The sequence below is a fragment of the Erythrolamprus reginae genome, chromosome 1, assembly GCF_031021105.1.
Source record: "Erythrolamprus reginae isolate rEryReg1 chromosome 1, rEryReg1.hap1, whole genome shotgun sequence".
In the NCBI taxonomy this organism is placed as follows: Eukaryota; Metazoa; Chordata; class Lepidosauria; order Squamata; family Dipsadidae; genus Erythrolamprus; species Erythrolamprus reginae.
This window is the reverse complement of record NC_091950.1, coordinates 203,346,325-203,634,682: the sequence shown is the minus strand read 5'-3', so window position 1 is coordinate 203,634,682 and position 288,358 is coordinate 203,346,325. Positions and strand designations below refer to the sequence as shown.

At 40.5% G+C, this 288,358-nt stretch overlaps 5 protein-coding genes and 1 long non-coding RNA gene across 13 annotated transcripts; 2 read left to right on the top strand and 4 right to left on the bottom strand.

Annotated features, from left to right (window-relative positions):
• Window positions 1-66,317: 66,317 nt before the first annotated feature.
• On the bottom strand, window positions 66,318-69,234 carry LOC139160049 (uncharacterized). Its single transcript, XR_011557875.1, has 2 exons — window positions 68,991-69,234; window positions 66,318-68,027 (listed from the first exon to the last, which is right to left on the bottom strand). It is a non-coding gene; the product is annotated as an uncharacterized lncRNA (long non-coding RNA).
• A 196-nt stretch (window positions 69,235-69,430) lies between these two features.
• On the top strand, window positions 69,431-122,419 carry CREB1 (cAMP responsive element binding protein 1). Of its 3 annotated transcripts, none has more exons than XM_070731969.1 (8): window positions 69,431-69,540; window positions 89,542-89,663; window positions 92,203-92,349; window positions 98,462-98,562; window positions 101,975-102,117; window positions 104,022-104,204; window positions 112,500-112,650; window positions 116,352-122,419. In XM_070731969.1, the coding sequence occupies exons 2-8, from the start codon at window positions 89,550-89,552 to the stop codon at window positions 116,494-116,496; spliced, it is 984 nt and encodes a 327-aa protein (XP_070588070.1). In that variant the 5' UTR covers window positions 69,431-69,540; window positions 89,542-89,549; the 3' UTR covers window positions 116,497-122,419. The 3 variants fall into 3 exon arrangements, with proteins under 3 accessions (XP_070588070.1, XP_070588069.1, XP_070588071.1); XM_070731968.1 differs by having other exon boundaries at window positions 69,431-69,654; XM_070731970.1 differs by lacking the exons at window positions 112,500-112,650; window positions 116,352-122,419 and adding an exon at window positions 106,067-106,230 and having other exon boundaries at window positions 69,431-69,654.
• Window positions 122,420-123,841: 1,422 nt separating this feature from the next.
• Window positions 123,842-132,252, bottom strand: METTL21A (methyltransferase 21A, HSPA lysine). Of its 5 annotated transcripts, none has more exons than XM_070731961.1 (6): window positions 132,091-132,252; window positions 131,650-131,728; window positions 129,161-129,220; window positions 128,033-128,187; window positions 124,596-124,707; window positions 123,842-124,372 (listed from the first exon to the last, which is right to left on the bottom strand). In XM_070731961.1, the coding sequence occupies exons 4-6, from the start codon at window positions 128,177-128,179 to the stop codon at window positions 123,975-123,977; spliced, it is 657 nt and encodes a 218-aa protein (XP_070588062.1). In that variant the 5' UTR covers window positions 128,180-128,187; window positions 129,161-129,220; window positions 131,650-131,728; window positions 132,091-132,252; the 3' UTR covers window positions 123,842-123,974. The 5 variants fall into 5 exon arrangements, with proteins under 5 accessions (XP_070588062.1, XP_070588066.1, XP_070588064.1 ...); XM_070731965.1 differs by having other exon boundaries at window positions 129,075-129,220; window positions 132,023-132,157; XM_070731963.1 differs by having other exon boundaries at window positions 131,984-132,092.
• Window positions 132,253-136,707: 4,455 nt separating this feature from the next.
• Window positions 136,708-173,741, top strand: CCNYL1 (cyclin Y like 1). 2 transcript variants are annotated; one of them, XR_011557312.1, is made up of 11 exons: window positions 137,006-137,478; window positions 147,525-147,599; window positions 149,044-149,078; window positions 152,162-152,262; window positions 153,768-153,803; window positions 156,388-156,439; window positions 159,623-159,742; window positions 162,105-162,271; window positions 167,838-168,000; window positions 172,201-172,532; window positions 172,712-173,741. XR_011557312.1 is itself a non-coding variant. In XM_070731966.1 (10 exons), exons 1-10 carry the CDS (start codon window positions 137,241-137,243, stop codon window positions 172,315-172,317), a joined length of 1,104 nt encoding a protein of 367 aa, XP_070588067.1. In that variant the 5' UTR covers window positions 136,708-137,240; the 3' UTR covers window positions 172,318-173,741. The 2 variants fall into 2 exon arrangements, 1 of the variants encoding a protein (XP_070588067.1); XM_070731966.1 differs by having other exon boundaries at window positions 136,708-137,478; window positions 172,201-173,741.
• A 4,433-nt stretch (window positions 173,742-178,174) lies between these two features.
• Window positions 178,175-185,786, bottom strand: FZD5 (frizzled class receptor 5). The gene is made up of 2 exons (XM_070731960.1): window positions 183,579-185,786; window positions 178,175-181,089 (listed from the first exon to the last, which is right to left on the bottom strand). Exon 1 carries the CDS (start codon window positions 185,331-185,333, stop codon window positions 183,612-183,614), a length of 1,722 nt encoding a protein of 573 aa, XP_070588061.1. The 5' UTR covers window positions 185,334-185,786; the 3' UTR covers window positions 178,175-181,089; window positions 183,579-183,611.
• Window positions 185,787-208,690: 22,904 nt separating this feature from the next.
• On the bottom strand, window positions 208,691-286,547 carry PLEKHM3 (pleckstrin homology domain containing M3). Its single transcript, XM_070731959.1, has 8 exons — window positions 286,391-286,547; window positions 270,009-270,874; window positions 263,867-264,790; window positions 243,937-244,082; window positions 240,848-241,041; window positions 231,501-231,564; window positions 220,995-221,152; window positions 208,691-210,935 (listed from the first exon to the last, which is right to left on the bottom strand). The coding sequence occupies exons 2-8, from the start codon at window positions 270,604-270,606 to the stop codon at window positions 210,758-210,760; spliced, it is 2,262 nt and encodes a 753-aa protein (XP_070588060.1). The 5' UTR covers window positions 270,607-270,874; window positions 286,391-286,547; the 3' UTR covers window positions 208,691-210,757.
• Between the last annotated feature and the right edge of the window lie 1,811 nt (window positions 286,548-288,358).

Sequence of the window (288,358 nt, the reverse complement as noted above, 5' to 3'; positions counted from 1 at the left end):
GGTGTACTTTGTATTGTATAGAACTTTGGTCAAGAATCATAAATAATGTTTTGCACTGAACATTTATTTATCCTGAATTTCTTTTTTTCTTTTTTCCTTTTTTTCTTATGGCTCATGGTGACTAGAAATTGAAATATATTAACTTGACTGCAGCAAAAAGGACTGCATGGTTGATGGAAGAAAATTTTCCAAACTAAACACAGAGACTTTGTAATAAATTTAGCAGAGAAATGCTTGGTCCTTTTTCCTAAGAATTATTTAAATTTGTCCCCTAGACAACTTAATTAGGGAAAGTGAACTGAGGGAACAAATGGCAGAGAACATCTTTTGCTTAGTCTCATAAATCATGGAAATCATATTAGATCCTCTCAAACTGAGTAACACTTAATCCAAATTCTCCTTCTCTGTCAATTTAAGCCTTTAATGTGAAGTTGTATTACAGGAAAGCAAACAATAGGATACACATAAACACCACCACCACACACAAAGGAAATAATGTTAAATCTATTTTTGTTTCAATATCTCATATCAGTTTTCTCTCCCAAGTTAGAATTGTAATGATGTATCAAGTCATGACAAAAGTTTTCCAAATGAACTGTTTCCCTTCCCCCTTCCATATACAATTTTCATTAAAGGAATAAGTAGATCCCTCTATTTTCAGGATAAATGATTTAATGTTTCAAATGTAATTATGGAATGGGGTGTCCATTTATCCAAAGCGCAGGTGCCTAAGTGCAATTTGTGTGACATTTTACACTGGACAGCCTCCAACATTTTGTTTTTCAAACAGTTAAAATCAAACAGTGGAGGCTTCTCCAGGGAACCTTAATGGCTTTAGTTTAGGAAGTGACAACAGCCTATATGTAGTTAGAAGGGTTCTGCAAACCATTCAAAACAGTGTTTCACAAAATACATTGGAATTCACAATGGTACCAAGCTTTATTCCTCAAAGTTCCTCCCTTAGAACAGTGTTTCACAACCTTGGTAACTTAAGACTTGTGGACTTCAACCCCCAGGATTCTCCAAGCAGCAGAGAATCCTGAAGGTTGCCAAGGTTGAGAAATACTACCATAGAAAGCTGATATAGCTACTTTGAGGGATTTCCTAGGAAATCACCATATACCTATGCATGCCAAGACAGCATTTTGACTGAGAAAGTTGGAGTGGAAGGCCACTTTTATCTACTTAGGTACTAAGTACTTAGATACTCTTCTTCTATGTTTCTACTTAGTTCTGATTTCTATTGCCAATTCTTCTGGTAAGTAGTCAGTACATGAAACAGATTTTCAGAAAATTCCTTGTTGGAAAGATCAGGAATCGTGCATCTCTATGAGGATCAAGAAGCCTCTGAATGAGCCAAGCCTTCATCTTATTTTTTTATTATTATTTTGGCATCATTCTAAATCACTTTATATATTAAAGAGGTATCTTTCAACTTGATTTCATAAAATTATTTGTACAGCTTCCACTTTTTGATATAGGTATAGTTTCAAAGAAGATTCCCTCCCTCTTAATGGACTTGATCACTTACATATATCCTCCTATACCACATGGCAAAAAAGCAGCACCGAAAAAACAGATGGCAACCACATGCACATTGCCAGAACTCGACTTCTGTGCATGCTCAGAAGGAAATAATAATAATTGGGGGGTTTTAAAGAAAGATAGCAGCACTCGCTGACCGGCACTGACTGATCCAGTTTGGTGACGTCATCATGACATCACCACCAGGTCACTACCGGTATGGGCGAACTACCTCTGGAGTAGTTCCCATAGAGAAAATCAGAGATGTTCTTTCTCTTATGAAAATAGGTGGAAACTGTTGTTTATTTATGTAGATATTGCAACAAATCCATAGGGAGGACAAATCCTATCTGTGATTCCAAAAGATTGTGTGCAGCTAAATTAGATTCTTACCATCAGCTGGTCTAAGAGCTTAGATTTCAGGAGCCCTTCAAAAGTCACTGCAAAATGGAATGTTGAAAAGAAATAATTTGGGCTTCCTGCTTTAATGTTTTTAGATAGGATCCTTTGCTGGATCTTCAGCACAATCTCAGTTTTATAGAATGTGAAAGATAACAAGGTCAATTTCCCGGTTGTTTTGACTAATCAGGTTAAAATATTTCTAACTAGTTAGTTACAGTGGTCAGTTATCTATCTATCTATCTAGTTTAGTTATTTGGGATTCAATCCATCTTTCTTAAGATTTCCATAAGATTTTGCCAGACGGTTTATTAAACTGAAAGCTGGTGCAAAGATGTTCTAGGGCAGTGTTTTTCAACCGGTGCGCCACGAGACATGATCAGGTGTGCCGCGAAGCTCAGCTTCGCGCCCAGCTGGAGCTTCCCAGTGAAGGCGGCAACAAGTGTCCTTTCGGGCCCGGCGGGAGGGCAATGGCAGCAGGAACGGGAGGCTGCCGGCTGCAGCGGCCCCGGGCAGTTGCTGGAGGATGGCAGCGGCAAGCAAGAGCTCCAGGGCGAAGCCACCAGCAGCACCCCGCCCAGCTGGAGCTTTCCTGGCAGGGGTGGCAACAATTGTCCTTTGGGGCCCGGCAGGAGGGCAATGGCAGCGGAAACAGGAGGCTGCCGGTGGCAGCGGAAACAGGCACCGTTCCCTGTAGGCTACGCATGCCTGCGCCAATGCACCCCAAAACGCCCCCCCACGCACCCTTTTCCAGGGGTGTGCAGGGAGCCGCGGCCACCTGCCCGCCTGCCCGATTTCCCTCCGTGCAGTTGGGGAGGTGGATTCGCCGCCCCGATTTCCGCCCGGCTGGGGAGGTGGATTCGCTGCCCCCGCCAGCCCGATTTCCCTCCAGTGGCTGGGGACGCAGATCTACCGCCTGATCTCCCTCCGTGGGGGGGGCAACGAACCGACGACCGGGGGCTGTCCGTCCGTGTTGGGTGGTGCAGGGCAGGCACAGGCAGCCCCAGGGGAGAACAAGGGAGGGAGAGAAAATTGAATGAAGGAGGGAGAGAAAGAAAGAGTAAGAGGTAGAAAGGATAGAGAAAAAGGAAGAGAAAGGGAGGGGGAGAAAGGAAAGAGGGAGGAAGGGGGAGAGAAAGAAGATATGAAGGAGGGAGAAAAAGAAAGAGAGATAGAAAGGAAAGAGGGAGAGAAAGGAATGAGAGAGAAAGGGAGGGAGAGAAAGGGAATGAAAGAGGGAGAAGGGGTGAGAGATAGAAAGGATAGACAGAAAGGGAGAGAAAGGAAAGAGAGAAAGGGAGGGAGAGGAAGGAAAGAGAGATGAGAGAGGAAGGAGGAGACAGAAAGAGAGGAAGGAAGGGAGAAAGAAAGAGGGATGGAGAGAGAAAGGAAGGAAGAGAGAGAAAGAGGGAGGGAGAGAGAAATAGAGCGAAAGGGAGGAAGAGAGATTTTTTTGTCCAAACTTTTTTTAGCCCCCCCCCCCCTCAATGTTCCCCAGGATTTTGAAAATATGAAAAATGTGCCGCGGCTCCAAAAAGGTTGGGAAACACTGTTCTAGGGAACCAAAGAGAAAGCCTGGCTTCCTTAAATTGAAAACTTTTCACACAAAAAAGTCTAGTGGAATTGTCCTTTATGTTATCAAATCCTTATGTTATCAAAACTGCCTACAGGCAGATAGAGCCTGGCTATCAAGGTGATTATGGGCTTTAATGTAGGTGATCATTTCTGAGCTAGAGAAAACTGCTGTAATCAATACAGAACCAGTGGTACAAAATGAAGGAAGACTGAATTTATAAATCCCATCATCATAAATAGTTATCTTCTTGCCATCTCACTACTCAATAGCAATGTTATTGTTTGCATTATCAGCCTATAGAGTTAATCAATATATCTCACTAATGGGTAATAGGAGATCAGATTGAATTTTGGCTCAGCAAGGCAATCTGAGGACAATGAGGATCTGCGGTCTTAGCAGCATGATATGTTTCTGTCTGGCACAATGCAATTTATATCAGGCTATGTCAGGATGCCATGGAATACATAATGAATCCGCCTGCAAAACGTGGGCAAGAAGAGGCAGAGAATAAAAAATTTGTCTGATTGGAACTTTGTTGTTGAAGAATGCAATGGATAACTCTATTTTTTGGAAGAATAATTTCCAAGTGGTACATCAGATACAGTAGTGCTAGAGATCATAAGCACAATCTTTGAAGACAGATTGCTAGACTATATGGGTATGAGGAGGGCAATATAGCAAAGGTAAGGTCAATTTAAGGTGATTATAATAATAATAATAATAATTATTATTATTATTATTATTATTATTATAGAATCACTTCTTGTGCTACAGAAGCAACTATTCAATTTATTCAATTCAATTTATTAGATTTGTATGCCGCCCCTCTCCGAAGATTAGGGGCGGCTATATAAATTTAATAAATAAATAACTATGAGGTTGAGCCGATCACAATCACTGCCAGTTTTCCAGAAAACAAAATGGAAAAGAATCATATATCTATCTAGCTTGCAACCTAGAAAATTGAGAATGAGATTCGTTGGCTATAATGATGCAATTACATGTTACGTCAATTACATGTAAGCACCCAAACACATACACCTTAAAGAAAGTGAGAAAGTCAGGAAAGTTCATTTTGGAATGATGGAGCCATGCTCATGGTCTGATAAGGTGAACGGAGATCCACAAATTTTATGATGTACTTTACTTACTTACTTACTTACTTACTTACTTACTTACTTACTTACTTACTAACTAACTAACTAACTAACTAACTAACTAACTAACTAACTAACTTGATTTCTATAGTCACCCATCTCTGCAAATGACATTGGATAGCTCACAATTCAAAACATATATTATAATTAAAATGTAAAAAAATATTTTAAAACAATAAAAAACAATACAAATATTTAAAACAATTAAATATTAAACTTAACTAACCTTTCACTTGTTATACTTTGCTACTTGATGACTTGCCAGCTATATGTATAATATTTGAATTTTTACAGTTGCCTACAGCAATGAACAAAAAATCCTCAAATAACCATGAAATTAATATTGTTAAATTAATATTAAATTAGAATACATTCCAATATTAAAAGTGGGAATATTTGAATTCCTACTACAGATATTTCTCATTTGAGAAATGAGTGACCATTTAAAGCTACAACATCAAGTGACTTATGATCATTTCTCACACTTACGACCATTGCAGTATCTCCATGGTCATGTGATCAAAATTCAGACCCTTGGCAACTGACTCATATTTATACTACATATCCAGTACTGCTTGTTTTATGTCTTCGGCTTAGTAAAGTGTATGTAAAATATAAGCATCATATCAATTAAATGTGTATTCTTATCTACAACTATCAAGATTTATTCTACAACTACCAGAGTTGCCTGAACCATAAGATGGGTGGCAAATGAATTGGAGATATATATAAAAATAATATTCAACAGGATGTACAGTATCTATATGTAAATAGGAACTTACTGCAAAAACAATTGAAAACACTGGTCTCCACATGTGAAGCAAAGACAGTTTAGGAAAGTGCACATTATATAGAAATAATACTCGGAGCCCTCGGAGAGGGGCGGCATGTAAATCAAATAAATAAACAAACAAACAAACAAATCCCATTTTATTCTCTGTCAGGTTATTTTATGCATTTTAAAATGACTTTTCAAATCTGCCAATTAGATTGGCAGAACATAAGGATGAGAATCTCCCCAAAATAATGACAGAAATAATTTCTGGGATAAGAAACAAGACCAAAGAGGAAATATTAGGTGAACTAGATGAGGTCTACAGGCAACATACTAACTATGCCTGTAGACATAAATTGCCCAGGAAGGTGTATAAGGTTCATTAAAAAAAAACTATAAGGGATAAAATACACAATAAATCAAGGGAGAACCCATTTACCAACAAAGAAAATAAATAATCATTCTCAGATTCTACAGAGAGTAAGAGACTAAGGTGACAGGGGCCCATCTTAGTTCTGTTGCGGGAAGAATTTAACCTGAACACCTGATGAAGTGGACAAAGCCATGGGAGCTGTGAGCTCCGCCATCTGTTTGTTGGACCTGTCTCCTTCCTGGCTGGTGCTTCTTGACCTATCAGCAGCTTTTGATACCATCAACCATGGTATCCTTCTGTGCCAGCTGGAGGGGTTGGGAGTGGGAGGCACTGTTTTACAGTGGTTCTTCTCCTACCTCTCTGATCGGTCGCAGTTGGTGTTAGTAGGGGGTCAGAGATAAACTCCTAGGTCCCTTCCTTGTGGGGTTACTCAGGGGTCAATCCTCTCCCCCCCTGCTGTTTAATATTTACATGAAACTGCTGGGTGAGATCATCCTAGGCATGGGGTGAGTTACCATCAGTATGCTGATAATACTCAGTATACATCTCCACCCCGTGGAGTGAAGCAGTGGAAGTAATGGGCCAATGTCTGGAGGCTGTTAGGGTCTTGATGGGTGTTAACAGGCTCAGATTCAACCCCAACATGACAGAGTGGCTGTGGGTTCTGCCTCCCAAGGATACTTCCATCTGTCTGTCCATTACTCTGGGGGGTGGACTTTTTACCCCTTCAGAGAGGGTCCACAACTTGGGTATCCTCCTCAATCCACAGCTGACTTTGGACCATCATCTTTCAACTGTTGCAAGGGGGGCATTTGCCCAGGTGCACCTGGTGTACCAGTTGCGGCCCTATTTGGAAAGAGAGTCTTTATTCACAGTCGCTCATGCCCTTATAACCTCAAAATTTGACTACTACATGGGGCTACCTTTGAAGAATGTTCGGAAATTGCAAATCGTACAAAATGCAGCCACATGAACAGTCATGGGCCTTTCTAGGCATGCCCATGTTACTTCAACACTCCGTGGACTGCATTGGCTGCCAATTGGTTTCCAGACACAATTCAAAGTGTTGATAATGACCTATAAAGCCCTACATGGCATCGGGCCAGATTATTTTCAGGACTGTCTTTTGCCATATGAGTCAGGTTATGAGACTGGTTATGTCCCACAGAGTCGGCCTTCTCCAGGTCCTGTCAACTAGACAATGTTGCTAGTGGAAGAGCCTTCTCTGTGGGGAGCCCGGCCCTCTGAAATCAGCTCCCCCACAGAGATTTGCAGTGTCCCCACCCTCATTGCCTTCCACATGAGTCTTAAGACTCATTTATGCCACCATTAGACTCTAGACCCCTGGCCAATGAATGTTATGTATGGTTCTTGTCTGAATGGGTATGATTGATTTTTTAATATAATTGGGGATTTTAGATTAGTTTTATTAGTTTTAATTAATTGGATTTAGCCTATTGTATAGTACTGTTTTTTTAGTATGTTGTAAGCTGGCCTGAGTCCTTGGAGAAGGGAGGCATATAAACAAACAAACAAACAAACAAATGGGAGAGAACTCTGAGCCCGATTACTACCGTATAACATCAAAATAACGTCAAATTTAACAAGGAGACAGTTTAGACTGAAATATTTATAAGGTCTACCACTCAAGCTACCAATTGCTCATTTTTTGAAGGTCTGGGAGCCCAGTAGGTTACTGTTGAGAGAGTGGATATTGGAGTGTGGAACACGGAGAATGCCGAAAATGGCGCTCAAGTGCTAGCAACTGACAAGGAGAAGAGCGAGGCAAGGCAAGTGAGTATGGAAGACAGGAGACTCGGTAAGCGAGCTGAACCAAGGTGCAAGACCAGATCCGGGGGGCAATGGCAGACGGCAAACAACACAAGGAAGGAGACTTAGAATGGGTTGCAACCAAGGGAGAGAGCTGAAAGCCGAGAGTGACCAAGGGAGAGAGCTGAGCTTGGTTCCAAGTTTCAAAACCCAAGTGAACAGCCGAATTCCCAAGTTTTACAGGATGTGCTGCCTGGGGGCTGGGAGAAACATGTAGAACAGTTTGGATAGCAAAGAATCCTCAGAGACATGGGACTGCTGCCCAGAACATGTGGAAAATGCTGAGGCAACGGGACAAACACTCAGAGTTGCTGAGGGAGATCACTGGGAAGGACTCAAGCCTTGAGAAGAGTTAACAGTTTATTTTTTGACCACCCTTCACGCCGCCACCATGTTGGCCTTTCTGGGTGTGTTTAATAAGAACAATAGAGAAAGAGACCATAATAGGAACTTTGTGAGACTACCCTGACTTTTAGTTGGAAATATCATTGTAGGGTATCCACTTGGGGCTTTATTGACCCCAGGCAGAGACAATGGAACTGGTTCACCACTGTAGTTGGCATTTTCATCCTATCTGCCACAGCTACTGTTTCACTCATTCAGTATTCATATCAACGCCATACGATCCTTTGTTCCTAGGAAAACACTTTTTGAATCTCGGGGTTGTGTAAGTTCTAATTGGGAGAGGGCTTGTTTTAATTAGTAAGAGAGGGGTGAGTGGGTGAGCAACTGGTTATAGAAGGATGAATGTTTGATACGTGAATGGTATCTGAATGGAGGGTTTTTTAGGATGGATGGATGGAATGATGGCCATGAATGGAGAGAATGGGTTGAATAAATCGATCAGCCTGCCAAGGGATGGAGAGACTAGGGGAGTGGCTGTATACTATATAGGAAATGCATTCTGATTGGTTGTCAGATTCCCATGGTGTCATGCAGAAGCAACTTTGTAGGCTGTGTTTTTTAATTCAATTTGGCTGACCCTTTGCTGCATGGTGGTATAATGAAAGGTGCTTTGGGCAATGCCTAATAGTATAGCTGTTGTTTGTTATGTACAATAGATTGGTCCAGCTATTAATAAAGGTGAGCTGGGCCATTCCTTGATGGCACATTGACAAAGGTGGAGGCTACTAAGAGTGGCTCCCCAAATCAATACAGACTGGAAAGTTTTGTATCCCATTTGGAAACCAGGTACCCAGAGTATGGAGAAAGAATGGAGAGGCACACACTGCAAGGTGTTTGAGGTCCAATGTAACGTTTCCACAGTCTGTGTAACTAAAATAGTAACTAAAATTATCAAATATATAGCAACTATGTTGTGAAAACAAGCAGGGTGGATAAATATTGAAAAGTCTGTCCTTCAGCTTAATTTGTACCTAAATTGTTACTTTGTGAAATGTGTGTCTTATTATGAACTGCTGAAAACAAGGGAGAGTGTGCACAGAGCCCCAGTGGGATGGGGATTGCAGGTGTCTGCAAATGGGAGACATTCAAGAGGGCTCTTTAAAAGGGTCTATGACAATTATGGAGAACCTATGTGTGCCCTATGTCAGCTCCAGCATACATGTGTGTGCTAGCCAGCTGGTTTTCGGCCTTGGGAAAGGCCATTTCACTCTCCAGAGGCTTCAGGGAAGCTTCCCTAAAACCCCAGAGTACAGCACAATGGGTAAATGGGAAGCTCAGAATAATGGACTTCTGGTTTTCCCGTTGCGCTGTTTTACATACTCTGAAAATAAATTTATTAAATATATACAATAAAAACCAAATACAGAAAGACAAAAGAGATATACATATTGTACATTTTAACATTTACACTCTACTTATGTAGTAATTGGGGAGTGGGAGAAGGGGGTTGTGAAGGGAGGGAAGTAGATATAGAAGGAAGGGGGATAGGGAAAAGAAGGAGGGGGGGATAGAGAAGCGAAAACCAGCGTTAGAGCTGGGTCTTTCATGATTTGCGGCCTGTAGTTTGAGCTCGTAGTTGGTGTGTTTTACCCTAAGGCTTTATTGATATGTTTTGTATGTAGTTTTTAGTGCCAATATGTATAATTGATTTAGGGGTTTATTTTCTTTGTAAAGTTGGAGTTCGTGTCGATCGATGTTTACAGTTTGTTGTTTCAATTTGATATTATGATTTGTGATGTAAATTGCTATTTTTTCAAGTTGTTTTTGTTGGATATTTTTCTTGATGAATAATTTTTAGATAATTCCTTTTTTTTAACCAGAGGTACCATTTATCCCAAGCTTTGTAGAAATCTGTCTCATCCTTGTTTTGCAGTTCCATTGTTAGTTTGGACATTTCTGCGCATTCCATTATTTTAATCAAGAGTGATAGGGTAGTTGGGTTTTTTTCTTGCTTCCAAAATTGTGCATATAAAATCCGTGCGGCTGTTATAATATATCTGGTTTTTTTACTAAAATTTTGTCTTGTGATTCCTAGTAGAAATAGTTCGGGTTTCGCATGGATAGTCTGAGAAGTGATTTGTTCTAGTATAGTTTAAATTTTTCCCCAATATTTTTGGGTGGTTTCACATGTCCACCAGATGTGGTAATATGTACCTGGTTTTTCCCTGCATTTCCAACATAATGGTGATAGATTTGGATACATTATTGCAAGTCTAGCAGGTGGCAAGTGCCATCTGTAGAACATTTTATAATGGTTTTCCTTATATGAGGTTGCCATCGTTAGTTTATAGTTAGCAGTCCAAATTTTTTCCCATTCGTTTAAATAAATTGTGTACCCAAAGTTTTGTGACCACGCTATCATAGTTCCTTTAACTATTTCTTCAACAGTATCGTGTTGAAGGAGGATATTGTATATATTTGATATTTGCTTTTTTTGTGGACCAAAAATTATTTTATCGAGGGGGTTGTTTTTTTGGAAGTCTGATTTGTTCTTATCTTCATTATATTTTGATTTTATTTGTAGGTAGTGTAACCAATCTACTTTAATACCTTTTTCCATGAGTTTTTGCTTAGGGATTAGTTCATTATTTTCGTTTAGTAGTTGGTCGTATGTTATAATTTTATCAGGGGTTAATGCATTCGGGTATATAATGGCTTCTGTTGGTGAAATCCATTTTGGGATGCAGAGGTAGTGTTTTTTTTTTAATGAAGTGCCAGGTGTTAATTAAGGTTTTTCGGATGTAGTGTGATCTGAAATATGTTGGTATTTTATCTATGTCTGTCATCAGAAACTTGTGCCACCCGGATTGAAGGTCATAGCCTTCAAGTGTTAATATTCTAGAATTTTTAAGTATTATCCATTCTTTCAGTAGGTTTACAATTGAGGCATGGTAGTATAGTTCCATGTTTGGTAACCCAAATCCACCCCTTGACCTATGGTCTTGTAGGTCCTTAAGTTTTATCCTGGCCTTTTTTTTTGTCCATATGAATTTACGAATTTTTTTGTGTAAGTTTTTGAAAAAGGTCCTGTTTAGTTTAATGGGTGCAGTTTGGAAAAGGTATAGAAATCTAGGAAGTATATTGCTTTTAATTACAGCAATTTTCCCCATTATAGAGAGTGGGAGTTTCGACCATCTGCAAAAATCTTTGTCCATTTCATTGATTAGTTTATCATAATTGTCTTTCTTGATAGTGCTGCAATTTGCGGTAATCCATAATCCTAAGTATTTAACTTTTTTGGCGGTTTTTATTTTAGTGGATTCTTCTAATTTCGATATCTGCTGTTTTGTCATATTTTTTGTTATCATTTTTGTTTTTTCTCTATTAATTTTTAATCCAGCAATCTCCAAATTTATTTATTTCATTAATTAGGATAGGTGCAGATTTTAAGGGGTCTTGTACAATGAACACCATGTCATCAGCAAAAGCTTGAAGTTTATAGTGTTCATTTTTAATTTTTAATCCTTGGATTTCCTTGTTGTGTCTTATTTTATTTAGTAGAACTTCTAGTGCAAAGATAAAAATCAGGGGGGCTAAGGGACAGCCCTGCCTCACTCCTTTTTTTATATTTATTGTTTCTGTCATATCATTGTTTATCAGTATTTTGGCTGTTTGTATTGAGTATATAGTTTTAATGAGTTCTGTAAATTTATTACCAAATTGCATTGACGCTATTTGTGTTGTAAAGAATTGCCAGTATAAACTATCAAAAGCTTTCTGTAGATCTACGAATAGGAATGCTACTGGTTTATCTATGTTTTTATCGTAGTATTCTAAAGAGTCCAAAATAATCCTTGTGTTTGTTGTTATGTTTCTTGCCGGAAGGAAGCCATTTTGGTCTGTATGTATTCTAACAGTTAATATTCGTTTAAATCTTTCGGCTATGATGGATGCAAAGATTTTATAATCTGAGTTAAGCAGGGATATTGGGCGATAATTTTGAATGTAAGCTCTATTTTGTGTATCTTTAGGTATTAAAGTTATGTAGGCCTCGTTCCAGGAGGAAGGAAGTTTTGAACCCTCAAGAATTTCATTAACAAGGGGTAACATTATAGGCTCCAGAATTTCTTGAAATTGTTTGTAAAATTCGGCAGGTATACCATCTGTGCCCGCGGTTTTATTATTTTTTTTGTTTTGTAATTGCATTAGTTAGTTCCATTGATGTTATTTTATCATTTAGCATATCCTGATCTTCCTTATTTATTTTTTCTGTATTTTCTAAGTTCTTGAATAAGTTATTTATTAGTTGTTCATTTACGTCATCTTTTTTATATAATTCCTCAAAGAAAGATTTAATTATTTGTTTTTTATCGCTGAGTGTTGTTTTTAAAGCATCTGTATGATCATATAATGCCTCTATCATTTTATCTGCTTTTTGGTGAGCGAGTTTTGAGGCTAACCGTCGCCCAGGTTTGTTTGCAAATTCAAAGTACTTTGGCAATCCTTAATTTATGTGAGAGTTCTTCTTGGGTTTGCAGGTTTATGTAATGTTTTGTAATATTCAATTCTCCTAAAATTTCGGCGTTGTCTGGTTTCATTTGTAGGGTTTTTTCGAGGTTCTGAAGTTTTATTTTTAGTGTGGATAGGCTGTTTTGTGTCTGTTTTTTCTTTTTATTTTGGTATGCAATATAGGTTCCTCGCACATAGGCTTTCATTGTGTCCCATAGGTTTTGTGTGGAAGTGTTACCATCATTGTTAATTTGGAGAAACTCACCCAATTGTTGTTTTAACATTTTTTGAAAGTTTTCTTCTTTAAATATTGTTTGGTTCATAGTCCATCGTCTTGAATGGTTATTAGTTGAATCTCTCCATTTCAACAATATGGGGTTATGATCTGCCCAGGAGTTTGGAAGTATTTGTATGTCTGTTACTTCATTGATAAATTCTAAATCAGCCCAGGCCATAACAATGCGGGACCATGACTTGTGAGGAAAAGAGAAAAAAGTGTATTGTCTATTGTTTTACATACTCTAGAGGCTTCAGGGAAGCTTCCTGAAGCCCCAGAGGGCAAAAAACAGCACAATGGGCAAACCACAAGTCTGTTTTTCCGAACTTCCAGTTTGCCCATTTGACTGTTTTTTCACTTCAGTGAGGCTTGTGTGCATGCATAGGAACGGGGGTGGGGTGAGGCACATGCACAAGGGTCAGCGTGGGGTGTGTATGCATGCATGGGGGGGAGGGAATGGTGTGGGCACGTGTACTAGCACATGCACACATACCCTTTTGGCACACGAACCACAAAAGGTTCACCATCACTGGTCTAGAATAGCACCCATCCTGACATTGCTGCATGGATTAATGATAGGCTTAATTCCAATTAATTCTATTATCTGGTGCAAGATCATGATGGGCTTAACCCTTGTAAGATCTCCTAAGAATCTGGTTATGTGCTCAGGCTGAGATCTTGAATGTGCATAGGGTTATGCTTCTTGGTTGGGTAAATAATTTAGGCTTAATGTTTCTCGGGTCTTTGCATTTTAACTTTTATAATGTTTGTAATTCTTTTTATTTTACTTTAATTCTATTCTGTCTAGAATAGTTTGTTGATGTCATATAAATTGAAAAATACATCTTATGATCTCTAGATTAGAACCATATATGGTCCAAATGTAACGATGAAAATATTGAAATGTGCATTGTGAGGCAAGATATAATCTCTGTCCTTTTGTACTTCCATTCCAGCATCTCACATGACAACATAAAGAATAAAGCTTGCATCATGATGCTATGATACTTGTCCTTTGCCCTCTTCACTTGTGCCCTCAGAGATGCCTACAATAGTGGGAGCTTCTCCTCATTTTGTCTCAATTGTGTCATTTCTCATTGGCTCTTTTATCTGCCAAACAAGATTTTTGCATGTTGGTAAATTCTTGTTGATATTTGGAAGTAGGATGCACCCGGCATAAAATGAAAATAAATGGCTAATACCTCTTAATAATGCCTGGTTTCCTGATTTGATATCCTGTATTAATTCTAATTATGTATGTAGATTCAGGGCACTAATCGACATATTTAAATGCCTTCTTATATAACAACTCTGATGTTCCAAGCAGCTGGAAAAAGTGTGCTAGAGATATGAGAGGCCAGGCGAAATAACGCCTGGACGAAAATTGCCAATGGCGGGAAGCAACTCAGCTCCCCCCATCAGCTGTGGGGCGTTCCCCGCGTTAGCGCGGGAACGCCCCAGAGCAATCAGCGGCCGCTCGGGCATTCTGGGAAAGCCGAGGGGGCGGGGCGTGTGCCCTTTATCAGGGTTTGCTTGCCCCCCCGGCTTCTCTTGCCCCCCGAGCTCGCCGCAGAACGGAGCTCGCCGCAGAACGGAGCTCGCCGCAGAACGGAGCTCGCCTCCTTCGTTGGATCAGTGCTCCTTCTTCATTGCCGGCAGCGCGCAGGACGGCGCCTACAGGAACTTCGAAGATTCTTCCTTTTCCCGCCCGGTTTGCTTACTTGGGGAAAGGGGGAGGTGGTCAGATGGCTAGCGTGGGCCGACGGCCCCAGCACCCCCTCCCCAACCTTGTGTTTGTAGCGGCGGGGCACGCAGGGGCTTTTACCGGCTTGCCTGTTGGGAGCGCGGCTTCAGGGACTGTGGGTCCGCCCGGGCAGGTTAGCAAGGGCTCTGACGGCCCAGCTGGCAACGCGCCAGAGCGTTTCGGTGCCGGGCAACTAAGGCGAGCGCTGAGGAGCGAGCAGCGGCAACGGGGAGGCCTTTTTTCCTCCTTCCCCCACGTGGTTTGTGTTCCGCGTGCAGGGCGGCGCTGGGGGGGGGCTGCTGCGTTGGGAGGCTGCCGTGAAGTAAGACGTTAAATTTATAATTATATTAGCAGCATTTTGGAAACTTTCAAAGCTACCACCTCATGTTAAGTTGCAACTTACCTAGAAGAATGATTTCCCAAGTATGCAAATGAGCGGTTACATTCAGTAAATAAGTTGTCAGATATATTAAAGTAGGTAAATGTTATCATGATGGGGAAACTGGCACGTGCGCCATAGGTGACACTCAGAGCCATATCTGAAGGCACATGAGGCATTTAATACATGTAACTTTTTCAAGGCTTAAATAAGATTCAGGAGGGAAGCATTTTAATAGGAAAGTGAACTGAGGTTGGTTGAAGGAAAGATTGGAAGCAATGTGAGAAAATATTATTTTACTGAAAGAATAGTAGATGCTTGGAACAAACTTCCAGCAGACATGGTTGGTAAATCCATAGTAACTGAATTTAAAGATGCCTGGGATAAACATATATCCATCCTAAAATGCCTTAATTTATTTAAGTTGGTTTACTTGATTTGATTGAGCATAAAATGGTGGAATTGAAATGTTTCAATCTTGTAAAGTTAAGTATACTTGAATTGCTTGGGGGGGGGGGAAATTGACAAATTAAAACGATTTAATTTATTTAAGCAGGTAAACTTGAATTGATTGAGCATAGAAGGAATGAATCAAATGACTTAATTTATTTAAGTCAGTATACTTGAGTGATTGAGCATAAACTGAACGTATGAGACGATTTAATTTATTTAAACTGGTATACTTGAAGTGGTTTAGCATAAACTGATTTGTAAAAACAATTTAATTTATTAAGTCAGTACTGTATAGTGAAATTGAGCTTGAATCGAATTATTAAAATTTAATCGATTTAAGTCAGTAGATTTTGATTGAGCATAAAATGAATGAATCAAAACGATCTAATTTAATTTAAGCTAGGATACTTGAATTGATCCTAAGTGGAATGAATTAAAAAGAGTTAAGTTATTGAAATGATTATATTTGAATGAGTTGAACATAAAGTGATCAATATATATATATATATATATAGATATAGATATGTATATATAGGTTATTAAGTCAGTATATGGGAATGGATTGTGCTTAATGAATTATCAAAATGATTTAATTTATTAAGTTAATATATTTGAATTGAGTGCGCTTAAAATGAATTAATTTGCAATTAAACTAATTTACTGGGGGGGCACAACACATGGGTTGTGACATGACAGCGGGGGTGGTGGGGCAAATCCCCCCCCCCTCTGCGCACCCCACCAATTCCACAGGGCACTGTGAGCATTCCTTTAAGGCAATTTTTAGCGACAATAAGGCCCCTTTAGGCCAAACAAGCCACTAGGTTTTGAGCACTGGTTAGAACAAGATTTATAATTGAGCCATAATGTGGTGGACATAGAAATGGTAGGGGGAGTAAAACTTTCATATTCGGAAATGCTTTTCAGCAACCCGGTCTCACTACCATTTGTTAACAGTTCTTTCATACCCAGTGGATAATGGTGCCCTCCTATGGCATTTTTTATTTTTTCTCACAAGAGGGACAATATCAATCAGAGATAGTAGCCATGAAACCAGGTTAGGTGGGGTTTTTTTGAGCAACTGGGTCTATGGAAAGACTGCCTTGTCAGTGAAAAATGGCTTTTAATGATCAAAAGACGGTAGCTTTACTATAGACCTTTGCCCCTTTTGTTCATCATAGCTTCAGGGGACTTAGCTGGCTTCTGACAGCAACTTTCCAGTTAAAACCTTGGCTTCTGCTCATAAGCGGGTTTAGCAGAAACACTACAACAAATGACGAAGGCTTTCTGCTACTTGGGAGACTGTTAATCTTTATTACACTTTTATCAAATATATACCTCTGCACTCCATTTGGAACAGCGCTGCTGAATATAAAAGGATTTGTTTCTTCTTATGTAAGGATCTCCTACTGAGAGCACTGTGCAAAAATATATCTTGGCCTTTCTTTGAAGCACGGTGGAATGGGGACCTAAGAAGCTATTTGGCAGACAGGTCTGGCATATGTTTCTTTACCGCATTGAAAATAGCAATGAGGTTATTGGGTGGTAAGTAAATATAGCCTCATGCTGCTCCCTTACCCTCAATTTAAAACAAATAAATAAATAATTGCTCTCACGCTTTAATAAGGGTTGACAGTGTTAATATAAACTGTTATGGCAGGTGGAACACAGTGAGCTATGTTCTACACCTTACATAGTAAAATTTGCTTATTAAAGCTTTTGTTGAGAATACATACATGTTATCAGGCCGGAGGTTTACTTTGGTATGTTTTCCTCTTCACTTTCAAGTGGCTTAATGGCAATCCTGGTCAAATATGCCCCCCCCCTTTTTTTCCTGAGGAATTATCTTTGTTAATTTTATGGCCATACTTAACTAGGGATGCACTGCACTAAGGAATTACTTGGTAACAAGGTTTTTTATGTGCTTGCTCCTGGGTATTTTATTATTATTATTATTATTATTATTATTATTACTATTATTATTATTATTATTTTCATGATGTGCTGGATCCTGGAGCAGTTGCGCATGGAAGTCATTATGTCTCCATGAATGGTGCTACTATTATTCTGAATTTTGCCACATTGCCAAATGTAAAGTTATTGTACTGAAGGCTATAACAGTACGGGTGCAGTTGGTAGCAGGCCCTTTTCTGTACCAACAAAACTGAAAGATACCATTAATACCATAACTACAACCTGCAGATCCCCATGTCATTACCATGCCGAAAGTTGGAAATCTCCTAATTTCTGGTTAATCCCCTTCAGGAGTAAGACGATGAGGAACCGGATCGTGGGGGCAATAGCCTGACTCTGTTTGAAAAGTGCTATTGCTGACATGTGGCGAGCCGCCATGAGTCTAAGGAGAAGGGCGGCATGAAAAGCGAATAAACAAATAAATAAATTAGTCAGTTATCTCAGCCCCTTTAGTTTGTTCAAAGGAAATGGTGTAGTCACTTACTGGAATGGGGGGCTTGCAAGAATGCTAAGCATCAAGGTCATCTGAATCAAATTCACACTTGAGTTGATTTTAGCTTAATATGAGTTATTAAGCATTATATTAATTGTTTTAGTGAATAATAATTTAGAAAATGTTATTATCATAAACAATATTGAAGTCGTGGTGTCAGCATGGTACCATTGATATTATGGTTATATTGATTAAGTCATGTTGGTAAAGCTAATCCATGCGCTAACGGTAAAGAAAGCATTGGCATGGGCCTTTGCTTATCTTCAGAAATTTCTTGCAATTATTCTACTCCCTGGGCGAGCAGGCAGGGCCACAGAGCATATTGGCTAATCTCCCTGGCATTTTAATGCTGGAAGAAGAGTATTATGATTGCCTGAGAGGAATACAGGAACATGGGTCTGCGACTATGGTGTACAGCTGGCCCATCGGTGGAGGGAAGTGAGACAGCAACAGGAGGCCCAGTCCATTAACAGGGAGTATGTGTGCATGGGCAGGCGGTTGGCAGCCACATGGCATAGGCTGGGGCGCAGGGTACCCAGAATTGGTGAACGGCGCCATCGCTCAAGCAAAGGAGTGCAGGTTGGACCACATGGTTACATGCCATCATGTAGGGGCAACAGGTGGGGCTTAGCTCCCCTAACAAAAGACCTTGGTGTCAAACTATTTGAGGATAGGGGGAATGATCAAGAGATGGTCCAAGGAAAAGGACTCAGATTGGGGAGAAATTAGTAAGCCGCTATACATTGCCCAGTTTCAGGGGCAGCGGGCATTGGATGAGACCCAGATCCTCACCCAACGAGGTGAGTCTGTTTCACACAACAGCCATAAAAATGGCCTTTGGGACATGGTAGGTCTGCAAGGTGCTGTCATGATCGCATAGTAGTGGATCATGCAAGGTTCCCTGGGCCAGCAAACTGATGTTAAATAGCGGCTGCGGCAGCCGCGTTGGTTACACATGGTGGCTGACCAATAACACAGATGGTGGATTGATCACTGGCCTGGTATATCAAACAAGGATATATGCCGGGGTATGATGGACTCAGTGCAAGTAAAGCGATGAAGCCAGGGAAGGGTGCCTTTTAAAATAACAGTTAGGGGCCGTTACAGGAGGATCGGCAAGATATCGGGTGGTATTCCCTCAACAATACTGAATGCAGGTTTCAACAAGTTCTCAGCAAAGTAATGAATCCGGTGGCAGATGGCTTTCATAAAGTAGATTCAGAGCACCTGAGTACAAGCACTCTTGGGATCGGGTGGCTAACACTGTCTTTGTATCCTTATCGTTTCTCTAGGTCCTGGCCCTGCTCCACTTTGTTACGTGCGAAGTGCGAAGGAGCTGCCCTTCCGTTGCCCACAGTAGTGAACGGCAGCCACAGCGTGGCTTGGTGGCTGAACATTGAGCTGCAACATTATCTTCAGGAATGTGGAGGTTGCTGAGTCGCTGGGGCTTCAGCGGAAAGGCTTGAGCTCGGAGGTCTTCGTTTGAGACGGGTCTTTTCCGTTGTGAAAAGTCGGGAGCAGTGATGGGCCGGACCCAGATTGTTGGTGTTGCACACGGGTGGCAACGACCTGGTGATGGTGAAGGACTTGGCCCAGTGGCGTCAAGTCGTGGCAGTCCCCCGGGGCTTGCAGAGCATATGGAACAGATTGTTGGTCTTGCACACGGGTGGCAACGACCTGGTGTCGGTGAAGGACTTGGCCCAGTGGCGTCAAGTCGTGGCAGTCCCCCGGGGCTTGCAGAGCATATGGAACAGATTGTTGGTCTTGCACACGGGTGGCAACGACCTGGTGTCGGTGAAGGACTTGGCACAGTGATGTCATGTCATGGTGAACCACCGGTCGTACGGGGCCTACGGCCGTGGTGTGTGGTTCTGGTGTATGGTTCTGATACCCCCACATGGAGGGGATGCGGAGTCGCCGTCACACCAACAGCTGTTGACGGGACCAGGTTATGGGTTAACATGGCAGGGGGAGGCAAAGTGATCAGACACACGGGCATGTGTTTTTAAACCCCCCCTAGCTGTCACTGGGTCAATTTAGGAAGATGTCAGGAGTGGCAATTTTTACACAGACCTGCAGTGGTGCCTGCGTGAGCTGGGGCAGGCTTAGGCGGGGAGCAGGGGGCCAAGATAGAGATCTGACCCCCTGCTGTGGCAGAAACGGGGCGGAAAGGGTATCAGTAGCAACTGTGTGTTCTCCTTTGGGCATCTTTTGTAAGATGATTGGCACCCCCATTGCACAACTCATGCTTCCTCCACGGACAGAGAGGTGTAAAGGGGGTGCCCTTGGGGCTCACCTACGTCATTTCCGGTTCCGGGTCATGCAAGGCGAGCCCTCCCACATGCTGGGCGTGGCTTACTGGTCGGGAGTAGGCGGAGCATGCCTCACCCTGACCAGGCATGGAGTAACGCCCATTTGAGTTGCCCAAGTATGTTGTGTTCAGGAAACTCCGCCCCATTTAGCGACCCCTGCAGGTCTTTCTGTTAATATTTAATAAAGTGACCCATTTTACCCAGCTTGGTGTCCGAGTGTTCATTTCCCGTCCAAGGCAAATGAGAGGCCAGGCGAAATAACGCCTGGACGAAAATTGCCAATGGCGGGAAGCAACTCGGCTCCCCCCATCAGCTGTGGGGCGTTCCCCGCGTTAGCGCGGGAACGCCCCAGAGCAATCAGCGGCCGCTCGGGCATTCTGGGAAAGCCGAGGGGGCGGGGCGTGTGCCCTTTATCAGGGTTTGCTTGCCCCCCCGGCTTCTCTTGCCCCCCGAGCTCACCGCAGAACGGACACCCACCCACCCTCCGCTCAATCCAGGATGTTTTTTATAGGTCGCCTGGTAGGGGCCGAGTAGGAATTTTTGCAATCTTTGGGCATTTGCTACGGATTGTTTTTCGCCTACTCCATCCTGGACGAGGGTAAGGATTTGTGGTTATGGGGTGCATCTGTATGTAAATAGGTTCTGATTCAGCAATTTGATGTTTATATTCTTGGTCACTATATGGCAGAAACGGGGCGGAAAGGGTATCAGTAGCAACTGTGTGTTCTCCTTTGGGCATCTTTTGTAAGATGATTGGCACCCCCATTGCACAACTCATGCTTCCTCCACGGACAGAGAGGTGTAAAGGGGGTGCCCTTGGGGCTCACCTACGTCATTTCCGGTTCCGGGTCATGCAAGGCGAGCCCTCCCACATGCTGGGCGTGGCTTACTGGTCGGGAGTAGGCGGAGCATGCCTCACCCTGACCAGGCATGGAGTAACGCCCATTTGAGTTGCCCAAGTATGTTGTGTTCAGGAAACTCCGCCCCATTTAGCGACCCCTGCAGGTCTTTCTGTTAATATTTAATAAAGTGACCCATTTTACCCAGCTTGGTGTCCGAGTGTTCATTTCCCGTCCAAGGCAAATGCCTTTCCCTTACTGGGTTATCTTAGTTTGCAGCTTCTTTCATGGCAATCATGCTCCTCATTAAAGGGCCTGGGTGTTTTCAGATTATTGTGTCATTAGGCAATTGTTCTTTCTTTACTGAAAGAACAATTGCCTAATGACAATTGTCATTGGGGGTTGGAGAGATAGGTTCACGTATCCTTGCCTTTCATTTATAAGCCTTGCGTGTTATTCCACTGATTCTTTTTCCATCTCAATGAATATCCAGGAGGAATATGTCCACTGTTTTCTAATTGATAGCTCCAGTGACTTCTGTCTGAAGGCTTGCACAGCTTTCACTAGCAGTTGAATATTTCAGAATTGTACTTATATGGCAGCAAGATACTCATCTATCAGGTCACTCTGCCTCACCTGGTGGCCTTCAGGTAGATGGGAGCTCCAAGAAATTTGACACATCTGGAGGATGTTAAGACAAGAAGAGTCTGGGCTACTCCAATTAAGTAATTTGATGGAGTATTTAAATAGTGAGATTGGTGGCGTATAAATTTATGATAGATAGATAGATAGATAGATAGATAGATAGATAGATAGATAGATGGATGGATGGATGGATGGATGGATGGATGGATGGATGGATGGATGGATGGATGGATGGATAGATAGATAGATAGATAGATAGATAGATAGATAGATAGATAGATAGATAGATAGATAGATAGATAGATAAATAGATACTGATACAACTTATTGTTTTGGTGGTCATCAAGAAGTGTTTTATTTAAATGCTCACAATCACCCAAATCCTTCTAGGGTTGCTCCCAGTTTGGATTGGTTCTTAGAACCGGTAGCACTGACAGTGGGAGGCTCCATCAACCTGCCTGGGATGCTTCTGCGCATGTGCAGAAGCATCACACACAGGCACGAACTGGTAGTAAACGGTTTTAGAAGCCACTACTGATCCTAGGATTTTATAGGTGTTCACTCCCTGATGATATAGATGATATGACATGGAGATTATATTAATTCAAAGTTGCTATGCTGGAAATACTTCAATCTAAGATTCTATTTTGATTTCCCATTTTAACTCCATCCTTATTTGGGCAGGCATAACGAAGGTGTCACAATCTTCTAACTCTGGAAATAAGCAGCGTCTTTCCACATTCTGTTTAAGGAGTCGATTGTGGAGAGGTCTGCAAACATTTTCCCAGTGTGAAAGAAGCACTGATAAATCTGCAGGTCTGAGTATAATTGCCTAGGTGCTGGCAAATATGCCCTAAATAAAATACCTTAAATACTGGGATATCCATTGTGCAGAGAAATTGGACAGTCTAATCAAAATGAACTTCTTAAAGCTGCTAACTTTATCATTATAAGGTAACTTCTATTTCTAAAGAATTTTTGGTTAGGCTTCTTCCTTCACACACATCCCCCAATCCCATTCAATTGCCAAAGGATCAAGATCTGCTCCAAAACTACTGAAAGCAATTCTGACTTTCCTATTGTTGGTGTGGAAGGATGTAACTATTGTCCATTTCACTGGGTCTTTATCAAAGAGCCTGGACTTAAATCATTGCTGACTATCTATGTACAAACTGGCATGCGGCTCCTTTGTTCTTTGAAATACATTGGGGGGGGGGTTGTTTTACAATTAATCCAGAGAAAACCAGAAACTATTAATATGAGTGAGAGGGATAGGGAGAGCGGGAAAGAGGATGAGGTTTGCCCAAATTGAGCTTGAGATTGCCATCTTGGAAAGAAAATGTCATGCAGAAAAAGGGGTTTTGCCGTATCACCAGGGATGGGCTACTGCCAGATGGGGGGGGGAACGCAGTGGGGTAACAAAAATGGAGCTCCACCCCAGAGCACCCAATTTGAACTGAAAGATGTTGAAAGAACATGCAGGGCGTCCTGCATAAGCCACGCCCACAGTGTGGTAGTAAAAAATTTTTGTAGCCCTTCACTGCGTATCACTGCATGGATTTGCAAATATGCCAGAAAAGATTTGCAAAAAGTAGCGATAAAATGCCAATGTAACAAGTTCTTCACAGATTCAAAAAGAAAACCTTTATTTTATTTTATTTTTATTTATGAGTTTGTCAAAGATGTACAAGATAGCAGATATGAATATGAACATGGACATTGTTGTGGTTCCGTCTGAGGCCCCTCCGGGAACGGCTGACCTTCTGTCGGTTTCCAGCTCAGAGGGAGAGGCTGAGGAACAGGAGGTGCAGACAGACGAGGAGGAGGAATCCCAGGCTGAAGAAGAGGGAGGACAGCCAGAGTCCCACCAGGGGGAGCTCTCCCCAGCAAGCAGCCTGGATTCCTTAGAGGAAAGTGCACAAGCCATAATTGATCTGCAACAACGAAGAGCTACTCAGAGACGGAATCAATTGGCTAAATACTTTCAGCATTAAAGTGGCAACAGCTGGGTTTGGGTGTGGTGCTCTTGGGAAAGGCTAAAAGGCAGACCCACCCTTCCTGGCTTGTGGAGTTTTATCTTTGAGAGTCGTGGGACCTGACTGTGAACTTTGGCATCTTGGAATCCTGGTTTGTGCCTTTGACTATTGAAACCTTGGGGGGGCGGGTGCCAGCAAGAAGCTTGCTGTATTGTCTGGACATCAGGACCCTGCTGTACCGTATTATATCCTGTCTGTTGGGAAGAACAGGTTTTCCTCTGTGCTTATTTTTTCCAGTTATAAACTACTTTTGGCTTTTACCAGAGTGTCTGGCTGTTTTTTCCAGTTGGTGTTGAGGTCTGGGGGAACCCAGACAGAACAGACATGAACAAAGAAAATGAATACAAATAAATGGGGACAGTAGGACAGGGACAATAGGCATGCTGGTGCAATTATGCATGGCCATTTGGTAAATGCCACCAAACATCAAGAAAACTAAATTTAAAATTTAGTGGAGTGTCAAATGGCAGATTGTGGGCCAGATGTGTCACATGCCGCACTGGTGGGTTCTACCTTACCTCACTGCTGGTTCACTTCCATGCCCTATGGCATGTCTCATAGCGAGTGCACATTTTGTGTCTGCGCACATGTGCAGTGGCAAAAAATCCCCCTCAAAATCCAAAAACAAGATGGCGACTACATGCACAGTGCTAGAAATATGGCTTCTGCACATATGGAGAAGAAAAAAAATCCTGGGGGAAAATTCCCCCCCCCCAAAATTCTTTTTTAAAAATTCTAGAAAAAACCATTTAAAATGATGGTGGCACTCATGGACTGGCACTGACTGAGCCGATTCTGTGACATCATCATGATGCCACCAGCAGGTTGTTATGAGTTTGGTCAAACTAGTATGAACCGAAAGGAACCGACCTCTGATATGCAGGCCATGCCCATCCTAGCTCTGCAAAGGGGGGAAAAATCACAGTACATCATGTGATGGCAATGTGACACTGCGAGTTTGACACCTGTGATTTAGAGCTTCTTGATCTACCAGTTGAAGGAATGGCTTCCATGTGGATACCCACCACATCCTTTGTCTTCCAGAGAGATCAAGAAAAGAGGCTCCAAACCACTCTGGATGAAATTATCCTAGAGGCTGATTTTGTTCTCTGTTGATTTGATTTCCCCAGAGGGTTGTAGTGTGTTAAGTCTCACTGGCATATTAGAGAAAATTATAGGACAATAATGCTGCATTTTATTCCTTTACTCTCTTCTTAAATTTTATTAATTTCCAAATGCCTAAAAAGAGAGGCTTCCCTCCACTCTTTATCTCACTGCGCCCACTTTCTCAAATACACTGCAATGCTCTCTACATGGGGCTATCTCTGAAAAGTGTTCGGAAATTTCAGATCGTGCAAAATGCAGCCGCAAGAGCTATTGTGGGTTTACCTAGGTTCGCCCATGTTACACCAACACTCCACAGTCTGCACTGGCTGCCGATCAGTTTCCGGTCACAATTCAAGGTGTTGGTAATGACCTATAAAGCCCAACATGGCATCGGACCAGAATATCTCTGAGACCATCTTCTGCCGCACAAATCCCAGCGGCTGATAAGGTCCCACAGAGTTGGCCTTCTCCGGGTCCTGTCAACTAAACAATGTCGTCTAGCAGGCCCCAGGGGAAGAGCCTTCTCTGTGATGGCCTCTGGAATCAACTCCCCCCAGAGATCAGAACTGCCTCAACCCTCCTAATCTTTCGTAAATTGCTTAAGACCCATCTATACCGCCAGGCATGGGGGAATTGAGATATTTCCCTCAGGTTTATATAGTTTTATGTATGGTATGCTTATGTTGTATGTTTTTTATATAATGGGTTTTTAGATATTTTTTTTTCTTTTAAATATTAGATTTAAACAGTATACTGTTTATTGTTGTTGTGAGCCGCCCCGAGTCTGCAGAGAGGGGCGGCATAGAAATCTAATAAATAATAATAATAATAATTATTATTATTATTATTATTACATAGTGCCATGAGCAAAGGAACAGTATTTGGCAAACACTATTGTATCTTCCTGGAGGTGTTTTCCACCTGCATTCTCTCCCATGGCTATCTCAAATTCCTTCCTTCCTTCCTTCCTTCCTTCCTTCCTTCCTTCCTTCCTTCCTTCCTTCCTTCTTTCCTGCCTTCCTGCCTTCCTTCTGATTTAGATAGTGGCTCAACTATTGATATTTCTATAGAACCATCTTCTTTGCAAAAACCAGCAAACATATTACTTGCTTTCTTTTCCTTTAGAGTTGATAAATTATTGTACAAGACTATTTTATACTATACTCTTACCATCCAAAGATTCTTCTCCCCTTTCTGTAACTGAGCAATTGTTGTTCTTTGCAAATGCAAAGAAAATAATCTAATAAAGTTGGATTTAATTTACCGTCGCAATGTATCAACATTATTTCTTAAAAAGAAAATGTTAGTACTTTAATTCCTATGTGGTCATGAACCTGCTATGTATATAGAAGCTCATTCTTAGCAAATAACTTGCCTTAGCACAGAGCAGATCTACCATAACTAGGCTGCAAATATCTGAATGAGTATTTTGTGTATCTTTCCAATATTGATGCCATCTTGAATTTTTCCAGATATGATGCTCCTATCATAAATCTTCTCATAGAACAGTTTCTCAATATTATTTTTCAAACCACCAGCTAAATAAAGTCAAATTAATGCATAACATATATGGCTCTTGGGGAAGGCTTTTGCCAATGACATGGCATTTATTATGAAAGGCCCATTGGAAACAGGACCAATTTTATTTGGAAAGGTTGCGGGGCTAAAGATAAATAAAGAAAAAACAAAAATAATAATGAAAAATTTAACAGAAAAACAAAATAGGAATTTGGAAAAGCACTGGGTATAAAAGCTGTAAAAAGAGTGAAATATTAGGCCTATGGTTAAGAGCAAATGTAGATAAAAGAAGATAAGAACACAAAATAGACTCAGAAGATACATAAGAATTTGGATATATGGTCTAAATTACAATTATAATTAATGGATAAAATAGCTGTAATTAAAATGAATATTTTACCTAAGATACTTTTCTTATTTCAGGCCACTCCAATAAAATTAAGAAAAAACTTTTTTAAGGAGTTGATACTAACATTTAGCTAGTGAAAAAAGGTGAGAATTAAAACCAAATTATTTCAGGACAGTAGAAAGAAAAATAGATTTGGAGTTCCTGGCTGGGAAATTTACTTTCAAGCTCCTGCATTGAATTGACTGAGGGATTGGATCCTTGTTAAAAACAAAAGGATCTTAATATTAGAAGGATTCAACCTCCAGATTGATGGCATATGAAGCATGCCAGCCTTATATGAAGGCATGCACAAAACTCATGCTTATTTCCAAAGACACTACATAAGAGGAGCCCTGTTAGAAATTTAGCTCAACATCAAGAACAAACATTATAGAAGAAATGGTTATCAATAGCAGAAGCAATCATTTACTTGAATTTATTAGATGAGGAAAAAGATGGTAACATATAAACAACTCCTAGATGATCAAGAAAACCTTAAAACAAAGCAAGAATTCAAATTAATAGAAATAGAACTGGATTGGGGGTATTATTTACAGATTCAATCAAGGTATAAAAAAGATATACAACAATTCAGATTTCAAAATGAATTGTATGGATTAGACAAAATATTATTTGGCCCAGGAGAAAAAATAATTTTGAAATTATACTATTTCCAATTACAATACAAATTAGAAGAAGAAGTGGTTAAGGGAACAATGATTGCATGGGCACAAAACTTTGGATATACAATTAATTTGGCAGAATGGAACAAAATTTGGGAGGTAAATTACAAATTGACCTTGGCAGCATCATATAAAGAGAATATTTACAAGATGTTCTACTGATGGCATTTGCCTCCAGCATGATTGGCAAAAATGTTCCCGAAGTGTCCCCAAAATGTTGGAAATGTAAGATGGAACAAGTGACTTATTACAATCTTTGGTGGACCTGTCCTAAATTGAAATTATTTTGGTACAAAATTAAAAACTTCTTGGAAGAAATTATACAACAGGTGATCCAGTTGAAGCCAGAGCTTCTCCTGTTGGGAATTTTTAAGGGAAAGTTATAAAAGAGGATACGTATTTAATACTCTATATAACTACCATGGCCAGGATTGTTTATGCACAGAACTGGAAATCCGATAACATCCCTACTTTCTCAATAATTGTCAGAATTTTTTTTAGAATATCCTGAAATATGCAAACTAACAAGGAGGTACATGATAAAGACGATACAGACTTCTGTGAAGCATGGGATAAATTGTATAAATGGCTAAAAACAAAATAAAATATCAAATTTTGTTATAAATCAGGTTTACTAATGAATAAATTGTGATGACTATTACCTCTTCCAATGTATTTCCTGTATAAGTAAATATGTAATCAAAATGGATGAAATAGTAGTTAAAAACAAAATAGCAAACTTAATCCATTGAATATAGAATGATATATCATAACAGTGAGTCAAAACAAAAATAGAAATCATTGTAAAGTGTAAATATTTAGGTAAATATGAAAAAGCTGTAAAAGAGATTTGTTGTATTTATGTTTGTTTTCGTTTTATGTATATTTTGCATGTCTTTTTATATGTTGCTTTTAAAGGAGAAACTTAATAAAGATTAATTTTAAAAAATAAAACATTTTGCCTCATTCTATATTAATATCTCAAATTTAAGTGTTCTTCTTTAATTGTAATCTTTAGTTCCTTCTGATTCTCTCTAGAGTTCATCCATCTGTCTCATCCTATAATTTTTAAGAAAGTTTTTAAAAAGTATTTTCCCATGGAAGAATTCTTACAATTAATTCCAAAATCTTATTTCAAATCCACCCGAACCTTTAGTCTGTTCATAATTTTCCAAAATGAACGTTTATTCCAAAACTGTTTATTCCCAAAGAATTTGTTTAAATCCTTAAACTTGTATTTAAAATGTATTTCACTAGGATTGAAGGAAACTCACCCAGTACTATAAATCTTGTCTTTAATAGGTTCTTAACAGCTGGAAAGTAATAACAACCAAAAGTGGTTAGAAAAGGAAGTATGTAAGCCCAGTGTCCTTTTTGAAACTGACAACCATGCTTTCAACAATAGTTATTCCCTCCCCTCTCAGAGCTCTAAACCCATCAGAGACCACTGTCTTTCTGTCTCCTTGTGAGGAACAACTGTCTGGAGCATTTATGGGTGATTTCAAGTCCCTGCCTTGTCCAGAGAAGAATTATGATGGGCTGGTCTACTCACTGGTTCTTCATTCAGCCCTGGCTGTCAGCTCTGCTTTTAACAGAGCCATCTTCCATTTGACATTTTAATTTCATTTAATTTAATTATTTTGTCAAGTACTTATTGGTAGTATACATAGATATAACACTGTTTACATACATGACATGGGTAGCAATAAAAGGGAAACATTATGACAGGGACAGTAGGCACGCTGGTGCACTTATGCACGCCCCTTACTGACCTCTTAGGAATCATTTGAGGTCAACAGTGGATAGTCTAAGGATAAACCTTTGAGGGTTTGATGATGAAACTACAGAGTCAGGTAGTGAGTTCCAGACATTAACTACTCGGTTGCTGAAGTCGTATTTTCTACAGTCAAATTTGGAGCGGTTTATTTGAGTTTGTATCTGTTGTGTGCTTGCGTATTGTTGTGGTTGAAGCTGAAATAGTTGTTGACAGGAAGGACATTGTAGCAGATGATTTTATGAGCTATGGTTAGGTCCTGTCAAAGGCAATGTAGTTCTAAGCTTTCTAAGCCTAGAATTTCAAGCCTGGTTGCGTAAGATATTCTGTTGCGAGTAGAGGAGTGGAGGGCTCATCTTGTAAAGTATTTCTGGAGCACTTTCTAATGTATTTATGTCCGAAATGCAGTGTGGTTTCCAGACTGTATTCAAGGATTGGTCTGGCGAAAATTTTGTATGTTCTGGTTAGCAATGTGATATTATTAGAGAAGAAGCTAAATAAGATTAGGTTAAGAACACTTGAAGCCTTTTTGGCAATGTTGTTGCAGTGGTCATTTAATATGAATATTCCAAGGTCTTTTACAGAGTGAGGGTTGCCTGGAAGGTCTTGTCTATTCAGCTTGTATTTGGTGTTCTAATTCTTTTTGCCAATGTGTAGGAAAGAGCATTTATTGGTTGAGATTTGGAGTTTGTTTGTTAATTTATTTATTTGTTTCTTTGTTTATTTATTTGATTGATTGATTGATTGATTGATTTTTATGCCGCCCTTCTCCTTAGACTCAGGGCGGCTTACAACATGTTAGCAATAGCACTTTTTAACAGAGCCAGCTTATTGTCCCCACAATCTGGGTCCCCATTTTACCCACCTCGGAAGGATGGAAGGCTGAGTCAACCTGAGTCAACTTTGAGCCAGTGATGAGATTTGAACCACTTACCTACAGATCTACAGTCAGCTTCAGTGGCCTGCAGTACAGCACTTTACCTGCTGTGCCACCTGTCTCATTTGCCAGTTGCCAGATGTTTGACCATTCTGAAGTCAACGTCTTTTTGGAGGGTGGCAGTGTTATCGGTGGTGTTGAAGAGTTTTACATAATCAGTGAATGTGCTTGTAATGTGATTGCAAAGGTTATTTATATAGAGTATGAAGGAGTGTTGCTCCTAGTATGCTGTCTTAGGGTATACCTCTGTTAACAGGAACAGGATTAGATAGGGCACTCCCTATTTTGACCACTTGTCTGTTTGATAGGAACACAGCTATCCAGTCATGTAGGGGTTCCAGAGATGCTATAGGATTTCAGTTTTGGGAGTAGTTTATCGTGAACCACAAGTCAAAGTTTATGCAACAGAAGTTTATGCAAATTGCATCTATTGATTTGCCCTGATCAAGATGTGTAGTCTATATATTATTGCAGTGTAGGAGATGCAGGTTACAGAATAATTTTTTTCTGAAACCAAATTGTTTGTTAAAGGGTAGGTTGTTAGTTTCTAAGTGGAAGTGTCTCTTTCTCCTCTTTAAACTCCACTGAATTAAGCAGACATATGCCTGAGCTACTTCTGAATGTTTTCTGGCTGTCCTGAATTTAAAAAAGTATTCCATCCTCTTTTACCCATATAGTTGTTCTTGCAAATTTCTGCTTTCCTTACTCTGCCCCACTCCTGTCTGAGGGCATGTAGAGTGGCATTAAACAAATAGTTGCCTTTCCCCTTAGCCAGAAGGTTCATGACTCAGAATGGGTGAATTTGACAAAGGTTGTACCGCTATTATCTGAAGTACACAAGCTTGCTTTGCATATGTATTCTGGAAGAAGAAGTATCATTAAATCCCCGAGGCCATTGGATAGAAGCCTAATCCAGATATTTACATGGTCTTTCCAGTGGGAATTGAAGCTGATGCTAATTGCCTACCTAATTGCCATGACTAATTATCATTTCATTAGCATGGTACAACTTTCTGCAAAATGAGTATATTTTTGCTGCATGACAGAATTTTTAAATTTACTTTGAATATTGCATTTTAAAGTATTAAATATTCTCCTGCAGTCAGTAGACTCCAGTCCACTGTGCCATATAAGAAATGAATAGAGAAATAAAAATGATAGAACTTCTTATGCAAAGGTTCTTAAATTCTGTACTAATAATCCTACATTCTTATGGTACCAATTTTTCAAAAATAGAAATAATTTGAAAATAACCTAAACATTACTTAATTTTAATAATGTTTAATGGTAATGCATTACCATTAAATATCAAAATTCTAAAGATCTCATTTATTTGAGAATTTTTTGGTTGACTCCTGGTTTTTTGACCATGAATGATCAAACAAGATGGAGTTTTGGATGCTACCATGTAAATCAGAACACTACTGCCCACATCTGATCAACCAGGCAGTATGTGCAGCAGTATTCTGGCACACATTTCAGATGCTCAGGAAAACGATTCAGTGAAGGACATTATCAAAAATAAATTTTGCATATTCAAGTAATCAATATTTATCAGATAATAAAGGCATTAAATTGAGTACCCATTTAAGAAGACAGAAAAGTGATGAAAGTCACTAGAGATTTTTAGAAATGGAGCATCATTGGCTAGTCTTGTTAAACCAACATTGAGTCTTAATTAAAGTCCCCCTTGACATTTAGGATTCATATTATATCTTGGTTGCAAGCTTAGTGCTAAAGAAAATTAGTAGTGTTCTAATTTATATCAAAATCCACTTGTTTTGATTATTAGCATTAAATATAAGACACAGGATATGGCACTAATGATATTCCCTTCAAACATGGGGTCACAATCATTTCTAAGATAGGACACAGAGGCTCTAATATATTTGTTATTTCAAAAAGAAATAACAGGCAGATTTCATAACAAATCAATCAAATATATATTTATATTTCAGCAGATTATTCTTTAAAGCAAAATAGGGAAGGAAAACAGATGTTTTGAAGTTTGTCTATCCTTGTGATGACCTCAAGCTTGTGATTTAATGAAACTCATCTTCCAATCTTCATTTATATTCTGAAAAAGCACCCTCATTGCCAATGCTCCTATGTGTTGTGTTTTCCAAGAAGCTGAAATGCATTAAGTCACATTAAAATGCACTTTTGGTTTCTGCTATTTCCATGAGATCATCCCTGACAGCATATTTGAACCATGACAAAAAATTATTTTAAGAATTACTAATAAATTAATGATCACCACATTTTGTTTTCCTGATGAGTAGACCTTAATCTACTACAACTGTTGCCCAGGAACATGATGGAAAGGTCTTTATACTTTTTTTTTCTTTTACTTTAAAGAATTAGTGACTTTACAAAGATATTTGAATTGCTACTAATTAATGCGAAATAAAAATGAGAAAAACAAAGGTATATTGGGAAAGCACCATTACATCCAAATCTGTTTAGCTATCATAGTGGCCACATCAAAATAAATAGATCACAGTAGTTCATATTGCTATTAGCTCGGCTGCTGATATCACAGAGATTGAGTATGGAAAGAGGTAATGTGACTTTGCTGCTAGAATTCTGACATCCATAAGCAACGTTCAAGACCTTAAAGATTAAATTTGCTTACATCACAGATCTTTGAATGGCACCTTGTGGATGCAAATCAGTTCAACACTTGTGCAGCTTTTCTAAATACAGTATATACTCAAACTAATGTTTGAGGGGCATAAGAGACATAATAGCTATGTTTGTACAATGTACTAACACATAATCAGACAAGCTACATTATTACTTTGAAAATCATAATTCATAGTCAGGAAATTGGGGAATCTAGACAATTATGGTGTATTCAATAAACCATAATGAATCATGACTTATGTTCAAGCTAAGTTGTTGAATTATTAAAGTACAAGCTCAGATTGGAAATGGGTTGGACGTTCTAGCTTAGAGCCAACTCCTTTGAAAATTACATTTAAAGCATTTCTAATGGACTGGTGACTTAATTTTCTCAGGGTATGTTTTAAACTAAGCTGCATCTTGGATCCTTATCCCAGATATTATTCTGACATTAGGACTCACTTCTCCCTTTCTAATCTTTATCAGTAGAGCAACACAAATTAGATGAAATGATTGAAACAATCTGATAACAAGGGAAAGGGTAGAAAATATGCACCGTGGTTTCCTAACTGGGCTCTGGTTAAATAGAGAATGAAAAGAAATTGAAGCAGCTTTAAAAAAAACAGCCTGTAATGTTTCATCTGAGAACAAATAGCACAGATTTCTTATAAATCCACTGCTTTTTATACAATAGGCATAGTCTGCCCTTTAGTGTTCATTGAGGAGAAACGCATGGACAAACACTAAATCTCATTTAGAAATCTTCTCCACATGATATATTGTACTTTTTATTACATAACCATAGCCCTCCAGAAATTTTGGATTATTCATTTTTATAACTTCTTCTCAGTGAAGCATGATGGAAGGTTGAGGGTTTAATCCTAAGTAGTGGCAGATGTTTCTCTCATAGGGCACAAAGAAAAAATATCTGCTGTAAACTCTGTGTGGTGTCAAGAAGGGAATCTGGCCAGTAAATGCTCAGCTCCATCAGTCACCCTAACTCTTTCCCTAAATTAAGGGATTAAAAGGGTAAAGATTCCCCTACACTTGTGTGCTAGCCATTTCTGGCTCAAGGGGTGGAGCTCAGCTCTATTTCTAAGCTGAAGAGACAGTGTTGTCCGAAGATATTTTCTGTGGTCATGTGGTTGGCATGACTCAACACCGAAGGCCAACCTTCCCACCAAAGTGGTCCCTATTTTCCTACTTGCATTTTTACATGATTTCGAAATGTTAGGTTGGCAGAAGCTGGGTCAAGTAACGGAAGCTCACCCTGTCACACGGCACTAGGGGTTCAAACTGCTGAACTGCTGACCTTCTGATTGACAAGTTCAACATCTTAGCCACTGAGCCACCTGTCCCCTTAAAAATTAAGGGACTACAGGTTTGTAAAGAGTGGATCCTACCATAGCACAGGAATAATGCTAGAAAAATATAGTTTCCTCCTGTTTGTAAAGATAACTGGGAGTGACGAAGAATATCCAGAGAATATCTATTTGCCTGTCTACACAATTCATTTTATTCCAAAAAAAGGCAATTCAAACAAATAATAGGTACATTAGAACAGTGTTTCCCATTCGCTGGCTGGGGAATTCTGGGAGTTGAAGTCCAAATATCTTCAAGTTGCCACGGTTGGGAAACACTGCATTAGAACTACCAGGTGTAGACAGCAGCATTTTACCCAGAATTTTGATAGCCTTCATATAAATGGCACCCACATCCTTCTTTTATGGATCCCATGAGCTATAACAGCATATTGGCCACAATTCTATTATCTGGGGCCATTTTATCCAACATTAGCAGAGAAAATTCTGTCCTGGAGTGTATATAAATTTTATTTACGGTCAAAGATCATCAATATAATATTAATAATAATTAAAAGGAAAACGTACAGGAAACAGGACTTTTGGCTGAGCAACCAAGATTGACCCATTGTAACTATACAAGAGATGTACATATCTCGCTATGAAGGCACACATTTGCGACGAATCCCCGCTGCTGCCACGCAGAATCTAGCCACCTGTGCCGTAATCCTGGCTTGCTCATCCCCAAGCAACCACCGGAGATAGGCAACGTCCGAGTGGCCAGGATATCCCTCAATAAGTGGTAGAATATGGTTTCTCCTAATGTCAGTGTAAAAGGAGCATCTCAGGAGCATGTGTTCCTCAGTCTCCACCTCTCCTGAGCCACAAGGGCAAAATTTTTCAGTGGCTGGAGTTCCCTTGTACTTGCCGTACAAAACGGCAGATGGAAGCGCACGGCACCGTACAAGAGCAAATGCCTTTCGATGGCTTGCTGATTCTAGCTGTCCCAGGTATCTTGCAGGAGCCACAACATATCTAGTGGCATCTGGGGCCAGAAACAGCGGAGCTCTACCCAAGTCCTCCTGCCTCTCGATGTCCTCCACCCTTTGTCACAAGGTCTGTCCTGCTAGATCATAGTTCATCTCGAGTATTAAATCTGGGGAGAAGCCTAATTTGTGAAGATTAAACTCAATGGCCTTAATCCATGAGGAAAATTCATCGTGAAGGATTAACGGAGCAAGAACTTGCGGAAAAAAATTAAGCTTTAACAACATATTTAGAGACGCTATACAGATTCATGCTTCGACTTTTATCAGTCTCCAGGTGCAGAAGTGCATTTGAGATGCAACATGGCATCTGGAGAATTGCTCTAATAAATTTAGATTGAACTAATTCTAGTGGTGTAAACTGTAAAGCTGAAGTTGGCGGTCCAAGCAAGGACCCATAAAGAAGCTGAGCTAGCAACTTGGCCTTAAAACGCTTGATAGCAGCAGGAACATAATAATCTCCCTTTGTGCGGAAAAAATTGAGAATGACGCTCGCTGATCTTTGGCCCAAGGCAGCTGCATATTCTCCATGTGCTTTCCTTGAGCCATTGGCCTGAAAGACCACCCCCAGGTATTTAAAGGTGGTTACCTGCTCTATTTTGTGCCCATCAAGATACCGTGCGTAAATTTTTGGCCTTTTTGCAAAGGCCATCATCTTTGTTTTTTCATAATTTATACTCAGGTTATTGTTATTACCGTACTGAAGAAGGGCTTGCAAGGCTCTTTTGAGGCCTACTGGTGTCCTGGAGAGGATCACGGCGTCATCTGCATAGAGTTTAAGGGCGATGTTTCGGTCACCTATTTTGGGGGGGGGGGGGTTTGGTTTCTTCAACCATTTTGCCATATCATTTATATAAAAGTTGAAAAGTAGGGGGGGCAGGATGCACCCCTGTTTAATCCCTCTTTCAGTTTTAACTGGCTTTGAGAGGGACCCTTGCATATTACACCTCACCTTGAGGGATGTCTTGGTATGTAGGGCACATAGTAAATGAAGAAGCCTTTGGTCAATGGAGGCAGCTTCCAACTTCTCCCATAATTTAGTCCTAGTAACTGAATCAAAGGCTGCCTTGAGATCTATAAATCCAGCATATAGTGATACAGGACTATTTGAGATGTATTTTTCTGTAAGATGGCGGAGGACTAAGCACTGATCAATAGTGCCCCTTCCCTCTCTAAAGCCGGCTTGCTCTTCAGGGATCAGATTCTCAGAATCCAGCCACTCCTCTAGCTTGCCTTGTAGGTGTTTGGTGTAAAGCTTACTAACTATATTTAATAGACTTATTGGTCTATAATTGGCAGGCTCATCTCTTTTCCCCCTCTTAAAAATTGGGATCACAATTGCCAAACCCCAATCCTCTGGGACGTAGCCAGTGGAATCAATATACGTGAATAACGCTGCCAAAACTGGTGTCCACCACTCCAAGTTATTCTTCAATATTTCTGAGGTAACCGAGTCAGCTCCCGGGGCTTTGCCTGACCTGAGTTGGCCAATGAGCAATTTAATTTCAGACTCTGAGACTGGGGGCCAATTTGGCAAGTCCTTCTTTGTAGAGCTTATACTTTCTTTAGATGGGTCTTCGTACATGCTCTGAAAGTGAAGTTCCCAGGTGTTAGTAGGTATAGGAACATCTAATGGAGTACGTATTTTATCTGAGTGTCTGGCTATTAAATGCCAGAATAGAGAGGAGTTCTTTTGCTTTGCAGCCCCAATAAGCTGTTTGCAGGAGGACCTTTCATCTTGTCTCTTCTTAAGGGCAATTAGTTGCTTATACTGTTTTTTGAGGGTAACAAGATGATTTAGGCTTGTTTTGTTGCCGTTCCCAAGGTGAGAGCTTTAGTGTGAGTGACTGTAGCCTGTCGTTGAGCCTGCAGAAAAACTGCCATATCCTTCTTCATTGTCTCTACATCATGTTGAATGGTTATCAGTTGCTCAAATATTGAAACTACTGTTTGCGCTGTGAGTAGGCATTGCTTTGCCATAAACTCTTTTGTGTTCTCCCACTGTAAGCCCTCTACATTCTGAATTAATTTGTTTCTTGCTCTTTTTTTAGACTTTTTCTCAGCCTCCATATTAGCTGTTGCTGTAACTGGACTCCTTGGTTGTAGAAACTGTTGGCTGTTTGGCAGGGCCTGTTCTGGTCTCTCTAGATTGTTGAAAGGGGGGGGGGGGTTACTTACAAGCCTCTTGCCGGCAAGGAGCTCTTCAATTTTCAGTTGTTTTGCATTCTTCTCTGGTGGGAGAGATCCTGGGCTGGTTCCATGGTGCTTCTTTCTTTTCCCCATGCCTTATTAGTCTGCAACCACCAAAGCTTGGTCTGTCTCCAGGCAATATTATTTAAATGAAAATATCCAATAAAAATTGTTTAAAAGATTGTTTTTTAAACTACTCCACCCGATATAGATTTTAAAAAATTGGAAAAGTTAAAAATAGGTTAAATACATAAAATATTTTGTTTAAATGTTTAAAAGTAAAATAGAGTTAAAAATGTAAAACATTTAAAAATAAATTAAAAGTATAAATATAAATGAGCTAAAAGAAAGCCTATTTACTTTTGGAAGAGCACCAGTTAAAAATGCAATAAAAATCCAGGCTCTGCCAGAGTTTGTGATCCTTCCTGTTCCTGTCCTGGAGTGTTCACTACCTATTCTGCCTCTTCTGCTTTCACTTCCAAGGGCATTTTCATGAGATTGGATATTTCAGCATCAGGAAGAACTTGGGAATTGGGAAGGATAAGAAATGTTGATAATTCTCTATTACAGTCTCACATAAAATCAAAATATAAGCCACTTATTGGGTCAAGAAGTTACAAAAAGAATGGTTTAATTGTTTATTTCAAGCTTATTCACTTAAGATTAAGCAAAACTTGGTTCAAATCCTGATGTTCTCGTCCTGTTCCCTTCTTCCTTCTGATAACTTTTAAATTATGTATCAAGAAGGAAGGAAGGAGGGAATGAAGGGAGGAAGGAAAGAAGGAAAGAAAGAAAGAAAGAAAAAAGGAAGGAAGGAAAGTGGGGGAAAGGAAAAAAAGGGAGGAAAGCAAGAGAAATATATTCTCACCCCATTCCCATTATTTTAATTATGGGATCTTCCACACCACCACTATTTTCACACACTATGCCCTCAAAAGCACTTTACAGATAATTTGCTATTATTTTCACTTTTATCTTCTTGAGATGTTGAGAACAGGAAGTGAAAATCACAGCCCTCCTGAAGCTGCTGCAGATTATGCAGGGGGAGGGGGAAACAATTTATCTCACCTTGGAGAGGAAAGGAGCAATAACTTGGCATTCTGCACTCTGATTCTTCTAGTGTAGAAGAGAAGGGGGAAAACCGAATTAAAACCCTCTCCAGCAACTGAGGGGAAATTGTATAGCTGTTAAACTAGCATTTCCTTACCATTCCTAAAATCCAGGAGCCAGGTCCATGAGCCAAGAAAGAGAACCCAACTCTGTGGAGCCAGTGTCTTTAATAACAACTGGATTTTTTAGTTTCAACTACAGGTAGACTTTGACTTAGGACCACAGTTGAGCCCAATTTCTGTTGCTGAGACATCTGTTAAGTGAAATTTGTCCCATTTTACAACCTTTCTTGCCAACAGTTATTGAGTGAATTACTGCAATCTAACATGGTTGTTAACTGAATCTGGCTCTCCCATTGAGTTTACTTGTCAGAAGATCATTTTAATTTTTGCCATTCACATTTTATTTTGTCTTTCCTTTTGCATTCCTTCTTGAATGATTCTATTTCACCATTTCATGAATATTAATGCAACTCTTGTCTCACGCAAGTTGGCCATGGCAAGTTGTCTCAAGTTGTTCTTCCAGTAATTAAGAAATTTATTGTTGCAATACTACAATTGGAGATACTGACATTTGCTTCCTCCCTCCCCCCCAGCTCCTTAAAGGCAGCCTAAGATATAAATATGTCTAATAAATAAATTAATAGTCCATGACAAGCTAATTATGAACTTAAATGCCCCCTCCACTTTGAAGAACTGATGAAAAGATTAAACCTGTGGCTTTTCTTTATTTCCTACCATTTGTCAAAATGACAAGAATATAAAATGAATGCCCTCTCCATGCTTTGGTTGTTCACTTCTTCTAAAGTGTGAACCCTGATCTTGAGCAAAAAAAACCCCCCTTTATCAAGGATTCTTTTTAGCCTCCACGTTTAATAATTTGAGTTGGTAATTCTGGCAGAACTGGTCAAGTATTTCCCACCCATGTGGAAAAGCAGGCTCTTTAATATCCTGCATTGGTCTTACCAACAATAGTTATTTCCACTTATACTATACAGTACATTAAATGCAATGAAATAATATAATCAAAACAGAAAGAGAAAATCCATATAGGCTACAGAACATCTTGAAAGAAGGTTGGATACCATCATTAAGGACATATAAAAATAGCAGTTGCTATGTTATTATGATTTTGTTAATTTATTATCATAGCAACCATAAGAGTTAAGCTAGAGGGAGAAGCAAATAAGCATAAGGCTCTCCAGTGGGATCTGTGCGGCTGCACTTTAATCTGATGTCTTTTCACAATCACAAGGCTAGTTCTTTTAAAAGGGGCAAAGCATGTGTGGAGTAAAATATTGAAACTGGTACATAATTTCCAAGCACAGATCATCAAGACAAAGTCAAAGGCTTCCTACAATCCTAAAATTGAACAAGATCATTTTTAAAAGAAGAGCAATACTTTTGATCCACTTCATGTTGGCAGTTCTGTGTTAGCAAAAACTTCAGAAGAGAAGGATTTAGGGGTAGTGATTTCTGACAGTCTCAAAATGGGTGAGCAGTGTGGTCGGGCAGTAGGAAAAGCAAGTAGGATGCTTGGCTGAATAGCTAGAGGTATAACAAGCAGGAAGAGGGAGATTGTGATCCCCTTATATAGAGCGCTGGTGAGACCACATTTGGAATACTGTGTTCAGTTCTGGAGACCTCACCTACAAAAAGATATTGACAAAATTGAACGGGTCCAAAGACGGGCTACAAGAATGGTGGAAGATCTTAAGCATAAAACGTATCAGGAAAGACTTAATGAACTCAATCTGTATAGTCTGGAGGACAGAAGGAAAAGGGGGGACATGATCGAAACATTTAAATATGTTAAAGGGTTAAATAAGGTTCAGGAGGGAAGTGTTTTTAATAGGAAAGTGAACACAAGAACAAGGGGACACAATCTGAAGTTAGTTGGGGGAAAGATCAAAAGCAACGTGAGGAAATATTATTTCACTGAAAGAGTAGTAGATCCTTGGAACAAACTTCCAGCAGATGTGGTTGGTAAATCCACAGTAACTGAATTTAAACATGCCTGGGATAAACGTATATCCATCCTAAGATAAAACACAGGAAATAGTATAAGGGCAGACTAGATGGACCATGAGGTCTTTTTCTGCCATCAGTCTTCTATGTTTCTATGTTATAAACATTATTTGTCTACCATTTTTCTCCATCCTATGATTCTTTCCCCCTTTTTGGAAGACACCAGAAGGCTACATACCTTTCTTCTGCAACTGATGAAATGACTCTTTTTATGAGAAGTTGAAGATGGTTTCTCCGCATAGTTCAAGAAAAAACCTTCCTGCCTTTACAACTGGATCCTTTGCTGCTGCCCAATGACTTTTAAAATAGGTATTTAATAATGAATGACAGACGAAATCTCCTAGGGTCTTTTTTTTGGGTGCCACTTTACAAAGTGAACCTTGGTTTAATGGTGGGAGCTCTGTTTGACACTGCAAGAAACTCTTATTTAAGTTAGGATCTATCTTTTTTAGCTTTAAAAAAGCCTGATAATAACAACTTAACTCATAACTGTTTTACAAGCTATTTGAACTGATTGTGATTTTCATACCTGGCTGTTTCGCACATGGTTTATTATTTCCTGTGTCTTTTTTATTTGTTTGGGGTTCTATTTTTGTTTCTGATTATTTTGCGCTATATTGATAATATGAATTTATGTGGAACATAAATCAACATATAAATAGATACTAAATAACAGTGTGGTTGCCACTGTTTCACAGGTCTTCCCAGCAATCTCTGGTAAGAGAAATGTTGAAGAGAAGAACCGTTGAACTTAGCTGAACGGTCTTCTCGATGCCCTGGAAGGAGAGTCCAGCATGGGTTTAGCTCAAGTCTTATTGGTAGGACTGAGTTTTAAATTAATATAATTTACATACTAATTAGGTACCGCCCCCTTGCTGCCCCAAGAAGCCAGTTTTAAAAAATGAAGATATGAATAATCCAACAATTTATTGAACGAACCAGAATAAACAAGAATAAACAAGCAAAAGGACTGAAACTCCCATGGTTCAATAGGGAGGGTTTGGACTCTCCTTCCAGGGCATCGAGAAGACCGTTCAGGTAAGTTCAATGGTTCTTCTCCCATGCCTCTGGAAGGAGAGTCCAGCATGGGATATACCCAAGTTTAATGTTCCAGGGAGAGAGATTGCTGAACCATGGGCTGCGCCTCCTCGCACACTTTCTGAAGTACACGTCTGCCAAAAGCAGCCTCAGCCGAAGCAAAGGCATCTAATTTGTAGTGGCGAATAAAAGTTGTGGGTGTAGTCCACGCCGCGGCTCTGCAGATGTCTTCAATAGGTGCCTGCGTCGCCCAAGCCGCTGACGAAGCCGCACTCCTCGTTGAATGGGCCTGTATCCCACAAGGTGGACTGGTTGAACTCGCCTTGTATGCCTCGACTATGCATAGTCTTACCCATTGGCTAATGGTACTTGAAGAAACCTTGAGACCCAGTCTACAGGAACCAAAGGATACGAACAAGGCCTCAGTCTTTCGTATAGTGCTAGTACGCCTGATGTAAAGCTTCAACGCTCTGCGTACACCCACCTTGTGCCACTTAAGTTCCAAAGGATGATTACCACGAGTACAGAAATCTGGTAACACCAATTCCTGGGCTCTGTGAAAGTGTGTGTTGACTTTCGGGATAAATGTGGGATCCAGACGCAAAATAACTCTGTCTGGATCGAACCTACACAAATCCGATCTAACCGACAGAGCGGATAACTCGGACACCCGCCGAGCCGAGGTAACTGCTACTAAAAAGGCCGTTTTAATAGAAAGGTAACGTAATGAAACTGTTCTTAAAGGCTCAAAGGGTGGGCCCGTGAGGGCCTGAAGAACCAAAGTTAAATCCCATGTGGGGAATCGACGTATCGGAGGAGGGTGTGTATTCATAGCCCCTCGGAGGAAGTCCTTAATCCAAGGGTGATGGGTCAAGGGGCCCCCATCATTTCCCTTTATAATGGTAGCCAAGGCCGCTACCTGTTGTCTCAACGTGTTCGGTGCCAGACCTTTCTCCAAGCCTGTTTGTAAGAACTCCAGAACAGGAAGAACTGAAGAGTCCTGGGGTTGTAAGTGCCTGTTGTTACAGAAGGATGTAAAGGCGGCCCATGTCGCCTGATAAATTCGGGTGGTGGAAGGGCGTCTAGCTGCTTGAATCGTGGCAATAACATTCTCTGGGAGATGACAGCTCCTCAACCTGTCCCCCTCAAGTGCCAAGCGGTTAGGTGGAACCATTGGGGATCCGGATGATACACAAACCCTTGGCTGAGGGAGATCCGGTCGTTCGGGATCCTCCACGGTGGGGAGATGGATAGTCCCATGAGGTCCGCAACCAGGGCCTTCGAGGCCAATGTGGTGCTAACAGGATCACCTCCGCCTTTTCCATCAGGATCTTTCCTAACACTTTTGGAATAAGCGGAATTGGAGGGAAGGCATACAATAAGGTCCTTGGCCATGGAAGGTGAAGGGCATTGACTCCCTCGGCTCCCGGAGATGGAAACCGGGAGTAGAACCTTGGGAGTTGGATATTTTGGTGCGTGGCAAACAGATCCACCGTTGGCTCCCCAAACCAGCGGACAACCTCTTGAAAGAGAAAGGGATCGAGCCTCCACTCCGCCAGGTCCAGCGCTTGCCGACTGAGCCAATCCGCCTGTTTGTTGTCCTCTCTGCATGTAAGGAGGATAGGTGAGCCTCTGCCCAATCGAAAAGAAGGAGTTTCTTCCATTAGCCTGAGTGACCGCGTTCCTCCCTGATGATTTAAATGTGCCCTGGTCGCCACATTGTCCATGCGGACGAGAACGTGGTGTCCTTCCAGTAGTGTGGAAAAGGCCTGCAATGCCAAACGGACCGCCCGCAACTCCAGAAAGTTGATATTGATGGAGTGTAAATCCTGGGGTCTCCAAAACCCCTGAGTCACATGGGAGTTGACATGGGCGCCCCACCCCAGAAGGCTGGCATCCGTGGTAAGGATGGTATAACGAAAATGGCCAAAGGGGGAGCCCTGATGCAGTGCCGGGGATCTCCACCATCTCAGGGAGAGTTGTAGTTCGTGTCCCAAGGAGATCAGTTGATGTGTATGGCTTAGGCGCCGTCGCTGGTAAGGGAGTAGAGTCCACTGAAGCATGCGATAGTGGTAACGGGCCCAAGGAACAATGTCCACGCACGACACCAGGGTTCCCAGTACTTTGGATAGGAAGGACAATGGGACCTTCCGTTGCCATTGGAGCCTGTTCACCAGTGAGCAAACGTTGAGCTGCCTCTCCGGAGAGAGATACACTCTCTTGGAAACTGTGTCTATTACTGCACCCAGATGGATGAGCCTGGTTGCAGGTACCAAGTGACTCTTTGGCACATTGATCGTAAAGCCATGATGTTGTAGTAAGGCCAACGTGGTCTGCAAATCCCGGTGTGCCGCTCTGCGGTCTCCAGAAAGGAGGAGGATGTCATCCAAATACGCTAGGATCCAGATTGACTGGGATCGTAGATTGGCCATCAGCGCGTCCAAGAGTTTTGTGAAGGTGCGCGGGGCCGATGAAAGTCCAAAGGGCATCGCCCTGTATTGATAGTGAGCGTTGTTTAGGCAAAATCTGAGGAATTGCCGATGGGCCGGATGTATGGGAACGTGCAAATAAGCCTCCTTCAAGTCGACTGGGGTAAGGAGGTCCCCTGCCCGAACGGAGGCCAGGATGGAACGAAGGGAGCTCATCTTGAACCTTCGGTAAAGAACATACTGGTTCAAACGTTTGAGGTTCAAGATGAGTCTGCAACCCCCTGATGTTTTGGGTACGAGGAACACTCTTGAATAAAACCCCGTACCCTCCAGATTGCACGGTACCGGCTCGATTGCTTGGATCTCCAAGAGGTGGAAAATCTCTTGCTCCAAGAGGACCTTCTTTGCGGGATCCCTGGGTACAGGACAAGTTACAAACTGATGTGGAGGACTGTGCAGAAATTCGATTCGCAGTCCCCGAGATACAGTTGCCAACACCCAGGGGTCGGAGGATGTAGTCTGCCAGACCCCGCTGAACCGCTGTAACTTGCCCCCCAAGGGAATGCCGTCTAGGCAGTCACTTGGAACGTCGGAAGTTCCATTGCTGAGATCCCCGGAAGGGGAGTCTAGTCTGGTGGAAACATTCTACTTCGATCCTGGAAGTAAGTCCTGTCACTTCTATATGGTGTTGAGAAGTTACCCTGGGAATAAGCTCTGGCCGGCTGTGTTGTGGTTGACGATGGGTCCCACCGAAAGGACTGACGCCGTGAGTACGGACCAGTCCTACGGTCCTGGCGGCGGTAAGATCTCGGAAGGACTTTCCTCTTGTCCTTATCCTCCAGCAGGACGGGCTCAAGACCCTCCCCAAACAGTTTGGTGCCCTCAAAGGGGGCCGAAGACAATGTCCATTTGGACTTGGCATCTACCTGCCAGTTACGCAACCAAAGGAGACGCCGTGACGAGATGGTTGACGCCATAGCCCTTGAGGCAAATTTAGCTGCATGAAGCGTAGCATCTGTAGAAAATTCAGCCGCCGCCAGAAGCTTATTTAAATCCTGCCTCAGTCGTGTTTCGTCGGAGCCCAGTCTAGCCTGGACCTCCTGGATCCACATGATGGAAGCACGATTGAAAAAGGAGGCCATAGATGCAGCTCGAAGAGCCCAAGCGGCCATCTGATGGGTCTTCTTTAAGAGAGTCTCCGCCCGTCTCTCATCAGGTTTGAGGCTGTCAGCAGTCTCCGAGGGTACGACTGCATTGGAGACCAATGTGGCCACCGGTTTGTCCACGGGGGGAAACTGCAACAGATTTTTCATGTCATCATCGAATGTATAAAATCTGCGCTCTAAGTTTGAAGGGCCCTGTGCCGCCGCCGGATGTTGCCATGGGCGCTTAATGTTCTCAAGGAATATCTCTAGCGCAGGAACCTTGTCTGATCACCTAGCGGGTTCCTTGCATAGTGTCGCTGATGTGCACAGGCCATCACCTGGTTCCACAGGAGTCGCCGATCCCGGAACATCCAAGGCTTGTTTCGCCTTGTGTAACAAAATCCTGGACAAGGAGGGTTTGAATAGACCGGATACTGCTGGTTGCTCAGGAAAATTAAACTCGTCGTCTGACAAATCATTCCTATGGTCGCTGTCCTCCTCTAAATTGGAATGGTCACCCGTCATTGAACCCAACCCAGTAGGGGGCGGTGGAACTGACCAGAGATCTCTGGGTTGAGTGGCCTGAGATGAAAAAGTATTAGAGCGTTGGGTAGCCGCAGCTATGCCCTGCGTATACGCATTAGCTATAATGTCCTGTAACGCTGGAGAAAAGGCCTGCCAAGCATCTGTGTGCTCTGTAAGGCCCGCTGCCATAGGCATAAATGTAGATGAGGGAGCGTAGGCAGTCTGCATCCCAATCTGTGGCATAGCCTGACTATTTGATGAGGAGGGCCTCTCAGGCCTGGTGATAGGTGAAGGCAACGGTGGAGGAGGAAATTGTGAGGCCTGCCTGTCAGGTGACCAGTCCCTCTTAGTTGCAATACCTTGGAGCCCCATTGACACACTAGGAGAGAGTGTTGCTGGAGGAAGTGGTTGAAATGGGCTTATAGTCAGTCCCCCTTGTGTGTGGGGGGGGGACAAGGCCGCTTCCAAGCGTTGCTCTAGGGCTTTGATCTTTCTCTCAGCCTCACGTAGTGAAGAGCCTGACTGGGAAGATTTTATCTTGGGCTTGCCTGAAGACTTTTCCTTCCCTTTTGATGGAGCCTTAGCTGTTGGGGCCTGCTCCTCCCTGGTATCGAGTTGATCAGCCATGAGAACTAAAGGGCAGCGTACTCACAAATGTAATCCCAAGAAAACAAGTCACTGGCCTGCACCGGAGAACAAACTCACTCACAAGTGAGACCTGAGTGCAACTGACAGCTAACCTCCACTGTCATTGGCTACCAATGGCACCACGTGATCCTCAGCGTCAGTCTCTGGGCAGATTAGGAGCCTTACAGATGCTGGCAACCTGCCCGGTTCGCGCCTTTTTAAAACGCTAATTGACAGTGTTCGCGCCTTTGGGGGTGCTCCAAAATGGCGGGCGCGAGGACGCCGCCTCAGAAGCTGAGCACCATGGCCAACAACACCGGGGAACTCTCCTGTTCGGTCCCTGTGATCGCCCTCCTGCAGGGAATCCTTGATCACGCAAAAAAACAAGCCGCTGTCCTCCGCTCTTTGTAACCGGAGCGATCAGCTGTTTGGCGGCTTTAGAAGTCGCGGCTGCAGCCGCGGCACCAGCATTAATCTCCTGCCGCCCCCGTCAATGGAGAGGGGCGGAACCCCCCCATCTGGGGTGTTAGGGCTTGGTATGGCCATGGAGGTCAGAGACTTAAAGCCCAGTTGCTCCTTCTCAGGGCAGTACCCATGGAGAGAAGAGGCCCCATAAGGAGGAAAGATGGGGGTGCTGCCTGCGGAGGGCAGAGACCCCAAGCCAATCTGGAACCTGTGTAAAATAAAAAGAAAAACATTACAAAGTTCAAATCAATTTATTTACTTTAATACCATACTTATCCTTAGAGGAAACAAACTCAAGTCCTTATCCTAGACTGAGTTTTTAAAAACTGGCTTCTTGGGGCAGCAAGGGGGCGGTACCTAATTAGTATGTTAATTATATTAATTTAAAACTCAGTCCTACCAATAAGACTTGAGCTAAACCCATGCTGGACTCTCCTTCCAGAGGCATGGGAGAACATATTCATCTTTGATGGCTTACATAATAGTGGCAAGGAGACTACTGCAGTCTTGTAAGGTAACTAGGATATTTTCCCACCTCATTTTGTTAGGTGCAGAAAATCAACAAACTCCCTAAACCATTAGTCATCCATTAATGTTAGAGCCTTGGTGGTGCAGTGGTTAGAGTGCAGTACCGCAAACTACTTCTGCTGATCACTGGCTGCCAGCAGTTTGGCAGATCGAATCTCATCAGGCTCAAGGTTGACTCAGCCTTCCATCCTTCCAAGGTCAGTAAAATGAGGAGCCAGATTGGTGGGGGCAATATGCTCAGTCTCTGTAAACTGCTTAGAGAGGGCTGTAAATCAGTGTGAAGCAGAATATAAGTCTTAATGCTAATATATGCAAGAATTACCTTGAATAAGCTAACAATATTTAGTAAGAAGAAGAGTATTAAAGTATAAGTGGTTTTATGTTTTAAGAAATCATAAAGTGTACTGCAATCAGAGGGCAAAAATCATACCATCCTTTGTTCCTGGACTTACATTCTCTCCTTTTTATATATGACCTAAATGAAACCTGAGAGTATATAGAATTAATAGATTTGATTGTTTTTCGTTGCAACCAGAAACAGTGTCAAGATTTTGCAAAACAGAAAAATCTGAATATTTCTACATAGTAGGAAATATATTGGAAGAGTGCCTTAATGAGAAATCTGAGCAATTGCCCTCTCCACCTCTAATCAATAATAGAATAACACAGGTATTCATTTAGTTCAGATCTGAGTTAAAATTAATCATATATAAAATGTATTAGTTGTTTACTACCTAGTTATAACTTCTTACATAATTTAATGAAATCAAGTTATATGTATTCTTTACATTCTTATCACTGTATTATAAGGAAAATTAAATTTAGGTTTAAAAAAAGGGTTTTTCTTAAAAAAAATATTGACTCTTGCTTGCTCAAAGCACTTAAAACAAATGTTGAATAAGCTTTATATGCAAACAAGGCCAGTTTTGGCTGTTTACACAGAAGCTGGAAGTTATTGCATTGTATGTTTTTTCTGCATCTTTCTAAGTTTAAGCACTGTTACCAAGCTGGCCAGAGATACTGTATCTCAGGATCCCATCCTCCCACTTATATGCATACACATATATAAATACTATACATACACATGCATGTACACACATACACACACACACACACATCTTTTAATGACTTACCTATCTGATTCTAGATGCTTCCCTGTGCAGCAAGATCCATATTTCAAACTTCAGAAGTTAAACAAAGTGACCAATTTCCTCTGACTAATCGAGCATGCAGTTTGCTTGTATTTGGCAAAAAGGATTTATTACATTGAGCAACAATAAATGTTTCAAGCACTATTATGGGGCAACTATGTGTTGCAGTTCATTAACTTAAAAGCAGGAGCCTGCTGAAGTACCATTTCTATTTTGGGCTACTGTGTTTCAGGTTCAGTGTGTATTTACAGCTCCCAAAGCAATAAAATGTCTGAGAAATCCATCACGGAAACTAACTTTACATAAAAATTGCTAACTGCGTAGGAGGGTGTTTGCTTGCTGTTCTCTCACCTTGAAAAATTAGCAACTGCTGCTGAATCCCACCGCTTTCTAGGTTTGTTTGTTTGTTTTTTACATACTAAAATCTGTGATGTTATAGCTCCCTTCCTCACATTGTAGCTGCTCAGAATTGCAATATTTTCTTCTGAACTGATGAATGCAGAACCATAAAACAGAAAATGGGTTTATTATTTTAGGCATTCGTTTATATAAAACATTTATATCAAACTATTCCACTTCTAAAATAGATATGCAAGATTATTAAAATAATAAAAGTACAGAAACAAAATGCAATAAATCCAGTCTAAAGGCCTCATTAAATCCACATAAATCCCATTCACAACAAAATACCAACAGTAGCACAGCACCTAAAAAAAGGGCAGGCAATAAAAGTTTGCCATGGTTATTTCCCCTGAACAAAATAATAGAATCTAAGACTGGTGTCAGAAGTACTTAACACAACAGTAGCTTCATTAGCTAAGGTCAAGTTTCTCTTTTCACTCCCCAGGAAGCACTCAGACCACCAAGATTTTTCTTTGTAATCTGTGGTTCACAGTTTATCTGTATAGGATGATTTATATTATTAGCAGCTTTATTGATGTGGCTGTATCTTTAGTAACTCTCTTGTTTAGCAATAGTAATGAAAAAGTAACTCATGTTCAATCCTCGCATTTATTGCCTTTAAGATAAAGGTAAATGTTCCCCTTGTAGATATGTCCTAGTCATTCCCAAAACAAAGGGACAGTGCTCATCTTCCTTTCAAAACCAAAAAGCCAAAGTTGTCCGAAAACATCTCCATGCTCATGTGGTCAACATTATTAAACACCAAAGGTGCAAAGAATGCTGTTACCTTCCCACCAAAGGTGGTCCCTATTTTACTAATTGCATTTTACCTGCTTTTGGATACTGCTAGGTTGGCAGAAGGTGGGACAAGTAACGGGAGCTCACCCCATTATGTGAGAGTAGGGATTTGAACTGCTAAACCGCTGACCTTTTGATCAACAAGGACAGCATCTTAGTCACTGAACCACCACATTTTTGACTCAGTTAATTAAAAGTTAACTTTGCAGGTCTATAAAACAAAGAAAAATAGAAATAAATCAAAAACACAATTGTGGTTTTACCTAGTGACTGCTTTGCTTAATGATCAAAGTCCCAATTGTGGTCACTAAATGGGGACCCAATTGAGTTTGCTTGTGGAAATCCAGAAGGGAACATCAAAAATCACGATTACATGACCAGGGTTCCCCAAGCACTAACATTGCAGTCATACGACCACTGGGACATATCCTGATGGCCAGAACTCCAAGGACTAGTCATAAGTGTTGTGTCCAGAGGACAGTTAGGCATTGTACCCGCCCCTTATTCCTTGGGCGGGAAAATACTATAAGGTGATTGGTTGGCAGCCCGGCATATGTATAGCTGCCGGGCAAGGCCATGTTGTCTATTGTTTTATTCCTGTAACCGTTATTCTCGTTAATAAAAGAACAGTTGTTACCACACGAGTGGAGTCCTTCATCCAGCAAGGATTTAACATCTGGCGACGAGGAAACAAAGGTAACCCAAGGAAAACCCCACTGAGTTTTCCCTGCTGTTCGGGCCAACGATTCCCCCACCGCTCACGCTACCACGAACCGCAGCCGAGGGAAACCCCCCTGGGTCTTTCCCACTGCCACGCTGCTGCCGCACTGAGGGAAACCCCCGTGTCTTCGCGCCGAGCTCTCCTACCTGCTCGGCGGCCACCAGACCCTTGCTGCCGCGCCACCGCCGAGAGGACCGCTGCCAACGCTACTGCCATGCCGCCGGGTTCAGCGGCCGAGGGAAACCCCCCTGGGTCTTCCCTGCTGCCCACGCTGCTACCGCGGTGAAGGAAATCCCTCCATCTTCGCGGCCACCTGACCATCTCTGTCGGGAGGGAACCACCGTCATTGTTGCTGCTGCGCCACCCAACCGCTCTGCAGCTCGGCGGCAAGGGAAAGCCCACAGGACCCTTTGCGGCAGCCCACGCGGCCGCCGCGGCCGCCACCGAGCCCGTCAGCTGTTCTGCAGCCCGGGAATCCCCCCAGGACTGTTCCAGCCACCCACGCGGCCGCCGAAGCTGCCGCCGAGCCCCTCACCTGCTCGGTGCCCAGGGAGACCCCGCCAGAGTTTTCCGTCCACCCACGCAACCGCCGCCGCAGCCGCCGTGCCTGGGAGTCCCCGCAGGACTGTTCCAGCCGCCCACACAGCCGCCGAAACTGCCGCCGAGCCCCTCACCAGCTCGGCGGCCAGGGAAACCCACACCGGATTTTTCCAGCCGCCGCCAAATCCCCTGACATCGCTGGGTTCTGCCCTTCTGCTGCCTCTGTTGCCTCCCCAACACTCCTGTGGAGCCACATACCAGTTAGGGCCACGCCTGGCTGCCATTGATCACCAATATGGCAAGCCACGGTGTCTTTCCTGCTTCCTTTGACCCTTTTGACCCCAGCAATGACACTTGGGAAAGTTTCCTGGACCGTTTTGAATGCTACCTAAAAGCGCAAGATCTTAATGAAGTATCTGAAGCTCGCCGTACTGCTTGTTTTTTGAATGCCTGTGGCAAACCCATGTTTCGCATGGCACGTGCCCTCGTGGTGCCACAGGTGGTTTACGAGGTTCCATGGGACGAGTTGATGGACAAACTTAAAAAACATTATGCTCCCGCTCCATCTTTTATTTCATGCCGTTTTCATTTCCGCCGCCGCATCCAGGCAGAGGGGGAGTCAATCACTCAATACGTGGCTGCCCTCCGGGATGCAGCGAGAGACTGTGACTTCGAAAATCTGGAACGCTCCCTGTTGGAACAGTTGGTTTGTGGAGTGCGAGACCTTCAGCTTCAGCGCCGCCTCCTAGCCCACTCCAAGCTCACCCTAGCCATAGCTATCGATGATGCCTGTGCCGCTGACATTCAACGCCGTATTCCGGAAACAGTGAAATCTCCTCCACAACCGAGCATCCACGCAACAACCAGCTCTTCTAGTGACAACACCAACCAAGGTGACACAGTCGCTCGACTTCGTACCACAACCAACCGCCGCCGCACACCAACCCATGGAGCCAATCAGAGGACCACACTGACACCACGGCAGTCTTACCCACCGTGCCCCAGCTGCGGAGATCCACACCCTCGCTCATCCTGCCAATTTCGCACGGCAACCTGTTACAGCTGTGGAAGAGCGGGTCACCTAGCAAGAGTCTGCCGTTCGACTCCCAACCAACCTGCCAAACGTGCCACACCGTCACGCAACACAAACCAACGCCTGCCAGAACGCCATGGCGACTGCTTCGCCACAAAACCTGATCGAGAGCTATTTGATGGGGAAGAAGAAGTGTTTTTAGCAGCTGGAGGTGGGACCAAAAAAATTTCTTTGGTTGTAACTATTGAGGGATCACCCCTAGAAATGGAGGTAGACACCGGGTCTGCCAGAAGTTTGGTTTCCTGGGACACATTTTCGCACCTTGTTGCAGACCCGTCCCAAGCCAAATTGGGCCCAACAAGTGTAAAACTGAGGGACTATCAGGGAAATCTAATCCCAACCAAGGGGGAGGGGAAATTTCATGTTAAAAAAGGGGCATATTCTGGAATTCTCCCATTAATAATTGTAACTAATCCCCTACCATCTCTTTTGGGGCGGGACTGGTTTACAAAACTAGGGTTGTCGTCTCGGGAATTCACTCAGTGACCCCTGATGTATATTCTTGTATATTTGATGAGTTTTCTGATGTATTTAGCAACACTTTGGGTTGTTATGTGGGAACACCAATATCCCTTAACCTAGACCCCAAAGTGGCCCCCATTAGACTAAAACCCAGTCAAGTTCCTTTTGCACTCAGGAAAAAAGTGGACGCAGAGTTGGACAAACTCATCCAACAGGGGGTTCTAGAGGCCACTGATTATTCCAAATGGGAAACACCGCTGGTAATTCCTGTCAAACCCGACGGGTCTCTCCGCCTATGTGGAGACTATAAGGCGACACTCAATCACGCCCTAAGCTCCAACCCCTATCCGGTACCGGTGGTACAGCAATTGCTACATTCCCTCGGCCAGGGGTCAATTTTTGCCAAGTTGGATATGGCGCAAGCGTACCAACAACTTCCAGTGGACGATGCCACTGCGGAGGCTCAAACTCTGGTCACCCACCGAGGCGCATTCCGTTGTCGCCGCCTCCAGTTTGGCGTAAGTGTGGCTCCTGGCCTGTTTCAGAACATCATTGAGAGGCTGTTATACGGACTACCTGGCATAACGCCATACTTTGATGATATTTTTATATCAGCCACCTCACAACAACAATTACTCACACATGTCCGGGGTGTCCTATTCCATTTTCGAAAGGCAGGCCTTCGCTTAAAACGTAGCAAGTGCCACATAGGAGTTCCCCGTATTGATTTTCTAGGTTACACCATAGACGCTGCCGGCATCCACCCAACACAGGCTAAGATATCAGCTATCAAACAGGCACCTGCACCTGTGAACAAGTCTGAATTACAGGCTTTCTTAGGCCTCCTCAACTTTTACAACACCTTTTTACCACACAAAGCAACCATAGCTGAACCCCTACATAGACTATTGGGAAACGACAGACCATGGGTTTGGGGAGACATAGAACAGGCTTCATTTAAGGCAGTCAAGGACTTGCTGTCATCTGACGAGTCCTTATACAATATAATGATCAATGGCCATTGGTACTGGCTGCAGACGCTTCTCCTTATGGCATAGGTGCCGTTCTCAGCCACCAATTACCAAATGGTTCCCAAGCCCCTATAGCATATTTTTCATGAACATTGTCCAACACCGAGATAAATTATAGTCAGACGGACAAGGAGGCCTTAGCTCTTGTCACGTCAGTAAAGAAGTTTCATGACTATTTGTATGGCAGGCCCTTCGTTTTGCAAACTGACCACAAACCCCTATTGGGCATAATAGCGGGTACTAAAGAGTCTCAATTTACATCCCCCAGAATGACCAGGTGGTCAGAATTTTTAGTGGCCTATACATACCAGTTGCAATATCATCCCGGAAAAGATATGGCACACGCAGATACCCTTAGCCGCTGTCCCCTGCCAGTACCAGTTATAGACCCCTCACCTACATCACAGGTCCTCCTTGTAGAGGACCTTCATAACTCATTGTCTGCATCTGACATAGCTGCCCACTCCTCCTCCGATAACACCATTTCTCAAGTCATAGACTGGGTTAAACGCGGATGGCCCACAAAAGTTTTGCCCAGCGGGTTTGCTCCATTTAAAACCCGACAGAGTGAGTTATCTACTCATAGAGGGTGTTTACTGTGGGGATCACGGGTCATCGTTCCTCCTTCTTTACAGGATGTAGTGTTGCGTCTTCTCCACGAATGCCACCCAAGCATTGTTCGGATGAAGGCCTTAGCTCGCAGCTATGTCTGGTGGCCGGGGTTAGACCAAGCCATCCAGACCTGGGTAGATCGCTGCTAGGAGTGTCAGAACTCCAGGCCCATGCCTCCAGAAGCTCGTCCAAGACAGTGGGAAATACCTAGAGGGCCGTGGTCCAGAATCCACCTCGAGCTGGCCGGCCCCTTCCATGGTCATCAGTTTATGGTACTAGTAGACGCTTATTCAGGCTGGGTAGAAGTAGACATATTACAATCCACGACATCAGAGAGTGTAATTAATGTGTTATCTCGTCATTTTTCTATGCACGGGTTACCCAACCAGTTGGTAACCGACAATGGAGCCCAGTTCACATCCTCACAATTTCAGGTATTTTTAGCCACCTTAGGAATCAGACAAACATTAGCAGCCCCTTGGCACCCTAGTAGCAACGGCAGGGCTGAACGGGCGGTGAGATCTACTAAAGAGGCCCTCAGCCGTCTCAAACGTTTGGACTGGAGGAACAAAGTAAATCTTTATTTAATAACTCAGCATTCAACTCCCTGCCCCACCACAGGCAGGAGCCCAGCGGAGGCACTTATGGGGCGACGCCTGCGTACTAGGTTAGATAGGATTCACCCCACATATACTCCTAATACAGACAGGGAGACACCACTTTGCATGAAAGCATTTGTCCAGGGAGATCTGGTGTACGCACGAAATTATGGGGGAGGAGAACACCGTTGGGAGCCAGGTTTGGTTTCTGAGGTAACAGGCCCTTGCTCTTATAGGGTCCAACTAACTGACGGAAGGATCTGGCATCGGCACATAGACCAACTACGCCGCCAAACCTTAGAAGCTGCCACGCCGGCGTCACAAGCACCATCCGTTCCGCCAACCTGCACCACACCATCCGACTATACAGAGATCACTTCTTCCCTGGACAATCAATATCAAAGACCAATACCGCAATCATTACACCAGGAAATAAACACAGAAGATCAACCACAACCATTTTCTACAGAAACAGAATCACCCTTGCCCCCACCAGGGGCCGAACCCTGCCGTTCATCAAGGACACACAAGCGTCCCGCTTACTTAGAGGATTTTGTGTGCACCAACCAGGTGGGAAGGGGTGTTGTGTCCAGAGGACAGTTAGGCATTTTACCCGCCCCTTATTCCTTGGGCGGGAAAATACTATAAGGTGATTGGTTGGCAGCCCGGCATATATATAGCTGCCGGGCAAGGCCATGTTGTCTATTGTTTTATTCCTCTAACCATTATTCTCGTTAATAAAAGAACAGTTGTTACCACACGAGTGGAGTCCTTCATCCAGCAAGGATTTAACAAAAAGTATCATTTTTTAAATGCTGTTGTAAGTTTAAACAGTCAATAAATTAAAGATTATAACCTAAGGATTCACTTTAAAGCCCAGTGCCTACTGGGGGGGGGGGGGGCTGATTCCAGTGATTATTAAGCAGTTTGTTTTCCTCCATTGACTTTCCTTTTTGAAAACTGGTTGGGAAGGTCGTAAGTAGAGATCCAGTGATCCCAGGATGTTGCAACTGTATTCATAAATACATGCAGGTCGCCAAGTCACAGGGATGCTGCAACAGTTCTAAGTGTGAGGACCAGCCACTTTTTTTATAACTTTGAATGATTGCTGGTTGTAAGTCAAGGGTCGTAAGTCAAGGGTTACTTGTACATATTGAAACAAATTCAAACAAACCCTGATTCCTAATCCAACACTCTAATTACTGTTTGATTATTCCCTTAGTTTCTAGATTTAGAAATCAAAAGTTGCAAAGTTGTAGGGAGGGGCATTTCGGGGTTATATATTTCCCACCATAATAAAATCCTGGCAGGAAGAAGCCTTAATGAAAACTGGTTGCAACATACAGAAATGGATAGAACAAAAGATAAAATCAGGAACGTCCCACAAAATCAAGATCTTATTTCCTCTCTGGAGGAAGTCATATCTCTTCAGCCAATTACATTCAGAAAAAACCCCAAACAATAAACACTCGCACACTGGAGTCATGTGCCAGCTGCCCCTCCTTCCAGCCATATGAGGCAAGATTTATAAGTTCCAGAAAGGGAACACAAGATATGTGATTTCAGACTAAATCACTTTGCTCCCATGTCAATAGAACTACGTCAGAAGACTAATGGGAACTGCATGAGGTATGCCTTGGCTTGAAGAAGATGCCTTTTTGGCATAATGCCAGACATTTCTCCTTTTAGTTTCTTGATATATTTTTAAAAACTCCTTGTAAAAAGAATGTTTTATGATTTCTGACAGGCTTTTCCTGGCTTGGGCGTTAAAGGAAAGAAAAACTCTCAACTCCATTTGTAGCAAAATATATATTTTTATTAAAGCCAAGTGGTTACAGAGAAGGCAAATCCAGATCTGAATATTCCCATATAAACCCAGTGATTTTCCCTTTTCCAATACCCTCCTCTCCCTTTGTCATCTTGTTAATGACCAATGATATTCAAACTAGATGTTTTGGTGACTGTTCTGAAGTTTGATGCCTCTTTGATGGCTGTTTGCATTCAGTTCCCAGGGCTATGTTCTTGGTTCTTTCAATCATTGTCTCTAGTTGGCACTTCTGGTTCTTGTCATCCCCCTCCCTAATTTCCTCCATTCCCCCTCACTCCTTTTTAATGATAGGATGCCATCAAAGTGAAGTAAGACTGAGGCAGTGTGATGGCAGATCTGACAGGTTTTACCGATTCTGAGATAACAAGAGTGATTGTATTGACAGAAATTGATTACTTGTACAATCTTTCTACATACTGTTTTATTTTTCAAAATATATAAAATCAAAATGTGACTAGACAAGGAAACAGCAGCTAGTTCAAAGGAATAGGTAGCATGAAACCCAAGTGTCACTAAAATAGGACTTGGGCATGAGTATGTAAAAATGGTGTCATGTATGCCATCACAAAAATGATGCGAGATATGTATGACATCATCATGGGTTCTTCCAGGTGCCTGTATCAGTAGCAGGTTGCAGAGCAATCACTGCACTGTGTACGCAGCTTGTCATCTTGTGTGCATGTGCATCCCAGCGTGGTATTACTTCTGTGCAGGAAGAAAAATCTTATGAGGGGATGCGGTGCAAGAGAGATTTCAGTGATTTTTTGCTTCTGCGCATGGGAAGCAAAAAAATCACAGAAATCTCACATACATGTCCCCTCACGAGATTTTGTTTGCTGCCCATGCACAGAAGCAAAAGCATGTTGGGAACACAAGTTAACGGAAGCTGGGCATGCAGCGCACCAATACCAGCAGTAGTAGGAATCCGCACCTGGCCTGTATCCCTGCCTAAGATCAATATAGCAATTAACAAATGTTAAACTCTAGAATGGGGAGAAAACCTGTTGAGTATAGCAGTTAATGCACCAGGCTAGAAACAGGAAGTGTATATTGTAGTCCCACCATGACACAAAGCTAGTTGGGTGACCATGGGCCAGTCACTCCCTCTCAGCCCCAAGAAGCAGGCAGACAAACCTCTTCTGAAAGTCTTGCCAAGAAAACCACAGGGGCTGGTTCAGACATTTAGGCAGTCATGAAGAAGTCACAAGGAATCAACTATGATTTAAAAGCACCGAAACAAGAATGGTGTGGATGACCTTTAAATATTGTGACCACTGTTAAAATTTTGTGTATGGCCAAATCTTCAGAATATCTCTTTTACCTGTCAGGGATTAGCTCAATCCTAGGTGATATTCCATTATGTTATCATATAAGGTAAAAGAAGCATGTTAAACAGTAATGAATACTGAGTCACAGGGTGAAAACTGCAACCTGATTGGCCAGAGCATTATAAAATGCAAAGCAACTTTACAATAATGATTAGCTGTTGTTGATGGTAATATTATTAGTTGGCTGGTTGGAGCAGTTTTGAGTTAATTATTGAATTAGAGCTGTAATATTGATATGGAAAAAAAACTGAATTGGTTTAATATCTACATGTAAACAAGCTTTACTGCATATAGTTAAAGCTTTTTCCTGTAAATAGAAGACTAAGACAGAAAAAGATATTTTGATTGCACTGAAGAGTAAAACTGTTTACTACTGTTTTCTACAAAAGTGTTGTCATTATTTCTCTACACTGGTTCCTAAATTGTCACACTATAAATTCTGGTATCTTGTCAAGTCCTGCCATGTAACTCTGTATATCCAGACATAACCTGCATTATTTCATGAACAAATTTGTGAAAAATCTCCCTGCTGCATCTGAGGTTTTTATTTTTATTTTACCAAGTACAATCCTGAATTGTCCCTCTAATGGCATAGGTGGCTATGATAAACTATTCCTACGGTAGTTCTAGATTTCTGCTGAATATTGCACAATGCTCATTTTTACTAGGACTGACTTAGTCTACTGTTGTAATTAAAGAAAATGGAGGATGTGAATTTGCTGGAGAAGATAAATATGCTATGCCCTGGTGTACACTGCCATCTGGTGATACTATATTATGGATTTATTATCCTCTGACAGCAGGGGGAAAACATGATTTCCTTTTACTTGTGGACTCCTTGAATATATCCAGCAGGTGTCCCGGGTATGCTTTCTTATTCAGTTCTTCCTATATGTCTTGATCTAGCTGTGACAATATTTTATTTGCACCCAGAAGGTGAAGGGGAAGCAAAAATACAATGAGTTTTCCTGCTGTTTCTTTCATACTTTATTTTACACGGGAGCATAAGCAATCATATTTCCAAGGAGTTTTAAAATTATTTAAAACTAGAATAAAGATAAAGGTTTACAAAAGAATGGTGGTGTGGAACATGGTATGAACAGAATTTTTCTGCTCTGTACAGTGTTCCTTCGATTTTCGCAGGGGATGCGTTCCGAGACTGCCCACGAAAGTCGAATTTCCGCGAAGTAGAGATGCGGAAGTAAATACACCATTTTTGGCTATGAAAAGTATCACAAGCCTTCCCTTAACAATTTAAGCCCCTAAATTACCATTTCCCATTCCCTTAACAACCATTTACTCACCATTATTACTGGTACTCACCATTGAATAAGACACTTAGTGATCCTGATATTTATAAACATAATTATTTATTAACAATAATTATTATTTTTTGTTATTTAGTGCAAAAATTATTAGTTTGGCAATGACGTATGACGTCATCAGGCAGGAAAAACTGTGGTATAGAAAAAAACTTGCAAAGTATTTTTTAATTAATTTTTTTGAAAAAACGTGGTATAGGCTATTCGCGAAGTTCGAACCCGCGAAAATCGAGGGAACACTGTACATAGAATAGAAATTTGCAAGAAACAATTGCGTTTTCTCCGCCAACAATAGATCTTCTATAAGGGGTGAGGTCTACCCTAACATATCCCCTAGTGTTTCAACTGCTTCACCCACATGTTCCCACCTGTCCTCCTGGTGTCTTTTTTTTTTTTTTTTTACAAAAATCTATTTTTCTCTAACCTTTTTCATAATAAATCTTCTAGACAACAATAGCTTCTCATGCAGTTGTGTTCAGTGTGCTTGAGAGTTATGATGGCACCAGCTTTACTGACTGATAGGGCTTTGTTTTTAAAAGTGCACACTACATTTATCAGGAAAATAAAATCAGATTTTATCCATAAACACTGTGAAATGGACTGCAGGATTATTAATCTGGACTGCATTGGAACATCTGATCAAATCAGATTATGAAATTTATCATGGCCTAGATCAGGGGTGGGCAACTATGACCCCTTTATGGTTGGCTCAGGAATTCTGGGAGTTGAAGTCCACAGGTAATGTATCCCTAGGCTGGATAGATCTCAAGTGGCTAATGGGTTAGAATTAAAAATAGAATTGAGATCACTAATCTCTTGTCTCTCTGGGGGACTTGAGGATAGGAAAGAGCAGCTCCTCTAAATCAGTGTTTTTCAACCAGTGTGCCGTGGCACACTAGTGTGCCGCTAGACATGGTCAGGTGTGCCGCGAAGCTCAGAGAGAAAGAAAGCAAGAGAGAGAGAAAGCAAGAAAGAGAGAGAGAGAAAGAGAATAAGAGAGAGAGAGAGAAAGAAAGAGAGAGAGAACAAGAGAAAGAAAGAGAGAAAGAGAGAAAGAAAACAAGAGAGAGAGAAAGAGAGGGAGGGAAGGAGAGAGAGAGAAAGACATAGAGGGAGGGAGGGAGAGAGAAAGAGAGCAAAAAAGAGGAAGGAAGGAAGAGAAAGGAAGGGCGGAAGGGAGAGAAAGGGCGGGAGAAAAAAATAGTGTGAAGGGGAGGAAGAGAGAGAGAATTTTTTTGTCCAAACTTTTTTTAGCCGCCCCCCCCCCCTCCGCTCAATGTGCCCCAGGGTTTCGTAAATGTAAAAAATGTGCCGCGGCTCAAAAAAGGTTGAAAATCACTGCTCTAAATGCTGTACCAAATGTATAAGACAGTTCATTTCTGCAGACAAAAAACAAAGTTCTGAAATTTGAACATTGCAAAAACATGACAGTGATGATTCATCTATCCTGTTTTATAGTTGCCAAAATCACAGGTCCTTTGCAGCACCTCCTCCAGTTCTATTTCCAAGTTATTTTCTAAACACAGAGAATATTGGGTCATACTGTTTATCTTCTGAATAGCAACTATGTTTTGGAAAACAACTGCTGCTATAAGGCTTCACACATCAAAAGGCCTTCAACTTAATCCAGTTTAAGTCTCTGACTGGAACAAAAGCACTTTGTTGTTCTTTATCACTCAGAGTGTCACTGTTGCTCTTAAGACTTAAAAGTCCAGCACATTTACTTGTATCTCTCTTTCATTTTATTTTTGATTGTCCATTACTTTTTAACCTCTACCTTTTTTTAGAATTGATCTGCTGCTGCGAAGTGACTGACAAGAAAAAGAATAAGAAATAAAGAGCACAGGCGACAACTCATCTCCCTAAGACCCAGGAAAAATCTCAAACATCTGATGATTGATGAGCTAATTCTGATGGTGGACAGCACCAGTAAACAGGCATGATTTATTCACATTAAACAGTCAGAAGCCATGTGGCTCCTTCTCTGAATGCAGTCTTAATTCCTCCAAAGTGTAATCAAACTAACAGCCCAGGCAGAAACGAGCCACAGAGGAATTCCTCAACAAGTTGTTCCCATTCTGTATCTTCCATCAAACCAAGGCTTCCTCTTGGCAGCCTCCCTTAATGACATGCTTGACATTGGCTGAATCATTTGTCTGCTTAGTGTGTGTGTGTGTGTGTGTGTGTGTGTGTGTGTGTGTGTGTGTGTGTGCAATGAATGTGTCCCCTTGCTTTTAGCTAGTATATAACTTACTGCCATCTAAAAAATAGAGCCTCCCCCAGTTTCTTGCTCTCTGTGGCTACTGTCTGTACAGTGCTGGATAGTTTCAATCACATGAGGCAGGACTCCTGGAACAAAAGACTGAGAGATGTAATGATTATGAGAATTATTATTATTATTATTATTATTATTATTATTATTATTATTATTATTATTTATTAGATTTGTATGCTGCCCCTCTCCGAGGACTCGAAGTAGCTCACAACAAAAAACCAGTACAAATCCAATATTTAAAACAGTTTAAAACCCTTAACATAAAAACAATCATACATCTCATACAGACCATACATAAAGTGGAAACGGTCCAGGGGAATCAATTTCCCCATGCCTGATGGCAAGTGGTGGGTTTTGAGGAGTTTGCAAAAGGCAAGGAGGGTGGGGGCAGTCCTAATCTCCGGGGGGAGTTGATTCCAGAGGGTCGGGGCCGCCACAGAGAAGGCTCTTCCCTTGGGTCCCGCCAGATGACATTGTTTCGTCGACAGGACCCGGAGAAGGCCAACTCTGTGGGACCTAACCAGTCGCTGGGATTCATGCGAATGCAAAATAGGTGGAAAAGATCAAACAGAAATAAAGTTTGAGGAAGAAGTGGTAGATTTCTGGACAAATAAACTTGACATTTATTTGACTGGTTTGGAATTTATGCAAAAAATAAGAATGGATATACAGCAGATAGAAAAAATGGAAATTAAGGAGTAAAGTGGAACAGGAAGAAAAAAATCACATAAAGCACAAGATCAAATCAATCCTTTGGGGAGAAATGAGGGGGGAGGCAGGGGTGGGAAAGAGGCTTGGAAATTCTGCTATTTGTGGAGGCCTAAATCAGAATTTCAATAAGGAAGAGTGGGAAAAGATGAAGAAGTAGAGAAAATTACAGAGGATGATACAATCGCTTTGGATGCCTCATAAAGATTTCCCATTCTAACTTGTTCCCAACAGGCCCTGACCCAACCACCTCATTTGTTTCAAACCTAATATTACTTGTTTCAAAGTATGTATAGATTTCAGAAGAGGTAATGGTGGGACGGTGTTTTTGTATTTATTGAAGACAGGGAGACGGCTTTGATCAGAGATCCCATCAACTCAGATTTGAGCAATTAAAGTAAGAATGGTTAGTAGGGCTTGGGCGGGGTTAGTGTAATACATGTAGATGTATAACATTCTATAATGTAAATTTAGCCAACTTTGTGACAATTTAATTTGGGAGAGTGATTATTGTTAACTGGATATTAATGTGTGCAATTATTCTGCAATAGTACTTTTATAGCAAGGTATGTATTTATACATTCACTTTATATTTAACTGCATTGCAAACTTTATAATACATTAAAATTATAGAACATTTAAGTACTGTATCATTTTATAGAATATGGAAGATGTTAGAATGAGAGCTTAATTTATTTTTGTCTCTGCATGGATAAAATCTATTTGTGGTGAGAGACATATGCATCTCACATTAGCTGGAATTCTTTTTGCCTTATGAATTCTGATTAAGTAGACATGACATTCTTTTGGTTGTCTCCAATTATTTGTAGGCTTGATTCTACCCTCATGCATGCACACGCGCACACACAGACACATTTCCTTGGGAAGGGGATCTAGCAGTCAACATTTCACTTTATTTATTTATTTATTTATTATTTGGCGTATGGCATAGCATACATGGACTTGTAATATATATTAACATTTCACCTAGATTAAAAATACATTAAAATATGTACCGTATTTTTCGCTCCATAAGACGCAGTTTTTCTCCTCCCAAAGTAGGATGAAAAATCAGCCCCGTCTTATGGAGCGAAGATGCAGGCAGGGAGGGGGGGGGAGGCTGCGAACTCGGAAGCGCCATCCCGCCGGCTGGCTGGCTAGCTGCTGCCTGGCCCCCTCCCTCCCGGAGGAGGGTCTCCCTCCGCACCACCAGCGGCGCTCCCCCCGCCAGCCAGCCAGCCAAGCCCCGCACCCACCGGAACCGGCTCCTCGCTCTCCCCCCCGCCGCCCGCCGCATTTGCAGGAGGTGGGGAGGGTCGGGCGGCCCGCCAAGGCCAGGAGGGATGCCGCTGCCCCCCCCTTCCCTCTCTCCGCCCGCCGCTGCGCCTCCTTGACGCCGAGAGGAAATGCCGGCAAAGGTTTTTCTCAGCGGAGGCCGTTGTCTGTTGCTCTCACTCACTCTTGTTCTCTCTCCGTTCTTCTCAGCGGTGACGCGCGCACGCCCTGCCCGCCTCACCTTTGCCGAGAGCACTTTCGCCCCGGGCTCTCAGCAAGGGGGTTGTAGGAGAGGCGGGGCCGGCGGCAAAGGTGATATTCAATGTCGGGGGCGCACGGGCGGTTGCGCGCGCTCCCTATCTCCCTGCTAGCCCACTCGGAATATTCAAAATAAGAAAAGCCTTTGCCGGCTTGCCTGTTCCGACACAGCTGCAGAGACTACCCATTACCGGGGAGGATAGCCGAATGATTCCATCTGGAGGAGAATTGGAGGTACAGTACTTACTTGCAGAGGAGAAGGAGAAATTTTCTGTCTATGATGGTAAGCAGAGAGTGCCTGATTGGGATTCTAGACCTTTGTTTCTCGCTTGGTTGCTGGACAGAGTTAAAATGGCCTGGGATTGAAGAAGGCAGCTAACTGTGCAACGTGGCATTTCAGTGAAAGCTTCTAAAATAGCAAAATTGCCCATCATTTGGATTACAGTGATCCCCCGGTTATTGCGTCCCCGACCATTGCGAACAGGGTAATTTGCGATTTTTCAACCCGGAAGTCAAAATACCATCTACGCATGCGTGCCCTTTTTTTCTATGGGCACGCATGCGTAGATGGCAACCGGGAGATCAGCTGCTGGGCGGCTTCCCTGGGTCTTCCCCCTCTTGCTGGCATCAGAGAGGAGTTTCCCCACCGCCCACGCAAACTCCTCGCTGCCGCTCGCCCACCCTTTGCCTGCCCACGCCGTTCGCTCCCCCTCTTGCTGGCGGGAGGGCGAGAAGCCCTCCCCAGCACCCGCTCGCCCGCCCTTCGCCGCTCGCCCGCCCTTCGCCCTGGCTGCTTCTTCCCAGCGGAGAAATTCCAGCCCCCACCTGGTCCTGCCCGATCCTCCTCCCTGAGGCAGCTCGCCCTCCCATGGCCGCTTCCTCCACCCTCCATCGCAAGCCCTCGCCACCGCAGCCAACGCGCGCTGCGATCTTCAAGCCCGGCTCCTTTCGGCCCAGCATCCCGGGCCAAGCAGCTGCCTTCCGTGACTGAGCCTGGCTGGCCCGGAAGATCATAGCGCGCGTTGGCTGCAGCGGCGAGCGAAGCCAAGCCGGCAGCAATGTCGCCGCCGCTGCAGCCAACGCGCGCTACGATCTTCCGGGCCAGCCAGGCTCAGTGACGGAAGGCAGCCGCTTGGCCCGGGATGCTGGGCCGAGAGGAGCCGGGCTTGATCCACTGAGCCTGGCTGGCCCGGAAGATCGTAGCGCGCGTTGGCTGCAGCGGCGGCGACATTGCTGCCGGCTTGGCTTCGCTCGCCGCTGCAGCCAACGCGCGCTACGATCTTCCGGGCCAGCCAGGCTCAGCGGATCAAGCCCGGCTCCTCTCGGCCCAGCATCCCGGGCCAAGCGGCTGCCTTCCGTCACTGAGCCTGGCTGGCCCGGAAGATCGTAGCGCGCGTTGGCTGCAGCGGCGAGCGAAGCCAAGCCGGCAGCAATGTTGCCGCCGCTGCAGCCAACGCGCGCTACGATCTTCCGGGCCAGCCAGGCTCAGCGGATCAAGCCCGGCTCCTCTCGGCCCAGCATCCCGGGCCAAGCGGCTGCCTTCCGTGACTGAGCCTGGCTGGCCCGGAAGATCGTAGCGCGCGTTGGCTGCAGCGGCGGCGACATTGCTGCCGGCTTGGCTTTGCTCGCTCGCCGCTGAGGAGCCGAAGATTGGGGGGCGGCGTGGCTCTTTTAAAACATCGCCGCCGACATGGGGGGCTTGCTAGCACCCCCCCCAAACCCGGGTTGGGGGTTCAGGGGGGTGCTAGAGAGCCCCCCATGTCGGCAGCGATGTTTTAAAAGAGCCGCGCCGCCCCCAATCTTCGGCTCCTCGCTAGCGCTGCGGAAGTTTAAAACACCATCTGCACATGCGCAGATGGTGTTTTTACTTCCGCAGCGCTACTTCGCGAAAACCCGCTCGTTGCGGGGGGTCCTGGAACGGAACCCTCACAACGAGCGGGGGATCACTGTATTTTCAACTACTAATTGGTTCTCTTTTAAATTCACCTTTTGAAATTTGGAATTTTTAACTTTTGTTTTGGAATTCTTATCTTTTCTTTCTTCTATAAACAAAGAACAACGGCAGAATAAAACAGGAAGTGACAGCAACAGGAAGTAACAGCCAAAGAGTCATTTAATGCTATTCACAGAATAGCTACATAGAGAAGACTTGGAGACTTGATCACCTAGCGACATCGTGTGGCCGGAGGAAATATAGCAGTTTGCTACTGGTTTAAAATACAGAACTCTAGAGAATGACTAGCCAACGCATTAAGGAAGTTAACCTTCAAGACTAAATTATTTGAACTGAATTAATTGATTTGAATTGATTCGATTTAATTGGACTGATTGATTTGACTGAAATTACATTTCCCATAGATTTAAGGAAAGTATTTTTGTCGTGGGAAGACTGATCAGCTAAACCCATGGAAGGAAGATAATGTTCAAGATGAAATTATTTGAACTGAATTAAACTGATTTCAATAGATTTGACCTAACTGGACTGATTGATTTGACTGAAATTACATTTGGATTGTCTGATCTGATTGAAATTACATTGAATAATATTGAATATAAATTGAAATTAAATATTTCTAAGAATTAAAATGTTCTTAAGAAAATTAAAATTAAAATATGTGTAAGAATATTTTAAAGTTACTAAAAGATACGGTATCAGCACTTTCTTTCTTTTTTTTTTTGCTCTTACAAAGTTATAAATTACCCAAAAAATTGAGTATACTTAATGAATTGGATTTTTTAATATTTTAATCCTATGGGAGCTTATATATATAAACAAATGTACAAGCAAGTGATATAAATTATAAAATGGAAGAATTATATAAGAGGAAAAAATTTAATGGCTTATAAATGAAAAAAATTGAAAATAGCTTTGATTACTGCGCATAACATAGATATTTGATAATGATTATGATTAGGGACAAAATGGCCCAAAGCTAAGTTTATGAAATCTCCAATTATTTCCTGATGATACTATGCCTGAAGGAGCAAATTCCTAAATCACAATTCATGATAGATATATCACCAGGTGGAAGCCAAGGCCTTGAGGGCCTTGGCCTAATTTGACTGATATCCCAGTCCATCTTTTCCTGGAATGATGATTTTCCAACAATGATTTATGTCCTAGTCACCAGACTTGGAATTATGCAATGTAAACTATGTAAGGAAGTGTTTGTAACCGTGTAAGTTTCACCTAGTCCAAAATATTAGTGTTCCCACAACTTTCACAGGGGATACGTTCCAAAACTGCCCATGAAAGTCAAATTTCCACGAAGTAGAGATGCTCCCTTCCTTTCTTTCTTTCCTTCCTCCCCCTCCCTCCTTCATTCCTAGTTTTACTTACTCCCCAGAACCCACAGGGGCAACAGGGCAGCAAGCAGGGGGCTTTGCTGTGCTCAGTGCGGCAGCAGCGGGCGGCAGCAAGGCTTGGCTTCAACTGGAGCGTACCAACGCTCCGAGAATTAAAGGGGAGGGATTGGAAGGCTGGGGCGGAAACGGAGCTTTTATTTAAAGAAGCAGGATGGCTGTGGTGGAGGGGGGAAGGAGAGTTAAAATGCACAGTATTGTACATCGGGCAGCCCCAGAAAACCCTTGGTGTGCAAAAAAACCACGGAGTATTTTTTTAATAATATTTTTTGAAAAACCGTGGTATAGACTTTTCGCAAAGTTCGGACCTGCAAAAATCGAGGGAACACTGTATATCCCAGCTACAGTGGTTAAAGGCTTGTACACTGGGAATGAGCATATTAGCCCTATGATCCAAGCCCTGCAGGATCTTCCTAATGGGTTGAGTGCAATTCAGTCAATGCTGTCCTTTAAACCCTTATATCTGCTTAAGATGAATGACAACATTTTAGTGGTTCTCCAATTTCAAGTGGTTAAGTGGATGGAGGATTGTACCTGCTGCTTCCATTACTGTACCTGCTTTGTAAAATATACTTCCCCCAAGATTCAATCTGCCTTCATGTCTATGGAAATTCTCAAGTCATCCAGGTCATGGTTTTTTTCAAGCGTCAACTGGACTTTATTTTCCTTGAAGTTTAGCTTATTATTCAATGAGCTGTTCTGACTGAATAATGCGGAATGGAAGCATTTACATTTCTAGTGGTTATCTGGTTGCTAGCACTCGGAGAATCATTGAGGTCACTTGGAGGGTCATCTATGCCGTGAAGGTCACCTGAATAGTGCAAATGGAACCTTTTTGGAACTGCTGAAAGGACTGGTGCAAACAGGAGATTGGTGTTATCATATTGTTCCCACTTCCAGCTGAGAGAGGACTAGTCAATGTTAATATAGATGGCCCCTTTGACCCCCTCTTTCAAACCAGCAGTCTTCTTTGTCCAGAATGTGGACTTTCCTTTCTTCAAGAGTGGCCTTTGTCTTTCAAATGCAGATAGGCTGTTGAATTTTGTCCTAATGGCCTTCTTATCCAATGCTGTGCCATGCAGATATTTCCATACGTTGTAGGAGTATTTGATAAATTATCAAATATGGAAGAACAAGTCATCATTCTGTTTCGGGGGATCACTGTGGGATCACAAAAGAATGTCTTCAGAAACTCACCCATAGTGGAAATAGGTGCTCTGGTTTTTTTGCAAGGCCAGTTTCCCACCCACATGCCTTTTTTTGAACCTGCTAATAGGGTTTTGTCTTAACTTGGGCCAGATTATTTTTGGTTCTCATCCCAAAACAAGCATTCGAGAATGAGGGAAACGCATTCGCAATTTTTTCCAACACATTTTGGTAAACATATAATCGTTTTCAATTTTTTTAAAAAATCAAAGGTGTTATAAAACCAAAACGGTACAGCTGCTTCTAGACGTCTGATTTATTTATTTATTTATTATTTGGATTTGTATGCCGCCCCTCTCCGAAGACAAGTGAAAACAAATCATAAATAATCCAATTAATTAAAATATTTAAAGATTTAAAAAACCCCATATACTAACAGACACACACACAAGCATACCATGTATAAATTAAACTTGCCCAGGGGGAGATGTTTAATTTCCCCATGCCTGACGGCAAAGGTGGGTTTTGAGTTTACGGAAGGCAGGAAGAGTAGGGGCAGTTCTGATCTCCGGGGGGAGTTGGTTCCAGAGAGCCGGTGCCGCCACAGAGAAGGCTCTTCCCCTGGGGCCCGCCAACCGACATTGTTTAGTTGACGGGACCCGGAGAAGGCCCACTCTGTGGGACCTAATCGGTCGCTGGGATTCCTGCGGCAGGAGGCGGTCTCGGAGATATTCTGGTCCGATGCCATACCATAAACCCAACGTTTCTCCTACTACCAAAAATCATTTCTATTTCCTCACGCGCGACAATCTTAAAAAAAAAAATCAAGCATTTTCTCTCTGTTTGCATTTCCAAGTCTTGGCAGGGTTTTGCAAAAAGCCGCCAATTTCCATTCAAGCATAATCGCAATCTCCCTCCGCCCGCCTTGCTTTCTACCCTAAACTCTCCCCGGCTTTGCTCTTGCAGCCCTTCGCTTACAGTATGCCTCTTGCTTGTCTTCGGGTGTACTCGCCTAACTTTCGGAAATTTGCGCCCCTGGCATTAACACATAACCTCTGCTTCGTTTACTATACCGGAGCGGCAGAAGGGAGAGCCATTCAGCTCTGCAAAGAAAGCAAGCAGACGGAGAGGCGTGCTCTTCCTCGTAGCCCTGCCCTCCTCTTGGCTCATGAACAGGGATCTGCGCTTTCTCGGTCAGGCTGAGCAACTAAAATGTCTGCTCGACTGTTCCCGTTTGAACAGCAGGCGTTTATTCCCCCTCCACCCCTCCCACGCGCCATTCCGCCAGCAGCCTGTCCCTCGTTCTTTTCCGCCGCGGCCGTTCCGCCCCTTCGGGCATTTCCGTGGGGGCCGTTCGGTTCTTTCCGTGCACAGAGAGGAGGGAGGGGGCGGGGGCGGAGGAAAGCCGAGGCAAGCTCGGCGGCGCTTGCTCCCTGGCTGGCTCCTCTCTCTCCCTCTCAGTCGGCCGCTGCTGCCTGCCTGCCTGTCGCCGGGGCTGGGAGAGCCTGAGAGAGCGTGTGTGTGTTATGTGAGTGACGCGGCGGAGGTGTAGTTTGACGCGGTGTGTTACGTGGGGGAGAGAATAAAACTGCGGCGAGAGCCTAGGCGCGAACGAAAGCAGTGACGGAGCAGCCTGTAGCCGGTAAGAGGAGAAAAGCAAAGAGAAGGAAGGAAGGCGACTAACAGCCCGAGAAGAAAAACAGGGAGGGGCGGCAGCCGCCACAGGGCCGCCACCACCAGTACCAGCAGCGGCGCGGCCGTTGAGGCGGGGTTGCCTCGTGAGCGGGAGTCGGGGTGGGTGGGTGGAGGGAGACGGCGGTCGCGGGGAGCGAGAGGGAAGGAAAGAACAACGGAGACCCGAGACCCGGTCTGGCCACCCCAGCGGCGCCCACTCGTCTCCCCCTCCGCCTCGGGGTGGCCTTAATTTAAAATGGAGGCGCCTCTTTCCCCGCAGTCGCTCCTCTCCCGCCGAGCCCAGCAGCCGCCGCCGGCCCGCGCGAGGAACAAAGAATAATGGCGGATGGAGACGGCGAGCGGGCAGCGGAGGGAACGGCGCCGCCGCCTCGGTGGGGAGGGGACGATTCGGCTGCGGCGGCCGCCGTCCAGGGTTCCGGGGAGGGGGCAGTGGCGGGAACTCTGCTCTCCCGCCATCGCCGCCCTCTTGGCCTCGGCGCCTGCAGAAAGAAGCGGCCCTAGGCCGTCTTCCTCCTTTTGGACGCCGGAGTCCCTTCCTCTCCTTCGGCGGTTGATGTAACTTCGGCCGCGGCTGTCCCGCTCAGCTGCAGCCGTGACTCGGGAGCAGCAGCGGTTTTGCCCTGGCAGTCAACCCCGGGGTTTTTGCAGCTTCCCTCGGCCGCCAACCACCTCCCTCTTGGCAGCTTGGCCACCTAGCCCTAGGTAAGGAAGAGTTAGGCGGCCCAGCCCCAAAACCCGCTTGGATTTTCCCGCCCATCTCCTGCAGGGAGTTCCTTGGCAGTGTTTTTGACGGGGTTGGGGCAGCCTGGCTGAGTTAGATCTGCAGTGCCTTCCTCGGTTTCTAGAGTTCCACATAGCCCCGTGTTTAAAATTCAACGTTTGAATCTTTTATGACTGCCCAAAATATGCATCAATATTAACAAGCTCTCAGAATCCCTTTCTAATAAAGTTCTTTGAATCAAACCTACATTCTAGAACCATTTTTCTTCCCCTCTGGGCTCGCTCTCTATAGATGGTGAAAGTCTGAGCCTATCTGAAACGAACTTGTGTCAGCTTTTGAAAGAGCTTGGTTTCACTTTTCCTCCAGTTTCATTTTTGTACTTCACCTGTCTAGCATAGTAATCCATGATCACAGTAAAGAGTTCTATTAAATGAAGCATTTTTTATTAGTACAGTATTATAATTTGTGCCATGATAAAATGTATGTTGTGCTAAAACTGCAAAGAAATCCTTCTAGAATTAGGACTACTAGAGCTGTGCTGCAAAACCTCAAGTAATAGACAATATTTGTGCTTCTGCCTTGTTCTTTGTTTTCCCAAAAATAAGACCCTGTCTTATATTTTTTTGAACTGATTGGGCTTATTATCATGGGATGCCTTATTTTGGGGAAAACAGGGTAGTTATCTGTACTCTAGATCTGCCAGCTCAATATTCTAAGGCCTGAGAACATGTAATCATATACTATGTTGTTTAGCTTTCAGAGAAATATAATTAGCACTCAAAAGATGAGTTTTACACTTAAAATGTAGGGTTTTTTCATTTTCACATTACTATGTAACGTACATTATTTTAAATTGGTTATTTAACTATCACTCACACATGAATTGGATATTAAAACTACAACTTTGAATTCTTCAAAACATTATTCAACTTGTGCAGACTGGATGCTATTGGTCTCTTCCAAAGCTCTGAAAAGTGCTAACTGGGATTAGAGGCTCTTTCAAAACCAGAGGCTTGCGCTAGTTAATCAGATTAGGATAAACTGGGTGTTCCTATTGATGCTATCTGATAGTTCGATTTCACAGATTGCATTCTTAGTCATCTATCTGTAATTGGCAGTGGTGTGCTTTGACAAAAAATAAAATTTGGTCCTAAAAGTGCTAAAACATAAGACACAGGTGCTCACATTCATTTTTTAAACTTCCTTAATTGTCTTTCAGTCCAATACTTCATGTTAGTTACTGGGAAAAAACCAGGATTATTGTATTAAGATTTAAAGTAGTTTATTTGATTACATTCCATTTTTATTTTTGAGACAACTTGATACAGCACATAATGCTGTTGCCTCCTATTTACCCACAACAACCCTGTGATGTGAGTTGGGCTGAGAGAGAAATCACCCAAAGTCATCTCTTTATATTTGAGGCATATACACTTTTCCATGTAGTGTAGTGCAAATAATATTATCTACAGCAGATAACACTGAACTATACAGGGATGTAGGGGTTGTAGTTTTGAAACATTTAGAAAATCATCAGTTTCTCACTCATATATAATTAGGGGAGACTTCATAACTCTAGAAGCTGAGATTCTTGCGGTGCTGAAAGGAAAATGTTTGGAAGCTATGCCTTTAAGTCATTCAAAAAGTTCTGGATGTTTTCGTATATTGAGGATTATAGTGCATTGCTATTTATTGATTGTTTTCCTCCTGTACTTTGAATAAAAAAATTCCAGTTTCTTCTTAAAGAGATAACAGACTTTGTAAACCTGTTAGTTGTATAATACCATATACTAGTCAAAGGTCAAATGCCTTATTTTTAAAATATGATAACTATTTTTCACATATTCTGTTCCATATGGATATAATCAGAAAATGAATATTTTAAAGAAAAGTGTAATTATTTTCCAAGAGATGTTGCTTATAAGGGGAGCTTTCCATTGGATTCCCTGTGCTGCAGGCAATAAATGCCTTCACAAAAACGCCTCTAAAAATATTAGCATGGAGAAAAACTTGGGAAATATAATAGGTCTAATAAACCTGGTTGCAAAAAAAATGCATATTGCTATTAGAGGGCAGGAACAAGACTTTTGGTATTTTGTTTGTTTGATTTTTCCCCAGCATTTATTATTTATACGGAGAGGGGCGGCATACAAATCTAATAAATAAATAAATAAAGATGATGATAATATCTAATACTTATTTCTTTCTCCTCCTGGTTTCCCCGACAATAACATCCTCAAGAGATAAGATAGGTTAAAAGAGAGTGAGGGACCTAAAATCATCCAGTTAGTTGTTACTACCAACTACTAATTCAGATTTTTGTACCTTGATTTAAGTAGCCTTAAAAATATGTCTGAGTGAATGTTGTAGTGGTTCGGTTTTCTTAGACTGTAATAGGCTTCTGTAATTTGTTTTCAAATAAATGCAGATATTTTTCCATCTCCTTTTTTTTAAAAAAAAATTGACATTTCTAATTGCTACATTATATGTAAAGATTTTTGAGAATAATCAAATGTACTTCAGCCATATGCTACAAGCCTGACATTAAAAAACATGATATTATTTACCTTTTAATTGCATTATTTAAAATCTATTATTTAAACTTGAATCCCAACCTTAACTATGAAATTCAGATTTTGTATATTTTCATCTATTTGCTGTTCACCCAATATAAAAACAAAAGCTATGACAATTTGTGTTGTCTACTTCTGGATTGTATAGAAAATAAATTTTCGTCCAATAATTTCAAAATTTCTGGAATATTTACATATATCAGGATCATATTTGAAGATAAACAATTCTTATCAACAGGTGTTCTATGAAGCCATTATCTCAATGAGCCACAATTGACTCTTGACTCACAATTGACCAATTCACAAATCATGTTTAGGCATCCTAATAGTTGGGTTCATATATTACTAAACAAGCACCAAACATTTAACGTCTTGCACAATATGTGAATCAATTCATAAAGCTGTTCCAGACCAATTACTCCTTTTTACCTTGCATGTGCCTGACAAATGATTTTCACACTTTCTTCCCTTTAATATCTACCTCCAAACTAACTTTACCAATCACTTCATGGGGGGGGGGTTGGAAAGGGGGGGGGGGGTTCATCCCTTTGTGTTAATCTTTACTTCTGGCAACTGCCTGAACTCCCTGCAGTTTAGCAAAGAAGAAAAATGGAAATAGTTTGTCTTTCATTGCCTGTTTTCTGCTGCTGAGAAGAATGACTAGACAAAGGTCACCTGGTTTTGTGCTTAAAGTAGGACTAGAATGCAGGATCTCCCAATTTCTAGGTTGATGCTTTAATCACTACTCCAAATTAGTTATTAATGATATAGCAGGCAAATAGTCCTGCACATAGTGAAAATACACAGCCTGTCATGATTTTGTCATAAAATGCAAAGCGCAACTTTAACAGCTCTTGTGGATCAAGTTTGAATTGATGGGAAATGTGTGGGGGGAGTTTCCCCACAATGTTAATGTCTATCAATGTTGGGTCTCTACTAAAGATCTCATCTTAACTTCATTAATGATAGCAGAAAGTTTTATCTGCCTTATGATCTTATGCCTGGGTACATTTGCTAAGATATAAATGGTAGTTTTATTATCACAGTGACTGGAGTCATGTAACAAATAAGAGATGCATTTTGATTTAAGCATATTGTATAAAGTGGGAACCAAACCGTCAACTCCTAAAAATTTGCACAAAACCAAAATGTTTCCATTATAAACATTCAGGCCAGCAAACTTAAGAATGACCAACCCAGAACATACCCAGAACTCGTGGCTTTACACAAAAGAAAATTGGTAATGCAAATATACACACTGCTCAAAAAAATAAAGGGAGTGCTCAAAGAACACATCCTAGATCTGAATGAATTATTCTCATTTAATACTTTATTCTGTACAAAGTTGAATGTGCTGACACATGTGAAATTTATTGTCAATCAGTGTTACTTCCTAAGTGGACAATTTTATTTCACATAAGTTTGATTTACTCGGAGTTACATTGTATTGTTTAAGGGTTCCCTTTACTTTTTTGAGCAGTACAGTGGTACCTCGAGATACGAGTTTAATTCGTTCCGGACCTGGGCTCTTAAGTCGAGCAGCTCTTATCTCGAACGACTTTTCCCCATAGGAATTAATGTAAATAATTTTAATTGGTTCCAGCCCTCAAAAAACTCACAAAGTTAGTCTAAATTATGCAGAAAGACATGTTTTTAATGAAGAAATGTACATGTACATATAAATGAATAATGAAGTTTCTTTCACTTAACTTGTAAACTTTCTTAAACTTTTAAATTTACATATGTTCAACTTCTCTGCCACCCAATCCTGTAGGACAGAGGTCCCCAACCCTTTTTGCACCAGGGACCGGCTTTAAGCGATCAAGAGAGGAATGGGTGAATGAATGGATGGAGGGTGGGAAGGAAGGAAGGAAAGAGGGAAGGGACAGGAACAGAGGAAGGAAGCAAGGAAACTTATGAAAGGGGAGAGTAAGAGAGGAATGAGTGAAGGGAGGGAGGGAGGGAAGAAGGTGGGAAGGAGAAAGAAAAGAAGAAATAGGAAGGGAAGGTAAAAGAAATAAAAAGAGAAAGAAAGAAAGAAAGAAAGGGGGAAGGGACAGGAACGGGAAGGAAGCAAGGAAACTTATGAAAGGGGAGAGTAAGAGGAATGAGTGAAGGGAGGGAGGGAGGGAAGAAGGTGGGAAGGAGAAAGAAAAGAAGAAATAGAGGAAGGGAAGGTAAAAGAGAAAGAAAAAGAGCAAGAAAGAAAGCTGCAAGCACCCCCCCGAGCCCCCCAGGCCGGCTGCAACCTTTTAAAACACGCGCGCCGCTTCGCAGCTGTCTCCTGAAGCCGAACGCGGAAGTTAGCGTTTGGCTTCAGGAGACAGCTCCTTGGCGCTTGTATCTCGAATTTGGGCTTGTAAGTAGAACAAAAATATCTCTCCCCTCCCAGCTCTTATCTCGAGTTGCTCTTAAGTAGAGCAGCTCTTATGTCGGGGTTCCACTGTATATTTATTTAGCATATGGCAAGTAATGCAAATAGCTTAACTTAAGAGAAACACGTCTGCCATTACTCATATGTCAAGACCAAAAACCATAGAGCTCCCCTCTGATTCACTTCAGCAGGCTTACAGTTACAGTGGAGGTGAAAAGTATTTAGTCAGACACCAGTTGTGCAAGTTCTCCCACTTTAAAAAATTGACATCATAAGTAGACCTCAACCATGAGAGACAACATGAGAAAACACATCCAGAAAATCACATTGTCTGATTTTTAATGAATTTATTTCCAAATTATGGTGGAAAATAAGTATTTGGTCAATAACAAAAGTTCAGCTCAATACTTCGTTATATATCCTTTGTGGGCAATGACAGAGGTCAAACGTTTTCTGTAAGTCTTCACAAGGTTGCCACACACTGTTGCTGGTATGTTGGCCCATTCCTCGTGCAGATCTCCTCTAGAGCAGTGATGTTTTGAGGCTGTCGGGCAACACGGACTTTCAAATCCCTCCAAAGATTTTCTATAGGGTTGAGATCTGGAGACTGGCTAAGCCACTCCAGGACCTTAAATTGCTTCTTATGAAGCCACTCCTTCGTTGCCCTGGCGGTGTATTTGGGATCATTGTCATGCTGAAAGACCCAGCCATGTTTCATCTTCAGTGCCCTTGCTGATGGAAGGAGGTTTGCACTCAAAATCTCACGATATATGGTCCCATTCATTCTTTCATGTACACGGATCAGTCGTCCTGGTCCCTTTGCAGAGAAACAGCCACCCCCATCATAGTTCCCTATAAGCTGAGCAGTGAGCAATCGCTCACTTAAAAATCATCATCAACTCAGAGTTTTCCAAACCTGCCCAGAAGCCGAGAGGGAAAGAGTGAGAGGGAAGGAGAGAGAGAAGAAGAGAGGAAGAGAGAGAAACAGATAGAAAAAAGAGAGGAAGGAAAATAGAAAGAAAAAGAATGGGAGTAAGGAAGAGAGAAAGAAAATCAAAATCTAGTTTGAAACTAGCTCAACTATTTAAGTGGCATTTTGATATTGATAGAGTTGCCCTATTATGAGCTCACTGTTATAGACACACAGTACAGTATTTTATTTTGAAATTCTCTGAGGCAAAACAGGGTGGGTTTTTTATTTGTTTGTTTGTTGTTTATTTGTTTATTTATTATTTCTGTGCCGCCCAGTCCCGAAGGGACTGCCGCTCAGACACTATACTTTTCCGCCCACCCCAAAAAAAAAATTAGAGGGAACACTGACCCCCATGCTTCACAGTAGGTATGGTGTTCTTTGGATATAACTCAGCATTCTTTCTCTTCCAAACACAACGAGTTGTGTTTCTACCAAACAGTTCTACTTTGGTTTCATCTGACTATATGGCATTCTCCCAATACTCTTCTGGATCATCCAAATACTCTCTAGCAAACTTCAGGCGGGTCTGGACATATGCTGGCTTAAGCAGGGGGACACATCTGGCACTGCAGGATCTGAGTCCCTGGCAGCGTAGTGTGTTACTGATGGTAGCCTTTGTTATGTTGGTCCCAGCTCTCTGCAGGTCATTCACTAGGTTCCCCTGTGTGGTTCTGGGATTTTTGCTCACCGTTCTTGTGATCACTTTGACCCTAAGGGCTGAGATCTTGCATGGAGCCCCAGATCGAGGGAAATTATCAGTGGTCTTTTATGTCTTACATTTTTAAATTATTGCTCCCAGAGTTGGTTTCTTCACACCAATCTGCTTGCCTATTGCAGATTCAGTCTTCCCAGCCTGGTGCAGGGCTACAATTTTGTTTCTGGTGTCCTTCGACAGCTCTTTGGTATTCACCATAGTGGAGTTTGGAGTGTGACTGTGGTTGTGGACAGGTGACTTTTCTACTGATAACAAGTTCAAACAGGTGCCATTACTACAGGTAATGAGTGGAGGACAGAGGAGCCTCTTAAAGAAGAAGTTACAGGTCTGTGAGAGCCAGAAATCTTGTTTGTTTGTAGGTGACCAAATACTTATTTTCCACCTTATTTTGCAAATAAATTTATTAAAAATCAGACAATGTGATTTTCTGGATGTGTTTTCTCATATTGTCTGTCATGGTTGAGGTCTCTCATCTTTTTAAGTGGGAGAACTTGCACAACTGGTGTCTGATTAAATACTTTTTCCCCCAACTGTATACAGTGGTACCTCCACTTAAGAACACCTACTTAAGAACTTTTCTAGATAAGAACCAGGTGTTCAAGATTTTTTTGCCTCTTCTTAAGAACCGTTTTCTACTTAAGAACACAAGCCTGGAAAAATTTTGCAGGAAATTTGAGAGCAACACAAAGGCCCAGCCTGTTTCCTGCCATTCCCCCTTTAATCCCGGCCATCTCAGGCTTTTCTGGGATGCCAGAGAAGCCTTTCAGTGGTGCTTAAGGAGGCTTTGGCAGTCCAGAGCGAACGAAGCATTTCCCTTTCTCTGGGCGCTTGGAGATGGGATAAACCTCTGCCAGCGCCCAGAGAAAAGAAACGCTCCCTTCGCTCTGGGCAATGACTGTCCTCCTCCTCCCACCCAAATTCTGAGCTTTTATTTCTTTCTTAATGGCTTTGCATGCATTATTTGCTTTTATATTGATTCCTATGGGAAAAATTGCTTCTACTTACAAACTTTCCTACTTAAGAACCTGGTCACGGAACAAATTAAGTTCTTAAGTAGAGGTACCCCTGTACTTTAGTTATGGTGTCCTAACTCCGTGTCTCAACTCATCTGCAAACTTATGCACATCATTTGAATGTAAGGTTGAGCTTTGGAATATTAACCTCCATTAAAATATTGGTCTATATTGAGACCCATTTATATTCATGTTTATGCAAAAACCTAAAATTGCATTTTGAAATCAATGGGTGTTTATTTGGATGTAAATGCAGATAAATAATTTATTTAGCCGAGACTAATCTGTTAATTTTATTTTTGTCCAAATAAGATGTCTAATATTTTAATATGGAGTTGTCCAGTCTGTGATCTACAGGCTGCATGTAGCCTTGGCTAGCTAGTAACACAGCCCCACAAAATTGCAAATTTTTAACATGGTTATTTATGCAAATAGCTATATTACACATTTTATATTGTGTCCAGAGATGATCCCTCTTCATTAAATGCCGCCCGGGTAAGCCAAAAGATTGGATACCCATGTTTTAATATAACAATTGTAAGGGACCTTGTAGATCTTCTAGTTCATCTCCCTGCTCAAGCAAGAAACCCCAAAGCATTTGAGTCAAGCATTTGTTCAATCTCTTAAAAACCTCCAGTGTTGGAGCACCACAACTTCTAGAGACAAGTCATTTATTTGACCGATTAACAGGAAATTTCTCCTTAGTTCTAAGTTGCTTCTTTCCTTGATTAGTTTCCATCCATTGTTTCTTATTCTGCCTTCCGGTGCTTTGTTGCAAGTATAAGGCAATTATTGTTAATTAAAATTACAGTAATGCTAAAATATTTATTAGATCAACTTTCTGCACTTTCGAAAAAAAACTGTAAACAAAGGGCTCCACAAACACATTAACTTCAGGCTTGTGAAAATAGCTAAGTCAATAACTTTCTAGAACTGTAGGAGGGTGGGTTCCATACATAATGTTGGGGCAATTATATACCACAAGATAAAGCTGTGAAATAGACTAAGACAGTAATGGCGAACCTATGGCAAGGGTACCACAGGTGGCACACGAAGCCATATCTGCTGGCATGCAAGCTGTTGCCCTAGATTAGCTCTAATGTGCATATGTGTGCCTGGTCCCCTGATTTTTGGCTCACACAGACGCTCTGGGAGGGCGTTTTTAGCTCCCAGAGAGCCTCCAGGGGAAAGGAAGAGGGAGTTTTTACCCTCTCCTAGCTCCAGGAAAGACTGGAGCCTGGGGAAGGCAAAACACGAGCCTACTGAGCCCACCAGAAGTTGGGAAACAGGCCTTCAGGGGGTGTGGGAAGCTGTTTTCACCCTCCCAAGGCATTGAATTATGGGTGTGGGCACTCACACAAAAAGCACACGCCCACTCTTTATCTGCACCCAAGGAAAAAAAGGTTCACCATCACTGGGCTAAGGGATACACAGACTATTTCCTTTGGAAGTAAAATTGTTTTGGTAATATATTTATAATTAATGTATCTGTAATTATTGTTCTATTATGTTAGTATTGTTAAAAAAATTACGAAGGGCCATTTACAATTGTAAATTGCTCTGATAAAATTATTGAATAAAATTCTGCTAATTCTGGTAAAGACAGTAGTTTTTTAAAAGTCAGTGTTCATTTTTGGAGAAACACAATATAGCATCCTTAACATGTCCATGTTTTTGTAAATTGTTAATATTCTATTGTATAGATGATCAAACCTTCATTTTCACAGAAAGCTCTATGTTGATTCACTGACTGGTAAAATTGTGCACCATCCAGAACCTGTAGTTTGAGATGATATTGTATCATAAATAAACCATTAATAGTGTAGACATTGCTTATTGGGCTAGTTAAATGAGCTGCGGTGGCATAGAGTGCAGTACTGAGGCTACTTCTGCTGATCACCAGTTACCAGCAGTTTGGCAGATTGAATCTCTCACCAGGCTCAAAGTTGACTCAGCCTTCCATCTTTCCAAGGTCAGTAAAATGACCCAGATTGTTGGGGGCAATATAAATTGCTTAGAGAGGGCTGTAAAGCACTATGAAGCAGTATATAACTCTAAGTGCTGTTGCTATATCCTTATATCTAAATTATGTAAAATGAATGTAGTCACTATGTTCAGTATATCATAAGTTTATACAGAAAGAAAATTAAGATGCAAGTTTTAAAATCCTTTAAAAACCATCTGTGGGTTACAGATTGAACTGGTATTACTACCTTCAACATTTGTAAATAGTTAAGATTGCATTTTATTAAAATTTGTATCACTTTTTAAAATTTGTATCACTTTTTAAAATTTCTGTGCCCTTTTCTCTTGAGATTAGAGTTGCATAGGTGTATATTCAGTTAATAGTATGTTCCTTAATTCTCCTAAGCATGTCATTTATATTAAAGTTGCATTGAATTCAAATAATTCAATCCCAATTAAATGAATGGCAGACAGTGATAACTCCTATTAAACTGAAAGTAGATAGCAATATAGTGAAGGAAAAGATGCATGTGAATGAGACCCTTGAATACTATACTCTGAGTGGGTTATTAATCCTGTTGAAACCTGATACCCTTAGATGCTGGGTTAATAGTGGTTAGCAAAAAGACTTAGAATTCCTGGTTATTGAAAAGAACATGTCAGAGGAGCATGGTGACATACTTCTTTAGTTTGTAGTGTATGTAGTTTAGTTGTAGTGTATCAGATAAGGAGAGACTAATTGTGGGAAATTCAAAAACTAGATAAGGAAAATTTTCTCATTGATCTATAAACCACCAAAGAACTCATTCAAGTTAAGAAAACAGTTAAAAGTCTTTTGTCTTTTTAGGCTTTAGTAACAATTCCTATTAGTAAATCACATTTGCACTAAATTTATTTTTATTTATTTAATTGGATTTGTATGCCGCCCCTCTCCGAGGACTCGGGGCGGCTCACAGCATGTACAGAAAAACAAGAATAATAGCAATCCAATTAACACATTAAAAAACAGTCTTTAAAATTCTAATTAAAAAGAAAAACCATCAGTATTGATGGTAGACGGTAATGTGTTTTCACTGTAGCCTCACAGAATTTGTTTACTGTATTAATAATAGTACATATTATCTCATATTCACTTTGTGATCAATACTTGTTCCAAAATATTTTTAACCAGTAACGTTACCAACTTATCTGATATGGGTATTTCCCATCTATATCTGCATTTGATTTTTGTTTGCTAAGTGAAGAAACTTCTATTGTTAAATTTCATTCTATTATTTTCAGCTTTTCTCCCTAAGCGATCAAGGTACTTTTTTCCTTGGATGTTGGTTATACCATCAAAATATGTATTAGTGCAAATTCAATGAGCATTCCATCTGCCTCTTCATCAAAGTCATTAATAAAAACCTTTAACAACAGAGACTGATCTCTTCATTTCTGTCTCTAATTAGAAGAACCAATGATGAGCACTCTTTGGACATGTTTTTAAGCCAGCTATGTATCCACCTAATCATGCCAATCCACATTTGACAAGATTGTTAAAAGCCCATATTGTTACTGGCTGTTTGTCATTTATTTATTTATTATTTGGATTTGTATGCCGCCCCTCTCCGAAAACTCGGAGTCATGTCCTATAGTGATGTCAAGAAACATTGTGCCCATTGCATTCCTGCTGTCTATTAAGGAAACTGCTTCTGTGATTGAAAGCACCAGAATAGAAACCAGGAGATGTGAATGCTTAGCTTGTCTTAGGAGCAAAACTAACTGGCTGAGGTTAGGTCAGCGATGGCAAACCTTTTTGGCACTGAGTGCCCAAACTGGAATGCACATACACGCACATGCACACTGGCCAGTTGGTCTTTGCATGAGCTGGAGCGTTGGAAACCCGAAGACCAGCACTCTGGCGTGTGTGAAGAACAGCTGGTGATGGTGCGTGTGCCTGCAGGGAGGTCTTTGTGTGCCACTTTTTGCATGCATGCCACAGGTTCACCATCAAAGCCTTAAGCCAATCAATTGCTGAGTCCTAGGAAGAAGACAGTGGCAAATCACGTTTGAAAATCTTGCCAAAAATACGCCAGATTGGCAGTCACCAGAAGTCAACAATGACTTGAAAGCACATGTGTACACACACAAACACACACACGCACAGGAAAATTACTCAAAATAAATTTATAAATAAATCTGGCACAATTAGTTCTCAGCAAAACTGCTGAATCCTGTTATTACTGCAGTACTTTCAAGGTATATATTCTGGATTTTCTCCATATATTGGGGTTTTAAGCTAACTATTTTCTCCTTTGCTCCAAGTACTTCTCCCCTTCCCACTTTATTTTTCAAAGTCTGGGAAGTTGGCTCTCTTGATTCTTAGGCACTTTGTCAGTTGCAGAATTTCTCAAAGATAATTTAAGAGTTCGGCCAAGCTATCAGACACCAGTACATTAAGGTACAATTCATTTCATCTCAAAGAGGTAAATTTACCAAAATAATTTCAAAGTCTTAGCTTTTTAAAAAATAAATAAAAATATTTTCAGGAGACTGAACTTTTTTATGCCCTTAATAGGGGAGAAATATCCCAAGTTTTCATTCTGCTCTCCCCAATTTCTTTGTAAAACAGACATACAGCTTAAATCTGACTTTCTCTGTCAGTACTCTGCAGGCTTGCTTAATTGAGTAGATATTTCAATTATTCTTTTGCACATATCTGAATAATCAGTTCTGTTTCACATATAGAAAAATACAGAATAATCAAATCCAATCTTCACATCAAAGAAGTATGCTAAGAAAAAGCTGCCTGAATGCTATAAACAAAAAACTTATTCAGAAACTATAATCCAGTATTGTACTGTTTATTTTGAAAGCCAATTAATTGATCATTTTAATCTGGCATAGATTAAATGATGTATTCTGAAAATACTCTATGTCCTATGCTACTGATATTTGGTCTATCTCCAAGGGTGGAATATTCCCTGTGTATCAGGGTGGATAAAAATTGATGATTTTAAACAAATATTTTTTTAAAAAAAATTAAATTGGATTTTTATTTTTATTTCTGAAATTTAATTTGCTATTTTTTCTAATTGGGGAAGGCTCTTGGTGATGGCAAGAAGCATTAAGGATTTAATTTTAAACTCTCATCAGTTTTCTTCCTAAATTGTAATGGAAACTTTGCTTTTCTTTCCTGTTCAGCCAAAGACAGGACTTGCAGCTTTATAATCTCCTGTTTTACAGAGTTGGCTAATTGCTTTGATTTGAACATATTAAATAGAGTCATTTTGGAAGACTGCTCTGTGGAGCCCATTCTGGTCTGAGTCTTGGACATCAATTGTAGATTCTTGGTTGGTTTCCTGATTATAGTCGCTAGTATAAATTCTGTAGAGGTTTTTCTACCTCCCTTCCCCTCCTCTTTAGTCTGATCTGTAGATAAATGTTTTCTCCTGGTAAAAACTGGCAAGAAGACACGGCAGTTAAATAATAATTTATCTATTATGATTAAATTATGTCAGAAATTGTATAAGGAGGAAAAATCTGCAAAGTACATTTTTACTTGTTGCACTGAAAAATAATCTCATTAGTGCAATTCTTTAGTACATTTACAATTGATGTAATGATGTGTTAGAATAAAAACTTTAAAATTCCCAGAGAACAGTATTCTACAAGAGGAGGAAAACAGCGAGCAGGTTTTTAATAGGATCAGAAGCTATCTCTAAAGAGGGTGGGAACCTTATTTTATTTATTTATTTGTAAAATTTATTAGTCAGCCATCTTACTCAAAGAAACTGGGTAGCTTATTGGATAATTATTAATTTTAATCATTTAATTATTGTGGTGGATGTATACTAAATTGGGGTCTAGATATGAACTATAATTACAGGGAATGTCTTGCAACATTGATTATATTACTAGTACAGTGATCCCCCGATTATCGCGAGGGTTCCGTTCCAAGACCCCTCGCGATAATCGATATTTCGGGATGTAGTGGTGCGGAAGTAAAAACACCATCTGCGCATGCGCGCCCCTTTTTCCATGGCCGCACATGCGCAGATGGTGGAGTTTGCGTGTGGGCGCCGGGGAAGACCCAGGGAAGGTTCCTTCGGCCGCCCAACAGCTGATCTGCTCCGCAGCGCGGCAGCAGCAAGGAGCCGAAGATGGGGTTTCCCCATTGCCCGAGCAACGGGGAAACCCCATCTTTGGCTCCTCGCTGCTGCCGCGCTGCGGAGCAGATCAGCTGTTGGGCGGCCGAAGGAACCTTCCCTGGGTCTTCCCGCCGCCCAGGCAAAGGGGAAACCCCAAGATCGCTTGCCGCTTGCCCGTTCGCCCGGCTGCTCGCTTGCAGCGCGGCAGCAGCGAGGAGCCGAAGATGGGGTTGATCAGCTGGTGGGCGGCCGAAGGAACATTCCCTGGGTGCCACCCGCCGCTCGAGAGCAAGAGGGGGAGAGATAGAGAAAGAGAGAGAAAGAAAGAGATGAGAGAGGGAGGAAGAGAGTGTGAGAGAGGAAGAAGCAAGATAGAGAAAGAGAGAGAGAAAGATGAGAAAGGAAGGGAGTGACGTCATCAGGTGGAAAAATCGCTATATAGCGTTTCGCAATGATCGGGATCGCGAAACTCGGGGGATCACTGTACAGTGATAATGAAATTAGTGATCCAATAAGAGATTTTCTTCTTTTAGTTCATTTCAAAGTTACCTACACAAATTATAGCTTGCCTTGGCATCCAAATGAATGTTGATTTGATATAATTTGATTTAATGATTTGATGTGCAAGTGCAGAAACTATGACTTACGAATTTAGTTAAGATGGTTTGGAGCACAACATCAGAGAAGGACTTGGCCATGCTCATCGACAGCCAGCTGAAAAAGAGGCAACATTGTGAGACATCTGCGAATATAGTTCTGGGGTGTGCCAGAATACCCCTCTGTTCATATGGAATACAGTGGTACCTCTACTTACGAACTTAATTCGTTCCATGACCAGGTTCTTAACTAGAACAGATTGTAAGAAGAAGCAATATTTCCCATAGGAATCAATGTAAAAGCAAATAATGCATGCGATTGGGGAAACCACAGGGAGGGTGGAGGCCCTGTTTCCTCCCAGGAGATTCCTAGAGAGACCCCTTGGAGGCTTCTCCATGCCTTTTCCAGTTACAGCTTCGGAGGCTCGGGTTTGTAAGTGAAAAATGGTTCTTGAGAAGAGGCAAAAAAAATCTTGAACACCCGGTTCTTATCTAGAAAACTTTGTAAGTAGAAGCGTGTGTAGGTAGAACCACCACTGTATTGTTAATGATTCTGGTCACCACATTTCCAAACAGATATTGTTAGATTAATATAGGTTCAGAAGGCAGAATTTAATTCAGAAAGTTGAGAATAAGCCCTATTGTGGGGACAATTTGAAGGAATTTGGGATGTTTAATCTAAAGAAAAGAAGGAGAGACATGCTATTTGTGTTCAGCAATATAAAAGGGACTCCTAGAAAAGATAGTGAGAACCTAGTTTCCATCGCCATATAATAATAATAATTTATTACATTTTTATGCCGCCCCTCTCCGAAGACTAATACCAGAAATATTGGTCATAAGTTACAGCTATAAAGTTTTAAATGCAAGAAAAAAGTTAGTGCTAAATAAGGTATTGGACAGGCACTGGAAAAGTCGATCTGTGTTACTGGTAGATTCTACACTTCTGGAGTGTTTATTTTTAAATACCTGGAGAGCCATCTCTCACATATAATTTAGTCCTCTCCCCCTCTCTAAATTGCACAAGGTTGAACTAGTTGAATCTATTCCAACTTTCAGTTCTTTCATTTAGAGATTGTGCATCTGCATTGTTACCCTTTTTTGAAAATTCTTAATGCATTGGTTATTGGTTATTTTTTCTTCAGTACTAGTTTGTATAGCATTTATTTTTGCTTCATTGTTTTATCATACAACTATAGAATAAATATAAATTCTTATTCAAATTTCCAAATATTTTCTCCAACATTCCTTCATGTCAATTTCATCCCAGATCATTTTATAACCTTAACATTCCAATAATTCCAAGAGTGTCATTATCCCTCTTCACTCATTTCTGAAACAATTTCATATTTCTATTAAAATCATTCTGTTTCATTTGCCTTTAATCTATTTGTCTTTAATTTAATTTGTCTTTAATCAATTTAATCAATTTGTCTTTAATTGTCATTAATCTTAACTGTTCCTTTGATTACATTCTTTTCAATTATGCAGCAGTCATTCTTGTTACATGCACAACATTCCATTCCTCTTCCATTTCATGCTTCCTTCAAGGAGTCTTTATCTTTTCTCCACTTAACTTTTAGATATGCCCTTACTGTAAACAAGAACTCATGAAACAGATCACCCCCTTGTTTGTTGTAGGCTCCCCAAATGGCCCAGTCACATCTTTGCTTTTTCATCTTTATCCATTCGTGTCCCATGACAGAATCATTATTTCCTTTGGTTACAATTGTTCAGAATAGTCCCCCAAACTCATCTCAGCTTCTCCCATCAAGACCTTTACACTGAAGTATAATATGTAGTTACTACCAATCTATTCATTCTATTTTCATTTATGCCATAACATCCTAAATAACAATTCCTACTTCCTGACCTATATTACAGTTCTAATACTAATGATTCATAATATTAATAATTCATTATTATACTATAGGTAATTCTCAAGTTATGACCACAATTGAACCCAAAATTTATGTTGCTAAAAAAGTGAAACATTTGTTAAGTGAGTTTTGCCCCATTTTACAATTTTTCCTGCCACAATCGTTAAGTGAATCATTGCATTTGCATATACTAATCATTGCATTTGCATGTACTAATCAACTACACATCGTAAGATCAAATTGGCTTTGTTGATATTAGTTATAATCTTCCTTCTCTTAGTTTCCCAGACATGTATTTTTCATTCCATTTCTTAACTCATGTTCTGTCATATAACTCCTTACCAGATAGCTTTGATAAAGAAGAGACATATTTAATTTTACATATAGTTATGGCTGCAAGAATTTTGTATGCACAAAACTGGAAATTGAATAGGGTATCAACTCAAAGGGAAGTTTCGAGGAAAATTATAGACTGCAGAATTGAATAGACTGACTTTGAAAATGAAAGATAAACAGGACTCTGATTATTATAAAATTTGGGGAAAATTTTATGACTGGGTGGAAAATTAAAAGCTAAATAAATATTATACTTAGTTATCTTGGGGAAAGATGAGATATGAAAATTGAATATTATTAGCCAGATGGCAAGATAAGAATTGGTGGTAGCACTATATTATGACGTGACACAAATTCATTTATTAATAAGAATTTAAACATATAGAATTTTCTAATATGGTTTATGTGACATATGATAAGAAATACTTTTGTTTTCTTTTAGATATATATAGAACCTCTTGTAATTATTAGATAAGTTGATATTGAATTAATTAATTAAATGTAGAAATGAAAGTTTGAATTAAGATGGGTACAATATAGAATTTGATATTGTTTATACTGAAGTAATGTAATTTTTCAATGTAAGCTGGGAAAAAGATTGTTGTTTTTTGAGGTTTCCCTTATTTTGATAATACTGTATTACATAATTTTATAGAATGTTTTTTTATAATGGAAGAAAAAAGCCTCCGCTGAATGATTAATAGAAAAAGAAAAAGGAAATTTTTATATATGTTTTACTTTAAGCATGGTTTTAATGTTTGTACTTATGTATTGTTTTTTATTCTATGTTGGAGAAAAATAAAATTTCTGTTTGGAAAAAAAAACCTTACAATTTAATTTACACTGTTTTGTATACACTAGATCAATCTATAGACATTTGTCTCCTTCACTCTTCATGATAGGCTCAATGAAGGTTTTCCCATAATGTTTTTTTGTAAGATGGAGTTGATTGCCAGCTTTAGTTGAAGCTGTATCACATTTATCACATGTAGTTTTTCCTGCCTAACAATAAGAACAGGAGTTGTCAGTATGGCCACATGCATTGGCCAAAATGACACTTGGGCAACCAGAGCTCAATTTTAAAAATAGCAAGTTTTATCATAAACTAGGCTATCAGAGTTTATTGTTTGATGGAAGGTTTCAGTTAAAAATCCACATCAAGAGTAAAAGATAATTTTAATATTTTTAATTACTAGACCCTTCAAATCTTAGCATCACTCCTAGTTGATTTTTTGTTGCAACCTTTTTGGCAAAACCTATGCCACAGTTATTGTTTCATACATTACTTTTATGCTACTTGTATAATTTATGCTAGTTCTTGTCTTTGATAAAGGATATAACATAGAAAATACTCTTAAGCAAGATTAGAAAAATCATCAGAGACAACTTCTGGAAATAAAAAGTGATTATCCCTTCTCACCTTGCATCATGACTGATTTACTCAGTAGGTCCTCTGATCTTCCAAGGAGTCTTTTTGAGAAGATCCAGCGGTTGCCAAGGGAGGAGCAGGACAGGGAGCCCAGTTCTACCAATTACTTTGTATAAAGGCTTTTTGTAGGAAATAAATGCAGTTGATTTTACTTGAATTTACTCCTAAATAAATGCAAAGTGTATTCTTTTTGTAGTGTTAAATCTAATTGTGTGTAGAACTGCATAATTTAATATCAAAAGCAGTCCTCGCTTAACTTCAACTGAGACTGGAATCATTAAATGAAACGTGACTATTTGCATTACTATGGTCAAGCAGTGGTCTTTAAGTGTATGGTTCATTAAGCAGACTGTAGTCCCAGGATGCCTCTGGCAGAGGGAGACTCTAGGATGCTCAGTAGCTAAAAATCTTTCCCACTGAAATCCTAAGGGAGAGACACTCCTGCAGCCTGTGCCAACTCCTCCCTCCACCCCCTCCGTCACCCAGTGTTCTTTATGTAACTCTGCTGCCTCACTGCTGGAGCTGAAACAATTGCTTAGATTTTGTCTATCTCTCATCTCTACTGGTTGGTTTAAAAAACTGCCTATCAAAGGACACCAGCTCTTTTCCATCACAGAAGGAAATTCCTTCCATGAGGTGCAGAAAGTGGGCTTAAATCATTCAAAAGAATATCGGTTCTTCTACAGGTGTGAAAAGGAATGTTTTTGGTGGGGTGCAGGAATAGAGTCTGATCTTTAGGCGTTTGTTTTCTTTACCCTACTGAATGTGTTCAGCTTTTCTCAGCCAGCCTCCATAGACCAGAGGCACTCTATACAAGTGGTAGAGAAGATTGTAAATGGAATCATATGATTGCAGGGTGCTTGCTTACCATCTTAACTATGAACAGGTTGCTAAGCACTCAGATAACACTCATGTGACTTGGAGAAAAAGGTGGCACCACCTTTTACAATAGCCTATAAAGCATCCTTTCGTACATGTTTGAACATCATTAAACAATCAGTCATAAATTCACAATTATTTCTATGTAAATGAAGAAGTTCCAATATAACATAAAATGATAACTAATAAATATATGTTTATTGTTTTATTAATACATATTCTTTATGAATGATGATGATAATAATTACAGATAACTAAATGACCATGGAATCTGGTGCAGAGAACCAACAGAGTGGAGATGCAGCTGTTACAGAGGCAGAAAATCAACAGATGACTGTTCAGGCACAACCACAAATTGCAACATTAGCCCAGGTACAGATTTGTACAGACTGATTTATTTTCCATCTGTGGGATCTGCAATATTTTGGGTTTAGTGAACTAATTGGAAATTTTGAGATATTTTTGTGGCATTTTCAAAGAAGACTCGTGGTGGGGCACACATTTACAAAATTACTGCCATAGTAAATATATTTTATATATCTTTTTTAGAATCAGTGAAAAATAGTATCAGCTGTTCAAGATGTTTTAAAAAATATTTAAAACAATTTATAGTAATAAGTCAATTTTAAAACTTAAAACTCTTAAAATAATAAAGTTCTTTTGGGAAGAGACTTAAGGATATTTTAAGGTAAAATATCCAACGTGACTATAAATCTGAGAATGTGTTAACTTATAATGCTTTATGCATCTGTGTGAAGCTTGAATGTACAAAATGCAATCTGCCAAACAATGTAGTCCCACCATAGTTTTATTCTTTTCCAGCTATGTAGACATATTTTAGATTAAAGTTGTCATCATTTTAAGGGTTCGCTTTGATGCTAAGAGGTAGTTTTGGAAATTAAAATAAGCATGGAGGTTGGCAATTTGCTTTACAGAATACAGTAGTACCTCTATTTAAGAACGCCTCTACTTAAGAACTTTTCTAGATAAGAACCGGGTGTTCAAGATTTTATTATTTATTTATTTATTTATTATTTATTATTTAGATTTGTATGCCGCCCCTCTCCGCAGACTCATGTTAAGAACCTGAGCCCAGAAAAATTTCCCAGGAAATTTTAGAGCGGCACGAAGGCCCAGCCAGTTTTCTGCCATTCCCCCTTTAATCCTGGCCATCTCGGGATTTTCTGGGCTGCTAGAGAAGCCTTTCAGTTGCGCTTAAGGAGGCTTTGGCAGCCCAGAGCTAACAGAGCATTTTCCTTTCTCTGGGTGCTTGGAGAGGGAATAAACCCTTTCGCTGTGGTGACTCCCTTGCATTGCCTCCCATACAACTGATGCAAGGTTGCCTCCTGGAGCGTCTGGGCATGGAAAAGGGGGCGCTTTGCCCTGACCGAATCAACTCGGCTTCAGCCAAACTGAGGAATCACCACAGTGAAGGAAAGGCGCCACCTACAAAGCGAGTGAGCGAGAGAAGAGGGGAGCCCTTCAGCATGGGAAAGAAGAGGAAGCAGTAGCAGCAGCAGCAGCAAACTTTTGGTCAAAGGAATGGGAGGTTCCCCCCTCTCGCCCGCCTGGGTTTCTCTCTTTGGCGCAGTGCATGGGAGGCAGCCTCGCACAGGGTGTATGGGAGGCGCGTGCTTCTCCTCGTCGCCTCAGAGTCCCTCTTTTTTTTTTAAGCCTTAAAGTTTTGGATTTTTTTGATTCCCCTCACCTCACCTTCTTCCTTCAGCAGCGACTGTCCTCTTCCTCTTCTTCCTCCTCCTCCCACCCAAATTCTGAGTTTTTATTTCTTTCCTAATGGGTTTCCACATTATTTGCTTTTACTTTGATTCCTATGGGAAAACTTGCTTCTACTTAAGAACGTTTCTACTTAAGAACCTGGTCGCGTAACGAATTAAGTTCTTAAGTAAAAGTTCCACTGTATAATGGATTTCAGGGATTTGAAAGTAAAATATTAACTGGTTGCAATTAGCTTGAAAGGTTAGTACCAAGTCTGCAGAAAGCAAGAGTATATTCATCTCCTTGCATATTTCTTTCTGAGGAATAACTAAAATTATGACTTCTGCTTCATAATGAACAATATGCATATTCATAATTCCTGTAGGACCCCATAGCATGTTACAAATAGGTAGTAATTTTTTGTATATAGTAATTTTCATAATTTTGTAGATCTAGCAACATAAAGTTAATGATATTAATTATAGGTAAGGAAAGCCAATATAAATGATAGTAGGTACATATTTCCAAAACCTTATCATTGCTCATTTTATCCAGGTCATTTGATTATTGCATCCAGATACTGTATATCTGCTTAACAAAGTCTAGCTGTATAACTAGAGTAGAATTGCTGACTCTCAGTGATACATTCAGTATCTCCGGGAATGCCTAGGTGCACACAAATATTTGCATGTCTACAAAAAACTTTTATGTAGACAAATTCAGTATAGAAAATGTTATTCCTGTTCTGAAGATAAATCAAGACTACTAAGCAGTACGAGGAAGCAAAAACCCGCGCCAAAACACATCCCCGTACGTGATTTTGCTACCTGTACAGGTGGAGGAAGCGTAATTGTGCTCGATCCCACACTCACATTCCAGAGATGTGGAGCTGAGCACAATTAAGCGTTCCAGCAGCAGCCCACTTCTGCTACTAAGAAGAGGAAACATAGCTGACTCCCTTCTTCCTCAGTGATATCATTACAGCTGATTTTAACAATGGAGAATTTTGAACTTAGCCATATATTGTTGATAGAAGCAAGGCTTGGTGGAAGACAGGCAGCTGGTGAGCTCTGGGAACCTGTGGCAAGGCACACAAGAGTCATTTAGGAGTTGCAAATGGTCTGCCAACTGGGGGTCTCCTATCCTTAAACTGAAATTAATGTTTTTAAAATAATGTGTCACTCTCTTTCATTAGGTATCCATGCCTGCAGCTCATGCAACATCTTCCACTCCCACTGTGACCTTAGTGCAATTGCCTAATGGACAGACAGTTCAGGTCCATGGTGTTATTCAAGCTGCACAGCCATCAGTTATTCAGTCTCCACAAGTCCAAACAGTTCAGGTAAATTGCTGTATATGAGCTACATTAGGTGGTATGCACCTATGATGTACCAATTTAATTTTATGAACATGAGTTCTAAAGAATGCCTTATGGCAGTGATGGCAAACCTATGGCACAGGTGCCACAGGTGGTACGCAGAGCCATACCTGCTGGCACTCGCTCTGTTGCCCTAGCTCCACTCCAACATGCATGTGTGTGTTGGCCAGCTGATTTTTTGGCTCGCACAGAAGCTCTGGGAGGGCGTTTTTGGCTTCTAGAGAGTCTCTGGGGGGATGGGAGAGAGCATTTTTACCCTCCCTCGGCTCCAGAGAAGCCCTTTGGAACCTGGGAAGCCTACTGGGCCCACCAGAAGTTGGGAAACAGGGCGTTTCCAGTCTCCAAAGAGCCTCCAGGGAGTGGGGAATGCTGTTTTCGCCCTCCCCAGTCATTGAATTATGGGTGTGGGCTCTTGTGCGTATGTGATAGTGTGTGCAAATTTTGATTAAATTTGAATTGTGACTTTCCTGGTATAATATATACTGTACGCACTGTTTAGGGCAAAATGTTACTTCAGAATGTGCTCAGATGGGACTTGGAAGCTTCATCACTAAAATGGTTTCTCTCAAAGTTTCTCTCAATAAAGTTTTTTTTCTGATTCATGTTTTAAAAACTAAGAACAAGATTGTGTCACATAATTTAAAAATTTAAAATTCACATAAAACGTTCATTGGAGGAAATAACAGGTTGAAAGTATTTATGATAAAATATGAAGTCCATCAAAAGAAGGTAGTCCTTGAGTTACGAGTGTAATGGAACCTCCCCATTCCTTTCGTAACCCGAGGATTTGTGGGAGTGAATCTAGTACTTTGAACACGATCACTCCCTCCTTTTACCCCCACATTCGCTAATCATTAAGTGTACATGAGGTATTTCAGGGTGGGGAAGGCAGTGGGGTGGGGATAATGATGAAACAGGCCACCTGCTTGAGACCACCCAAGGCCTCCCCTGACCCACTGAAATACCTCATGCTCCCCACAATTGCTTTTCCACCCCCACCCACCCCATCCTGCCATGTCAGGTCATTTATCTTGTGAAAATCTGTCTCCCCTCCATTGTCTCTGTTTCTTCACCTGTGAGTGGCAAGAGCAGAGGGAGAGAAGGAAGAGCATGCCCTGCTTGGCTTCTCTGATCACTGAACCTGCCTGCCACTTCAGGAGCGGCAGGCAGCCTCAGTGAGTCTCCTCCAAAGACTTCCAGGCTCTGTGCATTAAAGCCCCACCTTAGCATGCAATCACTTTTCCTGTGGAGACTTGAACCTCCCGCAAGATATCAAGCACCCATTATCTGCAAAGGTACATGGAGACAATGTATCCCAGAAGTTTCTAGTCTTTGTCTGGGCAAAATGTGTTTGAGTGGGAGAATTGGAAATGGAGCAGAAAACTCCATTTTCAAGATTTTTGCTCCATTTCCAATCCCCCAGACCGCTCAAACACTTATTGCCCTGATAAAGACTGCAAACTTTATTGCATGGAAATTTTTAAAAGCTACATTTTTAAGCATCCTTTTTTCATGCAGACAAGGTTTCCATCCTCTGTCAGGTGACAAGTGTTTGAGCGGCCTGGGGGCAGTTTGAAATTAATTAATTGGATTTATATGCCACCCCTGGCTGACGGGACTGGAGAAGGCCGATTCTGTGGGCTCTGACCAGTCGTTGGGATACATGAGGCAGAAGATGGTCCCATAAATAACCTGGTTCTAAACCATGTAGGGCTTTATAGGTAACCACCAACACTTTGAATTGCGTTCAGAGGCCAACCGGTAGCCAATGCAACTCGTGGAGTGTTGGAGAAACGTGTTGGAGAGATGATAACTCATGTGACTGCATTTTGGATTACCTGCAGTCTCCAAACCTTTTTCAAAGGTAGCCCCGTGTAGAGAGCATTGCAGTAGTCGATCCTCGAGTTAATGAAGACATGAGTGACTATAAGGAGAGATTCCCTATCCAAATGAAGCCGCAGCTGGTGCACCAGGCGAACCTAGGCAAACGTCCCCCTCGCCACAGCTGATAAATGATGTTCCACGCTCAGGTGTGGATTGAAGAGCACACCCAAGTTGCGACCTTCTCTCAGGGGGTCGAAGATTCTCTCCCCCCCCCCCCAAGGATAATGGACGGACAGATGGACATGTCCTTAGGAGGCAACACCCACAGCCACTCCGTCTTATCGGGGTTGAGCTTGAGGCTGTTGGTAGCCATCCAAACCCTCACAGTCTCCAGGCACGTTACCTCTATTGCTTCACTGAGTTGGCACAGGGTAGAAATTTACAGCTGAATATCATCAGCTAACTGGTGGTAACTCACCCCATGTTGGCGGATGATCTCATCCAGTGGTTTCATGTAGATATTAAACAGTAGAGGGGAGAGGATGGATCCCTGAGGCACCCCACAAGGGAGAAGCCTAAGAACCGACCTCTGACCCGACACTAACACCGACTGCGACTGACCGGATAGGTAGGAGGAAAACCACCGGAGAACAGTGTCCCCCCCCCTCCCAACCCCTCCAATTGGCACAGAAGGATACATGGTCGATGGTATTGAAAGCCGCTGAGAGCTCAAGAAGCACCAGGATAGAGAAATGTCCCTTATCCTGGGCCCACCAGTGATCATCCAACAGTGCGACAAAAGCAGTTAGCCGGGTCTGAAACCAGACTGCAGAGGGCCCAAATAATCAGCTTCATCCAAGGACTGCTGGAGCTGGAGCAACACAACCTTTAGGACAATAGTTACTTAGAACAGCTGGGTTCAGGGAAGACTTTTTAAGGAGGTGGCGCATAATTGCCTCTCTGCAGGGGAGCTGAAAAGGACCCCTCCCTCAAAGAAGCATTAACAATCTCCTGGACCCAGCCCCTTCTCACCTTCCCTGCTGGCCGAGATCAGCCAGCTGGGACACAGGTCCAATAAACAGGTGGCAGAGCTCACAGCTTCCATGGCCTTGTCCACTTCATTAGGCGTCACTGGGTCAAACCAGACTAGGACATGCCCCAGTCACCTCAACTGACTCATTGTTAGTCGACACTGCTTTCCAGTCGAAGTCCATGTCCGTCCAGATTTGAGTGACTTTGTCTGCGAAAAAGTTGTAAAGTCCTCGGCACTCGCCCTCCTGGTATTAAGGAGTGAGCGGGTCACCCTAAACAGGGCAGCTGGGCGAGATTCCGCAGACGCAATCAGTACAGAATGATATGAAGATCTTGACACCCTAATCGCTTCCAAAAAAGTCTTAACATGAGAACTTAATTTGGTTCAGATTTATCGTTCCTCCAACACTTCTCTAGACATCTCTTCTGAGTTCCTCAGTAAAATAAGGATAACTCCAGGGTCTACTACTACAGAGAGGTTGCATAGGCGCAATCCGACTCTGCCAAATTGTGTAGAAGTGAGTCCAGTATTTCCCCAAGCATCCTCTGAAAGGCCAATGGGTCCATTAGGTATCTGGGGCAGAACCACCTAATTGGTTCTACCTCCCTGCAGGGGAGGATTGGAGCCCCAAAGTCAAGCCGTAGCAGAATATGATCTGACCATGACAAGCGTGTGGTGACTAAACCCTTTAGATTCAGATTGTTGCTCAACTGCCCTGAGAGGAAAACCATGTGTGCCCCCCTTTGTGAGTTGGGCCCTGAACTACCTGGGTCAGGTACATGGTTGCCATGGAAGCCATGTACTCCTGCGCCAACCCAGAGGATTCACCGAGTGACGATAAAGTCCCCTAGGACTATCAGTCTGGGGAACTCAACCGCCATCCCAGCTACCTCCTCGAGTAGCGCAGGCAGGGCTGTTGACAGGCAGCTGGGAGGCAGATACATGAGCAACAAGCCCACCTGAACCGCTAGGTCCAACTTCACAAAGAGGAACTCATCCCGCAATCTCGGGAGCAGAGAGCCTGCGTAGGCTGAAGGTTTTCCAGTCAATAATAGCCATACCTCCCCCCTTTCCTGGCGTCACGGCCAATGCCACACCTGAAACCTGACTGGATAAATTTCCGAGAGAGGGACACCTCCCTCGGGGCCCAGCCAGGTCTCAGTTACACATGCCAGGTCAGCCTCCTCATCCAAAAGCAAGTCCTGGATGAGGCAAGCTTTATTATTAACCGACTTGGTGTTAAGCAGCAGCAGCCTGAGCACAGGGGCCGGACTTCGCCTGCAACCAGTACTACAGGTTGAGTCAGATGGTTCTAGGGGGGCAGAACAAGGGACCGCTTTCAAGAAGCAGATCCTCGTTCCCCATGAGCGGCCTGTCTCACATCTCCCACCATATCTGCCTCTTCCCAACATGACCAATATGCTCCAACCCTCTGCCACCCCAAATCTCTCCATTCCTCGTCAGGCCTGTCCATTCATTCCATGCATGCTCACCATTCATACTCCACATCCATTCCAAACATACATTATTAAAATCTTACTAATCCCAACCACCCTCTAAACCCAATTTAAAACTCAGTTACCCAGAGCCGTCCTCCAATCCCAATTAAAAACCCTAGTTTAAAAGAATTACCCTCAGCACCCACACCCACCCCTACCTTCTTCCCTAATTACCAAATATCCCCTCCCTCTCCCACATCCCACAATTCCCACAGTATAGCAAAGGGTTATGTTAAAAAATTCATGTAAGGCATAACATCAATGGGGCCCTTCACTGAAGGGAAAAGTCAGCAGAGTCTAAATAGAATTGCTCTATTTACAACTGCCCTAGGGTTGCTCAAACACTTGTGGCCCTAACGGAGACTGTAAACTTCGTCTTCCTGACGAAAACAGAGCCCCAGAGCAACGTGCGCTCCCTCCGAAGACTTCATTCTCAACAGCAAAAGTTTTTTGCAAAGATGGCAAAAGGCTTTGCAAACAGAGGGAAAGCTAAGGTATTTCAGGCCTTCCCTCCATTTCCAAAGCCTTTTACTGTAGCTCTCTCCCAGGCCTCCATTTGCAGAGAAAAGAGGCCTAAAGTACCATGAAATCATGTGAGATCAATAGTGTGAGTTTTCGCACTATTGATCAAGTGTAATCTTGTGGTACTTTAGGCCTCCATTCTCTCGTGCACACCAGGAAAGCAAAGGCTCACTAGATCTTCTCAAGGTGAGTATCCACAGGCCCAGTTCCTATGGAGACCTGGCATATTGGGGTGGGAGAGGAGGAATAGTAGGGTGAATGTTGCAAAGTGAAGAAGTACTGTGGTGCTGCAACATTCATAATTTCGGGACTTGTTTGTAAACACTAGGGTGGAAAGTTCACTAAGGGAATGCCTGTAACCCAAGGATTACCTGTAACCGTTTTAGTTCCTACTAAACAGTAATACAGTATATCTTTCTATTGTTAAAACTATATACATACTTCTGTCAATTGTATTTAACTAATTAAAGTATTACTATAACAAGAACAATTATTTTAAGAAAGAGACAATGTATTTATATTTGTGTGTGACTAGTTAGTTATTTAAAATAATATGTCGTAAGTGAGAAAATAGTTTTTATTTTGGGTTTAAAATAGAAGAGTTATATGCTTCTCCAAAATCCTGATGCTGAATTAGATAAATCTTAATTAATTTTGTGGAACTTTTCATTTTTAAAGATGTAAATAAGTGAAATATGCAAATAGTATAACTTAGATCTAAGCTATAACTACAACATCAGAAATAACTTTGTATCTCTCTATTTTGATCTGATATTAATATTTACCAGAATAGGATTTTAATAAATCTAAAATCTTACAAATATTTTTAAAGATTGGGCTACTTAAAGTGCAGCTTCATTGGAATTTTTTTTTCTTATGAGAATCAGTGATTACCAAAGAATCAGATTACTTAAACTAGTTTTAGGCAGTTAACATAAGAGATACTGTGTTTTTGTTTTAACTGATACATATCCCCCCAAAATACATTTTTCTTCATTTAAATAAAGATCACTGTTTTTTCTATTTTGCTTTCCTTAATTTTTGCTTTTCCATTAGTTTAAATAAATCATTATTTCCTGCTTAATACACAATCTCTATTTTCCTAATCCTGCAAGCATTCATACATAAGAGTTGATTTTATAATAGTATCTTGTTAATAATCTTTAAAATCATAAAATTGTTATGCTCTTATATCTAGATCTCCACTATTGCAGAAAGTGAAGATTCACAGGAATCTGTGGACAGTGTCACTGACTCCCAGAAACGAAGGGAAATTCTTTCTAGGCGACCTTCCTACAGGTATGAATATAATATTGTAATGCCTCCGTTCAATAGGTCAACACATGAAAAATTTGCTCCATGTTCCATCCTATTACTAGAATATAGTAACAGGCAAATCTGGAGTATGTATCATGACTGGGCAGCATGGGATATACAGTGTTCCCTCGATTTTCGGTTTTTCAAAAATATTAATTGAAAAATACTTTGCGGTTCCCCCCCCCCCCCATACCACGGTTTTTCCTGCCCGATGACGTCATATACCATCACCAAACCTTCGTCCACCTTTAATAAATATTTTTTTAAATAAACTTTAATAAAGAAACATGGTGAGTAATGATCTAAATGGTTGCTAAGGGAATTGGAAATTGCAATTTAGGGGTTTAAAGTGTTAAGGGATGGCTTGTGATACTGTTCATAGCCAAAAATAGTGTATTTACTTCCGCATCTCTACTTTGCGGAAATTCAACTTTCGCGGGCAGTCTCGGAACGCATCCCCCCGCAAAAATTGAGGGAAAACTGTAATTCAGGTGTAAGGTCTACCATTCAGCCGCCCCAAGCATACAAATCTAATAAATAAATAATAAATTCAGTTCTGTCTTACACAGCATTTATATGCTGCTAGGTCTCATGTGAGGAAAATACTATCATAGAATGACTGGTTAATCAGTTGTTTGCAAGCAAAGTGGGAAGACAAAAATTTGTAACATTCTTATTTAAAGGCATAGATTCATTCTTCTGTTTATTAATATGTATGTTGCTTTCTTTAGAGTAGTCTGCCATTTTGAGAAGTGATGATTAGGAATCTTGTTTGTGCATGAAACTGTTAGGACTATGTCCAAACAGTTGGGTTGGCAATATATAAACCAACAATGTATGTCTGTAGATTTAACCGTGTATAGCTTTAACTGTATGCTATTTCTGTTTGGTTGATTGTGTTGCAGGTTACCATAAGAGGGAGCTAGAAATTATGGTTCTCTGATATGCATTCTCTCTCTGATCATAGCTTACTCTCTCTGATATTTTCTTTCTGATATTCTCTCTGACATGTTTTGTTAGATATTCTGTTCTGTTTTGTAGCTAAATTGTGTTTAAGCTTGGTATCTTTGTTTATTGTTCATAACAAAGATAATTGGTAAGAAGACTTTGTAATTTGATATTTTTTGTACAGTGGTACTTCTACCTAAGAACGCCTCTACTTAAGAACTTTTCTAGATAAGAACCGGGTGTTCAAGAATTTTTTGCCTCTTCTTAAGAACCATTTTCTACTTAAGAAAGAAAAGGAGAGGGGAGCCCTTCAGCATGGGAAGGAAGAGGAAACATAGCAGCAGCAACAGCAGCCGCTTTTCGGTCAAAGGAGCAGGAGGTTCCCCCCTCTTGCCCACCTGAGTTTCTCTCTCTGGCACAGTATATGGGACGCAGCCTCGCGCCGGGTGTATGAATAGAATAGAATTTTATTAGCCAAGTGTGATTGGACACACAAGGAATTTGTCTTGGTACATATGCTCTCAGCGTACATAAAAGAAAAAGATACATTTGTCAAGAATCATTTGTCAAGAAACACTTAATGATTGTCATAGGGGTCAAATAAGCAATGAAGAAACAATCAACATTAATAAAAAATCTTAGGATACAAGCAACATGTTACAATCATACAGTCCTAAGTGGGAGGAAAAGGATGATAGGAATGATGAAAAAACTAGTAGAATAGAAGTGCAGATTTAGTAGAAAGTCTGACAGTGTTGAGGGAATTATTTGTTTAGTAGAGTGATGGCGTTCGGGAAAAAACTGTTCTTGTGTCTAGTTGTCTTGGTGTGCAGTGTTCTTGACTGAAAGGCGGCTGCTGCTGCTACCTGCTTCCTCTTCCTTCCCATGCTGAACAACTCCCCTCTCCATTCTCTCTTTCTCGATTTGTAGCTGGTACCTTTCTTTCACTGTGATGACTCCACAGTTTGGCTTAAGCCGAATTGATCTGGCCGGGGGGAAGCACCCCTTTTGCCTTTCCGTGCCCAGATGCTCCGAGAGGGAACCTCATGCCAGGTGTTTGGGAGGCAGCGCGAGGGAGTCACCACAGTGAAGTGGTTTATTCCCTCTCCAGGCGCCCAGAGAAAGGAAAATACAGTACTTTGTTCACTCTGGACTGCCAAAGCCTCCTTAAGTGCCACTGAAAGGCTCCTCTGGCAGCCCAGAAAAGCCCGAGATGGCCTGGATTAAAGGGGGAACGGCAGGAAACTGGCCGGGCCTTTGTGCCGCTCTCAAATTTCCTGAGAAATTTCCGGGCTCGGTTTCTTAAGTAGAAAATGGTTTAGAAATGTGTTGATTCTCCACTGAGTTTCTGGAACGTTTAAACTTTCACAAGTAACAGGCATTCTTAAGTAGAGGTATCACTGTACTTGAAGAAAGTTTTGTCCAGTTGTATAAGAAATACAGTGGTACCTTGTGATACAAACCCCTCGTGATACGAACCCAGGGTTCGGTAATTTGTTGTCTCTTCTTACGAACTTTTTTCAGCTTACGAACCCACCGCAGATCGCAAAATGGCGCTCCACTGGGCGGCGGCGCCCGGCTGTCACCTTCTGAAACAGCCAGGGGGCTTCTCGGCATTCTCCCGAACGCCGGACCCGGAAGTTCGGGTTCCGGAGGCTGCCGAGAAGCACCCAGCTGTTTCAGAAGGTTACAACCGGGCGGCACCACTCAGCAGAGTGCTGTTTTTGCGATTGGCGGCGGCGTTTTCAGCCGATCTGGAGGCTGGAAAGGAGGTGGGGAATCCCAATAGGGAATTCCATGGGCGGAGCTTTGACATCACGAAGACTTCAGATGGGTTGCTTTCAATTTCATTATTATAAAATTCAGTCAAAGATTTTAATTGCTGTGAAATGAGTGGAATGGAAGATTTATAGAAGGGAACCAAATGTGTTGATTCTCCACTGAGTTTCTGGACGTTTAAACTTTCACAAGTAACAGTCCCAACCCTGCCCTCAATGAAATAGAGTTTGACATCCTTAAAGTTTGAGTTTGACATACTAAAGTACTTAGTACTTAGTAAAAAGTACTAAAAATGTGGGATGTAAGGGGAGAGAAGTATAGTACAAATTGCAGTGAGTAGTTGATTTGGAAGACAAAAGAAACGTTTATCATAGTACATAATATGTTTTTAAATTTCAGTGCTGTTAACAACTCATGAATAAGAGAACAGGTATGTTATAGATTGTCTTTTGATTTGGAGGCTGTGTATATCTGAATTCTTGAAAGAGCAGAAATACAATTCCTTTCATGCTAAACTTCCAAGAAAAATATAGTTGACCATGATTAGGTTGGATTCACAGTACTCTCAGGTTTCTGTACAAGTCTTTTGTTGCATGTATTGTGAGATTATTATAAACCTGGTAGTTACTGGATTGGTTAAGATCTCTCCAACATTATTTCTTTTTAGGAAAATACTGAATGATTTGTCCTCAGATGCTCCAGGAGTGCCAAGGATTGAAGAAGAAAAATCTGAAGAGGAAGCAACAGCACCTGCTATTACTACTGTCACTGTGCCAGCTCCAATTTATCAAACAAGCAGTGGGCAATACAGTATGTGATCTCTGTTTCTTATACAATAATAAGAAAGGAAAAGTGTATAAAGTCTTAAACATCAAAAATGCAATCTAGTATGCAAATTATAATTTCCCCTCTGAAAAATGTTTGGAGCTCCATATTTGTCACTTTTAGATTTTGAAATTGTGTCACATCTGATACAATATACCAAAGGATTATGAGAACCAAAGAGAAATGTTTGTGCAGTCATGCTGTTACTTAACAATATGTCCACTGATCACTGGCAAAACAAAACATTTGTTTTTAAACAAACCAATGACATACAAATGTGGCATATCAGCAAAGGAGCAGGGCAAATGAAACTTAGTTATGCATTTTTTTTTATTAAAGATACCTTAGAAAATTAACATGTCTTCTAGTGTCCTTCTTAATGCTGTGGGTATAGTTCAATCCCATTATTTTCCCTGTAGGTATTTCATGACCCACTTCACTGTAAAGGATAGAATAATCTTCACCTATTCACACATGACCTTGGCATTGAGGACCAATTTACACCAACAGTTGAAAAGTTTTCAGGCAGTGAAATGTTGCATTTCATTCATATTGAGAATGATTATTTTACAGAATTCTTTGCTAAACAATAGTTACTGCACGAAATCATGTTCTAGTTTATCTCATGACAGAAGCATTGCCATGTGAAATCACCCTTACATATTCAGTGATCAAAGCTGGGAGGGTGGATGAAGGACATAGAGTTATATGATTATTATTTGCTCTGGTCCCCAGTGTGGTCCTGATTTTCTTTTAGGGACTGGTGTTGCTGATATCCATCATCAATATGACAATGCTGTGCATGCAGGTATTGTCTGCAAGAATGGGTTGGTATATATGTGGTGGAGCTGAGGAATTGATGCTGGCAGCATTGAATGAGGGACCATGTGTGAATGGTATTTTTGTTGCAGTCTGAGGTGTAGCAGACTGAGGAGCTTCATGAAAGTGGATACAGAAATAAGTACTGAAAAAAATTAAGAACAGTTATTGAATGTGAAGAGCAACAGAAACTAACACAGAGGCAACAAAGAGAGCAACTGATGAAGGATAAAACTGATAAAAATATGTAAGAACAAAATATATAAGATAGAGGGGAAACCATTATTTATCTATTTTATTTCTATCCTATTTTTATTTGTTGTAAAAATAAAGATAACTCCAAATGGCGAAAATAACAAACGCATCTACCCTCTCCTATTTTTCTCACAACAGCAGTCCTGTGAGAGGTGTTGGGTTGAAAGAGAATAAGTGGGCCAAAGTCATCCAAGTGGCTTTCATAGCTAAGATGGGAACTGAACTCACAGTCTCCCACTTTCTAGCCTGGGGTCTTAACCACCAGACCATTGGTATGAATAGAGTTCGGTTACCAGAAACAAATTGCTAATTTTTATTTATTAATCATCAGCAATATAAGATCACTAGTTTTTTGGGGTTTTTTTTTACAAATTACATATACTTTTCAAAAACCAAGGAGTCACAAAATAAATGCATATTGTTATTACGTGCTACTAGCATCTGGATTGATTGATTGATTGAATTAAAAAATCTTTTAAAAATCACATCTTGCAAAATTCATATAATAAATTACACTTTCCTACAAGGTAAATAAAATCCAGTATCTCTTCAGAAGTACACTAGTATACTCTATTAATGATTTTGGGGGTAGGCAATGCTTCAGCTGTTCTGCCATGACAGGTTTAAGAAAAACATTGCCTTATCTATCACTTATTGAAATTGCTGCCTCAAGATAACATCTGTGTTAATATCTGTAATGAATAAAATATATTCAGAGTCATAATATAATCACAGGAAACAGAAATCTTATTTTTCAGATTATTCACAATGTTCCTAATATCTGAATTGTTTATCTGCTTTTTCCCTGTTTCCAGTTGCTATCACCCAGGGAGGTGCAATCCAATTAGCAAACAATGGCACGGATGGAGTCCAGGGCCTACAGACTCTAACTATGACCAATGCAGCTGCAACCCAGCCGGGTACCACCATTTTACAATATGCACAGACTACTGATGGACAACAAATTCTGGTACCCAGCAACCAAGTAGTGGTACAAGGTAGGATAAGGACATTCTTAACTGACTTACTCAAAGTTGATGTCAGGCCGAAGACATTTTAGTTAGGGCCTTTGACTTGCCACACTTTGTTATTTTAAAATGTATTTTACAGTGGGAGAAAAAGTTATTTAGTCAGACACCAGTTGTGCAAGTTCTCCCACTTGAAAAGATGAGAGAGGCCTGTAATTGACATCATACGTAGACCTCAACCATGAGAGACAACATGAGAAAACACATCCAGAAAATCACATTGTCTGATTTTTAATGAATTTCTTTGAAAATTATGGTGGAAAATAAGTATTTGGTCACCTACAAACAAACAAGATTTCTGGCTCTCACAGACCTGTAACTTCTTCTTTAAGAGGTTCCTGTGTCCTCCACTCATTACCTGTAGTAATGGCACCTGTTTGAATTTGCTATCAGTATAAAAGACACCTGTCCAGAACCTCAAACCGTCACACTCCAAACTCCACTAGGGTGAATACCAAAGAGCTATCAAAGGACACCAGAAACAAAATTGTACCAGGCTGGGAAGACTGAATCTGCAATAGGCAAGCAGATTGGTGTGAAGAAATCAACTCTGGGAGCAATAATTAGAAAATGGAAGACATACTGATAATCTCCCTCAATCTGGGGCTCCGTGCAAGATCTCACCCCATAGGGTCAAAGTGATCACAAGAACGGTGAGCAAAAATCCCAGAACCACACAGGGGAACCTAGTGAATGACCTGCAGAGAGCTGGGACCAACGTAACAAAGGCTACCATCAGTAACACACTACGCTGCCAGGGACTCAAGATCCTGCAATGCCAGATGTGTCCCCCTGCCTAAGCCAGTACATGTCCGGGCCCGTCTGAAGTTTGCTAGAGAGCATTTGGATAATCCAGAAGAGTATTGGGAGAATGCCATATGGTCAGATGAAACCAAAGTAGAACTGTTTGGTAGAAACACAACTTGTCGTGTTTGGAGGAGAAAGAATGCTGAGTTGCATCCAAAGAACACCATACCTACTGTGAAGCATGGGGGTGGCAACATCATGTTTTGGGCGGTTTCTCTGCAGAATGACCAGGACAACTGATCCGTGAAAGAATAAATGGGGCCATGTATTGTGAGATTTTGAGTGCAACCCACCTTCCATCAGCAAGGGCACTGAAGATGAAACATGGCTGGATCTTTCAGCATGACAATGATTCCAAATACACCGCCAGGGCAACAAAGGAATGGCTTCATAAGAAGCATTTTAAAGTCCTGGAGTGGCCTAGCTAGTCTCCAGATCTCAACTCTATAGAAAACCTTTGGAGGGAGTTGAAAATCCGTGTTGCCCAGCGACAGCCCCAAAACATCACTGCTCTTGAGGAGATCTGCATGGAGGAATGGGCAACAGTGTGTGCTAAACTTGTGAAGACTTACAGAAAATGTTTGACTTCTGTCATTGCCAACAAAGGATATACTGTATAACAAAGTATTGAGATAAACTTTTATTATTGACCAAATACTTATTTTCCACCATAATTTGGAAATAAATTCGTTAAAAATCAGACAATGTGATTTACTGGATGTATTTTCTCATGTTGTCTCTCATAGTTGAGGTCTACTTATGATGTCAATTACAGGCCTCTCTCATCCTTTTAAGTGGAAGAACTTGTATGCCGCCCCGAGTTCGCGGAGAGGGGCGGCATACAAATCTAAATAATAAATAAATAAATAATAAACTTGCACAATTGGTGTTTGACTAAATATTTTACCCCCACTGTAGCTCTGGGTATTTGGGAGGCATATTTGTATGCGGGATGTCTGCATGTAGCCATAACAAATTCCTTCCAGATGGTCAAAGTCATCCTTTGTCTTTTTACTTCTGTGAAGGAGATGGGAGGTGTTTCCAAGTTGGCAAATGAAGATTGGTCATTGTGATGGACTTGGGAGTGTAGGAACAAGGGCTTGAACTTTCAACTGGGAGGAGAAACCCCTGAGACTTCAGATTCAGATTTCTCCCAGATGTGCCAACATGGATCTGCTAATAAATTGGAACTTTGAGGAATCCTTTGCCTTGGATTCTGATTTAATTTCCAATACTATTTGGGACCCTGACAGTTGATGCTTTATTTATTTATTTATTTATTTGTTATGTTGGTCATTCTTTTATTTGTGAAATTGTTAAAGTTACTAGTTAAATTGTAATTACCAAAGTTAATTGTTACTAGAATAGGAGAGACTTTTCCTGTTGTTCTTCAAATAAAATTTGTTGGGGTATGAGGAATAGAGCTGAAACAAGCAAGAGCTATAACCATACATATTTTTCTTCTAACACAAATATATAAACTTAAGAGAGAATAGAAATGCAAACATTTACTTACTTACTTACTTACTTACTTACTTACTTACTTACTTACTTACTTACTAGATTTCTATGCCACCCCTCTCCGAGGACTCAGGGCGTCTCACAACATATAATACATAGTATACAATATCTTGAATCCAATTACGATAATTAATTAAGAATCTAAAATGCCAAAAAGCATAAAAAACATTCCATTCATTCAACATTCTCTCAACACATTCATTGGCCAGGGGGCAAGGTTCTAATGGCCCCAGGCCTGGCGGCATAAATGAGTCTTCAGACTCTTATGGAAGGTGAGGAGGGCGGGGGCAGTACGAATCTCTGGGGGGAGCTGATTCCAGAGGGCCATGGCCCCCACAGAGAAGGCTCTTCCTCTAGGCCCCGCCAAGTGACATTGTCTAGTTGACGGAACCTGGAGAAAGCCGACTCTGGGACCTGACCGGTCACTGGGATTCATGCGGCAGAAGGCAGTCTGGCAGGTATTCTGGTCCCATGCCATGTAGGGCTTTATAGGTCATAACCAACACTTTGAATTGAGTCCGGAAACCAATTGACAGCCAATGCAGACCGCAGAATGTTGGAGAAATATGTGCGTGTCTGGGCAAGCCCATGACTGCTTGCGTGGCTGCATTTTGCACAAGTTGTAGTTTCCAAACGCTTTTCAAATATAGAAACAGAGAAGATTGACGGCAGAAAAAAACCTCATGGTCCACCTAGTCTGCCCTTATGCTATTTCCTGTATTTTATCTTAGGATGGATATATGTTTATCCCAGGCATGTTTAAATTCAGTTACTGTGGATTTACCAACCACATCTTCTGGAAGTTTGCTCCAAGGATCTACTACTCTTTCAGTAAAATAATATTTTCTCCTGTTGCTTTTGATCTTTCCCCCTTGTTCTTGTGTTCACTTTCCTATTAAAAACACTTCCCTCCTGAACCTTATTTAACCCTTTAAGATATTTAAATGTTTTGATCATGTCCCCCCTTTTCCTTCTGTCCTCCAGACTATACAGATTGAGTTCATTAACTCTTTCCTGATACATTTTATGCTTAATACCTTCCACCATTCTTGTAGCCCGTCTTTGGACTCGTTCAATTTTGTCCATATTTTTTTGTAGGTGAGGTCTCCAGAACTGAACACAGTATTCCAAATGTGGTCTCACCAGCGCTCTATATAGCGGGATCACAATCTCCCTCTTCCTGTTTGCTATACCTCTAGCTATGCAGCCAAGCATCCTACTTGCTTTTCCTACAGCCTGACCACACTGCTCTCCCATTTTGAGACTGTCAGAAATCACTACCCCTAAATCCTTCTCTTCTGAAGTTTTTGCTAACACAGAACTCCCAATACAATACTCAGATTGAGGATTCCTTTTGCCGAAGTGCATTATTTTACATTTGGAAACATTAAACTGCAGTTTCCATTGCTTTGACCACTTATCTAGTATAGCTAAATCATTTACCATATTACAGACCCCTCCAGGAATATCAAGCCTATAGGCAAACTTTCCCTACCAAACCTTCCCCTATGTCACTCACAAACATATTAAAAAGAATAGGACCCAGAACAGACCCTTGTGGCACACTGCTTGTTACCTGTCTCTGCTCAGAATATTCGCCATTAACAACAGTTCTCTGATGTCTACACTTCAGCCAGCTACAAATCCACTGAACTATCCAGGGATTAAGTCCAATCTTCACTAATTTATCTATCAGCTCTTTATATGGAATAGTATCAAAGGCTTTGCTGAAGTCCAGATAGGCAATATCCACGGCACCACCTTCATCCAACACCTTTGTGACATAGTCAAAGAAATCAATGAGATGATTTGCCTTCAGTAAAGCCATGCTGATTTGGGTCCAATAAGTTACTGTTTTTTAGATGCTGATTCATCCTCTTTTTGAGTAGAGTCTCCATCATTTTAACTATAACTGATGTCAAGCTAACTGGCCTGTAGTTACCAGCTTCTTCTCTACTGCCCTTCTTGTGGCTAGGCACAACACTGGCCATTCTCCAATCCTCAGGAACATCTCCTGTTAACAGGGATATATATATATATTCCTTATACACATAGATGGAAACAAATTCATAAGTTATTGAGAGGCCATTTCTGGAAAAGAGGGAAAGAATTCCAGAAGCCATGCTCTATATGCCTTTGCTTCTTCATTTCTTACAATTTTCTGTCATTTTTAAGTAGACAGTTTAGGAATGGGATAAATAATTTCTACCAGCAATTTATACTGATAGCTTGCATCATAGGGTTGAAATTGAGTTGGTTTAGATATTTCATTTGGGCTATTTCATATTGCCTCCCTCTAAACTCTTAGCAAATAATCTCTTTAATCTTTTCTTTAAAGCTTTATTTCAGACTTTCCCTGAATTCTTTTCAGCTTTATTAATAGCAACAGTTTTTGAAGCAATTATACTACCAGAACTATAGATTATTATTGCAATTAGAAATAGGCAATGTGAGACCTGTCTTATTTGAACCACTAATTAAGAATGATCCTTAACTCCCATTTGTTGAGAAATGTATAGAAGTAAACTACAGTAATGCATAGCCAGAACTGAAAATCTTTTTTTAATATAAATTTTTATTGATTTTTATAATATAAAAATACACAACACAAAACAGTGCATGGTGAATTGTGCTCCCGCCACCTGACAACATACATATATTCAGTCCCTCCAACAAAATGAGGGTGTACTATTTTATAATTTTTTACAACCAGGAACATCAATGTGTTTGCAAAGTGTAGAGTGATTCCAATTTGTTCTTTATAGCTCGGTCTCGAATTCTACTAGCCAGAAAATAAAGCTGAACTGAAAATTATGAACCAAAATTCCCAAGTCTAAGTCTTTTTCTAATCAAGTTCAAACAATATTTTTTTCAGAGCAATCACTTCAGTTATAGGTTTGGTATGCAGCTGTGTTTCATTCCTAGCTGGTTGACCTTGAAGGTACTTTCGGAAAGATACATTGAACCTTGATGCATCCCCCTTCTCATCTAGCCCCCACTAGTTGATATTGAATGGAAGTTGATATTGAATGGTTGCAACTGTGAGGTAACAGCTGACAGGAGATCTATCACATAGTTTAAAGGAAGTTTAGGATACTGGTCTTGGAAATACATAAGGCAGATTGGCTATGAAAACTGTATGGATTAATTTAATTTAATTAACTTTAAGCCGCCCAACTCCTTGCGGACTTAAACTTTGTTTTCAGTGCAAGAACTCCGGTGGGATCACTGGCACTTGGCTCCAGTTAGATTAGCTTGTGTATATGAGGACCCGGATTGTGGGGGCAATAGCCTAGCTCTGTTAAAAAGTGCTATTGCTAACATGTTGAAAGCCACCCTGAGTCTAAGGAGAAGGGCGGCAGAAAAATAGAATAAATAATAAATAATAATAAAATAATAATAAAAAATATCATTATTCTTCCAAATATTGGACAAGTTATCAAAAAAAACTTGATATAAAAGTTTGAGGAGATACTATCACTTAAAGAATTGAATGGTCCCCAGAATTAGACTTTCTACATTTATTTATAGCAACATGTCTCAAAGCTTAAAAATAAGAATATTTAAAGTAGCTAAAATAATTAATTGCCGAATATTGAAAAAATAAGGATACTTTAATTGCCACATTAGAAACAAAGTAAAAATAGAATTTAGAGGCCTATTAGAAAATGAGGAAAAAGAGTCAGAGGAGGCAGGAACCACAAATTTATAAAATCTGGATGGATTTTATGGTTTACCTTTACAGCAGTAAACTATGTCATTGTTTATATATACAGGGTAAATTGATGCATTTATAGTACAGTGGTACCTCTACTTACGAACGCCTCTATATACAAACTTTTCAAGATATGAATCGGGCGTTCAGGATTTTTTTGCCTCTTCTCACAAACCATTTTCGCCTTACGAAATCTCGCTTCTCTCCCAGCAGCCAAAACAAGCGATTTTAAGTTTGCAGGCTCTGATGATCGAAAGAGAACTGGAATCGGGCTTTCCCATGTGGGGTCTCCCCCCTCCCCCCATCCCATCTGCTAGAAAACAGCGTGTCTGAGGAGCTCTCTGCAGCTGCCCCAGGTGGTGGGTGGATAAAGCAAGGCTAGTGGAGTGCTTATAGACGAAGGGAAAGGGAGCCTGTGGAGGAAGAAATGACAGCAGGATGCCTGGAAAAGTAACGAAAGGTGGGGGGGGGCAGTAAGAAAGGTGAGTTGGGTGCCCTGGAAACGTAACGAAAGGTTGGGGGGGGGGTTAAGAAGTGCAAGTTGGCTCTCCTGGAAACGTAATGAAAGGTTGAGAGGGGAAACTTTCACCTGGGCTAGGGGCGAAGCATCGTCCAGCACCAAAATCTATCCATCTATCACATTAAGTATTCATTTAGCGAATTATATCAAACAATTATATCTTATTCACTATAAATAGTAATTTATCATAGTCAAATATAAAGAATTATACAAAAGTAGTAAAAGTTCTATTTCTTCTTGTATTATCAAAATCAAATGTTTAATAAAGAAAAATGTATATAAGTAAGTGTGAGTTATAATAAATGTTTAGATATTTAAATACATCATCATTATCAATATTAATTATCCTAATCAAATATAGTCATAGACATGCTGCATTAAAAAAACAGCCCTATTTCTCTCTATCCCCTTTTTCACTACTATGTAAAATCAAATCACAATCATCCATTTTCTTTAAATTTCGATTCTCTTTTTCTTGACTTCCTCATTTTTTTTCTTGTCCCTTTGTAGCTTCAATTTCTTTTCCTCTCTTCTTTTTTCTTTCTTTTGTATACTAATTGTGTAAATTCTCCCTCAATCCTCATTGTCCCTATTTTCTTCTTTTTAAATTCGCCATATCCAGTATTTATATCTTCACCCTATTCTTTCGTTATCACTGTTTGGCCCAGTGTAATCATCATGACATACAATATGACCATTGGTCTGTCTATTTACAAAATCTTCTCTCCTTTTGTCTCTGTAATTATGTCTTCTTCCACCTGTTCTTTCTCTTCCAATTTCTTCTCCTCTCCACTGTTTTGTTTTTTTTATTCCTTGCCATCCTGTTTTCCAAGTCCTTATTTCCAATAGAATCCCACATTTTCACCACCCTTCCAGGGTGGTTCTGGTCTGGTACTGACCGATCCAGATCTGCCAGGAGACGTGGATATGGGAATTCCCCTGCGGAGCGCGGGGAACTCCATGTCACTGCGGCATTTGGCCACACACCCCTCTATTACTACTAGTCTTCTCATTCCTATCACCCATCTCCTCCCACTTATGACCTGTTGCTTGTATCCTTAATATTTATATTAATATTGATTGTTTCCTGATTGCTTATTTGAACCCTACGACAATCCTTGTTTTGTACCTCATTATTCTTGACAAATGTATCTTTTTTTTAATGTACACTGAGAGCATATGCACTATTCTAAAATATTCTTTGAATCTCAAAGGTGATTTGAGCAAGGAATATGAACAGGAAGGGGGAGATATTGTTTTAGTAGTTTCAGAAGGAAAGTGATCAGGAAAGAAAGTAACTAACAAAGAAGGTTAGGAGACATAAGTCTCAGCCTTCCATCCTTCCGAGGTGGGTAAAATGAGGACCCGGATTGTGGTGGCAATATGCTGGCTCTGTTAAAAAGTGCTATTGTTAACATGTTGTAAGCCGTCCTGAGTCTAAGGAGAAGGGCGGCATAAAAATCGAATAAATAAATAAGTCAAAGAGGATATTCAGTGCAAAAAGAAATGCTTGAGAACAGTGTTATTTCTATAAATATAGAACAGCAGAATATTTGTATATTTGCGGTGACGAGTTGCAGTCAGTCATGCCAGTTACATGAATGGAAGAATAGAACTGCCAATTAGTATTGAAAGATTTTTAAATCTTTTTTAAAATTGTCTTCTAGTACTGTCAAATATAACATTTTGTCATTCTTTCTAGCTGCTTCAGGAGATGTTCAGACTTACCAAATTCGCACAGCACCCACGAGCACCATTGCACCCGGTGTTGTCATGGCATCTTCCCCAGCTCTTCCCACTCAACCAGCAGAAGAAGCAGCACGAAAAAGAGAAGTCCGTCTAATGAAGAATAGGTTTGTATATAATTCAGTAATAGCCAAAAATACTTTTAAAGGTAGTCCTTGACTTACAGCTAGAATTGAGCTCCAAATTTTTGTTACTAAGAGAGACAATTGTTAAGTGAGTTTTGTCCCATTTTATGACCTTTTCTGCCACAGTTGTTAAGTGAATCACTGTAGTTGTTAAGTTACTACCAGAGTTGTTAAGTGAATCTGGTTTCCCCATTAACCTTGCTTGTCAGAAGGTCACTTCTCAAGCCCTTATCACCTCAAGGTTCAACTACTGCTCTCTACATGGGGCTATCTTTGAAGAGCATTCAGAGACTGCAAATAGTGTAAAATGCAGGTACGCGAGCTATCATGGGCTTCCAAGATCTGCCCACATCTCAACATCACTCCGCAAGCTGCATTGGTTGCCAATTGGTCTCCAGGCAAAAGTCAAAGTGTTGGTTATGACGTATAAAGCCCTACAGTGCCAGATACCGCTTCTGTATAGACAAGACGGATATGAATCTAATGTAAACTGCAAATTGTTCTATTCTGACAAAGCAAAAGCAGTTAAACTGCTACTTAGGAGTGTATGTATATGTATGCACCCTTGCATAGAGAAAATTGTAAAAAGTGCCCTGAATGATCTTCAAAAATAGGGAGTGGGGAATAGATCCAGGAAACTACAGACCTATCAGCCTGACCTCAATACCAGAGAAGATTCTGGAAAAGGTAATCAAGCAATGAATCAGAGAATACCTAAAAGCAAACAAAGTAATAACCAAAAGGCAACATGAGTTTGTCAAAAACAGATTGTGTCAGACTAATCTTATTGCATTCTTTGACAAAGTGACAAAATTAGTGGACCAGAGGAATATTTTTGGTATCTTATACTTGGACTTGAGTAAAGCACTTGATAAAGTAGACCATGGCCTACTACTAGAAAAGTAGAAAAATTAGGGTTAGACAGCATCACCACCAGATAGATTCGTAACTGGCTGCCCAACCGTACTCAACATGTAGTGCTCAATTGAACTGCATCTACATGGAGGAAAGTACGCAGTGGAGAATCCCAAGGCTCGTGTTTTGGTCCAGTACTCTTCAACATTTTCATCAATGACTTGCACGAGGGGATAGAAGGGGAACATATCAAATTTGCAGAAAACATCAAACTGGCACGAATAGCCAACCCTCCAGAAGATAGGCTCAAGATAACAGAAGGATCTTGACAGACTTGGGCGCTATCTAACAAAATGAAATTCATTGGTGAAAAAAGTAAGATTCTACATTTAGGTTGTCCTAGTGGACAACCATTTAAATATGAGCCAACAGTGTGCAGCAGCTGTCAAAAAAGCCAACACAGTTCTAAGCTGCATAAACAGGGATAAAATCAAGATCACATGAAGTGTTAATACTACTTTATAAGGCCTTGATAAGGCTCCACTTGGAATACTGCATTCAGTGTTGATCATTATAATATAAAAAGATGTTGAGACTCTAGAAAGAGTGCAAAGAGCAACAAAGATGCTGAAAGGACTGAAAGCTAAAACATGAAGAATGGTAGCAGGAACTGGGCATGTTTAGTTTAATGAAAAGAAGGACTAAGGGAGATATGATTGCAGTGTTCCAGTATCTCAGAGGTTGCTACAAAGAAGAGGTAGTCAAGCTACTCTCCAAAGCACCTGAAGGTAGGATAAGAATCAATTGTTAGAAATTAATCAAGGAGAGAAGCAACTAAGGAGAGATTTCCTGACAGTTAGAACAATGGAACAGCTTGCCTCCAGAAGTTGTGAATGCTCCAACTTTGGAAGCTTTTAAGAAGATGTTGGATAACCATTTGTCTGAAGTGAGGTAGGGTTTCCTGCCAAAGCAAGGGGTTCTACTAGAAGACCTCCAAGTTTCCTTCCAATTCTGCTATTCAATTCTATTCTGCTCTACTCTACTCTACTCTCTTCTATTCTATTTTTAAACTGTGCAAGAGCAGCAACATTGCCTGGTCTCTACTGAAATGTAAACCTGGGTTGTAGAGGCAGCACAGCTGATGCTGAAAATCACAACTCAAGAACAGAAGAATGCATATTAATGGGGTCATGGGGCACAATATGTAGAGACAAAACCATATAAGTAATTTTACTGAATCTTATAGAGAATATGGTTGCTTTAATGCTTTGAGAATTAGAGTTACTGAATACTAACAAGAGATTTGGTAATGGAATGTGTTGTTATACAGTGATCTCTCGATTTTCGCGATCTCGATCTTCGCGAAACGCTATATCGCGATTTTTCCCACCCGATGACGTCACTCTCTTCCTTTCTCATCTTTCTTTCTCTCTCTCTTTCTCTATCTTGCTTCTTCCTCTCTCACACTCTCTTCCTCCCTCTCTCATCTCTTTCTTTCCTTCTCTCTCTTTCTCTATCTCTCCCCCTCTTGCTCTCGAGCGGCGGGCGAGCGGCGGGCGGGCAGCAGCGAGGAGCCGAAGATCGGGGTTTCCCCTTTGCGTGGGCGGCGGGGAAGACCCAGGGAAGGTTTCTTCGGCCGCCCAGCAGCTGATCTGCTCGGCAGCGCCGCAGCAGCGAGGAGCCGAAGATCGGGGTTTCCCCTTTGCGTGGGCGGCGGGGAAACCCCGATCTTCGGCTCCTCGCTGCTGCGGCGCTGCCGAGCAGATCAGCTGCTGGGCGGCTGAAGAAACCTTCCCTGGGTCTTCCCCGCTGCCCACGCAAACTCCACCATCTGCGCATGCGCGGCCATGGAAAAAGGGTGCGCATGCGCAGATGGTGTTTTTACTTCCACACCACTATATCGCGAAAAATCGAGTATCGCGAGGGGTCTTGGAACGTAACCCTCACGATACTCGAGGGATCACTGTACTTGTTATCCTGTTTATCCCTGATGGTTTCTAAACTTATAGCCTTTCAATGTGGTAATTTACTGCTTATATGAATGGGAAGAAGAACTCTTTTTACTCTAGCTCTAAAATTACTATGTTATTTGTTGTGGTTAGCTCTGGCCCAGCTCCTGCCCCAAGAAATGTGGAGGTGGATGTGGGGGAGACATCCACATGCCTCAGGCCTGTTTTGCTCCCAGTAGAATCTGCCAACGAAGTCTCCTCTGACCAAGGAAGCATGAGTGACAGGGAAGATGGGAGTTTGGCAGACAGCCCAGGAAGAGATCAGTCATCTGTATCATCCCTGGATTCTGAACAAGAATTAATGACACATCCACGCATGCGTAGAGTGATGCATAGGAGACAACAACTGAATGATTATTACAAGAGAAAATGAGGCCACCTGTGGTCGGGTGGGGCTGCTGTATTTAGTGCTACAGATAAAAGTGCAGCCTGGTGTTTTAGCCTCATGGCAGTTTATCTGATTCATTGTTTCGTCAAGATCGTGGTTTTTGCTGTTCAGGATTGTGTGTGTGGACTCTCTGGACTTTAGAATTGGACTCAGTTTCCCAGTTATTGGGTGAGCAATTGGATTGCATTCAACCTGTGCCTTGTGTGTACCAGAAAATCCCTTTGACATTTAAAAAGGGAGCTGTTTCTGTTTTTCTGTTTATAAAAACTTTTGGGTTTTCCTTTTATCGTGTGGTGTGTGTCTTCCTGGACTAATTACCCTGTAATTACGGGCGGTTGAGACACGCCGGCAGAACATTATTGAAGTTAAAATCAGCCATGAATGTTGAAAATAGTCCTGAGTTTGAATATTTTCTCTTATTTTGCCTACAGGGAAGCAGCACGTGAGTGCCGCAGGAAGAAAAAAGAATACGTCAAATGTCTAGAAAACAGAGTAGCTGTCCTTGAAAACCAAAACAAGACATTAATTGAAGAATTAAAAGCACTTAAGGACCTCTATTGCCACAAATCAGATTAATTTTAATTCTCCATTTTTTGTTTGTTAATGGGGAAAAAGACTGGTTTGGTGATAGCCAAACAGACAAAACAAACTTTTTTTATTTTCTAAGCATTTTTTCTTTTTTTTTTCTTTTTTTTTCTACATACACAACTGTCTGAAAGCAACTAAGGAATCTGATTCATCTGTACTTGGCATTAAACTGTGAATGTTGCACATCTGCCTTCACTTCTTCCACTCCTGAAATCGATTTCATCACATTACACCCTGATTCTGAAGGAAAAAGCAAACTTCCTCTTCAAGAAATAATAATCTTCATTTGTGAAGTTACAAGAGTTGAAGGTTTCTTACAATAATTTCAAGAGTCAGCATACTCTTATCTGAATGCCTTAGTATCACCTGGACCTTTGCCCTGAAATACTCAATGGGCCATATATAATTGAGGTATGGTGTACTGATGTTGCTGTGGTTGCCAAGTTATTGCATAATTTCAAATATATGTTAGCAGTTGTACTATTAACATCTATATGGTGGGATAATGCCAAAGGAGGTCCATTTCAGGTATACTAACCATGGAGGAATAGGAGTGAGCTGAAGAAATTAAGGAAGAGGCAAGTGGGACAATTATGAATCCAATCCAATTTTTGTACAACAACAACACACACACCCCTTATTTTCTATGTTGTTTTAATAAACTTTATGTAGCCAGACTTCAAATTCAAATGACAACTATCATTTTATACTTGATTGGGTTGTGAACTGATAGGAAGCAATAGAGCAGTATATGTTTAAGATGGGAAACATAATAATACATTCACTACTATTTCCTTTTTCTGTATCCAAAAGCAAGATTATCCCAGGTAACAGAAGTATAGTTAGCACAACCCAAGCTTTGGGGAAAGAAAACTTAACAGCTGTCCTAATTGTATCATGCAAGTAATAATTTTGGAACTTCGCCTCTCCAAACATTTGACTTTTCCTTTGATATATCTTTAAAAAGAAGTAAATTCATTCTCTGCTGCATCATCTGCATGTATAGTGTAGATATGATAAAGGTGGTGGGTTTTTTTGCTAAAATCCTACCTATTTTATATTCAGATGCTGTTACATTTATCTACAGGACACATTTATCAAACACATTTAATGCAGTCTACAATTCATTTAACTGACTAATATCAATAGGCCTTGTAATTTAAGGTTCTAATTATATATACATACACACACACACACACACACACACACACACACACATATATATATATATATATAATTTTGTATTTTATATATATATAATTGCCATATGCAAACATTTTAATCAGATTTTGAAGAAGCAAATAAAAGAATCTGGCAGCCATGAGCATAAATCTTTTGAAACTATTAGAATTGTTTTGGTGGAAAAAATATATCCTGGAGTTCATTGGAGCTGAGGATCCATTAGGGTCAGAATGGGATTGCATGGAGACAGTTGTCTAAACTCAGTCATTATTTTAATGTTTATGTATGTAGATACACACACAAAGCTATTAAAATAAACTTAAATTGTAGATGTTCTGAAAGATAAAATACCAGGGTATATTAGGGAGAATTTATCAGGTGCATTTAACAATATAATAATATATAGGGATTATTTCATTTTTAAAAGCATTTTCTGTGAAAAAATATTTTTATATAGGAACAGATAAAGTTTTTCGTTGTTTATATAGTAAGTCAAACCCAATTCTAGATTTGGAAGATAAATTTTCCACTCCTTTTAATTTGCTAGTCAAACTTGCCTCTCCTCCTCCTGGCATGAAAAATAAAAACCTGAACATCTGTGTAAGTAATTTATACATGGATTGTGATCTTTCATAAATTGGATGAAACAGAATGAAAGCATATATATTAATAATTAAGTGCTGCTATTCTGAAATTTTCATTGTATCATTAAAAAACAAGTACTTTGGTTTAGCAAAGATTTGGGAATATATGCTATAGAGAGCTGAAATCCACAATTTGTGGCTGCATTGTGAAATTTGTTTTCTTTTCCCTGATAATATGGTAGAATCATGAACTCACTAATTTTGCAGAAGTTATTTTTGTAACACTGTTGTCATGGTATGTGGTATCTTTTTGTTTGGATAATTTCGAAAACGTATCTCATTAAGCTGGCTGTTTTGGGATCACATAAATGGGTTAACTTGTATAAAAATTATGCAATAATGTAAGATTTATTTTAAAGACAAGTACTGGAAAAGCAACCACCATAACTTTCCACTATTTTGACATCATTTGTAATTATTGGGTATGATTGTATTTTAGCATTTAAGCCACCAGCTGAGCGGGCTATTTGGGGCCAGGGTAGATAAATAGCCTTTACAGCTTTTATAAGTTCTGTATGAAAGAGGCTAAATCTCGATCACTTGTAGTATCACAGAATCTATTGTACTGGTTCTATAGTAAATATAAATTTTACATTCTGAGATTTTTCACCAGCAATAACAACACATTTCAGTTCATTTTATTTATCCTGTACCGAGTTACTTAGGCATCTGGCATTCCATATATACTTTGAATTATGTTTTAATTATCCCAAACATAGAGCAGGTTGGTTCCAATATGTGTTTTGCAAGTAACAGCCAAAATGAATGGGATAGTACTGAAAAACCAACCCTCGATTTGTATATTACTAATTTATTGAGTTAATAGATTAATTGAATAGTTAGTCTCTGTTATACACTTGGCCCCTTTGCTGCATAACAAAACTTTTGTTGAGTTTATTGACAGATTTAAGTAAAACAACTGGCATAGAAAGGGCTACCTTCATTATAGTCATCCTACATAGAATTGATTTGAAGTACAGTTTCTATATTTTACAAAAGAAAAAAAACATTATTCAGGCAGTACAAATATTGCCTGAGGTGTTCTTCTAAAAGATATTCTTGGAAAGGTTTATGTATAAAGTATGTACATATATAAAATATATATACACAGTATATAATCTATAGCTCTGAGAGCTTTTAAGTCAGGAATGCTGAATATTATAGTATATTGAGGTCAGAAAAATAGCATGTACACCTGCCGATACATGCTTATTGTTTCTTCTCTCTTCCACACACACCCCAACAATATTATTCTGGCGCTTATTGATATGTTGTACCTGTTGTTTACTTACCCATTTTCAGTTACTTTATTTCACTGCAATTTGTATTTGTTATTATGGTGAATTATGAAGTGATAGCAACTGTTTAAAATTCCTCTTGTTCCCAAGTTCTTCACTTTGTGCTTTGTCTCTTGGGCAGCTATTCATTTAAGACAAAACAATTGGAAAACATTTGGGTTATATGGAGGGAACAAAAGAGAAAATGGTTGCTCAATATTTTGTTTGCATAAATTTACCCTACACTTGAGTAATGGAAAGCATTGTAACTAGAATTTGAAAATATACTTAAGCTCAGATACCTTTGGTAATTGCACAGTATGTCTGTTCTGGAATCTACCATGTTCTAACTAAGCAATTATAAAATTGCATAATGACAACTATATAATTTTATAAAAAAGGAGAGCTTTCATTATAATTATAACTAAGAACTGAAATACATGATCAGCAGATACATGTTTTATTGTGGATATGTATCATTTGAAATGCTTCAAGGATGAATATTTGTTCATGTACATTTTTTAAAAACTACCATGTTAAATGAGAAAGATGCTTTCTACTTCTGACATCAGTTTAGATGTGTGGAAATATTCTTTTTACAGAAAGATGCAAGTGTTTATTTTTCCACTTAAGGCCTGCAGAGGAGTGGCTCAGCAACAGATCCATCTGAGTGTATTAATGTAACTTTAATGTGCTCCTGCTTATGGTGGGCTTAATATCTTTATGCTTGGATGTTGTTACTCAATGGACTCTCAAAATAATCCTAAGAGACAGCTGTTTTTTAAAGGCATCTGCACAAGGCAATACCAAAGATTGAGATCTGAAATTGGGACTCCAATAAGAAAGGCTAGTGTTTAATGGTTAGAATATTTGAAAAAGAAAGAAATTCTAGGAAATGAGCAATAGACATATTTTTAAAAGCACAATATTTCCCAGTGCCAATTGAGATGAGATTGTATTAGTTACCACATGTAGTGTTTATAATATTCTTTGGTATTTCTTGTGTTGCATGAATCCATGTTTGCAGATGTTATGCCTATTGATACATGTACAATACCCCTGAGCACCCAAAGAGTTCTGAATATTTTGAGAAGCACAGCCACCTTAGACTGTTAAATAAAGAAATGGTGCTGAAACTTTAACAATTTACAACTTTGTAATGGCAATTTTCATTTTGAATATAGCATAAACATAGTCAATAATTATAATTGAAGTATAAATATTGCAGTCTCACGTAATTTTTTTATAAATGCAACTGTAGCCCAAAACAAATAATATAAGTACAAGTGGGGGGTTTTGGTATTGCAGATATTGGTTCTTACCAGCTGTTTCAAGCCTTTTAAAAATTTGTCTCTACAGTTAGGAATTCTAGGGGTTAATTCAGGATTGTTCTTATGAATAATTGTGTGCTGTTGCCAGTAATGGGTTCTAAATTAGTTTGCTACCGGTTCGCAAGTGTGATGCTTCTGGTGGGTAAAGCCTCCCACCACCAGTACTGGTTCATAGAATTGGTCCAAATCGGGAGCAACCCACCGCTGCTTACATCTGCAAGGAACCACATACAGCTTTTTGCATTCGCTTGCCCACTTTCTCAGGGTTATTGTATATTTTAACATTGCTACTTTGTAGCATAGTTATATATAATTTATTTCTGCAGTGCTAAACTATAAAGAATGTGTCAGCAGTTTATATCAGTACTATGTTTCAGAATATATGTCTGGAAAAAAAACCTCATAGATTTTTGGAATTGTAGTGCATTCTCAGTGACAGCATTTTAACATAATTGAGCTGTGTTTACATGTGGTTTCTTTTAAACCCACAATGAAAACAGGGCACTTTAACACTCTTATGTATCTGTGGAGTCTCCTCACTTGAATACCATCTATTAATTGACCTGTTGATCATGTAACAAATAAAATGTTGGGTGCATGCCTAAGTGTTTCAAAACAAGTCTTTGCTGTACTTCAGGGGAGTATTGTTATCACATTGTTATGTAAGTCTCAGACTTAGCCAGATGCATTAATGACATGAAAAATGAGTTCCAATATAAAACAAGTTGATTGTAATGACAAATTCATAACAAAAACTAAAGGATACTTTTGAAATGCTTTCTATAAGTTGTATGTTATCTAAGTGCCCCTCATTTTTGGGTCATGGGGTTATTTGTGAAACAATAAATGAAACATTGAATCTTTAATGCCATTTAAGATTTTACTATTCAAGTATACTTAATGCTCTAAATTGAGAAGCACTAAGGAATGGGAAAGTTGTGCAACTTCTGTTCAATTTATTGTTCTGTTTGAATCTCAAGTTCACATGAATGTGAACTTTCTTTAGAATATTATGGGAGGGGGACAGCTGTGCTAGTTTTATTTAATAAATTTTATTCTCCCTGTAACTGATTCTTTATCCAAAACAATCAGCAAAAAAACAGGGTACTGAACTTTTTAAAATGTTTATATTGCGAATTAAATTACTAGGCAGAGAAATATGAACTGGAGATGGATTAAATTAAATTTGAAAATTCCTTATTATTTTGAAATATCCCAGTTTTAATTTTGTAATTTATCCAGTTGTATTTTTTTAATTTTAATGTACTGGGTTATATTGCATTTTATTAACTATGTACATACTAACTGCTTTGTGTTTCAGAAGCTAGTAATTGCTTTGTATATTAAAGTGATATTTGTGAATTTGTGAAATACTGTCATAAAGTGCTTTTTTCTTACTGTAAAGTTTGTGGTATAAACTGTCATAAAACTCTTTTTACACATCTATGTATGGATACATAAACCTGCTTTAAAAATCCTTTTGAAGTCTCTTTTTTCAGATGGGATAATACAGTGATGGCTAACCTTTTCTGGACTGAGTGCCCAAAATGAGCGCCTGCGCATATGCATACCTGAGCCCCCAAAATGAAATGCATGCATGGTGCCCTGCACACTTTTGTCGCATGCACAAGCAGCCCCATGCACATGCTCCCCCCCACATGCATGGCAGAAACCCAAAGACAAACTGGCTAGCGGGAGGTACACATGCATGTGTGGCAGAGCTGAACTGGGGCGATGGCTCACAGAGGGGGCGCTTCATGCAACCTCTGGCATGCATGCCAAAGGTTCATCATCATGCCGATAGAATCACTTCCCCAATGTTTGTAAATTAGTTTAGACTGAAATATAAAGATTAAGCATGTATTTTTTCAAGCAGGAATACAAAAATGCAATTGACACACAATGTACAAAGCTCCAAATGTTTTGCTCTTATGTAGCTATTTTATAATTGCAGCTTAACTCCCTATCTTCTTTGCTAACATGACTTGCCACCCTGTCCTTTCTCTGCCACACTGCTGCCCTTTCTTGTACATACCGTACTTTCCATGTCACATTTCACCTCCTTCCCTTTGACTCCTTGCCATTTTTATTTGAACTTGCATATATTTTGAGTATCAATGCATATACAGTATATGTCTGTTTAGCTTTTAAAAAATAGAATAACCCTCAGAAATGTATAATCTCAGACTGTTGGAATTTACACACCCCTATTCTGGATCATATCTTTATTATTTCTGTTACCCAAGGGGAAAATACCAACTTTTCTAATTAAAGTAACAATTATGGGATGCTCAATAAACTGAACCCATGTCCTAAACCTAAAATATACAAATATAATGTGCTGTGCTAAAAATGTAAATCCATAAAATTCTGCACTGGACATAATTTTCATAAGAACATAAGAAGAGCCATGTTGAATCAGGCCAAAGCCAATCGAGTCCAGCATTCTGTATCACACAATGGCCCACCATTGTCCATGGGGATCTTGAGCAGAAAGAGAAGGCAAAACCCTCACATTCCCTTGACCCCCAACAAATGGCACCCAAGGGAATCCTGCCTGGAATTTGCTTTTCTTACTGGTGCTGCACACTGGGTTGACATCTTCATTGAGCTGTCCACCAAAACCCCAAGATCCCTTTCTTGGGTTGTCTCAGAAAGCTTGGTCTTCTTTTGCTTTCACCTACTTACTGCGAAACCTATATGAATTGGCCAACTGACTGAAACAGAGAGAAGGACTGAATATGGATAAACAATCTTGTGACCATATACAGCTTATCAGTTATTTCTTCAAAAATAGAGATTGCTATTCTTCGATGGCTCACCTGATTCTTTTTTATCAATGAAAGAAAAGCTTTTGTAGGAAACTCAACCTGATTAACTCCAAATAAGGAAACAAATAATAGATTACTTTCACTTTATTCTCATAAAGTACTTTCATTGTGATGGGGAGGGAGGGAGTTTTTGATCCAAGTATTGGGACAATGAGAAGGAAAGGGAAGACATGAGCTGGCAATAATTGATGACCAGACCAATCACAAATCCCCCTTCAGGACATGCCTCTGCGCTCTGAATATATGCACATCATTATCAGGGTCATAGAGCACTTCACGCACTGCAAAATGTTCTCTAAGCATCTTCAGGAAATTCTGGTCCCGCTCATAGCGGAGACGGCATGATAACAGGATTACAGTCTCATCAGAGCAGAGATAATCCAGTGTCTGAAGAAGATCTGCAAATGTTTCTTCCAGATAAACTATGTCTGCGCCCAAGATAATATCATATTCTCCTGGAGAAAAATCTGCCAAATCCTGTCCCCAGGTAAGTTCCTTTATTGCTGCTCTTGACTGAAGGTTGAAAGGTAAATTAGTTTGCACATTTGACTCCAGTAAGGGCAATGTTGGCTTTCGGTCTGTGATTGTAACTTGAGCACCTAAGAAGAGAAACATGGAGGACTGTAAAGAGAACCCTTATTCAAATAAATATAGTGAAAAAAACTTATATAGTTAAGGAATATATTAGGAAAACTCAAAGATGAGTGCACTCATCCTTTTTGTTCCATTAAAATTAGTAAAGCTAAAAGGAAACTACCTTTTGAGATCCCTGTTAGATGCCAAAACAAACTTCTAGCCTACACTGGCTCCAGAGTAACTTACCAAGTAACACAGCTACAATTCCAAGGAGGCCTGTCCCAGCTCCTAACTCAATCACCCTGCGTCCTTGCAGATCAATGCCTCCCGTCTCCAGGAAAGTGCACAAGACCACTGCCTAGGTCAAGAGGGGGGAAAAAAATCTTAAGATTTTACAAGATTTTACAAGACTGGATACAGGTCCAGTCAGATAATAGCATTTCTTCTGTCATCCATATGAGAAGTTTGTAAAAATGTTTTAAGCACAAGATGTGATTTTCATGCCATCATGAAAGCTTTTAAATGCACATATCTAGTTTTTATTTTTCAAGAGGGAAAAGTAGGAAATTCCCAATTAAAATGAGGACAGAGGCAGAAAATGAGAACAGAGGCAGCCCTCCTGGTAAGAGGAGGGCTAAGGGGATTGTCATCTATTCCTGCACTCCTGGTGTGTAGATACGCCTTGACTTGTGGCCATTTATTTAACGGAAGTTCCAAGTCACAAAAGTGTTGAAAAAAGTGACCTACAGCTGGTCCTTCCTTTCCTGCAGCCACATTATCAAAATCTGGGCACTTGATAAATGGCATATATTCACAGTGGTTGCAGCATTCTGGGAGTGACATGAATGTTATTTGTGATCTTCTAAGAGAGTTTCCAACAAACAAAGTTAAAAGGGGGAAGGAAGTCAGATTCACTTAATGACAGATGTCATAAATTAGACACGACTTATTTAATGACTGCATAACATATTGATGAAGTTCCGATCACAATTGCAGTCATAAGTCAAGGGCCACCTGTAGTAAGTGGTGTGCTCTTGCACAGAGGTAAGTAAGGCGTGTGGGTGTATGCATGTTCCCTCCCATATTTGGATATACCAAGTGGCTCAACAGAAAATATATATACAGTGATACCTCGTCTTCCAAACCCCTTGTCATACGAACTTTTCGAGATACGAACCCGGGGTTTAAGATTTTTTTGCCTCTTCTTCCAAACTATTTTCACCTTATGAACCCACTGCTGCCGCTGGGATACCCCGCATCCGGACTTCCGTTGCCAGGCAAAGGCTCCCCTCGTTGGGAAACCCCACCTCCGGACCGTCCATTGCCAGCGAAGCACCCATTTTTGCGCTGCTAGGATTCCCCTGCAGGATCACAAAAACGCGGCAGTCCGGAGGTGGGGTTTCCCATGGAGGGGAGCCTCAGGGGAATCCCAGCATTGCAAAAACGGGCGCTTCGGCTACCAAAAGAGGTGAATTTTGGGCTTGCACAATTTAATCGCTTTTCCATTGATTCCTATGGGAAACATTATTTCGTCTTACGAACTTTTCACCTTACGAACCTCCTCCTGGCACCAATTAAGTTTGTAAGAAAAGGTATCGCTGTACTTTGGCAATAGGCAAAAAGGAAGCTGTGTGCTCCCTCCCATATTGGGTATAACAGGATGATCCAACAGAGAAAATATATATTTGTCAAATTTTTCTTTCCTTTCCCTCCTTTTCAATATCAGCAAAAATCTCTCTCTCACACACACACACACACACACACACTCATTCATTCATATTCATATATATTGCATGTGTATATACACACATGCTCTTGAGAATGGGCATCAGAATTTTATTTTTTAATGTGTGCCAGTCTGATCACACATAAAAATGGCAATAAAGGTTATCTTATCTTATAATCATCGTGCTATATAAGGAATCTCTCTTAAAATTTCCAAAGTGACTAAAATTTATTCTTAGTGCAGTTCTACCTAATCTCTTTTTAAATGGATATCTTTGAATACCAAACAATTCAATGCTCAAAAAGCAGATACTAGTTTTATCACTTTATTTCATACCCAAATAAATAATTTTAGCAAGACAGCAAGAATATAAATGAGTATTCCATAAGGTTGCAATCCTAGATCCATTTATAGGAAATGAGCCCCCATAACAGCATAGAAATTCTAGTAAATATATATTGTAATTTTTCAATTTTCAACTTTCAGAGAACTATTTTTGTGCAATATAAAACAGTGACACTTATTAACTAAATGTCTTCAACACTAGGTGTTACCGTTGTCAGAAAATTATCATTTTTTGTAACAATGTTATTATGACAAGTTAAGCAGATGACACAGTAAGAACTGTGAAGAAAGCTCTAATGAACTGCTTGCCTCCACACAGTAAACTACAGTATCTCTTGGAGAGCCATGTTTTGTATCATCATAACTAAATTATGTTTAAGAAAATAGATAACTATATTAATCCCAACCTAAGCCTCTGCCTAAACAGTTTATTATTTTTTAAAAAACATATTTTTGTTGTTTTGTTTATTTACTTCATTTTTATTATTTTGAAATAACTCAAGGCAGGAAACATACCTAATGCTCATTCCTCCTCCTATTTTCCCCACAACAACTGTGTAAGGAGAATGGGCTGAGTGTGTGTGACTGGCCCAAAATCACAGGACTAGAACTCAGTGTCTCCTGGTGTCTATCTGAAGGAAGATATATGGGGGCAAGTTATATGGTCTACTGTTCATCTCAACTATTGGAGATTGCTGGCTGAAAATGAAATAGAAACATATTCAGCTCCATGTTAGAGAAAGACCTTTTAATCTAAATGCCAATTCCAGTGAGGAAAAACAATAGGAATCTCAATTAGGAATGTGCAAAATCTACCATTCCATGAAGAGTACATACTTGTATTTTCAGACACTTTGTTGTGCAAATTCCAGGCATTCCTAGGATGGTTTAGTAGCCTTCCAGAAGTAGAACTGGAGGTGGTTCACAATATTCTGGATATATGTAGAATTAATTACATTAATGTAATGTTGCCATAAGAAATTTTGGATGGGATGGAAAGGAACAGGTGTAATCATGATTTCAGGAATGGAAAATCTATACCAATCTTCCTCATTCTGATGATTTTGCATTTTGGGTATGTTGGGAGTTGTAATCTAGTTAATCTGAAAAATGTCAAGTTCTCTATCAAAACCTTAGCAAAAAATCTGAATGAACCACTCAGCCAGAGGCTCTCAGACACACAATATTATAAGGTTATAAGAACTGGACTGTCCACTAGGATGAAGCCCTATAAAGCAGATAATTATTATCTGTCGTGGGGGTTAAATGCAAATTTTATTATTATCCTTAATCCTGGAAGTTCAAATCTGTTACCTATTTCTCTCCCTGTATAATTCACATCTATTTTCTAGAAAGCATAGATTCCTAGCTTGACTCTCAGATGGTTGGAAAGATAAATGAGAAAAAGTTCTCCAAAACATCTCCCTGCTTCAGTTAAATGTATCATTTTAGAATTCTGTCACTTTTGTTTCTCTTGAATGCAATAAACATTATGACCCAGAGAAGACTGAAATATTAGTTCAATTGCTAAAGTGCCATGTCCAGTTTCTTAAAAATTCCTTAGTGAACCATTACAAATCTCCACAATTGAATCAATGCAAATTATACGCACCGCATCCCAAACCACAGCAGCTACACCCAACTGCGTCCAATTCTGCTTAATGTGAATTGTATGGTTGGCAAAACAGAATGTAGAGGAAGATTTATGTAACTTCTGCATTCCCCAAAGAGCTGTGCTGTCATAAGGAACCAAAGCCATCTTTTTGCCTATCAAATCAAGAAAAGATACAGAATTAGAAAACCTTCCACGTGAAACCCATAAATAAAGTTTTATTCTGTCCACTTCTATTCAATTTTAGTTCAGATTCATTTCATTAAGTAGACAATAAAAAACTGAGCTCCCAATTTGTACTCTAGTGATGAAAACCATACTAAATAAAAAAATAAACAGCACTCTCATGTTGTTGGTATTATGTTCGGCTGTTGACTAGTCTTCACATCCCAAAGAATGTCACCTTCATTAATCTAATCATGCAAACAAAACATGAATATTAAATTACTAAATATACACCTAAATATACACCTAAATATACACCTAAATTTGGACCGTACATGGTACTGTCCTTAAATGCAGCAGCTCCAGCAGTTATGGATATGCCCATTTAACATCAAGATTGAAAGAATGCCAACTAATTATCAATTAGCTTCTGGGCACAATTCAAATAGCAGTTGATATATTTAAAGCCATTCATGACTCAGCTCATGATATGTAGGTAAGACTGTTAGCTACTCAAGAATCAGTTGATGGCTGGAGTGGCATATAAGCCTCATAAAATAAATATATATGAAAAAATATAAAGAAAATGGGAATCATCTGAAAGTTACTCCAGTTATGGAATCCTTGAGGCTCTCTGAGTTTGGTTGTGTGCTTGCAGACAATTTGTTATCAGGGTAACACTTATAATGTTAGAAGAGAGTGAGGTTTGCTCTCTTTATGTATAGTAGCTTGTCTTGTCTTCTCATTTCTCAATTATTTTTATTTTACAAAAAAAGAAGATACATGAAACTATCAACAACACTTTAAAATGAGTAACAGAAAGTGCTCCTTAATCCCACTGCCAGTGAATTTCTAGGAACACTCAAATAATCCCTACCTGATCCTTCAAAAGGTGGATGATTCCTAAACTCTGCCAAACAGGGGTAAGTATACAGCTAAACCTTGAGCTGCAAAGCTACGTACCAGCCTCCTCTCTGCCATCAATTCCACAACAGGTACTGGCTTAGGATCCCTCCTTCTTTCCTAGAATAATAAGATGGAAAGAAAAAAGAAAACACGTATGGCTCATCCAGCATTCCCATTTAAGTAGCACAAGGTACAGAAAGTAAGGGGAAACTTTGAGATATCTTATAAGAAATCTACAGCTATGTACCCAAAATTATGGACCAAAAATTAATATTCTACCTAAGTGTTCTCGGTAAATCTGGCTACTTTTACGTTTTGATGTACCTAAGGAAGACAGAGCACTTGGAAAACTGAGTTAGTTATGGCTTGATTGACAATAGACAAAAGTGTTGTGCAATTACCAGCTATCAATTGTTCTCATAGTTTTTGCTTTGCAAGAAGATACAACCAACTTTCCTTATTTGGCCAGAAGAAGATGCAACTAGTAAAATTCTTCCTAACTTTCAAGATACAGCAATACCTCTACTTAAGAACTAAATTCGTTCCGTGGCCAGGTTCTTAAGTAGAAACGTTCTTAAGTAGAAGCAAATTTTTCCATAGGAATCAATGTAAAAGCAAATAATGCATGCAAACCCATTAGGAAAGAAATAAAAACCTTGGAATTTAGGTGAGAGGAGGAGGAAGAAGAAGAGGAGGATGAGAGTTGCTACCGAAGGAAGAAGGTGAGGTGAGTGGAATCAAAAAAATCCAAAACTTTAAGGCTTAAAAAAAAAAAGAGGGACTCTGAGGCGCTGAGAAGGAGCATGCACCTCCAATACACCTGTCATGAGGCTGCCTCCCATACACTAGCTGCTGCTACTACGTGCTGCCTCTTCCTTCACATGCTGAAGGGCTCCCCTCTCTTCTCACTCGCTAGCTTTGTAGCTGGCACCTTTCCTTCGCTGTGGTGACTCCTCGACTGTCCAGAGTGAAGGGAGCATTTCTTTTCTCTGGGCCCTAGCAGAGGTTTATTCCCTCTCCAAGCGCCCAGAGAAAGGAAAATGCTTTGTTCGCTCTGGACTGACAATCCTCCTTAAGCATCACCAAAAGGCTCTTCTGGCAGCCCAGATGGCCGGGATTAAAGGTGGAATGGCAGGAAACTGGCCGGGTCTTTGTGCCGCTCTCAAATTTCCTGGGAAATTTTTCTCGGCTCGGGTTCTTAAGTAGAAAATGGTTCTTAAGTAGAGGCAAAAAAATCTTGAACACCTGGTTCTTATCTAGAAAAGTGATTAAGTGGAGGCGTTCTTAAGTAGAGGTACCACTGTATAGACCTGCATATTGAGATATGTTTTTCATCATTCAATCAGTCTTGACTGCTATAGTTATTAACCCAAAAAGGATAAAATGAGGCATGCTAAGGATTCAAAAGAAGCATAGTACAGGTAGTCCTCAACTTGAGTCCACAATTGAGTCCAAATTTATGTTGTTAAATGAGGCATTACAGTGAATTTTGCCCCATTTTACAACCTTGCTTGCCAGAGTTGTTAAGTAAATCACTGCAGTTGATAAGTTGATAACATGACTGTTGAGTGAATCTGGCTTTCCCATTGATTTTACTTGTCAAAAGGTGGAAAAGGTGATTACAAGACTTTTGGAAACGGCAATGGTTGTAAATATGAACCAGTTGCAAAGCATCTGAATGTTGATCACATGATCATGGAGATTCTACAAAGATCATGTGAAAAATGGCCATGCCTTTTTTCCATGTAATTGTAACTTTGAATGGTCACTAAGTGAACTGTTATAAGTCGAGGACTACTTGTATGTCTAACTTTATTAATCCTCCCTACAAACACTTCAGAGGCAGTTAACCTGTCTGGGATCCTAGTCCTAGAACCATAATATAAATTCTTAGAATATGCAGTTAATTAAATCAAACAAATTCTTAATAAGATTTATCCTCCAAAAGAAGAACCTCCTGTAGATTTGCACACAATCAAAGATATACATTTTGAGAATTATATTATGTCTTTGAAAACAATGTCCATGCTTTCTCCCAGGCGTAGGCAAAGTTGGCTCTTCTATGACTTCAACTCCAGAATTCCTGATCCAATCATGCTAGTTCAGGAATTCTGGGAGTTGAAGTCCACATGTCATAGAAGAGCCAACTTTGCCTACCCCTGTTCTATCCAAAGTGTGATATTTATAAAAACCAAAACAATATTTAAAACATAATGCCTGAAAGAACAAACACCCTGAAAATATTAATAGATTCATCAGTGTAAAGCCCATAGTAGCATAAAAATGTAAAAAGTCAATATACTATTTTAAGAAGCCCCCCCCCATGGATAATTAAATATAAAGCATCTCAGAACTCTATTTAAAAATCCATTTACTCATCAAACCAATTTGTCATCTGTCCCATAATTGTTCTGCTCATCAATAAACAGAGTCCTTCTTCTCAATCAGCCTCCATTTTATTTCAAGACCCTTTGGTTTGAAACCGGACCGGATTCCCCCCCCCCCCAACACTACACTACTCAAAGGACTTGAAGAATAAAACTTACGTGCTTTTCACTGAAAATACAATCAAGTCAGCTTGCCTGGTGCGCTCTGGAAAGAAAAGGCGTCATGGACGGCTAAGTCCTGAAATACAAAAGAGCCCAAGTGGGAGTCTAAAATACCTTCAGACTTCTGCAGTAAGTCGCTGTGACATTTGTTTTGTTTGGAGTTGGCGCGTTGCATTAACTCCTAAAGCAGTTTGCAAATTATGCATTATTGACCTGGTATTGGAAATCCTCCTAATTGTAGTTTAATGAATACTACCATAGCTAACAGCCAAGATATCACGTTAGGTTTGCAATGCTAAATTGATTTCCCTTTCTCTTGTTGCTTCCTTACAAACTTCTCCTTTCCTTTCTCCCCCAGCCATCGACCCACCCTCGGGAGGCAAATCCTCTACACACACGCACGCCCCACGTCCCCAGCCTTCCCCATTCCTTCCTCACGCAAGGCTGGCTCTATGAAGATCCTCCACTCGTCCCGGGCACGTGAGCACTGAAGCTCCACAGAGAGGCTAGCCAAGGGGAGGGCGGCAATAGAGATAGGAAGAGAGAGAAAGAAAAAGGAAGGCACGTGTCGCTTGCACGTCCCTTCAAAATAGGAAGAAATCCAGGCAGCGTTCTGGACACAGGATGCTGCTGTTGCTGCTGCTATGCAACCAGATCTAAGATTTAGAGAATACAACTTGTTTCTGAAGACGGGATAAGTCAATGGATCACAATAGTCCCGATGGTATGTCTAATTGTTCATATCTCTACGAACACAGCCTCCTCTACTGTATTAGCACTGCAGCGACAATATCTACCGCTGGTCGGCGTACCGTGGAGTCGGTCTGAGCATTTCGCAGCCGCTTCTTTCGGTTTGCCTTGAGGAAAAAAAAGTATTATTTACCCTTAATATAGCTGTTTGGCCTCCCTCTCATTCTACACATAAATTGTTTTAGCTCCTACCTGCAGAGCACAGCACACCCAGACAACTAGACTAAAGTGACCAGATTTTAAGACTGGGAAAGTCTTAAAATCTGCCACACGAATCCCAGCAACCGATTAGGTCCCACAGAGTTGGCCTTCTCTGGTCCCGTTGACTACTAAACAATGTTGTCTGGCGGGCCCTGGGGAAGAGCCTTCCTTGTGGTGGCCCCAGCCCTCTAGAATCAACTCCCCCTGGAGATTAGAATGGCCCCACCCTCCTTGCCTTTTGTAAATTATTGAAGACCCAACTATGTCGCCAGTCGTGGGGTAACTGAGACACCCCCAGGCTCATATAGTTTATGTATGGTTTGATTGTGTTGCATGGTTTTAATGATGGGTTTTAGATGTATTTTAAATATTGGATTTGTCACATTGTTATAATAGTTGTGAGCCGCTCCGAGTGTTCGGAGAGGGGCTGCATACCAATCTAATTTTTTTTATGATGATGATGATGATGATGATGATGGAACAATTTTTCCCTCCAATCCTCTCACCACTGTCAAACTATTCTCTAAGGCTGCATTACTATTACTATTAGTCTTCTCATCATTCCTATCACCCATCTCCTCCCACTGATGAATGTATGACTGTAACTTGTTGCTTGTATCCTTACGATTTATATTGTTTCCTGATTGCTTATTTGTACCCTATGACAATATTAAATGTTGTACCTTATACATTCTTGACAAATGTATCTTTTATTTTGTGTATACTGAGAGCATATGCACCAAAGACAAATTCCTTGTGTGTCCAACCACACTTGGCCAATAAAAAATTCTATTCTATTTTGCTAAGCTTGATTTTTGACTAACCATGCCCCCCCCTTTTGTTTAATCACATCCGATTGTCAGAGACAATTCTAGATAAGTCCCTGCAGTTTTCTTGGCAAGGTTTTTCAGACATTTCTTTCACCTCCTCCAGAAGGCTGAGAGGTTAAGATCACACAGCTATCTTGTGCCTAAGGGAGGACTAGAACTCAAGATTCCCCAGTTTCTAGCCTACACCAAACTGGCTTCCATACTATGGTTAGGATTCCATAAATTATATAAAATAAATGCCCAAGGGTAGAAGAAACGATGCAAGGAAATTAATAAAGGAGAGAATCAGCCTAGAAATAAGGAGAAATTTCTTGACAGTTAAACGGATTCATCAATGGAATAGCTTGCCTTCAGACGTCGTAGATCCTCCATCACTTTTTAAGAAGATACTGGACAACCATTTGTCTGAAATAGTATAGTGTCCCCAGCTTGAACAGGGATCCTATACTATTATACCCTTCCAACTCTTGTTATTATCTTATTCTGTTACATTAAATTCAAACTAAATGATGAGTGGATAAGTATTCATAGAACTCATGATGCTTTTTGTTGTGATGCCAGATTTTGTGATGCCAGATTCTCCTTTCCCGGTTTTGATTTTATAATCTTTTCAATTCTGCTGTTTCTGTGTACCAAGTAGAATACCCTGCCCGGCTAATGAAGAATATTGGAATATGAAGCAAAACACAAACATGGATTTTTTTTTTACCAGCTATTTTTCTCCTAACTTCTAGAATAAGCAGAAACTTGTTTCTTCACTATCCTAAAATTTACTATATTACATTCTGCTAAAATATAAACACACTGTATCTGTCCAAGAAACTAAACAATAAGCCATGGTTTATAAAATACATAGCCCAAGTATGATCAAGTGCTCTGGTGCAGCAACTGACAGTTACGTAGATTAAATTTGCAGGAGGGAGAGAATATACACCAACCCAAGTTCTTATATCCTAGCTAGCTTTTAACAAAGCAAGCAATATAGCTTTTTAAGACAAAACTGAGCATATTTATTGATATACAACCTTCCCAAATTACTTTTAAATACATTTTTAAAAAAGTCAGATCAATTATTTAATAAGGTAGAATCAATTAACTTTGGGGCATGCAAAGATTGTCTTAGATTTTCTTTGGAGATGCTTAATCAGAGAAAACTTTGCCAAATTTTTTGGAAATAAAGCCAGCTGAACTACATAATTATTGGCTGTTGGATTTAAGGGCACCTCTCGACCTTGTCTTGATGGGCGTTCTAGCCCTGCCTCCTTTTTAGTACATCTACTTTGAGAGTTTATACAATATCTTATGCCAATATTTGTTTTGTGGTACCTATTTAATTCCTATTTGGTCCAATTGCCTTACTTCCATTCAAAGTACTGTTCTAAACAGGTTTTCCAGCATTTTCACTGGCTACAGTAGCATTCGTTTCTCTGCATTTACTGTTCATTTTGAAACATTTTATTAAATTATAGAAAAATACTAAAATGCAAAAGCAGATAGTAAGACACAGTTGAGAGGAAAGGGGGAAAGAAAAATGAGGAGAGGAAGAAGGGGAACAAAGTGTTGACCTCTGATTCTCTGTTGCAGTAGAAGAAAGCATTAACATGGAAATTCAACTTTTTACTTTTCCATAATAATCTAAACTAGTCTTTTTATAACAACAAATCACTCTAATCAGTAAAAACCAAAATTAAAGTTTAATTTTTTTTCAACCTCAAGCACAAAGTTCAGAAGCGGTCTCCATATAGCAACAAAAGTACTTATATTCTTTTCTTTGATCATAACAGTCAGTTTAGCCATCTCTGCCAACTCCATCAACGTCCGTAGCCATTCATCCATGGTGGGAATTGAAATGTTCTTCCATTTTCGTGCATACAATAGCCTTGCTGCCATCAACATATATAAATCAAAGTTCCAATTTTTTTAGCCTTTTTCCATTAAACCCAAAGGTCTCTGGTTTCATCTTTATCTTTAAGAATTTCTGTATTAAAATATGAATCTTACTCCAAAATGTATTTGTTTATCACGTCTGTATTTACTGTTAATTTCCAGGGTTACATAAGTTATTTCTCATTTGGATTGTTATGATGCTGGGTATACAAGCAGGTGATAGACTACCAATAGACTGTACGTACGTGCACGTTGTGCCTTTTGAGACCAATGTTAACTCTTGGTAACTGCACAGACAAGTTCTTGCAGTTTCCTTGGCCAGGATTTTCAGACCTGGTTTGTCATTGCCTCCTCCTTAGGGCTGAGAGAAAGTAGCCACCCAGTTGGCTTTACGCCTAAGGCAAGACTAGAACTCACCGTCTCCCAGTTCCTAGCTTGATTCTTAAAGAACTATTCAAATACTTAAGAACCTTCATTATTTTATTGGTCAAAGGGAGCAATCACCATATTCCCCTCCCGCCAGGGGTGGCTTACTCCTACCGCTTCAGGTGTTTTGCATGCATGTGCACACGTCCCAACGTGTTTTTGCTTCTGCACATGCATAGAAGCGAAGTCGCTGAAATCTCATGCATGCATCCCCTCATGAGATTTTGCTTCCTGTGCATGCGCAGAAACAAAAACACACCGGGACACACCGCACACAAGACACCTGAAGCTTTGTGCGCAGCTCAAATTTTGCTACCTGGGCGGCATCCTTTACCGTTCCAGTAGGAACCCACTACTGTCACCACTCCCCATAACACTTTTTCACGAAAGAACCCAAGATACTATATTTTATTTTGTTTATTTATTTATTGGATTTATATAGGGGGTGGGAGAGCCAATAAAATCAATGGAGTCAACTAAAATCACAGGATAGTCAAGTAATAACAAAAGCAGGTGAGGGCGGAGGAAACGTGCACATTGGGTCTGCTGTACTGTTTATGTTCACTTGCTTGCACTGTGCCCTAGTTCGATTCCCAGTGACTCCGGGGACGCCACATTTCGTTCATTTTCTTAGCAATGCTCCGACGTTTTTTCTCGGTCCATGGCTACGTTTTTTCGTAGACGTTTTTTCTCGGTCCATGGCTACGTTTTTTCGTAGACGTTTTTTCTCGGTCCATGGCTACTGTTCGGTTGCCGAACAGGCGCGGTGGGCTCCACTCTGCCATCTGCCGACTTTTAAGCCAGCGAGACCCCCCTGTGGCCATCACCACCGGCCGCGCCCCTCTCCCACCGCAGCTGCGTGAAAGTCGGGTCCAAAATACAGGGGCAGGCCGTTTGAGACCAACGTTTCTATCGGCAGCCACGACTGGCTGAGCCGGACGGAAAGGAAGTGGCGTCCCCCAGATAAAGAAGAGATTGGAATTCGCGGTCGTTTCCGGCTCTCCACTTCCAGTTGTCTGCACAGGAGAGGAAGCGCGCCCCGCCCAGCGAGTACCGAGAAGCAAAGCCACGCCCCCTCTTCTCTCCCCCCCCCCCCCGCTTCCTTTCCGAACGCTCGGAGGGGACGCGCCGAGAACGGAGCGCAGCCGGCCCCACCCCTGCTGAATAGCTTTAGGTTGCACCACCGGGGCTATCCCCCTGGGACGGGACGGCCGTGGCGGTCACGTGACGGCGTAAGACGCGGGCCGCGATTGGCTGGTGCCGGGGTGCCGCGTGAGAGAGCGCCGTCGCAGAGCTGCCTGTGGCGGAGACGGGGCTGCAGGCTCCGCTCTTCCTTCTCCGGCTTTCCGGGCTCGCCCCACCGAGGCGGCGGTAGCGGCGGCGAAGCGAGAATGAGACGGCGCTGATGTGGCCGTCGCTGCGTCCTCCTGCAGCCCCGCTCGGGCCCAGCCCAGGCGGCGCCGGCGGCGGTAGCGGCAGTAGTTCCGCGCCAGCATGGGCAACACCGTCACCTGCTGCGTGTCTCCCGGTGCCAGCCCGAAGCTCGGCCGGGCCCGCGGGTCTGCTTTGGGGGCGGGCGGCGGCGGGCGAGCAGGGGCCGGGCCTGCGGCGACGGGACTAGAGCGGAGGGGTGGTGCTTACCGGGAGATCGCCGAGGCAGACTCGGGAGACTCGGATCCCGGCGGCGGGGGCCCTCACCTGCAGCACATCAGCGACCGCGAGTTCCCGGATGGTGAGTAGTAACAGCAGTTCGGTGCGAGGACGTGCCGGCCTTTCTCTCGGCCAGTCCCTCACAAATGGAGAGTGAGTGAGCGAGGGAGCCTCCATTTAAAGAATGGCGTGAAGCTCTGGAGTTACTGGAGGAATATGGGGTTCGCTGTTTGTGTGTCTGTTTTCCAACCATTATGGGCTGCTAAGGTGGAATGGTGAATGGCTAGCGGAGTCCAGCACCTCCGTGTCGGTGCATGATTTCGCTACCTGCCCAGGTGCAGTAGCAGAATTGCACTGGAATCCGCCAGCACTGAGAGCCAGGGGGTGAGCACACCTTAGCAGCCCACTTCTGGGCCCACCTGGTTTCTATCATGCTGACCGATGAACATGGCCGGCTTCCTTCTCGTTGCCAGTGTCATTGCACCACAGTCATTACGGTGGAGAACGTGTCTTTGTGAAATGCAAAAGCTGCCCAAGCAGAATCATAAAAGTTGCCTCCGTTTACCAACCACCCCCACACACTCACACACACAAGTTTAGATATATTCTCTTATAACCACTGGGGCAGTGATAGCGAACTTTTTTCCCTCAGTTTCCGAAAGAGCATGTACGCGCGCTATCGCACTTGCGTGAGTTCACACACCATAATTCAATGCCTGGGGAGGGTGAAAACAGCTTCTCCCACCTCCAAGAGGCCCTCTGGAGGCTGGAAATGGCCAACTTCTGGTGGGCCTGGTAGGCTCGTGTTTTACCCTCCTCAGGCTCCAAAGGCGCCTGGAGCTGAGGTTTTTTTTTAAACCGCCCTCCCCCATCCTGAGTGGGTATGTGTTTAAAAACGCCCTCCCATAGCCTCTGTTCAAGGCAAAAATCAACTGGCCGGCACACATCACTGCACTGGGCAGTATCATAAGTTGAAACAATATTGCCAACTTTTGTTGAGGAGACTACAACATGCTCTAATGCAGAGGCCTTCAACCTTGGCAACTTTGAGACTTGCGGACTTCAACTTCCAGAAGTCTCCAGCCAGCTATGCTTTAGGCCAGTGATGGTGAAACTTTTTCCCCTCAGGTACCAAAAGAGTGTGTGCACATGCTATCGCACATGCCCACACCCATAATTCAATCCCTGGGGAGGGAGAAAACCGCATGCCTCATCCCCCCCCCCCCCCCGATGCCCTCTGGAGGCCGGAAAAGTCCTGTTTCCCACTTCTGGTGGGCCTAGTAGCTCTTGTTTCACCCACCCCAGGCTCCAAAGGCTTCCCTGGAGCCAGGGGAGGGTAAAAACACCCTCCCCCATCCCCCCAGAGGCTCTCTGGAAGCCAAAAATGCCCTCCCAGAGCCTCTGCAAACCAAATCAGCTGGCCAGCACACATATGCACATTGGAGCTGAGCTAGGGCAACAGCTTGTGTGCCAGCAGATATGGCTCTGCATGCCACCTGTGGCACCCATGCCATACGTTCACCATCACTGTTTTAGGCTATGCTGGATGGAGAATTCTGGGATTTGAAGTCCACAGTCTTAAAACTGCCAAGAACCCTTGCTCTAATGTACTTGCGGGGAGTAGACAAATCTGAGAGAATTTCCCCCCTAGCTCTTTCAGATTGCTAGTTGTTGGCTTTTTCCTAGTCATTTGAGCAGCAATTTCCTGAGTTGTTACAGGTTTGTGCTTGGAGTTCGTGCATTTTTTTCTTCCAGAATTACTTTTGTTTCTGCTGCTGGACAATTTCATATGCATGGTAATGTAGCATTTGTGAAATGATGTTTCTCCATAGTTTGAAATTTACGGTAGTTTAGAAAAAGATTCATTGATCTACTTAAATATCCTCCAAATTTGTTGCAGAAAATTAGGGAACTTTATGGAAAAGATTTATGGGGGGGGGGCGTTGCTTGTACATCTCTGTAGAATAAAAGATTCCATCTTCAAAGTTAGAACTTCAAACATATTTGAACATTTCACATTTCAAACATATTTGAACATTTCACATTTAAGGTGAAAAGGTGATTTCCAGTATGCAATTACGCTATACAGTATTAATAATTAATTTTATGATGTTCGTGCAAGTCTCAGAAATTCACTGGATTTGAATTTATATTTAGCTATACAGTAATAGGAATTTGTCTAAATCACTGGGTCAGCTCCATCCTGCTTGGTAAATTCATAATAAAATATTGCTTTAATAGTCATATTGTAAGCAAAATTGAATAGAAGAATATTAGATATAGAAACTTAACAGCACATAATCAAGATTGTGTATTTGACAGATTAAGAATGTCTGTAATATAAAACACAATTTTATCTAATTTTCAGTTGGCTTCTTCATTTCAGATTCTATCTCTGCATATTGGCTGTTTTATGAAATGCTATAAATTTTCTGGAAATAATGAAAAAAGCAAAGCAAGGCGGTTGGAACCTGATACTATTTTGATTGGATAATACAGTAGTGCCAAATTATAGCCAAGCCAATATTTGAGATACAACATTTAAGTCAGATTCTCATCCATCTCTTTTTCTTAACTCAAGATTTGATTGTTTTATTGTTAAATCAAGAGAACTTACTATACAAGAAAATATAATGGGGACAAGTTTGTATATACACACTAGTTTGTAACTATATATTGTTGTTCAATTTATAAATTTATTGTGGTTAGTTTATGTAGTTACTCTATGATCTATATCACAAAACCAGGAAATTGGATTAATTGAATACATTGGTTAATTTATGTCTTTTATATGCCTTACAATTATATCAGCCTTGTAATGAATTTTGAATTAGTTGAAACATGTTAGTATTGATAATTGATTTGGCAAAATCAATTATCTTGAGCGGGGCTGAAGGAGGTACACAGACTGTAATAAAGAAAATTAAGCTCTCAATTGATCAAGGTTTCCGCCCCTCCCCCCAAAAAAAATCCAAGCTTCAGGATTGAACTAATGTTTGCTTAATGTAAGCTATGCAGTTCAGAAATAGGAAAACATTTAATGGGTAGACATCACAATTAACATTTTTGGAAGAACAAGAATTCTAGTTAGTTGGGGAGTTAGAATATTTGTTTTTTTCTTATAGGCAAATAAGTTGGTGTAAATTCTTAGTGACCATATAGATTTTTATCCATGATGATCTGTACCTGTTCTGGTTGGTCCTCCTCCTCTCATTGATATCTGTACATAGTGAGTTTGATGGCTCAGTTTGATGAGTAAGAGGCAAAAAACTGGACAGCATTCTGGTGCACATGTGCACACCGGCACCCAAACTTCCAGGTTTCCTCTGCACACATGCATGATGCCAGCTGTTCGTAGGGTATGCCTCCATGACAGAAACTGGAAGTTCAGGTGCTCCCACGCATGCAAAGGCCAGCGAGGCTGCACAGTCCAGGCAGGAAGGTTTTGTGTGCCATTTCCAGCAAACAGGTCAGCAAGTGGGCATGCGAAAAGTTATCCACCACTGGACTAGTAGAATGATCTGTTTGTAAGAAAGATAGAACTGATATACTTTATTTGTGATGATCTGACTGCAGCCCTATCAGAAACATATGGTTAGCTTCCCTAGATCAGTGTTTCCCAACCTTGGCAACTTGAAGATACAGTATTTGGACTTCAACTCCAAGTTGAAGTCCAGATATCTTCAAGTTGCCAAAGTTGGGAAACACTGCCCTAGATAATGAATTATAATATCCTATCTCATTCCAGTTGTATGTCTCCATGTTATGGTGTTTTTATTATGGTTTTATCTTAATTTAATATTTTATTCCCTATATTGCATTCTTCAAATACAGCAGCATGGTGGCCTAATGATGAAGATGCTCATCTCCCTCTCAGAAGATTGAGAATTCAATCCTAGATAGCGACAGATGTTTCTCTCTCAGGATGCAAAGAAAAAAATATCTGTTGGAAGTCCATGTAGGTGTCAGGAAGGACCTCTGGTCTGTAAATGCTCAGTTCCATCCAGTTGTCCCAACTCTACCCTGAATAAAGTGATTACAGAGCTGTAGTAAGAGAGGGTTTTTTAATTGTATTATATTGTTCATTTAGTGTAAAAGCCATTTAGCATTTTTACAGTTTTTTAAAAATAAATCCTGTTTTTATGCTTGAAAATAATACATACTGAATACTCTACAACAGCACACTGGTACTCTCACATTTGCGAGCCAGTAGGGAAGATAAGTGAATTTCACTTCTGCACGGCACACATGTATGTACATTTGATTTCTAATTTCTGATTGACCTCATGCAGGCAGAACAGGTACAGAGGTGACTCTATGTCTGTAAAATGCCCAAGTCTGTTCTACAACTTTATTTTAACAAATTATGTCTAGATTCATTTTTCGGATTGCCAAGTTGTGCTGAATAGAATACCTCAGGTAGCTAAAGATTCCTATGAACAGAGAAAATAATTTGTTGATTAAGCAACATTTTTCATACATTTAGCAAAAAGAATTGTTATTTAATTTCAGTCAGTGTTGATTGAACATAAACTGCCAAAATCCTATGGGTTGATTTTAAGAACATTATAGGAACTCAAGTTATTAGAACATATTTGTTATTTGTTAGGTAAATTATATTGCTTAGTATTCTTGAATTATGAGTCATGAATTATTAAATTATTTACACTCTTCCTTGGTGACAAAATCACATTTTTAATGTACCATGATTTAATTGCTGTTGCTGCATTCTCACAATTGTCTCATTCTTAGAAAATTTTGATACAAAACAAACATGGATTTACTACTGGTGCTAAGACTTTTTCGTGTAGAAATAATGTGAAAAATATATTTCATCTAGGAGTGGAAAAAAGTACCCACCCAGAGAGTGGGAACATTTTCCAGGCTTTCTCCCAGGGACTATTGTAGATAACAATAGTGGGCCTTTCTAAAGCCTTTTCCTTTTCCTGAAGCTGTACCCTTTGCTATCACACACTGGGATGGAACCATGAAGCAATAGTTCACAGAAGCTGTTTTGCCACCTCTCATTTTTTTCCCAAGTGGTGAAGGTTGAAACCTCAGATTGTATCGTTTCACAGTGCTCTGATTCTGAACTAATGGTTTCCTGAGGAACTGCTTTTCCTTCCCTTTGTAAAGATGTAGAAAGCACATGTGTGTGAGCTCAAGAGTAGAGCTTTAGATTATTGGATACTTGGATATTTGTAGGCCAAAATTAACCCATATGTCAAAATTTAACTATTAACTTTTTTCACCATTTGTGCAAATCAGGAGTGTGGGACACTGCAAACATCATAAATATGAGCCAGTTGCCAAGGATCTGAGTTTTGATCTCATGACCATGGGGATGCTGCAAAGGTAGTAACACTGAAAAATGGTCATAGGTTATTTTTTTCAGAGTTGCATTAAATAAACTGTAGTAAATTGAGAACTATCTGGATTAAATTACCCCATCAACAAATGTGTTTGGTATGTTGCTTTGTACGGAATAATATATTTATTTGTTAAATTTATAGGCTGCCCATCTCTAAAAAGCAAATCTAGGCAGCTTCATATAAAAGAAATGTATTAGTGTCTGGAGGCTAGGCATGGATACTTGATATACTGTATCTTTCTATTGAAATGGGCTTCCTATCGATCTCATTTAATTAGAGTCAAATTTGTGGATTCCACGGTTTAGGTTTAAGAGGCGCAATTGTGGTCTTTCCTGCAGGAATAGTCACTGAAGGTAGTTTAATGCGCTCTCTCCTACCCATGGCTGATAGCCTATGGAGTGCTAGAAAATTTCTTTTCCCCTCCCTTTTTCCCCCCCAATGTGCATATGAAACGTAGAAAAATATTCCAGATATTCTCTCTAAAGTTATCACCAAGATACTCTCTCTAAAGTATCATCTAAAAGAATGGTGGAAGGTCTTAAGCATAAAACGTATCAGGAAATACTTAATGAACTCAATCTGTATAGTCTGGAGGACAGACGGAAAAGGGGGGACATGATCGAAACATTTAAATATGTTAAAGGGTTAAATAATGTTCAGGAAGGAAGTGTTTTTAATAGGAAAGTGAACACAAGAACAAGGGGACACAATCTGAAGTTAGTTGGGGGAAAGATCAAAAGCAACATGAGAAAATATTATTTTACTGAAAGAGTAGTAGATCCTTGGAACAAACTTCCAGCAGACATGGCTAGTAAATCCACAGTAACCGAATTTAAACATGTCTGGGATAAACATATATCCATCCTAAGATAAAATATAGGAAATAGTATAAGGGCAGACTAGATGGATCATGAGGTCTGCCATCAGTCTTCTATGTTTCTATCAGTATTCTTATATTATTGATCTCCATTTCTCATTTTCATGCACTTAGCTTTCAATACTTTTTGAACAGTTTCTGTCCCGTCCCCCCCCAACACACATATGCTTTTCCCCACTGTTTGGGGATGATTAAGGTAAAATGGGATTTAAATCCAACAAAATGGAAGGATCATAGATTGGAAATTGTGTATTTTGAAAAGATGCTTTCAATTTGGCTTAAATGAAATTGTGGAAATACTGTACCAACTGGGAAAGTACAGATAAAATTAGCAGGGCTTTTAACATGTTAAGGTTTATACACTGCAGCTGATGATGAGAAAATGAATTGTTTTGTAACATACTCTTCATGAGGCCCCTTTTGAAGATGATCAGAAAGACTGTTTTGTGTAGATTGGAGCTTGGTTGCATGTGCATTTTTAAACTCAATTTAAAATGTGCTTTAATGCAGAAGTGAGAAACCTCTGCCCTTCCCAAATTATCGAAATCCATCTCCAGTTAGCTTCCGTTCACTATGGGTTATATCAACCTACTTATATGTGAAGAGCTGTAACAAAAACCTTTTCATTCACCATTCAGTTAAGAGCCACTGGAGAGATTCCTTTCCATTATGGCCCATAGCACTTTTATAATGATTCATTGCAATAGAACTTATATTTAGCAGTGTGCACAGAATTGAAAATGTTTTAAGCTTAAGACAATGTCTCATTCAGAAAGTTCTACTGAAATATTTTGGGTTGATATATGTTACACTGCAACAAACCTTGAAATACCTGAATGATTTATGTCAGGGGTAGGCAAAGTTGGCTCTTCTATGACATGAGGACTTCAACTCCCAGAATTCCTGAGCTAGCATGATTGGCTCAGGAATTATGGGAGTTGAAGTCCACAAGTCATAGAAGAGCCAACTTTGCCTACCCCTGGTTTAGGTTGATTCCAGCTTGAAGCATTTTGAGTGCTCCATCCATGTAAAATGATGGGAACTGAGTATGAGAAATCTATTCCCTTAACTTTTCATCCCAGGGTCACACAATACATAGACAGGCTATCAGTCCATGTTGATTGCTACAGATCTGAGCAGACCTGTGTATTGGCTGCCCAAAATAGGAGTGGCTCCATCACCCTGGTTTAGTCTGGCTTACTTAAGTAGGATAGAATGCAGCAACTCATCTGATGGTATAACTGTTCTCCCTGGAAATGCACCAGGCATGTTGCCCTAACTAGGAGATTTACACGCTTGTGTATGCTGAGGGAGTTTTCATGCCAGAACAAGAGTCCTGACTTCTGTTGCTATTGGGCACTGAGCATTTCCCCTCTTTCTGGAGGGAGCCTAATCTCTTTCCTTCAGCTTGGACCATTTCTTACAGACAGGAAATCTCTGTAAAAGCAGGGGAGATTGTAGGGAGTTAGTCATTGTCAATTAGCTTCCCCTTACCATTGGCTTACTTAAGCCTATAAATATGGTGTGCTTATTTGTATCCATAGTTTTTGGTAGAGTTATGAAGTCAGACTGTCAAAAGTTTATTATTTATTTGTTTTATTAGATTTTTATTCTACCTTAATATTTTTATGAGTAAGTCAAAGTAGCGAACATATATAATAATAATAATAATAATAATAATAATAATAATAATAATAATAATAATAATAATTTATTAGATTTGTATGCCGCCCCTCTCCGAAGACTCGGATTCACAAGTTCTTAGATTCTCAAGAGTTCCTCCAGGAATTTTAAACTGGAGGGGGAGAGAAATCTATAGCTCTTAAGTGGCGCACTCTGCCCTTAATAGATGTATTGCAAAACAGAATAGCTCATACACAGAAACTACCTTGGCCGTGAATCTCCCTTTCATGCCCATGTACTTTGCCATGTTGCTTGCGCTTCAAACAGCTGCTTTAATAGAGGGTTCCACTGAATAGAAACATTCAAAGACATCTATCTGGTGTTAGGGTCAGTAGTACTGTTGCACCAACACATCTTTCCTGCTTAAGAGATAGAGGAAGGTTACAATTTGTCTATTGAAAGTGGCCATCAGAAGCAAACAAAAGAGTATCCACTTGCAGTGTTGTTGTTGTTGTTGTTGTTGTTGTTGTTGTTATTATTATTATTATTATTACAGTGAACCCTCGAGTTTCGCGTCCTCGAGCATCGCGAAAGGGCTATTTCGCGAGTTTTCAACCCGGAAGTAAACTCCACCATCTGCGCATGCGTGCCTTTTTTCTATGGCCACGCATGCGTAGATGGTGGAGTTCCCCAGCTGGGAAGCTGGGCGGCTTCCCTGGGTCTTCCCCCTCTTGCCCCGGTAAGACCCCAGCGGCAGCGCGAGCAACAGCGTGGGCAGGCGGGCGGCACGCGCAGGGACACCCCAGCTCCGCTCCCCAGCTGGGAAGCGGCCCCAGCAACAGCGTGGGCGGGCGGGCGATGCGCGCGCGCTTGGGGACACCCCAGCTCCGCTCCCCAGCTGGGAAGCGGCCCCAGCAATGCGCGCGCGCTTGGGGAAACCCCAGCTCCGCTCCCCAGCTGGGAAGCGGCAACAGCGTGGGCGGGCGGGCGGTGCGCGCGCGCTTGGGGACACCCCAGCTCCGCTCCCCAGCTGGGAAGCGGCCCCAGCAACGCGCGCGCGCTTGGGGAAACCCCAGCTCCGCTCCCCAGCTGGGAAGCGGCCCCAGCAACAGCGTGGGCGGGCGGGCGGCACGCGCGCGGGGAAACCCCAGGCGCGAGCAACGGGGTGGGCGGGCGAAGGGCGGGCGGCGGTGGAAGTAAAAACACCATCTGCGCATGCGCAGATGGTGTTTTTACTTCCGCACCGCTACTTCGCGAAAAATCGATCATCGCTTGGGGTCCTGGAACGGAACCCTCGCGATGATCGAGGGACCACTGTATTATTATATCAAAGCAGCCACTTGCTCAGTTGGGTCTGAGGCATTCGGACCATACTACCGCTTGCCCCTCCACCATCTCGTGGATGCTTGAGCCCTTAGTTGGCAGTAATGAGTTGCCTACTGCTGAAGTGTTTAGCAATCCCATAACTGGAATCATTTGGGATTCTTGCTCTGCTAATGTCTGCCTTGTAGTAATTGAGTGATGAACTCATGAGGTGTGGCTTGGATTTAGGAGGGATAGCTCTTCCTGAATGTTAATTGAAATCTCTGGATTGCTGTGAATCAACACAATCAGCTTTGCTTTGCCTTGCCTACCATGAAACCAACATTGCTGCTTACAGGAGCCGCAGGCCTATTACTAAAATGAAACCTCCTTTCAGTGGCTTCTCTTCCTCTGTCTTGCCCAACCATAATTGATTTAGAAAACCACTAAAAGTGGGATCATGGCAATGACGTTAAGTCTGATAGCATATTCATTTTGTGGTTTTTCATTAAGAATTTTCCTATTACTGTAGCTTTGATAGATTTAAAGGCTTTTTGAATTTTTGGAAACACCATTCATTTAAGTAAAAGGGATAGTGCACTTAACCCTTGACTGTTTTCTCTCAGAATGGAAAATTTAAAATGTCAGGCTATTGGAGACTCTCTGGAAAGTATAGTTTATTCTATTAGCTTATCCATGCTGTTTACTTTTAATTCTAATATCTATACTGTTTAGATCTATTGCTATGAATCCGAGTTACAGTTCAAATTCTCTGAGCATGTGAGATCAATGTATAAATACTAGGAGTCTGTTTATTAAGAAATACATCCTGAGGTCATCTAGAAACAGATTTAAAATGTAATGCTTCTTAAGCGAGATTTGAGATTTAAGTGATTTATTTTTCCAAAAAAGGAATAATTTCTGAATAGCTGCCTTACTTCATATTTATTTCAGATTTAGCATTGGAGTCAAACCCATCTGACCATCCTAGAGCAAGCACAATTTTCTTGAGCAAATCCCAAACAGATGGTAAGCTAATTTACGCTCCCTTAAAAAAGAGGATGGGAGGAGAGGGAGTGGGTGTTTAATTCCATTTCTGTCAGAGCACTGTTTGCTTCTACATTTTTGCTTGCTCTTCACTGCATTTCTCATAGCTATTTGTCTGAGACTGTTTCTTTTTAATCCTCTTAATTCATTCTCAGTACTCCTCATTCAGTAGAATAACTATTAACTAAGAAAGGCTGGGTGCCATATTTGAGAGTGGAAGATGGTTATCTTATGACCAGTGATTGAAGTGACTTTCTACCATTTGCAGTATTCCTAGCAGTATGATTCACTGCCTCTAGAAGACGTAACTTCTGTCAGCTTATTTCCTCCTAGTGGGAAATTTTTTTAGTCTAGCTCAGTGCTTCTCAAATAGTGGGGTGGGCCCCTCTAGGGGGGTGCAGAGCAATGCCAGGCGGAGACGTGTGACCCCGGACAACATGCTTTTTTTTTGCCACAGGGAGTAGGGTTTTTTTGCATTGAACAATAGCACAAAGCAGGAGATGTGAAGTGCAGATAACAAACCCTTAAGAGACACCATGGAAAATATTTAACAGGATGAAAAGAAAGGAGGAGAGAGACGGAGATAATGAGACAAACAGCTAAGATAAGGAAATACGATGAAGCATATGTAGCGCTTGGCTTCACTGTGACTATGGTGGGGGACGAGGAAAGACCGGATATTTACTGTGTCTAAAAATGTTGGCAGCGGACAGCATGTAGCCAAATAGATTAAGGCATTACACCCCAATCGCTTGCGTTTTTTTCAGCGAAAATATGAATATTGCAAACAATTGTCTGGGGCGGGGGAGTTGGGGGGGCAGGTGAAGTATTTACTTCTTCCTGGGTGGGCATAACAGAAAATAATTGAGAAGCACTGGTCTAGCTTGAATTATATGTCAAATTAACATTTTAACATTTACTGAGATAATTTTATATTAACATTCAGCTTCGATACTCATGTAACATCATGTTTCTACCTTTCTAAACCAGAATTCATAACTTTTACAACATTGAGTCTTTTTATAGAAAATTCCGTTTATTATTTATTTATTTATTTATTGGCTTTCTTTATACCTATATTACTATTGTAAAATAAATTGTTGAATCAGGAAATTCTCTAATTCACAGGATGAATTATTTCTATTTCCCCTGATCTAAGAAACAAGCAAAAAAAGGAGTTGCTTCTGTGGAACTAAGTGGTATTTATTCCATAAAATGTGTTTTTTTTATCTAGGTAAAATAGGTTTTAAAAAATCCAACAAGTTATCTCACTATGTTTTTATGATCCTAAATTATTTTCAGATAATCCCAAAATATTGTCAAAATTGAAAGTGTAGAAAGGGAAAACTTCAAACCGATGATAAATTTTAAAGTAGAATTTAAAAAACAATATATTGATGGACTAAACTTATTTCTCCTTTTTCAGTGAGGGAGAAGAGAAAGAGCAATCACATCAACCACGTAAGTACATACGGTAGCTGTGAATGGAGTAAATAAAAAGAATAGTTCATGGTTCTTGTTTCTCTATAGAATGTTTTTTTCAAAAAAAAATCTGGTGAATGGAGTAGAAGAGGTTTCAAGTTATACAACCAGACTTCAGCCCAGAATTTGTCTCTCTCCTTTACTTTTGTGATAGTTATAAGATACCTTTGAAGATGCAATCAAGTGAGAAGAGTGTGTCTCCTCACAATTTTAATGCTACATAGAGGTAGAATAGTCCCATTGCCACTCCTTCTCTTATTCCTATTAATTGCTATGGAAAAAACCCATAGATTTTTTTTTTTCACAGCAGGAGGAAGAGTAACATAGGGCAATGGGTGGGTGTTGGATGATGGTACAATATTCTTTGCAAAAAGAAGGGAGTAGAAAGTAGAACAAATGCTGCAAAACTTGACAATAGCTTTTAGAAAAGACCCACAAGCTTATATCTAAGCCTTCTAGCAATGGGTTTCTGCAGCATAAGTTGTGCATGTTTGATTTGAATAATTAGGAGTATATATTTTACACACACACACGAGCAGAATAAACCCAGTTAAGAACAATGGGCTGCTGCATATTATTTTTACCTAATTGGTGTTTCAGTTTTAATAAATGTAGTCACACTCTTGAGTCCTAGAAAGAGCACAGTTGCAAAGCATTTCCGAAAAGTATTGCTAAAAACAACTGAATCAGTCACCATGAGGAAAGACTGACTTAAAGGCAACACCCCCTCTGAAAAAAGGCTGTGATTCATTCATATCTTCTTTAATGGTAATAAAGACATCTGTATAATTTATGGAATTAGTGGCATTGTATCACTTGCCTGGGCCTTCTATGTATGAGTGCCGTCTACTAAAACTGATAAAGTAACATTTCTGTACAGTACTTCTGCTTTCAATTTGTTTCAGAGATAATCTGCTGCCAGATCAGAATAGAACAGCTAGAGTTCTCAAACATAGATAGGCAGTGTGTTAATGGTATATCAAATAGCTCGCCTGAGGCCTCTGAATTGTTAAGAAATCCAACAAAGAATTTTGGATTAGTTGGATCTTACTCTGAACAGGTAAACCAGAGTTTGTCACTAGGAGGAGTATGATTTTTGTTGTTGAAAACCAGGGATTTGGAGAATCAATCTTTTCTGTTAATGTAAAATGTAATTTTACATTTTAAATGTAAAAGGGTTAGTTTGTTAGTATATTACTATTTAGTATTTTAGTATTTAGTGTTGGGGTTGGCTCACTGCCAGCTCCTCTGGTACCAGATTTTGAACCGGATGAACCGGGTCCATCGGAGCATCGGAGACCTGTGTGGTTCTTGGAGGGCTCAGACAGTGAGGGGGAAGGAAAGATGGAAGCTGAAGGTGCTGGAGAAGTAGAGGCGGAGGCCTTGGCAATGCCTGTGGAACCCCTAGTTAGAGCCTCGTCTGGGTCGGATGAAGAGCGGGTGATTAATGACCCCATTCTCAATGTCCATGTGCGCAGGATTATGGGATGACAGGAGCAGCTGCACAGATGCAGAAGATCTTAATCACAGCTGGGAGTAATTAGGGAATCCTGCACCAGGCTTAAGAGGGGAGGTTTGTGGGAGAGCTCTTTGCAGGCGTCATCGTTTGTGGTTTAACAGAGACAACGAAACAGATCCAGAGTCTAAACCAACATCTTGCATCCTTGGAAAACAACCCAGGTTTTGGACCCTTGTGTTTTGAAAGACTGTAGCTCTTGAACAATAGAGTAAGTACCTTTGCTGCAGCCCAGTTTGGAGACATTCTTTACAAACCTTGTGGGGTTTGAGACATTCATTATTGGCTTGGCAGATAACCCTGACCTTTTGGTTATAAACAGACATTCTTCTGCCATCATTGCGGCTCTCAGCCAATTTGTAAAGCAATATATTTTGGGTTTTGGAAACCTCCAGTCTCTGTGTGCTTTTGTCTCTCCTTGCTGCTCAACCGGCCGGTCAGGCAGAACACTTATTACAGATGAGACTTTGACTCCTCATCCTCATAGTTTACTATAACCTTTAAATACTGACATTACTTTCCTAGATTTGAATATCAACTTTTGACCTATTTTTGCTTCATTAACTGCATTTGTTTTCTCTTGCTTTGATGTAAAGATGTAGTAAATGTTAATTACATAGTAACATCAAGTTTTAACCTTTTAAAAATAGCAACAAATGGATCTTAATCTGAGTTGGGACAGGAAGAGTGATTCACCCCAATGTGGTTTCTTTCTGAAACCTCATTGAGTTTTGTTTTGGATATTTCAGTAAGTGGTGATGTTTTTTAGTAATCAAATAAATTTCTGCCCTGTGTTCTATTACTTGGAAAGTCTTCTGTCTCTTCTTTATCTTTGCCAGATAATCCTTAAAAGAAAAACAGGTACCAAGAATAGAAAAATAATCGTGTCCATTGGTGTTTATACGATGACTGGCCATTGCTGAAAATATTAAAGATGCTGATTTCTATTTGCTAGTTTATTGATTCTCAGGCCAGCTATTGAAATGTCCCTCTTAATATCTTTTCATTTATTTAATAACATTGTGTATGTGATTCTAATATACATTCAGTGATAGATTATCCACTTTGGCTTGAATATTAATACATAATTAAGTAGAAATTGATGCTCTTAGATGTCTTCGCAGTATAGCATATGCTTATATGAAGAACTACCTATCCCCATTAATTTCTATCTGCCTAGTAATTCTGCCACAATAGATGTGCCTACCCTAAAACAGCATCCCACCAACAACCCCCCCCCCCCCCCACCTCACAAGTTATGGATGGTCTCTGTTCTCCTTGGGCTTCAGAAATCCCTTAAAACTTGACTCTGTTCCCAGGCCTGGGGTTAATACTTTGGTAGGCTCCTGTTACAGCTTATTGTTGCTGTTGTGGATATCTCTAGGCCAGGCTATGTTTTAAGTTTTTAACTATAACTATGCATCATCATCATCATAATTTATTAGACTTGTATGCTGCCCCTCTCCGAAGACTCTGATACTGATTAAACCCAGAAATCACAGTTTTCAAACATTTTAATGTATACATTTTTTTTCTTTCCACATAGGTTTCCCCGGGGCAGCTTACAAAAAAGTATAGTTCGTGTTCAACTATATTTATAGATGACAGCACAGTCAGCCAACCTAATCTTAGGAGCACAATAAAATGGTATGTATCACTTTATGTGGGGTTCTTGAATTCAGTTCAGTTGAACCAATAAATAAATAAAAAATTCATACCAAATCTAGAGTTAGTGCCCCCCCCCCAATTCTCAGTATTAGTAGAGCAACATCTATATGCTAACTATCAATTTGATTCCAAAGTCCTCTAAATTTGGGAAGTGAGGCTACAGCTCATATTTTCTGCCTGTTATTCATTGTTTATCTGATACTGATTTCTAATCCTATTGTTCCTGTTTGTACTTTTGCTCATCTTCAAAGATAAGTATCATTGTTGATTTGTAACCTTAAGATATTTGACTTAGAACAATACATTCTTGGCTGAAATTCCGTACATATCCTAACCCTAACCCAAACTTACAATTCTGTTGGGTTCCAGCTTAACACAAGTTCAACCTAGTTTAAGTTTAGTTTATGAGTGCCTTATACTATTCATTGACTGTTATCAACCTAGCAGAAAAATCCATGCAAATCAATTTAGCCCTTTGCAGGTAATCCTATCATATTAAAAAGTCAATTGGAGTTAGGCTGTGCCTAAATCAAATGAATGAAATGAACTCCCTTCCCAAATTGTATTCTTTGACTATTATCTCTGACAAATTAAAAAATATATAAATATTAATTAGGGTGAATATATGTGTCCCAGAATAGCAATAGCATTTAGACCTATATATCACTTTACAGTGCTTTACAGACATCTCTAAGTGGTTTACAGAGAATAAGCATATTGCCCCCAACAATCTGAGCCCTCATTTTACCCACCTTGGAAGGATGGAAGGCTGAATCAACCTTGAACCTGGTGAAATTCGAACTGGTGAAGTAAAGCCAGCAGTCAGCAGAAGCAGCTTGCAGTACTGCACTCCAACCACTGCACCACCAAGGTTTTGTCTTCTGAGCATTTGGACACATGCTGAGTCCCAACTTCAGGCTGCTAGAGAGAGAAGTTTCCTGAAGATACACTCAGAAGACAAAACCTTGGATCCTGGTGGCTGACACAGATTGGATCTTGCAGATTAGAGAATTGCCTTGCTCAGTGAATCTTAAATTCATAACTTCACTGGGATATTTTGAGCCTTGTATCTGATCATTTTGAGGCTACTCAATCAAGGCATCCTTTCATTTCCTGAATGTAATTGTGTCACACTCTAAGATCTACAACAGCTGTTCAGATTCTTGGGTGCTTTGAATATGGTATATAAGTTAAAGAAATAAATATATCAAGATTCGTGCTTGTTCACTGTTTTGTAGTGGCCCTTGTTTGGAATAGGATAATTTTTTAACTTTATATTAATGTCTAGTAAACTTGGACCTGTACAATATTCAGTTCTAAAGTGATGTTTTATAATTTAAAATGAAAGGGGAATATGAGAAACAGGAAAGAACTTAAGCTTCAAACGTGATGTGGCTATAAAAATTTTATTTAACTAACATCATGTATCAAAATTACATTTATAGCTCTGCTTCTAATTAAATGACTTCCCCTTCTTTTCACAGTGTTACTTTAGCAATATATTATCACATAAAGAACAGGTGAGCATTTCTAAAATGTATTTGAAATTGCATGTAATGATCACGTTTGTAATTCCTTTACACTCTGTAATTTTGCTGCTTGTTCTTAAAAATATGAAGAACTATGAGTAATATGTTGTCCTGTTTTGCTAAAGCCAGAAACATTTTCATTACCTTTTTTCCCCATTTTTAAAAATTATTTTTAACTGCAAGGATTGTTTATAGTAACTTTGTTATTGTATTATAGTGTATCTTGGCATTTTGTCTATATTTTGTACTGATCTAAAAGAATAATTATTTCAAACAATACTGGATTTCCATGGTGGAATACCTTGATATGAACTAATGCCTAAACATAGGAAGAAGGACATACAGTACTTTAAGAAAATGTAAAACTCTTTTGAGTAAGCTATCATCTCACCATAGATTTTTAAAAACAAAAATCCAACATTAATAAATTTATTTAATTTAAAATATATTACAACTTATAAGAATTGGGCATTTGAAAAGTGAATGCAAATTCCTGCAAAAGGCTAAGATTAAATATATGCATGTCTTCAACTGGTACCTCCAGAATAGTGGTTCTCAACCTTTCTAATACCGTGACCCCTTAATACAATTCCTCATGTTGTGGTGACCCCCAACCATAAGTCTAGCGTCAATTCTCCCAACAGAGCTTTAAGCTGATTGGCAGGAAGGTCAGAGGGACACCCTCATTGTAAACACCTGATTGGTTGGATTGTAGAAATATGTTCCAAGGTGCCAGAATAGAAGCATTAGTTCTAACACCATGGGAAATTTGTCTTTTATCATGGTCATAGGTGACCCCTGTGAAAAGGTCATTCGACCCCCAAAGGGGTCCCGACCCCTAGGTTGAGAACCACTGCTCCAGAGGTATGGACCAGTCCATTTAGGAAATATTCACTTAGGAATTAGAATTGAAGGAAAGGATGATGGACTTACTAGTAAAATTAAATTCTCTACACAGTGCCATGTCTTAAATTAGGTGCTCTTTATGTAAATAAAGGATTAATCAAATAATATATATAAGTATACGTATTTATAATTAATCTTATAACTAAACCATAGATGATTCACATTTGCTTACTGAAAATAAGATAGTTAAATCAATCCAGTATCTGGATTTTCCTTCAATATTTCAAAGGCATTAATTTTGTTTGCCGCTTTGTTATTGTGAGAGTGAGCTGGGAGTATCACCTGAAATGGGACAAGGCCACAGAGAAGGACAACACTGTCCTTCTGCTGCTCATGTTCTGATATTCTTATCATGACCTTTCAAAGGAAACTTTAAAGAAATAACATTTACAGTTTTAAACAGAAGAAAGTATGCAAAACTGCACATGCAGTAAGTCAGAGATGCAAAGGCTACCGGTAGTTTTTAAGATGAAATACAATAAAACAATAAGCTATGTTACTGTTTTATTGTATTTCATCTTAAAACATACTGTAACATAGCTTACGGAAGAGAGGAAAAAGTATGGCAGGGAAATTTGATTTAATATTTCTTATGTTTATTTAAATGATGCTATTTTAAATTAATTGACACTCCCCTTTGCTGAATTTCACTCCTTAAATAATGGGGAATTGGCTGTACGAGAGAGGGAAGCCATTACATAACAATGCTGCCTAAAGGTTGCCCTCATCCTTTTTAAGAAGACATTTTAGTCTGAACATATCAGACTGGCATCTTCTATATACATGGCAGCTTTGTAAGTGGAGGATAAAAGCTGTATATCAGGTGTCAAACACACCTGCACCATGCACTAACCACGCCCACCCCCATTTTAACAGAAAGAGAAAAAGTTGAGAAACATCATGTGACGACAACGTGATGATGTGAGTTTGACACCTCTGCTGCATATTCTACATATTGCTTAAGCCATTGTTCCACTGCAGAATGTTACAGATAGTCCCATAGGCTGAAGGAGGTTCCTTAAATACAGGCTGCATAGTGACTCATCAGTGACACTGTCAGTATTTGGATTAGTGTAGTGCTTATATGTTTCACAAATTATAAGAGAAGAACAAGGCTTTAAAATTTCTTCACAAGAAGCATTTTGAGCTTGGCTGTTTATGCCCCTTATGGTGGCTTTTACATCTTGGTTTTGATTCGGTGTCAAACTCTACTTAAGTTCATCCAAAATGGAAATTGAGCCTGATGGAAAAAATAGTGGCAAAGGCTGACTATAGTGGCAAACTCTGACACAATCTAGGCTGAGTTGCCTTAGCCTTTAAATTACATCCATGTTTGCTTTTTCTAGACCAGAGTCCTCAAACCTGGCATTCTGAGAGTTGAAGTCCACAACTCCTAAAGTTGCCAAGTTTGAAGACCTCTGTTCTAGGCTTTTAAATCATATTCTCCAACTAAGACCTCATGTAAATTCTTACCTGATCAAAAGTAACTGGTAGTATAATAAGTAACATTGAAAGCTAGGAAGTATACAGCATAACTTTATTATATTTGTCTTAAATATTTAATAGCAAAGTGAGGATGATGGAAAAACATGGTGCCTTGGCACAGACTATGGGCAAAGGTTGATCATACTTTACTAATTCCAATTGCATTCCTCTTTGTTTATTGCAGGGATTCAGATAGATCACTGGATATTTTTGATGAAAAATCACATCCACTCACGGTAAATCAGATTGTTTTTATATTCATCAACTCATTTGATTACTTGAATATTTTAATTTTTATTTCCAAAATTTTAATATTTTTCCATTTATAAACAAAATCAAGATTGCAAGAAAAATGAAGTTGGATTTTTACTTTTCTGTCTTCAGATCTACAAAAAGAGATTTTAGTCTGGACATATCCAGGTTAGAGGTTTGACCTCCTGAATTTTAAAACATACTGCTGGGTAGCATCCTTGGATCTTTGATTCTATTCTTAATTCCAGTATATCTTCTTACAGAAGGCAAAAAGTATAGCTTTAATTGTGCTGAGAAAGTTGCAGCCTTTCTATAATCCTTGTCTCAAAAGAAGTCACACATGCAAATAAAGCAGCTTACCCATTTTTCTTAACCTTCTTAAATTTTATTAGAATACAGCTCTCTGGGATGCGGCAGGACTCTTTTCCCCTTGGAAAAGAAGTAGATTTCTTCTCCAAAGTTAGACGAGAAGGCCTGCAGTAAACCTAAATGGCCAATAGAAGCTAGGCAAACAGGTCCCAGTTTTTGTCTACCTTCTCTAGCAGAAACATCCAAGTATTGTATGTAGCACGTGCTGCAAGGAGTAGAAGGATTACAAGGTTCAAATACAGTGGTACCTCAAGATACAAACCCCTCGTCTTACGAAGAACTCGTGATACGAACCCGGGGTTCAGAAAAAATTTGCCTCTTCTTACGAACTTTTTTCGAGTTACGAACGCCAAACCCGAACTTCCGGGTTCGGCGTTCGGAGGCTGCTGGAAAGCCGCCCGGCTGTTTTTAAAGGTGACCGCCGGGCTGGGGGGCTTCCCAGCAACCCCCCAAACCCGGAAGTTCGGCAAAAGTTTGGGGTTCAGGAGGTTGCTGGGAAGCCCCCCAGCCCGGCAGTCACCTTTTAAAACAGCCGGGCGGCTTTCCAGCAGCCTCCCAAAGCCGAACGCCAAACCCGAACTTCCGCGTTCAGCGTTTGGAGGCTGCTGGAAAGTCCTATTTCTCCCCCCCAGCCAAAACCCCAAAGCCTGTTTGCTGCCACACGATTTAGCCAGGACAGGAGCGAAGTGACGTGGAGGAATGGGGAGCTGAAACCGGGCGGTTTCAGCTTTCCATCCCTTCACGTCACTTCGCCGCTAAATCATGTGGCAGCAAACATGCTTTGGGGTTTTGGCTGGGGGGGAGGGAGTTAGGAAGGTTCTACTTTTCCCCTCCCCAGCCAAAACCCCAAAGCATGTTTGCTGCCACACTATTTAGCGGCGAAGTGACGTGAAGGGATGGAAAGCTGAAACCGCCCGGTTTCAGCTCCCCAATCCTCCATGTCACTTCGCTCCTGTCCTGGCTAAATCGTCTGGCAGCAAACAGGCTTTGGGGTTTTGGCTGGGGGGGAGGGAGTTAGGAAGGTCCTACTTCTCCCCCCCAGCCAAAACCCCAAAGCATGTTTGCTGCCACACGATTTAGCGGCGAAGTGACGTGAAGGGATGGAAAGCTGAAACCGCCCGGTTTCAGCTCCCCAATCCTCCACGTCACTTCGCTCCTGTCCTGGCTAAATCATGTGGCAGCAAACAGGCTTTGGGGTTTTGGCTGGGGGGGAGGGAGTTAGGAAGGTTCTACTTTTCCCCCCCAGCCAAAACCCCAAAGCATGTTTGCTGCCACACGATTTAGCGGCGAAGTGACGTGAAGGGATGGAAAGCTGAAACCGCCCGGTTTCAGCTCCCCATTCCTCCACGTCACTTCGCTCCTGTCCTGGCTAAATCGTGTGGCAGCAAACAGGCTTTGGGGTTTTGGCTGGGGGGGGAGGGAGTTAGGAAGGTCCTACTGCCTCCTCCCCCAGCCAAAAACACAAAGCCCAGCAGCCTCCAGCCGCCAAAGGAGCCTCCTGATTCTCCCCGCTTCTCTGTCCCGCTCATTGCCCGTGTCAGGCAGAAGCTGCTGCCCGATTGCTCTTAGCCGGCGGGATGCAAAGTGCTGGGGTGGGGGGGTGTCCTGACAGCCCCCCCACCCCAATGCGAGCGGTGGGGAGTCGCCCATGGCCGGCAGAAGATCGCTCTTGCTGACCTGATGCCTCGTGGGGAAGCCGGGCAAGAGCGATCTTCTGCCGGCCATGGGCGACTCCCCGCCGCTCGCCCATGGCCGGCAGAAGATCGCTCTTGCCCGGCTTCCCCGCGAGGCAGCAGGTCAGCATCCTGGGCGGGCGGGCGGGCGGCGGGGAAGCCGGCGGCTGTGGCAGCTGCTGCAAGAGGCTTCCCCACCTCCTCAAAGCAGCCTCCCAAACCCGAACTTTCGCTGAGAAGCCCCGCCGCCCGGCTGTCACCTTTTAAAACAGCCGGGGGGCTTCTCAGCAGCCTCCCAACGCCGAACCCGGAAGTTCGGGTTTGGTGTTCGGGTTCAGGAGGCTACTGGGAAGGCCCCCCCCCCCCGGCTGTTTTAAAAGGTGACAGCCGGGCGGCAGCGGTTTTTTGCGGGGTTTTTTTGTTGTTGCACGGATTAATTGACTTTACATTGTTTCCTATGGGAAACAATGTTTCGTCTTACGAACCTCCTCCTTGCACCAATTAAGTTCATATCATGAGGTATTACTGTAGCAGAACAATTAAAGACAATTTCAGGCTACTATCACAGTGAGCTAAGGCAAGATGGAATGATATCACAAGGATAGCTGTTCTGTATACTATGTATATCTATATACAGTACAATATATCTATATACATAGATGTGTGTGTGCACGCACACACACACACGCACATCTATATTGGGAGAGCCTCAGTGGTACAGTGGTTAGAGTGCTGTACTGCAGACTACATCTGCTGATCAGCTGCCAGCAGTTTGGCAGATTGAATGTCACCAGATTTAAGGTTGACTCAGCCTTCCATCCTTCCAAGGTGGGTAAAATGAGGACCGAGATTGTTGGGGGCAATAGGCTGATTCTCTGTAAACCACTTACAGAGGGCTGTAAAGCACTGTGAAGCGGTATATGAGACTAAATGCTATTGCTAGTGCTATATTGTATTCTGTGTTCTATTTTCCTTAAAAATGAGATATTAAGGTATCTTCCTGCTGTAAGTAAGCAGGACATGGGTATGAGCCTCAACAGTATAATTCTGTATGTTTCCCCAGTACTCAGTCCAATGATTTTCAATGGTGTTTTTAAAGTACTTCCAAATTATGTTATGTTTCAGCGAGAAGAGGTTCCAGAAGACTACTGTAAGCATGATCCTGATCACAAGCACATTTATCGCTTTGTACGTACCCTTTTTAGTGCAGCCCAGCTGACAGCTGAATGTGCAATAGTGACTCTGGTAAGCCTTGCTTAATTATGATTGTCTTGCATTTAATTAAAAATGTCTTATATTGTCAGCATTAAATATATAGAAAGAGCCAATGCTGTCTAGTAACTTTGGGCTCAAAATAATATTAGCCTAAACCAGTGATGGTGGAACTTTTTTCCCTCGGGTGCCGAAAGAGTGTGCGTGTGCACTATTGTGCATGCACGAGTGCTCACACCCATAATTCAATGCCTGGGGAGGGCAAAAACAGCTCCCCCCATCCGCAGAGAGGCCCTCTAGAGGCCGGAAATGGCCTGATTCCCAACCTCTGATGGGCCCAGTAGGCTCATGTTTCACTTTCCCCAGGCTCCAAAGGCTTCCCTGGAGCTGGTGGAGGGTAAAAACGCCCTCCCCCATCCTCCCAGAAGCTCTCTGGAAGCCAGAAATTAGCTGCCTGGCACATACATGCATGTTGGGGCTGAGCTAGGGCAACAGTTCATGTGCCAGCAGATATGGCTCCATGTGCCACCTGGGCCATAGGTTCGCCATCACTAGCCTAAACCATATCTCAACATTAAAGATGCCACTAATGCCCTGGGAAGGAAACAATGGCAAGCCACTTCACAACGACCTTGCCACAAAAACTGAAGTGACTTTTCTAGAACCACATACAATTGAACAAAAAAAATGCATCGCATGTGAAATACATGTACAACTCATGGCTGCAGGAAACTTATTTTGGAGGCATCTATTTAATACATTTCATAAATCTTACTAGTAGGTAAACAGTTCAGGTTTTTTATGCTAGTGCTTTAGACTCAAGTATAGATGTCGTTTTGATGTTGAAAAAGTTCTGACCTCTTAGTGTAATCTTTGGTTCTAGATTCTGGAAGTCTGCAGGTGGGAAATTTTGTATGATGGTCTCTTACAACTAAATCACCCATACTTTGTGTGGCCTTACAGACAAATTATTTCATTATGGCATTGGTGGATCATAATCCATTTGCAGTCTCTGCTCTTATATGGGAATTCTTCTAAAAGAGTTATAACTACACAAAGACCATTCTTATAACCTCAAATACATATTTAGAAGTGTTTCTGCCACTAGTTGGCACTGTTTTATCAACAAAACAGCAAAATTTGGTAGCAGGCAAAAGGTGATAAAAAGGGAGACTTCTTAACATGTCTTAGTGTCATAAAAGTGCTTGTGGAAGTTGCGGGCTTTTCATTTGGGAGTGTGTGTTTTTGTCTCATAAACAGGGCAAAAACATGTTCCTTCCTAGTTGGTATTTGTTCGAATCTCTTACACTTCAGATTTAATTTTAAGGAAGAAAAAACTATATAATTAAATAAAAATTATCTTTTAGAAATGGGGAAAACTTTTAGCAACGTAAAAATGTCCACAGGAAAGTCTCGGGAGAGTAACTTCCTATGAGCCTGGTTGAGTGTCACACATTCTGTTTGTTCATCATCTTCCCCTTTCAGTGGAACAGCAAACATCATAATCTGAACTCCAACTGGAGTCTAAAATCTTGGACAGACAGAATATACAGTGAATCAGGGAACTGACAGCACCCAAGCAGAGAGCACTAATACTCAGCCACATAAGTCTTCTTTGATTTGAACTTCATTCCTGGCAAGTATGGGTGTCCCTCTACATTTTCTTGACCACAGTACAGAAATGGTTGAACACTGGTTTCTTCTAGACTGCTTGTCAGTTTCCGAATCTGACCACCTACCCTGGGATCTGTGAAGGTTTATCTAAGTATTAAAAAGGTCTGTCCTGCTTTAATTAATGAACACAGAGAGTTGGCCGGGTGCTGAAGTAATTCCTCTTGGCATCTTTAAAAAGAGCATTTGTTCATTTAAAGACAATTGAAACACAATTTTCTGTCTAGAATGAAGTTCCTTATGTGTGCTGTTTAATCTTAAACTTAAATTTCTGGTGCATATGGGTTAGAATTTCAGGTGAGTCACTTTTCCTTAGAAGGAATATTGGAAATATCAGTAAAGAATAACAATGTGCAGTGGCAAAGGGAAGTCTAAGCAGCATGTTGGTGTCCACTTTCTTTTTCTTTTGACACTTTTCCCTATCTTTCCCAACCCATGAAGCTGCTGCAAAAAGCTAGGTCAGATCTGCCATAGAGCTGAACTGCTCACTTACAGTGTATATTTGAAATGAGGTGGGAACCATGGCGCCCCCACCCCCTCCCATGCAGGCACACAATATTGAAAAATGCAGTTTTAAGATTTTTCCTTGTCTGTGTCATCTACATAGAAAGTATAAGAACCACTCCTTATATCCATAGGTTGCAACAGACTTCCGGTTAAGAGGCAATGTAAGAAGCTAGAAAGTATGAATCATTGTAAATGTGTAAATGTTCTTTATTTTCAGGTTTACTTAGAAAGACTCTTGACCTATGCAGAGATTGACATCTGTCCAAGCAACTGGAAGAGAATAGTCCTAGGTGCTATACTGCTGGCTTCTAAAGTGTGGGATGATCAAGCTGTTTGGAATGTGGATTACTGCCAAATCCTGAAGGATATTACGGTGGAAGACATGTAAGCTAACAAATTTTGTTGAAATTGCTTGTCTGTGTCTTATACAGATTGTATCTTTTTAATTATTTATCTTTATATAAAATATTTTATCCAACTATGCTGCATAGATAATGCATTCTAAAAGTAGTTTAGTAAAGTTTACTTCTTGAACATCTGCAAAATCCATTCATCATGATTTGCTCTGCTTCTTATTTCTCTCATCATCATTTTTATAACATGTTTTCTTCATGTTTATGCCTTTGCTAATTGACAAAAAGAAAATGTAAAGGTAATATAATAAAATGATTTTAAAATATTGCTTGGTAAAAGGAAATAGGGAATTCATTATACTCCCAAATTTTTTTATTTTATTTCATTTCATTTTATATTTTATTTTATTTTGATTGATTTTTATGCCGCCCTTCTCCTTAGACTCAGGGCAGCTTACAACATGTTAGCAATAGCACTTTTTAACAGAGCCAGCATATTGCCCCCACAATCCGGGTCTTCATTTTACCCACCTCGGAAGGATGGAAGGCTGAGTCAACCTTGAGCCGGTGATGAGATTTGAACCGCTGACCTACAGATCTAGCAGTCAGCTCCAATGGCCTGCAGTACAGCATTCTACCTGCTGTGCCACCCGGCTCTATAATAATAATCTAGTGTTTTGTTTTTTAAAACAAGGGTCAAAAGAAGGAGCATGATAGAATCTCAAATAAGATCTACCACAGGGAAAGCCTATTTGGGAGGTTATTGCTAGAATTTTGCCTCCTGACTTTTTAGAAGTGACTCTATCCTTGGAAGGAAGGGATTTTTGTTTGGGTTTTTCAAAAAGGTTTCTTAGGAGATGGATTTAAGAACATAAATGGAAGTGGCCTTCATCTTAATACTTCCAAATATTGGGAAAATAGCCAGGATTGCTAGATGCAGTCCAGAGGTTGGGGACCTCTGCAATAATGTACTAGAGGTTGGGCTGGTGTACTTTTGCATCACTTCTCAGAAAAATATATTTTTCATATATACATATACACATTGTCACGTACACTAGACAATAAATGTGTGTGACATATTATGATAGTATGCAAGCGAGGAAGACATATTGGTGGAAGGATTGGGAAATAAGTATTTGAAGGTGGGGGGAGATTTGGGGGTGAAAAAGTTATAACTTAACTAACAAAATTATACATCAGAACTTTCCTTGTACATTATTTCTGATTCTGGGTCTTGTTTTGAGGAAAACACGGTATATGTCTCTTAAATATTGATTTTTAAGGGGCCATCTTAATAAGAATGGAGAGGAATACATTTAGTTAATTGCTAATTTTGTAGATTACGGGTGTGTGTGTAAAAAGGGAGCCTACCATTCTTGAATTGCACGTCATAGGAATAGAACAAGGGCCTTTCTTGTTTCCCTCGGCTTTAAACCTATTAATAGAGTTGTTAATCTGACAAAACTATTGTATTTTTTCACAATTAAAATGTATTAGCAAGTCTTGAACAAAAGGGATAAATGAAGTCCTGATGAGATGATCATCAAAACATCATCTGATTTGCATTTCTATAAGCTTTATGACTGTATGAACAGGAAATTAATTCTGGCAGTAGATTTAATGGGACTGCAGTCCATCTTCTAAAAGCAAACCACACAAAGCTTCTATTTCTCACCCAGAAAGGGATATTTTGATATATCCAGGGCTTCAAATTGTGAATTCTGTGGGTTTGAGATTTAGCTCCATTGTCTGAGCTGATAGATAATGGCTTTCTCTTGCACCTTCATGCACCCAAGCCTACCCACAACATGCCTATTATGCACCCCATGGCACCATCTCACACACACTCCCTGCTTTCCCCTTGTCTGCTTTTTCCTACGCTCCCTCGCGGAATGGGACAAGTCACCACGGCCAGCTCACCATGGGACAATATAACAATTCAAGTATTTAAAAAACCCTGCTGTTCTGTTCGGGTCGTATGTGACCCGAAGCCAAGTTTGAGTCCCCTGTAAAAAAATTTCCCTGCATATCTGAAACTTGAAATTTCATGACTTTTCATCATTTCAGGGGTTCTCTCTATGAGAATTTTTTTTGGGGGGTGGGGGGTTTCTTTCTTGCTGGAAAAAAAAAGTCACACTTCTTCTGTTCCCGGGTCACCCTTGACCCGGACCGAAAACTCTTCATTTGAAGTGCTTATGTTTGGTCAATTTGAATACTTTTTTCACTTGGAAAGTAGTCTGAACATTTCTGCACACAATGATATGAAAATTGAAATGAAAAAAGTAATTCTTATTGGTTTATTTTGCTGATAGAATGTTATGCTGATAGAATGCGTTCCCCCCCCCCCGTTTTTGTGAAATATTTTTCAATTTATGGATAGTTTTGCTTGCAAAATGTGTTCAATTTTACTAAAGTTGATGTGGGATTGGTAGTTTGAACATTTCTGAATATAACAAAAATATAAATGAACTGAAAGAAATGATTCTTATTGTTTTTTTAAAATCAGAAATAAGCCCCCCCCCCCTGGCTGCTTGCAACCATTTTCACTTTTTATTTTTTTATGCTCCAAATCCAAAATATTCTTTAAAATCTTAGGCATTCATTTACTCAATTTAACAATGCTGATCATCATAAAATATTTGTGGGGGTGGGGGCTAATTTTTTTCTGGGGAAAACAAAAAAGTCACGTTTACTCTGTTCGAGTCATATAGACCCGGACCAAAATGATTTTTTTAGGTACTTGAATTTGGTCTTTTTGAAAACTTTTTCCACTGGAAAACTAGTTTGAACATTTATGAACATAATGATATGAAAATTGAACTGAAAAAATTGAGGCTTATATTTTTGTTTTGATCAAAAACCCCTCCCCCCATGCTTTCTGAATTTTTTGTCAATTTATATTTTTTTAGGCTACAAATCTCTAAGGAATATTCCCCCAAAAGTTTTGATATACTAAATTGAACAATCCTAAACATAAGAAAAATAGAAATGAACTGAAAAAAATGATTCTTATTGGTTTATTTTTGCCACAAACGGGCCAAACCCCCCCCCCCCCGGTCTTGCTGCGTGCCATTATTTTCACTTTTTATATATATTTGGCTAGAAATATTTGGAATATCCTTTTGAAAAGCAAGCATATTGTAGCTAGACAACTAGTCTTATGAAAGAAATCCATTTTACTAAAACCAAGTACAGTGGTACCTCAAGATGCGAACCCCTCGTCTTGCGAACAACTCGTGATACGAACCCGGGGTTCAGAAAAATTTTGCCTCTTCTTACGAACTTTTTTCGAGTTACGAACCGGCGTTCAGAGACTGCTAGGAAGCCGCGCGGCTGTTTTAAAAGGTGACAGCCGGGCAGCGGGGCTTCCCAGAAGCCTCCCGAACGTGGTTTTTAACTCGAACAAAGTTCGTAAGAAGAGGCAAAATTTTTCTGAACCCCGGGTTCGGTTCGGGAGATTGCTGGGAAGCCCCCCAGGCCGGCTGCGACCTTTTAAAACAGCCGCGCGGCTTCCCAGCTGTCTCCCGAAGCCGAACGCGGAAGTTCGGCTTTGGCGTTCGGCTTCAGGAGACAGCTGGGAAGCCACACGGCTGTTTTAAAAGGTCGCAGTCGGCCTGGGGGGCTTCCCAGCACCCCCCCGAACCCGGGTTCGGGGGGGGCTGGGAAGCCCCCCAGGCTGGCTGTCACCTTTTAAAACAGCCACGTGGCTTCCCAGCAGTCACCGAAAGCCGTTTTTTTTGCGGGGGGGGGGTTTGGTTGCACGGATTAATTGACTTTACATTGTTTCCTATGGGAAACAATGTTTCGTCTTACAAACCTTTCGTCTTACGAACCTCCTCCTTGCACCAATTAAGTTCGTATCATGAGGTATTACTGTATGTAAGTTTGAAATTAACAGCATAATTTTTATATCAATTAAAATAGGCGGGGAGAGACTTTTATTTGCAAAATAAATGAATATGCATCAATTTTTCCAGTTCAATTTTCATATCATTATGTGCAGAAATGTTCAAACTACCAATCCCACACCAACTTTAGTAAAATAGAATGCATTTTGCAGGCAAAATTATCAATAAACCTAAAAAAATTCACAAACATGGGGGGGGGAGGCACATTTATGTGCAAAATAAACCAATAAGGATTAATGTTTTCAGTTCAATTTTCATTCCATTGTGTGGAATGTTCAAACTTGTTTCCAAGTTTGGTGAAGAAATGTTCAAACTTGTTTCCAGGTGAAAAAAGCTTTCAAAAAGACCAAATATAAGTACCTAAAATGATCAATTTGCAGTCCGGGTCAAATAGACCCGGGAACATAAGATTAGGGAGTTTTTTCAAATAGAACAGCAAAATAAATTTTAAAAAATTAGATTTTTGTGATTCATATTTCCTTTTGTCCCTCCTTTTGCATCCATCCTTTAATGATCCCACCATTTCTTCGGTATTAGTGTAATTCTTGCACGGCAGCGAGTTGCCCATGGCAAGTTGGCCGTGCTGTCGTAGATCCCTCCCTCCTGCCATCCTGCTCCCTCCTTCATTGAGCCACTTACCTGCTTGCTGGCCTGGGATTTGCAATTTTCTAACTTGTTGTTCTGTTTTATGGTAGTGGGAAGTTGGTAAGAAGTTGCCTGACCTAATGACCATGGGTTTTGGTTAACGATGACTGTAACTGGGATTGCCGTTAATGAACAGCGCAGTTGAGTTTTTCAACTGTTTCACTTAGAAACAGAAATAGCAGGCCAAATTGTCATTATAAGTCCAAGACAACCAGTATTATCTACTGTTCTTTTTAAAAATAATGTATGAATTTGAGTAGAGTCAGTTATGTCTTAGGGGTTCTGTTTTGAAGTACTGACCTGCAGATATGAATACTGTATATAGAATGGATTTTGTCAAAATTAGCACCATTAAAAATATTCCCCTTGCCAGCTAAGGTTGATAAGTTTTTAGGAGTTTCAGGACAGAAAACTCCTTTGCCTGCTTGCTTGCTTGCTTGCTTGCTTGCTTGCTTGCTTGCTTGCTTGCTTATTTATTTATTTATTTATTTATTTATTTATTTATTTATTTATTTATTGATGGAGATGAATCCATGTTGCTTCAAGAGGCTTTTTACACCAATATAATAGCAGCAGCTCTTCAGAGATGCATTTGTTGCCGTGGTGATACGCCTACTTCTTTTGTTGGCCTTCTCCTACTTCAGCATACCCGCTTCCTGTTATGAATCTGGTGAAAATGCCTGCAAGTTCTTCAGAGCTAATCAACAGCACGCATCATTCTTTTCATCTGATAACTATAGTGCAGGGTCTTGTAAGAATAAGAATGCAGTATGAATTGTGTAAAGCTGGGCTTATGGAACTCTTAATAAAGAAAAGGGTGTCCGCATCAGCAGAGTGAGTATGCGGCAGAATGTAATCTTTTTCATGAGCTGAAAATACCAGAATTCAAATAGCAGCCTGCCTCTAACTGTATTAAAACATTAATTCTATTCCTTTAAAAATGTTTTGGCTCTACATCAGCATTTTTTACCAAAGGCCAGGTGGGTGCTTTCTTTTGCCTCCAGCTGAACCTGTTTCTGTTTCTGTCATCCACTTTTGTTTCAGGAATGAGATGGAAAGACACTTTTTGGAGCTGCTGCAGTTCAATATCAATGTTCCTGCCAGTGTTTATGCCAAATACTACTTTGACTTGCGCTCCTTAGCAGATGACAACAACCTGTGCTTTCTGCTGGAGCCCCTTAGTAAAGAGCGAGCACAGAAACTAGAGGTAATACTGTGATACTTGTATAGCTGCGGATTTTGTGGCTGTTGATTACTTTACTGCAAGGATCCACAAACTATGGCCTGTGGGCTGCATACGTCCACCGAATCCATTAATCCGGCCCACGCAGGACCACGAGGCTGCCCTGCCCATGTCGCCCCACCTACCCCCACCCTTTGGCCAAGCACAAGACTACTTTAATGAGCCCCATGGGCTTGAACTGGAATATAAGGCCAACAATTTTGGCCTGCAGAGACCTTCTGGAGGTGAAAAGCAGGTATATAGACACCCCAGGAGGCCAAAAATGGATCCGTTTTTGGCCCCAAACAGGGCCAGTTTAGCCCGTTTGTAGCCTGAAGAAACATTCTGGAGGCAGGGAAGGTGAAAAACAGGATGCACAGAAATCCTGGGAGGCCAAAAAAAGAGTCATTATTGGCCTCCAGAAGATAAGAGAGATAGACAGAGGGAGAGAGACAGAGAGGTTTGTTGATTGTAAGCTCCTTGGGGCTGAGAAGAATTGCTACAAAACTGAATTTCCTGAAATCCACCACTAGACTCTTAAACAACTGAAAAAATGATCTAGTAAAAGGGAAAGTCAACCAAAAGAGCAACATACAAACAAAAGCAAATAAAATACCCCCAGGAGCAAAACAAAGTTTAATTTGTGTGCATTGTTTAATGGACTGTTGAATTGGCCATGGCCACCTATTCACATGACCTAGCTACGCCCACCCAGCTGGTCCCTACCCTCACCAGTCTGATGGCCGGTGAATTAGCCCCCTATTTTAAAGCTTTGAGGACAGCCTGGGGGAAAAACACATGGCCACAAGAGTGGAAAGGTAGTGGAAAATTCCCAACTGCAGTTCAGATAGTAATGGTAGGAGAACTGTGGGTAACTCTGACTGTTTTTGTAAAATGTATTTTTGGTGTGACATGAATAAGAGTCCCTTCAAGTGTCCATGTTGATGCTTAAGTCAGTATGAAAGTATCTTAGAAATTCTAATGACTGATGTGTCTACTTGAGTATTTCTCTGTGTTATTGATTATAAGGGGCAAGCTAATAATGAAAACAATGTTCTTCAGGCAATGTGCACGAATGCTCAAAGCTTGAGCAACAAGCTCTTTGAGTTAATGGCCATAATATCTAGAGATAATTTGGATCTGGTTGCCATAACTTGAGACATGGTTTAAGGATTCTAATGAATGATAAATATCCATACCAGGATATACACTGCATAGGAAGGATAGAATAGAGAGAAGGGGAGGTGGAGTAGCCATTTATGTTAAGGAAAGTCTAAAAACAACACTAATTCAAAATACATGTAAAGATCTGGAGACTCTCTTGGTTTGCATGCAAAATAAAGAAGGTTCTGTCATTAGAATTGGGGTGATCTATAGGCCTCCAGGGCAATCTGAGGAATATGACAACAAGATGGTGGATGAAATTACCCAAATGTCAGTAAAGGGAGTTATTGTGGTTATGGGTGATTTCAACATGCCTGATGTTGACTGGAATATCTCCAGTGCCATTACATGCAAAAGTAAGAATATAGTAGAGGCCTTTACAGGAGCAGCTCTGGCACAGCTGGTTAAGACACCAACTAGGGGGGAGAATATTCTAGATTTAGTCTTTACGAATGGGAATTGGGTTTTAGAGGTTAAGGTGGGAGAAAGTTGAGGTTGCAGTGACCATCTATGTTTGTGGTTTGGTGTAAAAACTGATTGTGAGCAATCCTATACTGCAACCAAAGTATTGGATTTCAGAAAAACAAATTTCAATAAAATGGGGGAATATTTAAATAATGAATTATAAAGGGGAGGGATAAAATGGCAGGAGCAAGCACCCAGTGGACTGTATTTAAAAAGGCCATCTTAAAAGCAATGTAAGGCAAATAACTAAAGGTAAAAGGAAGAAGAAACCGCTATGGTTTAGCAATGATGTAAGGGCTATAGTCAATGAAAAAAAGGCTGCCTATAGGAGGTATAAAGAGTCTGGAAGTATAGCTGATAGAGAGATGTATAAAATGAGACAGAAGGAGGCGAAACAGATAATATATGCTGCTAAAGCCTCAAAAGAGGAAGAAATTGCCAAATATGTAAAGAAGGTGGATAAAACCTTCTTCAGATATATTAGTGATAGGAAGAAGAAAAACTGCAGCATCACGAAGCTTAGTACCGGGAATAATACATGCATTGATGGGAATAAGGAGATTGCTGACCATTTCAATAGCTATTTCTGTTCAGTTTTCTCAAAAGACACCTTATAATATAATATTATAGATGGATATAACATTGCTTCCAGCTGTACGGATTCAGCTCCAGTGATCTTAGAAGCCGATGTCTTAGAAGAACTTGAACAATTAAAGATAAATAAGGCAATGGGTCCAGATGGCATCCACCCCAGAGTTCTTATAGAACTCAGATTTGTCATTGCTACCCCCCTGACTGATTTGTTTAACCAATCCCTGTTAACAGGAGATGTTCCTGAGGATTGGAGAATGGCCAGTGTTGTGCCTATCCACAAGAAGAAGCTGGTAACTACAGACCAGTTAGCTTGACATCAGTTATAGTTAAAATGATGGAGACTCTACTCAAAAAGAGGATAAATCAGCACCTAAAAAAACCCAACTTATTGGACCCAAATCAGCATGGCTTTACTGAAGGCAAATCATGTCAGACTAATCTAATTGATTTCTTTGACCATGTCACAAAGGTGTTGGATGAAGGTGGTGCTGTGGATATTGCCTATCTGGACTTCAGCAAAGCCTTTGATACGGTTCCACATAAAGAGCTGATAGATAAATTAGTGAAGATTGGACTTAATCCCTGGATAGTGCAGTGGATTTGCAGCTGGCTGAAATGTAGACGTCAGAGAGTTATTGTTAATGGCGAGTATTCTGAGCAGAGACAGGTTACAAGCGGTGTGCCACAATGGTCTGTTCTAAATCCTATTCTTTTTAATATGTTTGTGAGTGACATAGGGGAAGGTTTGGTAGGGAAGGTTTGCCTATTTGCCGATGACTCTAAAGTGTGCAATAGGGTTGATATTCCTGGAGGAGTCTGTAATATGGTAAATGATTTAGTTTTACTAGATAAGTGGTCAAAGCAATGGAAACTGCAGTTTAATGTTTCCAAATGTAAAATAATGCACTTGGGGAAAAGGAATCCTCAATCTGAGTATTGTATTGGCAGTTCTGTGTCAGCAAAAACTTCAGAAGAGAAGGATTTAGGGATAGTGATTTCTGACTGGCCTGTGGGCTGCATACAAATGGGTGAGCAGTGTGGTCGGGCGGTAGGAAAAGCAAGTAGGATGCTTGGCTGCATAGCTAGAGGTATAACAAGCAGGAAGAGGGAGATTGTGATCCCGCTATATAGAGCGCTGGTGAGACCACATTTGGAATACTGTGTTCAATTCTGGAGACCTCACTTACAAAAAGATATTGACAAAATTGAACGGGTCCAAAGACGGGCTACAAGAATGGTGGAAGGTCTTAAGCATAAAACATATCAGGAAAGACTTAATTAATTCAATCTGTATAGTCTGGAGGACAGAAGGAAAAGGGGGGACATGATCGAAACATTTAAATATGTTAAAGGGTTAAATAAGGTTCAGGAGGGAAGTGTTTTTAATAGGAAAGTGAAGACAAGAACAAGGGGACACAATCTGAAGTTAGTTGGGGGAAAGATCAAAAGCAACATGAGAAAATATTATTTTACTGAAAGAGTAGTAGATCCTTGGAACAAACTTCCAGCAGACGTGGTTGGTAAATGGAATTTAAACATGCCTGGGATAAACATATATCCATGCTAAGATAAAATACAAAAAATAGTATAAGGGCAGACTAGATGGATCATAAGGTCTTTTTCTGCTGTCAGTCTTCTATGTTTCTATGTTAAGATAACTTTGGTACTTTACAAAAAAAAAGGCATGGGTCATTGATGTAGAGTGGGATGTTCTTCCTATCTCCCCTCATTCTTCATGCAGCAGAGTATGGCTTAAATTACATGTTTGCTTCCCCTTCAAATTTTCAAAAACCTGGTTATTTGATCATTTTTTGCAGGGGGGAAATGTTAATACAAGCATACGGTTGTTGTTTTTTTAATTTAAAAGTCCATTATATTTGCTGCTGAAGACATAGGTGATGCATTTATGCCAATTCAGAATGTTTCTGGCTCTAATAACATTTAAAACAAACATTTTTGTAGGCTATCTCCCGGCTGTGTGAGGACAAATACAAAGACCTGTCAAAAGCTGCTATGAGACGGTCCTTCAGTGCTGATAACCTAGTTGGCATTCACCGTTCTAACGCCATCCTCTCTTGATCAAGAAGGAAAACTACAACACTGGCACCAGCATCCTTACAAGTGGAACAACACCTTTACTCCAAGTTCACCAGTCAACAGTGATCGTGTCTTCCACATGGAGGACAGGGTGAGCAAATACGCCAAGGAAGTTCAGAGCCGGAGGAGGAGTTTAATTCCATAGGGAAGAAAAGATGGAGCCTTGTCAAAGAGGAACACTCCTTTAAAATCCAGAGGTGCAGAAACTTTTAATGAGTCTTTTTCCCTTTTCTCCAAACTAATCTCCTCAATCCAGAGATGTTTGCTTACTATGTAGGCCTATAGCTGTGAGCTCTCTGCATTTTAAATAATGACTAGTTTTAAAACTTAGACTTTGAACATTAACAAAATAGTCACAATGTTCTTTCCTCTTCAGTAATCCAGGACCCAACTGCAGTTGCCTTTCCAAGTCAGTGCAACAACCTTCATGCTAATACGGCGAAACGTCACTCTGGAACTGATGCCGTGGCATTAGCAAGCAAAAGATTTCTCGGTCTTTCAGTACGCACACTTCAAACTTTCCTAATTACTGGTACCCAGGTGGTCAATTTGGGACAAGAAGTTGTTGAGTAGTATCTGCTAAGGGTAAACAAAATCTCTTCATTTGAGAAAAGGAAATGGTAGGGAGAGGAGCAAAGGAATGGTATTCTGCACTTGCTAGTAAGTAAACAAGTGGTTCGGGGTCTCTTGTCAGTTTTGGTGCATCTTATATATTCCTAGTCAAACTGTGGAAAAGGCAGAATTCATAATTCACTTTCTTTTCATGAAGTGCTGAATAGAATTGCCCTGAAAACCCTAACAAATGAGTTGACTTGGTGATGAGCTACTCAGCTAAATTCTTCCAGTACAAACAGTAAATATATAACTGCTCTTATTATATGCTTCCAACTAGCTTTAAATTCCACTGGTCCTGAGGAGGGAGATACGGTTGTTCTCAATTCGTACAATGAAATATTTTTTCCTTAGAACCTAGCATTTTTTTTATTATCTTTGTTCTGAAGTAAAATTATATCGGCTTTTCCTAAATTTGCTCTTTTAAGAACAGAAATTTTAAATAAATAAAATTGTTCTTTTTAAGGGCAGAAGAGACATTCTCAATTACAGGCCCTCACAGTTCTGGGTCACAATATCTAAGTGGTTTGTACTTTAAAGCATCCCACTGGTCAGTGCTTCTTACAGTTTTGACTCTTTTTGTCTATTTAATTATGAACCAAGCTTGCTTCTCGAGTGTTCAGCAGCACTCAAATTGTTAGTCTCATTACAGTATTTTAATCTACCAGCCCCCGTCTGTGGCATCAGGTATTGATTATAATTCAACTTTGAAATAAATGCTACATCTTCAGGTGGCTTTCCTTTGTCATGTTTGTATTAAAAAAGAAGCTAATAATAAACTCTATTTTAATTAAGCTAAGGTGTTCTTTTGTTTGTGTTACATTCCCCCACTCACGGTACAAGTGCACCAAAACACTGAGTCCCATTACTTAGCTGCCGTTGTTTCTATGTATCCTGGATTCCTCTTTCCTTTGGCCTGCTCCTCTCACACAATGTGCTGCAGCACCTGCTAGATTTCATCGATATATTTCATTTTTTTCAATAGGTACTCTTCCATTCTTCAGCTAAAACTTTCAGAGTGGTTTTTTTAATATATTGACTTAATGCTAAATTAAAGACAGTGCAGCCTTAGTGTAAAGCGAAGAAACCAAAAAAGATCAAAAGTACCTCTACAAAAATAAAACTTCATGTGATTCCAAAAGCACTGCAGGGTCAGCAGACTCATCCTGTTCCATAACACATCATCTATCTCCAATCTACAACACAGTCCTTTCAACCGTTCCAAGAAGGTTCCACACCCATTTGTACTACTCAGGTGACCCCTGATGACATAGATAAACCTCCAGGTGGCCTCAACAAACCTCTAAAATAATGCAAATGACCAGCTGTCAGCAAAGGAGTATAAATCCTAAAACTCTTAACACTGGGGAGGTACTAATACCATTCTATAAAGCCCTAGACCAGTGGTTCCCAACCTCTTTTTGCCTATGCCCCACCTAAACATCTCTGAAATCCTCCCCCCCCCCTCCCCCGGTGACATATAAGTTTCTATTCAAAAAGTGAACTCCTACTTGTGGAGGAAGCCTAAAAAGGCTTGGTTTAAACAAAGTTCCAATTGCCCCTGTTAAAAATCAAATTGTCCCCCCTGTGGGGCGTGGGCCCCACATTGGGAATCAGTGCCGTAGACAGACCACACCTAGAGTACTGCATTCAGTTTTGGTCACCACACAACAAGAAAGACATTGAAACTCTGGAGAAGGTGCAGAAGAGAGCAACCAGGATGATAAGGGGACTGGAAACCAAAACATACAAAGAGAGGTTGCAGCAACTGAGCATGGATAGTCTAGTGAAAAAAAGGACTAGGGGAGACATGATAGCAGTGTTCCAATACTTGAGGGGCTGCCACAGAGAGGAGGGGGTGAGGCTATTTTCCAAGGCACCAGAAAGCCAGACAAGCAACAATGGATGGAAGCTGACTAAGGAGAGATTTAACCTCAAAGCAAGGTGGAGCTTTCTGATGATGAGAGTAATCAACCAGTGGAACGGCTTGCCAGCAGAAGTTGTGAACACTCCAACACTGGAAACTTTCAAGAAGAGATTGGACTGCCATTTGTCTGGGGTAGTGTAGGCTATAGGGTATCTGCTCGGGCAGGAAGGTTGGACTAGATGACCTACAAGGTCCTTTCCAACTCTTAATAATAAATAAAATAAAAATAAATCCTTCTATTCCTCACCATCCAGTCAGAGCTGAAGAAGCTTCTTGGATGAGAAGCAAAATATCTTAAAAGAAAAACAAAGTCCAGTTGCCTCTTTAAAAGCTACCGACATGTTCCTGAACCTCAACTCCATTTTCTTTCCCTTTGAAGTGGAAGTACTGTATGCAGTATTTGGATAGAAAATTGGAAAGCCACTCTGTTGCCACTTTTGTAACACTTCAACCTCGTTGAAGCCCCAGCAAAAGAAGCAGCTTCCTCAAGGAGCTGCTGAACCACAACAAGCATGCCCACAGTATATTTGAAACAAATTTTCCCTTTCACATCCAAATACGTACTGCACAGCTGTACTCCGAAGACAAAATTTGAATATTTTTAAATGATGTTGCTGTCCTTAATTATTGAGAAACCTATGAAGCAGACAAATACAGGGAAGCTAGAGTGTTTTCAGTTGAAAATGGGAAGTACATACTTAAAAGGAGGAGAAACAGGTATACAGTACTATACAAGTACGGTAGTCATTGACTTACATGCCATCCATATAATGACAATTTGAAGTTCACCATTCCAGCTGGCTTCTGATAAGCAAAGTCATTGTAGGAAGCTGGATTCACTTAATGACCTATGATTCACTTAACAACTACAGCAATTCATATAATAAAGATGGCAAAACAAGGTTGTAAATTCATAACTGCATTACTTAGTAATGGAAATTGTGGTCATAAGTTGAATATTGCCTGTACTGTAAGTAACTTCAGTTTATACTTTCACAGTGAATTCCAGTGTGGTTGGCATCTCTACAAGTACGTGATGATGGCATCACGATGCATAATATTCTTTACAGTAATGAACCCATCATGGACACACATATTTCAAAATGAGCTCATTCAAATCTGCCCATTTTTCTATATGAAGATAATATTTAATAGGAGTGCAACCTGAAGCAGTCATTCACGTGTACTTAGTTGGAGTTCAATAATAAGTCAAAATTCCAACTCACTTGAGAGTTGCTCAATTTCAAAAACCTGGGTGCCGGGGGATGACAAAAATGCCCCCATTTTTGCAAATGGGCCGATTTTTGCCTGGTTTTTTTAAAAAAAAATGCGGGCATTTTTTGCCATCCCCCAGTCCTCAGGAACTCTGCAGGCTTCCCAGACCCTTTGCCCACCCCATTTTTGCAAAAATGGAACATGGAGGTCGCACTTTGGGACACCAAAAATGGATGTTTTCAGTGTATAAGACGCACCAACATTTCCACCCTCTTTTGGGGGGGGGGGGTGCGTCTTATACTCCAAAAATATGGTACTTAGCTAAAATAATTTTTAAAAAAGTTAGAAACAATTTAGAGACTTATCTGATTCCACATGATTCTGGGGCAGTTTTGGTTTTAAGAGCAAGGACAGTAAAGTAACACAAGAACAGATGCATCCAGGTGACCACACAGACAAAATCCATAGGGCCTGGGAGAACAGCCGATTTTGCCCTGACTTCTGAACAACATCAGGGTGGGGCCCAAATGGCTGTCTGGAGAATATTATTCCTGAGGGCAGGTGCTGTGCCAGATGTTTCTTGGAAAGCTGTAACCGTTAACTTGGCTGGCTTAACTCATGAAGTTTTTACAAGGAACCCAGATGATGTTTTCCATTTTTGCAGTACTTATTTTTTATCACTACTGCCACTGATGAGAGCAAGACTAGCTTGCTACTTGGCGGCAAGGTGTGCCTCTCACATGGCTCCATTAATCTGGTCATGATCAAAAGCGAGCATACTCTTTTCTTCCTTCCTTGTATTTGAGAGCTCTTAACAGCTCCTGAGCTGTTTCAAAACCTGTCCAACCCAAAGGATCTCTTTCCACGGAGTAGCATTTCCAATTTGCTTTAACCACAGAGAGAGACCTTTCTTCGGTGATTGAAGAAAAGCATTTGTATCTTTCAGTAAAGTTGGGAGATAACTGGGTTTGTAGACATAATTACTTTATCTCAGTTTCTCATGATGTATAGTTAAAAACCCACGTTTGAAGATCGGTTTCCATGTTTAGACTAAACCATACCAGATCCTTGGCTCTGTTTGAAATACATGCAGCTAGATTATGGACATTTCTAGATAAACCTAGATGTTTTCTTTTGAACGTCTCCTGTTGGAAACCAGGAGACATAATTTGATGTCCTAAGAGTCCTTCCCTCGGTTGCCATCAAGTAGCATTTTTTTCGTATTAAGATCATGACTGCACGCAAAGCAGGTAACATCGTTCTTACTTGTTTGTAATGCAAATACTATTTGACTATTAGTTAAAAACTAATATTCTGACAACTTTCTGAAGTCTGTTCTAGGACAAATGTAGCCTACAGCCCAAAGAATTTGTGTGCCTTTCTGTAAGCCATTGGATATTCTCTCTGGTATCGGCTTTGTCTGTATGAAGTCTTCCCAACCCATCAACATTCAAGAGGAAAGATTCACTTCCTGTCATTGGCTTGTTAGAACAGGGGTGACAAACTCATGTCGTTAGCATCATGTGACTCTCAGGACTTTTTCCCCCTTCACAAAACCAGACATGAGCATGGCCAGCGCATGATACCTCTGGCCCATGAGCCAGGAGTTTGACAGGCATGGGTTAGAAAGATGTTTTTAGGGCATTATTATGAGGAGAAAGAAGGTTTTTTCCTAGGCTGGAACACGGAAAGTCATATAATGATGTGCCTTTCATTTTTGTTCATCATTATCAAAAACCATAAGAACACAATTATGCTTTACTTTTAGGGAGGAATATCGGTTCTATTTAGTAAAGATCCTGAAAATATAAAAAAAGAAAAAATATATTTAAACTACATCATACATGATATAGATATAGTATTCAGCTGGGCCCCATGGACATTGAACTGGGTCAATTATTTGATTGTCTTGCATACCTTGTGCTTCTCCTTTACCATCAGTTTTAGGTTTTCATACAGAATTCTAGAGGACATCATTTTTTTATCACAATGGTCTATTGTGTGCAGCAGTAAGTAACTTAAACCATATTTTAAAAGTTTAAGGCAGTTTGTGGTCCCATATTAAGCAATCATCTCCTAAATATGTACACCATAATGTTTAAACGTTTATTAAATGACAGATTGAGGTCCATTTCTTTTTTAAAAAAGCTTTTTACATATTTTATATCACTGCTTAACCTTTTTGCATGTTCATAATCATACTGCAAGTAGTATGTAAAAATTTCATTTCCACAAGGCACAATTGAAAAAGCAGTATGACCTAAGCATGAATCCAACTTTAAATATAATGATTTAATGTCCTAAACTTTTATCCTGTTATCTACAATTTTCAAATTGTTTTGACAAAAATGTACAATCTTCTCCCAACCCATATCTGATATTCACACTAGAAATTCCATATATACAAACATATTTCTTTGAAGACAATTATACAGCTATTTACATATTATACTACATGTAATTTGTTCTTATATTAGAATACACAATACCTTAATTAAAGAAACATCTTCCTTAGAAGAACCGTTATTTTCAAAGCTAATAATGTACTTGACAGTTTTCTACACTGAAATAAAGCTTTGCATACTGCCTGCTAATTTTCTAATTTTTTTTTAAGCCATGCGCCTTCTCTGCTTGCTTACAGGAAGCAGTAATGATCCTAAAACACCAAACATGATTTACCAAAGCTCCCCTCAGCCATGAAATTCTATAGGTGGGTGTGTGCTCGGTTCCCAAGTTCACTGCCTGGTGGACAAGGGTACAATAAAACTTTAGGATGACTTCAAATGCTGTTGCAGTTTTGTTATAGCCTATCCCAGCCAGGATACCACCATGGATCATATCATTGTAGGAAAGCTCAAGATTGGTCCATGTAGCTATACGGTTCTATTATTATCTATGATTAGCTATTTTTAGGCAAACATTTCTATCTGGGGTTAGAACTCACTGTTTTCTAGTACCTTAGCTCTGGGGGCCAAAAGATCTATTTGAATACTGGGAAAACGTAGTTTTCCAAAAATGTTTGCTACAGAAGGAGGCTGCAATGCTTGGTGAAGGACCCTAAATACAAAGCAACCAGCAAAAAAAGTTTCTGCCATTCACATGACAGGCTAAGAGGGCTATTTCAGATTTTTGGCAATACATGCATGCAATAGAGCAGTTACCTCTACCGGGCACAACTCAAAACTGAGGCATATCTGATATAATTCAAGTAAGTGTAGCAAGAGGGTTAATTTTATACTTGAATGGATGATATCTTCCCCAATTCCTTTTATATCAGAGTGGACTGAGGGGGGAAATGTGATAGGAATACTCTCCAACCCCTTATTATTATGTATAATGCAGCCAGATTTAACTTACGGTACTTGCAATCCTCATGGCTGGGCAGGGCCATAACGTTCCTAAGGAACAAAAGTGAATCTTGGGCAGTTTTGATGCAGGTCTTTTCAGACCCTTCAGACTGAGGTCAACTGTTCTAGGCTGACTGTCCTGCATGTCCACACAGCACACGGAACAACTGTAGGTAAGTCATTTCAGTTGAAATTCCACATTTCCCAAATGTCTGAATTTTGATTGAGGCACTAAATAATTAGTAAAAGAACAAATGAATTCTTTTATTTAAAATCAGGTAAATATTATTCAAGTCATAACTTTGGCTGTGAGAGTAAATTCTGGTTTTCTTTAAAGTAAGGTATATGAGTTTATACTGTTCCAGAATCATTAAGCTGGAGATTTTCCTATCTCTTAAGAAAGGGCAGTGAATCAGAAGTATATGTTTTAAGAAAGCATCTTCCCCACTTTACATTCCCATTTGTAAGAAATAAATTAAATAATGCAGTAGAGTTCCTTACAGCATTTCTAATCTAAAGTCACCAATAGAATTTAGTGTTTTAATCCATTTAATTGTCTGATGCAATTCTATATGTGATTTAAATATTTAGTGCTACCAGGTTTTGGACCATCTGTCAAGGTGAACAAAACTTTGCTGTTCAAAATTGAAAGTCTAAAGATGAAACTCTCCAAGTCATGTAATTAGCGGTACTGAACTTCAAAGTCTTTCTTGAAAAGTCAACCTATTGAATACAGAATAAAAAATTTAAAAAACCAGAGGTAAAGGGTCCAGGACCTGTATCATAAAGCTAAAATCAAATGTGACCGCTACATGTTTTCAATGCCGTATGGCCTAGAATGGTCTTCATTTCCACACCCAGCATTCAGATCCATGTGCCTAATACATCATTTTTGCTGTGCCCTGGTGAGTAGGCAGGGTGCAGCAGAAGCCCACAAGATTCCTTCTCTGCCTTCAAGGCAGGATCTTCTACTTAACCCTCATCATCGAAGGCTTAATTTGTTATCAGAGAAGTAATAAAGGACGGTGTATGTGCAATGTGATCACTGAAAAGTAGCACTAGATTAATATTTCCTTCAGGTATGACATTCAGGTGACTGAAAGCAAGTTCAATGTGGTTAAATGGTTGCTGCAATTTAATCTAGGTCGGGATCTTCTCAGGAACCATAGAAGATATATAAATCCCTCAAGCACTTAAAACCTAACTATGGAATGAAAACTCCTTCAGAGTCAGCCATTTGCCTGATTTGGGAACATTTCTAGCTCAGAAAGCAGCACAAAGGCCCCAATTACGTTTGTCTTTAGGATTTCAGGTTTTTTCATTCAAGTAATCCTCAAAAACCTTGTAATTATTTTATCAGTAATTATTTGGGTTATATTAAAGATCTTTTAAATTATTTAATGAAACAAGAGCCATAAAGAGTCTTATGCAGAAAGGAAAAAACAAGACAAAATAAAAGGGGTTATATAAGCTTGTGTGGTTTAAAATTCATCATGCAAATAAAAAAGCATACTTGGTTGTAAGTACATAGTCCGCCAAACTTAAACTGCATCTGTGGGAGAGCATCTCTTGAAGTGGACTCAAGTTCACAAATAAGCTCCATGGTCTTTATAGTGTCACACAACTGAGAAAATGCAGGTCTCCTCTTCTGGGCTGTTGATTCAAGGGAAGAATTACAGCTTGCAGTTGGAGAAGCCAACTGGATTAATTCATATAGTATGTGCAGAACTGACCAACTGTAGAACTGTGAATCAATATTCTGCCCCAGCAGTTTCTGTTGTTACCTTCCAAAGAACAGGAGGAATAAGGCAAAGTATTGCTAACTCCAATCCATCCCCCAATTGCTGTGGCCACCTATTTGCAACCTCCTGGTCAAACCTCCCTTCAGGCTCCTCCTACTCTAGGTGTGCATTGAACATCTGACCCTCAGTATCCTAACCATCTGCTCCAGGAACCAGATGTGACCCTTTCAAGTGGCCTACTTGCTTTCAGTTAACTATGGCCAGAATGCAAATGAGGTCTTTCTAGAAAACAAAAGCCAGATTCTTCATTCTGGCAGCCCCCCACTCTACATAAACCTGACAGCAAAGAGATATTCTGCTGCTGAGACATTTCCTAGACTTTAGGAGAGAGGTCCTGGTAAGGCCCATAGGTACCTCTGCACACAAGGCAAGTGCGCTGGCCTTAGAGACTGGAGGCCATGAGCCATGTTAACGTACTGGGACAAAAACTCTTGGGAAAACAACAGAGATTCTTGGAAGGTCCAGGTGAAAACTTTAAAGTGCAAGGTGACTATTATATTCATTAAAGTAGTATAAAAAAGCAAGGCTACTTCACCAAAGAAACATTTAGAAATGTTCAGGCAGAGAATCTTCCTAAGATTCTTGGAAATCTAAGAATTTTTAAGGGGATGTTTTAAATCTTTTTCTCAAGAACTGGGAATATTAATCAGTCCATGTCAAGCATTTCTAGCAATACATATATGTCTACTCAGATGTAAGTCTCACTAAATTCAATATGATTTATCTTTGCTGTCAACATGTTTAAAACCATAACCTCAATGAGCAGGGAAAGAATGAACTTTGTGAAGAGTTCAGTCAGCTCACAGGCATGTAGTTATAAACCATCCTTAGAAATAATGGCCTTTAAAAAGAAAATAAAGCCTTGCAATCTACTGTCTATGGACATGCAATATACTCCGTGCAGTGTATATTTAAATGGCTAACATTTGGAAAGGGGACTTTCTCCCCGCTGGTTATGGCTACTGATAACACTGTTTCACATTAGTAAGAGACCAACTTCAGGTGGTTTATAAACAGCTGAAGCATATGATGACCATTCTCTAGAAGATGAGATTCGAGGGATCAATCTTCACAGAAGAACCAGTATTCTTGCTTTCTAAGAGTGGAGTTGGGAAGGGATAGAAAATTGCTCTCTGTCCCTGCCTGAGAGCCAAATGCCAAACATTAACTTGAACAGCCAAGAATGTCGCACCAATTCAATCTATGACAAACAGCAAGTGGAAAGATCTGCCCTGTCTTAAGGCTGCCCTGCTGCCAATTTGCAGGCAACTAATTCTCACTACACTGGACAAAACATCAAGCAAGCTGCAGCTCTCCTGCCAGATGTCATGTGTCAATAAGTGTTCATTCATAAGACTTTACGCTGAAATATATTGCTCTATATCAACTCCAAAGAAAATGGGTTGCCTTTGCTATTATCATTTTGAAATCAGCTGCACAGGAGAAACACTAACTTCCCTGTCTTATGTGGCTATCTGGCAAAGATCTGTCTCTAAAAAAGGACCAGGGTAGATTTAACACCAAACCAAACTAAAATGTGAAACAGGAGTCCTACAGTCACAACTGGTCACCGTAAAGTAGTCCTTTCCCTTCAAACTGATTCTATTTGTTTTTAATATGAATCTGTAGCTTCAATAGAGATATAACTACATTACTACCGGTAGAATGTAGTAGATGAACAATGACTAACCACAGGAACATTTCTCAAACTGGCAGATGCCTACTAAGAGTCAAATATTGTGGAGTCCTATGTTCTCCCTCTTGTGGTTAAATTCCATGAAAACTATAAGATTTACTTCTGAATAAACATGTATGTGCTTGCACTATTTGCTTGCTAAAAATATATTTCTCTTGCCAAAGAGAAATTTAGGAATTGTTTAAACTTTAAGATTTCTTGTTATTTGTAATCTGCTCAACTTATTTTGAGTTTTTTCAGAGTGGAAAAGGACAGGGTGAAAAGAGCTGATTTAATTTTGAATTAAGCAGATTGAACAGAAAGGATTATGTATCTCATCCTCCCTGATCCCTGTACTTTCATTCTGTCTTGCAGCCTCCATGGACTTTTTTTTTTTCATTATCAAAAAGCAAACTCTTGTCCAGAGATGGATTTGCCCAATTCCCATCATACATAGTTAACCCTAACCCTAAATCTAAACTTGCCTTGCACAAGGGCACAGTGGCTTTCTACCAACTCTGCAGTCTCGACCTTTGGCCACATACAAGATCTTCTCCCCCACCCACCCCCGGCCCTTTTCTTAGACCAGAGACAAACCCAGGAGACCCACAATGAACAAAACTCCAGAAAGGCTCCAGGTGGGTTCTATGATGGAGGGTGCTTACCTGCCCCCCTAATGACCAAGCAAGACTCTCTTTTCACACATGGGACAGGGGAACCTGTTTGTGGTAGGAAGCAGAAGTGGCAAGCCCAGGCCGGCCTGTCAGCGCTATGTTGGCCTCACTGTACATGGTGGCACTCACGGGCTTCCCTCCCCTGCAGCATCGACCTGTGAACTGCTTCCAAGACTCCAGCGTCTTGCCTGACCAAATCCAGACCCCAGAGGTGATGCCCACCACCAGGCACATGAAGTACTTGAGCATAAAAACAGCATAGTCAGGCTTCGGTCTGGACTTGTCCCCAGGGCAGGAGCAATTTTCAGCCGTCTCCCATTTCTCCCTGTAGTGCTGCTCGTAGATGTAGCAAGCCACCACAATGGTAGCTGGGACAGTGTAAAGAACGGTGAAGATCCCAATACGAATCATCAGCTTCTCCAGCTTGTCCGTCTTTGTGCCCCCTTGTTTAATCACATTCCGAATGCGGAAGAGGGATACAAAACCAGCCAGCAGAAACATGGTCCCGGTGAAAAGATACACCACCAGCGGAGCGAGGACAAAACCGCGCAGCTTGTCCACATTCTGATTACCCACATAGCAGATCCCAGCTACGGGGTCCCCATCGACTGAGCTCAGGGCCAAAACAGTAATGGATTTCACACTTGGAAGAAGCCAGGCTGCCATGTGAAAATACTGGGAGTAGCTAGCAATGGCTTCATTGCCCCACTTCATCCCAGCTGCCAGAAACCAGGTAAGAGACAAGATGACCCACCAGATGGAGCTTGCCATGCCAAAGAAATAGATCAGGAGGAACACCACAGTGCAGAGGGCAGGCCCTGTGGTTTCGTAGTGTATGTGGTTGTAATCTTTGTTGCAGGCCACATTAGCATGGCCCACAATCAGACGGATGATGTAGCCAATGGAGACAAAGAGATAACAGGCTGATAAAAAGATAATGGGGCGCTCGGGGTACCTGAACCGTTCCATGTCGATCAGAAAGGTGGCCACTGTGGTGAAAGTGGAGATGAAACAAAGGACGGACCACAAGCCAATCCAGAAGGTAGCAAACGTTTTTTCATCTTGGGTAAAATAGGGCTGGAAGCAAGGAATGGCGCAGTTGCGCACACGGCCCGTCTCGATCTTGTTGTAGAGCGGGTGAGTTTCTTGGGAGATGAAGACCAAGGGCTCTTTGCAGGCGCACATTCTCTTGCAGTCACTGCCAGCTAGGGGGGTGAGATTTTTGTGGATTCCTTTGGAAGAGCGGGTGGGCTTGGTAAACAAGGGGGGCAAGGTCGTGGGCTCCGTCTGGTTATGATCCATGCACAGCATCTCGGTGTCTCCTGGAACGGGCAACTTGTCGCAGTTCATCCTTTCCGGCCAGGCAAAGCCGTACTGGCGCATCAAAGGAGAGCACCCGGCTTTGGCCCTCTCACACACTGACCTGCAGGGCGGCAGAGGCTTGGCGTAGTCCAGCAGGCAGATGGGAGTGTACATGCTGCAGAGGAAAAATTTCAGATCCAGGGAGCACTGAATCTCCACCAGGGGCCAGAACTGGTGCACTTCCAGGCCAGCTTCATCTTGCGTATCGTGGTTGAACTGGTTGGGCATGTAGGTCAGGTTGTAGCCAATGCCTTTGCACATGGGCACCGTGATCTCCTGGCAGACGATGGCCTTGGACGCAGCCCCAGCAGGAACCGGAGCCTTCAGCACCAGCAGCAGGAAGCTCAGCAAGGTGTCTCTCAGGCCGGGGCGGAACCCGGCCATGGCAAGGGGCAGGGGCCGAGCCAAGCAGAGGCCACGGATCAGGCCACCCGCCTCGCCTCCTCCTGGGGCGGCTTCTGCCGCTGCCGCCGCCTTCGCTTCAACCCCTGCGGCTGATTCCAAAGCGGGAGGCGCTGGGTTCACAGGTGGCGCGGTCCTGGAGAAGGTCCAAGGCCCTCCCGGCCGGCCTTCTTTCCCCTCCCAAGGATCCCGAGCCTCCCCATGGCAAGAGCGGCGGCTGCCAATTCCGCGGACGAGGATTCGCTGCTCCGACCAGACAGGTGCGCGCGGGGGATAAGACCCGACCAAACAAAAAAGAGGCGAACTCCATACCAAGCCAGCCTTGGAGGGGGGCCCGCGCCTTCGCTCTCCGCTCGGAAGTTCAGCGCAGAGAGCAAGGCTGGGTTCACTCAGCGGAGCGGGAAAAGTTTCGACTGAACTTCGCCCTCGGCGGAATATTCAAAGTCCTTCTTTGGGAAAGATCCCGCGCGGCGGAGAGCGCGCTCGGCTCGGGCCCGACCGAGGGCAGGAAGGGCAGCCGGCGCGCGTCCTTCTCCTTTCGGCTCCTTTCGCGTTCCCGACGGGAAAATTGGTCAGCGGGCCCTCGCGCCGAGTGGCGCGCCCTTGAGCCGGTTGGCCGGCCACGCCGCGGAAGCGGGGGCGCGGACTCCCCAGGCTTCTGGCGCGCCCCGAGTTCAACCCCGAAGGGTTCCTGTCACCTCCCGGGTCCGGCGACGAGCTCCGTGAAGGCGGAAATCCCTGAGAGTCCCCAACTCGCGGTCGGTGCCTCCCGCTCGCCTCAGCGCCCGGAGCCCGCGAAGCGCCACCGCAGGCGACTGCAGCTCCCAGCCGGAGCCACCTGCGCTCTAATGCCCGGCCCGCGAGACCGCCTCCCGGATCCGCCCACCAGAGCTGGAGAGCAGCCCGGGGCCGCCCCCTCGCCTTCCCCAAGGGAGGAAGTTGTAGCCTAGGAAGCCCCCCGGGGAGGACGGTGCGTCGAAGGCTTCCTAGGCCGGCGGGGGCAGAAGGAACTTTTGGAATTCGCAGCCACTGGAGATTTTTGAGAGGCTCCGGTTGTGATTAACCATGTTGATAGCAAGCGAGTCCGTTCCTGCTACTGGTCGCCACAATGAAGCCTCCACGTGCAGTGCCCCTCAGCTGCCGGAGACTCGAGTTGAGCTGTCCTCCCACGACTGGAGGCCGAAGTCTTTTGCGAATGCCGGCCGGCCGGTTAGGTTAATTGAACCAAACGGTGATTGGGATATTATAGTTTATTTTTATCTTTTAAGTGGAATGTGGGAATGTGTGGCCCAATTAAGAACCCAATTATTTGACCCCTATGACAATCATTAAGTGCTGTACCTCATGATTCGTGGCCAATAAAAAATTCTATTATCTATTCTATTAAATGTCATCACGGGATGTTATTACAGCACTCTGTTCCTCCAAATAGTCAGCTCAAGGTTCATTGTCCTGTTCCTCCCTGAAATGGTCCTGGGCAGCGGGATGCAGTTTCCCATTGGGTGAGCCTGGAAGTTCTTCAGCCATCCAGGGATTGCCCTATGGCTTTATTTCATTCCCCTTAGAGAGTCCCTTAAACCTCCTTACAGCTTCAGATGTTCCCAGTTAATGATGTGAAGTCTGAACTTTCGAGTCTTCGGATAGGGGCGGCATACAAATTGAATAAATATTATTATTATTATTATTATTATTATCATTATTATTATTATATGTTGCCCTGAATCCATTGGTCACCTGTCCCACTGAATTAAAAGGAATTGAAGAAGCAACCATACTTTCTCTCGCTTCCCTTTTTAAAAGTTTGCCTGTAATTTCAGATCATCTGCTAAATGTATGTACCTTTTATATTCTGATTTAAAGAATGTTTATCTCCTCTCCAGTGTACAGTTGGCTTTGTCCATATGCTGGAAACCCTGGAATAAGTCTGAGATTAATTGAAACATTCAAAATGTGAACATTCAGATAGCAAGCCAAGCCAATTGGTAATAGTGCTGTTGTAGGGATTATTTGCTCACTTACAAATTTCCATCCAGCATCTTCTAAATGAGTTGATATCCAGTGAGAATTGTAGGTTAGCATATCTGGTGCACTGCATTGGCATGCAGTGCACCAGATATGCTAACCTACAATTGGGAGGATGCCATGTGAACAGATATGCATTCATGAGTGTACCTATATGCAGGGGTGGGCTACTGCCCAGATTGGGGGGGGGGAACGCAGTGGGGTAGTGAAAATGGAGCTCCATTCCAGACCACCCAGTTTGCACTGAAAGATGTTGAAAGAAATTACAGGGCATCCTGCATAAGCCACGGACACAGTGTGGTAGTAAAAATTTTGGTAGCCCTTTTGGTAGCCTATATGTGTATATATGTGTGTGTGTGTGTTATTACACATATAATTTTAGGGTTGTCTGTATGTTTTAGTACCTTTGTTGACTCTTGACAAAAGTAAGATTGTTGTAAGATTATATTAGAATTTGGACTTTTGGTTTCTAGCTTGAAATCACATCTCCAAACTGGCTCTCTTATCATTTCACTACTTTTCTCTACTTCTTATGTTATAAATGCAACAAAATAGGCCATGGACAGTTGGGATCACCTACTAGACTGCCAGTTTCCCCCTACATGTTATCTAAAAATAGCACTGATTAAAGTGGTCACCCTGCCCATTCCTGATCAGGGTGCTGAATTCAAGAGAACTAGGAGTATATAACTGTGCAAAAAAAATATATCTGGATTTATGATCATTGGCTCCTTCAGTCCAAGTTTCCTAAATATTTAGTGAAACACATGTCTACTTTTTAAAGACAATTGATCCAAAATAGGAACTGAGGTCTGCCTTCTGTTTCTTATATTACCCATTGAGCTCCTGTTGGCACCAGTTCTCAGATTTTATTTTGCATGCACCTGAAGCTCATTCTTTTCTTTATGCCCTTTGTGAATCTCAACTCATTCTTTTGGTTTCCTGAAACCATCTATGCAAATCTAGTTTACCATTATGTGTATTTTTTTCATTGTCAGTTTTTTTTAATCATTTTTTTCCTGCAGCTTGCCAGTTGAAATCTAGCACTTTCCTTAAGGAACCAGAGGGTAAAGTAAGGTAAAATAAAGGTAAGGCACAATAGGCACAGGTGCACCAGAGGGGGGAAAGAACATAAACCATAGTGGGACTCCTCCTTTATTAGTGAATTAAAAGCACGCATGTTTTTGAGGCAAGATGGTAAACAAGAGTCACTCAGAGAGAGATGGGTAGTATCTAAGTTTGATAAATAAGTTACAGACAGAATATTCTAACAGCACTGAACTATCTTTCCTTAAGGCATATAATTAACAGAATTCAGAGCTGCAGTACAGATTGCTCAATCTTGAATTGTACACACATTGTGGATGGCTTACTGAGTTCCTGAGTCTTCTCACTCGTCATATAAAGTTATTTATTGACGCGGGCTTAAAAGTCCTTCGCCCTGCAGCAGTGAACATTAGTGGTAGGATAGTAGAAAAGAGTAAACATTCTGCACCACTACTGACACCAAAGCAGTAACTTCAGTAAAAAAGTATCAGAGATGTGGTGCACCCATATGTCCCCTCGTGAGATTTTGCTTCGTGCGCATGTGCAGGAGCAAAATCTCGCTGGGATGCTTGTGTGCACCCACAGAAGCAAAACTGCATGCGCAGCTCAATTTTTGCTACACCATCCTTACCTGTACTGGTAGCAACCTGATACTGTTCTCTAGTCTTCACAATATATTAATACAGCTAATACAGTAAGCACCGATATAAATAAATATATCCAGTATAGTCTTCCTGAATGTCAGGTTTGAGAGTCTAAGTAATGATTTTCAGAACACCCAGATGTGTAGAGTAATTGTAAATAATTTACTCATCCTGCAATCCTATATCTATTCAAAAATAATAAGCCTATTTGAGAAGCATGTATTTTACACAACATAAGACAAGTAAATGTGTCATGAAAGGAAAGGGGAAAGTTCAGAGAGAGACAGCCAGAAAATGAATGATAAAATTTAAGACAAAGTAAAAACATATATGGCAAATGTTGAGGTTCTCTAGGCAGGGAGCTTAAGCCTTTCATTTCTCAAAATTTTATAGACTTAACAGGCTTTTAAATACTCTCCCATATGGGCTAGAAACTTGTGGCTTACAACCAAAGAGATTCTTAGACAATAAAGCAGGGGTCCCCAAACATTTTACACAGGGGGCCAGTTCACTGTCCCTCGGACTGCTGGAGGGCCGGACTATAAAAAAAACTATGAACAAATCCCTATACACACTGCACATACCTTGTTTTAAAGTAAAAAACAAAATGGGAACGTACTATTTAGAGGGAGGGAAAAAGTCTGAAATTCATATATGTTTATGTTTTGTTTTTAATTTTCTTTTGTTGACATCTGATTGGCTATACAAGGTTTCCTTGGCTTATGAAAAATGTATAAAGAAAGAAGGAAGCACTTTGGCATAATGGTTAATAAGTTAGAAATATAATTAGTGTTGCACTTTTTGAAGGAACATTAAGGAAGAAATTTAATTAAAAGAAAATGAATGTAACTGGATGACAAAATTAGAAAAAAAAACTTTGCAACTTTTTTGATGATTGATATTAGTTACTAACAAAATACCGCATTTTATTCATGGAAAATTAGATGGTACACTGTGTTGTTTGAATGTATGTTGAGAGAAAAATTTAAAAAAATTACAACCCCACCCCAAAAAAAACAGTCCTTCCTTCCTCTGTCCCTCCATTCATTTCATTCTTCCTTCCTTCCTTCCTTCCTTGTTCCCTCCATTTATCCTTCTTTCCTTCCTTCCTTCCTTCCCTCCTTCATTCCTCTCCACTTCTCCTTCCCTCCCTCTCTTTCCCTTTCTTTCTTTCTCTCTCTCTTTTCCCTGTGCTCTTGTCACTCACTGGTGGGCCGGATAAATGGCCTCAGTGGGCCGCATGTGGCCCACAGGCCGTAGTTTGGGGACCCCTGCAATAAAGCAACCACATGCTATGTTGTTTCTGAATTAACTAGGGTAAATATTTATAGTTCCTTGAGTGGAGAAACTGTTAGCAAAATGCTACTCTTGGAGTTACCATCAAGTTTATTTTATTGTACTTAACTTGAGCAATAGGGAATTAATATTCAAAAACATCTTGTGGTCTGCACTCAATATTACATATACCAGTACAGTAATACTGTACACTATACTGCACATTAGGGGTGCAACACAGGCTGATTTACATCCCCCAACTTGAGTGCCTTGGAGATGTGATTTTTTTTCAGAAGTCTAATGAAAACATCAAAACTACGGTATTTTATTGATTTCATTTTATTTAGTGGATACCTTTGACCTTTATTTCCTCACTAATTCCTAATATCTTCTACTTTTAATCCATTAATTATATTTTTTTAAATTCAGTTAAACTTAACTCTTGGCTGCAATCTGAAAGTGGTAAGCTTTTTCACATTTTTTATTATTTTTTTATTTCCCAGGTTAACCTACAGACCCATGCTTTCCTGGTGGCTTCCCAGCCTAGCATTAACCATGTCTATCTCCATTTAGCTTTCAGGATAAGTCAAAGTTGGCCCATTGCTGCCATCTGCTATATTTGTCTAAACAAAATGTCTCTTTCTTTACGAGGCACTTCTGTATACAGCAGAGAGAATGAGTCTGTGACCTACTTCAGGCCATGGAGTTAAAAGTATCAGAAATGTTTGGAGCTTGACCTTTCTGCACACTAAGGGATAAGCAGCTCCTCTAAACAAAATTGATGATGCACAAATCACAATTTCAGCAACTTCATGGTTTACTAAAGATATTGTTGGTGCGGGAATTTTTATCTGAAAACTGTAGGATTTAAGTTTTGAAAGAAAATAAATATGAAACTACTGTATATCCATACCATTTTCCAGAAAGCTACATGAATATGATTTGATTCCAGGAAACCTTTTTTTCCCCAGTTAGGAATTAGAGTCTACTTAATACAGTGAAATGTGTAATAAGAAATTTTCAGATTTTTAAATTACTGAAATTTAGTCATTATCATCAGATTAAAGAGATGCTTTATGGAAAATTGAAAGTCTTCCTTATACTTTTTGACAAACCTGTGTTTCAAGGTGGCATTGTGATCCCACACACTATCAGAGTCTTGAACTTTTCTCCTGAACTTTTGGATTATCAGATTTCAATTATTTTAAAATGTTGACAGTATGTGTACATGCATGTATGTTTGATTAAGCACAGTTTCTCTAACAATGTAAACTGACATCTCATTTGAGAAACAGCAGTGATAAATTATGCTGGGTCAAAGGAAGCCACCCAGTATTGTTGAGGAAATATCTCAGTTATAGACTCAGAATTGGTGAACTACATAAGGACACATGAATAACTTCTCCCATTTCTCACCATATTTATTCAACAGAACTTAAATGGGTCCTTCAAACCAATTAGGGCTCATTGTGTTCGAAGCTGTTGTGTATTTTAGAACATTTTTAATGCAACAAGCTTTATTTGCTTAAAACAAAGTGATATTCATTCAAGAGGTTCTCTATAGTAGGGTTGGGCAGACTTTGAAAATGCTTCAGAAAAAGTGCTTTCGGCTTCACACAAGCATAGCCTCTTTGCCATTCATGAAAGCAGCCGGGTGCCCCGGCCCTTCTCCAGGTTTTGGAAGAAACCAATTAAAAAATTGAGATGCTGCTGCTTTTAAGGAGTCAATTTTAAAAAAATAATGCAACTCTTATAGCAGATTAACACCCACCACACAAGCACATTTACTCTTGGGCAGGAATACTCATCTCTCAAGAGCCTTGGTGCTATGGTGGTTGGAATGCAGTATTGCAGGCTAACTCTGTCTACTAACTGCAGTTCGATCCTGACTGGCTCAAAGTTGACTCAGCATTCCCTCCTTCCAAAGTCAGTAAAATGAGGACCCAGATTGTTGGGGACAATATGTTTTTTCTCTGTAAACTGCTTGGAGGGGGCTGTAGAGCACTATGAATGATATATGTCTTAAATGCTATTGCTACGTGCTATCTTCTTACATAATCATATACCCTGTTTCCCGTAAAATAAGACATCCCCCCAATAATAAGCCCAATCAGGCTTTTAAGTGCATGGCAATAAGGCCAAGCGCTTATTTCAGAGTTCAAAAAAATATAAGATACAGTCTATTTTGGGGGGGGGAACACGGGATATGACTAATATTACAAAACTCTTGTGGTATATATGTCCCCAAAACATGTACCTCAAGGGGTCCTGATTTAGGGTTTCTGTAGCTGTATATTTTCTGATTGCATTTGGTGCCTTCTTTACAAGTCCATTGTTTTTTGTTTACTTATCTGAGGTATTAAATGTAGTTTTTTTTAAATTGCCATATGCCATAAACCATACACTGAAAGGAATTGGCAATTGTGGAAAGAGTTTTCTGAGTGACAGAATAGAAGTTATTTATTTTATTATGTATTTTATTTATTAGATTTGTATGCCGCCCCTCTCAGTAGACTCTGCCTTCCTCAGGGACGGTTTCCCCCTCCCCAAATACTGTACCCCCAATCTGGTTTACAAAACTCAAATGAATTTGGTGGGAGGGAAAAAGCGGGTTTGCTTCCGCTCTGAAATCAGTGGGTTTTAAAAGGCAGATACCATTTTACGTTATTAATCAAAGCAGCCTTTTTCTTCAGTCCACACACCGCGGCCGAAAACAGCAGAGTTGGCGAATGATTCCTGAAACAAGGGAAGGGTCGACTTGATCGCAATGTATTTGAAAACCCTCCTTGTGCAATTGACCACACATTTCGAGAACACGCATCCCCACTTTTACCTGTATGCCTGCCCGTGTTTAACAGAGCGCAGCCGGGCGCGCCACGGGACGGAGAACGAGGAGCGTCTGCCGCGCCTCCCCCACTCCGCCTTTCTATCCGCGAAGGGAGGAAAAGTTGGGACGAGCAGCTAAAGGGGCACAATGTCTTTTGCGCAGTTAGCCCACTAATTACTATTAAGCTCTAGTTCCCCTTTGTATTCCAATGGGGAGTCTTCAATGAGACGCTGCCTCTTTGGGTCTTTCATGAGGTAGGCCTAACTCTTGAATAGCAGACTCTCCCCCGCCCTTCTTTGCCCCCTCTTAGCGGTTTCTCTCTCCCCCCCTCCCGCCCCAGCTTGGCTCCGTTTTCTTCAGATGCTCCCCCCCCCCCCCGCACCGCTCTCTTTACTTTTCTGGTAGCATTTTTGTTTTGTCCGTGTTGTGTAAAGCCCTAAATGAATCTTGACTGCCCCCACGGCCGACTGGAGAAGCACAAAAGCGCTCTGCTCCCCAGCTCCCTGCTCCATTGTGCGCCCTAATTGGCGGTGACAATCGTGCTACTGGGGTGGGGGCTGGGGGACCTGTTCCTTTCTAATCAGCGAATTTTTTAAAATATATTTTTTTTAAAAAACGGAGAGAAAGAGCGCGCAAAGCTTGGGTTTGGAGGGGCGGTTGGAGAGCAAGAAAAGAAGTGGCCGTTTGCAAGCCCCGAAGTCATTTTGTTTGGGTGAGGTGATTTCCAGGGAAGCACTCTCCCAAGTCCTAAAGTTGGGGGGGGGGGCAAATGGGGAGGGAGGGCTGAGGAAACTCCCCGGCTTCCCCTCTCGAAAGCTCCGACGGTGAGAAAAGCCCGTTTTCAAAATCCTCCCAAGGGAGAGGCGGCGACGGCAGCCCCAGACAAAGACATCACCGCGGCGCGCGCTACCTTACAGACGTCGCTGGAGCCGCCAGGCAGAATCCCGCCCTTCGCGCCAAGTTTGTTTTGTGACTCAGAAGAGGGAAAGGCTGCCGTGTGTAAGGGCTGCGGGCAGGGCGACCGTTTGGGTTGCTTCTCACGTGACCCCTTTGACACGCGGTGCATAGGATCGCCCGCTGGAGCCTAGGGAAGAGCCTCTTAATATCGGTTCCCTAAGCTTGGCAACTTTAAGACTTGTGGACTTCAATTCCCACAATTCTCCACCCAGCTATTCTGGCTGGAGAATTGTGGGAGTTGAAGTCCACAAGTCTTAAAGTTGCCAAGTTTGAAGACTCCTACCAAGGTTTGCGCTTCATACTCGCAAAGAGGCGATTCCATTCGGTCCCTGAAGCAGCGAACCCCGACTTGTCCAAACTCAGTTTCCCAAAGCAACTCTTGCCAATTATGGGAAAGTATATTATTTAGGCCCTTAATTTGACATTAAAACGAACCGGGTGTAGATGGCCTGAAATCATGGTCCAATATTTGATAATTGCTTTAAAATGTTCTTTTAAACGTTCAAGGGCACGCCTAAATAAATTCACAACGTGAAAACATGGATCATACTTTCACACTATTTACTCACAATGTCAAGAGCACCTTACTTGGGAAGTCTATTCTGGATAATTGTCATTTACTTGTCTGGCATTTTGGGGGGAAAACCAAGAGAAGGTGTCAATATTTACTTTCTGCTTTGGACAAATACGATGATTTTGAAATCTCAGCATGATATTTACTGCCTTGGCAAATCTTAATCCTGCTATTTTCTGCACGTTTTCTGTGAAATTCTTCCAAAGATTTCGCTAATCATCTTTAAAACATGCAGTAGATACAATCTTCACAGTGGATGTTCAATTTGTAACACCTTATGCGTCTGAATGTTCTAAAGGTGTATATCTCCTCACACCCACATCTATCCATTTACATCTTAAGATGGGCCACGAAACCAGAACACTAAATTGCGCTCGCCGCCGTGGTTCGTAAGTTCTTGCAGGACTAGCGCGATTTTGCTGCTGCATGTGTGGAGGTAGCAAAATTGCGTGTGTGTTTCGGCGAGTTTTTACCTGCGTCTCCGTGCGTGATTTTGCTACCTCCACAGGTGCAGCAGCAAAATTGCGCTGGTCCCGCAAGAACTTACGAGCTGCGGTGGCGAGTGTAATTTAGCTTTCCGGCTCATAGCCCACTGCTGAGCATGCCCATTACTATACTGAGGATAGATACAGCTGCCTTTTAACTTATGAGTACAATTGGGACTATAAATTTTGTTGCTAAGCAAGGCAGTTGTTAAGTGAATCATGCATAATTTTACAGACCTTTTTTGCCATGGTGGTTAAGTGAATCACATGGTTATTAAGCAAACTGGACCTCCGTCATTAAACTTTGCATCTTGGAAGCCGGCAAATGATGATCCCATGACTCCACTGCAACTGTTGTGAAATGTGTGTCAGTTGCCAAGCCCCTCAGTTTTGATCATGTGACTGTGGGGATGCTGGACTGGTCATGAGTCACTTTTTTCAGTTGTAACCCAATGGTTGCTAAACAAATCATTCTAAATCAAGTACTACCTGTATTACAATACTGTTTTAGGCCTTACAGCCATTTGCAGTCTATCGTAGCACAGTCATGCCCTGACAATCCCAGTCTTTTCCTATGGCTGCACAAACTCAATTTGCCTTGCAACCGTTGAGTGAGACAGGCTTAAGTTGTTGTGGGGGGTAATGGTTTTGAAGGAGCAGTTTCCAAGCTACTACCATCACCCCACAGCTTCCAGGTATGCCAAATATGCAGTACTTTATCACCAAGAGCATGGAGGTGAGGTGAGGTCAGGTGAACTGTGTAGAATATTGAGAAACAGAGGCACTCCCTTTCCCTCTGGTCTCTAACCATCTCCACTGTTGCTAGCTCTCACCCTTGCCTGACTTCTCCCTTAGCACTTTGTTTCTTAAGTTCCTTGCATAGTTTTCCTCACTGTCCTCTTGATTTTGATGCCATCTCTCCCCAGGCATCTAGCAAGAAAGAAGAGAGGAAATATTAGCACGGTTCTGCTTTAGCAGTACTCTGAAATAGAATCAGGGGTATCTTTATCTTTGGATACAGCAGGCAGCCCTGCTTTTCTGCGCTGCACTATCCAGAAAATAATGGGAATTGTGGGGGAGGGACTGAACTTTTGTGGCTTATTTTCCAATTCTCTCAAATCTTTCAGTTTCAACCACTCCAGCTCCACCCTAGGTACACATGGTCTGTGGCGTGGTCTGTCTTCCTTTCCTTTGGAAGGAAGGGTGAAGCCCTTTCCCAAACCTCTTGGGCAACGTCTGGTCCTGTGTTCCTCCCATTGATTTATTTCTTATTACTTTGACATGGTGGATGTCTCAATAAGTGTGTGAAGAGGGGCGATCAGAACAGTCCAGGCAAATTCAGGCAGAGAACTGCAATTGCACCCAAATGAGACTGTTGAGGTTTTGCCCCAGTGCCTGGACATTATGCATGTTTGGATGGCGACAAACATCTCCAATTCAATCCTACCAAGACCAATTGTGTTTGGACCACCTATTCCATCTTTGACGGGATAACACTTTTCTATTCGTGGTGCATAATTTCGGGCTCTTCCTGAAGTCACAATGCCTGCTTGATGAGCAGGTACAGTAACAGCTGTGGTCTGGTGCACTAATTGTGCCTTCATCTGGTGCACTAGTTGTGCTCTTTCCTAGATCAGGGTGGCTTTTAGACTGTCACTCGTGTCCTGATCACCTCATGGCTAGACTACTGCAATGTGTTCTACATGGGGCTGCCCTTAAAAGTCATCTGAAAGCGCAACTGTTTCAGAATGCAGTGGTGCAGGCAGTGAGGGGGATGCCTCAGTATGCCCATATAACACTTCTGCTTCATCAGCTGCACTAGTTGCTAGTTTGCTTCCGGTGCAATTTAAGAAATATGTTTACTACATATAATACCCTATATGGCATATGGCTTGGTTACCAGAGAGATCATCAGTATCCCATAGTATCTGCCCAGCCAATCTGATCTGGCAGGTTTGGGACCATCTAGGTTTCTTCAATCAAACAGTATCATGAGGACCCAGATTGTGGGGCAATATGCTGGCTCTGTTAAAAAGTGCTATTGCTAACATGTTGTAAGCCGCCCTGAGTCTAAGGAGAAGGGCGGCATAAAAATCGAATAAATAAATAAATATATTGGGACCACAGAAATATGCCTTCTTAGTAGAAGAAGGAATGTGGTTCCTACTCAAGATTCAAAGGCCTAACTCTCCATCCAAATCTTCAGCAAGCTGATTGAAGCCATTTTTTATTCTTTTTATTTGTTCCATCTTTTTATTGTTTGTTTTAAACATTTTATAAACCACCCAGAATCATTTGAATTTAGGCTGTATATAAATTCAATCAATCAATCTGCAGTTCCTGAATTAGAAAAAAATAATCTTGCCTGTAATAAATCATAAATGGTTTAATGATGGAGACAAGCTGCTGATCACCAAATGAGCTAGATAGACCTTACTAGAAAAATATTATATGCACTGTAATATTTTTCTTGTAGGGTCTATCTTGATGAGTCTGGATAGTCTCTGCTACACATTTTTAATGCTTGGGTTTATGTAAATACTTTTGCATGACGTTAATTAAAGCACAGAGATTTCTTTTAGAATCACATTTGGGGTTTGCAAGTCAAACAATCAATGCAGCAAGACCCAGCAATTAAAGGAATTATTTGAGAGTCTGTAAATTCCTTTTTAATTACAGATGCACCAGGATACCACTTCTGAGAATCATGATATTCTTACAAGCATAACACAAATACTAGGATAGATTCATTATCAGTTTTAAAGAGAGCTCAGTTTTTCTAGGAAGTTAAGTGGGTCAACCCTGGTTAGTATTTGAACAGGGAGCCATCCATAAAATTCCAGGGCTAGATTGAGTGCTCAAAACAACTTCTGAAAAAAAAAGGCAATGACAAATCATTCCTCTGACATTGCCAAGAAAACTGCATTGGTGCAGCCAGGAGTCAAGCTGCCCCCCTCCCTCTCTCCACTCAACCCCCAGCCTCAAACAGAACAAGTTGTTTTGTTGGCTTGAAATAGGAACCATCAGTCTTGTTCCAATCCTTGGAAAAAATGAATGCAAGGGTTTTCCTTTGTTGTCTCTGTAGCACTGGGGAAGCCAAGGCAATGCGCTTCCCCAAACAGATATCTAGCTGCCATAATTCATGATCTTTGATATATTCTTGTTAAAAGCCATCTCTCTTGACTATCAGTATAGTTTGCAGTAATCCTGAGTTCCATTACATATTACAAGTAGCACTAACTGCAGCCAGTAATACTTGCTGCAAGCATAATTCCTATTGTTCAATAATAGGGGAGTAATTCAAAAGGTTGCAACAGAAAAGGTGTGTCTGGATAAAACAGCTAAGCACATGGCTATCATGCATAGCTCATTATGTTTCAGTCAAACATTAACATGCTTCCTATGATCAAGCACCATTTCTTCATGTGGTTTCGATATAAAAGACAGTAGTGAATTCAGAACCCTCTTAGACACTTTCAAAAAAGGAAGTGTTTTAGAATAGAAATATTCAGTTACTTAATACTTAGGGCTTTTTAAAAAAATCAGCAAATATAAGCAGTCCCCCCTGCCCCCCCCCCCCAAAAGGCTGATCCAGCCAGGCAATTTGTCAAAATCAGACTTCATTTTCCTTTCAATAAGATGAAAGGACCCACAAATCCCCCACCCCCAAGCTCTTGATAAATACATTTTCTCTGGGTGTAAGTTAATCCACTCGTGGTAAATACAGTCTTGCATGCTCGTGTGAGCTTGCACACAGAAAGTTTATTTTTTAAAAAAATATATGTTTATTGGATACATACATTAAAAACAAGGTACAGAAAAATAAAGGGAATATATATAATGTACATTCTAGCAGTTATAGTTTACTTATATAGTACGCGTGAGTGGGGAAGGAGAAAGGAAGAAAGGGAAAGGGATTTAGAGAGAAGGGAAAGAAATACAAGAGGAGGAAGGATAGACAAATGGAGCAAAAAAAAGAGTAGTAAGAAGAGTGTGGAGGGCCAACGTTAGAGCTGGGGCTTCCATGTTTTGCAGCCTGTGGTTTAAGCATATAGGTGGTATAGATTTTCCTGAAGTTTTATCCATATGTATTTGACGTAGTTGCTAGTACCAACACTTATAAGTGGTTTAAGGGTTTGTTCAGTTATTTTTTAGTTCAAAATTTGTGTCGATCGATGTTTACAGTTTATAGTTTCAATTTGATATTATGATTCATGTCGTAGTTTACTGGTTTTACACGTTATTTTAGTTGGATTTTTTTCTTGATGAATAATTTTTAAGTAATTTCTTTTTTTTAACCAATGGTACCATTTGTCCCATACGTTGTAGAAATCTGTCTCATCCTTATTTTGCAGTTCCATTGTTAGCTTAGACATTTCTGCACATTCCATTATTTTAATCAAAAGAGATAAAACGGTTGGGTTTTTTTCCTGTTTCCAGGCACCTGCCACCGGCTAGACTTGCAAAAATGTATCCAAACTTATCACCACTATGTTGGAAGTGCAGGGAAAAACCAGGCACATATTACCACATCTGGTGGACATGTGAAACCACCCAAGAATATTGGTATAAAATCAAAACTATACTAGAACAAATCACCTCCCAGACCATCCATGCAAAACCCGAACTATTTTTATTAGGAATCATAAGACAAAATTTTAATAAAGAAAACAGATATATTATAACTTGGACACAGAAAGTTAACACTATTTTGCTTCAGCGCTAGATTCTACCCACACCACCCCTTCCATCCCCTCTAAACTACAAAGTCTAACTAAGAAGCAAAAAGCAGCAACAGAGACTGCTTTGGACTCAAGGAGAATGAGGGACCTGCTTTCTCCACTGGTTTCCAGATAAGGAACCTCACCTTTGTGGACAAAGGAGATGGGCTGATTGCTAAGGTACTTTCCCCCTTTCCTCCACTCTCTGATTTACATACAGGAAGGGATGAAAACCTTTTTCTTCTTGTTATTTAGTGGCTCTTGCATTGTCTATCACTACAACTTTGGTGTATTCAGGCTAGCTCTGAAGAAGGAGGTTCAAGCCAGTCTGTCCCAGCCTGGGGCATGGAAATTGATTCAGAATTACATTTTTCTGCCTCAGGATCTAAGCTTAAACCGAATCTGATTCATACCCTGTTACGCTGGGTTTACCCAGCTCAGCCTTGCTGTGGTCTTTAAGTGGGGAAGATCCTACTTTTAATATTATCTTTTGGATGACTATCAGGTAGTCTACAGATGAGGTTTGCAAAGTAATTTATAACCATGTTGAAGCAAAAACAAAAACCCAGCACCCTTTGGCCAGAAACGGATAAAATGTGGGGTGGAGACCCCAGCAATGGGATCCAGTATACAGTAGTTGCCACAATAAGGAAAGGTAAGAGTTGCAGTTCAACAGCATTGGGAAATCAGAGTGTGGTTCACATTTACAGAATTATCCATTTGGGAAAGTAAGAGGCAGCAGACAATGGCGGAAAGTTGCATTTTTAAAAATCAGTTAAAAACAGGGCACTTGGCAAATCTTTTAGGTTTTTGAAAACCTCAGTTGTTGCAATAATCTCCACAGCAATCAATTCCATTACAGTAATGACAACTGTGATGGGATTTTATTAGAAGACAGAACAAAACCAGGATTTCCTTTCAGGTCAATCAGTACTCATCAAGTGGTAGGAATTTTGGATTGTACCAATTGGGAGTTGCATAAACACCCCTGCCCCTCTACATTCCCCAGTCCCTTGATGATAACTCTCAAAGGGAATCCTTACATTAACCTCCTGTATTTAAACATATTCCTACTCAATGTGGGGGATTCATTTCCATTTACTAAATCAAGCAACAAATTCCCATCACTATAGCTTGAATTTCTAAGTTTTCAAGAAGCACATTTTTAGACATTCCGCAGAGGACATAGCTACCAAAAAGCAACATGGACCCACCGGTTGACACCTACATTGTAATTTGAAATAAAAGCTTCAGACTTGATGCTGCCTATTTTTTTCTTAAAAATAAAAGGCAGGGAGAAAGGAGACACATTCAGATTTGCAGAATTCCCATACTGTAACCCTATAACAAAAGTAGCATTAGCATTTATAACTTTTGGTTTCCTAATCTGATTTACCTCAAAAGTTGATAGCTCGACCCAATTCAATAGCTAGAAAATAAGGCCTCATAATAATCAGAATACAGCTGGAAGGACCTTGGAGGTTTTATAGTCCAACCCATTGCTCAAGCACCCCTATACCAGGGGTGTCAAACTCGTGATGACATCATCACGTGACATAGCACAACTTCCCTAAACTAGGTGTGGGTGCGGCCAGTGGGTGAGTTTGACACTCTCGCCCCAGAGGTGGGTTCCTCCTGGTTCGCACCAGTTCTATAGTACCGGTAGCAAACAGCTGGTGATATAATGGTTCAGGTTCTGTCGGTGCAGGTCCATAGATGCAGCCATATTTTGTTTTTTGAATTTTTTGAGAGGAATTTTTTTTTTTGCCATTTTCTTTGTTCTTATGTGCATGTGCTGCTTATTTTTGGCTTTTTTGGGAGGGATATTTTTTCAATTTTTGGCAATTTTTTGCCCTTTGAAACAAGTCCCCTTGCAATTCTCCCAGGGACCAGTTACCTCCAGCTTCTGAATCCCACTTCCAACCCCCGGCCACTGCTGTCTCCTCCCACCTCTCCCTCCCTCCTCACTCGTGGCTCTGTTAGGAATGAGGCCCCGTGTTTTGGCAACTGGGACGATCCAAGCACAGCATCTCCTTTTTCCTCCTCCCGAACTTTCGCCCTTTTCCCTCCGAGTTAAGGATGCTCTCAATGCATTGCCTGGAATCTGATCGAGACAGCAAAGGCGCAGGGGTTGCCGGGAAGCCTGGTAGCACGTTTACGAAATGGCTGGTCCAGGAGGACTGATGTGCTGCCTATCAGGCCTTCCCGGGAGAAAGCCCAGCTTTCAATGCCTATGACTATAGGCAAGAATAACAGGGCAATTTAGGAGTGGAGCCAAGTCTGTCTTCTGCCCCTATGAAAATCATACCCCACCCCACCCACTCCAGTTAAATTTCTTTCAAATTTCTGCAGAAAAATTGTCAACATATGCATAATAAAACAGAAAGTCTGATTAAAGATTTGAAGAATATGTGCTTTAAAGAAATCTCCTTAGTCTTCCTTCTTAGTATTACCTGAGGAGGCTTTTCTTGGGAAATTTAGTCACCTTATAGAAGTAAACTGACTACTTCCATAGCACCTCATGCAAAAAAAAGTGGATTCTGAAAAATCCAGGAATATCTGCTACTAATATGTTTTATTAATAATACAAAAACACAGAAGATCATACAATCATATATGACTACTTGTAATTTCCTATTCACTTTAATTTCTGTAATCTTAGAAAGCAGAATTCATTTTTATTGTTAGAACACATAAAAAGATCTGTGCTACTTGTTATCAAAATCCCAGTGGAAGTGAGGACCTCGTTAATCCTGATGCTGGTAGGCAGAGGCAGAATTCTTATTTTCTTGTTTTCCTCCCCCAAAATTAAGGTGTGTCTTATATTCTGGTGTGTCTTATACACAAAAAAATATGGTAGGTAAAAATCAATAGGTAAAAATCAATCATTAATCAATAATGAAGATCTTGACAGGAAGCTGGACTTAAAGGAAAAAAATAAAACAAATATGACAGTATAATTTTCTAGGATTAGAACAATTCACAGGTGTTCAGTTCATTGTCTTGTACTTTAACATATCTCTGTGCCTTTAAAATATGAAAAATGTAAGTTCCAGCATGGATTCATTTTATTTTGAAACAGGTTTTGGAACAGGACTGCTTAAGCATGCAAACAATTATGAAGCAGACATCGGAATGACTGAAATCTGAAAAGTTTTCTCTAATAGAATATAAGATTCCTTTTATGATAGTGCTAGCATCATTTTTGAAAAGGAGACTGAATAATTATTCTATAGCCTTAAGACATAATGAAATCTTCTGTGTGGAATGGTATTGTAAATAATTTGGATGTAAGTTTGCAAATTTGATCAGGATGGTATACCTTTCAAGACTGGGAACCTTTGGATATGGTGTACGGTTTCTTTTTTCTTTAAGTCAGTGTTGACTTCTGGCAACTGCAATTTTCTTGGCAAAGTTTTTCAGAAGTGATCTGCTCTTACCTCCTGAGAGTTTGTGGCTGTCCCAAAGGTGACCAGCTGGCTTCATGGATAAGATGGGACGAGAGCTCCCCTCTCCCAGTCTCTAACCTGATGCCTTCACTATTACATCAAACTAGCTATTTTGATTTTGTACCTCAAGCAATTTCCCATATTTACAATATCTGGTTTTAAGTAAACGACATGAGGGGAACACTAGAGTAGTGACATGAGGGGAATATAGAGTAAACTATTTTCTACATATACTTATTTCTACATATACCAACAATGAAGGAATATTCTTCATTAAAATAAAACTTTTAAAAAGACCATTTACTGTTCATTAAGACACAACATCAATACCAGTGTTTAGCTAATGAATAATTTAGGGCACATATTTCCCCAATAATTGTATCAAGTAATAACCACCTTAACATATTGTGCAACAGGTATCCTTTCATAAGTGAAATATATTTGAAAAAAACCACCTTTAAAAATTATCCTATGAATTCAGCATTATAACAAGTCTATGAATGTATTATTTTATACAATCACATATTCTTAACCGATAAATTTATTCTCTTGGGGGAAAAAATCAGCTCACTAGAATCTGTTGATCCTAGTTACCAATTTATACCAAAACACTCCACAGCTAACAGTGATATGGTCTATTAAACAAGTGTAGAGAATTTCCACAACAGTGAATTTATGAAGTAAAATATGGCCATTTTTAAATTAAAGCTCTATTTATTTCAAAAGACATATAATTAATAATAATAATAATTTATTAGATTTGTATGCCGCCCCTCTCCGCAGACTTGGAACAAAAATGGAACCTGACTTGACAAATCACTTAAATTATCCAAGCATTTCCCATTATTTATCAATTAAAGTACATTTCCACATCTCTTCAGGCTGCCAACAGAATACTATATGCCCCCTGCCCCCCATCTCAATCACAATGCTTCCATTATTATAATCCATGGTTATTAAATAGTTTATTTTTCTATCGTGAAAATGGAAGCACATACGGTAGCTTATTTTGCTAGAGAAAGCTGCCATTATTAGACTGGTCCATCTGGCTTGCCACTATGTGCACCATTCTGCATCTACTTTAGTCTTCCTTCTATCCAAGATCCTTTAAACCAGAGGCTTAGTGACTGAGAACGGGATCTTGTACAAAGGAGGTTGTACATTTAAAAATCTCTTCTCATGTTGTCCTATCATGTATGGAAAGGCCACAACAGATACTAGAGAACAGAGTTTGTGAGGGGAATGATTTCCAGTCTTGCCAAAGAGCATTGAAAAAATATGTTACACTTTAAACCCTTGGTAGCTGGGGAAGGATTTCAGAGCTACAAGGTTTAGATTGCCACAAGACAGGATCTTTTCCTTTTGCCTCTGGGTGCAGTGGCCTTGCAAATCTTTCCAGGAACATTCTAGTCTGAGAACATATTGACTGGAAGGAACTTGTTTTAATTTCTGTATAAATGTAAACACAAATAATAATGGATGCCTGGTTATATATAAGTATTATTATCTATATATACACAACACAATAATTTTTGCAAGCTTCAATTTAGCAAGATGTAAGAGCAACCCTATGCTCCTATCAAGTTTTAATTTCCAAATACAATTACTGAATTCTAGTTTTAAATATGGATTCCCAAATGATAATTCTTTGTGTCTGAGCTAAAATTAATAAATAAATATTAAGATATTAAGTGATGCTTACATGCAAGACAGCAAGTAAAGTACTTCATATAGTCCATGTGCTGAAACCATTCAGTCAGTGAACAGCCTAAACTAGTGTTGCATCCCAGTTCTAATAAAGCTGTACATGCTTTCCCTGTACTAGCACCAAAAATAATTGCCATAAATCCACGGTTTGGGATCTGTTAGATTAGATCCATGCTTTAGGCATCCTATTTTAGAAGCCTTTGGAAAGAATCCGAAAAGCAGAACTATTACATGAATAAAGTTACAAATAACAACCACATCAATGCAGTAACAAAAAAAGGAGATAATTTTTTAGCAGGTAAGTTCACATGTTAATAACAATTTTCAAAAAGAGTATTGTTTTTTCTATGAAGTTACTGAAAACCTGAATTTACCAGGTTTTATATAAAGCACCTAAGGTTTCCACACTCAGAAGAGGCAGATATTTAACAGTATAAGCAACTAAATAGAATGAAACTACCTCTTACCACTATTCTAATTCTCTAAAATATTTCCTTAGAAATGCAGCCTTCCCAGTAATTCTAGAGCCCCCTCAATGTGACTTGATGTCAGGAAGAGCATAGCATCACATCCAAAAGAAATCAGCAATCAAAAGGCAGGCAGCCTTTTGAGGTCAAGCCATACAGCCAAAATTCACCTATTAGGATCTCCTGATTTCTCATACTTGTTGACAATTCTCTTTTTCCTACCTACAGAAAGCAGCTTCCTATTAGAGCAGCATGCTTTCAGTATCAAACACACATTTGTTCTGATCCATCTTGTCAGATCCTGTGAAAATTTATATTTACCAAGGTGAAATTTTAATTTTGTATATAAATTATCATTCATTTCTAGCCAAAGGAATAAACTGTTTACTTCAGTCTATATAGTCAAATAGCAGTAACCTTAAATTACATTATCTATGGCAGCAAGCATAATATTATAATGATTAAACAGAACAAAAACTTTCCCAAATGGAAAATTTACTATTTAGCCATAAGATAATGATGTGCTTATTCTGTTTACTGTTTTATTTTTCTACCATTTGTAATTTTTAAACAAATACTACCTACATGGAGAGTAAATATTTGCAAATGAAATCTCTGTGCTAAACAGCCCCAAGGAAGAGATCTGCACAGTGCTGGGCTTGCAATAGAAGCTAACTACTAGGGGATAAGGGGATACAGTGATTTCCCCAGTAAGGGCAGTATAGCTCCTCCTCATTTGTTAAGTAGCAAAAGCCATTTCAATCTTTTCCAGGCAGTGGCAAGAGTCTCTTGTCATAGTCTGCCAGAATTTCATTCTAATCAAAGATGTCCCAAAGGTGCTTTTTCAAGTGGCAACTGGACTTTTTGGTTTTTCTTTAAAGACATTTCACTTCTCATCCAAGAAGCTTCTTCAGATCACACTAGATCTTGGGGAATGGAAGGATTTATACTTCTCGCAAACAGTTGATCATTTGCATTATTTTAGAGAGTCACTGAGGCCACCTGGAGGTTTATCTGTGTCAGGGTCACCTAAGTAGCACAAATTGGTGTGGAACTTTCTTGGAACTGTTGAAAGGACTGTGTTCTAGACTGGAGGTAGATGATGTCATATCCCCCCCCCCTCTGTTGAGAGACACAAAATGAGCAATGTGGTATATACAGTATAATGCAGTAAGCCATGTGTAGAGCTGTACATTGGGGAAACAAAACCACCACTTCATAAGTGCTTGGCACAACATAGGAGAACAAACCCATCGGAACTAGATTCAGCATCTGCATTTAAAAGATAGATTCAAGAGAGCAAAGTCCACATTTTGGATAGAGAGGACCGCTGGTTTGAAAGAGGGTCAAAGAGGCTATCTATGTCAAAATTGAGCAGTCCCCTCTCAATCTATCTCCAGTCTACAACGCAGTCCTATCAACAATTCTTCCATTCCCCACCATTCAGAAAGAGCTGAAGAAACGTCTTGGATGAAAGCGAAATATCTTCAGAGAAAAACCAGAAAGTCCAGTTGCCACTTGAAAAAGCACCTTTGGGACATCTTTGATTAGAATGAAATTCTGGCAGAAAAAGCACCTTTGGGACAATCATGACCTGGATGACTGAGAATCTCCATACACCAGCGGTCCCCAAACTATGGCCCGGGGGCCGGATGCGGCCCACTGAGGCAATTTATCCGGCCCACGGCAACCCACAAGATTTTATCAATAGATATAATAAGCTCCCGAATCTCCTGTCAACTCACCGCGGTCTGCTGCTGAGCGAGGAGGCGGTACAGAGGCAAGGGGTGGGGAGGATAGGAGGGAGATAGAGAGAGAGGGAGAGAGAGAAAGAGTGAGAGAGAAAGAGAATGAGTGAGAGAAAGAAAGAGAGAGAAAGAGAGGGACAGAGAAAGAAAGAGAGAAAGAAAGAGGGAGAGATAGAGAGGAAGAGAGAAAGGGGGATAGATGGAAAGAGTGAGAGAGAGAGAAAAGAGAAAAATGAGAAAATGATGGAGAGAAGACGAGGGAGAGGAAAATGAAACAAATGAGAGAGAAGGAAGAAAAGAGAGAGGGAAGATAGAAATGGAGAGGAAGGAGGGAGGGAAGGAAGGAGAAATGGAGGGAGTTTGTTGATTTAAGTTTAAATTTACTTGTTAATAAAGAAGTATAAATTACTTTATTATTTAATTATTTAATTACTTCTTTATTTTAAATATTGTATTTGTTCCCATTTTGTTTTTTACTTTAAATAAGATTTGTGCAGTGTGCATAGGGATTTGTTTATAGGGGTTTTTTTATAGTCCGGCCCTCCAACAGTCTGAGGGACAGTAAACTGGCCCCCTGTGTAAAAGGTTTGGGGACCCCTGCCATACACATTCCAATCGAAGCATGAGCAAATTATACCTAATATTAATCAAATAAAAATGCATTTTTGGATTGCCAAAATATTGCTTCACATGCAGCTTGTTATCCTTGTGCTGATTCTATCTTTCTCTCCTTAATCGAGTTTCTATTGTAGGAATGGATGCAGAGGTGGCAATGGGTGATGTCGAGGAGCAGCACTGGCTGGACCTTCTGAGGAAATCAGCAAATGGCACAACAAGTCCTTGCTGGGACATACTTGTGGTTCCAAAGGCTGCACTATACTGAACACAAGTTCCACTAGAATTAAATATGTGCCACTGAACTCCTGCAGAATTGTGACAGCCCTTTGCACTCCCTTGCAGATGCAGTTAACAGAAATATATTATGAGCAACCACCTCGAATACCTGCATTCTCTTCAACACAGACATATTTTGCATTGAGGGGCAGTTGTGATTGCTGTCTTAGGTTGACCTGCAGGCCAAACTACATCCAATCATATAAATAGGACATGTTGAACTCCTTTGGCCTCAAAAAGGACTCTTGACATCACCATGATAACTTCACAGGCTGAAACACATTTGATATCGTCACAGCAGCCCATTGCAGAGGAAGAGTAAATTAAGGCAATTTCAAAGCAGGAGACTGAGGTCTCTCAATAGTATAATACAGGAATATATATTTCAGATAGTGTTCATTCTATTGTGGTAGCAACCAATTGTTCCAAAAAAAGCTGAGAACCAACTTTAAGAGCATAGTGAACTAAAAAAAAAATCTGAGGTGGTGGATGGGAATTGTATGCAATGACAGACTAAAGCCATCCTTTAATTTCACTTTTAATAGCTCATTGGATAAAATGAAGAAACTGATGGGACAATTTAAGGAAATATAAAAAAATAATAACATACTACAATACATTTAGAAAAGTTGGTAAACATATATTCTGCATGCTTGATTCACGTGCTCAATCTGCCTTAAAAACATTTTAAAAGTTAAGAAGTTCCAAAATATCCCTCTTCCAAAAATAAACATAAAAACAAAACAAAACAGGTTATACCAACTTCTTATTAGCTCTGGATTCTGGAAATCATGCAAAAGTCAAATATGCAATCACTCGAATTCTGGCTCTCTTTGGTACTACTTATGCTTAAATAAAAGAAACAATGAAAATAAATATCAATGTAATATATGGGCTTCATCACTGACAAAAGCATGGCTCTACACAAATATGAAAGTAACTTAAAAGACAAAGCAGGTGACCATTCCTTATGAGCATCATTTGCAGTTAGCCTATTTACATATCAAAACTGGGTGCCAACTACGGTAGTCCAGAAGAACCAAGCAGTACATAAAATTATAAATTAAATTATAAATGACATAAATAAATAAATTTAAATAACATGCATTGTGGTTCTCCTAGTCACAGCCAGCTCTGTGGATTATCTTCCAGATATGCAATTGCCAACATCTAACCTTAACAAATCAACATAATACATGTAGAGAAAGTAACTTGCACTTTGAGGGGAGGAAGTAATGAGAGAAATAAAAACGTGTTCTCCTGCCTGCACAAATTAAGTGGCTACTTTTGATTTAATATATACTAGTACCAAGCCAGATTTATAATTACAGATGAAACTTGTACTTGTACTATTCTTCACTATATTATTATTTATTATTTATTGGATTTGTATGCCACCCCTCTCTGCAGACTCGGGGTGGCTAACAACAATGATAAAAACAGCATGTAACAATCCAATTAATAAGCAAGGAAGACATCAAAAACAAGGTTTACAGATGGCTTGCTTCAAATAATCATAGTAAGCACTAATCCCTGTTGCTGTCTGCACTGGAATATGATGTTAAACTGTGGTTTCTTGAAAGCAGAAGTAAAAACTTACAATATTTGAACCATTTTTGTAATAGTTTCATGATTTTCAAATATTGCATGTTAATTGGTTAAAACATATGTCCCAGTGCTTTTTAGTGCAGAACTTAAAAGTATGCAAGAAATTTCACTTTCAGGATGAAGTGTTCAAGCTCATACTGACTCTGCTACAGTACTCAGAGCCTTGGTATATATACTATTAGATTAAAATATGAATCTTAAAGGCAGCAAAGAATCAGATTCTAGTTCCATCATCCAAATGCAAGAAATTTCTTCTACAAGGTATGAGCAAAGCAATGCACATTATTTAACATCAAAGGGAATTAAATATTCAAGCTTTATGGTGTTACATATGGGAAAATCAGAATCTGAATTAATGATTTGTGAACAACTGAGTTGTGAAAAGTATTCGACTGTGAATATTTCATCACTAAAAGCTATTTCTCTAGTATTCTGGAACATTAACATAAGACCTAGGCAAGTTTTAGCACTTGGCTTACAGAGGTTTAGAGGACAATTACCATGCCGGAATTGGCTTGATTTTGGGGGAGCAGGGAAAATATTCATGCAAGCAGTTTATTAAGTCATCTTTCTAAGCTGCAAAAAGGTCTACAAATACCTGTCCACAGGCACATTGTCCTAAGTAGTTTGTGAACTTTAAATAGCAATGCCATCTATTTCTACCCAAAAGAAAAATCACTTGATGTCCAGCAATAAATATGAGCAAATGGGACCTTTCAATGCAAAGAGAATGCAATCAATGCAGACAATAGTAAATATTTCAATCAAACTACTTTTGGTATAACACCAGCTGGTTCCCTAACCAGTTCATAATTGCAATTTAGCTTTTGATTTTCGTAACATTCTGAACTCCAGCTACTCAGGAGCAAAACATACGGTACATATACATTTTTTTTGTAATAAAGTATTCTCCCTGGCAACGAACCAGTGCCTTAGAAGCATTTATTCCAAGGATGTAGGTTGTCACATTTCCCTCTCAGATCATGTATTCTGATAGGACAATTCAAACATGTTGCAGGCCTCTTCCAGGCTCTCATCCATATTCAGTCTTCTCCAAAAAGACTTCTGCTTCATCTGCAGCTCTCTCCTCACACACCTGGGGCATGGAACAGCCTTCTCTTTGCATTCTGAATGAAAGACAGCACTGCAGCTTTCACACCTGTAAGCACAAAGTGAGATATTTGTACATTTATACTCAGGTTTCTACCCTTTCACTGCTATCAAAATATCTCTGTAAAATAAGCAGAATCCCTAACTGGTATGGTAGTTTCGTGGGATCAGGTACACCAGTGATGGCAAACCTATGGCATGGGTGCCACAAGTGGCACACGGAGCCATATCTGCTGGCACCTAGCCATTGCCCTAGCTGAGCTCCAATGTGCATGTGTGTGCCAACCAGCTGATTTTTGGCTCGCACAGAGATTCTGGGAGGGCATTTTTGGATTCCAGAGTGCCTCTGGGGGATGTGGGAGGGTGTTTGTACCCTCCCCTGACTCTAGGGAAGCCTTTGGAGCCTGGGGAGGGCGAAACATAAGCCTACTGGACCCATCAAAAGTTGGGAAGCAGGCCATTTCCAGCCTCCAGAGGGCCTCCGGGGGGTGGGTGAAGCTATTTTCATCCTCCTGATGCATTAAATTATGGTTGTGGGCACTCGCGCGCCCAAGGGAAAAAAGGTTTGCCATCACTGAGGTACACTATTACTTATGATGGCCAGTCAGAGATAATTTTGGGTACAAAGGATGTCCAGATTCTTATAGTTATTTTTTTCTAAATGTGGTAACTTGCAAATACAGGGATTTCAACTTCTAGATTTTCCCAGCCAGCATGCCCATTGCTGGGAATTCTGGGTTAAAGTCCACATATCAGAAGTTGATGAGATTGAGACAACCCCACACACTACTCTTTTTCTACAGTGTGTTTATTTACTGTATTCATATTTCAGCAAGACATTTGGGCTGGAACTCTGCATGTCATTACTGAAATCAGTTTAACTGCATGAAGGATTTTTCTTGTCTTATTTCTTCTTATCTTTTATATTATTTTATGAGATTGTGAATTGCCCAGAATTGCATCACAGCAAGATGGGTGGCATATATATTTAATAAATAAATACAAATACAATACTCAACATATGCTTGAAATCTCTTGTAGACATTACAAACTTAATTAAAGCATACTGTTCATTCTTTACTGGGTTCAAGAAACATATTATCCACCTAGGTGTGAATTTAAACAATAGCCAAAGAAAACACTTTGTATAACTTTAAAATTTTAAATCATCTTCTCTGACACTAATGCTGACTTTATAAAGTTAATTCCCTTTTCATTAGTGACTTGCAATACCTTGTAATGCTTGGAGACTAATGATTGATGAGAATGTCATTTTGTATTCATTCATGGCCTCTCCCTTTCCCTCTTTTCTCATTCAACTGGAAAATGTAAAAGCTTATCAGGAATTTCTATTGAAATGACTGCCCAGAGGATTATGAAAGAGTGAAACACACCTGTCACTCCTATCCAGATGCGTTAAATGTAGGGATAAGCGAAGGAGGAGAGAATTTTGAGATAAAAATGTAAGAATAACTACTTTGGTAAAACAATCTGTAACAACGCAAACAGTCCATATCTTCTGTAACATCCATAATCAGCTAATTTCTTAAGTAAAAGCAAAAATGGGATGCCCCAGAAACACAATTAGGAGAACAGGTTGGAACTCTAACTTCCATAGATTTCACTTAAAATCTCAATAGCTTCCATTCTCTAAATTTCCAAAATAATTTAAACCCCATTATTGCACCCCCACTTAGAGATAACACTTTCGGATACTTGATTATATATGCACAAGAATATAACTTTCATTACCAGTTAAAATCTGATTAATTGCAATCTGAAGTTTCCTTTTCCTCTTTGTGCTCTAAACTGGAGGAATGGGATTAAAATGTGTATTAAAGGAAACTTAAAGAATACGAAAAATGCAATTCTGTTGATTCAGCATGCAGTGAGAGATCCAATCTATATATATTAATGAGGGAACTTTTGCACCGGAGGAAAACAAATGGTTGCATTTATATTTTTCTTAAAGGCCATCAGTAAGGAAGGTAGGCTTTTGGTGTGTGGCTGTGAGTGTGCGCGTGTGTGTTTGTCTATCTGGGACTCTCTTAATATGAGAAGCAATGTTTATTTTCTCTTAACACTGATCATGGATATGGAGAGGTAAATGTAGCTTCTGGGTTGTTTATTAATTTTTTATTGTAGAAATCAATGAAACAGGTTATGACAAGTCTTCTACAGAGAATCACTAAGGTCTACATCCGTGATGGTGAAGCTTTGGCACATGTGCCACAGGTGGCACGCGGAGCCATATCAGAGGGCAGGTGAGACGTTGCCCTGTCAGCTCCAGCACGTCGGCTGATTTTCTGCCTTGGGAAAGGCTGCTTCACCTTCTGGATGTTTCAGGGAAGCTTCCCTGAATCCCTGGAGTGCAAAGAACAGCACAACTGGCAAACAGGAAGTTCAGAAAATGCACATCCTGTTTGCACATTGTGCTGGTTTTTTTTGTACTACAGGGCTTCAGGAAGTTTCCCTGAACCCACGGAAGTGCAGAAAACAACATAACACCAAACCAGAAGTGCGTTTTTCTGAATTGGATGGGAGGGATTGTGTTCATGTATGGGGGCGTGCGTGGGGGCGTGCATGCTATCACACCCACACACACCCTTTTGCTACGTAAACCAAAAAAGGTTTGCCATCACTGGTCTAGACTCTTCCTGCTGCAGAGAACCCTCAGAATTTCAATCAAGACAAATATATTTTTTTAAAATCTGCCTATCTGAAGTTGCATCAGCCATTACTCTATCATCTGAGGGCAAAGGATGGTGGATACTCCTCTTAATTATTTATAAAAATACCTCATTCTTAATAAACCATTCTTTTCCTCTTCTGAAATCCTTTTGAAGAGACTGTAAAATGAGACCTTAGACAAGCAATTGCAAACTTATTTATATATTCAGTTTTGCCTTAGGCAGCCATGTGGATGCCTATACTTGCAGCTGCAGCAGGGGGCCTTGTATTGAATATCACCTATCTCATTCATACCTTCTTTACAAAGTCAATGAATTAGGGATGCACCCCTTCAGGACAACTTAGGAGATCAGAAGTTTCTCTAAATTGAAAGGAAAGCTCCAATATTTCCTTACTGTATTTTTATCTGTCCTTCCCCTGTTGTTAATTAATTCCATCCCTTTCCTTCCTCCTGATGATGAAACCTCTTGGATGAGCAATGAAACATCTTCCTCAAGAGAAAAAAAAAAGTCCAGTTGTCTTTTGAAAAAGCACCTTTGAGATTCTTACAAAGAGTAAGTTTGGAGTAGTGGTGAAGGCAGCAAGCTAGAAATCAGAGACCAGGAGTTCAAATTCCATCTTAGACATGAAGCCATCTTGGGCTAGTCATTCTCTGTCAGACCTAGGCAGAGAAAAATCACTTCTGAAACTGCCAACAGTTCCGGGGATAAATCCAGGTCAACAGTCAAAAACTGACTCAAAGGGAGAATAAATAAATAACTCCTTACTGAAAGGTCTAATCAGGAAGCATTTTTGCTCTGTCTTGGACTAGAAAATGAGGACCACACCCAGACACCTTTCATGATTCCATTTGTTCTCTTATATACCTGTCATGCAGAAACATGGCTTTGTGCTCAAAATTGCCAGAGACTTCCTTAAAGCTCCTTTCATTTGCTAATCCAATTTTGGATCCCTAGATTTTGTCTGATTTTAGATCTATCTTAAAAGATTTCAATTTTTCACAGATTAAAGATTGTTTTCTTTAATCACGAGTCAGCGTGGAGATACCTTCTGTCATATCAGCTATCATTGTTAACCAGAGATGACACAGCCCATTGTCCAATTCATTCACCACGTGCAACACACGAGGAAAACCGCTGAAATCTGAACAAGAGACCATTTCAAGATTCCATTGTGTATCTCATGGGTTCCAGAAGCTAATAGAAAAAAGTAACCCATGTGACTCTAGCAACAGAAAATATGCCCAAACAGTCAGGTAGTACAATAGGTAATTTGCCATTCCTAAATGGTTATTTTAGGTGTACTTCCAAGGAAAAGCATCTCTCTTTTTAATGAGTCCTTGCTATAAGTTTTATATGAAATAAGCATGTGAGGCTGATCTCAATCAGAGAACATAACCTGGTCATTGTGCAGTTTTAGCACTTTAAGCATAAACATGACAGTCAATTACTTGATAACACTCTATCCCTATCATTAAGAGATGAATTAAAATACTATAGATGGTTCTATTTTCAACAGTTTTGAGTCCTTGTTTAAGTCTCTTTTTTGTTTGCCTGAAACAAACTAAATATTGCATGGCCATAACGCGACTCATTCATTATAACTTGTGTTTACTATAACTTCTATTTTTAGACTAATAACTGAAAGGTCTGGCGCTGTAAAATTCAAATTAAAAAAAATAAAAGAATTTGTGAACATTGTCTAACAATAAGTTGTGGGAGAAAATTTGGATTTGTCTCTCCTTGAGCAGGATGTAAGAAGCCTGCAAGGCACAGCCCACCAACCCCTGCTAATTAAATGAAATGATTGTGTTTATTTTGGAACCATTTGGCCAACAAAAGAATGTGTCACACTGATTAGCAAGAAAGGGGTATGTAATATATGTGTATTCAAAGCCAGATGAATGCATTATCCAGGTATTTAGCTGTTTGCTCAAGGACTGACACACACACAAAAAGAAGAAGAATGCTGAGCAAACAAGCTGCTGCAAATGAAAACCCCAACTCTCAGGAGGGTTATCCTGTTCTGAGATTTATCTCTTTCAGGGAGAGATAAGCCTTTAAAAATTGCATCTGAAAATGCACCCACAGAAGAAGGTATTTTCTAACAGAAAGTATTCTCTTTCTGCTTTGTAGCATTCTCTAAGATGCTACGCTGCGGGGAGAACCTATGCAGACTCAATTTGAAATATCTAACCATCTGGGAATCAATCGTGGGTTTGCATTTTCTTATGGCAAGAGACTCCTTCCACAGAAGTAGCTCTGCCTTGACAAACAAAAAGTTCAAGGCAGCAAGATACAGAAACACAGGTAGAAATGCACTTAAATGGCTTGTCTTTCAAGAACAGAAGAAGGGTTTCTTATAGGATCATTCATAAGGGCATCTGATTACAAGGGATGCTATTGCTATTTCATCAGTCTTTTTACTGGTTTAAACAAGATGTAGTGTTTTCCATTGCTTTGATTTATGACTACAATGATGTAGATTAGCTTATACAAAGCTAATATAGCATCAATTGTCTCTTACATTTACTTTCATCCAAAGCCATAATTTCAGATCCTAGTATGCCCGCTGACTCCCAAATGGTACAAAATTTCAAACGTGAGAAAACAGAAGCATACAGATAAATGTATGTGTGCATATTATTAGACGAAATAATCTTTGATCTGAAGACTTTCAAGATGTCAGCACTCTGAAATATTTCACCAGGAATTTCAATACACAATAAACATTTAAATTATTCAAATACTTTGTGCAAAATTAATTGGATAATATCATTAGAAACTTTTAAAAACTTTAAACTAACTAAAATAAAATATAACTTCTGTCTCAAAGCATGCCATAATGGAAGTAACGGATAATAAACAGTTTTATCTATATACCTGCTCTTATGCATATGGAATATAAAGCAGTGCTTTGATTAGGTCAGTTTTTTTCAAATTGCTCAGTAACAAAATTGTGCAGTGATTTAAAATGGGCAAAACAAAAAGAGACAGTGAAAAACAGTGTAGGGGGGGGGGAAATCTCTACTCTAAACCAGGGGTAGGCTCCTCCTGATTCAGACCAGATCGCCCGAACTGTTAGCAAACTGCTGGTGACATGAAAATGGCATCACAGATCTGGTGTGGGTGGTGCTGGTCTGTGGGCACCACCATATACAGTAATACCTCGACTTACGAATTTAATTGGTGCGGGAAGGAGGCTCGTAAGTCAAAAAGCTCGTATGACGAAACATTGTTTCCCATAGGAATCAATGGAAAAGCGATTAATGTGTGCAAGCCCAAAAATCAGAAACCGGCCGCCACCACCGAAGGAGGCTTGAGCCTCCCGATCCTCCCCGCCCCTTTGCCTGACTGCAGGATGCCATGCAGTCAGGAAGGTCATCCTGCTCCCCCCCCAGCCAAAAACACAAAGGCGGTCTGCCAGGCGGCTCCCCCTGCTCCGCGCCTCCTTTCTGTTTGTTTTGTCTCTGGATCTGCAGAGGGAGGGAGGGAGGGAAGCAGAGCGGGGCGGCAGGCGAGGCGACCGCCTCTCCGTTCGCCAAGCACCGCGGGGAAGGAGGGAGAGAGAAGCAGACGGGCAGCAGCCGCGGCGGAGGCCAAGTCTCGCTCCGGGCTGTGCCCCCTTCGAGCGCTCACCGCCTGTCCCTGTCAGCGGCCCAGCCACCTTCACCCGCCCGGACAACCGCCAGAGGGGCGCACGGGGAAGGGCTTGAGCCGCCGCCTTTTCCTTTCCCTGTGGGAGCACCGCACCTCTTGTCTGCCCGGCCCGAGAGGCACGAAACCGGTGCTCATGCCGGGCGGCCCGCCTGGAACGCCAGCAATGCCGCCGGGTCGATTGCCGAGCGGGGGCGGGGCGCAGAAGGAGGTGGAGGCGGCGCCGCACCGGCCCCCTCAGGCCGCTCCGTCTGGGATGGGGCTCCTCCGGAGGGACGCACGGGGGCTCCAGAGGAGCCCCATCCCGGGCGGAGCAGCCTGAGGGGGCCAGTGCGGCGCCGCCTTCGCCTCCTCCCGTGCCCCGCCCCCGCTCGGCAATCGGCCTGGCGGCATTGCTGGCGTTCCAGGCGGGCCGCCCGGCATGAGCACCGGTTTCGTGCCTCTCGGGCCGGGCAGACAAGAGGTGCGGCGGCTCAAGCCCTTCCCTGTGCGCCCCTCCGGAGGAGCCCCTCTGGCGGTGGTCCGGGCGGGTGAAGGTGGCTGGGCCGCTGACAGGGACAGGCGGTGAGCAGTGTTCCCTCTAATTTTTTTTGTGGGTGGGCGGAAAAGTATAGTGTCTGAGCGGCAGTCCCTTCGGGACTGGGCGGCACAGAAATATTAAATAAATAAATAAATAAATAAATAAATAAATAAATAAATGAACGAACGAACAAACAAACAAACAAACACAAACAAAAAACCCACCCTGTTTTGCCTCAGAGAATTTCAAAATAAAATACTGTACTGTGTGTCTATAACAGTGAGCTCATAATAGGGCAACTCTATCAATATCAAAATGCCACTTAAATAGTTGAGCTAGTTTCAAACTAGATTTTGATTTTCTTTCTCTCTTCCTTACTCCCATTCTTTTTCTTTCTCTTTTCCTTCCTCTCTTTTTTCTATCTGTTTCTCTCTCTCCCTCTCTTCCTCTCTCTCTCCTTCCCTCTCACTCTTTCCCTCTCGGCTTCTGGGCAGGTTTGAAAAACTCTGAGTTGATGATGATTTTTAAGTGAGCGATTGCTCACTGCTCAGCTTAGAGGGAACTATGGCGGTGAGCGCTCGGAGGGGGCACAGCCCGGAGCGAGACTTGGCCTCGGCTCGTATCCCGAATTTGAGCTTGTAAGTAGAACAGAAATATCTCTCCCCTCCTAGCTCGTATCTCGAAATGCTCGTATATAGAGCAGCTCGTATCTAGAGGTACTACTGTATATATATTTTTAATTTTCAATGGAATTTTACATCTTTGGATGGCTTCTCTTCTTTCTCTGCTTCATAATGAGCCCTCCCACCCACCCCTGGGCTAATACTCACCTTTATTTCTTTACCTGAAGCACAGCTGATGAGCTCCTCAGCTATGTTTCAGGCTGTATCTTGCTACGGAGCATGCACAGAAATGAAATTTCATCTGGGGAATCATATAAAAGGGCGTTGTATACCTCATTTAATTTACTTTTAGATTTTGATATTTGAAAAAAGAATAGGAAAGAAAATAGCAATAGCACTTAGATTTATATACAGATTTACAGTGCTTTTAGAGCCCTCTCTAAGCGGTTTGCAGACTTAGCATATTGCCTCCAACAATCTGGATCCTCATTTTACCCACTTGGAAGGATTGAAGGCTGAGTCAACTTCGAGCCTGGTGAGATTCAAAGGGCCTAATTGCAGGCAGCCGGCAGTCAGAAAAGTAGTAGCCTGAAGTACTGCATTCTAACCACTGTGACATTCTAACCACTGATTTGTAGTCATTAATCTCACTATACAGTACCTTGGCTTTGGCTACCTGTATTCCAGTTATGCAGACAATCTTTATGTGATCAGCACCACACATTGAATTAAAAAACAAAGGACTTCAGGGTACAGGGAAGCATTTTAAAAATAATTTTATGGGGTTTTCATGGTGTAGATATGAATAATTGAATTAATTTTGCACCAAAACATGCCACTGAAAATTTGATGATGATGCTTTAAAATTATTATGGATCACCCTATATGTAAGACTCTGGGCATCTTACAACATTAGGTTATTTATTTATTTATTTATTTGTTTGTTTGATTGATTGATTGATATTTATGCCACCCTTCTCCTTAGACTCAGTGCGGCTTACAACACGTTAGCAATAGCACTTTTAAACAAAGTCAGCATATTGCCCCCACAATCCGGGTCCTCATTTTACCCACCTCGGAAGGATGGAAGGCTGAGTCAACCTTGAGCTGGTGATGAGATTTGAACCACTGACCTATAGATCTACAGTCAGCTTCAGTGGCCTGCAGTACAGCACTCTACCTGCTGCGCCACCCCGGCTCATTCAATTATAGAATTAAACAATTAAGAACATAATTAGAAAACACGCCAGAATAAAAAGCAATTAGAACAATCAAAAGATGTAACACAAACACTTTAACAACCAGGTTTTAAGGGCTTCCTCAATTTATAACCTTTTATTTAGTGACTGTTCGAAGTTACAACAGCACTGAAAAAGTGACTTATGACCATTTCCTCACTTTAACCAACTGTTGCAGCATCCCCATGATCAAAATCTGGACACTTGGCAAATGGCATGTATTTATGATGGTTGCAGTGTCCTGAGGTCAAGTGACCAACTTTGCAACTTTGTGACAAGCAAAGCCAATGGGCAAGTCAGATTCACTTAACCATATTACAATGATTCACTTAACAAGTATGACAAGAACAACATGTTGCTCAACAATGGAAATTTTGAGCTCAGTTATGGTCATTAAGTCAAGGATTACCTGGAGGGGTTGGGGAAGCTCCTTTCTTTAGCCCCAGAAGATAAAAACATTTATTTATTTATTTGTTTGTTTGTTTGTTTATTTGATTTGTATGCCGCCCCTCTCAGTAGACTCGTATTTTACCGTATTTTTCAGAGTATAAGACACACCTTTTTTCCTTCTTAAGAGAGGCTGAAAATTTGGATGCATCTTATATTTCGAATGTAACTTTTTCGAGCCTTCCCTCCCCCCAGCCCTAACTAGGTGCTAATTATTTTTGTGGCTTCCTACTCCCTCCGAAGATGGTTTTTTCCAGCCTTAAGTCTTTTCAGGCTTGTTTTCCTTCCTACTCCCTCTGAAAAATTTATTTCTATTCTTTCTGAAGCAGTTTTTCCAGCCCTAAGTCTTTGCAGGCTTGCTTTCATTTCTACCCCCTCTGAAAAAGGCTTTTTCTACCCGAACCAAGGGATAAAATAACGTGCTGAACCAGTGGCAATGGTAATTGGAACCCATCCCTGAGCTGTACCAACTTTATAACAAATCCAGGGAACTGCAACCTGCACAATACCTGTACAAGCTATCCTACCCCCTTCTCTAGAGAGAATGGGCCTTGTCCAGGGCATGCTTTAATTTCCTTGTCTCTGGAATTATGAACCATAGCTATTACCAGACTATAGTTTCACAGATACAATGCTTCTCTGTTTCTGATGAAGTTGAAACCTTAAGAACATTGTCTTTTAAAGGTTTTACAAGAAATCACTTTTTCAATCAATCCAACTCTTGCCCTGAAATTACTTAAGTGTTAAATTCAATGCCCAAATCATCATTTGCTGCTGTATTCCTATCCAACAAGTAGGTTATTCACACTTATAAAAATTGTAGATAGCCAGTAGCATGAGCAGGGTTCTTCCACAGTTCAGTGTTATTCTGTTGCATTTTTCTATGGACGTCTAGTAATATGTCATATAACTCAAAAAACCATAAATTCTAACCTGCTTGTAGAACTGTCCTCAAAGGGGTACAGAATTTCCCCATTATTACAGATCTCACAGATGAATCCTTTTTGACTACAAAGGCTGCAGCTGTAAACATGGGAGGTAGCAAATTTTATTACTTTCCCAAGGAAAGGGGCCAGTTTTCCTTCGATAACCTGGAAAATAACAAGAAAAATATAATAAAATCTTGATAAACCACAGAAAGGAATGACAAGGTATCTATTTTGTTTACACTGAGCCATTCTCATTCCATGTTTTTCTACTGTTGCAGATGATACAATGGATAAGAATACTTAAGGCAGAGACTACAAAAGTAAATGAACAACACAGAAAACAAGATCCGGTAAAGGTGAATCATTTTAAGACTCACATTTTCAAGATTTGGAAAGCACTGAGGCATACTAGCAAAGAACTGAAAAACCTTGTCTTTCAGTTGATTCATATACTGTACATATTATTTTACTAAAGCTGGAAGATAAATAGCATTTTTCCCAGTGAACTGGACAGAATTCTAAGTCTCGGTGTCTCTACCAAAATTTTTAGTATTACTTTTCTGTAATGTATACCATAGTTTTATATTAGTATATAAAAGTGGATACCATCAGCCCATCAAACATAATTCAAAATAATTGGTATCTTTCCCTTTCTGAAAGCTGTCAGGTTTCAGAAAGAATTTTACTAAGATGCTTTATTAAAAACAATCCATGAAATACAATCAGCATTTGTAAAGCTATACTTAATACACCTATACAAATATTTGGAATAGCACAATTTTTATTACAAGCAATACGCTATCGTGACTGATATTTCAAGTGTCCGGCATCCAGAGATAATTTTGAATGTATTTGGGAAATGTGCATTTCACTGGAATGGTTACCTCACTTATACTCAAATATACTTTTGTAAGCGATAGTTGAAGCCACTGCACAGATGTGGAATGGAAAAATGTAGGCTACACAGGAAGTCCTGGGAACTGCTTGGATTACTGTCCCCAAATGGGAATGCGAAAAAAATACAGCCACAGGAAGCAGAAAAATTATTGCTAGTTGTGCAGTTTGACATCTGTTTGGGATATAGGAAAATGGTAATGTTATAGGAAGATCCCCTCATGTTGCACATTAAACAATGCAAAAAGGTCACCATCTAAAATTAAGATTCAAGGCCAGCACTCTGCTACTGTTATAACAGAATGTCTCAGTCAGTAACATAAGCAACTTTCCTTGAGGAAAAAAAATCCTCTTCCTTATTTAATTTTACTCCTGAGGTTCAAAAGTCTAAATAAGATGTAGGGAAGTGATATTTAACAAAAATAAGGAAACAGAATAAACAGTGGGCTATTATTAATGAATGGACAAACAAACATGACTGAAATGAGGAAACCTGAACTATAAACCAAGAATAGATACCATATCTCTAGCACCAAGCCTTCAGGCTTTATTTTATAGTATGAGACAACTTTTTAATGGTCAGAACTAATTTTATAAAAATATATACAGTAATATCACCGGAGAAGATATTGACAACATGTTTGGCTTGGCAATCTTGTTGGTATGTAGATGGGGGGTTAAATACAATAAGTGTTGTACATATAACACATCCACTTGCTTCTAACTGGGTTAAAAAGACAATAAACACTATATTTCAACAGCAAAATATGGAGAATCCGAAAGAAATGGTAAAGAGACTCCTTGCTGGCCATATTTATTTTTATTTATTTATTACTTTGATTTGTATGCCGCCCCTCTCCGAAGACTCGGGGCGGCTCACAACACGTGGAAACAAATCATAAATAATCTAAACAGATTTAAAATATTTAACGATTTAAAAAAGACCCCATATACTAACAGACGTACACTCAGGCATACCATATATAAATTAAACATGCCCAGGGGAAGGTGTTTCAGTTCCCCCATGCCTGACGGCAAAGGTGGGTTTTAAGGAGTTTTCGGAAGGCAGGAAGAGTAGGGGCAGTCCTAATCTCCGGGGGGAGTTGGTTCCAGAGGGCCGGTGCCGCCACAGAGAAGGCTCTTCCCCTGGGGCCCGCCAACCGACATTGTTTAGTTGACGGGACCCGGAGAAGGCCCACTCTGTGGGACCTAATCGGTCGCTGGGATTCGTGCGGCAGCCTGTTGGTTATCACAGTAATACTATAAATTATTTAAAATACCCAGATTATCATAAACGTTCCTTTTTTGCATAAATGGAATATGAAAAGCTTTGCAAGGTCTATGTTAGTTTGATGAGAAAAAATAGCAGTAAAGAGTATCTCTGTAAGAGAAGGCTAAATTGTCAAGTAGCTTAGAAAAAGTCCAACCAATTGAGACAGTGAATTTATTGCAGATTGCAACAAGACTATTGCCACTAGTAATGGTTGCTTATGTGGATGAAAGATAAATGGAGAACATGCCTCTTGGCCTTATAACCCCAAGGTAACCACAGAGAAAAAGCATACCCTAATTCCATCTTTTTTATAAAGTTGTACAATGGATATTACATTCCATGTTTAAAAAGTAGCTGGAAGGTAATTTTAAAAATGCCGAAGGAGTGTAGTTACACAAATTAGATTTAACATAGGTTTAACAATCAGAAAAGATGTTTCGAGTCTGGAAATAAAAAGTACTACTGCAGATAACAGCTTCACGTTAGTAATATTATTTTCATGAGGTTACAAAGCAGTAAATTTACTATATAAATTATTTTACATAGAAAGGAAAATAGAATTATATGAAAGAAAAACCATATACATGTATATGTCCTGCCTTAAAAAAGAACTGTGACGAACATACATAATACGTCTTCCTCGTTCCCCACTCCTTCAAATTTCCTAAATTCTTGCTATATTAGAGTTTCAAATAAATTCTAGGTTCTAGAGCCCTGGTTCTCAATGTTGGGAACCACTATTCTAGAGGCTATGATAACCAAGGGCCTCAGGCTTGTATGTCTTATGATATATTCTACATGTACATTAAATGTCGTTTTACACTCTTGCCCAATTCTGAGCAATTTACTTTCTCCATATTCACTTCTAACTATTGCTTTCTAGTTATTGTACAATTTCTTCAAAAGACAGATGAGGTGACTCACCCATTTTTAGAAAAGAAATATTCACAATTTGTTCTGGTTTACACAGTCAAAAGCCTTCATATAATCAATAAAGCAAAAAGTGACATCTTCTTGGATCTGCCTTGTGTTTCTCATTATCTATGGATGTTAGCAATGGGGTCTCGGGTGTCCTTGGCTCTTCAGAATCCAGCATGTATATCTGTTATTCTCATGGCATGAACTGTTGAAAATTGCAACACCTTGAGCACTGTTTTATTAGCATATGTGATTACCCTAGTTTTTCCATAGTCTGAGCATTTTTAGCAATGCCCTTCTTAGTACAGGTATTCAAATATAAATACAACTTTTACAATAGTTAGTTCATTGCTGCATTTTCCAAATCCTACAGCTTTTCTTAGGAATATTTTCTATGACTCATTTATCTTCACTTTCCAGAATATTCTAGTTTAGTGATCCAATGTTAATCCATATCATCAATGTAGAGATATTTATGTCCATTTCTTAGTATATTCATGTTATCATTTCTTGCATCTTTTTTTCTGCAATAGATCCTTACCTTCTTTATCTTTAAGCATGCCCAGATTTGTGTAACAAATAACTTTTTACCTTGATTTCTATAATTTTCTTAATTGAATACTTCATTTTCTTGTTATCCTTAATTTTCTTGTCTTACTTATACAGATATAACTCATTTTCTACTTTTGCTCTTTGGATGTATTGGAAGACTCATCTCCCAATATATTGATGCTGTTCCAATTTAAACATTCATTTGGTTTTCCTAGCAGAATTCTGGAATTAGTTGCCATTCTGTTCTCTAGGGTTATCCATGGAGTGTGTCCTCTAAAAGTAAATATTATAATATCATTGGGATGTGCAAATCTTTTTACTATTACAAAATAAAGGTAAAGGTTCCCCTCGCACATATGTGCTAACCGTTCCCAACTTTAGGAGGCGGTGCTCATCTCCATTTCAAAGTCAAAAAGCCAATGCTGTCTGAAGATATCTCTGTGGTCATGTGGCGGGCATGACTAAATGCCGAAGGCAAATGAAACACTGTTACCTCCCCGCAAAAGGGGGAATGTAATTTTTCTACTTGCATTTTTACATGCTTTCTAACTGCTAGGCTGGCAGAAGCTGGGACAAGTAACGGGAGCTCACTCCGTTACATGGCACTATGGATTTGAACCAGCAAACTGCTGACCATTCTGATTGACAAGCTCTGCAATGCATAAAAATGCATAGATATGTAATACCCTACAGAGCCAGTCTCATTATTTAAAAAATAATACAGGGAATCTGAGTTTATATGATGTTTATATACAAAAACGTATCTCCATGGTATTTGATACAGGCATTAGTATATTTTTCGGAGTATAAAACACACCTTTTTCCTCCCGAAAAGAGACTGATAATTTGGGTGCTTCTTATACTCTGAATGTAGGTTCCCCTCCCGCCCAGCCCTATCTAAGTGCTAAAGATCTTCTCAACTCTTACCTTGCAGGCTCTTTTATTGTTTCTCTCTGCAAAGAATATTTTCCAAGCCCTGTCTCTGCAGGTTTTTTTCCATTGCTCTAACTTGCTCCAAATGCTTCTTTCCAGGTGCTAATGATGTTCCCGGCTCTTACTTGCTTCCAAACTCTTTTCATCGTTACTGTCTCCGAATAAAGTTTTTTTTAAAGCCCTAACTAGGGGATAAAATAATGTGCTGGCTAAGGACACTAGCCAGATGAATGCTTGGTAAGCAGATTCTTTTTCCTCCCCAAAAACTAAGGTGTGCCTTATATTCCGATGCATCTTATACTCTGAAAAATATGGTATATTGTTTGGAAGCTATTCTAGAACACATTAATCATCTAGTGATATGGAAAGGTTTCCTGCAAGATGACTCAGATAGAAGTGCATGCAAAGAGTCATGTTTAGAGAAGTTGAGTGCCTCTTTGTGCCACTGACAAACTTCTACAGCAATCAATTTTCAAACTGTACTCCACCACTTGGATTCATCAACATGCAGAATCACTTCCACTGTCTTTATATGGATATAAATATGTTTGACAACTCTCTAATGTATTGTTTCTCAATCTTGGGGACTTTAAGAAATGTGGACTTCTAGTTCCTAGAATTCCCATGCTACTTGGCAATTCTGGGAGTTGAAGTCCACATATTTTTATATTGTCAAGATTGAGAAACAGTACTCTAAAGCAGTGTTTTTCAACCAGTGTGCCGTGCCACACTAGTGTGCCGCGAGACATGGTCAGGTGTGCCGCGAAGCTCAGAGAGAAAGAAAGCAAGAGAGAAAGAAAGCAAAAGAGAGAGAGAAAGAGAGAGAGAGAAAGAAAGCAAGAGAGAGAGAGGGAGAGAAGGAGAGAGAGAGAAAGACATAGAGGGAGGTAGGGAGGGAGAGAGAAAGAGAGCAAAAAAGAGGAAGGAAGGAAGAGAAAGAAAGAGGGATGGAGAGAGAGAGAAAGAAAGAGGAAGGAAGGGAGAGAAAGAGGGAGGGAGAAAGAAATAGAGTGAAGGGGAGGAAGAGAGAGAGAGAGAATTTTTTTGTCCAAACTTTTTTAGCGCCCCCCCCCCCCCCCCCGCTCAATGTGCCCCAGGGTTTCGTAAATGTAAAAAATGTGCCGCGGCTCAAAAAAGGTTGAAAATCACTGCTCTAAAGTGCAGAAACATAAAACTAAGAGGAAACTAACATGTACTATGTTACACTGCAATCTCCCATCAGGAATTTAATCCAAATTACCTTGTATGCTGAATGGATATATCACGGAAACCTTAAAAATGTAGTCAAATCAAAGCCAGCCATGTAAAGTTCAACATGTAAACAGAAACATGTAAAGTAAGATATCCTTAGTTGATAAAATATAAAGTTGCACAAATCTTTAGCTGAACAGATCAACACTGACTTCCAAGATAATATACACAGAGTAGACATCTCAAAGATAAGGAAAGGTAGTCCAGTGGAAAGAAGTTATAGTTACCGTACTCTCTTTAAATTTAACAAGATTGCACTGTATTGTGTGGCCCTGAAGGCAGAGTTAATAATTGAAGTTACAGAAGTAACAAAACCTCCATGCCAAAGTTTGATTGCCACTGGGAAGCCAGTGTTACGGCTACATTATCTTATGACCCTATCATTGTAAGTCAGTGTGTTAATCATTATCATTATGTAGACATAAGACTCCTTGTAAGTCAACACAAAGAGTGTAATTCAAATGGTCTGTTCACGATCTGAATTATTTCCATGAAGATAACATTTATTAAAAACAAGGACTTTTAGAAATACCAGATCATCTTGGGAGTGTCAGATTTAAAACATACATAGCAATACATATGTGAGTATTTAGCTGAACAGATAAAATATTAAACCTATGGTTTTGTTCACATAATGTGCTTAGCCTGATTGCTGAAATGACTGATTTTCTGCATTCATACAATACTTAAACTAAGCAAACAAGCTGAGATTGAACTATACACCAGCCATCAAATAAAGAAACACATCTAACTGCTCAACAGATTGCACAAGTACAGCTGCTGGGTCTTTAACTGAGATGGTTCAATATTTTACAACCATAATCTGTTTGTATATGAACTGGCATGCATATAAATTCCAGCTCCACAAAGGCTTTTCTAAAGACTTTTGCACATTTAGAACTAAGATGTGAAAGATCTTTTGTTATTCAGTATCTTTTTAGCTTCTCATGTACATAGATAGCGCAGGCATAGTGCAGAAACTCTTAAGCAATTTTCTGTATATGGAAGATACAGCCTGTCGAAGTCTCTCTTATTTGCACCCAAGAAGCTTTCTAAATAATGATAGATTAATTACTACTTGCATAGATTTATAAAGTTAAGATACTCTTCTTCACAGTTTTCTCTTTTGTATTAAACTGTTATGTTCATAGAGTATATTGAATATTAAATAGATATTCGGCAGTGGGTTGCTCCTGTATTTTAAGTACACTGCAAAAACTGCTACCTATGGCAAAACACCTGTTTATTCACATATTCTTACTAATATAAATTAACCTAGTTTTTTGAAATATCAGGATGTTGCGATGTGGTATATGACTAATTCTATCAGGCTCACCCAATTGCTTGTTCAGTTTCTAAGAAATTGATAATTTTTAACACTAATATACTCGGAAATATTCCATGAGTTTCACAGGACTTATTCCCAGAAAAGTAGGTATAGTTAGCAACCTAGATCTGTAAGTCATAACACTGTTCAGGTATATTTCCTAAACTAACAGGCTTCGCTACATCCACAAATGCAAAATAAAGTAACTTTGAAACCCACCGGCTTCCATATTCTCCAAAAGAAAAAAAAAATGAATAACCTTTTCTCATCTTCATTAGGCTGGAAAAGGCTGCCAACTTACCATGGAATATAATTCTTAAGATAAAGTGAATATTGTAAAATGTATTTTACATAGAAAATCTAGTAGGTTAAGTACAAGGCTTATATTTTCCCAAACTTGCTTGGTATTTCAATGCCATAGAAAAATTCATTGAAATTATTTAAAATCTTGGGCTTAATCTGATCCTAACAACAAAAACAGCAACAATGCGTGAATCCTATAGGGAACAATCAAGTTTACTTTCCTTTATTTTCCTATACTATCTGGATATATGCCAGCCACTTTTCCAGTTCAATTTTGTAATTAAACAAAATAAAAATATATGGTTTGGCTTGGGTCACTCCTGATATCTTGTCAAAATTAAATTCCTGAAAAACAGCTTAATCTAATTGTGTTCAGCCTTTTTAAGAAATGATATAGATAGAGTAAGGCAATTGGGTGCACCCTCTCCTATTCCCTAAGCTGCCTAAAACTATTGCAGAGAGTTGGGGGATGCTTCTGAATAGCATGGCACAAGGCCTACTAGGAGGTATCCTTCACCTTCCTTATGTTATTTGCTGTGCTATTATACACTACACAATGCCTCCCGAAATATTAGCATTTTCTGATAACAGTCCCTTGGCATTTGTAAAAATATAATATTGCGTCATTTAATCAAAAAATTTAATATACTGCAGAGATTTAAATGTTTTAGCGGAAAAAAATCAGACGTTAGCAAACTTCCTCCCATACCTTTATCTATAATGTAGTAAGAAATATGCATCAATATTTGTTTTCTCAAGATCATCTAAGCTTGAATACTTTCTAATAATAAAGCTCTAGTAAGATGCCAAGTAACTGCCGGTAGTTATATGAAAAAATAAACACACATTAAAGCCATGGTGGTGAACCTAGGGCACGCGTGCCACAGGTGGCATGCAGATCCATATCCAAGGGCACATGAGGCTTTGCCCTATATCAGCTCCAATGCGCACGCCCATGCTGCCCAGCTGATTTTTGGCCTGATCAGGAAGCTCTAGTAATGAAAGTCAAGAGGCAGGGTGAAAATGGGACTAAGCCAACTAAACGAATGATTCTGACAAAATTAATGAGAACAGAAACAACAACCAGTCTTAGAACTGATAATAAAGAAATTGGTGATGTGTGTTTTAGGATCAACTATCAAAGTTAAGGAACTAGCAGTCAAGATATATATCACAAAAACAGGTAAGAGTCATCTGTGAAAAAGTTTTCCCTGTTACACCCTATTAAAGTGAAAATTGAAAATTGGGTCTCCAAAGACACAGCATAAAGAGTATTAATGTTTTTGAACATAGGTGTTAGAGAAGACTTTTGATAATGCCATGCACAAGAACACCCACACACACCCACACACCCACACACACGGAGTAAATACACACAGGGTCAAGCTGAATTATCATTTTTGGGCACATTATGCAAAGACCTAGTCCTCTTGAGACATTTACAGGAAGGAATAAGAAAAGAATGACCTGCAGAAAGACAGATGGACTCAATTACCCTAGCAATGGGTATATCCTTGAAAGATCTAAAGAACCAGGTTGGGAGCAGATTATTCTGGAGAAAATCCATTTATGTGTTTGTTAGGAGTCCACACTAACTTGATGGCATATAATAATCATCATTATCATCATCATAAGCATCTCTAAGGGTCTTAATCTTATTTTTTTCAAACCTTCCTAATACATCTTTTTGACAGAAATGAAGCAGACAATTTTATTTTAAATGTAATAAGTAATGAAACAAGATGACAGGGACAAAAGAATAGGAGAAAACTTTGTACGCTGATAATACCTACTGAGCTAGATTAAAAGCAAAAATTGCTCACCAGAGCAGGAGCAACAGTAATTGAATTACAAGATGAAAGGTTTGAAGTGCAGAGGAGGGAGGTGGGAATCTAAATGTATATCAACACACAAAATTATCTGTCAAGAGTGGCTAAATAAATGGATGAAATATGAGTCTGAAACCCCGTTCCTTTTACTCTTTCCCCTGTCCTCCAGACAATTTGAGAATCCTTGGATGGCATTTCCAAGTCCATTTTTGAAATGAGGTAGATCAAAAAGTATTAGAGATTTACAAACTGTCAGCTGGGGAAACTGATTTTCTTCTTTTAAGCAACTTTCTCTTCTGCACTTAGATTACTCAAATGAAGATTGGACAAAAGTAGCATCTACTAGCAGATTTTGAGGTGAACTAGAGTACATTAGATAAAGAATTTGTGATTCTACATGGTTAAGTTGTAAGAGCAACAAGATTTTTTAATATTTATTTCAGGCTTTCACAATAACATAAGTTTGGAATCATCAGGAAGTGACATTCTGAATGAAAGCAGTTAGTCCAATCATCTTGTGTCAATGAAATTTTTTTTTAGATTAAAGTACACTTTGAGCATTCTGTACGTGCCTTTTGTATGAGAGATAGATTTTGGCCACCTACAAAAAAGGTAGGTGGTTCTAAGCATCCAAAAGCTTATTCATATCTAGCAGGTAAGTTATTATGAAAGTCAGCCTGGAGTTCAGCCTATTACAAGCCATTTCCACATAACACAGAGCCACATTTACTCATTATTCATTTTCTGCAATGCACTTCACATATTCAATTCAGTTCACAACTTCAACACTGAATTTTGGCAGTCATCATTCTAAAAAAAAAAGACTTCTTTTATGGCAATCTAAAGAGAGAAAAATCAATATTCTTCTTGCCCACAGATTACTGTACTTACCACCTCGATTTGTGAAATTGTTACAAATATTTATCCCATAAACACTTTATAAGATATTAAAACAGACCTTATTTTTTTTAAAGGCAAAAAGAAGCCAACTCATCTCATAATTCAGTTTGTTCTTTAAAAAACATCAGTTAATAAATATGTCTTATTAAGTTAAAAACTATAAGTAAGCAAGTTATAAATAACCTGTTCTCAAGTTATCATTTGGGAAACGCTTGAAATATTTTCATTAATGACTGTGAATGATAATTAATGCACAGGTTGAAAAAAACTGAACAGTCTCTTTCACACACACACACAGATATATAAGGTCTGATATCTAAAACCACTTACCTGCTGTAGATCTGCAAGAGAATATAGGTGGATCTGCTGAAGAAGATACTCCCTGGGAAAAATTCTGAGAAAGAAATGCAAGAGCAAAATATTATTTGAAGATTTCCTAAAAGATAAAAGAACTGTCCTGGCTAATAGATTCTAATTGTATATGCATAAAATAATGTAGATAAATATATTCTGTGCAAGATAATAAAAAAGTCTGTGTGTTTACCAAAAGGGGAAAAATACCTATATTCAAACTGACATATCAGGTATTCAGAAACCAAGTAACCTTTTTAGAAGATCACCATTCAATTCAATTTAAATCTTAGATTCAAAACTCTAGAAATAGTTTGTGTAATTTGTTCTTGTTCATTCTCAAGTCTCTAGGATTCTGTATAGAAGCCAAGAGTGCATGAAACTTCCCCTGTAGATGGACAGATACAACAGTTCACATATTGTTCAACATATTCTTGTAACACTTAAAATAGAAAACGTTACCCTTTTGTTACAAAAGTTGAGTAACAAATATGGATGCTACCTTTCAAAAAGTGTCAGACTTCAATTAAGCACAGTGATAAATCCTGACTTTCTGATCACATAACTTCATACTCAGGAATTTGCATACGTTCAGCATTGTCAGCTATATACATCTCATACCATAGATATCAAATCTTACAGATCTGTATCATAAATGTTTATATCCCATCTTTTCAAGTCAATGGAAATGTGAACTCTGAGTTCATTTTGGAATGAGCGGCACATAAATACAATAAATACACTTGAGATGTACAGCAGTTGTATTTTTTATTTTTATTTAAATATGATGAACTCAAAAAACTACTGTGTTTCCTCTGTCTTATATTTTTTTGAACCTTGAAATAAGTGCTTGGCCTTATTGCCATGCACTCAAAGGCTTGATTGGGCTTATTATGTCTTATTTTGAGGAAAACAGGGTACCAAATTATATTTTTCTTTAAATGTTGTTATTATTATGATGATCTGAAGATATGCCCATTATTTTTGCCAATGTAATATATTTTAAATATTATTTAAATGAAGAATTATATATGAATAATATATGAAAATATACAAAATATGTGGTGGGCAAAAAGGTGATTTGTGTCTTGTGAGACCGTAAGGTATTGATATTCCAAAATTTCCTCAATTTAATTCTGAATGAAAGCACTCTTAAGGATTGCATGAGACAAACACATTTAAGCACATTATCAGCAAAAGAATTGGAGTAGGAAAAACATACTTATTCCTATTACCATGGAAACTAGATTACGGGAAAAGCTTTTTTAAACAACTAAAACTACTCAATTTTGTTGGGTTGTTTTATGGAAGCTCTCTTTATTGTGGAAATGTGTCTTGTTCATTTTGATGGAAGCAAACAGCAGAATGCAGCTGATGATAGCACTCCAAGTGCATTAAGAAGTTTCCTTCATCCCACTGAGAGAGAGCAAAGGACCCTCACGGCCACCAAGATCATGTGCTTAATGGATGGAACCAGCTGAATTGCATCTCGGGGCTGAGTGCTTCAAAAGTAATATTAAGAACAAATCCCAAGGCTGGACCAAGGACAGTTTAGACAGGACAAATTTAGCTAAATTTTACTGGGCATAAACATTCAATAGATTTCTGCAAATTAAAAATTAACCATAAAACAAATCCATATCAAAATAGCACCATAAAAAATTTATGAAAAGAATGAATACATGGCATTACCCAAATGAACTAATTTCAAACTTAGCACCATTGTGTCAATTTGTGTTTTCATAAAGCTTTATGTTTCTTACTAATTTTTGAGAAATAAGAGTGAATCAATCAATCAATCTTTACAGACCAGAACAAAAAGAATTAAACAATAAACTTTAAAATAAATTAAACCAACACTGAACAGAACGGAAAATAGAGCATAAATAAATAAACAACAAGATATTATAATTGATAGTGAAATCCTCAGTGGGTGACAAAGGTCTGCCTAATTTTACAGACAGTATAACAAAATTTAAGATACGGTCAGAGAAACTGAATCATGCTGATCCGACAGTAGTAACTGTATATAAAAGAGATCAAAATTTCCAGGAAATTTAATCAGGTAATGTGTTTTGAGTCTGTTAATCCCTATAGATAGGGCAACACAACAGGATATGAACTGTAGTTTTAATGGCCCTTGTCCACGGAGGTAGAGTTTCAGTTCATTTGGAACTTTTTTATATCAGCTGTGCAGAACTGCAACGGGCAGAGTGTTAAAACCAACTAGAATTAATACGCTCCAAAATTTAGAGGTACAGTAGTTATCTTTCTATATAAAAGCCTATTATCACTCACTCACTCCCTTTCTCAACTGGAAATTTTTGATCTGAAAGGGTCTGGGGGGATTTTGGCTACACACTGCTTCTCATGTCTTTTCATTTCTTTGCTAATAGAATTAGTTTGAGACATAACTTCCAACACCTTTCATCTATCCTCACCTTTTACCTTATCAGGTATGCATCTGCACAAACAGTAAGTAATTGCCACTGCTCCTCTGCAAACAAAATTTAAAGGGAGGGTGGAGTCTACAATTTAAAAGGTTGTATATTTTTGTTGGTAATATATATTATCAGCAGGTCATTAACAGCTAGTTTGTTATCAGATCATTGGAATTTTTTGTTTGAATTAAATAATTAGATAACTAATCCAAAATGACTGCAAATGGAATGGCCTATACACCATAATAAAATCAAACAAATACTGGAATTCATTTAAATCAATGGGAAAATATAAAAATCAAATATTTTTCTAAAATGAAACATAGCTTACTATTTCTGTAAACTCACCACTAAAGGTTATTCAAGAAGTTAAAACATGTTTTAGGTGATTGTGATTTCATTTTATTTCTTATATAATTATTCCTTCACATTTCTTTTCTAATAAGGGTTTTAAAATTATCTGAATATTCCACATCCTTTAATAGTTTAAATCTGAATGTATTTAATTAGAAACATTTATTAATAATTTTGCTTTGTTCATACCCAAAAATATTTTACAGAAAATGTAAAAAATTGTTAAGATTTTTATGCATTTCAATAGGGAGCTGGTTACTTTTTTTGCAGATGCAGTTTTATGATAAGCATAGATTAAAGTTATTAAATATATGTTGACTATGAATAGAGGCAATTTTTCAAGCAGTGTTTTCTAAACATGAAAACAAATTTAAAACTCAGCACAACTTTTAAAGGCAATAAACAATAGAAAAATATTTTTATTTATTTATTTAAATAACAATAATTTTCATGTTCCATATATTTAAATAGCTTTTTTCAAATTTGCTACTAGAAATTTAAACAGCAGTTTAAGAAAGTTTCTTATGAACATTTTAAATACAATAGTCCCTATTTAAAGTCAGTTCCTGAACTTATGATGGCATTAAAAAAATGAGACTTGTGATCAATCCTTGTAGTTGCAATCGTTGTAATGTCCTTGCAGTCATGTGATCATGATCCAGGCATTTGTCAACTAAGTTGCAATTAGAATAGTTGCACTGTTTTGAAGCATATCTACATTTGTGACTTTCTGTTGTCTTCCTACAAACAAAATCAATGAGGAAGCTGGCAGTAAGTTATAAATAGTAGTCATGTGATGTCTTAAGAGCTATGCAAAATTCACTTAATGACCACAATTGGAATATCAGAACTGCCATCCTATGTCATCACAGTTGCATGACTTTTTTATTTAGCAACAGTGTTTTTGGTCCCAATTATCCTCATTAACTGAGAACTACTTACAGGGCTATTTGCTACTATATAAGTGTCTATGTACTGTATAAGTGTCTATGGACATCAGTCATCCAGATCATGGTTGTCTCAATGATGCGTTTTCAAAAGGCAACTGGACTGTGTTTTATTTGTTTTGTTTTGTTTTGAGAAGGAGAAGGAGGAGGAAGAAGTTTCACATCTCATCCATCTAAGCTTTTTGGATGAGAAGTGAAAAATCATCTTCCTCAAAAAATATTTTTTTTTAAAAAAAATCCAGTTCAGTTGCCTTTTGAAAAAGCACCTTTGAGACATTATTTATTAGCTGACTGTTTTTTTCTTTGCATTGGTGACTGGGAATGAAGTTGCAACTATATAAAAGCAAACGTTTTAGACTCTACTGAAAATGATCAGTAAAGTTGAGGTGCTTTTCAAAAACACTTTTTAAAGTGTTTTAAAAGTATTTAAGTGTTTTAAGTTTTCATCCTTCCTGTTATGATAGCTAGAGAAAACCTTTTCAAGCACAGAAAGTTTTCAGTCCAATTGTTAAACGAATTGCTAGACACTGCTGTGATAGTGACTTTCTACAGTAATACAAAGTAATAAAACATAACAGAATATAATATATAAGAAGGTAATTTATCTTGATTTATGTTAAAAATAAGTACCATCTCATTTTGTATTGAAGTACTATATTATTTCTCAATAACTTTTGACAAAGCAAAAGGAATACCCTGCATTCTACTGAGACCTAGTGAATCAGACATTCCAAGCTTATAAATTATCCTCCCCCCAAAAAAAAATAGTCTATAAAAAATGCTGCATTTGATTAAAAATCATTTAATATACAGTATTGAGATTACAATAATTACCTATGAATGAATTCCATTATCGTGCAAAATGTTACTCACTTAGTAAGATGGGAAAACATCTATAGCTTTGAACACTGCAGCCAGAGCTGCAGGACTGGTGAAATCTACACCAGATTTGTCCCTGTGGGTTTCCATGCTTCAGTTGCTCATCTCTCAGAACTTCAACATTGCTACGTAAGAATGCTAAAGGAGCAGACCTCCAGCTCTACTTTTAATGTCCAATACTCTTTTGTGCAAGTAAGAAGCGATAGGAGCCCAAAGCAATTTATCCAGTCAGCCCATTGCTTGTACTCTCACATTATGAGATACAACTGTAAAGGAGCTTGCACACCACAATGCTTTTATGACCTTTTTGGCAGTGTTCGTTAAGCAAACCAATGATTTGCTATGGGCACAGTTTTGCTGGAAACCAGAAGTGCCAGTTTTTGGTGAAACTGTGGTAAAACATGATGTGGTGACTGGGATGCTGCAAATGACTGTAAATCTGGCCATGTTGCCGAGTCCTCAAAGTTTAACCACATGACTATGAAGGGGGCCCAACTATCAACATTTCAAATCCAGATCAAATATTCCCCCCTCTTTTTTTGTTGATCATAACCATTTGTAAGTTGAGGATTATCTACAGCTAAATCTTCTAGCATTTAAACTACAGTACTGGGAAAATATTGTTTATTAAAAAGTCATTACAGGATGATTTAGCAACTGTCAGGACCTGAAGGATTTAATAGCATGAATGTAAAGAACACTTTTAAGCCTTGGAGCGCAAATCTGCTCTTAGACCTGGATAATATAACTTTGTTTGATTAGAATTATTTCAATGTTCAATCTATTTTTCTTGAGGAAATAGTGACAGAACAGACTTACTGTATATCCATTTGTATTACTATTGGTCATATGCCACTGGAGAGCCCAATAAAGTGGCTCAGGCAAAGAGAAAGGAGATACATCAGGATCTACAGATTGGCTTCTAAGGAGTACCAAATAACTACTGACTAATAGTACTAATGGGAGTTATATTGGGATTCTTAAACTGAATAGAAGTTGATTCCTTTAGGCTGCAGGTTCTGGATCAGCCCAAAACTATCTAAACCTTCACCTTTACTTTTGATTCTGAATATGCCATCTACATTCTAATTATTTAGGTATTTAATTAAATACCAACTACGGTAAGTTAAATAACCATTTTGGTATAGGCAACAGGCAAGAAACTGGGAGACACTGAAATCACTCTTTTTTAGTAATAACAAGTCAATGATATCACTTCTGAAAAATGTTACAAGAATATTGCATGGGTTTGTCTGGTACAAAAGAAGATAACAAATGAGCATCTAGACTAAAAAAATATTTTTGTTAAAGATGCACTTTTATTATAAGAGATATACCCTCAAGCATATTTATACCTTCAGCCTACATGTTAGGCGACAGAAATTGTTTTGGCATAAACATGTGCAATTTATTATATTCCATCTTTCTTCAAACCAACAACTTCTCTTGAGTTTCTCTGTGAAGCTCTTTTTTGCCTTTTCTCATAAGGCTATCTATACCATAATAGATTTCCTTTAAGATTAATCACCCTATGTTCAGTCCTCCTTGCAGTGAACTGTTCATAGTATGCTACACTTTGCTTTGTGAAAGTTTAACATAATGACAATGTTTTCAGACAAGCAGACACATGCCACCAGGAAGGAAGGGGAAAGGAAACTGAATATCATTTGTCTGGGGACTACAGTATAAAAAAATGAACTGGGATTCTGGCGGCACTCATGCTGATAAATTATAAGGTTCAAACCAGGTAGTATACCAACCCAGATGGCTTTTTAAGTCCAAGGTTAGTTACAATTTATCTAAATTAGGAGAGAAAATTAAACTTTGTACTGTTGTTCAAACGTAAGACTTTTATAGACCTTATTTAGCCTACAATAAGATTTGATTTTCATCTTCATTGTTATTTCCTCAATCACCTTCTGCAGGTGTACACACACCTATTAACTGCTTTTCCCCAAATGATAAGCTTAATGTAACTTTTTACCAAGTTTGAAAATAATCCAACATTTTAACTCTCTGCATTATTTCCAATCTACGTCCTAAATTTATTCTCTCCATTTTCTACACCATGTCCACTCAACTGCTTTACTCTCTAATCCCCCTTTGTTTCCTTCTTTGTCATTTGCAATGGTTCTTATTTTCTCAGGTTTGCTTTTGTTCCTGTGCTACCTTGAATGCCTCTTCACAGCTTCCTCTGTACCCTTTTCTATCACCTTTTTCCATCAGCAGTGGCTCTTCCGTGCCTCTGCTAGTATCCTCATTCCCCCCCCCCCTTTGCCCCATGTCTTCGAGCCCAGTTGCTTTTCACTCTCTGTTTCCTTTGATCTCTTTTTTTCTGTTCTCTTCATTGACTTGCCTTGGCCCTCCCTGCCTCTTTATTTTAATCAAACACTCTTTTTTGCTTTGCCGTTAATCAAAAGCTTGTAATCTCTTTCTCTGATGCCTTTTCTGAACTGAATCTCCTATAAAGTATCTAGCCTTCAATTTCATACTAATTGAAGGAGATATCATAGCCAGTATTACAAACAAAGGAAATCTTTGAAAGTAGGATAGGGAAAAGCAAGGCGATTCTTAAAATGATATTAAGAAAATATCACAGGTGACTCCAACTTCCTTTGTTTCACAGTCCCAAATAGAGACAATGCAAATGCCTTCATAATAGGAGTGTAGCTACTAATACACTTTAGTAATATTAATACTTTTATTGGTTTTTGACATTATTAATCCTGACATCAACCAAGGTTATCCCCTAAACAGCCAAAAATGATTTCCTTTGGATTACATGAATATGTCAAAGCAAACATGCATATGTGTATGCGCACAGAGACACACATCCTTTCTACCAATGCTCAGAATAATTGGGACATGGATGATAGCAGTAGCAGTAGACTTATATAACGCTTCAAAGTATTTTACAGCAATTTACAGAGTCAGTATATTTCCCCCAACAATCTGGATCCTCATTTTACTGATCTCAGAAGGATGAAGTCAACCTCATGCCGGTCAGAATAAACCTGCTGGCAGTCGACAGAGGCAGCCTGCAATACTGCATTCTAATGACTGCGCCACCATGGCTCCACTAACCCACTACGACGATCCTGTTTTTCAAATGATAAGGTATCTCCATTCTAGGCAGGACATAGTTTCCAATCTCTCAAAATACAGGAGATTGAGAATGGGATTTCCATTCTGAGCCCCTAATGCTTTATTTTCTCACTCTTTCCTATAGCTGGAGTTGTTAAAGTGTTAGATGACTGAGTGACAGAAGAAATGAAGAAAAGTGTTTCCAAGCCCACAACTTTCACCGTATTTGTTTAGGATGCCAAAAAAGCTGATTTTTGTTTTGTTATCAGTGATGATTGAATTAAATATACTGCTGCTCTTCCAGCATTAATCACAAGCATAAGAATCCTGGACTCCATATATAAGTGTGATTGTTTTTATGCAGGGACTTATATCTACGCTAGTGAACAATCCAGTTGTACTGAAAGTTCCAGTTACTCTTCAGAGGCAGACCCAATAGGTTATATTTTAATTGCTGGGTCATAGGAAGTAAACAAAGGAAGTGTAAGAATGGCCAAGATATTCTAGAGTGGAGCTAGCAGCTATCTAGCAATTGGAAATACCATAAAGAGACTTAAAGGAACAGAGTTATAAAAGCCCAAGAAATTTGAGCATGTTTCTATAATTGGACTTGGTGAAAGTTAAAGAAATTGAAAAAGAATAAAGAATTTGAAGAAAATATCCCACATGGATTTAAAACAGCGGTTCTCAACCTGTGGATCGTGACCTCTTTGGGGGTTGAATGACCGTTTCACAGGAGTTGCCTAAGACCATTGGAAAACACATATTTCCGATGGTCTTAGGAACTGAGACAATGCTCCTCTATCCGTCGCCAGATGGGTCCACCCACATGCAAGTAGATTACTGCAAAAAAAGGTAAGTTTCATAATAATTTTATTATTTTATGGTTGGGGGTCACTACAACATGAGGAACTGTATTAAAGGGTCACAGCATTAGGAAGGTTGAGAAGAGACCTTGGTCCTTACCTGATAAGCCTCTTCTCGTAGTCAACATCCAAGTATGGGATGTTGATACCGCCCAGATGGGGGGGGGGAACACAGTGGGGTAGCAAAAATTGAGCTCCACCCCAGAGCTCCCAATTTGCACTGAAAGATGCTGAAAGAAAATGCAGGGCGTCCTGCATAAGCCACCCCCACAGTGTGGTAATAAAAAATTTGGTAGCCCTTCACTGGATGGGGACTCCCTATGAGCCACTAAGATCATTCCCCACCAATGATGGATTTGAGTTACTCCTCTGTTTACCATAAAATGGATTATGATTAGATGTACTCAGGGAAGGGACAAGAAGGAGAAAGAGGAAGTAGAATGGAAGGGGAGAGGAGTAGTAGAGGGAAATAAGAAAGAGGGAGAGAAAGAGAAAGAAGGTAGAGGGAAAAGAGAGGTAGGGGAGTAGTGTAAATATTGAGGGAAAACAGATGGGCGACAAAAAAGGTGTAAAATTAGGATGTTTGCTTATGGTATATTGCATAGTAATGTTTAATTATACCTGTTTTGATATGATTGATGGTATATGTATGGATGTTTATGTGAAGATGGTGAAAAAATATTTTTTTTTAAAGAATGGCCAAGGAAAGGAAGATGGTCCCAGGAAGCTAGTCCTCGACTGATCTTCTGTCTTACCTCCTTCGCAGATCTTCAGCCACTGCTGCTCTACAGCTGAATAAATAGGCTCGGAGGGATTTCAGTTGTTGTCTCAGACGGGCCACACTTGCCAATGGCTCAACATGTCTGTACAATATGGGATTTTCTCTCTGAATGTCAATCAGGGGCTCTTCATAAACATATTCCAGGAACTCTTTGGCTTGCTTTGATACCTAAAAGGGGGAAATCCATGAAGCTTATCTTCTAATAAATCTTTAACTGCTGAGTGGAAATCACTACATTGCTCTCTTAGTGGCAATATGTTAGCATTATTTATAAGACATACTATAATCTTATTTATTACAAAAGCACCCTGAAGATGCTATAATGTAGATATAAACTAAATTCTGGTGTTAAACATTTCAAAGAAGCAAAATCAAATTAGTGGAATGTTCCAGAAGTTATACTAACTATAGGTATTAAATCAGTGGCTACCAAACTTTTTTTGGCCATGCCCCACCTAAGCAACTCTAAAATCCTGATTCCTCCCCACCCCCATGATATACAGTATAATTCTTACTATTCAAAAAGTGAACTGCTGGTCATGCAGAAGAAGTCTAAAAGGCCTTTAACTTGTTTTAAACAAGCTCCCAATTTCCCCCATTAAAAATCAAATCCCCCCCCCAATGGGGCATGGGCCCCATATTGGGAAGCATGGTTTTAAATAAAACTACATCTACCAGGGTCTGTGGAATCTAATATAAACTCACTGGCAAAGACTAGATATAGCATGTAAGTAGCAAAAGGCTGCTGCTGTGTGCAGTTTTGTTATCTTGTTTTCCCTTAATTACCGTATGTCTCAGAGTGTAAAACTTGTGTGAAATCTAAAAACCCAATAGAGCAAAGGAATAAGAAGAGTTGTAGAATAAACAAATAGTCTCCTCTCTGAATTCCCAGTCATTTTCAGAAACCAATTGTGATGATGGAGGTAGGAGAACAGAGAATTCTTTAAAAACTTTAACTCTGATGAAGATTATTACTATTTTAGTATTTTGATGGATCCCCACTATCTTGTAAACATAGCTCCATCTGCCACAAATGATACTATGCAGAAATGAAACATAAGGAACGTCTCCCTGGATTTCTTCACTCTTATGAGCTAAGGATTTTCAGTGTTGTTCTTAGGCTTGTAATTCAATAACATGGGGAAATAGTCTAATAAGAGAGGTTTTTTTTCTCTCTTTCAAACCAAAAGCACTGCTATTTTGTTTTGCATTTTAGCCCATCTCCTACATTTTCATGACTCTTCATTCTTATAGTCTAGAATGAAAGTTCATATTTTTCACAACTGGTGAATGGTGAAACACTAGTAGGGAACCGACAATTCAAACAATAGTTTAGTAAAATGCACCATTACTAAAGTTGTTGTTATTAATTGCAATAGCAATGAGAATTCAGTGAAATGTGCTACTTTTGGTATTTTTGGAGCCATTTTTGTTTCTTTTTTCTTTTTGCATGCATATATCTAAGAACTTGACAAATTAAACAAATATCTCTGTTAAATATTTTCTGTTCTCTTTCTTAATATTAAGTTGCACTTAATATTTAAATATTTTAAATAGTTACATAATTTATTTATTCTTTTATATGCTACATTTTTATATCACCATATTTAATTCAAAAGGCTAAAATTTTAATATAGGAATAATCATACAAAGCTAAATGCTTGAAAGTTAGATGCCAGAACTATGGCTTGAAGCCAGATTCCAGGTCATATTGGACTTGTATTCTAAGTCCAATACAAATTCTGTATTTCTTAGATTTATATTCCACTGCCATTCAGGAACTCAACACAACACACATAGTTCTCTCTCTCTCTCCTATTTCCCCCCACAAAAACAATATGTGAAAGTAGGTTGGGCTTAAGTGCCTAATTGCAACCACAGTTCTATGAACCAGAAGTAGGATCTCCTGGCTCGTAATCCAACATATTGGTTCTCTTACATACCGTAATTGTTAACATAAATCTTTTTTCTTATACTTTAGGGAGGGATGTGCCTGAACTACTTCTGAAAGTTATGTTGTTGGCCTGAACCTTAAAAATGTTTCAGACTCTTTTGTCCAGGTCATGGTTCCTCTGTATCTCTACCATTCTTGCCTCAGTCTCTACAGGTGGGTAAGCTAATGGATGGTTTCAACTTTTCTATTTACCCCCAAACTCAGTGCCAAGATTGGTAAGAAGTGTCCAGTTTCCTTCCAGCTGTCCTTTGCACAACTTTTAGAGATTTTTGAGGACAATGACAAATGAGGCCACAAAATAAACCAAGGTTTTTCTGCCACCTCTGGATAGTCTCAGGTTAACAACCATAACAACCAAAACTATGGCCCAGCTGCATGGATATTTACAACAGTTGCATGGCATGCATGCGGATTGGGATTCTAATGTTTGCTGATGTCAGCAACTGAAACTTTCTACTTGGAGGCTGAGTCTTGTATGTTTCGGAGTGTTCACCTATCCACATACAGAATGGCATTAGCCTTTGTTGCTTGGGCATTCAATTTGGCCAGGTCATCATGAAGACAGAAATGGAGTTACCTTTAATCTTCATTAGAATTCATCTGGCACTGGAAAGGTACTGGAAATGAGAAAACCTCCAAGATTCCCACTTAGTAAAACTGTTTGATTTGCATTATATGAGGGGAAATGAATGAGACAAGCTCCTGTCTCTATCATGCAATTATATTTCCTCCCTCCTGGCCTTTGCAGTGTGAGCATCAATAGCTGAACAACTATTCTACCTCCTTGCAGATGTGATTGCAGCTGTTAGTCGTCAGGATGCTACCTTTGCAATATTAAACTCAAATAAATGATTAAGCTCTCAGTTTTAGTATCGGTTTCACCTTAACCTGATTCCCTGCATGCCTTTTTATTGATTGATATTTTCTCCTCCCTCTTAAATTAATTTTCTTTTCTTTTTTTCCATAGTTTTATATAATGACATGTGGTCACAAAATATTGATTGACTGATGAACATAATGTTTTCCTATTGGGTAGTTCTGTGAGCACATTCCACATTATAATCAGGGAGCAAAAACGTGTAGTATTATTAGCATGTATCTACTTTTACCTTGTATTTTGAAGTATCCCAGTTATGAACCAGCCGTGCAGGAATTAAAAAGGTATCATCAACGTGACAGAGGTTGCAGTAATACCATCCACTGTAGTTGCATACCTTTGCTATCCCACTGCTTAAGCCAATGCAACGCTGACAACCTTCAAAAAGGGAGGGAAAAAATGACTGGTGTAAAAAGCTATTCTTAGTTACACTGAAAAAAGGTTTCCATTACTTTACCATGTATCTCAGCCACAGAATTTAATGGAGCTTCAGATACCCTTGACTTTCACTTTTTGCAATTGCTTTCCCCATTTTTTGCCTTTTCACACGCATGCATGGTGAGAATAATTTGATTGACATCCCTAGGAGCCATCCACCTGATATATATTAATACTTCTTTCTTTAGTTTTGCAGTAGAGTTCATGAGAGACAGCTGACTTAAGAGACTGCAAAAGGAAGCGCAGGGAGCAAACTGTTTTCACATGTGAAAACTAGAAATTCCGTTGACTGAATTGACTCAAAGCGATCACAAAAATCCAAGTTCTTTACAGTGTCCAGAAGTATTATAAATTGGACTGAATATTTTCCAGACCACTGTATCTGTACTGTCAAATGGATCAGGTTTGTAGCATTCTATTATTCATTTTTAAAAACAATATCTTGATTAATACTAATACTAATTTCATGTTTTTCTCTGAAACTTTAAAGATAGATGTCTTTCATTTGTAATCTGCAAAATGATTTTTCAGCTATTTATTTACAAGAATGGTGGAAGGTCTTAAGCATAAAACATATCAGGAAAGACTTAATGAACTCAATCTGTATAGTCTGGAGGACAGAAGGAAAAGGGGGGACATGATCGAAACATTTAAATATATTAAAGGGTTAAATAAGGTTCAGGAGGGAAGTGTTTTTAATAGGAAAGTGAACATAAGAACAAGGGGACACAATCTGAAATTAGTTGGGGGAAAGATCAAAAGCAACATGAGAAAATATTATTTTACTGAAAGAGTAGTAGATCCTTGGAACAAACTTCCAGCAGACGTGGTTGGTAAATCCACAGTAACTGAATTTAAACATGCCTGGGATAAACATAGACCCATCCTAAGATAAAATACAAAAAATAGTATAAGGGCAAACTAGATGGACCATGAGGTCTTTTTCTGCCATCAGTCTTCTATGTTTCTATTTATATATTTAGAGTTTCTAATTGTTTTTGAAAACCAATGCACCTTTTCCTTTTACCCAGTAGAATCACAGTATCTTTATGTAGTATTTTAATTTTACGCAATTAAAGCCTTCCTCCCAACACATAGTAAATAATTCTTTCCAAAGCAGAAATTATTTTGTACCTCTTTCCTTCAGAACATGGATATGTAACATGTGGCATTTTAGAGGTTGTTAAGCTGCCTTTCTACTACTACTGCCATAGCTACTACTATTGCCATAGCTACTACTAGCTAGCTATGCTGGTTAAAGCTTCTGAGAGAAGATGTAGGGAGGGATTATGGGCATTGATTAGGGAGAATGGGCATTGAACTTACCTGATATGTCCTTTCTTGTCAGTGGAGCTAGCCTCTAAGAATGGGATGACATTGCCCTTTGGCCAATCAGAACTAAATCTGTAAACAAAATTTTGCCCCTCTTCTTACCTCCCCCCTCTTTAGATGAAGGATGAGAAACAGATTCTGCATGTAAGCTCCCTTCTAGATATACTAGGTATCATACCCTTGAATCCGTACACACCCTCCAGACTGTATGGAAAGGAAGGGACTTGGAGGCTAGCTCTACCCCATGAGAAAGGGTGTATCAGGTAAGTCCAATGCCCATTCTCCTTGTTGGGTGGAGCTAGCTTTCAAGAGTGGGACCTGCCAAAGTAGTGACCGAGATGGGAGGGCTATTAAGTCTGGTTCCCTCACCATCTCTCACCACCTGTTGCAAAACCCTCCGTCCAAAGACTGCCTCATCCGAGGTGAAAGCGTCCATTCTGTAATCACAGACAAATGGAGTCGGCGAGGCCCCGATGGTCCATATCTGACAGTGAGTCTAGGGGCTGCTGCGGGTGAGGGGCTAGGTCCCCTGGGTCATATTGGGCATACTCATGAGCCTGAGAACAGGCCAAAGGGGGAGGAGCGATTTGTGGTGAGGGCTATGCCCACCTCAATGCCTCTCTTGATAGCTTCATTAATCCTATGCTGCACTTCTTAGCTCTCAAATCTTTCCTCCGATGAAAGGGTGGTAGGTGCGCTGTCTGAGGGAGGCTGGAGCAGGAGGGCCTCTCACATATGATCGGAGGTAGGAACCCCAATCTGGAAGGAGTCCTGCACCTGGGAGGCAGTACAACTCAGAGGAGGCAAGGAAATTTTCCCCAGGTGATCGTCGGGGCTTCCGACTCTCAGGGCATGAGTCCCAGCCAGTGGAAGGGGGAGGAGTGGCTCTGGCAAGGGAATCTCTCTGGTGGCATGGGCCATGCTCTCTGCCGCCTCCCCTCATTCCCAAACGCATGTGGGTTGCTGAGGTTGATGAAAGCATCCTGGCCGGCAAGGCAAGCTCATGTGAAGCCTCAAACAGCCGGGAAGAAGAGCATAGACTTTGATGGTGATTGTCTTGCTCCGGCTGGAGGCCTGGCCAGCGACCCAGGCAGAAGTGTAGTAGGCACTGGGAAGATCAGATTGAGAAGAGGCGAAGAGATGGAGAATTCCCAATGATTTCTGAGCGTATTTCCAAATTGATCCAGGTATTTCTAAGGATGGGAGTTAAAGGCATGCACCCTTTGATGCCAAGGACTGAATCTAAAGAGGGGGAAGGTAAGCAGACCTGATTAGCCAAAGGGCGGTGCCATCCCATCCTTGGAAGCTAGCTCCACCCACCATGGAGAATTATAGATCTGTTGAATTTAGTGGCAGGCATTTGGAAAGAATTCCCCCTTGCAAAAATGTATTAGGTAGAAATTCACCTCAGGCTTCTTCCATCAAGCAGACAGCAAAATCACATATTTATTAGGATGTAGACCTATCCAACCCAAGTGTTCCATCTGAAGTAATAAGACGAAGTGTAGGTATATAAATATTGATATAAAACTATCACAGCAAAACAAAGTCTTTATAGCTAATTAACATTCTAAGTAAATAGTCTGAAGTTTGATATTACCTTAAATAGTTTGAAGCATGAAAATATCGCCTTAAATATGCTTTTGAAGTATTAAAACATAATCACAAACAATGTACATTGATCCAATTCCTCCTTCCTTAAGAAGTCTATATTCTTATACATCTCCCAAGGAAGCAATTTTTGCTCACCCTGCCTTCATACAATATTTCTTTGTCCCCCTAACCCCCGATTTCTACTTCTACTCCATTTCCTTAACACCACATTTTACCTGGGTCATATATCATATCATGCACAATAACGTGCATTGCTTAGAGCATGCAAAATGTCAAATTTAATAAAAGAAAATGTATATTAAAAGTTCATGTTATAAGGCCATTGTAGTATTACACTTTCTATGTTAAATTGTGCAGCACCCTTTGTACTCTCCTTCAGTTGTACAACTGTTGTTTTTTAACAAGGCCTGCTATTTTGCAATCCTTTTACTTCTAATTAGGAATTCAGTTTATTCCTTTGATGTTCTGAAACTCAAGGTAAGCATGGTGACAAAATGCATGTCAGTGATAGACAGCAATTAATCTATTTTCTTCAAATAAGGAAAGAAATAAGGAAGCAATGATATAATGTAATGCTGTATTTTGTTACATAGGATGTTTAGGCTTAAGGACTTAAATTGAGTCCAATTGTTAATGTTTTTTTAAACATTTAAATATGTCATTATATTTAAAGAAATAAATATTTCTTTATTTCTTAATAAATAAATAAATAAATAAATATTCATTCATTCATTCATTCATTCATTCATTCATTCATTCATTCATTAGATTTGTATGCCGCCCCTCTCCGAAGACATTTTCTATATTGCATCTTCCTCTTGTTAAATTCTATATTACATATTTCTAAAACAGTTTCTCTTTTGAAAATGCATCTCAAACAATCCATCTGTTAAACTACTGAAGTTTGCAGACAATACAACAGTGATCGGACTAATTCAAGACAACGATGAATCTGCATACAGACGGGATGTTGAACAACTATCCTTGTGGTGTGACTGGAACAATCTAGAACTGAACACACTCAAAACCGTAGAAATGGTGGTAGACTTTAGGAGAAACCCTTCCACCCTTCCACCTCTCACAATACTAGACAACACAGTATCAACAGTAGAGACCTTTAAATTTCTAGGTTCTATTATATCATAAGACCTAAAATGGCCACCTAACATCAAAAACATCATCAAAAAAGCACAACAAAGAATGTTCTTTCTGCGCCAACTCAGGAAGCTCAAACTGCCTAAGGAGCTGCTGATACAGTTCTATAGAGGAATCGTTGAGTCTGTCATCTGCACCTGTATAACTGTCTGGTTTGGTGCTGCAACCCAACTAGACTGACACAGACTTCAGAGGACAATCAGAACTGCAGGAAAAACAATTGCTGCCAACCTGCCTTCCACTGAGGACCTGTATACTGCACGAGTCAAAAAGAGGGCAGTGAAAATATTTACTGACCCCTAGTATCCTGGACATAAACTGTTTCAACTCCTACCCTCAAAACGTCGCTATAGAGCACTGCATACCAAGACAACTAGACACAAGAACAATTTTTTCCCTGAACGCCATCACTCTACTAAACAAATAATTCCCTCAACACTGTCAAACCTTTTACTAAGTCTGCACTTCTATTTCTACTAGTTTTTTCTCATCATTCCTATCATCCTTTTCCTCCCACTTAGGACTGTATGACTGTAACTTGTTGCTTGTATTCTAAGATTTTTATTAATATTGTTTCCTCATTGCTTATTTGACCCCTAATACAATCATTAAGTGTTGTACCTCATGATTCTTGACAAATGTATCTTTTTCTTTTATGTACACTGAGAGCATATGCACCAAGACAAATTCCTTGTGTGTCCAATCACACTTGGCCAATAAAGAATTCTATTCTATTCTATTCTAAAATGCAAATGGATTTTTGTTTCAACTACACTTTATCAAAACAATTGTATTGATATTCTATCAGTATTAAATCATCATTGGAATCTTAACATTGGGATCATTCTTGAAACATGGACATAATGAGAGATATTTTTGTGCTTGTAAATATAATTATTTCTTTTTTTTCTTTTTTTCTTTTTTACAAAACAAAACATAAACAACAAACATACAACAAAAAGTAGGAGCAAATGCCGCTCTGCTCTTGTCAGAAGTCTTCAGAGAACAACCTTTGCAAATCAAGTCATACAGAAAAAGGAAAAGAAAAAAAGACATATACTTATAGTTTCCCATTATTTACAGAATTTACAGAATTTTAACTACATAATACTATATAATATGTTCAGTTACTTAGATGTTCTTCTATACAGCCAATCAAAGAATATGTTCCTGATTTTATAGTATTGTGTATCCTATTGTCCCTTATTTTCAATATTTATAAATGGGATTTAAAATGGTTTAAAATACACAGGTATATGGCCCTCTAGAAATTAGAAGAAAAATTGTTAATTTATGTAGATTTGAAAAATGCATTCCCCCCCCCCAAAAAGCACTGAATTTTAAGAAATTAGTTGGATTTTGGGGGGTTTCTTAAAAGATTCAGAAATCAATGCTTTCAACTAATAATTATATTTATTTTAAATTATGGTTCTGACTCTCATTAATTGAGACCCTTGATAACAAAGACAAAAAAGCATATCTTTTTTGAGAAAATTACTGTCATCCCATCAAAAAAACTGTATATAAAAATCTTAAAATGTACAAATATATCATTACTTAAAGTTCCATTTGATTTTGAAAGTTCTCTTATTAATTAAGCAGCATTTTTCTCATTTTAAAAAATGCTGAATGTATTTAGCATAATTTTATAAATCGTCTCAATGAGGAGATAAGAATAGAAAATCATTAAAAAAACTAAAGATTAATTATTACAATAAAATATTTTTTAAAAAACCCCACACAGGGTTAAAGTGGCAGAAATGAAATCATGGAAAGCGAAAACAGGCATTGCAGGCCCCAAACTATAGACATTGCTGGGGCCATAATGAGTAGGATATCAAGGTTTTAAAAGTCCATCCTTCTTGTCAAGACCCATCTCTGATTATGGGGTGAGAGGAAGTCAGAAGACGACTTCCAATGCTTCCCAATCTTACAACATCCAGAGAGAGCAGCATTGTTTTTGAGGGAGCATCTTATGTCTGGAGATAGGATAATTCATCATTAAAAACAGGAAAAAAATATTTTCAAAATTCTTTGTAGTTTGCAATGTGCAGGTTTTGAAAATAATGATTTGATTAAATGTGCACTCATTCGCATGTTATTCAGAAGTCTTCATTGAGTTCATTGGCATTTCTTTCCAAATTAAGTGGATTTAAGCTTGCTTCAAAAATCCACACAATTTGTCATGTCTGATTTCTTTAATTAGGCAGCAGTTCCAACAAAAGCAAAGTAAATATGATGTGGTATAGAGATAAGGCATGTCTGAAAGCAGACCTTCTCTTTTTAAAAGCACATGTGTCCATGGCCCATGTGTCCTCTTTCTAGGCCATGAATTCATGAGAAAGAATTATTAGCAGACTGAAGGCTTTCCTGTAGCACCATGAGGGAGTTTAGCTGATGGTATTGCCTTCTGGCTGCTCAAGGACATCAGTTTGGATGGCTCAGATTCATCTGTTTTTGCAGCCTTGTGGAGGTCAGCGAACACCATCCAAAACTCTACACTAAGAAGAAGGCACCACAGGGGAGGCCAGCTAGTGCCAGACAGTGAATGATGTTGCCTCTGCCTTGTAAGTGAAAAAGAATGGAAAGGGAAAGGAAGGTCAGATAATTTTATTTTCTAGCACTGATTTGCCTTATCTTAAAAAAAATTGAATAGAGAGTAGGCATGAGGAGAAGAAAAACAGATCTTTTGCAAAGGAAAGGGGGGACATGATCGAAACATTTAATTATGTTAAAGGGTTAAATAAGGTTCTGGAGGGAAGTGTTTTCAATAGGAAAGTGAACACAAGAACAAGGGGGCACAATCTGAAGTTAGTTGGCGGAAAGATTAGAAGTAACGTGAGAAAATATTATTTTACTGAAAGAGTAGTAGATGCTTGGAACAAACTCCCAGCAGATGTGGTTGGTAAATCCACAGTGACTGAATTGAAACATGCCAGGGATAAACATATATCCATCCTAAGATAAAATACAGGAAATGGTATAAGGGAAGACTAGATGGACCGTGAGGTCTTTTGCTGCCGTCAATCTTCTATGTTTCTATGTTATGTACAGCTGCTGGGGATATATGCAAACAACTGATTACTCCACACTACTGACATCCTTGTGTCAATTTGTGGCATGGGGGACCTTCACCTTTGAAACTTTTTGTATTGCTTTGATTTCAAAGTGTATTACAAAACCACGAAGCACAGCTCTACACACAAAAGGACACACACATAGAGATGACCTTGTAGGATATGGGGCCAAAGATAATATAAAGTGAAGAAGGGTTCCTTTTAAAACTGATAGTACAATTCTGATAGGAAAGAGGGAATAAGCAAATGGGTCCCTGTCTCCCCCAGAAGATGTGCTTGAAGTGGAGGAAAATGCTCAGATTGCAAAAGTGAGAAGGGCTGAATCGGCTACTGGAATGGTAGAGGACATAACTATTAAAAATAAAAAACAGCTTCTGATCAACGGAGGGAGATACTGTATTTTCCTTTTTGTAGCACTGAATACACAGGGATTGAACAAGGAATGTTGAAGTGATAGAATCAGTACTGTGCAGACAAAATACACCGCTCAAAAAAATAAAGGGAACACTTAAACAACACAATATAACTCCAAGTAAATCAAACTTCTGTGAAATCAAACTGTCCACTTAGGAAGCAACACTGATTGACAATCAATTTCACATCAAAATTTTCCATCAAGATTTTTCAATGAATATCACAAGTAGGCAATGAAAACTGAAACAGTACCAGTCAAAAGAAATTAAGTGTATGATGCTGAAACATGCATAGCTTCTCATGTTTTTGTAGGAGCTGATGCAACACTTCGGTAAGGGTGGGAGCTGATCAGTGACCTCCATTCATTGTGAGCGGCATAACTCAATCCTCAAATATGCAACTTCCAGTGGCATCTCAAGTCCATATTTCAAGTATCGGAAGAAGGAAGAACCTACTCTTGAAGGGATTTCAAGTGTTTTGATAAATAAATGGCTCCATAAACATTTACAAGGTTTTAGTTGCTCATTGTGCCCAAATACTGAAAAAATGGGGGGGGAAACAAAATGGAAGAAAACGAGAGTGAGTGAGAAGATAAAATATTTTGGTTTTAACCATTCTAGATAGGATTCCAAAGGTCACATAGTTATTCAGCTGTGCCATATATAGCCCCTTGGGCAGTGGTGGACTGTTAGCCGGAATGCCTAATTGGGCTTGCCTCTGCAGCTCTAGGGGTACTATGATTCAAGTGGAATTATGTTCTGTGACCTTGCAGGTAACAAAATCGTGCATGGAGACGCAGGTGCACTCGTGTTCTGGTGAGGTTTTTTGCTTCCGCACATTCGGAAAGTACACAAATTACCTAACTATACTTTCAGGCGATGAAGCTGCAGCGAACAAAAGTAACAAGCAGGATGGAAATCAGGCTTCCTTTATATGTTATACAAGCACAAAATATAATGCAATCTATGTTAAGGATATTTCTTTTCCAATGCACATTGATGTAAATATAAATTCCTTGAAATTATTAGATTTTACTTCTGAGAGAGGAGGCTCAGACAACAGACTCTTAAGATACACTCTTACGCAAGCAGACTGAAGAATAAATCCCACAGGCCACAAATCCTTGAAACATCATGAGTATCACAACAATTCAAAGCTTGCCATACCATTCGAAATAGTTTTAGAGTCTTCCAGAATTGTTTGCCTACTTTTCCTAATTTGAAGCAAACTGAAAACTGAAAACATTTTATATCTTTTAGTTATAGGGTCACAGGAAAGCAAAACAGCATCCATGCTACTTAACTGACATAAAAATTTGAAACTGAAGTAAATGACACCATACTTGCTTAACCTGGTAGGACAGTCCACTTAGAAACATAGAAACATAGAGGTCTGACACTTAATCTCCATAACCTTGATAGTAATAACCATATGGAACAGGACTTTTAAGTTTTCCATCATCTGAATCTAATTTAGTTTCTTGCAGACTGAAAAGCAGCAAAGCAGTGGAAGATATTCTTTGCAGTGGGGTTAATAATTAGTTGTAAACTCCATTCAGAATTGTAGCCTTAATAAAGTTTCTTTATTTCCAGGGCTAGGGAAGGTATCAATTCCTGAAGCAAAACAATTTAGGGCCAGTCCATTTTATAAAATGCTCTTCTGACCTTGATATATACCATATTTTCCGGCGTATAAGACGACTGGGTGTATAAGACGACCCCCTAACTTTTCCAGTTAAAATATAGAATTTGAGATATACTCGCCGTATAAGACTACCCCTCTTCTGACTGTCAAAAACTGAGTCTAGGTCTATGATGTACTTGCATTGAGAAAAAAAATCATTTCTGAACATGATAACACAATATTTTAATTACTAATGATGAAGATCTTATTGTTAAAAATATGAATGAATTATTTAGAGAGAGAGAGCCAAGTGGGAGCACTCTTCTGTCTATCTCGCCATATGTCTCTGTCTATCTGTCTTGTCTGCCTCTCATATTTCTCCTCACCACAATTAAGTTTATTATTATAACTCATCATAATTTGTCAACACAAAAAGGTGAACCTGGCTATTTTTCTTTCTCCTACCATCTATTCTGCAGGTATCTTTCAGTCTAACATGCAGCATGCTGACACCTATGTGAGAATCTATTATGGAATGAGAATCTGTATGTGATATCATGATATGGCAATCCAAACAGCCCATCCATTTTTTCCTCTTTCCGCACTTTCTGTCTTTATCCTCTTGCAATGTCACTTAAACAGATTTTAACTTCTCGGGTTTAATTAGTGACCCTGCCAATTTTCAGTACTGTGCAGTGTGCTATGATACAGAGCAGGGTGAATAATATGACCTCAGCTTTTAAAGTTATTTTAAAATGTTGCCTAAGAAATATGGAAAGATGATTCTTTTTGGAGGAAAAGTACATTTTCAATGGTTAAACATAAGAACAAATACAAACAGGCAGAAATAAATGCATCCAGTTTAACATTCAATCATTTCCCTGGCTCTTTTTATTGAAATGAACAAGTTCATACATTCAATTTTGCAACCACTAATAATGTTGGTCAAGTAGGTACAAAAATACCTGGGGAAATGATCAAAGTCTTTCTCTCTCCCCCTCTCTCTCCCTCTCTTTCTCTCTTGCTATCTCTCTTTCTCTCTCTTTTTTTGCTTTCTCTCTTTCTCCCCCCCTCTCTCTCCTTCTCTTACTATCTCTTTCTCTCTCTTTCTGTCTCCCCTCTCTCCCCCTCTCTTGCCATCTCTTTCTCTCCCTCTCTCCCTCTCTTGCTATCTCTTTCTCTCTTTCTTTCCCCCCTCTCCCCCTCTCTCTTTCTCTCTCTCCCTCTGTTACTATCCCCCCTCTCTTTCTCTCTGTCCCTCTCTTGCTAACCCCCTGTCTCCCTCTCTTGCTATCTCTTTCTCTCCCCCCCCTCTCCCTCTCTTTCTCTCTCCCTCTCTTGCTATCTCTTTCTCTCTTTCTTTCCCCCCTCTCTCCCTCTCTCTTTCTCTCCCTCTGTTGCTATCCCCCCTCTCTCTCTTTCTCTCTCTCCCTCTCTTGCTATCTCTTTCTCTCTTTCTTTCCCCCCTCTCTCCCTCTCTCTTTCTCTCTCTCCCTCTCTTGCTATCTCTTTCTCTCTTTCTTTCCCCCCTCTCTCCCCCTCTCTTTCTATCTGTCCCTCTCTTGCTAACCCCGTCTCCCTCTCTTGCTATCTCTTTCTCTCCCCCCTCTCCCTCTCTTTCTCTCTCCCTCTCTTGCTATCTCTTTCTCTCTTTCTTTCCCCCCTCTCTCTTTCTCTCTCTCTCCCTCTGTTGCTATCCCCCCCTCTCTTTCTCTCTCTCCCTCTCTTGCTATCTCTTTCTCTCTTTCTTTCCCCCCTCTCTCCCTCTCTCTTTCTCTCTCTCCCTCTGCTGCTATCCCCCCTCTCTTTCTCTCTGTCCCTCTCTTGCTAAACCCCTGTCTCCCTCTCTTGCTATCTCTTTCTCTCCCCCCCTCTCCCTCTCTTTCTCTCTCCCTCTCTTGCTATCTCTTTCTCTCTTTCTTTCCCCCTCTCCCTCTCTCTTTCTCTCTCTCTCCCTCTGCTGCTATCCCCCCTCTCTTTCTCCCTCTCCCTCTCTTGCTATCTCTTTCTCTCCCCCTCTCTCCCCCCTCTCTTTCTCTCTGTCCCTCTCTTGCTAACCCCGTCTCCCTCTCTTGCTATCTCTTTCTCTCCCCCCTCCCCCTCTCTTTCTCTCTCCCTCTCTTGCTATCTCTTTCTCTCTTTCTTTCCCCCCTCTCTCCCCCTCTCTTTCTCTCTGTCCCTCTCTTGCTAACCCCCTGTCTCCCTCTCCTGCTATCTCTTTCTCTCCCCCCCTCTCCCTCTCTTTCTCTCTCCCTCTCTTGCTATCACTTTCTCTCTCTTTCCCCCCTCTCTCCCCCTCTCTTTCTCTCTATCCCTCTCTTGCTAACCCCCTGTCTCCCTCTCTTGCTATCTCTTTCTCTCCCCCCCTCTCCCTCTCTTTCTCTCTCCCTCTCTTGCTATCACTTTCTCTCTCTTTCCCCCCTCTCTCCCCCTCTCTTTCTCTCTATCCCTCTCTTGCTAACCCCCTGTCTCCCTCTCTTGCTATCTCTTTCTCTCTCTCCCTCTCCCTCTCTTTCTCTCTCCCTCTCTTGCTATCTCTTTCTCTCTTTCTTTCCCCCCTCTCCCTCTCTCTTTCTCTCTCTCTCCCTCTGTTGCTATCCCCCCTCTCTTTCTCTCTGTCCCTCTCTTGCTAACCCCCTGTCTCCCTCTCTTGCTATCTCTTTCTCTCCCCCCTCTCCCTCTCTTTCTCTCTCCCTCTCTTGCTATCTCTTTCTCTCTTTCTTTCCCCCCTCCCTCTCTCTTTCTCTCTCTCTCCCTCTGTTGCTATCCCCCCTCTCTTTCTCTCTGTCCCTCTCTTGCTAACCCCGTCTCCCTCTCTTGCTATCTCTTTCTCTCCCCCCTCTCCCTCTCTTTCTCTCTCCCTCTCTTGCTATCTCTTTCTCTCTTTCTTTCCCCCCTCCCTCTCTCTTTCTCTCTCTCTCCCTCTGTTGCTATCCCCCCTCTCTTTCTCTCTGTCCCTCTCTTGCTAACCCCGTCTCCCTCTCTTGCTATCTCTTTCTCTCCCCCCTCTCCCTCTCTTTCTCTCTCCCTCTCTTGCTATCTCTTTCTCTCTTTCTTTCCCCCCTCCCTCTCTCTTTCTCTCTCTCTCCCTCTGTTGCTATCCCCCCTCTCTTTCTCTCTGTCCCTCTCTTGCTAACCCCGTCTCCCTCTCTTGCTATCTCTTTCTCTCCCCCCTCTCCCTCTCTTTCTCTCTCCCTCTCTTGCTATCTCTTTCTCTCTTTCTTTCCCCCCTCCCTCTCTCTTTCTCTCTCTCTCCCTCTGTTGCTATCCCCCCTCTCTTTCTCTCTGTCCCTCTCTTGCTAACCCCCTGTCTCCCTCTCTTGCTATCTCTTTCTCTCCCCCCTCTCCCTCTCTTTCTCTCTCCCTCTCTTGCTATCTCTTTCTCTCTTTCTTTCCCCCCTCCCTCTCTCTTTCTCTCTCTCTCCCTCTGTTGCTATCCCCCCTCTCTTTCTCTCTGTCCCTCTCTTGCTAACCCCGTCTCCCTCTCTTGCTATCTCTTTCTCTCCCCCCCTCTCCCTCTCTTTCTCTCTCCCTCTCTTGCTATCTCTTTCTCTCTTTCTTTCCCCCCTCTCCCTCTCTCTTTCTCTTTCTCTCCCTCTGTTGCTATCCCCCCTCTCTCTTTCTCTCTCCCTCTCTTGCCATCTCTTTCTCTCTTTCTTTCCCCCTCTCTCCCTCTCTCTTTCTCTCTGTCCCTCTGTTGCTATCCCCCCTCTCTTTCTCTCTGTCCCTCTCTTGCTAAACCCCTGTCTCCCTCTCTTGCTATCTTTCTCTCCCCCCTCTCCCTCTCTTTCTCTCTCCTTCTCTTGCTATCTCTTTCTCTCCCCCTCTCTCCCTCTCTCTTTCTCTCTCTCCCTCTCTTGCTATCTCTTTCTCTTTCTGCCCCCCCTCTCCCTCTCTCTTTCTCTCTCTCCTTCTCTTTCTCCCTCTGTTGCTATCCCCCTCTCTCTTTCTCTCTTTCCCTCTCTTGCTAACCCCCCCCTCTCTCCCTCTCTTGCTATCTCTTTCTCTCCCCCCCTCTCTCCCTCTCTTTTTCTCTCAGCAGCGGCAGCAGGGTGATCAGCTGTGAGGCGGAGCTACGGAACCGAGCCACCGACGGCGGCGGCTAGACATGTTGCGTGTGGGCGAGCCTGCGCTCTGCGCAGCCGTGCCCAGCTAGGAGGCGGTGTCCTCGCCCCCCCCAGCTGAAACTGACGTCCGGCCGGGGCGATTCTTCCCCGGCCGGACAGGCACGCTTGTGCTGCCAAAGGCAGCGTGTGGGCGAGCCTGTGCTCTGCTCAGGCTCGCCCAGCTGGGAGGCGGTGTTCTCGCCCCCCCCCCCCAGCTGAAACTGACGTCCGGCCGGGGTGATTCTTCCCCGGCCGGAGAGGCACGCTTGTGCTGCCAAAGGCAGCGTGTGGGCGAGCCTGCGCTCCGCTCAGGCTCGCCCAGCTGGGAGGCGGTGTTCTCGCCCCTCCCAGCCATCGCAAATATCGGCGCCACTGTCCTATATCCGGCGTATAAGACGACCCCCCACTCTGGAAAAGATTTTCAGGGGTTAAAAAGTCGTCTTATACGCCGGAAAATACGGTACTTGGTTAGCAAATGCTAGCTAATGGCCAAGATAAGCTTGTCTTAAGCAATATTCTTTTTTTCATTCACTTCTGAAAGTCAACACTTTGCCGAAAATGCTTTTAAAGCAAAGAATGGCAAGGCAAAAACACAGAGAGCGATTTAAACAAAACAAATCCCTATTACCACCTTCAAATTTGGATTCAAGGAAAAACAAACCAAAAAAGAAATGGAAAAAGGAAAAACCTTGTCTCCATCAAATCTGTCTAACAAACTTCTCTATCAGTGGGTCGTTGTCAATCAATTTGGAATACTGTGTTCAGTTCTGGAGACCTCACCTACAAAAAGATATTGACAAAATTGAACGGGTCCAAAGACGGGCTACAAGAATGGTGGAAGGTCTTAAGCATAAAACATATCAGGAAAGACTTAATGAACTCAATCTGTATAGTCTGGAGGACAGAAGGAAAAGGGGGGACATGATCGAAACATTTAAATATGTCAAAGGGTCAAATAAGGTTCAGGAGGGAAGTGTTTTTAATAGGAAAGTGAACACAAAAACAAGGGGACACAATCTGAAGTTAGTTGGAGGAAAGAGCAAAAGCAACATGAGAAAATATTATTTCACTGAAAGAGTAGTAGATGCTTGGAACAAACTTCCAGCAGACGTGGTTGGTAAATCCACAGTAACTGAATTTAAACATGCCTGGGATAAACATATATCCATCCTAAGATAAAACACAGGAAATAGTATAAGGGCAGACTAGATGGACCGTGAGGTCTTTTTCTGCCGTCAGTCTTCTATGTTTCTATGTTTCTAATTAGACAAAGCTGTGGGGGGACTACAGCTTGGGGAAAACTGGAAGGACAGTGGGCCACTCTGTTGTATTGCTATTTAATCACTTTTACTAAATAAATAAAGCAGCCCTAAGGTGCTGTCATGTCAAGGGAATTCACAACAAAACAAAATCCCAAAAGGAAAAAAAAACACCTTGATTTTTCTATTCACCATTACTTTTCTCCTCCCATCAAGAACAAGAGAGGGTTATTACTGTAGCCTTAAGTCTCATCTTTGTGCAGCTAGTCTTTGATTCCTACTGGACCCTGCCACTTTCTGGCGCTAATTTGTCAGGCTGAACAAAGAAGGGATTTGTACCTCCTGTAAAGTCTCAATTAGGAAAGGCTTCTGCTGTATTATGTGCCATTCAGACAGGACACAATGATGGTAATTACAGGAATTTGCACTAAATGGCTGAAGAATTTGCAGCAAAACTTTTTATCTACACAAAGCTTACCCCATTTTTGCAGCTATGGGGGTGGGGTGGTAAGGGGTATGGGGGGTTTGAGTGGAGGAGAAATTGGTGTGCCTAAAGCCTATAAAATGCAATTATGGTAGCAATCCTGATAGGTTAAACAGTCACCCATGAGGACAAGACAGCCAAAATCTTTCAAAATGGGAAAAGGCCATTGAAGACATTTTGCAATCACTACTGACACCCTAACCCAGATTTGTCCAATCTCCTCTCCCTTGGCTTGCTATTTTTACAATGAAAACAATTTTAACATAATGCTTAATAACTACATTGTAGTAATTATATTTCATTATTTGGGGGATTATATAGCTCTTTATATAGAATATAGAAGATATTGTTAGGCAGAATTCCACCTTAAGCTCCTGGATACAAATGGAATTTTAAGAGCCAGTTATGTCTGTTGAAAGTATGTACCGTATGTACATGTTTATATGTTATAAGGATACAACTACGTAGTTATAAGGCATTAATTTATTGGATTCTTATTGTCATCTCCCCTAGCTTTTCTACTGAATAACAGAGCTAAAGAATCTTCTTGGTTGAGAAGCGAAACATCTTCAGAGAAAAACCTGAAAGTCCAGTTGATTCTTGAAAAAGCACCTTTGGAACAACCATGACCTGGAGGACTAAGAATCTTCATAGTCATTTACTGAATAACACTACCTGTATCCTTGGCTTACTCTTCCTTTTTATCAAAACAAAGAAGCTAAATCCCAACTGAAGTCTGCAATCATCCTATATTATTTAAAAGAAAGATCATTTAAGGTCTAGAGATATTCTTGAACACAAATATAATGCTGGAGTTTGCACTTGCTTTGCAGGATATCAGCTCAGGTTTTTTTTAAATGCAGAAAATAGGGCAAGGCAATAGAAACATAGAAGACTGACGGCAGAAAAAGACCTCATGGTCCCTCTAGTCTGCCCTTATACTATTTTCTGTATTTTATCTTAGAATGGATATATGTTTATCCCAGGTATGTTTAAATTCAATTACTGTGGATTTACCAACCACATCTGCTGGAAGTTTGTTCCAAGCATCTACTACCCTTTCAGTAAAATAATATTTTCTCATGTTGCTTCTGATCTTTCCCCCAACTAGCCTCAGATTGTGCCCCGTTGTTCTTGTGTTCACTTCCCTATTAAAAACAGTTCCCTCCTGAATCTTATTTAACCTGTTAACATATTTAAATGTTTTTACCATGTCCCCCCTTTCCCTTCTGTCCTCCAGACTATACAAATTGAGTTCATTAAGTCTTTCATGATACGCTTTATCCTTAAGACCTTTCACCATTTTTGTAGCCCATAGTTACCAAGTTGCCAGTAGTTGCCAAGAATACTCTGTGCGGTCACTCATATATGCGGTACCTCCAAGTATAGATTTTTCTTAAAATCTGATTAACCTATATTTGATGCATCCTCATCAACAAAAATAGCGTTATGGAGCATTTGTTACGGAGGTCCATGCATTTGTTAAAGGCATTATTTGCACATACAGAGTTATCTTTCAGCTAATTTATCTATGGGAATTATAGGCACATAATGCCAGCATGATGCTCTGAACAGAAAACTGAGTTTAAGGAACTAAAATACTTGCTTATCAAAACAAATCCCTATTACCACTTTTCAAGTAATGAAAAATAATCTAATTAAAAGTAAATCAATTTCCCCCCTAGTCTATGGATTGAGAGGAAGGGAAGAACACCTTAATTTAAGGGTAATTTGTCTATTTTTGTACTTTTGCTTCTTTAATAGCCATTACAACTACATTCTTGCAATGGAATGAGACTTTCTCCCTTCCCTTTCCTTGTTTCAAAGTTATTAATTGATCAAGCCACCTCACACAGTCAGCTTATATCTCCAAACAAAGATAAGAAGAAAGGCCTTGCAAAACCAGGAGCCCTTTAAGAGGGCTTTCTTAAAGAAGCAGAAGAGTCCCAACAACCACTGACAAGTCAGCCTCTCACCCCTGAGTTCCATGCAATACATTCGCCCTCTGAAAAAGAAGGAGATTCCCCCTTTTTAATAAGGGGAATAGATGCTTAGTTGCAGCCCAACATTATAAAATTTATCCTAGTTTATTAAAATAAAAACATAATAAGAATTATTTTTCATTCCCCCACACAAAAGTAATTTAATAGCTAACAAATAAGTAAATTGGCTTTTTTGATGTGTGTTTGTGTGTACGCGCGTATGTAGATGAGTATGTGTATGTGTTATATGTGCATGTGTCTTCGGAGAGGGGCGGCATACAAATCTAATACATTCAATTCAATTCAATGTGTATGTGTTATATGCATGGTTGCTCTGACAAGCAAGACAATCTACTGATATAGCCCCCTGCTGGAAATAACAATTGCTCGCACTTCTGGACATGAAGTGCAGCATTATAATACATTATCATATCTCAAAAGTGATAAATGCCATTTCCTTCCTCCCATGTCCAACTGCTTAGAAATGTCTCTCTAACCTCTGGAACAGATTTGGGGATACACAAAGGGAGGAAATCAGTTCCCACCAGTGGCATTTATTTTTGTTGCAAACAAATACTGCTGGATATCATTAATGGCAAGGCACAGAAGCTGAACTCTGGCTTTTTAGCCACCTATTTACTGTACAGGTAGTCCTCCCTTAATGACCATATTTAGTGATTGTTCAAAGTTTTATGGTTGATTTACATCTGGTCCTCCCAGTTATGACTGTCACCATGTTTTCATGGTCACATGATTACAATTTGATAATAGGCAATTGTCGCACATTTATAATTGCAGTATCCTCCACTAACATGATTGCCACTTGCGGTCATTTTCAGCCACCTTCCAAAAACAAAGTTAATGGGGAAAGTGAGAATTAATGCTCTCTGTAAAAATTTACAGAGAGGACAACAGAACTTCCACTCACTTATGTGTCTAGTTTACGAATCTGGTTTTCTCTAATTTGAAGAAATTTTCTATTAGTATTAGTAGTAATCTATTACTTCACTTTCATTTGATTGATTCAGAAATTGCAGGGCCAAAGAAATGTTTTACCCAAAGAACTCATTGTAACTGAATGTTGGACGACTTTGTATACTAAATACACTGAACTATTTGTAAGATCAAAGTACAACAAAGTTGGCAAAATGTTACATATAAAAACACAGAAATCAACCTTTCCCTCTATAAAAAGTATTTGTAAACCAAATAGGCACACATACGGGGACTGGGAATTGTGTTTGTTTGTTACATGAGATAGAGAGTACCTTAGTTTTGCTTCCATCTTGTGGTTGTTCATATTCTTACATTGCAGACCCTGTTAGTTAAAGCAGTGTTTTTCAACCAGTGTGCCGTGGCACACTAGTGTGCCATGAGACATGATCAGGTGTGCCGCGAAGCTCAGAGAGAAAGAAAGCAAAAGAGAGAAAGAAAGCAAGAGAGAGAAAGAGAACAAGAGAAAGAAAGAGAGAAAGAGAGAGAAAGCAAGCAAGAGAAAGAAAGCAAGAGAGAGAGAGAAAGAGAGGGAGGGAAGGAGAGAGAGAGAGACAGAGGGACGTAGGGAGGGAGAGAAAGAGAGCAAAAAAGAGAGAAAGGAAGAGAAAGAAAGAGGGACGGAGAGAGAGAGAGAGAAAGAGGAAGGAAGGGAGAGAAAGAGGGAGGGAGGGAGAAAGAAATAGAGCGAAGGGGAGGAAGAGAGAGAGAGAATTTTTTTGTCCAAACTTTTTTTAGCCCCCCCCCCCCCCCCCCGCTCAATGTGCCCCAGGGTTTCGTAAATGTAAAAAATGTGCAGCGGCTCAAAAAAGGTTGAAAATCACTGAGTTAAAGAACCTGATTGGTGAGGCCTAGGAAAAGAGCCTTGTTTGCCACTGCTCTTGCCCAGTGGAATATTCTCCCCCAGGAGGAGAGGTGGGCCCTGACTCTCCTGGCCTTTTGAAAAGGAGTTAAAACATGGTTCTGTGACCTCGCATGGGAAGCCCAAAAGAGCAAGTAATTGTGGGGCTGGGCTGGGGCCATGAGAGCTCTCCTTCTGCCTTTGTTAATTAATTTTAACAGATTTTTATTATTCTTGCCTCCTTTTAAAATTTTGGTTGTACTATTTTAATGTTATATATTGCTTTTACATATTGATGTTTTATTGTACGCTGCCCAGAGTTCCTTTCTGAGGGTGATAGGAGGTTCAGAAATGTGAAAAATAAAAAATTGTACTGTAATTTTGCTTTACTATTTTGTCTATAGTTTTTTAAAAATATTTAGAGATCTGAGTTGCTAACCTTTCCATGCACAAGACTGCATAGCTGCATAGCTGTCCTTTGTGTTTCATAACAAGCACAATTCTTGACTTTGACCAGAGAAAATAAAACATTTTCTTTCTAATATTCTAGAGCTAAAGGGAAAACTTTAAGAATTCCCAGTTGCATTGACAAGGATGTATCAACATATTTAGACTGACTGGTGACAATTTAACACAATTAATATTTATAGGTTAAGCCCTTTGAAGAAGAACATTTCAAATTATATGGAGTTTCAAATTACCCCAATTCGCAAACAGATTAACAATCAAGTTAGGTAAAAATGTCCTACACTAAAAATGTCAAACTGAGACACTCTTACCCAATGTAAAGATATATTAGTTAAGTGATTTGGAATGGCAAAACATCTTCTTTTATGTTACTTACCTGCACACTTGAAACTCTGAGCAGTCAGGCCTCTTTCCAAGGACAAGGTAGTTAAAATGCTCAGAAAACTGGTAGTGACAGACTGGCGCTTGATCTTCCTATGTTCTTTTCCACAAGATAAACCTTGAACTTTGTTTCTAAGTGTCACCTGCAGATTTTGCCCTGAATTTGCTGCTCTGGTTGCAGCCTTCAAAGCCTCCATCCATTCCTGAGCTCTTTGAAGGGTTTCTGCACGGAGACGAAGCACATCTTGAGGAAAGATCACCTGAAAACAAGAGTCACAATCATCCAGAATATCAGTTTGAACAGAGACGCATGCCTCAATATTGTAGCTCCATAAAGGGTCTTCATCAAACCCACCAATCTGAAATGCCATGAGAAGAGACCCACTGAGTACAAAATGGAATGCTTTCCAGTTATTCTGGAGTGTCAATCTGTAAAGAATCCCTGATTTGACAATGCTTTGGTAATCCTTGATGTTTGAGGTCAAAGATGTGAACTGGAAAAATTCAGCCGGTTCCTTCTGTAAGCCATGGTTTTGAGTCAGGCTGCTCTCAGCATTATCTAACTTCCATGAGTTTACCAAGTCTCCTTTTGGCCTCAGAAACGATGGGACTGAAGAATGAACAGCTTGCCGAAGCTTTTGCCCCCAGTCCAAAGCTTCCCAAGGTGATTCTGCTTTGAGTTGCAAGTGCAAATTATTGAACAGGACTGCATCAACTACATTGGTTTCCACATTGATGCTTTGGAAGTGCAAAAGCAGATAGACTGTTGGAAGGTTCTGGTTGCCGCTTTTGTCAAGTTGATACAGACAAAGTTCATATGGAGAGAGTTCTGCATAACAAGCCTGCCAGTAACTGCCACAGTTGTTCTTAATTTCTACGTACCCTTTCTTCAAGACATTTGAATACGTAGGCTTGTGTTCTGGAAAAGAGTTTGAACAAAGGTAATTATAAACACTTTAAAATATCTCTGTAATGCTTAAGTTGAACAGTAATAGTTGGTGATTATTGGCTTAGGAAATCACAGTGGCTGGGCATCTTTTATCAACTGAGGCTGGTTAGGTTCACTACAACTCTCTTCTTTATTAACACATTTTAGAGCTATAAACTTACACCTTGATTACTTTTTACTTGGATTAAAAGACCGTTCTTACAAAGGATCATGAAACAGCTGATGCAATAGGTAGCAAGGAAAGTTAATGGAAGGTAGCAGAAAAGATCTGCGAGATCGCCTTCTGCTACACGAATCCCAGCGGCCGGTTAGGTCCCACAGAGTTGGCCTTCTCCAGGTCCCGTCGACTAAACAATGTCGGCTGGCGGGACCCAGGGGAAGAGCCTTCTCTGTGGCGGCCTCGACCCTCTGGAACCAGCTCGCCCCAGAGATTAGGACTGCCCCCAGCCTCCTTGCCTTTCGTAAATTTCTTAAAACCCACCTCTGCCGTCAGGAATGGGGGAACTGAGACATCTTCCCTTGCCTATGTAGTTTTATGTAAGGTATGTTTGTGTGTATGCTTTTTAAATAATGGGGTTTTTAGGCTTTTAATGTTAAATTGTTATTTTAGACTATTAATATTAGATTTCTTATTGTATATTGTTTTATCACTGTTGTTAGCCGCCCCAGTCTGCAGAGAGGGGCGGCATACAAATCTAATAAATAATAATAATAATAACAACAACAACAACAACATGCCTATTCTTTGCCATCTGCTCTGACTTTCAGGTCATTACTGGACCCAATTCAAAATGCTATTAAACTTGACATCCTAAATGACTCAGAACAGCTTACTTGCATGACTTCCTTCTCCGGTAAATACCTTTAAGATCAGCTCCAGAGTCACTTCTTGGACTCCCTCCCTCCCTGCTTCTTCCATATCTTTAAGAGTACTGTATTGTTACTGTGTGTACACACACACATAAACATACAATTTTTTTTAAAAAAAATACTCTTAAATGTCCAGGGAACTTGTTCAGTGGATGGTATAAATATGTTTCTCTGAACACTGGGCAAAAATAATATTTTTTATTTCTAATATTTTCAGATATATTGGGTTTTTTAGCTTACATAGTTTTTAATTAATTAGGTTTATCTCTGTATTCACTGTTTTATATTGTATGCTGTGAACCTCCCCAAGTGGAGAAGGGCGGCATACTATTATTATTATTATTATTATTATTATTATTATTAATAATAATAATTTTACATTGAAATGTATATAAATATTATCATAGAATATTATCGTTCAATAGGAAGGTGAATCTTTTTAGATGATAATATGTTTAAGTCATAGGAAGGCAGATTCTGATCAACAACAAAAAAAGTCCTAACTAACAGCAGCAGTTTGAGACCAAACAGCCAAAAGGTGGTGAGCTCACCTTCATTGATGTGCTCAAAGGAGCCTAAAAGCCATCTGCCTGGAAAGCTTTCATTCAGATTCTTGAACTGAATGGTGGGTTGGATAATAGCCAAAAGCATGAGAAGTGCAACATCTTCAAAGAAAAACAAGAAAGTCCAGTTTCCTCTGGGAAAAGTCATGTTGCCCCATTGCTTGGGACAACCATGACTGGATGATTGAGAATCTCCATAGACGTGCAGGCTGGAAAATTCTGGGAACCGAACTCCACACATCTTAAAGTTGCCAAGGTCAAAAAACATGGGATTAAGGGGTACCACTCAGCTCTAGAATTTAATGAACCTGAAAAGTATAGTTTTCAGAAATATTTTTAATACTGTGTCTGCATTTTCAACTTGTGCACTGTTCTCCAACCTCGGGCACGGAGTGTGATAGCTGTTCCAGTACATGGTACCATGATATGTTTCTCCTTTCACGCTGCACTAAAGCAAGTAATAAAAGACTGCTCTGCCAACATATATTTTATCCTCCCTGAAAAAACCCCAAAAGAGAGATTTTATTTAATTTGCAGGCAACAAAGAAACCTAATTCAATTTAAACTTGAAGGAAAGAGGTGTCAATGAGACAAAAGAATGCAGTAAAAGAAACCAATTTTATTTGCCTTCCCTCTCTGGCTCTTGGATTTATTAACATTTTTAGCTCAAACCCCATTAATTTTTTTGAGCCTCTGCAGCCCCCTCCTTTTCCTCCCGCCTCTTTGTAGTGGGGATAATGGGCACACATTCTACTGCCATCTTCCTTTTCTCTTAATCCAATAAGGGAAACAGCATGGCTACTGCAGATCCAACTACAACTCCATTCACTTGTTCTCATTTCTAGCAAGCACAGATGATACTTCAGGTTCTCCTAGTTTTCATGCCACATCCATTCCTGTTTTCCCCTCCATGTTTGCCTTAAACTGTCTCAGAGATTTGCTTGTCTTTTGTTAAGCAAGACAAAAGCTCTCTTTCTCTCTCTCTCTCCCCCTCCTCCCATTACCCCCACCCCCAATTTTCTACAGCCAGTCATTCTTTCTTTCTGCTAACTGTCTCTCAAGCTACTGTGAACTAGCTTCCCACTTCAACAGGAATAATAGTGAGGAATGACTTGATTAACATGCATATCCAGCACACACTTTGGAGAAGCAGTTGCTGGCACAAGCTGGCCAGATCACAGCTTTCTGACCACTGCCTTCCTTCAACCACCTCCCTACTCCATCTCATCTGCCTTATACACCAAAGCTACATGATACCTTTCCACAGAGTACTCCACCTTTCTCTCCAGCTTCTAAAAGGGAAAGAAATGTTGTCTTTACTTTCACCAAACAAGGAAATGAAATTGAGGCAGAGCAAATCAGAGCCCATCAAAGTAAATAGGAGATAATCACATTAAATTGCCCACATCTGGGCTTTCTTTTTTTTGAACTCTAATTCTACAGAAATAAATCCCAAAGAAGGAAACATCAGAGAAAAGAGCAGGGTAAGAATTTTCTCTCTACAGATTATTATATCCCTTTTCTTTATTATGTCTCATTACAAGTTTCATAATGTATGTCATATATCTGAAATGGACACTTAGAGTAGCTAACACCTCTCTCTCTCCCTTTGTTTTCTAACAACCTCTCCAGATAATAGAAGCAAAGATCACACTGTAAGCAAAACTTGGGTTGCATTTCTCATCCTCCATTCTCTTTGAGTAGTGTTATTGTCTGCATATGATAGAGGAATTACTTTATTAAATCGCTCCAACAGTCTATCTAATTTAGCAATCTATTTACAGCTGTTACTAGTTAGTTGTTCCAGAATGAAGCAGCAAAAAGTACGGATAATACTTCCTTATTCTCTACCCATCTGAGCATCACATACTTAGAGGTACAATATCTCTAAACATGGAGGTTTCACTTAGGGTATTAGGACCAAATGACATTAATGACATTTAATTCAATAAAAGGCATTTATTCCTCAACTACAGTATATCCATTAAGTTTAAATTTAAGTTTAAGTTTAATCAGATTTGTATGCCGCCCCTCTCCGCAGATAGCCAAAGATACTGGCTAACTTGGCTGTTAGACAAATAGACAGTTGAGAAGACTTTTAAATAAAGGAACCCTCACACAGTAATTTTAAAGGAAATTTTGTGTCATATAATTAGGATTCTAGCATCAAATATCACATCTACTGTAGAATGAGCGTGCAATGGCAGTTTCCCCCCCCCTTAATGCATTAGTGAACCATTTGAGAGGTTTCTTGACTCCTTGCTCCCTGAGTTTAATACTGATGAGTTTTTACTACCAGGAATTTGCTACAATAGCAAGAATTTCCAAACAGCAACAAGACAGAAAGTTTGGAAGCAAGCATAAAGCAAACTTCTTCTCAGAATGTTAACTATTTGGCCACTTGGAAGAAATTAAGAATGAAAATAACAACAAACAAAAACAATCCAGCAATTTTTTTCTTTTTCTTTTTTGCTCTTAGATGCTTTGCAGAGTGAGAGGGGAAGCATATAGATTTACTAAATAAAAACATTCAATGAAAAATAATGTTCATGTCACAAAGTACTGTATATACATGAACTAGGATACCCTACAGAAGGGGTATCTGCATTTTTATTGGACTGAGTATGAAAACTTTGCACAATGACTTCAGCAACAGAGTAATCAATGCCTGAAATGCATTACCTAACTCTGGTTTCTTTCCCAAACCCCAAAAACTTTAACCTTAGACTGACTACAGTCAACCTACCCCATTCCTAAGAGGTCTATAAGGGGCGTGCATAAGCGCACCATTGTGCCTACCGTCCCTGTCCTATTGCTAAATTTATCTTGCTAATGTTTATGTTTACACCAATACCTACTACCTTGTACACATTTGACAAAACAAACAAACAAACAAACAAACAATTACCCTTATCTACTATCATTTATACTATAAGATTTTGATGAGGAGTTTTCCTTTTTCTCAGCACATCTTTCAACATTTATTCCTATCGCTTGCTTCTTTTGTTTAAAGAATATACAATGGAATTAGAAACTGAATCTAGAAATCAGTGCTGTAAACTCATCAATCAGGAGTGTTCAACCTTGGCCATTGGAAGACTCATGGACTTCAACTCCCAGAATTGGGACCTGTGGACTTAATAATAATAACAGAGTTGGAAGGGACCTTGAAGGTATTCTAGTTCAACCCCTCGCTTAGGTAGGAAACCCTGCACTACTTCAGATAAATGGTTATCCAACATCACCTTAAAAGCTTCCAGTGTTGGAGCATTCTGGAGGCAAGCTGTTCCGCTGATTAATTGTTCTGTCAGGAAATTTCACCTTGGTTCTAAGTTGCTTCTCTCCTTGATTAGTTGCTACCCATTGCTTCTTGTTCTACCCTCAGATGCTTTGGAGAATAGCTTGTCTCCCTCTTCAACCCCTGAGATATTGGAACACTGCTATCATGTCTCCCCTGGTCCTTCTTTTCATTAAACTAGACATACCTAGTTCCTGCAACCATTCTTCATATGTTTTAACACCCAGTCCCCTAATTATCCTTGTGCCTTTTCTCTGTACTCAAGTTCCTGATTTTTCCAGCCAGCCATGCTTGTGGAATTCCTCATGCTGGCTGCTGAATTCTGGGAATTAAAGTCCACAATTCTTTAAAGTTGCCAAGGTTGGACATCCCTGTCCTAAACAATTTTTTTTCCTTTCAAAAAGAAATGGCTACAAACAAGAAGAAAGGATAGTTGGAGCAAATTATTAGCACTTACCAGTATTCCCTTGAATATCTTTCGCCCTTTTGAATCCAGTTGGTGTAAATGAATGTTTAGAGCATTGGCTCGCCTGATTGGACAGCTGTTGTGGAGAGGAATTGAAGATGACGCCCCAATTTATATGACTTACATCAGAATGTGACCGGTTATGGCCTGGTTTGAAAGAGGAAGTTTCCTCATTTTGGACTATAACATCATTCACAGAACGGGGCCGATCCTTCCTCCTCTGACAGATATTAAAGATATTAAAAGTTGAAGCATCTCCCTGTTCAACCCAGGAGAGATTATCTGGAATCATTCCCCTTTGCACTCTAAACTGTTCTTTGGCAGGAAATACAGTCTCTACTTTGGTTTCTGAAACTCCATTTTTGCAGTGTGCCCAAACAAAGTTATTCTTCCCTAAAGAAGCAATGTTTCTTAAATCTTCACAGGCTGTGATTTTATTAAATGAGTCACATCCAACCAGTTCCGGAATCTCCTGAACACCATAAACTTCAAGTGGCTGCACATTTTCCAGCTTAGCATCAAAGGAACTGAAGAAGTCTTCAGTCACCTCCAAGGCTGGACTAATGTCATCAACTTCTAAGGCTTCCATTTTATTTGCAGTCAAATAAACTTTGGGAGTACCGTATTTTAATAAGAGTAAAGACAAAGACTTATCTCTAGAAAGATTCTTGCAGGTATTTCTCTTAACCTGGTGACAGAATCAATATATTTTTTCATTGTTATGGGAATTTGATTTCAGGAACCTGAAACTATTTTCATTTGTAAATGTTGTAATGCATAATAGTTGTCAGTTTTATCTTCCTGAATGAAGAAATATTGGTGGTTCAGCAAGAATTCTGTACAGAAACTGGATTTTCCTGTAAAACATGATAAAATACTGTTAAGAAAACTTAGCTACAATAAGTTCATATGGCCTACCAGAAAGCACCTATAAAGACTGAAAGGTTAAGTGTAACTATTGAAATGAAATTATAAGTTTCTGGCTCCTTTTGGCCCACTAATTTCAGGCTCTACTCAGCAATCTCGAACAACCCTAGAAGACTCTTCTGCCATAAGTTTATCAGACTAAAATGTTTATCTGAGGCCCTCAAATGATTGCATCTTTTGGAGTTTCTTGGGTAGCAACTGGATAGAGGGCGATGACTATGGTGACACTTCCATTTATTGATAACACACAAAAATTTGTAAACTGTCTTCATGTGACTCAAGGCGATTAAAAAATGCAATGTATAACTAACACCTGCTTGGTATTTTCAACCCTTTAGGCACTACCCAGAATTTTTAAAATAAATATTATTCCCAATGACTGGCTTTCTGAGCAGAGTTCTTCTACATCCATACCTATGTAAGATAAATCCTGTTGTTGAGTTTAATTATATCAATAAAAATTTAACATTTAACACTGTTTATTGCATGCTATCTATCATACGAGCATTGTATATTTATATTTAAAGTACGGAAGAGTAACTATCTAGTCCCTTATTTCAAAAGTACATCTGGAAAGTTCCAATAGTGGGAGGGGTCACACACACGACCCTCGATTTATTCACTGTCAGTAATAAAGACAGGTGCAAATACAGTAGTACCTCTAGATACGAGCTGCTCCACATGCGAGTATTCCAAGTTACGAGCCGAGACGCGAACAAAATTTCTGTTCGACACCCGAGCTCAAATTCGGGATATGAGCTGAGCTTCCACTAGGTGGTGCAAGAATTCCTTGCTTCAAGTTATCTCGGTGTGAAAAACAAAGTCTAAAGGCATTCGTTGGAGATGCGAGTTGATCAACATACGAGCTCGGGTCTGGAACGAATTAGACTCGTATGTCGAGGTACCACTGTAGTGTTAAACTTACTTGAGTTGAACAGTTTCCCACTGTTTCCTGGGAGATTAAGCGGGCTTAAGTAAACAATGCAATTACCGGGGGGGGGGGGGGTGTTGCTCCATAAGATGTTCCGCACCATAAGCTTTTGGGGAGGAAAAGAAGAAAACAAAAAAATCTGCCCCCGCCTCCCAGCCCCAGCCTGTGGTTCCTCAGGGCTCTGCTCCGCTGCACCCATTACCAATCAGCTAAGCGACAGCTGGATCATAGCCCCACCAATCAGCGGGCTGGCCAATCAGAAACGGCGCTATTGCAGCTTCTTCCATGTCTGCTGCCTCCACTGGGGAACGCTGGAGCCTTCGCCAGCGTTCCCCGACTATTGCCACTGCTCACCACCATCACCTATTGGCAGTGGCATTGGCCTCCTGGAATACCACTGATTAATTGTTCCAGGCAGCAGCAATCCCTGCCGCCTGGAACAGTTGATCCGTTGTATTCTGAGAAGCTGACCCAGGTGCCGATAGGCGGTGGCAGATCTGATGCCACCGCTGCACCAGCCCTCACCTCCCCCCGCCTGTGACCCAATATTTGCTCCATAAGGTGCACAGACATTTCTACCCACTTTTGGGAGACAAAAAAAGTGCATCTTATGGAGGAAAAAATATGGTATCTTGAGGCCAGGCTAATCAAGGGGTTCAGCTTTGGAAGGTGGGGGTATAGCTAGGAAGAGTTCATTGACAGAGATCAAAGGCCAGCAATGGCCTTTGCAGGTTCCTTGTATTTGCCTGAAAATGACAGAATAATTTGTGCAGTTATTAGAAGATAAATTATGCAATAGATTATAAAACACAACATCCTGTTGGCATAGCAGTTGGAAGAATAGTAATATATATTCAGTCACTTACACATAATAACATAATAACTTATAACTAATTCACTGAGCGGAAAAAAAATTAGTTAAACATTCTATATAAAGAAGAGGAATTGATAAGACAATGTTACACCATTGTCTTTTTGGTGCCCAAGATACACTTCAGGATCTTGGTTGGATGCAGATCAACTGAGTAGTATCCTTACAGTACTTTCTCATACAGATCACATGACTAGGTCCACTGAATTCATAACAACTTATTTCAAGGATAATTTGTAGGATTTCAGACTTAGTGGTGTCATCTGTACTGGGTTGATACTATCTCATTACAAAATTATGTTACTTTTATTTTAAACCAGTAATGTTGATCGAAAACTTCTAGGTTAAGACACAGTTCAGTTGCCATCTGTAAGGCTATGATGAGAAGATATGATTCATAATCATTATGCACTAGCAAAATTATTTCCACTTACAAGCTACAATACCATAAAGGGTAATTTTTCCTTTGTTTCTTTCCACCCCAAAGGATGAATTAAAATACATAAATGCTTAGTTACGATCTATTAATAAAATGTTTGTCATCATAATAATGGAAATGCTAGGGACTCTCGTTTCCTTGATACAAATCTGTATTTCATCCTTTTGTAAACTCTTGGTAAATGGATGATAAGCCGTTTTCTCTGCAGGATAACAGATTATCTTCTCTATATACTGATGTTCTAAATGCAACACTATTGGTTTTATTTCCGTGTAAGAATAAGAATAATACCTGCCACTTTTATAACACACAAAAAAGTTCATTTTCTATGTATCTGGCAAGGATAGGTTTGCATTTCTCTGAACTGAAAAGTTGAATATAACCTATTTATTTTGCCTCACTTTCTTAGGAGAAAAAAATGAGAATCCATACTTCCAATGCTTAAAAAGAAACATCCAATCCAACTATTTACCTTTATTTCTCACAAGTCCCAGTTTCTGCTCACTGTCCAGTCACTATCCCTATCCGCCCCAGCCCCATTTACAATTTCTTATGACTTACTACCCTTGTCAATCCCTGCTGGCTCAGAGATGAAACTGGTAAGCGACATCTTTCCAAACTCAAATCACAGCAACCAAAGTTGAAGGTCTGGCATTTATCTAAAATAGATCCAACCAATAAACATGGCAAGCCAGACATTAATCTTGCAAACAAACCTGATGTTATTTAAACTAATGAAAAATGATCCAAACAAAAAGAACTGATGTGATATGTCTTTCATCATTCTCCAAAATGAATTTATCTTACAAATAAATAATAATGAAATAGCATACACATGTGTATGCCAAGCAAGATTTCACTAAGGAAATAATGTTGTTGCAGTGATCTTTTTAGAACAATCTAGTTTATCAAATAGATAGATTCAGGCAGCCTAATAAAAGCAAAGAAACTGACTAGAACATGAAAAACAGCAAGCCACAATTTGTGTGTTTCTCCTATTTTTGGCTAAACAAAGGAAACTGTTCAGGATGAAGGCTAGGCAATCATATTGCTATTGATGTACAGTATTCTCAATCTGCTGCAATGCTAGTATACAAAATTATATGAGAACAAATACAAAGTAAAAAACCACCATGTTCAACTTCTGATATGCCCCATGCAATTTTTACGAATTGAGGCTGAGCAATTGGTACTGCGTTCCTTGGGGGTTCCTCCATTTGGCATTTGATTTTCATTGTTTTTCCTGCTGAATTTCTGGCTGCACCATTACTACTGTGTATGAAATAAGGGTCACATGATGTCCATTTGCTTCCATTTCAAAATAGATTATGGCCAAATCTGCCTGTACCTGCTGCATTCAGTAGAATGTTAGTGACTATGAGTTGATTCTTAAGAATCTGCCTGCTAAGAGCATTATTGCCCTATGACAATCTTAGATGTTTAGTGCATTATTAGGGACTATATTTAATATAATTTGAAAAAAGTACTGTAAAAGAAACAAAATAAAAAAGTGAAAATTATGGTAAAGGCAACATTTATTAAATGTGGGATCCTGAGTTCCTCTCTTAGGGAAATTCATGACATTAAAAATATGATAATTCTAATTAATGGGAAAACAAGCTTACTAAGCAACCAATGAAACATTTATACTAAGAACCAGTTAATTTATGGATGATTGGCCACCAATCAGATGAAAGCTGGTTGAGAGATGGGAGATGTTAATAAAAAGGGTCAACAGCTCAAGTGAATTATTAGGGACAAATCTACAAAAAAATCCCTTCTCTTCTATGACCCTGTAATGCCTTGAATCAGGGTAGAGTTTGGGCGACAATGGAGCTCAGCATTTACTGGCTGCTACAGGAAATATAGAAAAAGCATAGAAACAGAAAGAGGCAATCCCAAAGGAAAAGAGCTGAACTCAGTGTTGGTATCAGATGGCCAATAAGAAGCACAAGTAGTTTGCGAACAAAGAGCTTCATGGCAGCAGCCCAGTCAAGAAGCTTCTCAATGGATTTGCACTATTGCTCCACTGAGGAATTGAACTTATTTTGCCAAGAAGTCTTCATGAATCACTCATATTGTGATTGAGTTAGAAGGAAATAATTTGGTTTTTGAAGAGGAATTTAGCAAACAATTCCACAGTGTGAAGATGATTTTGACACATGCTCTAACCAGGAGTGCATTGTTGCAAAGAACAGCCAAGGCCACCCTGTATTCATTGAAGAGAAATGCATTTTAGTTTTAATATACCATCAAGATGGCGGAGGCGTGACACACAGAGAGATAGCCTCCTTTGAACTGCCCCCTTTCTGTTACAGGGAACATTTTTATCTTTTTAGACTGTGAAAAAAGAATTAGGGTTTCTTCTATTTCTCCAACAGCTTTAAACTAATTATAATCTTCAGGGATCTGTAGGAAGGGATCCGAAGAACTGAGACAGGGAGACATTTATTTAGATCTGAAATGATTTTTAAAAATTTACCTAGACCTTTTAAAAAAATTCTATGTTTAAAATCTAATCTTTTGTCTGTAGAGTTCCCATTCCACATATAGGTTCAATAATGCTGTGTTTTATGGAACTCTGAATTTCTTAAGGGCTGAGTTGCCTCTAAATTACGAATAGATCATCTTTTGGTTTACCTAGAGCCTTATGCATCCTACAATCTGTTCAAATCCATCTTTTTATTCCCTTTGCTCAATGTTTGATTATTATCAAAATACATGTAAAGAGCTCCAGACTCTCTGGGTTTTTATGCAAACTAAAGAGGGTTCTGTCATTAGATTTGGGGTGATCTATAGGCCTGCAGGGCAATCTGAAGATTATGACAACAAGATGGTGGATGAAATTACCCAAATGGCAGTAAAGGGAGATGTTGTGATTATGGGTGGTTTCAATATGCCTGATGTTAACTGGAATATCCCCAGTGCCCTTACATGCAAAAGTAAGAATACAGTAGAGGCCCTTACGGGAGCAGCTCTGGCACAGCTGGTTAAGACAACAACTAAAGGGGAGAATATTCTACATTTAGTTTTTACGAATGGGAACCGTGTTTCAGAGGTTAAGGTGGGAGAAAACCTAGGTTGCAGTGACCACCTATGTTTGTGGTTTGATGTAAAAACTGATTGCGAGCAATCCTATACTACAACCAAAGTATTGGATTTCAGAAAAACAAATTTCAATAAAATGGGGAAATATTTAAATAATGAATTAAAGGGCAGGGATAAAATGGCAGGACCAAGTGCCCAGTGGACTGTATTAAAAGAGACCATCTTAAAGGCCACTGGACTGTATGTAAGGCAAATAACTAAAGGTAAAAGGAAGAAGAAACCGCTATGGTTTAGCAATGATGTAAGGGCTATAGTCAATGAAAAAAAGGCTGCCTATAGGAGGTATAAAGAGTCTGGAAGGATAGCTGACAGAGAGGTGCATAAAATGGGACAGAAGGAGGCGAAACAGATAATATATGCTGCTAAAACCTCAAAAGAGGAAGAAATTGCCAAATCTGTGAAGATTTGCTGCAGTTTTTCTTCTTCCTATCACTAATATATCTGAAAAAGATAAAACCTTTTTCAGATATATTAGTGATAGGAAGAAGAAAAACTGCAGCATCACAAAGCTTAGTACTGGAGATAATACATAAATTGATGGGAATAAGGAAGTCGCTGCCTCCTGTTGAATAGCTACTTCTGTTCAGTTTTCTCAGAAGGCAACTTACAATATAATACTATAGGTGGATACAGCATTGTTTCCAGCTGTAGGGATTCAGCTCCAGTGATCTCAGAAGCCTATGTCTTAGAAGAACGTGAACAATTAAAGACAAATAAGACCATGGGTCCAGATGACATCCACCCCAGAGTTCTTAAAGAACTCAGATCTGTGATTGCTGCTCCCCTGACTGATTTGTTTAACCAATCCCTTTTAATAGGAGATGTTCCTGATGATTGGAGAATGGCCAGTGTTGTGCCTATCCACAAGAAGGGCAGTAGAGAAGAAGCTAGTAACTAGAGGTCAGTTAGCTTGACATCAGTTATAGTTAAAATGATGGAGACTCTACTCAAAAAAAGGATAAATCAGCACCTAAAAACCAATAACTTATTGGACCCAAACCAGCATGGCTTTACTGAGGGCAAATCATGTCAGACTAATCTCATTGATTTCTTTGAGTATGTCACAAAGGTGTTGGATGAAGGTGGTGCCATGGATATTCTCCTATCTGGACTTAAGCAAAGCCTTTGATACGGTTCCACATAAAGAGCTGATAAATACGTTAGTGAAGATTGGACTTAATCCCTGGATAGTTCAATGGATTTGCAGCTGGCTGAAGTGTAGACATCAGAGGGTTGTTGTTAATGGCGAGTATTCTGAGAAGAGCCTGGTTACAAGCGGTGTGCCACAAGGGTCTGTTCTGGGTCCTATTCTTTTTAATATGTTTGTGAGTGACATAGGGGAAGGTTTGGTAAGGAAGGTTTGCCTATTTGCCAATGACTCTAAAGTATGCAATAAGGTTGATATTCCTGGAGGCATCTGTAATATGGCAAATGATTTAGCTTTACTAGATAAATGGTCAAAGCAATGGAAACTGCAGTTTAATGTTTCCAAATGTAAAATAATGCACTTGGGCAAAAGGAATACTCAATCTGAGTATTGTATTGGCAGTTCTGTGTTAGCAAAAACTTCAGAAGAGAAGGATTTAGTGCTTTCTGACAGTCTCAAAATGGGTGAAGAGTGCGGTCAGGCGGTAGGGAAAGCAAGTAGAATGCTTGGCTGCATAGCTAGAGGTATAACAAGCAGGAAGAGGGAGATTGTGATCCCGCTATATGTGAGACCACATTTGGAATACTGTGTTCAGTTCTGGAGACCTCACCTACAAAAAGATATTGACAAAATTGAACGGGCTACAAAAAGATATTGACAAAATTGAACGGGCTACAAAAATGATGGAAGGTCTTAAGCATAAAACTTATCAGGAAAACTTAATGAACTCAATCTATATAATCTGGAGGACAGAAGGAAAAGGGGGGACATGATCTAAACATTTAAATATGTTAAAGCAGAGGTCTTCAAACTTGGCAACTTTAAGACTTTTGGACTTCAATTCCCAGAAGTCCACAAGGCTTAAATTTGCCAAGTTTGAGGATCCCTGTGTTAAAGGGGTTAAATAAGGTTCAGGAAGGAAGTGTTTTTAATAGGAAAGTGAACACAAGAACAAGGGGGCACAATCTGAGGTTAGTTGGGGGAAAGATTAGAAGTAACGTGAGAAAATATTATTTTACTGAAAGAGTAGATGCTTGGAACAAACTTCCAGCAGACATGGTTGGTAAATCCACAGTAACTGAATTTAAACATGCCTGGGATAAACACATATCCATCCTAAGATAAAATAAAGGAAATAGTATAAGAGCAGACTAGATGGACCATGAGGTCTTTTTCTGCCGTCAATCTTCTATGTTTCTATCTAAAGTCAAAAATATATTATTTCTGTTCTTTTTTTAAAAAAAAATTACCCATTTTTTGTGAGATTCTTTATTTTCTGAAATGAAATAGGCAGGGTAGATGGGAAGAAGGGCTGGCCTTCAGTGCTACAGGGTCAGCAGATGATATAGAGTTTGATTATTCTCTCCTTTTTTTTTTAAATGCCAGAAAGTAACAAAGGTTAGGAGCAGACAAGGTATTCCCTAGAACAGCGTTTCCCAACCGGTGTGCCGCGGCACACTAGTGTGCCGCGAGACACTGTCAGGTGTGCCGCGGCGAGAGGCGGCGGAGGAGAGTGGGCGGATCGGGCGGGCAATGGGGCAGGGCGGAGAAGCCAGGGGCGCGTTTGGCCGGAGGCACCTACTGCCGCACCTCCCTGCCCCTGCCTCCCCACGGTGCCTCCGGCCAAACGCGCCCCTGGCTTCTCCGCCCTGCCCCATTGCCCGCCCGATCCGCCCACTCTCCTCCTCCGCCGCCTCCTGCCTTGGGGCGAGCAATCCGGGAGTCCGGGACTGTGTGGCTTTGCGCCATGAAGAGAAAACGGCCGACTTTTCCCTGCTGCCGTTTTCTCTTCATGGCGCAAAGCCACACAGTCCCGGACTCCTGGATCGCTCGCTTCTCCGGTCAGCAAAGCCATCTGCCCAGGAAAGCGCCGCGCTGGCCGGAGAAGCGAGCGATCCGGGAGTCCAGGACTGTGTGGCTTTGCGCCATGAAGAGAAAACGGCCGACTTTTCCCTGCTGCCGTTTTCTCTTCATGGCGCAAAGCCACACAATCCCGGACTCCCGGATTGCTCGCTTCTCCGGTCAGCAAAGCCATCTGCCCAGGAAAGCGCCGCGCTGGCCGGAGAAGCGAGCGATCCGGGAGTCCGGGACTGTGTGGCTTTCGGCCGGGCTAACGGGAGGCGGCGCGAGGCCGGGCGCTGGGGACGTCTGGGAGGGCGAGGAGGCTGATGGCTGCTGCGCACTCCACTCTCTCTCCGGCTCTCTCTCGCTCTTTCTTTTTCTCTCTGTTGCTGGCGTGGTGAACGAGAGAGAAAGAGAGAGAGAGAAAAAGGAGGGGAGAGAGAATGAGAGAAAGAAAGCAAGAGAAAGAGAGGGAAAGAAAGCAAGAGAGAGAGAGAGAAAGAAAGGGGGGAAGGAGGGAGAGGGAAAGACATAGAGGGAGGGAAGGAGGGAGAGAGAAAGAGAGCAAAAAAGAGAGGAAGAAAGAAAGAAAGAGGGATGGAGAGAAAGAAGGGAAGGAAGGAAGAGAGAGAAAGAGGGAGAAATAGAGTGAAATGGAGGAAGAGATATTTTTTTTGTCCAAACTTTTCTTTAGCCCCCCCGCCCCACCCTTCAGTGTTCCCCAGAATTTTGAAAACATGAATAATGTGCCGCGGCTCAAAAAAGGTTGGGAAACACTGCCCTAGAACAGTGTTTCCCAACCTTTTTTGAGCCGCGGCACATTATTCATATTTTCAAAATCCTGGGGAACACTGAACGGGGAGGGGGGGGGCTAAAGAAAAGTTTTGACAAAAAAAAATCTTCCTCCATTTCGCTCTATTTCTCCCTCACTCTTTCTCTTTCTGCCTTCCCTTCTTTCTCTCTCTCCATTCCTCTTTCTTTCTTCCTCTCTTTTTTGCTCTCTTTCTCTCTCCCTCCTTCCCTCCCTATATGTCTTTCTCTCTCCCTTGTTCTCTCTGCCTCTCTTGCTATCTCTCTTTCATTCTCTCTCTTTCTTTCTCTCTCTCTTGCTATCTCTTTCTCTCTCTCTCTGTCTCTCTTTCTCTGTCTCTCTTTCTCTCTCTCTTGCTAGCTCTCTTTCTTTCTCTCTCTTTCTCTGTCTCTCTCTCTCTGCCTCTCTTGCTATGTCTCTCTTGCTCTCTCTCTCTTTCTCTCTCTTCCTTTCTTCTCTGCGGAGGCCGGCGAAGGTTTTTCTTATTTTAAATGTTCCGGGTGGCAGGGGGATGCGGAGCCCGCGCGCGCACACACCCGACATTCCAAATCCTGCCTCAGCTGTGAGAAGAAAAAAGCGCTCGGTGAAGGGACTGCATGCAAGAGGGGCCAGGCAGGCGTTAGCAGCCCGATGAGGAGGACGAGAAGCCGCTGCAGCCACCCCCAATCCCCCCCCTTCCCTGGGTACCTTCCAAAGGCTCCTGGAAAAAGGCAGGAGGTAGCAACGAGGCGCGAGGACAAGCAGGCAGCTTGGCGGAGGGGAAGGTCGTCCTGTGGCTGGTCTTGGGCTTTACGGCTGCTTCCTGGTTCCCTCTCCTCCCTCCGCCTGTGTCTACCACCAGCGCCTCATTCCTCGGAGCTGCCGCTTCCTTCCAGGCAGCCCAGCCACACTGCCGTAGAAAGTGCAGAGGTTATTGCCGCCGCCTCTGCCTCCACTCAGGGAGCCATCGTGGTTGAGCTGAGCGAGAGGAAAAGGCGCAGTGACCATGGTGGCTCCCTGAGTGGAGGCAGAAGCGGTGGCAATAACCTATGTGCTTTCTATGGCAGCGTGGCTGAGCTAGACGGAGGGAAGCGGCAGCTCCCACTCGAGGAACCCACGGCAACGGGCAACGGCTTGGTGGGAGACACAGGCGGTGGGAGGAAAGGGAACCAGGAAGCGACTGTGAAGCCCAAGACCATCCACAGGACAACACTCAGGCAGGGGCGCCGGCAGCGCCCCGTCCAGCTGGAGCTTCTCGCGGCACACCTGGCCATGTCTCGCGGCACACTAGTGTGCCGCGGCACACCGGTTGGGAAACGCTGCCCTAGAAGACAGAGAGTGGCAGTGGAAACTACCACACAGAAGATGGAATTAAGCTTTATAGATGCCAAGAGGTTGTGATAGAAAAGGTTTGAGATCACAAAATATTCACTATACAGTGGTACCTCGAGATACGAGTTTAATTCGTTCCGGACCTGGGCTCTTAAGTCGAGCAGCTCTTATCTCGAATGACTTTTCCCCATAGGAATTAATGTAAATAATTTTAATTGGTTCCAGCCCTCAAAAAACTCACAAAGTTAGTCTAAATTATGCAGAAAGATATGTTTTTAATGAAGAAATGTACATGTACATATAAATGAATAATGAAGTTTCTTTCACTTAACTTGTAAACTTTCTTAAACTTTTAAATTTACATATGTTCAACTTCTCTGCCACCCAATCCTGTAGGACAGAGGTCCCCAACCCTTTTTGCACCAGGGACCGGCTTTAAGCGATCAAGAGAGGAATGGGTGAATGAATGGACGGAGGGTGGGAAGGAAGGAAGGAAAGAGGGAAGGGACAGGAACAGAGGAAGGAAGCAAGGAAACTTATGAAAGGGGAGAGTAAGAGAGGAATGAGTGAAGGGAGGGAGGGAGGGAAGAAGGTGGGAAGGAGAAAGAAAAGAAGAAATAGAGGAAGGGAAGGTAAAAAAGAGAAAGAAAAAGAGCAAGCAAGAAAGAAAGAAAGAAAGAAAGAAAGAAAGAAAGAAAGAAAGAAAGGGGGAAGGGACAGGAACAGAGGAAGGAAGCAAGGAAACTTATGAAAGGGGAGAGTAAGAGAGGAATGAGTGAAGGGAGGGAGGGAGGGAAGAAGGTGGGAAGGAGAAAGAAAAGAAGAAATAGAGGAAGGGAAGGTAAAAGAGAGAAAGAAAAAGAGCAAGAAAGAAAGCTGCAAGCACCCCCCCGAGCCCCCCAGGCCGGCTGCAACCTTTTAAAACACGTGCGCCGCTTCGCAGCTGTCTCCTGAAGCCGAACGTGGAAGTTAGCGTTTGGCTTCAGGAGACAGCTCCTTGGCGGTTGTGTCTCGAATTTGGGCTTGTAAGTAGAACAAAAATATCTCTCCCCTCCCAGCTCTTATCTCGAGTTGCTCTTAAGTAGAGCAGCTCTTATGTCGGGGTTCCACTGTACAAGCTTAGCCCTTTTATCATACACATTTCCAAACAGCTCATGGTTTTTAAAGTACTGTATTCATATAATAAACAAAGAGTACATACACAAAATATTTAATATTTCAAATATGTGTACAATATTCTCCTAAATGTTCGAAGTAGCTTGCAGAAATACAATTAAAATCAGAAATATATCAAAACCAATCTAAAAAACATTAGTACAATACTCTTATAGCTGTGGACATTTTTCTCTCATGGAGGAAAATCTGAAGCATTGCATCCACTCAGCAGAAATAAAAGCAAGTCATATAATAATGGGAACAGATGCTCCCAGAGATGAAGTCATTAAGCCAGAGCAAGGATGAGACAGCTGTGAGCTATGTCTCAATTGATTCCAGTAAATGAAACAGGAAGAAAGGACAACGAGGAGCTCCGGGAGTTGAAACGCCAGAAGAGACGTCTAGAGAAGCGATGCAGGAAGAGTAGGTCTGAATCTGATCGAACACTTGTAAGAGCTTTTATTAAGACTTACAAAGTGGCGCTCAAGGCGGCAAGATGCGCGTATCATGCCGCCTTGATTGTATCAGCGGAATCCCGCCCGGCCTCTCTGTTTAGGGTGACCCGCTCCCTTCTTAACCAGGGGGGAGTTGGGGAGCCCTTGCAGAGCAGTGCCGAGGATTTTAATATGTTTTTCACTGATAAAATCGCTCAGATCCGGGCCGATCTCGACTCCAATTGGAAAACAGAGTCGACTGACAACGAGTCAGTCGAGGTGACTGGGGCACGTACTTGTCCACCTGTCTGGGAAGAGTTTGATCTGGTGACACCTGATGAAGTGGACAAGGCCATTGGAGCTATGAGTTCCGCCACCTGTTTACTGGATCCGTGTCCCTCCTGGCTGGTCTTGGCCAGCAGGGAGGTGACACGGAGCTGGGTTCAGGAGATTACCAACGCTTCCTTGGGGAGGGGAGTTTTTCCAACACTCTATAAAGAGGCCCTCGTGCGCCCCCTCCTCAAGAAGCCTTCCCTGGACCCAGCCGTACTTAATAACTATCGTCCAGTCTCCAACCTTCCCTTCATGGGGAAGGTTGTTGAGAAGGTGGTGGCGCTCCAGCTCCAACGGTCCTTGAAGAAGCCGATTATCTTGGTCCCCAGCAGTCGGGTTTCAGGCCCGGTTACAGCACGGAAACTGCTTTGGTCGCGTTGATGGATGATCTCTGGCGGGCCCGGGACAGGGGTTTATCCTCTGTCCTGGTGCTCCTTGACCTCTCAGCGGCTTTCGATACCATCGACCATGGTATCCTTCTGCACCGGCTAGAGGGGTTGGGGGTGGGAGGCACTGTTCTTCAGTGGTTCTCCTCCTACCTCTCCGGCCGGTCGCAGTCGGTGTTAGTGGGGGGTCAGAGGTCGACTCCAAGGTCTTTCCCTTGTGGGGTGCCTCGGGGGTCGGTCCTCTCCCCCCTGCTATTTAATATCTACATGAAACCGCTGGGTGAGATCATCCAAGGGCATGGGGTGAGATATCATCAGTACGCTGATGATACCCAGCTTTACATCTCCACCCCATGTCCAGTCAACGAAGCAGTGGAAGTGATGTGCCGGTGTCTGGAGGCTGTTGGGGCCTGGATGGGTGTCAACAGACTCAAACTCAACCCGGATAAGACGGAGTGGCTGTGGGTTTTGCCTCCCAAGGACAATTCTATCTGTCCGTCCATTACCCTGGGGGGGGGATTATTGACCCCCTCGGAGAGGGTCCGCAACTTGGGCGTCCTCCTCGATCCACAGCTTAAATTAGAGAACCATCTTTCAGCTGTGGCGAGGGGGGCGTTTTCCCAGGTTCGCCTGGTGCACCAGTTGCGGCCCTATCTGGACCGGGACTCATTGCTCACAGTCACTCATGCCCTCATCATCTCGAGGTTCGACTACTGTAATGCTCTCTACATGGGGCTACCTTTGAAAAGTGTTCGGAAACTTCAGATCGTGCAGAATGCAGCTGCGAGAGCAGTCATGGGCTTACCTAGATATGCCCATGTTTTGCCATCACTCCGCAGTCTGCATTGGCTGCCAATCAATTTCCGGTCACAATTCAAAGTGTTGGTTATGACCTTTAAAGCCCTTCATGGCACTGGACCAGAATATCTCTGAGACCGCCTTCTGCCGCACGAATCCCAGCGACCGATTAGGTCCCACAGAGTGGGCCTTCTCCGGGTCCCGTCAACTAAACAATGTCGATTGGCGGGCCCCAGGGGAAGAGCCTTCTCTGTGGCGGCCTCGACTCTCTGGAACCAACTCCCCCCAGAGATTAGAACTGCCCCTACTCTCCCTGCCTTCCATAAACTCCTTAAAACCCACCTTTGCCGTCAGGCATGGGGAAACTGAAACACCTCCCCTGGGCATGTACAATTTATGCAAGGTATGTTTGTGTGTGTGTTTGTTAATAAATGGGGTTCTTTTTAAATCTTTTAAAATATTTTTAAATTTATTTGGATTTGTCATGATTTGCTGTATCTTGCTGTGAGCCGCCCCGAGTCTGCGGAGAGGGGCGGCATACACATCTAAATAATAAATAAATAAATAAACAAACAAACAAACAGCTATAAAGTGAAAGATACATAAGGCAATAAAAACTAACAGACCAGGTAATTACAAAAGTTGTAAATTGTAACCCTTCCTTTGGGCTGATGAAGACATGCCTCTGCATATTAATTAATTAATTCTCACTAGATGATTTCACATTATGTTAAATTAGATATTTAATATAATTTTATTGAATACATTACAATAACTGTTTACAAATCATACAATGTTGGATTTCATACAACTTACTATCCCAAAAGTTAATAAATTACCCTGTGGCTTAACAGCATGTGAATTCTGCCATTTCATATTGTGTAATCCCATCTCCAGGTAATTTATAGTAATATAGATTCAACAAATAATTATTTCAGATTTTACAATTAGGGATACAGAGATATGGAAAGATAATTTCCAAATTAATTTTAAAGCTAGAAAGGCAAAACTGTAATAATTCTTTTTTGATAAAGTGGGCTGTATGCAGACCAGGAGAAACAGTCAGGATATTTGTGTTCACTTTTATTTACCTGGAATATTGCCCACTCTTCACTTCGGTTTTGAGAGCTTGTCTTGCATACAATATTTCCTTGCAAATATATATTTAAGAGTTACTACTTATAAAAATATTGTACGGATTCATCATTTGAATTTCTCTGCCACAGCCCAAAGAAGGAGGTTTATATGTTACTTTAAACAGTACTGCTAAATGTGGAAGTGATCTTTAAATTAGGAAGATCTGAGTTCAAATGCCCACATTTTAGCCAAGACCCTATTGTATGCTTCTGACCTAATCAGTACCTCCAGGGTTAATCTACTTTACAAGGAATGCAGGCATATATTAAAACCTGGTCCATATCTTGGGATACTTGGAGGCTGAAAATTGTGAAAGAAAAGATAAAAGAACAAAAGCAGCTAGTAAAAGGAACTTAACAGGGAGTTTGTGCATTTTTATTAACTGCCGGTATTTCAATATATAAGGAAATATTAGCTTTGCACTTCTCACGTTGTTGCCTTGATTCTTTTGTTAAACTGCCCTAGGTAAAACTGCACCTTCAGGAAGCTGCATTATTCTTGTCCTATTTACAGTAGCAGAAAATCATAAAGACACACATATAAAGATCCACGAAGGTGAAGAACCTGCTTGTTATTCTAGAGCCCTGTGTGGAACAAGGACATTTACTGGGAAAATCTATACAATACTGATAATGAGACATAGCTTTGGATCCTTTGGTGCTCACATTCTCAGCAATGCATCTATCCGCAGAGCATATGTATTTAGGCACAAGGCAGGAGCTTAGGAATAGAGGCACCGTTACCTGGCTCACAAAAGGTCCGCGCTGCAAAACCCGGCGTATTTCTTCCCCCGATCTCATTCCTCGCCTAGGCTCAATGACAGCGAAGAGGCGCCGGCATATTATTCAGCGTTCTTTCGCTTGCTTGTTTACGCTCACTCCTTGTGCACCCCTCAAAGGGCTCCCCCGCGGTAACGAGGGAAACGGAAGCCAAGAAGAAGGTTCCGGAGGCGCCTGCCCACTTTCCCTGCGGGAAGTCGGCTGCCCGGGAAAGCGCCGCGTTTAAAAAGCGCGCCGCTTTCCCAGGCAGCCGGCTTGCTGGCCGGAGAAGCGAGCGATCTGGGACTGCGTGGCTTTGCGCCACTTCAAAAATTTCTGCGGGGGTGTGTGTGTCCTAATGACTGTGCGGGCGCACGCCCACGAAGCTTAGAAGCAACAGTGGCTGGCGCCCTCCCACCGAGCCCCAAAAGCTCACTTCGCGGTGACAACGGTGCCGTGGTGGCCTCCAAGTGCCGCCCTTCGTGGCCCCCACCACCCGTTCCTGCAGGTAGAAGTCGGGCGGGGTACCGGGAGGCGGAGGCGGTGCGTGGCCGGGCGCTGAGCGCCATAGACACCTGGGAGGGCGAAGGGTTGAATGTAGCTGCTGCCTCTTAGGCGGAGGCGAAGGCAACGGCGGAGTTTGCGCTGGGGCCATGCGGGGCCGCTGATCCAGGGGGCCGCGGACCGGCAAGCCGCCCTCCACTCTCTCTCCGCTCTCTCTTTCTCTCTATGTTGCCGGCGTGGTGCACGAGAGAGAAAGAGAGAGAGAGAAAAAGAAGGGTTAGAGAGAAAGAGAGAGAAGGAAAGCAAGAGAGAAAGCAAAGGGGAGAGAGAGTGTGTGTGAGAGAAAGCAAGAAAGAGGAAGAGAGAAAGAAAGCAAGAGAGAAAGAGAGAGAAGGAAAGCGAGAGAGAGAGGAAGAGAGAAAGCAAGAGAGAGAGAAGGAAAGCAAGAGAGTGAGAGAGAGAAAGCAAGCGAGACAGAAAGAGAGAGAGTGTGTCTGAGACAGAAAGCAAGAAATAGGGAGAGAGAGAGAGAAAGAAAGCAAGAGAGGAAGAGAGAAGGAAAGCGAGAGAGAGAAAGCAAGGGAGAGAGAGAAAGAATAAAAGAGAGCAAGAGAGACAGAAAGAGAGAGAAAGAATGCAAGAGAGAGAAAGCGAGAAAGAGGGAGGGAAGGAGGGCGAGAGAAAGAGCAAAAAAAAGAGGAAGGAAGAAAGGGATGGAGAGAGAGGGAAAGAAAGGGGGGAGAAATAGGGCGAAAGAGAGGAAGAGACGGTTTTTTTGTCCAAACATTTTTAGCCCCCCCCCGCTCGCGCCCCCCCCCTGCTCAATGTTCCCACCGATTTTGTAAGTGTGAATAATGTGCTCAAAAAAGGTTGGGAAACACTGGTTTATGGGGTCTCGTCAGCTTGACGGAAGTTTAAGAATGAGTACCGCGTATCTCCCTCATAGACCCTGTGAGAATGGTATACCTGCACTTTGACTCCTCCTGCAATAAAGGGCGTGCATAACGTGCATATTATGCCTACTGTTCCTGTCTTACTGTCCTATTGTCAAAATTATGTACCGTTCATAAAGTCATCTACCACAATGTCCTACTGGTCATGCACAAAATAGATTCGAACTCAATGTAAACCGTTCGAAACTCGACTGCAGAAAATACGACTTCAGCAACAGAGTGATCAATGCCCAGAATGCACTACCTGACTCTGTTTTTTTCCCCAAACCCAAAAACTGTCTATAGTCGACCTCACCCCATTCCTAAGGGGTCTGTAAGGGGCCTGCATAAGCGCACTATTGTGCCTACTGTCCCGTCCTACTGTCCTATTGGCCAAATTTACCTGTACCTACTTTGCTTTTTGTTTATACCATACCAATTGTACACGTTTTGACAAATAAAATAATAAATGAATGAATGAACGAACAAATATTTATCTGTACCTACTTTGCTTTTA

Bases quoted from the DNA above. Each gene is read 5' to 3' on its own strand.
- CREB1 (XM_070731969.1), top strand. From the start codon at position 89,550: ATGACCATGGAATCTGGTGCAGAGAACCAACAGAGTGGAGATGCAGCT. The intron at 92,350-98,461 runs GTAAATTGCTGT...TCTTATATCTAG, and splicing joins CACAAGTCCAAACAGTTCAG to ATCTCCACTATTGCAGAAAG. The intron at 112,651-116,351 runs GTTTGTATATAA...TTTTGCCTACAG, and splicing joins GTCCGTCTAATGAAGAATAG to GGAAGCAGCACGTGAGTGCC.
- METTL21A (XM_070731961.1), bottom strand. From the start codon at position 128,179: ATGGCTTTGGTTCCTTATGACAGCACAGCTCTTTGGGGAATGCAGAAG. The intron at 124,708-128,032 runs GTGCGTATAATT...CTCTTGACCTAG, and splicing joins CTGCTGTGGTTTGGGATGCG to GCAGTGGTCTTGTGCACTTT. The intron at 124,373-124,595 runs GTAAGTTACTCT...TTCTCTTCTTAG, and splicing joins AATTGTAGCTGTGTTACTTG to GTGCTCAAGTTACAATCACA.
- CCNYL1 (XM_070731966.1), top strand. From the start codon at position 137,241: ATGGGCAACACCGTCACCTGCTGCGTGTCTCCCGGTGCCAGCCCGAAG. The intron at 149,079-152,161 runs GTAAGTACATAC...CTTTCCACATAG, and splicing joins AGAGCAATCACATCAACCAC to GTTTCCCCGGGGCAGCTTAC. The intron at 168,001-172,200 runs GTAATACTGTGA...ACATTTTTGTAG, and splicing joins AGCGAGCACAGAAACTAGAG to GCTATCTCCCGGCTGTGTGA.
- FZD5 (XM_070731960.1), bottom strand. From the start codon at position 185,333: ATGGCCGGGTTCCGCCCCGGCCTGAGAGACACCTTGCTGAGCTTCCTG.
- PLEKHM3 (XM_070731959.1), bottom strand. From the start codon at position 270,606: ATGGAAGCCTTAGAAGTTGATGACATTAGTCCAGCCTTGGAGGTGACT. The intron at 264,791-270,008 runs GTAAGTGCTAAT...ACTCTTTTCCAG, and splicing joins AGATATTCAAGGGAATACTG to AACACAAGCCTACGTATTCA. The intron at 231,565-240,847 runs GTAAGACAGAAG...TTTCTTTCTCAG, and splicing joins GCTGAAGATCTGCGAAGGAG to AATTTTTCCCAGGGAGTATC.